Below are 247500 nucleotides of genomic sequence, written 5' to 3'. Positions count from 1 at the left end.
GTCAGATTGTTTTGTTCTTTTGCATGAGAGATTTGAATAAAGCTCTTCATCATTTTAAGTCGATTAAGAAAGCAGTCAAGTTTGCGAAAGCAAGATTGTTTCGTTCTTTCGCGTGAGAGAGTTGAATAAAGCTCTTCATCATTTTAAGTCGATCAAGAAAGCAGTCAAGTTTGCGAAAGCAAGATTGTTTCGTTCTTTTGCATGAGAGATTTGAATAAAGCTCTTCATCATTTGAAGTCGATCATGAAAGCGGTCAGGTTTATTTTAAAGTCAATCGCTTTAGTATGGTTTCCTTATATATATGTCTGAATTTATCAAAACCGGGTCAAAGAAAAGTGACGTCAGTATTCTTGAACAAGTACGTTACTGCGCGAATTGGCTTACAACGCCACAAGAAAGGGGAAAAAAAAAAAAAAAGAAATACAGCGCCGAAAGGTAGAGAAGAGAGAGGAGAAGAGAAAAAAAGGCTGACATTCCCTTTAGTTTTTATATCATGGAGTTTGGAGATAGTTTCTGGCGAGAAAAAAACGAGTTTACAGCGATTTTCGCTTTAAACGGTGAAAATTTCCTTGACCTGGTTTTGATAAATTCAGACATATGATTCAATAGTATGACCGGAAAGGTCAAGAATGAGCTTCTCGAGTTACAATCAATCATTTTCTATACATCTAGAGAGAAATTCAGGCTTTCCCTGCTCATACTATTGAATCATATGTCTGAATTTATCAAAACCGGGTCAAAGAAAAGTGACGTCAGTATTCTTGAACAAGTACGTTACTGCGCGAATTGGCTTACAACGCCACAAGAAAGGGGAAAAAAAAAAAGAAAAAAGAAATACAGCGCCGAAAGGTAGAGAAGAGAGAGGAGAAGAGAAAAAAAGGCTGACATTCCCTTTAGTTTTTATATCATGGAGTTTGGAGATAGTTTCTGGCGAGAAAAAAACGAGTTTACAGCGATTTTCGCTTTAAACGGTGAAAATTTCCTTGACCTGGTTTTGATAAATTCAGACATATATAGAGAGGAAACCAGCGAACCTAAAACCCACTGAAATGGCTTCAAATCGCCTCCAAACGGCATAGAAACACAACATATGCATAGAAGAGGATAGGTTAGTCGATTTTATTGGATATTTTTCCTCTATTTTGAATTATTTTTTACGATCGGTAAATTCCCATACAAACCCTTATAATAACGCTATTACGCAATGTCATATGTGGTCTATATGTTGACGGCTCCTTCAGGAGCTTGGGCTACCTGTGGTCCTAGGCGAACTTTCCCGACAAGCTTGGCGGGTGACGTCACATCCCAATTTGCGTGCGATGGTTGTCGTCGAGTTGTCTACTCTTATCGATATATCCCGAAATGGTGAAAGTCTAAATGGATACTTTAAGGGAGTATCTTTCGTCCAATTTCTTCAGCAAGTTCGGCTATTTTGTAGCCGTTTCACAATTGCCAGCTTTTTGTCTAGTTTTGGGATACACAGCACAAGTGAGATCTGTTGAAAGTCGAAGATTTCGCTGTCCATCTGCATCTTCACCCTATTATCATGCCTTCTGTTTTGAAAAGTATGACGAGCAGTTCAACTATTTTTTTCCACTTTACGCATTTGTCCTTTTAAGTTTTTTTCCTCAGTTGGTTGTGTGCACCATTTACTCCCAGTGCTTGAAGTCACGAGTTGATAAGCTACTAGAAGCTGCCTTGAAAGCAGATCCAGAAAACCCTCGCCGCAGGCCACGAATTACAACTCGCCGAGTGTTTTATTCCTACTTTCTTCATCTCCTCGTGCGACTTTTATTGGGGATTCTGTTTGTAGTGCTACAGAACTTCGCGTTTTATCCAAATGGCTTTCCTACGGATTTTATCTGCGTTGTTTCAACCGTAAATCCCACAGTAAATTCCACGAATTTCAATGCGACAAAAGATGATGCCTCTGCCATTGACTGTGACAATCCTGTTGGATCTGACAAGGCTACCGTGGCGAGAGGAATTTGGATATTGAACCTTCTTTTTGCATTGCTTGTTTTTGGCGAGTTGTGCTATATTTCAGTGCGAGGAATACAAAGTAAAGAGTTCACCTTCGACTCCGAATTTTGTCAAAGGCACTTTTTCAACATAAGGAGAGGAGGAGAAACTGACACGCTGCACGAAACCACATTGCGGATGAAAAGACAAATACGAGAATCCACGGAAATTCTTGAACCTTTGATTGCTCAACCCGAAATCGAAAACAAACGTTTGGATGATATTTTTGTCAATCTTGTCATATACACAGGAAGAACGAAACACAAGTTTACTGACGTGTTAAGAAGACACGAAATATTTGACGTTTATTTGAAGCCCCAACATGGATCTGTAGTTATTTTAAAGAAGCTTGAAGAGTTATTTCTTCCCAATAAAGATACCCAAGATCCTCGCAAAATTCTTGTAGTTGGTAGCCCAGGGGTCGGAAAGTCTTTGCTTTGTACGAAACTGTCGCGCGACTGGAGCGGTGGCGATTTGTGTAACAAAGACTTTGAATATTTGTTCTTGTTCCAATTCAGATGGTTCAATACTGCAAGAACGGTGAACATTTCTCTCAAGCATTTATTGAGTCTTTTATGTCCGGAAGAAAATATTGACAGTGAAGTTTTTCAGGACATCTTAGATAACCCTGAGAAAGTACTTCTAATATTTGATGGCCTTGATGAATTTAGGCACTGTGGAAGCTCTTTGGAGGAAGAGCAGGTATTAAGTGGAAATAGTCCAACAGAGGAGATGCCATTCTCTGCACTGTATGTCAAATTAGTGAAAGGAAAACAGCTTTCTGGAGCCACAGTTCTAACAACTTGCAGACCTTATGTGTTGCAGAGTGTCCGAGACCTTAGCTTTGACAGGGTGGTGGAGATAATGGGATTTACACCAGCGCTAGTTCAGGAATATGTACACCAATTTTGTTCACATGACATGAAGACAGTGAACAAAATATTTGGACTTATCAGTAAGAATTTAGAGTTGTTGTCTCTGTGCCAGGTTCCCATGTTTACCTTCATTGTTTGTTCCTTTTTGAAAGTGTTGTTCACTCTCCAAGACCAGGATTCAGGAAGTTCTTTACCAGCAACTTTAACAGAGATTTGCCATGGAGCACTGAGACTGTTTATTTTCAGGTGTCACCCAGAGTTTAAGGGTAGAACATTAACAGTGGGTTACCTTATGGGAAGAGTTGGCTTCTCATGTGCTGTAGAACAAACTTTAAGTCTAGCAGGATTGCTGGCAAAAGGAGGAATAGAAGAAGGGCGACTAGTGTTTGGTTCAAGAGAAGTGCGAGGAATGGAAAACTGTGGCTTGTTTAACCAGTTGCCAGACCGTGACATTGGGCCTTTTGAACATGATACTCAATTTTGCTTCCTTCATTTGACACTTCAGCAGCTACTTGCTGCCCGAGAAATTGCAAGGATGGAGCCAAGTGACCTTAGTGCATTTATCACCTCAAATGCGTCAGACCCAAAGTGGCATCTGGTGATTCAGTTTGTGGCAGGTTTGCTCCATGGCCAGGAAAATGAAGCAGCAGTAAACAGTTTTGTCAGGCTTCTTTGTAATTCTTTGACAGAAGAGCCCCCATTAATGTGTGAGACAAACCAGAAGGCTTTACTCATGATGAAGTGTTTGCATGAGTACAATGATGAAACTCCTGTGAAAAAGGCAGCTTCTGAACTGCAGAGGAACTGTAAGTTTAGTAACAGAATAGATTTGTCTGATTGTCAAGTGACACCTGCTGACCTCACAGCAGTTGTGTATTTTATAAAACATCTGCATGAACTCACTGAGTTGGACCTTAGTGGTAACAGTATCACAGACCAAGGTGTAGCACACCTGTGTGATGCACTAAAAGATGTAAACTGTAAACTCACTGAGTTGGACCTTAGTGGTAACAGTATCACAGACCAAGGTGTAGCACACCTGTGTGATGCACTAAAAGATGTGAACTGTAAACTCACTGAGTTGAACCTTAGTGGTAACATTATCACAGACCAAGGCGTAGCACACCTGTGTGATGCACTAAAAGATGTGAACTGTAAACTCACAGACTTGGACCTTAGTGGTAACAGTATCACAGACCAAGGCGTAGCACACCTGTGTGATGCACTAAAAGATGTAAACTGTAAACTCACTGAGTTGGACCTTTCATATAACAGTTATATAACCGATAAAGGAAAGAAGCAACAGTTGGAAGCACTCGCAAAGGCCAAACCCTTTTTAGTTCAATTAACAACTTCCAGAGCTCTAAGCTACACTGTTTCCTAAATTCATTCTAACTTGGGGATGCAGCTTAGGTGCAATAACATTAATTAATACTTTCAAAGAAAATGTTTTACAATAAAAATTTGCGATAAGACATTCGCTAAAAACATTATAAACTCCGTTTAAAAATTTTAAAAAGACCACGAGGTTTCGACGTTGACTTAACGTCATTATCAAGCAACAGAAGCCTTCAATGAGGAATGCGATAGATTGCGGTCTATTTTTACTCGACTTGATTATCCCATGCACGTTATTAATTGCGTTGTTTATTCTTTTTCATGTAATCTGTGTGATGCGGATTATGTCGGGTACACAGCCCGACACCTACACAAACGCATTGCTGAGCACAAATCATCGGCGATTGGAAAGCATTTCAAAGAATCTCATGGCGATGTGAACCTCCTAAAGGAAAACCAATTTCGTGTCCTGAAAAAATGCCGAGGAAAATTTGACTGTCTCATTTACGAGATGCTATTTATAAAGAAACTGCGACCAAATTTGAAACGCAGGCGGACTCCATACGTGCTAAGCTCTTTGTTTGACATTGAACATTTTTCACTTCACAACTTTTATTAATTAATCTCCATTGTCTATTTTTAGTTTTTATACATATAATCACATATTTTCTTTGCTTGATAATGACGTTAAGTCAACGTCGAAACGTCGTGGTCTTTTTAAAATTTTTAAACGGAGTTTATAATGTTTTTAGCGAATGTCTTATCGCAAATTTTTATTGTAAAGTGTTTTACTAAATCGCTACTTAAAGAAAATGTTAATTTTATTTAGATGTACTAATAACTACATGTGTACTCGAACTGTGAGAGAGTAAGCACTGGTCACCAGGACTGCAAAAACAGTCAGTCATTGGACAGTGGCCACCAAATTTTCTCATGTCTGACGAAATCCCAACTGTGGTTGGATACTGTCCGGTAAACTTTTTTAAGTGGCAACAGGGTTCGAGACTAACTTTTTTCTAAGTAGCCTAATGGCTAGTAACATCTTTGATATCACAAGCCAAAACTGTTTTTTTTTTCTAGCCAGATCTTTCAGACATGGTTGTGCATTATTTTCCCTTTCTATTTTACCAAGGGGGGAGATGCAGAATCAAATGGATTTCGTGAACATAACTCCTAAACTTCTACAACTCTTAGTTCCATTCTCTCAGAGGCAAATTCAATTTACAGTTCGTCTGAATTTTTCACTAGCCATTTTGGCTAGTGTCAGGTCAAAACCTACTAGCCAAAACTGTATTTCTACTAGCCTTTGGCTAGTTGGCTACCGTTAATCACAAGCCCTGGGCAAATTACTCCTTGTAAATCATAAAACAATAATTTTCCCTTTTGTATGAAATGTTGGTAATATGAATTATGACAGGTTGAAATCTAAAAACGGTAACTTATTTTGCTTTGGAAGAGCCAAAAAACTTGACAAGAAAAGCTCAGGCATGCAGTCAAAACACAAGCTGGAGACAAAATTGCAAATTATTTGCAAGATGAGAAGATCAAAGCACTCAACATGCCAAAGCAACTTCACATGGCTCCATAGAGTAATCATATGGTTTGTGGCACATGGAAGCGTCCTACTTGAAATTTGGTTTTCCTATTTGTTTTCACTCCCAGTTTGCTCAAAAAAGCAGCAGCAGTGCTCAAAGCTGCAATAATTTTGGTCACCATGGCAAGTGAAAATTATAGCTATAGTTGTATTGACAAGGAATAAAAATAGTTTTGACATAGAAACTTGACATGAATATATAAGAGTTGAGGTACCTTGACATGAAATATTGGTCATCTAAAAATTTTGCATTAGGTTTCCTGCTTTAAAATTGCTTTGCTGTGGGCAGCCATTTTTTCTTGTGGCAACCATTTTACAAAAGGAAGTTGCCAAAAGGCTACTTCTGTAAATTTGAGCTTGGAACACTAAATGATGGAACAGTGTTCTACAACCAGTCTGTTGAAATACTACCAAATTAGGTAGACTGTTTTTTCGGAGACGTGCGAAACAAATGCCGTTGATGAGACTCATCTTTGAATTAAGCCCATGTGATTTACAACTAACCCCACATTGGTATGCGCACGTGATCACATTCCTGAGGCAAGAGAGATGGCAGGCTTTTCCATATTTTATCCATGGAAAAAGTATAGACGACGCCTACGAGGCAGCATAGTCCTTTGTATTATAGCTGAAGGAGGAGATCCTGCATCGGGTTATTTTCGAGGGCAGTTTAAGGAAGTAGCCGATCGGAAAGAAAGCGAAAGATTGACGGCTGATAACTGGTTGAAGCGCGAGCAAGGATCAAGATGTTCTACAACGAGCAAAGGATTGTGCTCACATGCGTTAACCTTTTCATTTGACAGCTGTAACCCATGTGACCCAAAACACACATCTTTGTCGCCAACGGCAACTGTTTCGTGCGGCTCCGAAAAAACAGTCTACCTAATTTGGTAGTAACGGCTTTAAGTCTTGAATTAAGACTACCCAAACAAATGCATCTTTGATTGTTTATTAGGATTTTTGTGTGATTTTCTTCAGTTTCTTTTGTTGAAATCTTCAAAAATCATAAAAATTTTACTCTTCACCAAATTTTCACTTTATTCAGCCTTCTAAAAGTAATTTACATGTTGCAGTTGTCTGTGAAAAATTGTATGCTTAGGAAACAATATCAAGAAATGGCAGTCAAGATTTTGAGTTTGTCAATATAACATTTGAAATTAGAACTAAGTTGTGTTATAGCTCTTGTATAGTTATAGACAAGAGCTGGCTTACACTGTACCCTCAATTGGCACTCGGAGGCATAGCAAACTGTATTACACGTATGCATGTGTATACCTGAAGAAATTTTGATGTTTACTGCTTTTCCCATTGTCACCACCTGGAAAAAACCAACTATAATCTTTCTTCTTTGTTTACTGACTATTTAGTGTCTACCCATGACTGATTAAATACATGATCGTATAATCCATCCACTTTTTGCATCTCTCCAGGCAATTGTATAATTGCATGCCCCCAGCAACGCCTATAAAGAAACAAAAGCAAGATGGTATGCGTACTTTTTAAAAAAAATCCTTGCTATGCCTCTGAATTTACATGTAAAGGAAGAAAAGAATAATGATGTTTTATCTGCTGATAGGTTTAATTATATTTAACTTTTTTATAAACTGAACCTGTAAAAAAATGATAGAACTTTGCAGTAATAAATACCTTGAAAATGATATCAGGCTGATGAGTTATTTGCTTAGTTCAATAATAATTGGAAACAGAAGAAGCCTGTAAATGCAGTCACCTTTCATCAGTTATCTTCTCAGTGGTGGTGAGCATAGAGAGAAATCTGCCATCATGACAGTCCCAACAGTTCGCACAGGCTTTGAAAAGCCCTTGAAAATTTGCCAGGTCCTTGAAAATAAAACAACATTTTCTAAATTTTTGTCAGCAGTCCTTCAATGTTATTGAGACTACTGAAAAAAACAACACTGTTTTGCCACTGTGAAATTGGCAGGGTAGCATTATAGGCATGGATATAAGTCAAGAAGGACATGACTTAGGCTCAAAAAAGTAGCCTTTGATAATGTTTGGTACCACTAACCCTCTAGCTACCCCTCTTGACAAATTTTATGTGATCCTGAAGAAAACTGAGCCATTTCAATACTGCCAAATTGTTATTGACTATGTGAAAAAAGGTATCCTTTTTTATCCTCCATCTATACATTGTATTACCATACTATCGGGCTGCACGTCCCTGTTAAGCTCTTATAAGGGAGTACCCCCGGAGCCATAATCCATGAAAGTGAGACACAAAAAAAGCCATTATAGATGAAGGATGATTAAACACCAATTTTTAGGTCTTAATAGGGTAACTAAGTAAGGTGCTGATTGGATAGAAACATCACACAACACCTATAAAATAATTTTTACATCATTTTATTTATATGCACACCAGTGTGTTCGTGTAAAATAATGCCCAAAGCTAGAACTTCAAGTGTCCTTCAGTCTGTCTGTATGCTATTTGTTGAATTTTAAAACAGTTACAGACTGAGCAGAACTACTTTTCTGACCCATTTTCTAATGTGTCTACATAAATATCTTACTTAAATAGACAGATAGTTACTCCATAACTGTAATGCAAGAATGACTCCTATATCCTTCTCTTATATCTATACTGCTAATAAAAGTGTAACAGTTTAATAGGGTTAATATCACTAATGAATTACACACTTGCCAACTTCTTCCGAGTCAAAGGTGTAAGATTTTTATTTTGGGAGTGCCAGGATTTTTGAAGATGACCTTACCATATATGAAGATGTCAAATAAAATTTTTATTAATGCCTTGAAGATTGCTCAAGATTCTCCAAACATTTCCTGGTCCCAGTCCCAAGATGTGTTTTGTGAATGAAACACAACCTTGATGTCCCAAGTACTTTTCCTTCTACAATTGCAGAATTAGGGAGAAGTACTGTACTGTCATTTACATGTAATTTTCTTTCTTTGCATTGTTCTCAGAGTTTACATACTTTTAGAAAGTGAGACAGCTAAGGCTGTAATAGCTCAAAGTTTTCAACTAGGCGTCACAGGCAGACAAGTCTCTGTGTTTGAGGCCGCGTGATGTAAGCGTCACGGTATGCGCTTTTTGATCCCATACATACATTCACTGTAATTTGTAACGATTGACCTTTGATCTACTGTCGTCAACGCCTCCAGCTAAAGTAATTTTTTCTTACTTTAGCTGGGGGCGGTGACGACTGTCGAGGAATTAACGGCCTCAAAACGCCATAAAAACACAAAATATCACACAAAAGATGAAAGGTAAGTGAACTTTACAGTAGTCAAAGTTTGGGATGAAAAGATGCGAAATTCAGTATTTTATGGAGCATTTCTTACGATCAGTTGACTCAAGCGGAGGTCAATCGTTACAAATTACAGTGAATGTATGAGATCAAATAGCGCATACCGCGACGCTTACGTCACGCGGCCTCAAACACAGGCGTGAGAAATTTGTCTGTTTAGGTGTGAGCAGGTGAGAGATTGAAGTTTTCGACCCAGAGGGGTGAGAGTTGGTAGGTATATAACACTCATCATCAAAAAGCTGTTGGCATTTTATACAACCAAAACAGTTAAAATATACAAATATAGGATGATTTATCTTCAAATAATTTGTATATTTTAACTGTTGTTGTTGTATAAAATGCCAACAGCTTTTCTCACCTGCTCACACCTTAGCAGACAAATTTCTCACGCCTAGTTGAAAACTTTGAGCTATTACAGCCTTAGCTGTGTGTCTCACTTTCTAAAAGTATGACATTTGGAGCTTGTGTATTTCTGAGAAATATGCCTAGTCCATTGATGGCAGTGAAAACATAACCGTTGATTGGGCAGAGTTTGTGTGTTTTGAGAGGCTAAACCAAAATAAAAAATACAAAGAAATTTTGAATTTTCTTTTCTAAAAATCCCTAAAAAACTGTAATCATTAATTTCATACCTTCACTTGGTGTGGTGATACAGTAACTAAAGATGGCTTAACAATCAAAATCTCCACAACTAATGACATATATATATATAGCCTTTGTGGCAGACATAGAAAGGACAGGGAGAAGGGTGGGGGATACCACTTCTATAATGGTAATTTCTATGATTTTGAAAACAAAATTAGTTCTACATGTAAAAAATTGGACAAGAATGGTTTCTGCATCAAAATGTTCCAGAAAATATCTATACCTCCCAGACAGAGGGTTTTTCGATTTGAACCCCCTGACCCCCAAACCTATGAGAACTTTGAAAACTCTGGTTTATCTTCATAATTCCCTTAAAAAATTTTGGCTTTTGAGATGGGCCCCAACCCTTCAGAATTTCCAGTGAGCCTTCCTAGGTAGGGTGGGTATTGACATTAATTTTTCTGGAACCACACAATAAATATTTCAACCCTCCAAGTTTAGACCATTTTAGTCGCCATGGCGACTAAAATTTTGGAGCTGGCGTAAATTAGAACTGTAGTCGCCAGCCTGGCGACTAAAATTGAGAAGAAAGACTGAAAGCATGTGCTTGATTTAGCGACTAAAATTTTTCACTGGCGACCAAACTTGAGCAGTCGGTGGCCAAATGGCTAGTGTGGAAAAAAATAAACTTGGAGGGTTGTATTTGTTTGTGATTTTTCAAGTTTAAGAAGGAGCTCACTCCACAATGCTGTATTCATTTCCTTGTTTATTTACATGAAAAGTATTGTAAATTTTTATGACCCTGTCATAGTTATTTATTAATTAAATAATTGATCAAATTATTACATTCAGATGAGTAATTTAAATTACTCCTTTCTTTTTCCCGACATCAATAAAAGCCTCAACACAGCGTTCAATCTCCTCTGTGCTGTGGGCAGCAGAGATCTGGACACGAATCCTAGCTTGGCCTGTACATAGGAGAGATTAATAATTATTAATTAATTTATATTTTAAAGCACCACAAAAATTGCAGTTCCAAAAACTTTTACTTGTTGAATTTATTTGCATTTAGCTCGGATTGTCTAGATGGCAAAGATCATAGTGATAACTGTAGTTTTTTTTGTCAATGTGTGCATTCATTAGAAAACTGCACCACAATAATTAAACATCAAAATGACCAAGCTTACCCTTTGGAACAACAGGGAATGTAAAACCTATCACATAGATTCCACGCTCTACAAAAGAAGAAAGAAAAAGAATTTCAAAACAAATCAAATGTTTACAAAAGTATAACTGTTCAGCAAGGATAAATATGAGTCAATCAGTCTTCTTTATCAAAATGGACAAACTCTGTGTTCAGTTGCATTGATGAAACTAAAAGTAGCAATCCTTCAAATAATGCCATGCCATGAAAGAAATCAAAGCCACATTTAAAAGACTCACCCAACATTTCATCAGCAAACTCTACAGCAAGCCGTGCATCTCCTAACATGACCGGTGTTATTGGGTGACCTTCACCCTATGATGCCAATAGATAACAAAAACATAAATGTAAAAAATAGCCATCATATAACTTGGCAACTCTATGTATGCAAAAGGTAAATAATTGGCAATAATCACTTACTTTTTTAACTAATAGATAACTTACAATTATGTTGAAACCTGCTGCCGTCATTTTTGTTCTAAATAACTTGGTGTTGTCGGCAACTTTTTTGATCAGGTCTGAGCCATTCATTAACAGATCAAACACCTGAGGAATTGTAAAAAAAAAATATATATTAAGAACAAGACATTAATGTTATAATTAAAAGTGTTGTTAAAAATTATATGGCATCTCCTGTAGCTCAATGGTAAAGCATTAATGACTGGTGTGTAGAAGAAATCTGATGGGCTGGCTGCAGGCACAGTGACTTAATGGTTAGTGTGCTAGACTCTGGATCAAGTGGTCCAGGTTCAGGCCCTAGATGGAGTCAGTGTGTTGTGTTTCCAGGCAAGACACTTAACTCTCACAGTGCCACTTCACTGAGGTGTATAATAAATGGGTACGGCAATGCTGCGATGGACTAGCATCTCATCCAGGGAAAAGAAACTCAGTGACTCAAAAGACAGTGCAGAATGCAATGGAGTTGATCATTTAAAAGTCTGTTTGTGTTTCATGTTTCTTATGCTTGTCTTTACAACCGTTACACAATACTTTGTTGATTTGTAACAATGAAGATACTTTAATTTGTTTTCCTTGCAAATATGCTGAAACATGTTACTTTTGCTTTTTGTTTTTTCACTGCGACATCGATGGCAATAAAGCCAATTATTACACTTAAATTTAATACATTTGCGGTTTTTACTTGGCGCCACAGAGTCTGCAGGAATCCTACCGCAAACACGAGATACACGCAATGTAGACTAATCTGCGCATGTGTTTGGCGCAAAGTACTTTGCTCTAGAAAGAATAGTACCACAAGGAGAGCAAAGAGTTTTCTGAAACAAATATATACCCTTGAAATCTTCATATGAAAGTAACGTAGATATGTTCCACGTTTTACCTGGGGTGTACGGTCAGGTGCTCCCCACCCCCACCCTCTCCACAAGGAATAATTAATTAATCAATATTAATTAATTAATTGACTGTTAAAGTTTACACCTTAGCGTTTTAGGGCCTTTGCCACACAACCATCACAATAGTGCATTCTGCACTAAAAATATACTCCTAGTCACTTCATGCTACTGGAACCGGAATAAGCTCCAGCTTTATGGGCAACTAGGCTGGTATGCAGACTTCAACTTTTGCCTTTGGTATCAAGAGGATAACTTGTAGTAAGATCAGCTTGCTTTACATGTCAAAAAGCTTGTCAGTGACACAGACTGCTGAAGAACTGAAAATGAATTTATTTGTCTGTCCAGGTCATTAGTCCAGCTTACCTTACTGGCCCCACCCACCACAGGGGGAGGTAGTGTGTTGGAGAACAGATATGGACGGGACTTTTGACGCAGCAACTGGATCAGCTGTTTTGGTCCTGTTGTGTAACCACCTAATATAAAATGCACAATAAAATTACAGTGTCAAACATTATTCAGCGATTTTTTTGCCTGTACAGGTGAGGTGATCTTTTGAAAAACATGTTATGATGCCAACGTGTCAGTCAAATTTATGGTCATTCTTGTAGAAAGTTTAACTTAAAAAATTAATATAAATAAATGGTTACTGTGTTATTGATGCAGCCACCATCATTTAACATGAGTAATGATAAAGAACTTGTCCCCAACTTAATAACACCAATCAAAAATTTAATATTAAATTTGTTTTTAAATGCAAATAATACCTGCTCCACCACCTAAAGCCTTTCCGAGAGTAGAGTTAATGATATCTACACGGCCCTTGCAGTTCAAATACTCCTCTGTTCCCCTAAAAAATATACAGTTCCTTCAGTTGTGTGTACGTGGTTCATGGAAATATCCATGCCTACTCTAAAGAAAGAACAAAACCTTGAGGGAGAGGGTGGTTTGATTTAACCAAAAACCTTCCATGGGAGGGGTATATGGATATTTTCTGGAACAACCCAGTAATAACACAAATACAAATAGAGTGTAAAATGAGGATTAACAGACACCATTTTATAATGGTTTTTATGGTTTTATCATTGGTTTTTGTCCCTTGCTTATTTACATTTTAACTCACCTAGCCATGGTAAAAAGGGAAAAGTTAAGTCTGTATTAAGCCAAGTGACTCATCACACCAGAGCTTATCTCTGTTTCTGTAGAATACTGCCCCCCCCCCCCCTGGATGGAGCGCTAGTCCATATTAATTACTGGCAGTTACCCCCAGCATTAAATTTGCCGGTACCTATTTATACACTGCCCCATCCAGAGTCCAGGCCATCTCTGCTAGTTGGTAGTGTTAAATAATTATTTAACTTGTAAATGAGGATACAAACCTAACAAGAGTACAAAATTATACAATCATACAAAACAGTATTACCTTCCTGTTTCACCTAAGAATCCTGTGGCATGGCACTCATCAATAAAAGTCAGCGCACCATACTTCTCTGCCAAGTCACACAGCTCACTGTAAAAAAAAACATTACAAAATATATATTGTAAAGTAGGCTTGAGCGAGGTGATGCACAAAATTTGGTGTATGTTTTCCATAATTTTCCTTGAAACCAATTTCTTTTTTGATTAATAATATTATTTTACAGATTTAATTAAGTGTAAGAAACAAATTGTAATCTTGACTGAATGAAATGAAAATCCCTAATAATTGATGTGATTTGACTCTACCAAATTATATTATTGCAGCTTACTTTTTTCTAGGTAAAATTTTTTCCATATATTTCCAGGACAGGAAGATTAGATTCGACCCCCACTTATCAGACTAAGTTAATCCAAAATGGCAAAGGACCATTCCACATTTAAAATCTAATTAATTTGTTTTCACTTTTCATTTCAGTATTCATCATGTACTTTGCACTTCTGCATACTGGTCAGACACATGTGCGTCCAGGATAAATAAAGTGTACCTAGAAATCTTCACCACTGAGTGACAGGAAACTTCTAAGAGAAGTACAGAAATACAGTCCGACCTCTATTAAGTGGCCACCCTCGGGACTTTGAAAAGTGGCCGCTAAATAGGTACAATTTAGATTGGATAGGAATGGCAGTAAACATGATTTAATTGACTCTATATAAATCCAAAATTCATTGTAACAAAACATCAAGTGCATTTCCAGCCCATACATAGTTCTAGCTCTAAAACAGAGGGCACGTAGTTAGAATGTACAGTATTTCTTCGGGTTGATAATGTACAGAAAAGTATGCAAAACAACGTTGACAAGTTTCTTAGGCCTTTTTGCATCAACAGTTAGTATGTGAAAAAATTAGCTCAAGATATTTCACAGATGATTTATATTATCTGTCACTATTTCGCTTGGAAAGATAATTTGCTGGCCGCTTAATGGAGGTAAAAAACCTTACAAATAATACACTTGCGACAGGAAAAACGTGGCTGCGGCCGCTTAATAGAGGTGGCCGTTGAATAGAGGTATCAAATACAGCTTACAGTTTAGTGACAAATAAATCGGGACTTTGGAAAGTGGCCACTTAATGGAGGGTGGCCGTTTAATAGGTAGCCGCTTAATAGAGGTCCGACTGTAGTTTAGTCATTAGTCATCAACACTTACTTAAGAGGAGCAACTTTTCCATCCATGCTAAAAACACCATCTGTAACAATCAACTTCATCCGTGCTCCTTCAGCTTCTTTTAGCTTCTCCTCAAGGTCTGACAAGAAAGTTAAATCATAGTGTAAGTAACATTCAATCAAGAAATTCCTCCATTGAATATAAGCAAGGTAAAGTAATTTGAGCTTCCCATCAGGCTGGAGCTTAGGCCAGTTTCAGCAGCATGAGGCAACTAGGAGTATTTCTACTCCCCCCTGGATGGGATGCTACACCCAGTATTAAGGTGGCTCCATAGGGTTTTGAGATATTACGGCGCGCGCAGAAGTGATACCCATCAAGAGATCATTTTCGCGTTATTTTTTAAACTAGTTAAATAAAAGCTGCCGAAATATTAAAAACAAGGACTAAAATATGTTGTGCATTATTCTTTTTTAAAATAATGGCCTTTGTTTTTGAGCTACATCTACTCAAAAAGTCCTATTTTTTGGTGTTTTTATGGTTTTGATCTTAAACTTCTTTAATTTTCTTCGGTGAAAAATTTTTAAATTCTCCCAACGGATTGAATCTGATGAGAAGTAACTTTTAAAAACAAAAAAAGTAGGGGTTGTCCAGGTCGTTTTTGCGTTTTTGGTTATTTTGTGTTTTTTTGACTAAGCAAAAAAACTGGCTTACAAATTTTTTTAAAAAAACGGCAAAAAGGGCAGTTTAAAAGGTATCACATCTATGCCAAATTTTAAGGAATTTCACCGAAGGAAACTCTAGTAAATACCAGGGGAAAATTCCTATTTTTGCCCGAATAACAATTACGTCATCAGAATAGAAATTGTCCAAGATCGCTATTTGAGCATGCGCGAACTTTCGAACCATACGAGTTGATGTGTAAAGACGAGCGTTTCCCGTTGTTGTCGGTTTTTGTGCGAATATCTGTTAACACAACGGTTAGTTAGAGACATACCTTAATCCTTTATGTAGCAGAATCTCTGAAATTCTGCTCGAAGTATCTTACAATCGCGGAGACTATTCTTTATTTTATCTTTTGCTTTCGATCGTACGAACTTCACAAAAGCGGCCAGAAGCACCGCGGACGTTGTAAACACCTTTTTAGGGTGTTGTAAACTCTTTTATCTGCTCAACACAGGAAAGCACGGGTGTTATTTCATTGGCAGGAAGCAAGTCTCGCGTTTTCTCGCCGAAAATTTCACGCTCGCGTGAAGCCGCCATGTTTGTTTTGATTTGCCGGCATTTCAAGCTCGTACCCATTCTTCGCGCGGTCAAGAAACCCCGTGCGTGGGAAGTCTGGTGACTAGCGCGCGCGTCACGCTTCATGCCCACGAGTCACGCGCGAGATTTGAAAAGGAAAACAAACATGGCGGCCGAGTGCGAGGTTGCTTTTCTTCATTTTAAGAAAGAAATTCCGCGTTCAACTGAAGTTTTTTCAACAAGAACATTTTAAGTCAACTTAATGTTCGACAGTCAAAATGTTTTCGGATCTCGCTGCTCGAGTTACAAAAGCAAATTCGCATGTGCTACGATCGATCTTGTCGGAGATCGTGACTCAATTCCACTTTTTTCGTTTCAGCTTATTTGCAGGGGCGTAGCCAGCCTATAGGCCCGTAGGCCCGGGCCTACAAATTTTTTAACCCACTCCAGCTCGTATTTTCAAAATGTGTGACAAAAAATATCAGGCCGAAACTCTTTCAAGATAAATTGAAAGCAATTTGTAACGTACCTTAGCATTATACATTTCACAACTACCCTTTCGCGATGAGATCAAGGTTCATCTAGCAAGTGCAAACTCGGAAGCCTTCTAGACTGGCCAGGTGACAGACAAACGCACGATGGCATGCGCTGTAAAAGACAAGTGCGTTTATTTTGGAATGAGTGAAAACTGGCGCAATTCCTTCCTAGGAAATGTTATAATTTATGTGCTATGAAATACACATACCATCAGCAAAAAGTGAAGGAGATAGCTTTCTTCGGGGATTTCAATAAAATCTGGCTACCGGCGGTCTACCGCCGTCTAAAGGGCCTCTTACTGCCGTCTGTTTTAAAGATTTCATTTATAAGATTTCCATCTAAAAAATAGTTTGTTTAAAAAACCAAATCTGTGGTCAACAAAAATAACCATTGACAGCACTTCTTTTGATGGCCGGAATGCTGGAAATTGCATTTCCTAGCTTCTACATTCCAATTCTTTTTCTGGGGGAGCATACCCTCAGACCCCCTAAGAAAAGGGGGCCTTAGGGCCCCTTTTGTAACCCTTTTGCAGTTACCGTCGCCTAGTACACCATCGGAAGCCGCTTATGAATAATGTTATTCAAAGCCCTGTTTTTGGAGAATTTATCAAAAAAAAAATCCTCGGCCGACCTCCTCTGCCCCAACCCCCTCAAAAAGCGGCCCTACAACTCTTTAAAAAGCTGGCTACGCCACTGATTTGAGTTCGCTTTCAAACACATGATTATTCAGACAAAGAAATACTAAACAGTAAGACCTAAGAGGCACAACTGGCGCTAACTGAAACTGGCTAAATCCCATGAAATCCTGAGCCGAAAAGTTTCGCAGACAAAGCGAGGGGAAGTCCACGCGTGTTGCGCGCGTATGTGCCCGCAAAGATCAGCGGTAGTCAGAACTGAGCATAAGTAATACCAAACTTTTAAAATCGAAATTTTAAAGTGCGCGGAAACGCGCGTGGGAATTATTGAGTTCGCGAAGGCTTTAGCAAGAAAACTAACCCGATGACCCCTATTTTTTATTGCCCTAATATTTTCCTTTTATGTAAAGGAAACGCCAGAAAAAATCTAAAAAAATTCTACGAAAGGAATTTTTAATTACATACAAATTGCTCTTTTTTGCATTTGCAAAAAATCCGCTTCGTAGAATTTTTTTAAAATAATTATACAGTTTCTTTTTCATATGCTTAAAGTTATCACGAGAAAAAAAATGGGGGTCATCGAGTTAGTTTTCAAGATATAAGCTCTGGAAGCTGAAAAAGGGTCCAAAAAAATCATTGCCTATCGTTGCCATGGTAACCACTGATGACGTAATTATTGGTATTTTGGATCAACAACACAATGGGTAATTTAATTATACAAAAAAATTGTTACGATCTTTAATTATTTTTTGGCCATTTTCTTCCAAACGTCGCACAGTCAAAAACCTGAAAACTGGTACGAGCCACCTTAAAACGCAGTACAGCTAGGATATTTGTTTCCTGGTTATCAGGTGTTCACGCCGAAAACCCCGGTGCAAGTTTTTGAATACCTAATTACGAAAGCGCTGTGAAAGTCTCAAAATCTAATTAAATTAATTTGCGGTTTTTCCTTGGCGCCAAGAAGTCTGCAGGAAGCCTACCACAAACACGCAATACAAGCGATGTTCATGATAGTTCCAGAAAACAACGTAGACTAATCTGCGCATGCGTTTGGTGTAAATCACGTTGAGTAGTACCACAAGGAGAGCAAAGGTTTTACTGTAACAAATATATACCTTTGAGATCCTTATATAAAAGTAACGTAGATGTGCTCCACGTTTTACTTGGGGGGTATAGTCAGGTCTCCCACCCCAACCCCTTCCACAGGAATGTTAATTAATTGTTATTAATTAATTAATTGACTATTAAAGTTTACACGTTAGCGCACTAGCGGGTTAGCGGACGACAGCCCCAACAAACCATCACAATAGTGCATTCTGCACTAAAAACGGACTGTTAAGAAATAAAAATTCTTATCTTTTAATTTATCTTTACTCATTATCACGCGCCGCTTTGTCGCGCCAGTTCGTCTAGACTAAAACTAAATAAAACTTTTCTCGTGGGAATCACGTCCTCACGGCTCACCGTCACGTAATAAAATGTTTTTCGACATTTTAAATCAAACTAGTTTTATAACTACTTTGATTAGTACTTAAATTAGTTTATTTCATCAATACAAGTCATGATTTGCGTTACGATCACAGCATGATTTGTGAAAGTTTCAAAGCATATTGACTTTCTCCCGGTGATCGAGAAGTGAGTTCTCGCCGGGAACACTTCCCGAGATTTATTCCAGCCCCCCAAATCGCGGTGCGGTGGTAATCAATCGCGCCGCGATCGCACTCATCACCCCGCGATCGCGACTATCGCGGCAATCGCGCCGCGATCGCGACATTCGCGGCGCGATCGCAACTATCGCGGCGCGTTCGCGTTCATTTACAATCGCGTCACGCACGATCGCGTCGCGATGACAACAAATCGCGGCGCGATCGCGACATCGCGGGGCGATCGCGGTAAAATTTTTACAAGGGAGAGTCCAGCATGCTATTAAGCATTAGTCACCGTACATCCATTCCCACATTATACTCATTGAATTGTTGGAAGCCGATCTTGGCTGCGGTCACATTTACGACGTAACTAAAGTTTATACTATAGTAAGTCTCAAGTTATGTGACTTCATACCTAACTATAGTTAGTGCTTTCGGTCGTCTTTGCAGTCATACAGTTAACTATTAATAGTTAGTTCTGATTAGCTTTTGAATAATTTCGAATTTAAACTAGTTCATGACTGCCACAGCCCTTGTTGTTGATCTGTGTCTAGTTGTTCCTCTATTTTTTCTATTTTTGGACGGTATCTCGGCGTTGAAGAAAATAAAATGAAGTAAGGATGCTAGAAGCCGAAGAATTCAGCTTTATTTTTGCTTTCATTGGTGATATGTAATTTCTTGGCATGTTGTTTTTCCTTCCCTTCACGCTTTCTTTTGCATATTTATGTTCATCTCGCACAATCATGCGAAAAGAATTCGCATTCTGATTGGTTTTCCGTTTGTAAACTTGAGACTAACCCATGAACCCTGCTTGGGTATAACTATACTATAACTTCCTATAATTCAATGAGTATAATGTGGGATTGGACGTACAGTGACTAATGGTTAGCCTGCTGGACTCTGGATCAAGCAGTCCGGGTTTGAGCCCTGGCTGGCATAGGGTCATTGTGTTGTGTTCTTGTGCAAGACACTTTACTATGGAAAATGCGCTATATAAATGCATTATCATTTTATCATTATAATTATTATTATAACTATAGTTAGTCTGTATTGTTTTGGATAAGCGAGGCATAAATTTTCTAACAAAAGTTAAGGTGAACAGAGAAGCGGTCACATTACCGAAATAGCTAACTATTTGCCGTCTTAACTGTAGTTAGTAGTCTAGGTGTGACCACAGCCCTTGTCTTACCCATATGCCAACAAAATTGTACCTGCCATGTCTTTATTCTTGTATTTGAATTTCTTGGCCTTGCACAGTCGTACTCCATCGATGATAGATGCATGGTTCAATTCATCACTTAAAATGGCGTCATCCGGGGTTAAAAGAGCCTCAAACAAACCTGTGTTTGCATCAAAACAGCATGCATATAGAATTGCATCTTCCCGCTCGTGAAATCTTGATATCTTTTCCTCCAGATCCTTGTGAATGTCCTGTGGATTGATAAACAACAACTGAAATAAATATTAGGTAAAAAATTGATTTTATAAAATAATAATCACATTTTCTCTTGCTTTAATTCTAACATGCAGCAGATATAATGTACAAAGCAATATATTTATGATAACATTTTGTTTATATACCTGATTTAATTTAAGGGTTACTTGAAATCCTTTATTTTCACCATATTTTATTTTTCACCAAATCAGCTCAAAAAACATTTTAGTTTTAATTATTCAGCAATGGAACTCTCGCTTTTTAACTGTTATAGAATTAATCCAGATTTTAAATAATCAGACTGCAATAACATGGCAGCATCAAAAAAAGTGTGACCAGCCTGAGAAATCAATCAAGCGATCACATTTATCCTTAAAAATAATTCTTATTAAATAGTGAAAAATTATGTATATTGATTAGATGTCATAACTGAACAATATTTTTTCTCAGATGATTTTACCTGCGTACCACATATAAACCTGACTGAGCTTAGACCATTACCATACTTGTCTAAAGCATCTTTTGCTGCTTGAATAACTTCTGGATGTGACTGAGAAATATCAAAAGAAAGACATAAGTTAATATCACAAACTTAACACATACACAAATTAAACAACTAATATACATGTCATGGTTCAAATTTATCTTTGGTTTAAATTTTTTTTTCAAACCAGTTTGATTTTCATATTTCATTGTCTCATATTCATTATCATAATATGAAACAATGGGAAATAAAAATCAAACTGGTTTGAAAAATTTTAAACCAAAGATAAATTTGAACCATAACATATACATGTAGATGTTGTGGTTTAATTTTTTCTTTGGTTTAAAATTTTTCAAACTAGTTTGATTTTTATTTCCCTTTGTTTCAGATTATGTTAATGAACATAAGACAATGAAAAATAAAAATCAAACTGGTTTGAAAAATTTTAAACCAAAGAAAAACATAAACCACAACATAGACTTAGCCAAGCCGAAAAGCACTGAGCTGATCCACATTAACATTTTTTGCTGATTATTAATCGTTTGTGAAAACACTCTCATTAAAAATACTGTCATTGATTAAAGAGGCCCTTCCAGGCGGGGTCCCATGTCGCTTGTCTAAATTTAAAAATGCGCCGTGTCGCTGTTTTATCAAACTTTGCGTCGCTGTCGGAAGTAAAATTGAAGGAAAATTACTTGTCCTAGTCTGAATTTACGTTTTTCCAAAAGGGTTGTCGTTTGTCGCAATTTTATTTTATTTGCTGTCGCTACTTTTTGGGCCATGTCGCTTGTCGGAATTTACCCTGGCAGGGCCTCATTAAGGTCGCGGGGGATACCAACAGCATGAATAAATTCATGAAGGGAAATTTTGCTTGACCTGCATCTTTTAAAACGCTTATTTCTCGGCTGTTATGGGTGCGATTAAGCTCAAAATTTACAGAGACACAACGAAATGATGAAAGATTGTGAATGTCATCTTTTATTTGGTAGATTGCATTTTACGGCGATGTTATAGCCTCGTTAGTGCCAAATTGGGGAAAACATGATTTTGTGGCAGAGTTTGCGGAACGAGTAGAAGACAGCACACTGCGATTTTGACAAAAACTAATCAGTCAATACCTCTAGAGTGTCATAACAGAAGCGGATTTTTTAATTTAAAGTTTGCCAGCAAGTGATGGCGGTTTAAGTGCGCAAATTTGAATTTAATGTCTTCTACCTCTTTCTAAAAGCGCTATTTTAAAATTCCGCTTCTGTTATGACACACTACAGTATTCATAGTTTACCTATCTGAAGTGGCAAGTCATGAAGTTCTGTATCCGCGCTGTATTCTCTGCCACAAAATTGTCGGAAAAGTCCAAACTTTGAGATTTCCGAAGGTGTCCCGACCTAAATACGATCATTTTGCCAAGGAGAGATGTAATTATGGTAATTATATTCCACGCTTTAATGGTGAGAACAATGCGTTTTCAAAAAGGACACGATTGTTTATGCCGAATATTTTTGTGATTACTCTGAGTACACTAGTTGCAGAAATAGTCAAATTTAAATAAAAATAAGCTCAAAGACTTCCTACAATCTATATGAACGTATATCGCTAAGTGTTGTTTTAAATTGGTTAAAATATCAAAGAAACAGGGATTTTTTACATATCACGTGCACGCGCCCATATTTTTCTCCAGTCATAAATATCTCGTAAAGTTGTCGATGTGAGTCGTTGTACTTCGTGCATACGCTTTAAATAAATGCATAATGATGAGCCTAAGGTGTCCCCCGCGACCTTAAAGGCAACTACTCAAGAAAGATCTATAGCTGAAATAAAATCCTGTCATTACCCTCGACAGGAAATTATATAATAGATTTGGAGCCTGTGATCCAATGGAAAATATAACCTGGTCAAGGGTTAACTTCAGAAAATATGTGACCTCGGACCGGATAAGCTCAGTTAAGAAGAGCCTGTGATATGGTCATGTGATACTGGTCAGTGGATCATACCCTGTTTTGACACTTGTCATTATTGACCATAACATGAATGACAAATATCAAACTAAGATGTAAACTGATGTGATGTTAACGTAAATGAACGCAGGGAAAAGTACAGCTAGTGGAGATGACATTTACAACCCCCATTTGGATTTCCTTGGGACCCCCTCCCCTTCTCTCTGAGTCTGTACAGGCAGGAGGGCAGGCGTACGCTTATGTCATAACCAAATTTTTTGCGTCAATGGGTTTACCACTTTTGCTTAGGTATGGATACTTGGCTCAGTCAGGCATGTGGGAGCTTCACTGATGATAAATTTAATTAACAGCTTATGACTTTTAAGTCATAAAAAATCCTAGATGAAGTCTAAAAGTTACTCACTGAAAGTCCCAGATAGTTGTTGGCACAGAAATTAAGCAGCTTATCAGTTCTTCCTTGTACTGCAATCTCAGAGGCTTGCTTGGTGCTAATAACTCTTTCATCTTTCCATGTCCCTGCTTGTTTAATATCACTGATCTGCGAGTCTAAGATATTACGAAGAGCAGCTTGTGCTGCACTGGCATTACGGATAGAAATTCGTACTCCAGTGAGGCCAGTGATGTGAAATGCCTTTACAGCTGAGGAAAATAAAATAATACATAATTTCTGTGGTTCTAAATAATATCCATACCCCCTCCCCCTTTCTTTGGAAGATTACTGGAAATTCCAATTAAGACCCCTGGAGGGCCATTCTAGAGTAATCTGTTATTTTCAAGACCTATTGCTTATGTTCTCACAGGACGACCTTCATCCATGGTTTAATTTAGATTGTAATATATCCTTGAACCACTGTTAGTCTTAAGAAAAATTAACCATGATCATGATTTTTGATGGGTTTGCATTCAAGAAATTATGGAGGTTTTGGTCTTTAGGGAAAAAAATTAAGCAATTTGCGGTCTAGGAAGAATAAATATGGTGGTTTGCAGACTGTATGACCCTCATTTGTAGCACCCTAAATTTTTGCATCCTTCCCCCCCCCCCACCCCACCCCTGCCCCGGTTGCTTTATCGAATAGCCCAGACAAGACAATACACCCCCGGAAGGTATCTGAATTTCATTCTTGTTTACTTCCCTTTATCCGCCCAGCGTGAGGTATTCTTGCACATCGACGACTACTAGTAAAAACAAGTAAACTTTATGACTTGCCAGCGCAAAAATGGATTAAATTACGAGAAAATATTATGCCATTCTTTTGTCGACTCTTGCTCGACCTCCGGGCTAAAAGTAAACGGCTCCCATATTTAATATTAGCCGAGTTTTGCTTGACGGAAGCGTATTGCCTTTCATTCAAAAGATCGCGTATTAGTAAACAACAAAAATTTGAAAATACTTGGCAAGATCAGTTTATACGCAAACGGCTCGATTGTAACTTATAAGTTCAATTGCACATAAGCTTAATTGTAAGCTCAATAATTTTTTCCACGTGAAAAAGAAAGCAGACAAACAGTAAACTAATGTGCTCGACAATATCCCATTATGAGATACTATATTAAACACGTCTTTGATTTCATACCTGATGGAGATATACAGCTTAAAGATGTCCTCAATGCAGCCATAATTTAAAAACTTTTATACTGTAACCCAGACATAAATCCCGCGAGAACACTCGTAGAATTTCGTCGAATGCCGCAGCCTCGCTTTGGTGTGTTACTTCGGTCAGCGGTATACCGCAGAAGCTGGAAAATATTCGTAGAAAGTGACACGTCTGTGAAAAACACATCAGAAAATTTTGTCTTTTATAACACCAAATCTACTTTCTTATCGCTATGAGACGAGCTCATGGTATTTAAATAATTTCTTGATTGATCTTTTGTGTTAAATGCAATTTTCGTCAGCATTTAGGTGAAAAATTGTCGATGTTTCAATTCTATTTGATTTCAGCTCCGACAGATATGGCTCAACGAACTGATCATCACATGCTGGAAGAGGAGAATGACAAAATGGTCGATCATCTTTCAAGTAAAGTGCAAGCACTGAAATCGGTATTGTATCATTCTTTATGTAATGTATTTAAACCAGGTAAAAATAATTTATTAAATAAACTTAATGTCAACTTTGTAAAAAAGCTGTTTGATCTGGTTGTAACAACAAGACAGAGGCATAGAATTACATGTAACAGCGGATGTTTCTTAATTAATTATAAAAATTATCAAAGAAATAAATAAAAACTTATTTTATAGGAGTGAGAGAACGATAGCATTACATTTATCATTACCAATGGCAACAACTTTTAAAGAAATATCCTAAAATCTTTCAAAATAAGTGTGAAGACATTGTTTACTGAAGAAAGTTTTGATGAAAACAGTCAGTACAATTCATAAGATTTTTCGTACATTTTTTTTTTCGTGTAGCAGCTCTCGTAAGCTTGAAATTCTACAGGTCTTGTAGTGTAGCAGTTGCTCTTGTTTTTGGAGCTAGGGCATTGTTCCTGTTGTTTGTTCTATTGTTCTCTCGAAAAGTCGCAAGCCATTCATAAGAGAACTTGTGAAAGCTGCTACATTGCCCGAATTGCCACCCCACAAAATGCTCCATGGTTAAATATTTGGGAGCAAGACCCCAGTGCAAATTGAGCAAACTTGAAACTGCTCCATTGTGTTTACTGTACGAGTGGAACCCCTCGTTTGTATAGGCCTAAAAAATATCCTGGTTTCTCCATTCTTCAGAAATTGTGTTTGTTCCATAAAAATTAATAATCATTCACCCTTCTCATGGAAGATTTTTTGTTTTGAACCCCCTCCCTCCCACTACTTGGCTACTTACGCTTCGTGTTCTCCTTTAAAAACTTTGGCTTTGAAACCCCCTTACCCCTCAGTATTTCCAGTGGCCTTGTTTGGAGTAGGCATAGAGTAATTACTGATGTTTCTTGAAACAGCTGTACATTATTGTTTTGTTGTACAAACACTGTTATTTGATTATAATACACAGCTTTTGTTTATTGCAGCTCACAATAGACATAGGGAATGAAGTGAAATATCAGAATAAAATGCTAAATGAAATGGTAGGTTCTGTGTTAACCCTTGGTACACTAAAATTACTCTATTTACTATTCAACTCTTTGTAGTGAAGTACAAGTAATGCATAAGACAAGTACAAATATCTCCAGTTTAACAGGTTCTTCAGGGCCCTCTTATTCCTTCAGAAAAAGAACATGTTGAATATTAATCAATCTCTTATTATCCACTGTCCCAGCATAGCCATTTGATTGATCATATTTATGTCACCCTGTACTAATTTTAGGTGCCTAGTCCCTTTTGTGCGTACACACTCAACCCACAACCAAACATTTCTCTTTTTGGTTAGTTCATAATTCACAGGGTTGTCTTCTTGTGGGACTGGTTCTCACTGAGCTTGCCTTTTACTTTAAAGTGTCCCCATTTAGTGGTTTTATTACTGCTATTTTAGTTTTTTGACACTCAAATTATTATTATTATTATTATTATTATTATTATTATTATTATTATTATTATCCAGTTTCCTTGCTTTATGATAAACATATCTGTGAATTTCTTGGAGATCATTCTGTTGTATTCAAGCTGTTAAAGGGGAGGCAGGGTAGTCTTATGGCTATGGCTCTGGGCTCTAGATCAAAGAGTTTTGAGCCCTGGCTTGGGTTACTGCATTGTCTTTTTGAGCAAGACACTTCTCTTTTACAGTGCCGCTCTCCAGCCAGCTGTTTAAATGGTTACCAACAAATGTTAATGTTGCGAGCAACCCTGTGATGGACTAGCATCCCATCAAGGAGGGGAGTAGAAATACTCCGACCTGTTCATTTAATTTAAAGCTACAGAAACCAGGATAAGTTCTGGCCTGGTGGGCCACTAGGCTAGAACAGTCAGTCATGCTTTTTTTCAGCACTAACCATTATTGTAAAACTGTAGAAGAGAAAAAAAAAAAAGAATTGGTCAATTTTTTAAGAGGCATTGTCTGTGACCTAGCTCCTTTAAGCGTCAAATACTTGATTTAACCTCCTGAACTCATCTCAAAGCTTACCTATCATCATAATAATATTGTGTTTATTTTCAGGATACAGATTTTGACTCAGGAGGATCTCTGTTGTCGTCAACAATGGGTCGATTGACAGCATTGACGAAAAAAGGTCACCACAAAGTCATGCTCTACCTGATAGTGTTCTGTCTCTTTGTTTTCTTTGTCGCCTGGTACATTATCAAAAGGAGATGAAAGTAATTCAGAAGAATAATGTATATTAATTATGTTCAAATATTGTAAATAAAATTTATCTATTTTACATGTATTTGTGTGTGTAGTTTCGTGCAACTGGAACCAATAACTTCCATTGTTATATAGCTGGAATTTCTTCCCCAACATTGGCACTCTTATTGGCTACTTTGAGGTCATGTGATATCTAAGAAAAAAACTGTTTCCCATCTGAAGACTCAGAGTACATAACATTTCAGCAACTATGACATCAGAGGCTAACAGTGCACTATTGCCCAGGAATGTTGACCGTCAACCACTGTTTTTCTAAGTCTTCGTTGCGGCTATGTAACAAATCACTTAAGGAATGGTCTCTCAAAAAAACCAGTTAATTTGTTTGTTCTAGAATCTCAGTGTTTCTTTAGCTCCACCTCCAGAAACATTGAGATTCTCGGGAAACAAAATTAACTGTTTCCCTCAGGACCAGTCAGTATTAAAGTGTTAAATGTTTGTTTGTTTAAGTGCGCCATAATTTGAATTAAACCCCTAAAGGAGACTTAAAATAAAATTAAATTAAATTAAACCCCATAGTACACAAAAATTAAATTAAACCCCATAGTGCACTGTTGGCGAATCAGCACGCAACCTCGAGGTTCGCGTTAACGAACATTCAGATGTCAATAAGCAGTCAGAGCCAGCCAAGCACATCGGAAAACACCCTAATCACAAGTTCACGTGGAATGTTTTAACCACTGCCCACTCATGGTTAAAAAGAAGAATAAAAGAAGCATTCTACATTGCACGCTACCACCCTGAACGAAACAAACAAGTGCAATCACTGGACCTCACCTTGTTCCCAATGGGAACAGGTATTGCATAACTGGTGTTATCTGAACTATAAGAACGATGAGCGTATGCAGATTTTTTCACTCTGATGATGATCGAACAGATCGAAAACGTTTAGCATCAATTTTAACAGCTTTTACCTAAAGTTTTATTTTTTAACCTTTTATCGGCGAAATGTATATATGAGACCAATCTGGGTTTGGCAAACCATTTTTGGCCCATAAAAGATACAATTTACATGCATGATCATGTGGTCGATCTAGACCTCGAACACATCCTGAACACGTTAACTGAGACCTAACTCCCTAATTTTATATATTTACATTTCTAAGCGAGACAAGGATCATCCCTTCCCCTTTCATGTTGCCTGTGTTTGGACCTGAAATGTAATATTTTATTCCCAGGGGGGTACTTGGGGTTTCAAGTGACGGGGATGATAGAAGGATTTTTTTGGGCTCGAAATTTTCGATTCCAGGATTTTTTTGGGTAGGAAGATTTGACAAGTATTTTTTTGATTTAATTACTTTAGGGATGTTTTTGGGTATTTAAAACAGTCTGAAGATTTGTAGTAGTGTCTTGGCTGCATAGTTCTGCAAATAAAGTACAAACAAACATGTTTTGCTGTTGATTTTTGAGGGGTCAGTTTTTGATCTTGGGATTTTTTGGGTGAAGTTGGAAGCCGTAGGGATTTTTTTGGGTCTTGATTTTTGCCCCCATTCGATCATCCCCGTCACTTGAAATCCGAAGTACCCTCTGGGATTTTATTGTTCCACTCAGAAAACTCTTAGCTCAAAGTTAATGTCTGTTTGTTAGTGTTCACGTTCTTGTTTAGTTTCTACCCCAGTTTAATCTGAGAACCAATTAATTTATCTCAGTTTTCCTTTCAATGATGCTTTTCTGTCTTGAGTATTTGTCTCCCGGGGGGGGGGGCACTCCCTATAATGGCCTATACGGGGAGGCTCTGCCTGAAAGGGGTACCTTTTCACGCTTTAGGTATATAAAACAGGCGCGTAGCTGAGGTTTTAGGAAGGGTGTTCGTATTGACAGGAATATTTTTTAGGGGGTTATTAAATGCGAGCGCCGAAGGCGCGAGCCTCCAGGGGGGCCTGGGGGCATGTCCCCCAGAATATTTTGAAATCTAGAGGCCCGGAAATGCTATTTTCAGCATTGTGCACGTCAATATTTCAAACTCAATGGAGTGTAAAATAACACTTATTTTTAGTCATAACAACAATATTTCCGGCGTTTTGTTACCTTGATTCATTCATACATACATACCGGCTTAGTACACTAAACGTTTTACAAAATCTTGACTTGTGGTACAAAGGCATCTCAGGGTAAAAGCTTAAGCCCCCCAGACCCCGGCTCCACCGTCAATTTACTAAACGCAGCGTCAAAGCGTCAATATGCACTAAATACACGTATCAACTGGGTCCCCCGAAATTGTATTCCCCGCCTTTCGTCTATTGATACTCCATTTATCAAATCCCGAACGCCTGTTAAGGAAATATTTTTCAACGATGGGATTATTTTGACTACATATAATACTAGGTCACTAGGATATATTGAGGCCACTTACTTACTAATTCACTACAGGACTATTCGTAAAGCAAACTTGACAATTGCATCATCCTCGGGTGGAGGCCATGAGAGCCAGTGAGGAGAGCCCATTCTCCTAACAATTTAATACTTTCCCGATACTTTTTGCGTTTTCTTGCAGGGTAATTTAAAAGCTGCAACACTAAATGTTTGTTTTCCATTTCCCCACTATTTGCTAAAAGCTGAAAGTCAACAGTTTGTGTTTTCAGTCCTCCATTATTGACCTCCAAAGGGGGTTCGTTCGAACCCCTCGAACCCCCCTTCCTACGCGCCTGAAAAGGGTAGGAATTTAACAAGTTTAGGTATGTGGAAGGGTAGGGAAATCTGTCATTTAGGTATTTAAAGGGGTCTTTAATAAAAATATTTCGAACAGACGCATCTTACGGCTGTATCATTTTGATTTATTAAACACTACATAAAAATGAGAATAAGACTTCCTGTTTAAGGTATATGTCATGTCATTTAGGTATGTGAAAGGGGTACCTTTTTCAATAAAAGGTATACGACAGGGGTACTTTTTCTGTCAAAATGGTATATAAAACGGTAAGGGGTTGGACCTCGGGGCGGAGCCTCCCCGTATCAAACCTTTTCAAGTAGCCCCCCCCCCCCGGGATTTGTCTCGAGTAGAGTATTTTGAGGCAGTTTTCACCTATACGATCATCGCATTAGAGAATAAACGACTGTTTTGCAGTCTATAAATATTTCAGCCATCTGCTCTTATTGCTTTATCACTCTTTCTTTGAAGTAGGTAATTTGGTACCAGTCTGTTTTATAACAAAGGTATCGAAGACAGCTGTCAGTACACCTACAGTTTACACTTTCCTTTTGATGGTCATTAAAAATTGCACTTCAAACATTTTATTTATTATTATTATTATTATTATTATTATTATTATTATTATTATTATTATTATTTTATTTATTTAGTACTTACTGACTGATTGATTGAGGGAGTTTAAAGATATAAGCTTATGGATGGGTGCCTGCGGCCGTTAGCTTGTGGATTGAAATCAGAAAAAAAGGCAATTCTTTTTGTACCTTGAATCGTACCCAGGAGGAACGTGTTCACTGACTACACTGGGTAGTCTTACCTGTAAATCAGATTCAAAACCCTTTGCAAAACATAATAGAACATAAATACCTCTTGTTTCTTTTAGCCGAATGCCAGATATCTCGTACGATTCATGGCGTGTTCCAATAGTTTTCAGTTCCATTCCATTCTATTTTTCCTTGTGATCGCTCACTTGGCGGGAAAAAGAGAAACGCGGCCGGAGCGCGTGCGAGAAAGCGCGCGAACTAACAAGATGGCTGCAGCATCATCTTTCACAACACTGTCGTGTTTTGCGCTACTATTTTCTTCAAATCCCCTTTGAAAACTGTGAATGGAGTGCTCGGGTTGTAGGTGCCTTTGCACTTAAAATATCGTTTATAAATAATAATGGAGCTTTTTTCACTTGGAAGACCACATACTACCCAAAATTGTAACTCAATATGCGTATGAAACGTCGACATGGTAAGCTTTTTCTCAGCTCCGCAAAATGTAAGCTTAATCTTAATTTTAATCATTTAAGCTTAGTTTGTTTTGCTGAATACTTATACTTGAAAAATTACTTGCAATATTTGCAATTACTAGTAATTCGTTTATTGTCCAAGAATATATTCCTTCCAGCTCCCAGAATTATCAAAGAACGGTCTAAATGACTTTATATTTTCCGCTGATTTCTTACGACTTACAGGTTTTGTAGAAAAGTTAAAGTTTAAGGATTTTCTTATGCTAAATGCCCCCTTTGCAGTCGCTATCGATGTTACTATTAACTAACCGATTCACATTTTGTTTTTATTATCGGCGAAGAAAAGGGAGAGATATTTCGAAAGTCACTCCCCTGCGTCTCATGTCAGTCTGACAGCGACGACTGTGAGGGAGTAGGGAGCGACGTCGAGAACGATAAGAAGACTTCAAATCCAAAGAAAATTGAAGAAACGCCCGTTAAAGAATCCTCGGAAAGAAGGAATAAAAAAGAATCACATAGAAAGGTACTTTGGTTGCGGTTAAAAATAAACTATATAATCTGAAATGTAGTAGTCTTGGGTGGCCTCCCTCGCAGCCTGAGGCTGAGGGAACTCGATCTAGGGGTTTTCACTTTAAGCTTATATTCTTTCAGGTCAACTATGTTCAGGCTGATTCTTTCCTTGTTCTCATTCTCTTACGTTTTAGCGTTCTATTCCCTTCAACCCTTAACTCTTTCTCTTATATTTTTCTTAGCTTCTCACCCCCTCATCATTTTCACCAACATTCTTTACACTCCCTCAACCACAAAAGAATTTAAACCTGTGAAGGAAACTCACTTTTTTAGAATCTGTTTCGAGTGTTGGGGAAAGCACTTTGTACTTTCTTTGGAAAATTGTGCAAACTTGTAAAACATTAGCAATTTTGAATTTTTTAAACACCTTGAGTAGCATTTATGGTAATTGCACTTTTCAAAAAATCAATGTTGCCATAGTAACTATTGAAATATGAATCATTGCTGCTAAAACATTATTTAAGTAATGTTTAATAGATGAGCAGCAGTGTTTTATCAAGTTTAAAACACGAGGCGTAGCCGAGTGTTTTAGACTTGATAAAACATGAACTGCAAATTTATTGAATGGCTTAAAAATCTTCTGATGTAGATCAACTCATTCTTGCACTAATATTTAGATTTGGGGTTATTTTGGCCTAGAAAATTGGACGTAAAGTTTAGCCGTGTCTTTATCAGATATAAAGACACTCATTAAACATTAATTCTTTTGTATTTTCTTTATGAATTATTAATGAGTTTTTTAATTTCTTATGATTTTTGTTTTTTCCTTTATCACATTTTTAGCACATTCAACCATTTAATATTTTATACAAGTATTTGCTGTATTTGTCATCTTTGTGTTTTATTCACAATCAGCAGATGACAAGTGCACATGATACAAAAAAACATTCAGCTTCCAGGGCTAGCACCAGTTCCAGTAAACATAAACACTCCAGATCAAAACAAGATGATCAGAGTAGAACGGTAGGTACAAAATCCAAGCAAAACTCACCTGTTGTGACTAAATAGAAGCCACATTTAAGGTACTGACTAGCTTAAGATTGTTATCTTTATACCTGCAGGGTAGAAAGTACTAAATATTTGGAGGCAAAATGCTTATCTATTGCACTTTCTTAAAATTAAGGGGAAAAGTCAAAGTGAAAACAAAAAACCTTGATGGCTAATTATTCCCTTTACATTGCAACCCAAGAAATTAATAATTGAATGAGCTGAATTTGGAGTTGATTATCATTGGTGTTTTGAGACAATTAACATTCAACAAAACAGTATTTTTAGTAACTTGAATACTATAAAAAAAAAAAAACTATATCAGGGTATTTCATAAAAATTATTTACATTTTTATTGATTGTGCAACCATGATTTTCCTATTTCTTTTGGGGCCTTTTGTGTAATAAAAAATGTTTTTACCCTAGGATTCCAGTGGCAGAAAACAGCAGCAAAATGACTCCAACATTGCCATTATTTCAAAGAACAGAATAACTGTAAGTGAATGTTCTTTTCTTCAGGAAGTTCCGAACTCTGGCAAAATTGTAGTGTTGAATTGAAAAACTACACAATAGGCCTTTCTCTTCTTCAGACAAATGTTAGATCATCAGCGGTGGATACAAACCTTCAGGTAAATGGGGGTCTCGATCATTCAGACCCTGGAAGGGGAAGGGAACTCTTGAAAATAATTTTCTAAACCCTGCAGGTCTCAGTTTGGCCTAAAAATAAGGTGCCACCTCCCCCCTGGGCCCCTCCCCTAGAACTGCCAATGATTATTTTGAAGGTAGCCAGATAGAAAGCTTCACTTATTCCATAACAAAATCAACTATATTGGAAGTCCAAAATGTCTTACAATGACATTTTTGCATGTCAAGTACCGGTATTTTAGGCTTTTCTGTCAAAATGACTAGCAAAGCCAGTTCTGCTGCCATAGAGCTTTGTGTAACTCAAAGTATTTTTGTGTTATTTACAGAGAAGTTTGGGTATCTACAACAAGGCAAAAAGATCAGACACAATCTTGAGAGGTGAGAAGTGACAATGTAATACCAATATCATTGAAAGAGTTTGCCAATTTGACACAAGAACAACTCCCGTAACTTCTGTTTGCTTTGTTTTATGACAGAGAAACTTAAGCAAAAGCTGTGTAAGAAGGTATGTCAAAATAAAAAAAAATGTATGTTATCGATAAGGTCATAAAAAACTTAATGCAAAGATGTTTATTAATGATGTTCACATATTCATACTTACAGTCAAATTAGTCACTTTGTGTCATGTTTTTATTTATCAATAATTATGTCTTTTATTTCCCCCAAGAAATTCGAAGATATCAAATCTAAAACTGCAAAAGATATGGCCAGAGTTCTTGACTGTTCCTCTTTCAAAATACAGTTGTCATGCAGTGGTGGCCTGCATGAAAGTCAGGGTAAGATTGATCCTCAATGGGCCTAAAAGGTTAAGTCTGTAAATTGTTTTCTTGCTAATGTATCGTTATGAGCTTGTTTTTCATGTAGTTCAAATTATTAAAAATTTTCAAGTAAAAACTGTTGACAATATGCACAATCACAATATTACATTCTTGTTCTTTGCTAGATTCTCCAGTTCAGCACACTTCTGGTGACCCAGACTTTCTGTAAGTTTAAACATTTGCACTCCATGTTGAGGTTTTCTAACAGTAAGCACTTAAGATGTGAGAAAATAACACTTCCCAAATTCTTTTTTTTTTCTTTTTTAGAATACAGAGCCCTGCTGGTAGTAATAAAACTCGTGGGTAATAAAAATGATTGCTAATAACTACAGAAAACTGTTAGGAAAATAAATATGGGACTTTCTTACCACACCCCTTTAGGGTTATTATTTCCAGTACTGCAATGATCTAACTATCATTTCAAAGCAATGAACGAGTGCCCCCGGTGTATTCTAGAAATTAGCACCCCCTACTATAATAAAAATCATTTGCTACCGGTATGTGCATTTTGTTAAAGTAAAAGATATTATTTTATACATTTTGCAGCTCTTGTAGTTCATCTGGACAATACAGCAACCCTGACAAAAATAAAGTCACACCACTTAGAAGGATAACTCCTCAAAGAATTACACCCCAAAATGAAGCTAAGCTTGCATTCATGGTGTGTTAATTGTGCATATTTACCTTTATTTAACATTATGGTTGTAGTTTCCTAGTTTAACTTTAAATGGAAGGGCCCTGAGAGGCCCTGGTTAATGTTTAAACTTAAAAGTTTGTTGGGGATGACTTTAACCTTACACATGGAGAAAGTACTGTAGTTGAGTAAAAACTACAGTACTGTTGACCTGGACACTAATTTAAGACAGGGCCTGGGGAACTTTTAAAAATTACCAAGGGAGCTCTCATTTCATCTACTGAAATCTGCCAGTAGCCAGCTCTTAGCTACATCCTTGCCAGTCTACAGTGAACAACTATTTTGTATTGGCTAACAAGTTGTAAAAAATATTAAAGCAGCAGATGACAACTATTTTATTGGATTCCAACATCATTAATTTAAAGTCATTCTTCAAGTCAAGTTCTCTATTTAATATCTCCTTTAGACACCATTACAAGAGATATCAGAAAATTTGACTGAATCTTTAAGGCCCTCAGAGACTTTTCATGGAAGAAGTAAGTTCATTATTTTGAAGTTTTATTTACTTAAAGTGTATATGACATGAAAAATATTTTTTTGGCGTTTTTCTTTTCGAAATATCTTTTTTCGTTTCAGAGATATTGACGTTTTTGTATTATGCAAATTAGATCAGTGATGACGTCATAAGATTTGACTCTAAAAAATGGTAAAATACTGAATAAACAATATCTCTAAAATTATTAAAGCAGTGTTCTTGGAACTTGGCACCACAAATGTGCATCACAAAAGAAACAAAATGTTACTCTTAGGGCCGTTGCCATGACAACAGTTTTGCCGCTGGTGCTGTCTCAATAAAAACTGAAATTCCCAGTTTTTGTCTAAACCAAGAACCACCTAGCGCAGCCAAACCAATGTTTTTATTTATTTTGAATAAAGGCAATATGGGAACTATGTCTGTTCTAAGCAGGACCCTTTGTCTCACTTTAGAGGTCAGATATGGGGATATTTGTCTTTTTGACAGAGAGAGACTGGAGCTGAAAGAGTTGCTATGGTAACAATACTAAGGGTGTCATTTTTTTCCTTTTGTGATGCACATTTGTGGTGCCAAGTTTCAGGAACACTGCTTCAATAGTTTTGGAGATATTGTTTATTCAGTATTTTACCATTTTTTAGAGTCATCTTGTGACGTCATCACTGATCTAATTTGCATAATACAAGAACGTCAATATCTCTGAAACGAAAAAAGATATTTCGAAAAGAAAAACGCCATTCTTCTGTATTTCGAAAGGCCTTTCAAATAAGCAGAAAATATTTTTCATGTCATATACACTTTAAATCAGGACTTTATATTTTTAGACTACTTTGCTGAAGTGCAAGGACAGCTGAGAAAGATATACAAGCAAAGGTGAATTAAAGCATTTCCTGTGTAAGCTAGGCCAACATCTTTAACTTAACATCACATTTAAAACTAAACATCTATTTTTGCCACAATTTTTTACACCAGCTACCCATAAAACAAAATATTTAAACACAAAACCATAAAATACAATGTTTCTCTTTAGTTCTGTCAACAGCAAAGTGCAGACAATAGCTGACTGTGTTGGTGTTGCCTCGGATGTTCAAACACGATGTCTCAAGAGAAAATCTGTTGGTACGTCAAAAAACTTTTCAGAGGGGAAAGGCAATGTGAAGGTGCACAATTTACAATGTAGAGACACTGGTCCTGCAGGAAAAAAAGTACATGTATATCTAACTAGTTTAGCAAGCTAAGGCACTTGTCATTGTGTTATATGACCAACAAGAAATGAGCTAATTTAAATTCTGTCCAACACAGGAAATAATATTAGTTATAAAACAAACACTACCCTTGTATTTAAGTTTTTTCTCTCTTTCCTTTGACTACTAAAATTTTACACTGCAAAGCTTATATTTATATTTATTTTATTATATTTATTTTATAATTAATAGAGTGGGCTAAATTTCACCTAAAAGTGCACTTGCAGAGCTTAATTTCTCTAGACCTCCTCTGTATTAAATGTTTTCCCTTGGTTTTATCTTTATTTGCAGAGGAAAATTCAAGGGTAAGTGAGAGCACAAGAAATCAACAGACAGCTCAATCAGGGGAAAAGTCACAGTTTGTTCAAAGTGAAAGACACATGAGTGTTATACAAAATGAATCAAAGGAAAACATCAGACATCAAAACAGAGTGATACAAGAAGTTTCTTTCAAGGACTTAAGTTCACATCCTAGCAGAGAAACATCTCAATCTTGCAAGTATCAGGTAAGGTCAGGTCATACAGGGTTTTCAAAACAAGCTGGCTACTGCTGGAGTTCTGCCAGCTAGTTGATTATATGTTACCGGCTATTTTGCTCAGAAAATTAGCTCGCAACAAACAAGCTCAGCAACACAGCCGCTAACTCTTCCAGTTGCTGACTCCTACTTCAAAACATTTTAAAACTCCTTAAGTAATGTGTGGCATATGAAAAGGAAGCAGTATCTGAAAAATGAAGTGATTGCTGAACTAGTAACTTGTTATAAAATCTTTATTAAGCCACTGTGACTGCATCAAACTTTCTTTGTGTTCAATACTAAAATCAGGGTTAACTTAAAAGTTTTTTTTTGCAGGATAAACTTCATAATGCTGTAACAAGTAGAGAGAGAAAACTTGAAGATGAAAAGGAACATAATTTCCCACATGGCAGGGATGTTCAAAGATGTTTATTTGGTCAACGAGTCCCTCACTTTCCCCAAACAGATGAACAAGCCTTTGTTTCTGCACATAACAGTTCTTCACTTGATATTTTAGACTTTCTTGATGGCATTGACCAGGCATCAAATCTTGAGGAAACACAAGCACATAAAGGTTACTTGACCCCTGACCCACGGCTTGTTTCACCACCAAAGAAACCAACATTAGAGTCACCGACTCCAGAAAAAATATTTTACCCCCACAAGCTGTACTAAAGCTGACAATAAAAAAAGAGAAATAAGAAAGGCAAAGCGCTCGGCAGTGGAGAGTTACCTTACGTGTAGGCACTAAGCTAACTGTAACCTTACATAAAGACTAAACTTTAGAAATTTTGCAGTTGGGTGTCTTGAATGAACATTTTTCCAGTCAAGTATTTACTAGAAGGACATTTCAAACATCTTTGCATTATTTCATTAGATCACCAAGACAAAATGCAACAATGTTGTGTATATAAATTGTATTATAAATGACATTACATTACTTGTATAATAACACTCTTACAGAGACAATTATTTTACTGTATCTTTACACTATTTAATGGTCCCAAAACATTATTGCAGAAAACCAGATTTTCAATAAATTATGAAGTATTTTATTTAACAACTGGTTCATGCTTTAGTGTGCACTATCGAGTAATGGTGCACACAGGAAGTTTGGAGAGCACGAAAGAAGCACAAGAGTTGCTCAAGGTGGTAGCCAAGAGTAAATCTTGCTTCTTGAGTTATTGCACTATCAAACAACAATCATAGACCACCACCATTGAGCTTTTATACAAACCCTTCACAGTAAGACTTCCCCTTTCAGTAAGACTGAGGCATTTGGCTGTTTCGCAGTTAATCAAATGTCATCATATATTAATTTTTTTCTCTTAGCAATGTCTTGTTGAGTGAGGATACTTGAATTTGAGTTCCTTTTTAAACATCCTAAAAATTGCTCTGTTATGGTTATTCTCTTGATCCTTAGCAGAGTGGAATCCTTCTTTTGTTTTAAAACCATGATGGATGAGAAAAGCCTTGTTGAGGACCACAAAGTCATACCCAGCAATGTGAGTCTCACAGACTTGGCTGATTCTGTTAAAACCATACTGGATAAAGAAAAAAATCACACTTTAATCGAATTTATTGCTAGTTGTAATATAACCTTGTTTGCAGTTATAAACTGAGAATTCCTAGCAATGAATAAAAATTAAGACCTAAATCAGTCAATGCATTTTGCTGGTTCAACAACTGCAGTACAATGTGAGGAATATGAGAGAATTTATGAACTGCGGATGAGATGTAATGTAAAGAAATGTTCCTCATAGTGAATTTCCATTTAAAGAAATTGTAAATAAAGAAGCCTTAAAAAATTCTAGCTTCAACTGGATATGAACCTGTGACCTCCACGGGAAAATATGACCTTGCTCCCAATGTGGGGGTTAGTAGAGCATGGCACTGGTATTGCGGAGGTCAGGGGTTCGAATCCCGTTGAAGCCAGAAGTTCTTCTGGCTTCTTAATTTGCAATTTCTTTAATTGCAAATTCACTGCAATGATCATTTTTTAACTGCAATTCAACTGGAGCACAAACCGACTTATGCAAACTTGTCCGAGTTTTGAATTACTCCATTCAGGGCTGCAAATAACAGTTGGTCATCGGGCATTGGCCGACCAAAATTTGCTCATGTCTAATGAAATCCCAAGTGTGGTCTGACATTACGTCCGCTCAATTTTTTGATCATAAATCAATTTACAGCAACAATGAATAAAAATCTGTCCGACCACAATTTTGTTTTGTTTGATCAAGATGGTGTTTTAGTAGCACATAAAAATTATGTCCTTTCAAGTTAAAAAATTATTTGCAGCCCTGCCATTTGACCAAATTGGTCTAGCTTGAAAGTATTTGACCTAATTAACTTCTATTTCAGGAAATCAGCCCATTTCTAAAATGTTTCCAAACTGGTATGCCATTTTAATTATGAAAAAATTGACAGGCAGTGATCCAATAAATTAGATAACAACAACACAACTGTTTATAATACTTACACTGCTCTCATAGATAGTTTATAGTTACCTGTTTGAATCTCTCATCATACAAAGGAACATGATTAGGTGCAATGAAAAATGGTTCCCATGGATCTTGCCAGTTGACAGTGTAAGCTATCTGCACGCTACTACTGTCTGAAAAATGATAACTAGAATAGAAAGAAATTAAGTAGTACTTAGGACTCAAGATTTTAATTAACTGCTTTCTTTTTAACTGAATGGGTCTTCAGTGAAAATCACGATGCAATTTTTTAATTTTGTGCATTTAAGTGGTACACTGTAACTTTTGTATTTGTATTATAATTAATTGTTCTTCAACAGTCATTGTGCACAATGTCATTTTAATCTTTTTTACTGAATGTGAAAAGCCAAGCAGTCTTGGAAATAACGGAGTTACAATAAATTTTTAGAAGTTACTAATTTTTCAATCATAACTTAGTGAATATTGTTGCCCAGAGATTGTTACTTGCAGCCCTTTTAGTTCCATGGCGCTTTTTTTTGTTTGTTGTTGTTGTTGTTGTTGTTTTTTTTTTTTTGGGGGGGGGGGGGGGCAGGGGACAGTAACCTGGGGCAAGGGGGAATTTCATGGGAGACAAGAAGATGGCTCCAGAAGAGAGGGCTGGAAGCACAGCGTTGCCACAGACTTCAGTTTATTAAAATCCCTGACTTTTGCCCGCTGAAAATAAAATTTCCCTGACTGACTAAATGTTGCAGTCTTCCATAAAAATCATCGCTCAGATCACATTGACCTGACCTGTTTGTTCCAGCCTTCAATGGTATAAATTAGCCAAAAAAAAAATAAAATTCCCTGACTTTTCCCAGACCTTCAAAAATTTTTTTTCCCCTGACCATTTTCTGACCTGTGGCAGGCCTGAAGCAGAATTCCCAAGGTGGCAGAACTGGGAGAGACTGGGAACAATTTTGCAACATAAACACTGGGGAAGGTGTATGAACAGGGAGTAGAAGGTGCATAAAGTGGGAAGTCCAGATCCCCCTGTCCCCTGCTTCCCCTCCCCCTGCCCTACCACAAAAAATATTACATCCATAACTACACTACTGTCCTTTAAATTTGTACCTTTTCCAGGTCTCGTAGTCTAATTGTTTCTGGCACTTCCAACATGCTTGATAGTAAAATGGCTGCACACTACCAGAGTTCCATAGTTCAAGTAATTCTTTCTTTGACAATGAAGGTGACATCTTTGTTACACTTTCAAAAGCAGCCACAACAAATACTCTTTTATCTGAAATGAAAACATGATAAATATACATAATAATAGCAAGTTAAAATAACTTAGATTCATTTAAAATCCAGAGCTATGAAAAATATAATATTTATACCATTATTGTTTGCAAAGAGGTTGAGACGCTGTGCTAATCCAAGGAAGCTTGAATACAGGTTTCCATTACACATCATGTCCACATCAACTACAAATATGTAGTTTTCACGGGGAACAGTAGAACGTCCCACATTTCTCAACAGGTTGTTTGGGTATGGTACCTACAAGATTGTAATTAAAATTAAAAATGCTTGCAGGACTAGAAGATTCATCCCATTACCACTGAGCGATAACAGTTGAACCCAGTAACTTGAACTTGGATAACTTGAAATCTCCCACCAACTCGAACTTAGCTCCCTTTTCCTAGGCTTGGATTTGACCCCACTTTCCAGTCATTTTTACTCAGTTAACTCAAACTTGGATAACTCGAATTCCCCGCTAACACAAACTTTTCCTCCCCTCTACATGGCATATTTTGCACGTTCTTTTGCCCTTATATGGTCAAATGGCACAATATTGAAATAATAAATACACCCCATTCAATGGTTTACCGTAACATAATATGCACGGATATTTTGTGAGTTGCTTGTATTATATGTTAAACCATGGAATAAGGTGTATTTATTATATCTCTGAGATAGTACGCACGCTGTGATTGGTCAATTTTATGGGCCGTATTCTGCAGTAAGGCCTGAGAAACTTGACTGAGAGTTCTCCTGATTTTTTTTTTTTCTCCTGATGCCGTACGCCTTTGCAAGTTGAAATGTCTCGCGAAGAAGATTTTCAAAACTTCCTACAACGTTCGCAGTCAGAGGGAAAAAGCGAGGAACAAAGGCGAAGCGAAGAAGGTCTACCGAACTTTAAACTCAATTTTTGTGATCTGTTGGAAGGAGAAAACTTCCCTGATGTGGCGGACTTAGAGCAACCCGAGCAGGATTCATGTCAAGAACTTGAAAGTTTCATTAGTGCCGAGAAATATGCAAACACGGTCTGCCAAGAAGACGAAAAGTGAATGGAAACGGTTCGACAATTATTGTCAATAGCAGACTAATGGAACATTTCATGTAGAAACCGTACCTGCTGACGTCCTCGATGAGCTCCTCGGAAAGTTTTTCAAAGACGTACGCAAACGCGATAGAGCTGAGTACGAGCCAGACAGCACTTCAAGCTTTCAACGTAGCATTCAACGCCGCCTTAAAGAGCTAAGTTTTTTTAAGTAGTTCCTTCAAACTTTATACGTGTTTTCTCGTTCAGTATTTTCTACAAACACTGCCATAAGTTTTCGAAAGTTTAATAAGCTATAACGCGTGTTGTCAATCGCGGCACTTTCGTCGCCAAGCAAAGAACTTTAGAAGTTATTCCAAAGGAAACTTGCACTGTATCTAGTTTCATCCTGTCACTGAAATTACTGTAAAACTAATTGCAGAAATAAAGTAGTAAAGGTTGGATTTAAATTATGTTTATACGCTTATCAATCAAGCTACTAAACAGCCGAATTGTTTACGACAAAGCCGATGAAATTCACTCGTCCTTTCGCCTTTGACGTACATCAGTCAAACGAAGCCGCTTCCAGCACTCTTGACTTAAAATGTTTTCTTTTCTCCAGAGTGAGAGATATAATAAATATCTTATTAACCTCGTTTTCTCGGTCCGTACTTTAAAATCAAATGTGTCCCAAAATTATGGCCCGCGCGCTTCGCGCTTGGGCCATAAGTCCAAGGGAAAAAACTTGGTCCATATTTTACAGTACAAACCTCGAACTCGATTAATAAGAGGTATTTATTGCCCTGACCCTCTGACCACTGTCTCACTCAGGTGTGAGATGCTAACAGTCAGTGCTCAAATGAGAAAGCTATAAATTATATAACAAGTAGATCTTTGTCTATGAGAATTGGTGTTTTTGACAGCTGAGTATAATTTTAGCCTCCTGTAGGACGCAGATGTTCTTTGGGCTAGTCACGCATTTCTCCACAACGAACGTTCGTGGGGGAGGAACACATGATAAGCCTAAATAACATCTGCATAGGAGGCTGAGTAAAATTTACACATTTCCATACTTTCATGTGTTCTCCCTCTCTTACAATTTTCCCTATCTTTGATTATAGTTCACCACTAAATTTTCTCCGATTCTGATTGGTTTAAATTGAACATGTGACGCGATAGTGCCCGTCCGCCGGAGGGCACTATCAGCCCATAGTGCCCTCCCGTGAAAAATGCCCGGATCGATAGTGCCCGCCCGTGACTGTTTTTTGTAAACAAGCTGCCTGCAGACAAAAAAACCCCAACCAAATTCACTGCATTTAGTGGGTTTCTTGTCTGGTTTTGTTTCGTTTGTTAAATTTCGGCTTTCAATTGAGTTTTTTATCCTCAAAAGTAAAAATAATTCACGATGCTTGTTTTTGTATGTGCGCGGAAGAAAATTTAGTGGTGAACAATAAAGACAATAGAGTGTTTCTGTCTCGGAACTATCGGTCTGATAGTTGCCCCTTGGAAATTTGATGTTCTTAAAACTAGCATATTTTCCCTCGAAGCTTCGCTTCTCGGGCTAATATTTGTTTTAAGAACATCAAATTTCCGCGGGGCAACTATCAGCCGATAGCTCCTTGACAGAAACACTCTATAGTTAAAATATACATTTATCAAATATATCATATTTACTTTGACATTGGCATAATTCCATTTGTCTTCCCCTGCTTCATCATTGTTATCAAGTCTTGCTAGAAATTCATCACAGTTTCCTTGATGGCCTAGTGCTTGTTTCAATTGAGGTCCAAGTGTATTTTCTGCAGGAGGGTGTGACAATGGGTACACCAAATGCACTGTCACACGATCCCTAAATGTCTGATCACATCGATGGAGGCCAAGAAGAGAGGTGTAGGTGGTGACAACATCGTAACCAGGCACAAATACAGCTGAATGAATAAAAAAAAATATGATCAAACAGCTTTTAATTTGTAAATAGAAATGTTGCACTTTGTTCTTGAGAATGAGGTACTTAATTACAAATCATCACAATTTTGGCAGCAAACAAGCTTGGTTAGTAGAGAATGAAAAGGCTGCATTCGAGTCTGGTATAAAACTTAGTGGCCCATCAGGCCAGAGCTTATCCTGGTTTCAGTAGCATGATGTGACTAGGAGTACTTCTACACCCCATTGGATGTGATGCTAGTCTATCACAGGGTTACCCCCCAGCATTGAATTTGCCAATACCCCTTTATACACCTGGGTGAAGAGAGGCACTATGAGTCAGAGTAAAGTGTTTTGCCCAAGACGACCCAAGCCAGGGCTCAAACCCACACTGCTCAATCCAGAGTCACAGTGCACTTACCATTAGGCCACAACGCCTGGCATGGTTAATAAAGAGAGGGTGAGTATAAGTATGAATTAAAAAAATGTAGTACACACCTAGTGATGTTGGTCCTTTCCAGTGCTTAGTGAGGTCCAATAGATAATGAAGATGGTTGGATGTACAATGAGTAACTAATGTCACATCATGTTGTCTTTTCACTTGCTGAATCTTTGAATGTAGAAAGTTGACTTCTATTTTGTATTGGCCAGATGAATCTGTTGGAAGTTGTTTGAACTCCACCCTTGTTTTGAGCAGATCCTATAATTAGAACAAAAGCTTTTGCTTATAATAACTCAAACACAAAATGTTCAAAATATTGGCCAATGAGCATGCAACATTTCTGGTATTTCAGGCATTGGCAATATCATTTCCATGTCATACACCCCCTGGGCATATGGGGACACAGTCTGTAACAATACCATGTTGTGACATCACAACATGATACTGTTACACAGTCTCCTAATAGTTAGTTCACTGGGTCCTGGGTAGGGAGAATTGGATTCAAGCCTGACCGCGGCTGGGTAAGATACAAAGAATAACTTTCACAATACCTCTCTCTGAACAGGTCAGATACTTGCAAACCACTTTACAGTAAAAGGTAATAATCTGCTGTAAACTAAGGGCCATTCTATTTTATATCCACCCCCCCCCTCCTGTTAACAAGGTAAGTAAAAATTTACCCCCTAAGGGAAAAGATCAAAGTGGCGACATGATGCCCCCATCAGAAAAACCCGATTTTTTCTTAACCCCATCAGAAAATAGACCACTTTTTGCTCATTTTTTACTTCCCCCCTCAGAAAGAATCAAAGGTGCCAACATATTTTAGACCTCTTTTTTTGGAATGGTATTTTCATGGGTCATGAATGACCTTTTTTTCCCAGTGATTAATTTGTGAAATGGCTATTTTTTCTTGTGAATCTTAATTTCATTAAGCTGTGAACTGAGAATTTTTCTTGTGAAATGAGAAATAAATGATTATTTTGATTATGTCTTACTATTTTCAACACCCATCATTACATTATCATCATGCTTTATTATTATAAAGGCAAAGGGCTGATGTGGATCTACTATGGTGGACCTACTAAGCTTCTTACCTTGGATATGAGTGGGGCCTCTTTTTTTGATTGCAGCTGGCTTAACAAGAAAACGTTAATGCATACCAACGCCACTACAACGAAACCCAAAGACGAAATAACAGTGATTTTGTTACACCGCATGAGCAATTACACCCTAATACAGATGTCATGTCACGACAGAAGCTTAGCTACTTCAATTAAAAGCCGATCCATTGGGTATGTCGTTGTGTCAATAACACAGATCGCTTCTGCAGACGCCAAAATATTGATTTCCCGCTACAATACAAAACACGAACTTGCCGCCATCTTGAAATTTCCCACAACTCCACGGGTAACTAGTAAATGAGCAACAGCTGACATGATTACAGGCTCACTTGATCACGTGACAGAGTTAAAAATAGCGAAATTTGCGCAAACTTTGTACAAGTTTGGCTGAGCGAAGTTTGATAGCCGTATTTTTCTCGTTGCAAAGATATCTTCGCCGGCATTTGCCTTGCAAATATTTTCGGTTTTAAGAAGAATTTGCCCGAGGGCCGGAGCATTTAATAATTGCTCCTCAGTCTTCACGCGCCGAGCGCGTACTCCGGAAATTCATTCATCGAGTGCAGTCACGGTCACTTGCATTTTTGAGGCGGAACTTTCGAGAGAAGAAAAATATCCGTCATGTTCATAAATTAACAGCCCGACAACTTTCAAGGCGGAAATATTGTGTGCTATTGCTTGGAGCTGCCACTTCATCTAGGTAAGTTAAAAGATTGTGTTCAAATGAACTGTGATGTAGATTGTCAAGCGAAACAACTCGGCCATGCAAAAAAACACAAGTGTCAAGGCTGTTTCATGGTGGTCCAAGCTGGCTCAAGCTGGTTGCCTATTTGCGTCTGTGGACCTAAGTTTTACGTTGTTTTTATAACACTGAGAGCAAGAGTTTACTTTTAGTAAAGACGATTTTATTCTTAATACGCGTTTAAAGAAAATTGGAACGCAAAAGCAATACGGCTGCTCATTCGAAATGCATTTGAGGTTCCCTGTTTCGAAGCTTCCATCTGAGCGCTGAGCTTTCGTTCAATTGTTTTGTCGCTTTGATTTGGTTCAAACGTCGTTTTGTATTTCGTCTTTAGGGATTGAAATTTATACTCATAGCCGTTTTCTTTTAGAATATATCTCAAGGCAGCGTTGGGATCGATTTCGTTTAAATTACGTTTCCAAACTTTTCCTGGCGGGCAGCGGTCCGTTTCACGAGGCTATATTTAATCGCTGTTTACATCAGAAGAGTTTAGTTTATTACCCTCTAGCTAATATTGATCCCTTTTTCAAAACCGCAGGAACAATCTAAATAGTTGCAAGGCAGAATCAGTATATCGCGTCAGTAAGTATTTCCATTTTTAGTTGACAAATTTATCGGCGTGGAATGCAGCCACAACTGGCCAAACAATCGAGTCGACTGATTAGATCGGTTTCATCTATTTTCTAGTTTTTATTGTCCGCGAAATAATAGCATGTTATAATTTTATCACCGTTAGCCAAAGAATCTCATTGCTGTGATTGTGTCAGCTAATAATCCGATGAATGTTCGTTTTTATCATGCAGATGAGTTTAAAAACAATTCCAAGTTAATTTTTCATGAAGTATAAAATTATCAACTCTGTGCACGATCGCTTTAATCAAAACCATCGTCGCTGTCTAATTGTAAAAGCAATCGAATCCTAGTATGATACGCTGTAGATAGGTATTCATTTGCTTCTTTGCAATTTTCTTGCGTCAGTTCCAAGGTTTTTTGTATCCATTTTGTTTTAGTTTGTTCTAGCAATAATAATTGTGTCCCGACCCCACATTTGCGTGTTTATTTTGTGTTAGCATTCTTGTCATTCGTGTAATAACCTAATTGTTTGACGTGTTGCTAAGGTCACACTGTGATGTTGCCTGATAAATATAGATGGTAATAACGTCATATGCATATTAAAAATCACCTGGAGGAAATTGGTAATATAAGACGGGGAAATTTTTAAGATTTTGAATAACCATTTACTGCGAGGGAGATGACTAATAATTTATTGATGTTCCACTAAGTTTTACAAGTATGTCGGAATCTGCTCATTTGATTGTGCATTCTTGTTAACTCTTTTGTGCTGTACATTTTGGACCTTTTGTTTAATGTACAATACACAAATTATTTTGAGCTGACTGTGCAAGGTAAAACAAACATAGTATATTCCATAGTATACCAGCCCACCTTGTGAGACCGACTGGAAAAGCTGAAACACTCTTCAATTTATTGCAATGCTTTTTAAGAAGAGTTTCTTTTGGAAGCGGAGCTAAGATCTCAGCCCGGTCAACCGGGCTGAAATTTCAGCTCCCAGGCTTTAATTTGCCATGCAATGACCCACAAAATATTTTGTTAAATAGTTCCTTGTTACCTGTCAATGATTACACTGGCCAAAAAGCAGGCTGTAGGCCAGGTCAAGGCTAAAAAAAGGAAAAAACATATATTAGTGTGTTGAAGTAGACTTTCTGCCATGAATCAAGCTGTCATTGTGTACATGAATGCGGTAATTTCTCAGCTTCATTTACAGTGCACAGTGAGACCTGTATGAAAAAGCCGTGTAGCATCACTGTATCACCATGTGGGACCTGTGTAAATGTGCACCTGTTAAACAGACTCTTTCTAGTTCATACAGGTTTTGGCCCCTACCTATATAGATTCATTAATTAGTATCAAATCAACTTCACGGTATGACCTTAGAAGCTCTAATGACAGCCTTCTCCTTATTTATCCAAAGCCGTTATCCAAGGCAATTTCTCAGCTTCATTTACAGTGCACAGTGAGACCTGTATGAAAAAGCCGTGTAGCATCACTGTATCACCATGTGGGACCTGTGTAAATGTGCACCTGTTAAACAGACTCTTTCTAGTTCATACAGGTTTTGGCCCCTACCTATATAGATTCATTAATTAGTATCAAATCAACTTCACGGTATGACCTTAGAAGCTCTAATGACAGCCTTCTCCTTATTTATCCAAAGCCGTTATCCAAGGCAACACTGGGTGATCGCTCTTTTACATATGCTGCCCCAAAACTTTGGAACGCTCTTCCTTTAGCCATCGGATCTGTGAACACTGTTACCGATTTTAAAGGCAAACTTAAAACATATTTGTTTTCTAAAGCGTTTTTATTAAAATCCAAATAGAATTGTAATTTCTTAGAATTTTAGATTTTAGTTAGGTATAAATTGTACTTTAACGCTTGTAATTTTTAACCTATAACTTAGTTTTTAAGAATTTTAGTTTTTAAGCTGTAATTTTAACTTTTTGTTTTTTGTAATGCGCATTTGAACATTTACGTATGGAATTTGCGCACAACAAATTCGTAATTATTATTATTATTATTATTAAACAGGAACATTCTTGACTAGGAAAGGTTGAAATTGCTCTGAGCTAAATAAGATGAGATAAAGACTTCAACCATCGTCTTCCACTCATGAACTCTTCTTAGTCACCTCTTGTTGTACAGATACCAAAGCACTACAGTTTTTTCATCTGTTAAATATTTATTGATTTATTAGAATAAATTATGTTAACTTAGTTATTCAGGTATCAAAACCATAGATGAATGGTGATATAAGACGGCGCGGTGATTCAAGTCCCACAGACAGTGGTGTAGACACTCGTGAGTGGGAGGAAAATCAAAGAGGTTTGTAGTTTAATTCAGTTCTGCGATATTCATTGTATATTGGGTTTGAGTTTATTATCACAGATTCTGTCTACGGATGTTCAACATTATTTGTCTGGGCATGCATATTTAAAACAGTAGCCTCGGCATTTGGCACAGAAATGTGCACTGATATTTTGTCCGCAGACATTATCTGTTCCGAAAAGTGAACAGTTTTCCAAGAGGAAAACTGTGATATTTGAGGAACAGATAATGTCCAAGGTCAAATATCAGTATCTACATGTATTTTGCAGCCAAATGGCGGCTATTGTATACCTGTCAACTCTCACGCCTTGGGCGTGAGTCTCACGCCTGCGAGTTAAAAACTTCGATCTCATGTCAACTCACGCTTACGAACCAATTTTTCACGCCTAGTCGAAAATGTGAGTTACTACAACCACAAATGACACACTTTCCAATAAAATGTAAACTCAAACCAATCTGAGAAACAAAAACTCCATGTAAAATGGCGTTCCTTTTCCCGAAATCACAGAGCTTTGACAAAAAATAGCCTTGGGAACGAGGTCGTCCACGCACGCACGTCCACGCACTGGGTTCGGGATATGGTTGGAACGTCTTCGGACGTCTTTGGAAAACTTCGTATATTGTCGTATCGTCTTCGGAAATCCTGGCACTCTCGGGATAAAAATCTCACGCCTTTGACCGAGAAAAAGTTGGCAGGTATACTATTGTGTTTATTTTCCTTCATATATTTTACATTTTTCCGATGTTCTATTATTAAATTGCCAAGATTCATATTATTTAGTAGATTGCATCTGGTCAATTTGTCAGGTTGGACTAAACTTCGACTGGTCAAAATACCAAATTTATTGTTTTTCATGTGGCTGTTGATTCAAACAATTTATTATCTACACCACCCTGCCAAATTTGCTTATAAATTTGGCACATTTCTCGCAGATTACTGGCTTGCTATTTTAGCACAATGGATGTCTTTTTGCCAAAATAAAATAAAACAGTGTACAGTACCTCAGCTTCACCAAAAGTGCAATGTTACATCCAAATAATAGTGGAGCAAGGAAGTGAATGACTAAGCCTACGCATCTTAATGGTGCAAGTTGTAAATCACACTTGTCTAATCTGTTTTTTTCTTCTGTTTGTTTTGCAGCAGGGCCAAGAATGGTATGTACATTTAAAGCAAATAAAGATAGTTTGGCAGTGTGTTAGGAACTTTCTCTTTCCATATTTACAATCTTTAATTTAATTTTTTTGTGACTATCAAACACTTTCAACCCTCCAAGTTTTTTTTTTTCCTTAGTGGCCATTTGGCCACCGACTGCTCAGGTTTGGTCGCCAATGAAAATTTTAGTCGCTAAATTAAGCTCACGCTTTCAATCCTTCTTCTCAATTTTAGTCGCCAGGCTGGCGACTTTGGTTTCAATTTAGTCACCAGCTCCAAAATTTTAGTCACCATGGCGACTAAAATGGTCTTAACTTGGAGGGTTGACTTTGTGTTGTAAATAAATTTCTCTGTGACCCTGCGATGGAGTTAAGCTCTGTGGTTAACTTTCCAGTGACAAGCTCATTTATCTGGTTTGTGGACTTAAATCTCAATAACACTCCACTTAAGACTCCATACTCAAAATCTTTTAAAAATCAAGTTTCGAGATGTAAGGGGTCGAGACCCCTAAAGGGAGTATTAACTTACATTAAAACAATACTGAAATTATAGAGTATCTGCATTAATTTTTCCTATCCTATAGTCCTTAGATCCTTACAACTATGCAAATAATAATGCCTGGGCTAATCAGAATGGACCAGAGTTAAAGAAAAAGTAAGTTGGGGTTAGAATGTTTTGCGAATTAGTTGTGTACAGTACTGTAGATAGGATGATAAAGCACAGGGATTGCTAGACTATGTTACAGGTCAAACTTAGCTTTAGGTTATTTTGTCAACCTACAACCAGGGATCCATATTCGCAGTCGTCCGGTCGTCCGAGACGACTAAAACATCGTATGGACGACCAAAAGATTACATAAACTCGTCCGCTGGACGACTTAAGTTTGACTTAATGGAAAAAAAAAACAATTATTAAGTTTTCTTATGAGTTACTTGCGTTCTGACCACTTGTCATCCATTCATAACTTTTCGAAAACAGAACATAATTTGCAACTTTCTGTCGTGATAAAATCATAATTTTGGCCGCCATCTTGGCTGATGTGGTATTTTCCATCAATGAAATCATTGCAGGCTCAATTTTCAAGCTCTCAACCGCTGATATTTTGTACTGCAGCTGCATCCGCGAAAACACGAGGCGATCGCATCAGCTGATGTTTTGATAAAAATTTGCCATTATCTTGGTCTGGCGCAGCCAGCAAAAAAAAAAAAAGCAATGTTAACACTTCAGAAAAACAAACCAAATATGAATAAGAAGAGAAAAAGCGTTCTTTTCTTCCGTGGTTGCAGTCGAAAAGGCCCTGGCTTTCATTTGTGCCCGCATCATACGCTTCCGCAACATCACAAGCCGCTTGGGGGCGTGATGTTTTGTGACATTTGTAAACCGGCAGCCAAGGTAGACAAGTAAAAAGTCTCATTAACAAATACGTGTGAATCAAAATTAATTTATGTTGTCTTGAATCTTGATTTTATGTATACACAGTGTTACATGCATGTGATAATAACAACACCATTCTTCACTTTTGAACGGGCAAGTAAAATTTTGCCAGGGCAAGTATGTCATCTTGCATACTTGCCCGGCTGACGACTTGGAGAAAAAACGAATATGGATCCCTGCTACAACCATATACAGAAGTTGTTGGAACGCTTACGCTAAAAAGATAAAAATGCAGATACTTGACGCTTAAACTTTCTCAATGACACATGCAAACATTTTACGCGACCCCCCTCCCCCTTTCAATGTTGAACCCATTGTGGCTAAGGATTGTCTGTGCAATATGGTCGGGAGCTCAACATTGAGAAGGGGAGGGGGGAGACAAGGAATTATTTTGGTTATCGTGCCAACACTTTTGACCATGGTTGTAGGTTTTTTTTTTCAACCTACCTTATTTTTTTTTCTAGGATAATAAGAAAAATAAATATTAAACACCTCCCCTCCCTTACCATCCCTAAAACCCCCCTTCACCATCATTAGTTACCTCCCCCACCATCTGCTATTATCACCTCCCCCCCAAGTAGTATCATCTTATTTATTAGTATCATCTAATTATTAATTAGATGATACTAATAATTATTTTTTTTTAATCTTTTTACTAACCTGCACTTCTAGGTCTAATGTAGGTCCACATCAGCTTTTAGCTGCCTGTATTTTAGACTTACTTATTGAATAAAGTATGTATGTATGTATGTATGAACTCTCAACCAATCCCTTATCCACTTTGCCATATAGGAAACGTTGGGTGAACCACTATTTTTTTTTAAATACCGTCGCTTGCATCTAAGCGTGAACACGAGCCGCCGAAACATGATCTAATTGGGTATCAAACATGGCATGTTTTGTCATGAAACATTGAAGTTTAGCAGACCGTAACGGCAACTTTCATGCTCAAAATGCTCACCATAAACACTGAGAACAGGTGAAACTTTGCACCAGAAGTGATTCAAGTGAACCCGCAAATGCATATTGACACAGATCAGAATCAATTTGTTGAAGGAAGTCTTGATAACCAATCTTTCTGCCATTTCGAATGTTTCAAAACCGGAATGTGTTGAAGTTTCGGCATGAAAGTTGCTGTTACAGTCTGCTAAACTTCAAACGTTTGATGACCAATCAAGCCACGTTTGATACCCAATTAGATCATGTTTCAGCGGCACGTGTTCATGCTTAGATGCAAGCGACGGTATGTGCCTCCAACAAACCTTAACCCTAACCCCAACCCTAAATTTTACCTAGGTTAAAAAAATACTCAGTTAAAAATATTTATCCTGAATTTAAATTTGACCTGTAACATCTACAGCCTCCAGTGCAGACGTCCTTTGGGCTTGTTATGCTTTTCTCCTCTATGTGGGGGTGAAAGGATTGCATGACAATCCCAAAGATAATCTTCCTCAGGGCTAGACTGTGTGATCACAAGGTAGCATTGTCAACTACTTGACGAAAAAGCAAAGAAAAAAACTATAGCTCAGAAAAAGCACTTAAAGGGGAAATTAAGGGTGTTTCCAACAGATTTTACTGTTGCTATGGTAACCAGCACTTGACGTCATGAAAATGACCACAACTTGGTCAGCAATGATTGGACATGTGTTTGATATCGTTGTTATTGTAGCAGCAAGTTTTAGATATTTGTAGTACTGACCCATTGAAGTAATTAGGAGCTAGAAAGTGCTGGAAACTGTTGCAAGCTCCTTAAATAAAGTTTACTATAGAGTTTTAAATATTCAAGCTGCAATATTGCAAGCTGTGAAAATTCATTATTCTATAACTTTCCAGAATCAAGAAAGGAAAAGCTCGCAGAAAATCTGTCACATTTGATTTGTCACCAATTGATCTGTAAGACAAAAATTGATTAGCAGATCTAATAACTAAATAAAAGCTCATTGCAATTTAATCTCTGTTACAGTCAAACCAGATGTTCTTTTGATGGGAACTTTGCAAAGTTGCATCACACGGTTCCATTATTGATTTACAGTTTGCGCGTCGCAACTTGCAAATTTGAATTCAAATATTTTGCTCAAGCAAGTTGCCAATAACCGTACATGTATTTCTCAAGAATAATAGCAGTTGAATTTTTCAGATCTTCTTTTAAGCCTAGGAACAAAATAAATTAATAATTTGCAAGCCCAAACAATACTTTCTCCAGGTGTGTGGATTAAAATGACTGATGGCATTATGATGGAAATTTCAGCACACAACTACACCTGGCCATGACTCATGCAAACCTCAACTCAAGTGATTCCTTTTTTTAAAGGTTTTAATGTGCCCCACCTTGTCTTTCAAGTTAAAAAGTCGTTGAACATTAACCACCCTCTTTTAGTTTCTTTAAGCATCTTGTTATGTCAAAAGCTCAAGTTGCTGCATTTAAAAAAATAATGAAGAACTGAATTTTGTTTATTTGTGTCTTTTTATAGTGGTCCTGATAAGGGAAGGCCAGCAAGTATGGTAAGTAATAAAAAATGAGTTAATTAAAAATAATGCATCAAATGTTCATAAACTAGACAAATTAAACAAAAACTAAAAATGCATTAAATAAACCATGCATTATCTTTCTTGATTAACATCATTATTAGTTTATTTGATGTGTTTTATTAAAACTATAAAAGGATTTTTAACCTGAATACAGTTGAATCCTGATATCTAAAACCCTCCATGGCTGGAGGTAATTTCTTGTTTATTTCACCCTAACTCAAACCCGGGCCCATAGATCAAACCTTTCCGATTTTTCTTTAAGGTTAGCTCAGTTTTAACAGGGCCTTTGGAAATAAGAGCTGCAGCACTGCCTAAGGAAGCTTCACAGAGATGCAGTTAATGTCTTGCATTAGTTGTACTGATGTGAAAAATTCAAAACCAAGATCTCTGTTGACATACCCCATTGGGTGAATACACTGTAATTGTGCTTTAAATCTCAGACATCGGAGGGTATTAGGGAAGAATTGAGTGCATGTTGGGAGAAAAGTTTTAATTTGGTCCTGTTTTGTGCTGTGTTTAATGCTTCAGACCAATGGGGCTGGTCCTAGAAGATCCCCCAAGAGCTCACCTCTCTTAGGACAAGGCAGAGGTACGGTATTGTTTCACATGATTGCACTTCTTTAATTTGTAGCTGCAAACATTGTATAGACATGTTGTTGATTGCAACAAAGTGTTATTTCCAAGTTGATATGTTGATTGCAAAGATATTACCGGTAATGTACAATTATCATGAATGTCTCAATAATTTAAAGTTGTTTATGACTCTTGGATCATAACCTTTTTAGTTTTGACACTTTTAAAATTATTATTAAGCATTTAATATTAATAAGATTTTTACGTTTTTGGATTGAGTGGAGAAAAATCATAGAATGGGAACTAAGTCTTCTACTTATTACTTGTACTTTTCCCAGGTCATGTAAAAACTATGTTTTTCTTTTCTTTTTATCTGAGTTATTTTTCTTTTCTTTCTGCACGCGCCTTGTCATGTGGTCCAGGTTATGTGGGGGGGGGGGGGGGGGGGGATATGGTTTGTGGTAAAGTGTTAAATACTAACGTTAAAGTGTAACTGCCTCCATCATCAGATCAGAGGAAAATACCTGTCCAGGCTGCAAGCCAGTTTCCTGCAAGAACAAACTTCCTTTTGGAGGTAATTGTTTCCTCGATCCTTTCCTTGTTTTTTATTCTTTTGTATTTAGATCTTTTGGTATCGCTTAATTCTCCTCACATTAATTACCAGTAATTATTTGGCAGTTAATAATTTCAAGTTACCTGTAATTGGTGTCCGGTTCATCAAAATAATGATTTTTTTTATCATTACTTTTTTCTGCAGCATCTCTCATCTTTTACTTTGAGAACACCTCAAGAATCTCAAGTCCCTGCTCAAGAAAGACTTAAACAAACTAAGGTATGTAAGGAATAGTTAGGAAAAAGCAGTATAGTGCCTCGCAATCATATTCATTATGCAAAAGCGTGCACGGTAATTCAATAGTGCAGGCTAATAGTGTGAGCAAATCCCCTCGCCAGAAAATTTCCACCAGCAATGTTCCAAAACAATAATAATATCGGTTTATTGTTTTTTTTAGCTGTGCACTATCGAGTCATGGTGCACATGGAAAGTTTGAAGAGCATTCAAGAAGCTAGAGTTGCTCTCAGCTGTTACCTTAAGCAACTCTTACCCTTCTTTCATACTCTCCAAACTTCCAGCGTGCACCGTAACTCGATAGTGCACGGAAAGGCACGAACCAATTAATTAGCTGATATTGCCACAGTGATCCAGAGTAACTTGACAACAGCGTTCACAAACTGATATTTAATTCCATAAATAACGTGAGAACTTGTGCTGCCTTTGATCACTGAGCAAGATTTGTGCTTCTTGAGTTATAGTTATTACGCCAACTGATCTCAGGAGGCAAAAAACGCAACCTTATAACCAGCAAGTGGCGCGACACTTTCGTGTGCGCTTTCGTGATAAACGGAAACTTTTGCAACGATAGAAGCGCGCGCGCGTATGAATACGTTTTAAATTTCTTTGTATCTATGCGCGCGCTGTTATTGTCACAGCTGACACTTAAAATTGTGGGAGGCTTGGGGCCTAATGGTTAGTGTGCCAGATTCCAGATTGAGCGGTCCGGGTTGGTGACCTGGCCGACGCACTCCTTTGTCTTCTTAGGCAAGACGCTATACTCTCACAGTGCCTCTCTCCATCCAGGTGTATAAATGGGTACTGCTGGGGGGTAACCCTGGGATGGACTAGCATCCCCCCCCGGGGAGTATAAATATTTCTAGCCGCTTAATGCTACAGAAACCGGTATTTGCTCCACCTGATGAGCCACTTGGCTTGACAGCAGGCTTTACCTTACTTCACAAATTTATTTGCTAATAAGGAAATGCAAAAAGTGCTCGAAAGACACATAAATAAATATTTTTTTAATAATAAATTTGTATTTTCCTGTTGTTGCAGGAATTGTTAGCCAAAGGCAACCAATGGACAAAGGAAATGGAAATGAGATTGACGGATACTGATGTGGTGCTTTTAGATGGAGAGACACAGGTCAGCATAGAAATTCTCATTACACGTAAAGAAAAAAGCTATTAATATGGTGTTAAGAGAATTACGAAGTAAGTCTTCTACTTTTAAGAGTAATTCAGTTTGGACTTGATTTAAAAGATGAATAATTTTGCTTCACAGTGAAGAAATGAAAATGCATTTAAGAGATGCACATACATGTACCTTAAAACTTCTACCTTTGTCTTTGTTTTACACTACCACTTAAAATTTTCAGACAGTTTTATTTTCTTACACTTTTTTTGTCTGAAATTAAAATTGTCCAAAATTTTTTGCAAGTAATTTTTGTTGTGTGTTCATGCTGGAGAGTTGAGAGCATCAATAAGTTGTTTTGGTAGTTAATAAAGTTTCTAGAAAGTAATTTATTTGGCTTGAAATTGATTTCAAATAAATTTATTTTATTGTTACAGGATGTTGTTGAAGTGTTCTCACTGAACACAATTGGCCATGTACATCATTTTAGTGAAGATCCTGACCTGAACAGTGTGTTGGTGTTCAACACACTTCAGACAGAGGAGAAGTTTGCTGCCATGCATCTGTTCCAGTCAGATAGGGTCCCGGTATGTAATTCATGCTCTACATACGCATGGTTTGATACTGCATTGATTCTGCAAAGAGTTTTTATATAATCCCTGATATGGTATGCACACTCTGATTGGTCAGTTTACAGGCTATTTTTTGCAGTCAGCCGTCAACCCACACCCGTGACTTGAAATGTTTTCCTTAATTTTTCCAGAGCAAGAAATAAACATCTTATCAACATTGCTTCTCAGTCCTTTACAGTATACTGAAAGATATGTTTCCTAGCTTTTTGTTCTCAATGTATGGCTTGCACATTTTGGTTGTCACTGTTCATAGTCCTTGAGTGTGTTAAGGTTACTCTTTCACTTTGCATTAAAGGGTCCAAAATTAAAGCTTAAGAAACTACTGTTGATTGGTCGTTGAATTGGTAGGATTTTTTAAAAAAGAATACCAGTAAATTAAACTATAGATTCATTTTGTGTTCAACAGGCAGCGGTTGTGGCCACAGAAATTATGAAAGCTTCTAGCAGCAAAGCGGTGAGTAAATATCTACATTGAATTTCTCCCTACAAAATCGATTTAATGTCAAGCAGACAGGTTACGATAAATAAACATGGGTTGGTGTGTTAGTGAATTACTTGATTTTCAATTGTTATCAATTACATACATTTCTTCTCAAAAGTTAGGCTACTACAGAGAAGTGTGGTGCATCTTGTTTCTCTTCTTGTACAGCAAGTACAAATACTTTGCGTTCTAGGGATCGATATAAAAAATGCCATATCCTGAATCAATCATACTGACCAAAGACAATCACATCTTGCGTAGGTCAGGTATATTATTTTTTACAAAGAAACAGTATAAAATAAATAAAACCTGTTTCTATTTGTTGCTTTACAGGCAATGCCTAACAGATTTGCATCAAAAGGAGGCGTCATACTACCACCACCTCCTACACATCCAGCACCCCCTCCCCCCACGGTAAACGTTTTGTTAAATAGTTATTTTATATAAATATTACCGGTAGTTTAGGCCATTTATTTGGCTTGAAATTGCTTTCCAATAAATGTCTTACTTTAACCAAGAGAGTGAAAGTAAAGGAAAAGTCCACTAGAGTTGCTAAGTGGACACAATAAATGAGATAATTGTTATCTTTATCGTCGCAGGAAGTCGACCAAGAAAGGTTAGACCTCTATGAGAAATCGCTGGTCGCCCAAACCATTGCAGCATTTTCTGCAGTGTCTGATAATGCAAAGAAAACAGCAAAGCCACAAGTGTCGTCTAGATACCAGGCGTCAGAGTCGTCCTCTGATATTCCCGACGAAACACTGTCTGCTGAACTGTTGGAGGCTCGCACTAACAGAGATGTGGTAAGAGAGTTTGAGGGATGAAGATCTCAGTTTCCCTTATATAACAAGAAAGTGTGAGCCAGCATGTCAATTTGTGAGCCATTCCAGTCAGCACAAATGACACATTGGTGACCTGTTTATTGGGATTAGGGATTTGTGGCTGTCACTTAATTAGCTAGGCAATTTGGAAATTATATTTTCGTCTCAGAAGTTGCTAAGCAACATTCATATGCATGACAGCTTTTGGAGTACTCGTGAGCGCTTGCGCTAGTTTTTGATTGGATGAAATAATTTGGAAAAAAAAACTTCCTTTGAGTGCTTCATTGAAGATTTGCCAAAACTGGAACTTATTCCCCCGACTGTAATAGAGGGTGGCTAAATGTGCAGTTCCAGAAAATATCCATACCTGCCCCACGGAAGGTCATTGGAAATTCCAAGGGGGTAGGGAGACTCATAAGCCAAAATTTTTTAAGCAAATTATGGGGCCTAACTGGAATTTCCAGAAGGTGGGAGATTCAAAGCAAAAACACCTTCTGTGGGAAGGGTATGGATATTTTCTGGAACATCACAATAGAGGGTTGACTGCTAACAACACTGTCTTGTGGTACATTCAGTGCCCATACGACTGTTAGTAATTAAAACTTTTTCATTTCAGCAAATCTTAAACCACTGTATTGATGACATTGAAGGCTTAGTCATGAGGACAAAAAGGTCAGCAGAGGCCTGGAAAAAATTACAGAAGAAGAAAGGAAAAGTTAAACGTAAGTCATTCTGTTACCCGGTAAACTCCAAGAAATAAGCCCCCTCCCTGAGTGTGGTGGGAGGGGGCTTAATTCAAACCATCAGTTAGAGTACAAAGAAAGAAGTAAAGTGGATTTTTGATGTTTTACTGCTGTTTGGTAACACATTTTTACAAAATAGTAACCATAAAAAGTAAATGTAATGGCTATGTTGTGGTTTAGATTAATCTTTGGTTTAAAATTTTTCAAACCAGTTTGAATTTTAATTTCCATTGTCATTTCCAGTGATATTTTTAACCTCAACAGCTTCCTTGTTTTCTTGTTTGAAACTTGTCATGATCTAGGCTGTACAGAGGGGGGGGGGGGAGGAAATTAACAGAGGGGTTGGGGGCTTATGAAAAAATTTAGCTGCCAAAGGTGGGCTCGTTAGAGTTGGGGGGGAGCTTAACAGAACTTTTAGGGTATCCATATTTATGCTCTCTTGTTTATGTTAACAGAAAGTTCGTTGACACTTGAAGCCCGTCCACCTCCTGAGGCAGATTTCTATGATGCATTTCAAAAGTTAAAGCATGCCTTAAACTTGCTGGTAAGTCACATACTGTATAAGGCATTCTGAACTTAACTTAAAACTTAATTTTTATCAGCTGTTTACTGTAAAATTCAAATACGGGGTACAGTGCATATGTTTTCCAGATGCAACAACTTTCAGTTTTATAAATACCTTTTGGCAGAATTTTACTTTAAGTTTACCAGGTTTTGCCACTTTGGAAGACCATCCGAGTCAAGAACAACATGCGTTATTCAAACCTGTGAATAAATGATATCAAAAATGATAATTTGCTACATTCTGGCAAACTGGCCACAAAACTGAGAACAATAAATTAATTACTACTTAACGAAGAACTTTGAATATATATGTTCAGGTTTGAAGTATTATCTTTGGTTGAAAATTTTCAAGCCAGTTTGAATTTTATTTTTCATTGTCTCAGATTCATTATTATAACCAGAAACAAAAGGAAAAAAAATAAATTGGTTTGAAAAACTTTGAACCAAAGATAATTTTAAACCACAACGTGTATATTATTGTCAGTTCTTGCATACTCTTCAAATAAATACCTAATGGAGCAGGGGTCCTGTGTGACCTTAGTAAGAATAGTGAAATAAATATTATTTATTTCATCTCCACACAGGGCAAGTTGAGGCAGCACATCCACAACCCTAATGCAGCTGAATTAGTCCATTATTTATTTGTTCCCCTATCTTTGTTGATTCGTTGCACAGGAGGGTAAGTTTTACTTTTATTTGCAATCTTTAATTTACTGTTGCACCCTCAAGACGAAATGTCAACAGAGAAATACCCATCAATGGTATTCATGTTTGCCTTATTGTACTTGTTGTATAAAGTAGATTTTGCCAAGCCTAAAAGTGGAGCTCCCCGGCTACCGTAATGATTCGATTTAGCGCCCTCCTTCCAATAAGCGCCCCCTTCCGAATAAGCGCCCCCCTTCGAATGTGTTTTTGTCAATAAGCGCCCCTATTCCAATAAGCGCCCCCATTCTTATAAGAGCCCCTATTCTAAAAAGCACCCCTATTGTGGATAACTGACCCTTCTGAAGTCATTGACGTCGAATAGATAAACTCATCAACATTCACTATACCGTGCATGTATATATTTACTGCTAAAATGAACAATTCTTTTTAAAAATAACTGAACTTTCAGCAATTTGTTACTGTTACAGTTTCTGTTATTTTTAGTTATTTTAATATATGTTAAAGTTTTGTTTTGAACATTTGGTTGTTTCTCAAAAAATTAAATAAGCGCCCTGTCCCGAATAAGCGCCCTGTCTCGATTAAACGCCCTCCCTTGAGGTGTCAAAAGTAAATAGGCGCCCCGGGCGCGAAATCGAATCATTGCGGTATTTACTTTGCCCTTTTTGAAAATCCGAATTAACTGACCGTTAACAGAAAAATATAGGACTTGAGCCCACCATCCAATGCAAACCATTACTTGGTCAGCAGTAAACTTCAAAAAAATATTCAACCTCGAGTTCAGCCCACGATATGGCCATGTGATACTGGTCAGCAGCTATCTTGGTATGACAGCTGTCAATTAACCATTATGATAACATGGATGTCCAATGTCAAAGATGTAAGCTGACTTTAACCTGTCAGGAGTATGGCCGCCATGTTGGGGCGACGTATGTATGTTGCTTGGTGCACGTGTCCGCAAACCATGAATTAAAAGTGCTGTAAAGTTACCCAAGAATTTCCTTCTGAGTGTTAGCCCTAGAAAGGAAATCCAGACCACACGAGAGGCGAAGAAAAGTTATTTTAACTCGGTGGGATTTGTGCCCATGACCTCCAGATCAGATCACTGTTGCTCTACGTACTGAGCTACAAGGCCAGATGGGAGGAGGGCATGGGATGTGTCTTTTTATTTGACCCTCTATAGTCTCTAGACAGACAAGCATTACTGTTGAAGAAATTAATGATACGAAGAAAAAATTTTCAAAACATCAAATAAGATACACAATTTTAATGTAGAGTTACATGTGTTTTATTTGACACAGTCCTGAAAAGGCCAGAGCAGTTGTTGTTCCCTTGCTTACTACCCATGCAATAGACTTGCTGCAGAACTGCCTCTCATCTAAGGAAACAGAATTCTGGATGTCTCTGGGACCCAACTGGAACATGACCAAGTATGTGTGTAATACAGTCAAAGCTCTCGTAAGCGGACACCCTCGGGACGCGAAAAAAGTGTCCGTAACTGGAGCTGGCCGCTTACGAGAATGGTTTTCGCACGCAGCCAGTAGAGGTGTAGGGGATAAATGGCCGCTTACGGGAGCTTGTCCAGCTAACAATAACCGAATGGACGTGGATAACGATAAAACAAACACTGAATATGGTACTGTGATTACTGTAAAATCATTGTGACGAACGGTGATGTGAAGTTGACTGATAAAAACAAGAAACAGGGTTTTTTATAGGATTTTCTTCGGGGTGTCCGCTTACGGGAGCTTAAAAAGAAAAGAAAAAGTCTTAGTCGTAATCTGTGAAAGTGTCCGCGGCCGCTTAAGGGAATGTCCGCTTACGAGAATGTAAAAATACAGAGTTTGTATGGAAGTTAAAACGGGATTTCAAACAAGGCGGCCGTAAGTAGAGCTGTCCGCTTACGAGAGTGTCCGTTAAGAGAGTGTCGACTGTAGTCACTTAGAAAATATTGGTTGGTTGGTTAGTAATATCCACAGATCACTTCAGATTTCATAGAAATTTCATGCCCCATGAAATCCAGCTTTGGCTTGTTCCAGATTTTTCATGTCCATTAACGGCTTATTCTAAAAAGACCATGAAATTGAGAATCTCCATTTTCATGACCATGAAAAATGGGCTCATGGGTTTTTCACGAACGTTTAATGGGTTTTTCACCAAACTGTACTAAGTCAAATCACTCAGGTCACTCATCTATCAGTCACTTTGTCGAACAGTTGGCCAGCTTATTGGTTTCTGAGAGCTCTAACTGGAGGAAAAAAACTGAAAAAACGTAATCTGCTGGTACAAGCAATTTCCCACTGATTTTTTTTCCTTCTTCATTGTAAGTGCAAAATCAACAGATCTTCACCCCTGGTTTCACCTCATACAGGGTTGCCGCAGATTAGGAAATGCTCAGGGAAAATAAAAATTCTTAAAGGTCAGGGGCAAGTCAGGGAATTTTATTTTTCGTCAGAAAAGTCAGAAAATAGAAATTATAACACCTCTTATTAATACCATTGATGAATGGAAGGAACATTCAAGGTCAATAAATCAAAGAGCTCCACGGTTTTTCTTGCTGACAAACACACCTCCCATGGTATATGAGCTCATATAACATGGGCTGTAAACCAATAAACACTCAGGTATTACAATAATTTTATACCATGGGTAAAAGTGTAGTTCGTGAAAAATTGTGGTCAATTCTTTTTTTTTCCCAGATCTAGTCTTCAGTTCAAGGACCAGTTTATTCCGCCGTACACACCAGTGTTTAAGGACGGCTGGGTGCCACCAGAGGTGATAGCTGGTAAAGATGTGTCCAACTTAAGTGCTGCTATTGCTGCTAATGCTGCAAATGCCGCAGCTGTGGCCCAACTGCATGATGGGATTAGAAAGGTGAGAAAAATGGCTGAAGTATTAGTGATGTAGTTTAATCTATTTACACATCATGACCTACTAACTAAGCAGTAACCAGTAAGAAAGCGGTTGTTGTAGTCGCATGAGCAAGCATTATTTTCAAAATAGGCTAGTGTTTAGGGTGGACATTTTTTTTATTGATTGCTCACACAAAGGTTACATGACACTACATTAACAAAAGTTACAATTCAAAGAGAGAACAAAAAAAACTAAAAACAGTAAACTTAAAAAAAACAAAAACAAAAAACAAAACGGTAGCAAAGCAGACGTTACAAAAGAAGAAATAGTAGGTAATACCAGGGGAGTTTCTGGTAATACAAAATGACAGGACTCACAATGCAAGAGCGAACAAAACTTACAGTGAACTGAAGAAAACTGAACTGAACATATTATAGGGTTTGTAAATAACAAAACGACTGTAGTGATAATTTGAGCTTTTATCTGGACCAAACAAAAGTGACCTTTATAAGGAGGTGATAATTTGACGAGTTCCTATTGCAACCTTCAGAGGGATTTTTTTTTTACATTTCTTTATACACGGTTAAAAATCATCAAACTGGGAGCTTTACGTCAAGGCATTGTTTATTATGAGAAGAAGGATGACAAACAGTTATAACAAGTCTTTATACTGCTGTTGTGTTTTTGTTAGGGTGAAGAGCCTGCTGCAAACCTAGCCAACCCAGCTGTGCTTTCAGCAGCGGCCAAGTTCAGACGACTCGCAAGCGAGAAGAAACCTGATCAAACAGCACCATCAAGGTAAACAACAAACGCATACACCTAACAGTGATTAACTTGCAATTTCCCTTCACGTTACTGTTACAAAAAAGTAAGGAGAATAGATCATATTCACAATAGCTGCTATGATGGGTTTCATATTATAATGCAAATTAGCCACGTTTTCTGTCGGGGAACAAACTGATTGAAATGATGCCGTTTCTCGGAAAATCTGCTTGCCGAAAAAATGATGAATCTGTGCCAAAATGGCATTAGAGATTGCATGGTGGCCTTACGTGCCGTGTGCTGGACTCTGGATCAAATGGTCCGGTTTCAACCCTGGCCAGGGTCATTATGTTGTGTTCTTGGGCAAGACACTTAACTCTCATAGTGCCTCTCTTCACGCAGGTGTATAAATGGATACCGGCCTTACTGCTGGGTGGTAGTCCTGCGATGGACTAGCATCCCATTCAAGGAGGACTAGAAATACTCCTAGTCGCTTCATGCTAGGGAAACTGGGATAAGCTCTGGCCTGATGGGCAACTAGGCTCGTATGCAGACCTTTTTACCTTACCTAATTTCCAGGGTTAAGTTTTCAGCAGACAGATGTAATTTCTTTATTTTTGGTGTTAAACTGTTCGCTGGTTGTTTTAGTCCGCCCAAGAAGGGTTTGAGAAGAGTTTGTGTTCTCTATGACTTCCAAGCAAGAAACAGCAAAGAATTGTCAGTCCAAAAAGGAGAGGAAGTTGCAGTAAGAAAATAAACAATAATTGTTTACTTGTTTTGTTGTTGCCTACAATCTTCGATTTAAGAGGGCCACAAATTTATTAGTTGAAAACCTATTTCATGTCACCCTCGTTAAATAAAGTTTTGATTGATTGATTGATTAATTTGAATCTTTCACAGAAAAAAAAAAAAAGTTGATTTTTTTGAAGGTGTCTTTGCGGTAGCATAATTATTTTGTAAACAAATACCCCTTCCCCTTCAGGGATTCAGATTTTTTCTTTGTCCCATTCTCGTGTCATTGTTGATTAATTCCTCTTCATTCATTCCCATCATAATTCAGAATATGTCCTGTAGTTTAAGTCATGTGAAATCTGCAAAAACAGAACATGATAGTTTAATGCCATAATGTGAACAGTTAACGGTCAAGTTGCCTAATGTAATGTTTATTTGTGTGTGTGTGTGTTAGGTTCTACTTGATAACCGTCAGTGGTGGTGTGTCAGAAATTCTGAGGGATCAATAGGATTTGTGCCAAACACAATAGTAGAAGAAACAGGTACAGTGCTCTCTATTGCTTTTTGATTTCTTCAGGGTAATCATGCCCCCCCCCCCCCCCGGCATACCCCCGAGGATTTGTCATTTTTTAATGTTTTGGCGGTCAATTCCCCATCCCGGGGCACACAGAAGGAGACAATTCCATACCCTGGAACACACTATCCTCGTTTTGTGTACAAACAAACAAACAATATTGATTTCTGTATAATAACAAAAAAAGATGTATATAAAACTCAACCTCGATAATACAGACACTCTTCCCTGTCCCTTTTGTGTCCGAATGAAAGAGGTTTGCATCTACATGTAAAACATAAGCAAACAAAGTTATGCCACATTTTAGTTCCTTGAGATTTTGATGATAAACAAAAATATGGCGTAACTTGGTTTGCTAATGTGCCAAAAAGGTGTGAAATGCGGAAGGTACCATTCCTTTTTTTGCAGAACTTCTTGTTAAAATTACGTCAGGGAAATCCCGGACAATCAGGGCCGGGAGTTTGTTGTTCCCCAACCGTTCCAAGTTGTTGTTGTTTTAGTGCTTTCATTTATTAACTGCGCTGCGCAGTTCTTGCTCTGCACGGGGTTTATTATTATTATTATTATTTTTTTTCGTTTTGTCGGTGACCTGTCCCAGACCTCCACTCGGTCGAGCTTGAAGTCACGTAATGTTCAGAAGCTACAAATCAGTAACAAATGGAAAAAGTTTCTCTATTTTTGTCTTTATAAAGTATGTTTATTGTGAACTATTCCATTTTGAAGCGTTTAGTCCATGGAAAATACTAAATTTCCACGCTTTCAAAGAGAAATATAATTTAGCGGGCCAGAATCTGTGAATAAATACCATTACGTTGGTGTAAAAGAATGTGCTGACATGACAAGTTTCACTTTCGATCGGCTAGAGCTCAAGTCACGTAATGTTTTAAAGCTATGTAAGCTACCGTTCAAATCTTTGCGAATCCTTTGGTCTTTACTAAACAAATTTATTGCAAAGTATTTCTCTTAAGGGTAATCTATTTTTTTTTGGGCCTGTGTCATTGAAAGGATTTTAGAGAGAAAGAAAAATTCCCTTCACAAACATGCCCTGACTTGTACCGCTTACGTCATTCGGTATGCTAGGGAAATACCCTATGTTCTAAAAACAGCTTCAGCGTCCGCACGTGGGAATTCGGCCAGAATTTGCATATAAGAAAAATTATTAATCGCGGCTAGAACAAGTCAACCATGAAATGTACACAAAGTTTGTCAGACGCTGCATTTTTACAACCGCCTATTGTAATACGAAAACCGAAACAGGGTCAAATAAATTTTGAACTGTTGAAGAGGTTTAAAACTAGTAGTAACTTTATAGAAACTGCGAAACATTGTCATTGGGTCATTTTCAGTTTTATGCAAATGGGGAATACTGTCAAAATTCTCACGGATATTTACGTTCCTTGCGGGAAGCCAGACGTACTTATTAATTGTAAAGTTTATCCTCGGAGACCCAGGGGCAGTTGTTGTAAGCCTTCGCCCAAAAAATCCCGTCGTCCGGATAAGCGTTTTTTTTGGTTTACGGATCAGGATCGTGGGAATTAAATTTGGCCAGCATTAGCATATAGGAAAAATATTTAATTCCGGATCGAACTAGTCAACCATGAAATGTCACACAAGGTGTTTTCTTACCATTTTGCTTGTCAGTCGCAACATTGTTTGACGCAGATAAAGGGGATATAAGGGGGTGGGGTGCATTTTTTATTCTCCCCCCATGGCTACCCCTAGGGTGGTCACGTGACCAGCGCAGTTTTAAGCTCTAAGAGCTTCTTGTTGTTAAAGATTTGTTATATATCGTGAAATGTTTTTATTGCAGTGGTCCTTCCCAGTCCCCCGACAACAGCTCCTCCGCCTGTCCCGACAACCCAGGTGATGACGTCACAAACTGTGGTACGTTGTGTTGTAGATAAACACCTCAATTCTGTTTTCTGAACTTGAAACACGTTTAACTTGCTATATTCAATTTGTACACTAGTTATTACAGAAAGTTGGTTAACACGGACACTAATATTAGGGCTATTATTCAAAATAAAGAAAATTCTGACTGCATTTCATGGCTGTCATTGAGGATAAAGGTTCGATCCATCGTTAAATTCCAAGAAGTCAAGACATTAAAAGTCCTGGTCAATTTTGAAGGATTTATCTTTGAAACTCAAACAAGGTCGTTGCTTTAGAAGAAACATTATATAGAATAGCTGTCCAAAACTTACAATTTTGATTTTTTTGATTCCTAAATACACAATAATTTTCCTGTTCAAAGACAACCCCCTCACGATCGTGGTCTGTCAGCGACGATACATGTAGGCAACGATGGTAGAACCATTTTCAGATTAGCGGGTTTACAAAAGACCACGATGTTTGCCTACTAAGGTCACATTAGCGCTTGGTGTTGGGGAATTCATGTCCTATTGTTTGCGCGCTAGCAAGTGACCTAACTGAGCTTTGACTTTGTTAATTTCTCAAATCAAGGTGCAGAAAAGTGAGACTTCAACTCAACCGTCTCCGCCATCATCATCAGCAGCAGCCCGAGTGTCAGAGAGTCCAAAGATTCCTCATGTGGAGCTGCGACACGTTAGCATGGCCAAGTCAAACCGCCCTGTGTCCGCACCTCCTCCCCAGCTGGTCATACCCCCACCCCCACCCACCAGTCCACCTCCAACCACCCCTCCCCCACCCGCCACTCCTCCTCCCCCAGTGCGTTTGGTGGTGAATCATACAACGCAGAAAGAGAAAGGTTTGTTTTTGGTGTTACTCGGTAACGTCAGTTTAAGGTGGCTGGCAACGGTTTCTGACACTTTCCAGGTCTTTTACTTTGATAGATCAATACTACAAATCCTTTTCAGTTGCTGCTACAATAACGATATCAAATAATTGGTCAATAAGATGTGGTTATTTTCTTGACTTCTTTCGTTACCAAAGAAACAGTAAACCTGTTAAAGCATTCTTAATTTTAGATAAAACATGGAGCTCAGTGACCCCCATTGTTTATTGTTTTAGTTATGCTCAGCATGATAAGATGCATTTCTACAGAGCGGTTTCAGAGCCACCTTATGAAAATGTAAGGTGGCTTTGAAACCACTCCGTAGATTTTTTCTTACTTTGCAAAAAGATTTGTTGCACTGTCCCGTCAAAGTGTAAGGGCTGGATAGAGGTGGAAACTGTTACCAGACACCTTAAGTAAATTTTGTACATGACGAATTTTGTGACAGCCTTATAACCCTTGTAGAAGTGTAGTAAAGTTTATGTTTGCCAATGCGGAGAGTATCCTCCCTTTCAATAGGCAACCTCCAGTTCTTCAGGCGTTGACTCTTGATTTCTTTTTATCTCTCTTCAGAAGCCACCCTGCCTGGCGGCACAGATTTTGCCAAGGCTATCCAGGCAAAGAATCTTAAAAAAGTTGATCCCGAAGAGGAAAAGAAACGGCGCGAGCAATCTCAACAGAATAGAAGTGAGTTGTTGTTTTGCCTTGTCTTACTCCTAAAGTCGCTGTTACACCATGAAGTTTTTTATTGAAGCTTTCTAATGAACGGAAGAAAAGGTTGTTTGAAACATTGTACCATAACATGACATGCAACGGACAAAATCGTGGTGAGGAAAGTTAATTCTTGCTCAAGGCAAAAGTGAGTGTCACTTTCCTTGCAGAGATTGTTTGCAATTATATTGTCGTTGCAAGACATGGTATGGTCAGTAGGGCAAATAGTCTTTGAAAAGACTCCCTAGTGTGGTATTGCACGAAAAAAATATTGGAGACTGGGCAAAGTGCAATCTGGGGTTTGGCAAGTTGCAAGTCCGTTCACTTAAAGGGAGTGTGACACGGATTTTAGCCAAATATAGTCATAGGAATGACCAACAAAATTCGAAATTCGGCGAAATATAAAAATAACCTTTTAAGGTCATTGCCCTGAAATAGAACTGAACACAATTTTTTAACCAAACTTCGCCTACTGGTTTATTACTTTGAGGGAACTTAAATTTTGAAATAAAAAAGGGGGTCACCAGATTCGTTTAGGAGCAGGAAGACCATGTATATTCCATATAATTCCTTTATAATTCCTCTGTGAGTACTGGCAAAGTACACTTTTTTAGCGATAATTTATTTTTCAAACACATGAATTGATCTGTTTTCATTTTACAGAAAGAATTTGATCGCTACACCAAAAATATGAGAAAAAATTGATAGGTCACCAGACTCGTTTAGGAGAAAGTGACAATTTACTTCTCTCGCGGACTAAGCCACATAGAAAAAAGCCGCCATTTTGTTGATGTTCGCGCGCGCGCGCGCACTAAATACGCGTAAAATTCTGCGCAGTAAGGATGCGCAATGCAATACTGGGCAATGACCTTAAAACAGTGAAGGAACATTTCAACAACACAGCAAATACTCAAGAACGTATGGGTGGCCAAAAGTGACGAAGATTGAAATGGATTGAGACATGGATTTTTGAAATATTGTTGGGCTAAACAGTTTTCAAAGTTGGTCTTGTTGGCTTGAAACTTAAATTTATAACGCACGAGAGACACATTTGGTTGCAGTGAAGCTATCCTTTTGTCATTTAGATCCATAGAATTAATTTCTTTGCAAACAATACATGTAGTTTCATGGCAAGTATTTGACAAAACTTAATAAAATAAACTTAACTCAGCCCTGAGCCGTGACACAGTCCCTTTAAGGTCTTGCGTTTTGTACGTCCCAGCAACACGATTTGTGCGTACACGCGATCTTCCAGTATTTCTACGTAAGACCACTACAAACATCACTATGTTTATGTTTATGTTTAAAACGCCTGTGTAGACTGAAAGCCAAAGAAAAAAGGAAATAAGTTTCATATTTGAGGTAAAATCGACGAACACTTTTTTTTTCATTTCGCAGTGAGTTCAACGGACATGATAAATGATGAACTCAAGCGAAGAATGACCAACAGCCAGGGGGGTCTAACTCCAAGAGCTCAACGGAAGGGTAGGTCATTACAGTAATTGTTCAGTAATTGAGATGAGCTGGTGTGTTTTACGACTGAAGATGTTGTGAAGGGGGGAGGGGAAGGGGGGTTATTCAGGGTTACGACTTACCAGGCTCGGGGAATAACTATTATGTAAATATTAAAACCCCTTTCTGGCTTGCTGGTATATTTGAGGACAACAGGGTTCACACGCGCCTTGAAAGTCCTTGAATCTCAAAATAAAAATTCAAGGCCTTGAATGTCCTTGAAATTGGTTGGTTTGTCGTTGGTTGGTTTTGATTGGTCTACGGGTTTTGTTACACTATGATTTGGTTTAAAATTTAGACCTGAAAAGGTGTTTGTAAAATCGGTCGACGGATATCAAATCGGACAGGGTATATTAAGAGTCTGATACCCTTCGTCCGATTTTGTTCCACGTGATGCGTTTTGTCTAATGAGCGCGCGAGAAATTTTTGGAAACGAGCTACTGTTATAAAAACGTCTTTAGTGTTCAGTACTTGCCGACTTAAAGGACCTGCGTGGCTCATCTTGAAATACTTAGACAATTTTTTTTTTCAAGTATGTCGTTCCTAATCCGTCTTAATCTTAATTTGTCGTAACCATCCTTGTTTCTTTTCGGCTTTTGCTCGCTTCTTTGGTACTTTTCTACTTTAGTATTTTGATAATTTGAGTTTTCCTTCGATTTTTATTTTTTACATCAGGACTGGGTTGTTCGGAAGCCGATTAACACTAACCCAGGGTTAACAGTTGATCGAGGGTTCAATTTCTGTGCTATAAAAGTGTTTTTATTGCTTATGTTTCATGGAGGTTGTGATTAGCTGATGTCGAAACTGGAGGACGGAAAATAAAAACGAAAAAGCCTTAATGAAAAGTTAAAAAAGGAAAACAAAATTCATGCTTAACCTGAACAATCCGGTCCAGAAAAACGATTCAAAATATCGTGCATGGCATCCCTCTTTTAAGTTGCGATCAGTCAGTGAAGCTTGTTCGCAGATGGCGTGTTTCAGATTTTATAGATTACAATCATATTTTGTAGCAATGTTATTAGATGGATACCCGAATCCCCCTTATAAATATCTTTAAAGTATAGCCTGCTTTCAAATATAAAGGATGTTGATTTCTAACATTTTAATTTCGATAAACAAAACTGACCCGCATGTTTTCTTCTTCCCCATCAGATTTGCCGGCGGTTGACCTGAATGCTGATTCAAGTTCCAGTGAAGTTAAGGAGTGGCTGAGGAGTAAAGGGTTTAGCCAAAGGTCTGTTGTTCGAAATTAATACAAGGTAGAGCAGTTTTCAATTGAGTGTCGTAAAACCAAAAGCAAAGTAATTACTCTAGCCAATCACAAAGGACACAGACAATCCAGTGAAACAATCAAAGCTCGAAGCAAAGACTTCGCGAGCGAGCGAGACTTGATTAGACTTGATTGGTTTTGGTTTTAATTCTGATTGGCTGCGAAAGTGGCGCGAGATTTTTAAACCAATCACTAAGCGTAGTAATGCAAAACCAAAGCAAATGCAAATTACTTTCGACACTCAAGTGAAAACCGCTCTATCAATTTGACAGATACATAACAGTATGGACAGTTATAAGAGCAGAGAGGAGGCGTGGCTGAATTTTTGCAGTGGATTCGACATCTAGAGGTCCTCGGAATTTTTGTGGCTAATTTCAAATTGGGACTCCCCAGTCGTGCTTCGTAAGTAGCCAACTGGTCAGCCTCCCCTATCCCCGTTTCCACTCCCCCCCTCCCCCCCCCCCCCGGATGGGTGATAGTCCATCGCAGGGCTACCCCGACATTTAGTTCGTTACTAACTCATTTATGCACCTGGCTGGAGGAAAGGCACTGCGAGAATAAAGTGTCTTGCCCAAGAACACAACACAGTTATTCCAGCCAGGTTTCGAACTCGAATCAAATCTAGTGCACTAGCCATTAAGCCAACGTACCTCCTAGGTTTTATGTAGTCCCCTCAATTAGCAGAGCAGTCGCTAGATACTAACACTTAGTAAAGTTTGTTATTAAGTAATAACTTGTATTTTCTCGTTACAGTTGTGTGACAGCGTTGTCTGGAAAGTCAGCTAAAGATATGGAGTCAATGACCAAGGACCAGTTTAAGCAGGCTTGTGGGGACGCTGAGGGATCTAGAATTTTCAGTCAGTTTGCCGTGCAAAAGGCCAACTGGAAGGTACAAAAAAAACTGAAGTTAAAAAAAAATAAAATATTTTTTTATTGTTGTTTCTTATATAAAAAAAAAAACAAAAAAAAAAAAAAAATTTTTAAATGAACATTTTAAAATGAACATAACAAATGTAACGGTTTATCAATGTTATTGCCATGCCGTTATTTTGAAAAACAGTCTCATTTGCGTCTTAAAAAAGTGCTTTATCTCCAAACTTAAAGAATGTTTTAACCTCACATCAAAGTTAGCATTGTTGATAATAAGCTAAGCCGTTAACAGATTTGCAGTTTTACCTACAAATGATACTCGATGTTCTGTAACTGGCAGATTAGTACAATAAGGTTTTCATATTTTTCTTTCTTTTAACCTATATTGTTGTGTTGTTTTTCTGCTAGGCGTCTAATAAAGGCTCTGAATTAGCGGTAAGTAGAACAAGTTTTGCTTCTTGGCAAATCGGCGTTTATTGAACTACGCGGAAAGGCTTACCGTATTTTCTCGATTTAATGCCCCGGCGTTTATTTCAAACTTAGCCTGGTGAACCCGGCGTTTATTTGACTCGTGTAGTTTATTCTTGTCCTGTTGTGTCGGTTTTTTTAGGCAACGGGTTTTATTGATTTTTTTTTACAAAAAATTATCTAGCTGATACACCTAGAGCTTATTATATCCAAATAAATACCTGAGGGGTCTATTTTCAACCCCACCTTGGAGACGCGGCGTTTAATCGAGAAAATACGGTACATTCTTTTTTATCCAGACAGTGAACTGTGTATATGATGATAATGCTGAAAAAAACCTGTTAGTTGATACGCAATTCGGGAAAGTCAAGTCAGCCATACCAAAAACAAGATATGCCCCTTCACTAAGTTTCCGCGCTAACCGTTCGCATAAGTTAGATGTTTTCCCGCGTTTGACACTAGGCGACCTTCAGATTGGACTACGAGTACGAGTTTTCAAACTAAATTCGTGTGCCTCCTATAATCACTTATCACACCAATCTTATCCTTAACGTTTATTTATGTGTTAGTCAGCAAAAGGAAAGAGTTATAGCTTGGGGGATATGATTGTGTTGAAATTCCAAAGTCGTACTCGTACTCGATCTCGTACTCGTAGTCAAATCTGAAGGTCGCTACTAACTACATTTTCCCGCGCTAACCGTTCACGAGTTACACGTTTTCCTGCGCTTTCTGTTAAGACACTTGTTACATGTTTTCCCGCGCTTGGCACTAACGACGTCCTTATTTCCGCGCTTTGAAGTACACTGGGATCGTTTGCTTCGCCTTTTCCCGCGCGTTTAGACACGCGTTACATGTTTTCCCGCGCCTGCCGTTGAAACACTAGTTACAGCTCTTGTTTAGCCTCGCCCGTGAGCGTGAGTTAAATTTCTCTTCCAGTTCATCATGCAAAAACGTAAGGAGAAGTCGGAAGAGAAAGCCAGCGAGGAGCTACAAAACGCCGGCGAACTTCGAAGCATTGTTGCTGATGCCAAAGCTGTGGCAGCACAAGAAGAAATCGAATCTAGACGCAGAACATCAAGCGCAGGGAAGAAAACAGTTCAGCTTGGTATACCTGCACCTAAACCTCGCCCAAAGAGCTTTGCAGCACCCGAGACCAAGCCGCGCAAGGACAACAAGACCGAACGGAAGTCTTCCCGAGGGACGTCGTTTGATGGCGAGTTCATCCCACCTCCACCAATGCTTGAATCCGAAGATCAGCCGGGAAGTGCCGAAGGCAGTCCGAGGGTAAGCGATGGTGTTAAAGGTAGCCAACTAGGCACAGACTACTGAAAAGCTCAAACTTTTTTAGGACCAGAAAGATTCGCAGTTGTCTACTAGCCTCTTTGTTTCTTTACTTGTTGATATTCTGCAGAAAAATACCCCAATTACTATAAGGAGAATGTCAAATTTCATTTCAAGGCTTTTCGGGAAACATGCTGGGTGCCTTTTAGGCGTTACTATAGAAAGTTGACTTTGAAATAACAGGAGCTACTAAGTTGCTGGCGACAAACAGTTAATGCTAACTGCTAATAAGCGATATGTAAGTGTAAACAGACCAACTTTGCTTTTAAAAACTGTTATTTTAACTAAACTGTTTTTTTATGTGACTTTCACAACAATATTGAAGATGCTACACGCGATTTTAAAAAGGTAACACGTTGCAAGCGCGCGCTTGAAAATGTGACGTCGTTACGTGTAAAGTTTCAAAAAAGAAAGAACTTTGCCTCGGATTTGGGTTAAAGATGAATTCCAGTCCGTACTGCGCAATCTCGGCTGCAATGTTTATGTGAGCCTCACAAACAAAGCAAAACTAAAAATTACGTGACAAACTTACCTGTTTCTTCATTATTAACGCCAGATATCCTTGCAGAACAAATAATAACAAGTAGAAGAACCTTGACGCTATTTCAAACCGACGTTTCAGCTCATCGGAAAATCTTGAACGAAGCGAACTGTAATGGCGGACTAAAAAACCTCATGTATGCTGTCACCGAAGTGTAACGTTTCAACGAATTCAAAACAAAAACGAAAACAAACCCCGAGTCTGCGCAGTACGGACTGGAAATCAGCTTTAATATTGTCGAATATTGACGGCTCGCTGTACCTTTTTCAGGCGAGAAAAGTTTCTACTGAAGACGTGGAAAAAATTATGCACGAACAGAAAAAACAACAGGAACTGCTTCAGGTCTGTAAATTTGCCTATTTGTCACACAATCTTTTCTAGCGACTTAAAAGTGTTCCTTGCTATAAACGGTGTTTCAATATCCTTTTTATTTTATCAGGAACACGATAAACAGCTTTTCCTGCTTGAACAGCTGCAAAGACAAAAGTTAGAACTGGAGCAACAGAAACGAGAGTTTGAAGAACAACAACAGAGGGTGAAACAGGCCGAGTTACAGGTGAGTTGCGTGACTAGGTAACCTATGTCACGCAAAGTTCTGTAAATCTGTTTGTACTTGTAGCGCTGAAAATGTGATAGGAACATTCGTACGTTATACGCGATGAATGACATGTGTGTTTGTAGGTTTTTTTGGCAGGAAACTGTGTAGATATCTAATGTCAAATGCGAGAAAAGTGAATCGAACGTTTTAGGTAGAGCTTCCTTAAAGGAGGTGGTGGACGTCTGGTGGTGGGGGGTGGGGGGGGGGGGGGGGGATGGAAATCCCATTCCCATTTCCCAGCCTAAATTTTACCCAAATTCCGTTACCCAGCCTATTGATTTCCCGATTGTCAAAATCCCAAGCCTAGTTGTATTGTTTATTTGTTTGTGATTCCCAGTCCCAGTGACACAAATTTCATTTCCCAGTGAGAATTTGCCCAAATCCCAGTTCACATCTTACTCCTTCAGGCTCCCCAAGAAATCAGGGTATTTATTGACCATATTCTAATTCTTCTCCGTGGATTAAATTCCAGGAACAGCAGAAGGAACTTCAGCGTCAAATCCAAACACAACAAGATCAGTTGAAAATGAACCAAGACAAGCTGGTCCAACAACAACGATTCCTGTCAAACTACGAGAACGTACCCCCTCAGTTCACCTATGCCCAGATGCCCCCTGTAATGCCCCAGGTGCCTGTCATGCCCCTTGCGGGTGTCCCCACAGGGGCCCCTACTTACCTTTCAATGGGAGGTCTTCAACCGATGTACACACCGTACCCTACTGCGATGGCGCAGCCGGGCGTAGCACATATGGTGCCTTCCATGACTTTGCCCCCGGGAGTAATTCCTACGCAACCACCCACTTAGCGCTGTGGTAGCTGATAATATGAGAAGTATTTTGTAGGAAAATGCCGTGTAATTAATTCAATCAGGAATTATATAGTATGGCCAATGACATTTAAAATGCGGGCTGAACGATTCGCATGAATATCGCGCTTAGTGCTGAAGAATATATTTTTAGCGCGTTGTAAAAATAATTCAGTCAAAACCAGTTGCCGAATTGGGATTTGGGTCATTCATTCGGTGGTGGGGAATGAGGGGTTAACCTAACCTCTTGTCCACCCTACTGACTGGGAACTATTAAACGCAGGCGCTATTTGCTCGTTACTGACTTTTCATGCAGGCTTCATTCATCTTTAGATTTCATTTGTTGTAGTTTCTAGACGTGCTTGTCAACCTTAAATGCTGTCACGTGGAAAGTCTACGTGAATAAAGAAAACCTCCAATACGGAAATGCCTCAGTGACGGGTGTTAAACCTACTGGGGGATACAAATGCATAGTTCATTTGTACTCAAGACTACGGTGCCCCGTTATTATACAGGAAATGTCCCAGGGTTAAGGTTTACTGTAATCTTTGTGAAAAAGTTAGTCATTTTGTCAAGATAGAACTAGGGTAGAAAAACACCCTAGACGTTTCATTGAAGAAACAAGAATTAGGATTGGAGACAGATTACAAACAACGAACTAGCCTAAGTATTTAAAGTTGCGGCATCCGTGCTCTAAGCAAGTCACTTCACATCATACTCATCTTCTGTGGTTAGCTCTTTGTAGAAGCCGTTCGTACTTACGCACTGATTAAGACGAAGTAACCAAGCCTTATGAAGCTGTCGAGGGACTGGTACAGAGTTGAGCTATTTGTTGGGAATCTTGAAACACGGAGGGTAGAGGGTTTACGTCACTTTATTTTAGGTAATTCTATTTATTTTCGTTAAGAGCTGTAAACTTCAAATTGGCAAAGCAAAAGTCATTAATTGGCAAAATCACGGCCACATAACAAACAAGGATGATTTTCGAGCATTGTAAAGACTGTAAATGACACTTTCATACAAATTGAGATAAACTTGAAAAAAGTCGGGCCAAGGTTTTCTCGATTTTTCAAGTGGACCCAAACGCAATCCGTTTAAATCTTCTCGAATTTTGCCCGTCCATGCCCCTTTTTGGCCTTTCTGTGTTTCTTTTGAGTTGTTCTACAGTTTTAAGCCGTTGTTGTGATATATCAGTTATTCTATGACTAGATGGTCAGTGTCGAAATTGCCTAAAATTGCATGACAGCCCCTTTAGCTAGAAGGGCAATCTTCTTCCAGGCGAAATTAAATTTTGCTCAATCCAATTCAATCTTGTCTAGTATTTATTTTGAAATACTTCTTGAGAGGTCAGTTTGTTTTTTCACTGTTTGACTCTTAATTCCCCCCCCCCGGGGGTGGGGGCCGCCTGCGTGTGCCGGCCCGGGGCCCCCCCCATTCGCTTTGAAGTAAAAGAATTTGACGAAACCGTATACATTGTATACACTTCCCACCTTTCTAAGCCTCGATAGCAAGTAAGGCTTGGTTACAAATGAAAAATTAACTTGATATTTTTGTATGGTTTATTGCAGTGCAGTTAATGGTTCTGTCTGCTTTTTGTATAGAAGGATTTATAAAGCTTTTTTGTGTAGCTTTAATTGTATACATATTGATGTGCCTCGGTTTAGAATATAGTCAAACTATAATACATGCAGTTATAATTGTAGATATGCAGAGCAGTTGTAGGCATCGACATCCCAATAGTTTAAAATCAATGATAATAGTAAATTTCTCATTTAGATATTCACAGAACGTAATTTGAATTTTGTGGTGGGCAATTCCTTTCCTTAAGGGATTTTTTTGGTTAAACACTTTACAAGGGAAAGTGTAATAAATTTGTAGTTTTTCCCCAGGGGTATTCCTAGTGGTGTTGATGTTTCTAATTGATCTGAACTCGATGCTCTCGCATTCCCGTTTATATAAAGTATATATATCTATGTAAAATGTAGAGGATATCATGTTACAAACAGTAAAATTTGATAGTATATGTAGATTAATCCATGAAGGGGAGGGGGGGGGGGGGGTTAACTTGTAAAGCCACCAGGGGGACAATGCGTCGAAGGGTAGTTAGTTGTACTCCAGCGAAATACGCCTGTTCGTTAGATAAATTAAAGCTTTGACGCTAAGAATACGAGGGAGTTCTAGCAACTACAACTACAACAACAGCAGTAACACGGACGGCGCTAAAAAAATGTTTAAGAACAAGTATGTAAAATGTCTGGAAGTGCATTGTGCATCTTGACTAGATGTCTTGCAGAGGACGTCAAAGAACATGTCAAAGAGCTCGAATGCAAAATGGCCACATTCTCTAATGGAAAACGATAGTTATGACAAAATGTTTGATGTTTCCACGTTAAAAAAACATTTATATTTAAGTCAGTTCTGTTACCGACGCGCAAACAGAGTGAATCGGAATGTAAAAATATAAAACATTTTTCGTTAGACGTCCTTTTCGCCTGTGGTATCTCGAGTTCCCTACGGACCCGTCATACGACTTCTCAACAATCAGTGAATTTTGAGCAGGAATTACTATATTTAAATGCCGAACACGCGAACGTTTACTGTTTAGTAATTGTAATTAGCTATGAAGAGAATACAAGAAACCGTACTGATGCAAACGTACTTTAAGTCGGTGGTCGTGGGATATTGAAAGTGCAAATTATTTTTGAAAATGGGTAACGTCTGAATCAGTGCAATTTTCTGTAAAATAAATATCTTTTGTTCTTGCGATCATCTTGTTTGTGAACTAAATTTCTGTGTTTTGATATAGTAGTAGCGTTTATGCCAGTTTTCCCCTGCGGGGGGGAAAAAAGGGGGGGGGGGAAAATATAAAAATTTTTGGAAAAAAAAAAAAAAAAAAGAAAAAAAAAAAAAAAAAAAAAAAACCAACCCCCCCCCCCCCCCCCGAAAAAAAAAAAAAAAGAAGGGGACGAAAATGGCCAGTTTTAAGCCCATTCTCGTCCCCAGAGCCGCTCGTCCCTCTTAACCGGCAGAACCTGGGGCACAAGGAACAAGTGGCTCAAGCTCTGGGGACACCTGACTTGATTGGCTAGATATAAATTTAAATATAGCCAATCAGATCAACCGGTTTATAATTTCCCTATAACAAAGGGGTTTTTAAAACGGATGATTTGATTTGCTAGATTTAAATTTCCTTTGTTGAACATCTAGCCAATCAAATGTGTCCTCAGAGCCATTCGTTCCTTGGGACAAGCGACTCTGTGGATAGACTGTTCACAGCCCTCTATTTTTTCGTGTTTTTCGATCGATGAGCGCGCGGTTAGAACGGCGAGAGAACTGGACGCCAGCGCACGAGAATGGACCACAAGACAATAAGCACTGAGTAGTGCAAATCCTTCCTCTGTTCAGTTTTACCGACCCCCCGAAATTTCCATCTTGCTGTGTAGCACTTAAGATGCCCGTGGGTGGTCCTCGATTGATTCAGTGGTTATATATATTCACAAAAGAAACAATTCGTTGAACCAATCAAAACGCGTAGTAAACGCGCGCCGCGGAACCCATTCTCGTCCCCATAGCCCTTTCGTTTCTCTTAGCCGGCTGAGCCTTGGCACGAGGAAACGAAGGACTCTGGGGACACAGGATTTCCAGTCTTAGATTCTAGGACTTCCGGTCTTCATGTATGCAGTCATGAAGTTTTAAAAGAATGTATGAGAGAGTCGTTACGTTTTCGACTTCCGTTTAGAAAGTCTTTGTTTCAAACAGCCAATCAAAAAAATTCGAATTAATTCAAAAATCCTATGTCCCCAGAGCCCTCTGTTTTCTCGTGCCAATCCGGCTAAAATAAAGGAAAGGGATATGGGGACGAGAATGGGGAAAACCCATGTGAGCGAGTCGAGATTGGTTTTGGATTCACTTGATTGGATGAGAAAGCGGTCACCTCGTCTCAGGGTCTTCTTCACGTTTATTTTCAAAATGGCGGCTCGCCGCCAGTCATTTTGAAAAGCGGAGAAGACCCTGGGGTCGAGCGGTCGAGAAAGCGGCGCGTGCTTTTTAAATCACTGAGCGTAGTAATGCAAAACTAAAGCAAACGCATTTTACTTTAAATACTTAAGTGAAAACCGCTTTTGAATTAAGCGGGCAATGGGAAATGTCTGTGGGATTTCTGAGGCTAGCGCATCACTTGTCAACTCGGCTAATTAAAAAATAAATAAATAAATAAATATAATTAACCAATCAGAATACGCTATTGCTGGCCAATACTTTCTAAGTAAGAAAGATGCAATACTCATCATGTCACAAGCGTGGGCCAAAAAATTAATTTTCTAAGTATTCGGGGAGAGTTTTCACATTTATTTTTATTTTTAAAGCGCTGGCTAGGACTGAGGGAATCGTCGCGCTCGTTGTACAATCCTAGTACGACCCAGTACGCCCCTCGCGCCGCGGTTGGTAAAAATTAATTCCCGAGATTGGATTGTACGATCTTCTGTATTCAGAACTTGGCAATTCATTGCTGCCGTTTGATTGCATCAATTAGCTGCACAAAGACCTGCTTGTTTGTTGTCATTCGCTGTCGGCCACCAGTCGATAATTGGCGATTTCTCGCGCCACCAGCAAACTCATTTGCATTTGCTGTATGGGCTATGACGATTCTTGCGCATAGCAGAACTGAAAAAATGAAGTCGTAATTTTCCCGTTTGGTCGAAGGTTGACTCGCAAATGAAGCTTTCAGGAAATTTCCCCAGGTACTTTCTACAAAGCCAGCTGGCAACATTTGTGAAGCTGTGACTGTTACAATGATTTCAGATCTGTAACCGCAATATGGCCGACATTTGAGATTAATGGGAAACTGCTTGGCAAAAAATGACGGTACAAGTGATTCAAGATCCGATATAAGAACCTCGCAAATAGATATGTCATGGCCAGATGATTTTGAAGACATAGCACCTACCAGCCTCCCCGACGTTGTGGTCGAAAATGGAAAACTAACTTTAGATTTGAGTTTCTTGAAGCTGAAATCTCTACCAGAGCAGGTATGTGAACGAAGGAACATCGAGGTACTCAATCTGAATTGCAACAAGATATCAACTTTTCCTTATAAATTCGCAGCACTTCGCAACCTGAAGGAGCTTTATCTCAGAAATAATTTTTTAGAGTTTCTTCCAGCTCAAGTATGTACCTCAATCAAGTTAGAAGTCTTGGAATTGAATCGAAATCTCATCGATACTCTCCCGTACTGTATAAGTCATCTCTGCTACCTTCGTAAGCTAAATCTCGCCTTCAACAACATAAGAAATCTTCCACCGAGTATTCGCTACTTAACGTATCTGGAGTATTTGAACATGGAAGGCAATGGACTTCAAAGTATTCCCGAAGCTGTTTTTTCACTGTCTAGTCTTGAGGTTTTGGTTTTGAGTGACAATGACATCGCGACTATTCCAACCAGTCTAGAAAAACTGGTCCATCTAAAAGAGCTCTATTTAGACGACAACAAGCTCTCCGAGCTTCCAGCTCAATTGCTGCAGTTTCTCTCCGGGCTTGAGAGTTTAAATGTAAGCAACAATGCAAAACTTTTAACTCTGTGTGAAAGCGAAAAGCCCAAAAAGCAGGCTAAACAAAAGCTAAACAATGTCGACCCAAATACGATCGCAGAAGTTCGCACACCCTATCACATCCCTCAAGAATCAACAACGGTAGTGGCCGAAGATCGTTCAATGATTTTCTCAGAAATAAATCTTAACCACCCTGAAAATGAGAAGGATGTTTTTGAAGGAGATCAAGGACTTGTTGAGTTGAAGTCGGAAGACGCAAAACCTGACGCTGCCGACATTGTGAAGCGAAAGGCCCGTGAGACCAGAACGAGAGTTGGCGAGGCTGTGCGCCCTTCACCAAAGTGGGGAATACTTGTCCGTGAGCTCAAAAAAGCAGGGTTTTTACCAACTGTTAATGTGAAGCTTCCGAAACGTCAGAAAAAGGAAAAGCGTGTCAAAAAAGTGAGTCAGCGATCGCGTTATACGTGGAGAGGTTGGCGCGTAGATACCAATCCTGAGTCAGTCTCGCAGAGAGAAGCATCTTTAGGTTCCTCGTTTGATGACGAAATGGATGAGTTTGGACATCCACGGAGCATCAGCCAACTCCTCCCTACAGTCAAAAGGATCGGAGGACGGTTAACTCTTGATCTAAGCTGGCAGGAGCTCAAAAATATCTCCCCAACAATCTGCCAGTTAGTGAATATTAACACGCTTGTTCTTGACTACAACGAAATTGACGAGTTGCCTTTTGGGATAGGCAGTCTATCAATGTTGCGCATTCTTAGTTTAAATTGTAACAAGCTTGTTTGCTTTCCAGAAAATTTGCGGTTTCTCACAAATCTTAGGCGTCTGTACCTTAACGGAAATCACTTGCGATCGTTTCCTGATTGGATTGAAAGTTTTGAACATTTGACTTATCTCTCTGTAGAAAATAATGGGATGCCATTTTTTCCTGGTGAAATCTGTAAGCTGGGAAATCTGGAATACCTTCTTCTGGCAGGAAACAAGATCAAGGAATTGCCCGAGAAGATCAAACAACTGAAACACTTAAGAGAATTGTTTCTAGGACGGAACACTATTCGCACAGTTCCATATTCCATTGCTGAACTGGATTCATTGCGCGTGTTGTATCTAGACAACAATGGTCTTGAAACGATTCCATTCTCCGTAACGAGTTTACTGGACTTACAAACATTAAGCCTCAATGGCAATTCCCTGACTTCAGTCCCGGATAACATCACGAACCTCCGTAACTTAGAAGAACTCGACCTTGGAAAAAACAACATCAAACACTTACCATTTTGGTTTAATCGCCTCCAAAGCCTCCGAGTTTTGTTTCTAAATGGCAACGGTATGTCCATTTTCCCAGAAGTGCTTTGCAAGCTTACAAACCTTCATTCACTTGACTTTGGCCAGAACGACATAACTGAACTCCCAGATTTTTTGCGGAGCAGTATTGGTGAAATGTCCAGCTTAGAACAGCTCGACCTGTCCAACAACCAGCTCAAAAAGCTGCCAGAAAGTTTCAAGGATCTAACTAATTTGGGAATTCTTCGCCTCGAAGGAAATCCCTTGACGGAACTTCCAGGAAGCATGAGCGAACTTTCAAATCTTCGTAAACTTTATGTGGACAAAACTATTACAATTCCGCAAGAAATATTCCAGCTTTCTGAACTGGAAATTTTCTAATTTCCACCATTCGACCATGCAGATATTAAAGAGTATGCCTAGCTAACATATACGCCAGGCAGTCTTTTTATTATGGCCTTCTCAAGGCTGGCGTGAAAGCGCGTTTTCGCGCGCGTCTGTATTCCAATATTCAAACTTTTCGATTTTGCGGAAAATTGTGAAAAACGAAAGATTTTAGATTAAATAAATTGCTCAACCATTCCATTTGTTGTATGTATTTATAGTTCAATTAGTTACAGTGCTTGGTAAGTTTTAAAGTAGCCTGGATTTTAGAGGTCAAGCCAGGTCTGAAATACGGTACGAAAAATTCTATTATCTTGGTTCGAACTTGAGGCATAAACTTCTAATCTCGTCCCCAGGGCGCTTTCCCCTCCCACTTTGAAAGGAAAGGCGCCCTGGGACGACCGGGACGAGGTTTCTCGCCCCCATCCTTGCCCACCAAAAATTCCTAGAATTTCTTTTAATACTTTTAAGACCGACTGTCGGTTATGGTGGTCGAGACCTTCTGGCCATGTTCACACTTGGTACCCGAGCGCCCAAAATGTTAGTGCCGTGTTCAGACACTGGGAATCAAAAATACCCAAGTTCCCTTCAGGTCTCGGCACGGACACCGTGGCCGAACTCTGGCGTGGGTGCTTGGGAAAAAGCTTTTTCGGACGAATTCCCAGAGAGAATCGTACTCGGGCACTGTGTCCAGACACCAAGTGAAGGATCAGATTTGCGAGTAAAAAGTTTATTGCCCCCGCAGGGTTTTGGCCCAGAGGCCAAAACCCGAGGAGGCACACTAGGAGTCCCCGGGTGTATACATACAAGGACAATGAATATTTGTTGAAAAAGTAAGAAATGTGTCTGTAGTGGGCGAAGCATTCTCGATTTGACGAAACTAGGCGCGCACGGTCGTGACGGGTAATATTTTTGCAAGCGCGCACGGTGGTGTCGGGTTCTTGCAACCACGAGGTCGCGTTTGGTCACGTTCGCGTTTCGAGCCACAGGCGGCCCAAGCTCTCTATCAGATTACCTTTGGACGTGACTCTTGCTTACGAGCGGTGTTGTGTTACAAAGATTCGATTTTAATATAAGGGTTTGTATGGGAAACAACGGTTTTGCTTTAAAAGTAAAAAAATATATATATTTTGTGAACAAAGTTAACTTACTCTGATTCGTTGTTTCATTCTTTGTTGTCTGCCAGCTTCTCAGGTCAATACAACGCGTTTTCGGTGAGTTATCGTTATTCAGGTGTCCACTGCTAAAATAAAGACTATTTTATTTTATTTTATTTTATTCGTTCGAGCGGTTTCTCTGCTTTGGTTGTGTTAAGTGATATTTGAAGCAAATGTTAGTAATACGTCGAAAGATTTTGAGCAATTGGTTTCGTGTTCTTGGCTACGTGCCGGCTACCTATGTTCCAAGCGTTACATTTGTAAGGTTTGCTTTCGGAGGTTTGTTGTATCGTAAACATCTTACAAGTTACAACGAGTAATAAACAAAAGCGTGAACTTTGTCATGTAGTACAAGGTACAACGTAATTCGTTTCGCTAACAAACTGTCAGATTATTTGATCCAAAGAGTGGGTTGTTTTCTCGAATCTTGTGCCATATTTTGTTACTCGTGGAATTTTTTAGGCTTTTTGGCCTGGAAATTATTGTAAGTTTATTTTGAATGTTATAAGCCCAGGAATAAGCTTGTGTGTTGTCATCACGAATAATGTGTTATGTGTTATTTCCGCTAGGTGTTATTTACGCGCGCTAGGTAATATAATTCGACTTGAACTTGTGAATATTTTTAGGACGTAACGGTGTCACACAACAAGAAATTCCGCATGACACAGTAAAAAAGAAGCCTAATTGTGCAGTCCATCGGCATTAATAATTAAAGGCGACAAAAAACAAATTATAAAAAGGCGGGGGCAGCTTTATAGTGAGAACTATTACTAGTTAGCAAAATAGCAAACGTCAAATAGCATACCCCGCTTTTCGCGCCATTTTGCACAGTGCATGCAACAATGCATGGTCGACTGTTCGAATGCCGATTTCTCAATCCCTCGGTTTCTCGAAACTCCCGATTAATTTTCTCGAGCCAACTTTCGTTTTCCTTGGAAAGTACTTCTCCCTAATTTTACCTCCGACCTCTCGAAACTCCGGCTTGATTTCAATTTTCGTTTCCCCTGGAGGTTCCACTTCGGAAAATCGGGATTCTACCAAAAAAGGCACCTTCCACACGTGACTTTCTTTTGAGCTCGTCACACAATCTTTGCGTGACAAGTGAGTGTTAATATTTTCTACTTTAGTAAGTTAACCATTATTTAGAGGACCCTTCAATATGTAAGTAATCTCTACATCAGAAAAATGGCTTAAAACATTGTGACATAAATCCTCCTCCCTAGCGGCAAATAAATGAACAAAACATGTGATTTTTTTTCCGGTTGGCAACCGTGACGTAGATAAATGCGAAATGCGATTTCCTTTATTGTTTCTGTTCATTTAAACAGCGTCAAATCTCAAAGTATAAATTGCAATTAGCAGTCAAAAATCGCAGATTGGCGTTAAATCAGTTTTCAAACAACGTGGTCCTGAATACCAGTGAAAGAGCGAAAAGGGCGAACTGGCAGGATAAAAATATAAATAATGAAAAAGGACTCGACAAGAAAGAAAAAATAGCTCAACGGTCTTGACCTCTGATCCTACCCAACATTTTCAGTGAGTCGCTCTGCATGAGTTATTGCTAACGATTCGAGATTTTTCCATGTTAGGAAACTCCGGGAAAACCCCCATCTTTTCCTGGTGAACTCGAGCCTTGCTTGGTATGGTGAATACTCAGGTCGTCACACATCGCATCATAACAGGCCTCGAGTCACACAATCTTTTCTTCGTTCTCGTCACGATTTATATGGCGATGAAAAAGAAAAATTAATACAAAAATCCTTTTGTTTGTAAGCTTGTAGTAATTCCTAGCTTCAAGCCCTGTTTTGCCGGCAGTTTGTTTGTCATATCTGTTTTGCTGTTTCAAGATTTAGTTTACATTTGCTTGTGATATAAAGCTAAAAAGAAACCTTATCTGCATCCGGAGTTTATCTTACAAAGATCTCCCTGCTTCGCGTGTTTTTTTCCCTCTCTTTTCTCGACTCGCGGCGGCGGCGTTTTCGCTTCATGAAAAGAAAGTAGAATTATTTGGCAAATTTGACTTGACGTCATCCAAGTCAATGTTTACGTTTACTTTTATGTCAGTCACTGGCGAACAATAGCTTCAATTTTTTGGTTTACACAATAGCAAACACAAGAATACTCGAAGAAAAACAATACTTATGGAAATGACTTGTCTTCCGAAAAGTGGATAGCTAAGGAATTTACTGTTGACGATTGGTCCGAATAAACAAAGCAGTTGACCTTGCCTTACTCATAAGATCACGATTTCTGTCTGTGATTTGAAACAAAACTCGAGTTGACAACAAAGAGTGTTAGTTTAACATCAGTTTCACAGTGTTTTGCTTCTGAACGAAACTGAAAAACAAAAATCGCCAAACCGGAACTTCGTAAAAAAGAAAAGCCGCTTTATGGTTACGAAGGAATGCGAGTCTCCGGGGCATGCAAAGAGATGTCTATATTCATATCGCTCAAAAATAGGACATCTCCATACAGGATGAATAAAATAGACGGTCGCACTCTTTCATGTCCAAATTTAGGCACAGTTGAAGCGGTTAATATTTAATGGTCGATATTAAATGCTCCCGTTTTGGCCGAAGCACAATATTTTAGCGGAACAAGAAAATCGAAAAACAATCGAAACAAGCCTCTGGGGATACATTTCAATGACCAAATTTGGTCACAGACCGTGTTTGTTGACCAATAGGAGCGCGTTGCTGATGGAAAGGGAAGTGTGTATGTTCTAAAACACGGCACGGCCCACTGAAGCAGACACACTGACCTGACACAAAACTTTCAGTTGTTCCTTGTTCTTTATCTGAGAGAAACACATTCCCGAACTACTTCTCTTCAAAATGGCTGAGTTTCACCTTTCGCCAGAAGAATTGGAAGACATTCGAGAGAGGTTCGACGAGGTAAAGTCTGCTCGATACAACACGTTTAAAATTTGAGTTGTGTTCGCATGTTCATTTTATTCCATTAGTTAAATTTCTTGCCCAGAAAACAATTGTCACTCGTTGTCAACTGTGCCGTTGTACAAATTAATGTTCGTGCCATACAAGGAAGCTTATTTAACGGATGATAACTTTTGCTGTCGATTTTCTTGTGCTGAAACTTCCCAAATTCGACCCCGTGCATTTAACCTAGTGAAGGCTACAAAGGAATTAATATAAGCTTATATATTTATGCTTAATAACTCTGTTTCACTTTTGTCTTGCCTTCTTCAAGTGGGACTTGGATAAAAATGGTCATATCACAACCACTGAAATCGGTAACGTGATGAAGGCGCTTGGAGAAGATATACCTGGTTATAAATTACGTGATATTATAAAAGAAGTTGACAAAAATGAGAACGGAACGGTGGAGTTCAATGAATTTTTGGAGGTAAGATTCAAGTGTAATCTTAACTTAATTCAGTGTTCTTTTAGAATCGGAAGTAGAAAGTTTGTCTACATCTATGACTAAAGAAGATTTCGAAAGCTCTATTATTTTCCAAAGTGTTAGAGTAACTAATGATAAACGCCCTCTAATGTTAGCAGTAATTAGCATTTTAGCATATTTCAATTTACGTATTCGGTTTAACAGATAATTAGGGTCATTTAGGCGAGATTATAACTTTGTAAATTGCATTTCATGGCATGTCAATTAACCAGCATGAATTATAGTCACTAGTCTTCTTTATTCCATATGTTTGGGTGATGTCTACATGTACACCACAGGCAGCTAACCCTTACGATCATGTTGTTTCAGTGTTATCATTAAATTCTATCAGTCTTGAAGCAAAATAAACTTTAAAATTGTCTGTGAAAGTTTCACTTTCGTCTGTCATTAGATCAGAACAGGTATGACCTACCGTACGCTGTAAAAATGTGCTCTTTGTTCAAAATTAACTTTCTCCTAACCTCGCGAATATGTTGTGAACCAAACAGGTAACAAGAATTAATTAGGAAAAAGGCCATGTCCTAGATGGGCTGCTTAGCCCCAATGCAGACTTCATCAAATACCACCAAAAATGTTGCAACTGCCAAGATCATTAAGTTTTTAATGGAACTTAAACAAAGTTTTGCTTGTGGAAGATATTAATTAGCAAGGGAGAATAGCATAAACTACAGTGAAACCTCGATTTAATGAACCTCTATTTAACAAAGTCCTCCGTATAACGAGCAGTGTTATCCAGCCTGCCAAAGTCGCAGTAAAATGTATGGAACAGTGCTTCCATATTATGGACCTCGTTATAACAAAATCCTTGTTATAATGAATACAATCCGGAAGCCCAAACGTGAAATGTACCCCAATATAACAAATTTCAGTTAACACATATTTTTGACAGTCATTCAGATCAGTAAATGCTGGGTAGTGCAATGTTCACAACAGCGCAAAAAACATATTATTAGCTAAACTTCTGTATAACAAACATTTTGGTTGGTTTTTCTGCAAATTTGTTATGTCTAGGTTTTCGTTATATTAAACAAAACCTCGATATAACAAACAAATTACCCCAGTCCCTTGGCACTTCGTTAAATCGAGGTTTCACTGTAAGCAAAGAAGACTAAACTGACAGCAGAGGTTGATTAATACCTTAATTTGGCAAGTTACATGTACATAATTTTTTGTAGTTCAGCCAAACAGCTTGAACAAAATAATCTCTTGCTTGATTTGGCTTTTTGTAAATTGTGTAAAAAGCATTGGATTATACACTGTTTTCTTGTGGCATATTGAAGGCGTAAGGTGGAACAATGTTAAATACCCTTGTGACAAATTTATAAGAAAGGGTTTAAACAAAAACCAAATTTTTTTCTTTTCAGATTTACAAGAAAAACAGCAAAAAGTTCTCAGCGGGTTCAGAATTCAAGAAGTTAATAAAGAAGAAAGATCAAATTGAAAGTTCAGGTGGAACGTCGGAAAGTTCGGCAGAAGGCACAAAGCATTCGTATTCTGATGCAGAGAGGGTTGCCTTTGCCGACTGGATGAACACTGCACTACAAGATGACCCAGAAGCTAAGGCTTACTTGCCTTTTGACCCAGCAACCCAGGATATTTTCACTAAGATCCAGGATGGTATATTATTATGGTTAGTTTATTATTGAACTAAAAAACATTTGTACTGGAAATTAAACCTTTTAGAATGCTTGTTAGCTACCGTATTTATTTGATTAAGCGCCCAGCCTCGAGTAAGCACCCATGTCGAACAAGTGCCCACCCTATAGGTAGGAAAAGTTAATAAGCCCCCACCCCGGCCCACTCCTCCAAAAAAAATGAAGTGTACAAGAAGAGTTTTGACCTTTGTGACAATTGGGTTGAATGTTCTTGACTTAAGTACTACTGAAAGACTTTTCTGAAGACCGAGTTTTCTTAGCATTTTACAAAAATTTTAGTACATCTTCACATTTTGTTATTATTTAATGTTTTGTTGCAAAATAAACTTACTACTTATTGAAATGGTGAAAATTTAATAAGCATCCAGCCTGGAATAATCACCCACCTTGAATAAGCGCCCCCCTCCCCCCTTGAGGTCCAAAAATGTAATAAGCGCCCTGTTAATTGAATAAATAAAGTATTCTGGAGAACTGCTAACGAAAAATTAAATGTGTTCATCTCTTTCAGTAAAATGATCAACTTGTCTGTTCCGGACACTGTTGACGAGCGTGCCATTAACAAACCAAAGTCTGGGAAACTCAGCATCTACAAAATTCATGAAAACATGACACTGGCTCTGAACTCGGCAAGTGCTATTGGTTGCAATATTGTCAACATCGGAGCAGAGGATCTTGAAAAGGGGAAGCCTCACCTTGTGCTGGGTGTCCTGTGGCAGATCATAAGGGTAAGTGCCTGGGTGCACTGCAGAATGTTTGTATAGAAACAATATTTTTTTCATTCAAAAACTTATGTTGTTTTTCTGCTCTCATGGTTTTTTTTAAACAAGCTGGTCACCACCAGTGTTCTGCTGTCTACTTGATTATATGTTGCCAGTTACTCTGGTCAAAGAAATCAGCTCCTGGACAACAAGCATCACAGCCGCGTACTGTTCCAGTGGCTGATGCCTACTGCAAAATCTTTTGAAACCCCTGTGACCCCTGTCTTTAATCAAATGACTTCAGTAATGATGTTTAAATATTTTTGTTTTTTAGATTGGGTTGTTTGCCAATATCACATTGTCTAATGTCCCAGGGCTGGCCCGTCTCTTGCGAGAGGGTGAGACGCTAAATGACCTGATGGCGCTGTCACCAGAGGAAATTTTGTTGAGATGGTTCAACTACCATTTAGAGCAAGCAGGTCACCATCGACGAGTGAAAAATTTCAGTCAAGACATCATGGTAATGCCATGCTAATACCAAGTTGTGATGGTTTTTTAATGTGCAAAGCTTTCTCTTACCATGTAAAATTTCTTGTTTGGTAGGATTCGGAATGCTACTCTGTTCTTCTCAGACAAATTTCTCCTGCTGAATTGTTTATGGACACCAGACCAATGCAAGTAAGTAAAATTGAAGCATCATACTGGATTACAAGAGTTTTTTTATTCTAAGCACTTAACAATTGTTTGAAACCTTGCATATTACATGATTCATTCTATATTATTTTTCACTTAAAGTCAATCAACATAGCTGTAAACAATTACGTACAATGCTTTTATCACTGATAAAATGTAAAATGCAAATGTTGTTTTATAGTAGTCATGCACTTATAGCCTTGAGATAGCTTGTTTTCAGGCATGGCACTGAAACAGAGGAAACAAATATTTATATTATTTTACAATATTTAATTTGGTTTTCCATATGAAGTACATGCTTATTAATTAAGACCAGTACACTGTTGTTAGATGAAATGTTTTTGTGTTAATTAATTGTAGGAGAAAGACCACACCAAGAGAGCCGAGCGAATGCTTCAAATGGCAGACAGAATTGGCTGCAGGAAGTTTGTGAGACCCAAGGTTAGTTATATATTGTGTATTTGCGTCTAATCTGATGTGGTACAGTGTAACTAGGAACTTGTATCAGTAACCAGTAATTGTAACTACTACGAAAATCACTGAAATGTGGAACGGCGGGAATTTTTATATTGCTGCCCCACCCACTTTTGTTGACAAATTTCAGAAATTTCTGTGGCACATGTGCTGCACCTCCTTGCTGACACTGTTGTTTATGGTCGTTTGTGTGAACCGCGCTTCAAACATAACTTCGGTGAAATATTTTTTCAACACCAAAACATAAAATTAGCGCCAAATCTCGACATGACCACTTAAAAGAAAATGGCAGGCACTTCATTTAACTGAGCTTTTATTCAGTTTCTCTTCTATCGACCGTTTATTCAACGCTTTATTTTGATGATCATGATGTAATCAGCAAGCAGTGAATTATGCGCGACAAGGCGACGGTTGGAATTTACAGAGGAAAGTAGGCAGAGCAGTAGAAGAAAGTTAGCCTGCAGAACAGGTGGTATATTTTGCGGGTCGTAGCGCGAAGTTGGAGGTTTTAATTTTGCGGGTCGCGCGCAAGGGCGAGTGCGAAGCGCAAAGGAAAAATAAACCACCTGTAGACACACCATTGTTTATGGTGATTGGTTGCTTTAAGCCACATGATGTTAAATGTGTGAAACCAAAGTGTTCGCTTCCGCCCTCAATTTGTTTAAGGTTCCGTGTGTTGAAGATTTTAAAAAGAAGAAACACAAGATGCACATCAAAGCAATATTAGAAAAGAAGGTTATTTTGAGTCTGCTACCGACAGGCTTTGGTAAAAGCTTGATTTATTAGCTCTTTCCGAGAATGCTCGTGTTAGCGAACGGTGACAATTATCTACGTACATTTGAATGTGGTGCCAACGTATACAAACAACAGAGGAGGTAAACAGTAAAACCTAATCATCTAGCTCATTTAGCGCTCGATCAAACTAATGCAAGAATCTACAACACAGAATGTCTCTCTAAAACAACCTTAAAGCTACAGCAGCCTTTGGTGAAGTCGGACAAAGATAAATGTGTCAACCGTGATAAGATCAGGTCTTGCAACAATATTTATTATCAGCCGGGCCCGGCATCAATTAAATACAAGTAAGCCTCTTTTTCACAGAATATTTGTCAGACCTTGTCCTTCCAGAGCGAACATCTTAAAGCCTTAAGGATAACTTACTAATAGAAAATGAACCAAAAGTAACTGAACTAGCCAAACATGTGGCAAATTACTGATTTAGAGGTGTCAAGCGAGACAACCAACTGTTTTCACAGTACTGATACTTGAGACCTGTTTTTGCACTAATAAATTTAAGCATTCTGTGATTGGTCCTTTCTCAGTCTGTCATGTCAATCAAAAAAGTGGGCGGTTGAGCATGAACAATGGTCTGGCTACAGGCGGTTTATTTTTCCCTCGCGCTTGGCACTCTTGGGGTTGCGCTTCGTGCGACCTCGCAGTAATTATAACCCCGCAAAAAATAAACCGCCTGTTCTGCAGGCTAAAGAAAGTGGGTGGGGCAGCGACATAAAAAGTCAGGCCACAGTTAGGCCACCAGGCCTTCCACCCAAGAGAAGTAAGGAGTTTCAAATAACTGCTGGCTAACATGGGCTTGTTATTCCTGTAGGATGTCGTAGCTGGTAACTCGAAGTTGAACATGGCTTTTGTTGCAAACTTGTTCAATTGTCACCCAGCCTTGCCTCCAATGGATGCCGAAGAAACTGAGGAACTGGAAGAAATGCGAGAAGAGACCAGAGAGGAAAAAAGTTAGTGAATTTAGTGCGACAAGGGTCGGAAAGGGGGGTGTCTTGCATGGTTCACGGGAATTAAAACCGAAAATTCACAGTTCACAGGAATTAAAGCAGACTTTTCATGAATCAGGCACTCTTCAGCGTTTTATTTTATTTTTCACCCATATACATGTAGTACTACAAAACGGACATGTTGACCATTTTAAATTATTGCATACACATGAAATAATTGTTTTTCACGCTCTAAAATACTAAATTACAGTAATTCACAACTGAATGCCGTAGTTTCCACAAAAGAACTGGTAGCACTTCTTTACTTGCAATTCTTGCAATTGAAGACCTGCACCTGGACTTTCTGGCTAAATCGAACATTATCAAAACAGCTCCAAATTGCGCATGCAGGTTTGTTTACGTGTGCTTAACACTGTCCTTTGTTTCATTCCGCTGGTCTTTCGTTCGTTTTCGAAAAATAACATATGCAAAAAAGAAAAGATTTTGTAGCTTACATTGTCCACTGTAATCCAGCATTAGAAATTTTTCCACGCATCGCGTGTGCAAATCTTGCCTCGAGGAACTTTATTACAGTCGTCCGGGATGTAAAAACAGCGTTTCAGCCGCCATTATTAAATTTGCTCGCAGGCAGTAGCAGCTAGGGACTGGGACTCGCTATTCTATTGTGACGTCTTAAGTCACATGTTAGGGATTCAAGTACAGAGAGCAAAAATGGCGCATTTCTTGAAGAAATAAACTACTGGTTCGTTTGAGTGCAAGTGCGTCCACTTGGCGGTTGAAAGACATCATTAAGTCTGAAAACCCGTAAGTCTCACAGCATTTCTCGAAGAAATGGGAGATGTTCGGCCTTTGTTTTGTACAATAGTGCCTTTTAGCGCTCAAGAGAAAAGTTGTCTTACAAAGGCCGGCGGAACCAAGTGGTAAATAAAGTCTAAAAAGACAGATCTCTTGTCTGGAACTATGTCAGCGTGAGTTTTGCAGTGTCCCCTTGGGTGCTGCAGCGACAAAGTTGCCGAGAAGCGAACTGGTTTTAGACTTTAAAAAATTCTTTAGATGTTTCGCAGGGCAGGTTCCCTTCGCAAAATTTTTTCTGTGCCTCATTAAATATTCATCAATCAATCTATCGATTCGTGCGAACGAAAACCTCAGAAATTTATCTTGTTTTCGCGGGATTTTGTAGATGTGTGATGATGTAAGGAGTGGAGATAGAAGTGAGAGCAAGCCGGCGGCACTTAACTGAAAGCAATCTAGTATAATGTGACAACACGAGCAAACGTATTCAATCAACAATCAGTCTTTATTTCACTTTCACCTCAAATTACAGCTAACGGTAACGGATTAAAATAGTCATTGCCCGAAATAACAAAAATTAGCTAACCGCAAGCAGACTGCAGTGAAAGCTATAGCTGCAAGCAAACTGGCGTGAAAGCTTACTGCATTAAAAGCGCGATCTAAAGGTTGAGGCTGACTCTGATCCTAAATTTAACTTGAAACGGCTTAACCCTAATCCCTTGGGGTTAGGGTTAAGTTTGTTTTTTTTTTTGCGTCAGGGCTAGGCTTTTGCGTTAGGGCTAAGTCTGTAACCCTTATCTGAAACTCTAACCCCGACCCTAAGGCCTTGGGGTTACCTTTTGCGTTAGGGCTAGGACTGTAACCCTAAAAATTTAGCTGACTTCATCGTTTTGAGAAACAAAAGGTTTCCTTTGTTTATCGTTTGTAAAAGAAAAGTCAAAAAGACGCCGCGCCAGCAAAAACCTTGTCTTTTTGCATGTGTAATTTTTCAAAAACGAAACAAAGACCAGTGAAATGAAAGACAGGACAGTGTTAAGCACACGTAAACAAACCTGCATGCGCAATTTGGAGCTGTTTCGATAATGTTCGAATTAGCCAGAAATTCCAGGGACCATTGTTTCCCGCAGGTCTTCAATTGAAATGGGTGACATGCGTTTCTACTATGTGCATTGTATATGTCACAAAAAATGAGCTTATTATATACTTTGTTCACAAATCACGATAGTACTTTGGTTCACGGATCACGTGAAATAAATTCTTTCTTTCTTGATTCACAGCGATTAAAAATTGGTGTTCATGCTTCACGGAAAACCCCCTTTCCCACCCTCTGCGATGCTAGCTGTAACTTTTGCCACTGGAATAAAAACATAATTTATTAATTGTTGCCATCTTTTTTAATGCTTAATTACATACATGATTAGTCTACAGACCGCTACGCAGCTTAAGGCTTAACAGGATTGCAATAGAAAATAAAAAACAACAACAATACAATGACCCTAGCCCTTAAAACAATAGAGGTGCATGACAACAGAGAGCAAGTGAAATTACAGGTTCTGAAAAGGTGCATGGCAACAGTAGGCTACATTCATTCGTGCTATTTAATGGTACAATAAGTTGCACCACACAAAGCTTAGATTTACATTTTAATTACAACGCTAACAAAACTTAGTTACCTCATTAACAATGTGCTACGTAATGACTTTCTTGACATCTTGATGACAGTATTCTCATGCTCAGATGGGGTCTGCAAAAGAATTTACTCATTTTTTCGACTTTTTTTGCTTGTTTACAAGCAAAAATAAGGAGAATAGCAGTTATGTGGGGTAATCTGGAACCGGAAGCCAACCGGAAGGAACCACATTCTTGTTAACTCTCAAGGGACTGTTTTAATTTCTCAAGGGAATACTTTCAGCTGTGGGTGATCAAAGCGCGTGACTTGTAAAGTGTCACTCTATAGTTGTGCTTCAGCACTTCCGTTCTTGTAGAAAAAACATGACTTGTCAAATTAACAAACGTTATATAACAATCAAAAACGTGAGTAGCCCAAATCTTACGTCACATAACCAATTAAGAATGTAAGGGGTTCAGCGCTCGAAGGCAGCGAAGTTTAAAACGATTAAGAACGCAATTTGTACTGGTACAAGTCTTTAGGCGCTAATATTAATTTAACCTAAATCGATTAACAACGCAAATTTGTACTGGTACAAGTCTTTCACACACTAAAACGTTGCTAATAGTTAACCCAAGGGAACTCATTTCGTGACAATTGATTATTTCTGCTGAGTTGCACAATTTAGAATTGCAACATCATTAAATGTGTTAAGTGATATTTACAAGTGTTTTTGTAGCCTGTTGTGAAATTACTTCCGGTGGAAGCAGTAAACGCTAAACGGTTTTGCTTCTGTTCAGAAGTTAATGCATCGCCATTAGAAAAATAAACAGCAACTGTTTTACTGGAAATGTAGTCGTTAGAAATGGCATGTGTAGCCGTAAGGTAAAGAATAACGCGAGGAGAAGCGGCTTTTGGTAATATCCAAACGAAAATTTACTTCTCAATGTGGGGTTAAGATTGCGTGACGAGACAAAAGGTAACTCTGTCGTGCGTAACCTTTATCGAGAACCCTGCATTAAGCCGAGTAGAAATCTTTCCAACTCGAAAGGAAACAACTGTTTTGATTAAAGGCAAACGTCAAAGTTTACTATTTTTAACCAAGCCAAAGTATATGAGTCGCAAAGCACCCAGCCGTCGCGACTGACAAATACAGCATTTCCTCTGCGAAAATAAAAAAAAAATGCTTGAACTGAAAGACATTTGAATTCTTCCATATGTTCAAACAACAATGCCCAGGATAAACCTTCTACTCATACTAACTTCATGCAAAAAAAAGTCGATATCTCGAAGAGATCTTTGATTGTATTTCCTGTGTTTGTTTACAGCATTCCGTAACTGGATGAACAGCATTGGTGTCAACCCCTATGTAAACCATCTCTACAGGGATCTCTGCAGTGGCTTAGTCTTGCTGCAGGTAGGTCTACACATCTTTCTGTATGTTTCTTTTAACCTCAGGTCATAATTGATTGTAAAATTTTGATTCATCATTGCTGGGTGAGCATTTTGGAACTGTTTGACCACCCTGTTGGGATCAGCCACAAAATTTAAAAGTCACAAATTTTGTTGAATTTCATTCACGTTACTTTTTCACAATGCTGTATGCTTGTGTAGCTCATGAAATCCATGCCTTGTTCAACTTTTATCAGTGACGCCTTCATGTGTATTTAATATCTGATATAAGTATGGTTAAAATACGCAGAGTTACAAGCAAACATTAATTTGAAGTTACCCTTTGCAGCTGTATGATATTGTGAAACCAGGAAGCGTCAACTGGAATAAAGTCAATAAACCTCCATTCAAACAAATGGGTGGAAAGATGAAGAAAATAGAGAATTGCAACTATGCAGTTGAGATTGGGAAAACAATGAAATTTTCACTGGTTGGAATTGGAGGCCAGGATATTCATGACTGTAATGAGACCCTGACACTTGGTAAGCGGAAATCAAGCTATGAGGAATAACTTTTAACTTTTATAAAGATGCTAATAAAGCCTTGTGTTATACACACCTAAACTGAAATGCAGTTAAAAAATTCTATTGGACAAGAATGTATCACGTAACATGCGTAAACTCACTCGGGCAAACAAAACTCACTAACTCCCTAGGGTGACAGCAGCTTGAACCTTGGTCTTGTATGTAATCAGGATGTGTGGTTTGAAACCTTGGTATGAACAGGAAGCAATTCAAGGTTGTGGACAAAAGTTGAGCTTTTATTCATTGTTTTATTCTTTTTGGGAGTCAACATTTGAAATATTGACCCTTGATGTTCCCCCTGCGTTCGCCTTGGGAAACACCAGGGGACATGGGGAAACAAAACTCACTGTTTCCCTTGGGGTCATTAAGTGCTTATTTACCCCCCTAACATGATGTCCTAGACTTTTAGTCTAAGTAAGTATATTGACAAGATGTTTTGTTTCAACAGCTGTTGTTTGGCAACAGATGAGGTCATACACACTTGCTTTACTCTCAAACCTGACTGCAGATGGCAGAAAGATTGAAGACAAAGATATTATTGAATGGATTAATGAGAAGGTAAGCTAACAAAAACTGTTTACTCACACACAACAGTGTCCAAGCCATTATCCTTTTTTATGTGCCATTTTTAAGCGATGACGATCGCTTTATGTTGTGTTGCATCGGTGGGATCTGTACTGCATGCATTCTGTTGTGCTCGATCGACCAATCAATAGAATGGAATTGGACTAAATGTTACACAAACAGAGATCAAGTTAACAAGAAATTGCCTTGAAAAAATACAAAGCAAAATACTCCTGGGTAGTTAGAAAGGACTAATTAATGCAAAATGTAAACGCAAGAGAAAAATTATTTTTGACCAGTTATAGTAGATTCGGTAAACAGACATTTCTACATTCTTTTTAAAATACAGTACAGTTGAACACTTTTGACCTTAGTTGCTCAAGAGAGATATCGTTTATCAGTCTTATACCAGATGTCACGCTACAAAGATCACGCAACTTTTGTCATACAAATATTCAATACAAAAGTTGTCAGTTACTTTTATAGTATACCTTAATTTTTTGACAAATTTTCAGAAAATAATTTAGGAACCCTTGGGAAAAGTCATCGCTTCTGCATGCATTGCGTGCCATTTATTGATAAAAGAATGTACCTTTGCACCATACCTGCAGTAGAAAGACTGCATCCATTTCTAAATTTTACCCTTTCATTTTTTGTTTGCAAAAACATTTATTGAACAAAATTAAATCACAACTTAAATTTAGAAAACACAGCTTAAATTGCATTGAGTTTTGTCATACAAACATTCAATACAAAAGTTGTCAGTTACTTTTATAGTATACCTTAATTTTTTGACAAATTTTCAGAAAATAATTTAGGAACCCTTGGGAAAAGTCATCGCTTCTGCATGCATTGCGTGCCATTTATTGATAAAAGAATGTACATTTGCACCATACCTGCAGTAGAAAGACTGCATCCGTTTCTAAATTTTACCCTTTTATTTTTTTGTTTGCAAAAACATTTATTGAACAAAACAACTTAAATTTAGAAAACACAGCTTAAATTGCATTGAGTTACTAGTTACAGCTAAAAGTAAGGTAAGGGGTTCAGGTAAGGGGTTCTATCCTGTAAAGTTTTTTTTTACATGATTAACCAGATAAATTATAGTGCAAGTTTGTTTTTCTACTTATACGATGACTTACATAAAAATTCCTAACTTACTAACTACCTAGTCAATAGTACAATTTTACCCAGCGAATGATCGGGTCAATTGAGCTCTTTGTTGATACATTTAATTTCAGTTTCATCGATTTGGCAACGCACTACAGACAGAAATAGAAATCTTTGATACAAAACGGCCTCCTGCGAGTAATATATTCCATACTGAACGCTTCACTGACTCTCGCGAGAGACGAGAAGCGTCTCGCGAGAAACGAGACGCGTCTCGCGAGAAACGAGACGAGAGGTGGTAACTTACATTTGAGCGGTACTGTACTTCAACTCATGAAATCCCTACCTTTTTATGTACCTCCACCATGACGTACCACTTTGGGAAGAGCCTCCCTGTATAGCCTACTATAGACAGTTCCCTCCCCATTCCCCACAAGTGCAGTTGGAAATCAAAGGATCACACCAACCTTGTTCTATAAGGCACATGCTTGAATTCCATGTAGAATCTTGTGTCATTGATTTTCAGTTAAAAAAAGCAAAGAAGACAAGCAGCATCTCAAGCTTCCAGGATCCTGGCATCAGTACAAGCCTTCCTGTCCTGGATTTAGTTGATGCCATTAAGCCTGGTGTTGTGGAGTATGACATGGTGTCTCAAGGCACTAATGATGAAGTAAGGAATGATACTTGCAATTTAAAGATAATCGCACAGTGCTGCATACCATACTGTTGCCACTTGACAAAGGGCGTTAAACCATTATTCGTAAGGGAAGCCATGAGCCATGCAGCCCACTCTGCCGGAGCTAATCCCGGTTTTCGTAGCATTAAGCGGCTAGAAATATTTCTACTGCCCCCTGAATGGGATGCTAGTCCATCGCAGGGTCCCCCCCCCCCCCCAGCATTATGTCGCTGGTACCCATTTATACACCTGGGTGGAGAGAGGCACTATGAGAGTAAAGTGTCTTGCCCAAGAACACACCAGAAGTGACCCCGGCCGGGGCTCGAACTCGGACCGCTCGATCCGGAGTCCGGTGCACTAACCATTAACAGGGTTGTCAAAATAAGCCGGCAACCGGCACATTTCACCATCTATTCTGAACTCTGCACCGGCTACTCCAAATAGTAGTAGGTCAGTTCTGAGTGTGCGTTATCAAGTTCTGAGTGTTTTGTAGCCACCTACTTTTCGGTTGGAACCTGCTACTCAAAAACCCACTGACATCCTGCATTAGGCCATCACGCCTCCCATTAATTGTGAATAGCTGAAATTGTCAGTTAAAAATGCAATACAGACTGTAGGTACAGCTCAATCCAGCAAAAAGGTTTAAGGAAAAGGAGAAAACTCTCAAACGTATAAACCTCTTTTTCCCTTCAAGATGATGATGTTGATGATAATGATTATAGCACTATTTCCAAAAATTGCCCGATGGTGCTTTACAAAAAAATCTTGTGCCAATGGCACAGTGTGCAAAACTGTACCCAAAAAACTTTCAGAGATATTTCGATGACACTTGATAAGACGGACAATAAACTAGACGGTCCCTGGTTCAGTCCCGGGTCTCGGCACCAGTTTCAGAGATATTTCGATGACAAAAACTATTTAACACCTTAAAATAACCAGTATGATAAACACATGTACATTATCACATGCTATTGTCATGTTTATCAAATTCCAATGTTTTTTTGTCTTGTGTGTTAGGAGAAACACGAAAATGCAAAATACGCCCTTAGTGTTGCCCGAAAGATTGGTGCCACGACCTACGCCCTGCCCGATGACCTGGTAGAAGTCAAACCCAAGATGGTGCTGACAGTGTTTGCCTGTTTGATGGCTGCTGACCTAGCCTTGAACAAGTAAACCAAGAACATATCAAAGAGCCGAAGCCCTAGCGTTCTATTTTTCTAACAAAAACAAATTCAGTCTAGATCTCGTTAAAAATATATTCAAACGTAAATATTCTAAATACTGTTGCTTTATAATACAAGTATGTTTGTTTGGCGTGAGGCGGGTGGGGTGGACATGCAGGAACACACAAATTAATTCACCACCCCCCCCACTCTTAAAACGTTTAAAATGCGCAAATGTTTAATAATAGTCTGATACTTTAATTTATTTAATTCAGTCATTACTGGTTGAGAGATGTGCAAGTAATTCTTTAAGGCCCTTGTGTGTCCTGGTAGTCAAGGAATTTACGCCATATATAAATTGGGCGTGGAGAGTGAAATACGTTACTTTTTCTGGTGACTGCGGGTGACATCTGGTCAACCACAAATACAATGTAACATTTTATAAAGTAACGCGGTTGTGTTTTATGAAGTTGTGCTGGGCTGTGTTATTTGAAAGTGGATTTAACAATAATTCAGGATAAGCATCACATGATGCATCGATCGTGGATTATTTTCAACCAGGATTGTAAAGACTAGTTCGCAATCGATTAGAAAGTGCTTTAGAATGAGACAAATAAAACCTTGGGTATCTCTGAATCCTGAATTAGTGTTAATTAACATTCAAACGAACTGGGTCCTGGTGCATAGAATAGAATTGGGAGAAGGATATTTCCCTTAAATTAGGTAATTTGTAATTTTTTTAATCTGTGACAAAAAACTGTTAAATAATTTGTACTTGATTGTAGGTTACTGTAAGTCGGCTCTTGTAGTGAAAGAGATGTAGTTAGCTGTCTTTTTGAGAGAAATAAATATTTTAAATCCTTATTGTTTGTTCTTACTGTGATTTTTTGTGGAAATTTGTGCTTAAAACCATTTGGCTGCAACCTGTAAACCACCTTCGCACCCGTTACCTGGGTCGCTGTCACGCAACGCTTCAGTGCATGTGGAGAAAAGCGTTGTGTGACAACCCAAATAAGGACTGCGTTCCGCGAATTGGTCCGCGAACATGTTTGTACGCAATTTGAACGCTTCTAAATTCATATTTTAAAACAGCGGTTATGTGCGAATCAGCTGGGAAAGTGACGGGTGTAGAAACCCGCAATGCAGTCAAAGAGTATGGTTTTTGCCTTTTTTTGGTCTGAAGTAATATAATTTTTCTCATAGGCCCCGTCTACATTGACCCAGGTATATAACACGGAGAAATTTGAAAACGCCGCGTAAAATGTTTTCCGTCCACATTAATCCGGGTAAATTTGAAAACGATGCCCACTTTGGAGAGCGTTGTTAAAAAGAACCGTTTTTGGTGACCAACAACGCCGGTTCAGTGTGGACGGTTGGCCCAACCGGAGAAAAAAAGATGCGTTTTCAAATTTACCCGGGTCAGTGTGGACGGGGCCATAGACACCGAATCGCTTAACAAGATGTTCATTATATGGCCAAACAATATAAAACTTAAATTAGCTGAACGTCGCTTAGTGTAGTTAGCTCGTAACCGCTACATTTTGCTAAACGAAAAATATAGGCAAGAGGAGGTCGAAATCTCGAGAACTGCTGCCGAGGTATAATTTTTTATTTTATTAATTGACTAACTTTGTGTTTTGTACTTTTGACTTCTAGGATTGCTAAAATAAGTCTCAATTTCGTCTTCAGCAAGTCTTTCGAGTGCCTGAGCTAAAACTTTTTTTTCTCTTTAAAGTAACCTAGTTCTGCCATTTAGTATTTTAATGGAGCTACGTCACAATTAGTCTCCTTCGCAGCCGCTTTTTGGAACGTCACGCAACGCTCCCCCAAAGGGAGAGGGGGAGCGTTGCGTGACGTCCCAAAAAGCGACTGCGAAGGAGACTACGTCACAATGAATTCGCAGACTTTTGGTCTTTAACTATTCCAGGCAACTTATCCCACGAGAATATCTAAAAGAAACTACAACCTTAATTTGCGGAGAAAAAGTCAAACTTTGGCTGGAAATATAATATCGATTTTTTTAAACACGCGCGGAAACAACTTGACAAGTTTCAAAAGCCTCAATGTGTTTAAGTTGCAACCATTTCCATCCACACGCAAATACGCTTGTTAACAGTTTCAGTGCTCTAATATAACAAAAGCTTTATATAATATAGTAGCCTTCCTACCACACAAATATAAATTTCGGCTGTTCAAAAATCTGTTATTTAAAATCCGTAACAAACCAATGTTTTTTTATGTTTTGTTTGTAACTACCTCGCGGCAAATTTAACAGCCTGGTCAGTCTAGACGCGGTCAATTTCGACCTCAGCCAATCAAAGGACATATAATAAAAAGATCTTTTTAATATTTTTAACGCTTGCGCTAAATTAAACTTCCATAAAAAATAAATAGCCGAACACCTTCACTAAATCGTTTTTTCCTGTGGTTTTTCCGTAGGGTCTTATAAGTTTTCGTACCACGAAATGTTAAGGTCTTCTCTCTTAGTTCTCGCATTACGGTATACAAGGGTAAACTTGGGTTCTTCACGGTTTTCGCACCAATAAAGGAGATTTTATTTTTAGTCTATTTTGTACAATACTGTTTAGCGTTGTTTTTTATTTCGCCCTCTCGCTTTTATCCGGAAAATCCCAGGACCCAATGGTTTGAAAGCCGATTACTGGTAACTCAAGTAATCCGCTATCTTTTTCGCCAATTGTAATTTCTAGTTAAAGTTTAATGGACGCTAAATAAATGACGAAAAATTCAAGATAGCCATAATCATTTCAGGCGTTTACTGAATAATTATAAAATTTTTGAGAATAAGCAGCTTTGTTTATAGTTTTCTGTTTTGTAAAATTTCAATGACACGTTTAAAAAAACCATGTATCTCGATCTCTTAAATTGGTTTTAAGTCCTTTTTCGCTTGCGGTTTGTTGAGTTCGGCAAGTTTAACGACTTAAGTCGATGTTTATTTTTGTTTTTAAGTCGGTCTCTGCTCCACATGCCCGCACAATAGCCTGAAGTTTTCCGTTTTCACAATACTGAGAAAACACGAAAATGTTTTGAACAAAAACAGTACTTATGGAAATTGCCTTATGTGAATTGGATAGTTTGAGAATTTCAGGGCTGGCCAATAAACGTAACTGTTGATCTTTAGTTACCTAACTCAGAAGAAAATTATTCTGTGTTTGTTTTATTATGAAAACAAAGCTCAAATAAATTGATATTGATAGGTTTTCGGGCTCTGGAAAAGAAAAAAAAAATTCTTTTTCGATACGAAACATCGAAAAAATGTTGAATTGTGGTTACAGAGGTTTGGGGCATGCCAAGAAATTTCATAAATTCAAATCGTTCTAGAAAATAGGATCTCTGCTTGCACAAAGGGTAAACTAGAAACATTCTTTGATGTTCAAATTAAGAGCGATTTTCAGCAGTTAATATTTAATGCCCTCCTTACTGGCAAAGCACAAAGCCAAACGGGAAACGTACAAACAATCTTGGGAACTGTCATTTCAATATGACCAAATTTGGTCAAAGAAACCGATCGATGACCACTGAGAGCTCGTTGCTTATAAGCGTTGTAGAGCTCAGCACGGCAGACAGAATTTTTTCTGATCGCAGTTATTCGTGGTTTCCTATTTGCAAGGGACGCATTCCTCAACAACTTCTTTTCAAAATGGGCGATTCTAAACTCTCGTTTGAAGAAGAGGAGGAGATTCGAAATTCCTTCAATAAGGTAAGATCTGCTTAATTGCACGTTTAAAATCTAGGTGCTTTCTGGAGTTCATTTTTAAAAATGACTGAAGAGCTCCGCTAGAAAAAAAGTTTTTTGATTCCAATTTCGAATGTGAACCTATCATGAAAATCATTCGACCGTAACTGCACCGAATAGAACGATTTTTTTGTAAATCATTCCGTACTATTTTTGGAGGTCAGAAGTTTCAGAAAAGTTTGTCCGTTCGCATATGATCGAGGCAAAACTAAGTAAAACAAATGATGGTATTTTGGGCGTAATTAGGAACAGAAATTTTTCTTGAAGGTCGATAAAGTTAAATTACGTCCCTAAAGTAATTGACATACCCAACTATGAAATCAACTTATTTCATAGTATATGGCTGTCGCTCTCTATATTTTATTTTTGGAATTTTCTTTCGCTATGGGCCACAATATTAATTACCTTTCTTTACTTTTTGTCTTACTAACTTGAAGTTTGACATGGATGGAAATGGTTTTATCACGGCTATGGAAATTGGCAACGTGATGAAGGCTTTAGGAGAAGATATACCCGGGTATCAAATACGCAATATTATTGACGAAGCTGACAAAGACGACAATGGAAAGGTGGAATTCAATGAATTTATAAAGGTGAGTTTTCAACTTTTTTTTAAGTATTTTGTTTGGAATTGTTAGTGAAAGCGTTCGTCCATAACTGTTGCTATAGATGCGAAAGCCTGAATTAAAAATTATTTGCCACAACGTTAAAGTACTGATGGACGCCCTAATCGGTGTTTTGAGTAATTAACATTCTAGCACTTTTTCATTTATGTCAAGGGTTTGGCAGATATATTTAGTTTATTCCGCATTATAGCTTTGTAAATTCCTGTCATGGCATGAATTATTAGTGTTCTTTAGTTAGTCTTGTTTTCGTTAACGAGTCGCTATCAATAAAATAATCTGTAGCCATGTTAATTAACTCGATCTGTGCAGCTTAGAGGTATTTTAGTGAAAAATTTACACTGGAGATGAAAAGTTTACGTTGTATTTTGAAAAGCCGCATTCGTTCTGGAAATTTCAACGGAACCGTGAAACAAAATAAACTTTATAAAAACTCTGTGTAAAATGCTTTGCTTTTCACCTGTCGTGAACGCAGGTGTGACCCACATTGCATGCCGTGTGGTCTAGTCGAACTATAAATACAGACTTGTTCAAAATCGACTTTCTCTTTTCAAATCACTACAATCTCAAGTAAGTGGGTGACGAGAATTTAAAAAAAATCATCAACTGGAAATATAATGTCTTCAGGTACGCAACATTCTCGTCCCCCTAGCCCTTTTCGCTTATCTTAGCCAGCGGGGCCTTGGCACGAGACACGAAGGGCTCTGGACACAGGATTTCCAGTCCCAGATTCTGGGACTTCCAGTCTTTATGTATGCAGTACTGATGTTTCTTTAAACTGTGTGAGAAAGTCATGACGTGTTTTACTTCAGCTCAAGATTTCTTTGTACGAAAAACGTACAAAGAAATCAAGATTTCTCAGGATTTCTTTGTACGAGAAACGAAGGTCTTTGGACACTGGGCACAGAGGAGTCAAGTTTGTTCGCACTTCAAAATAGGACTTATTCGTATTCTCGGTATTGGACTGGAACTAGCTTGCAATGGAGGCTAATGCGGGTAATCTTTTAAAATGCAAATGACGTGAAGCTGTTTTTAATGATATTCCCCCGCATGTGCCTCCATTGCAAGCTAATTCCAGTCCAATACCGAAAATACGATTATGGTTTACTGTGCAAAACGACCTTCTAAGCGATCTTGTAAGCGTACGTGATCCAGCGCTGTCATGCGATACCATCTGCTTACAGTTTGTACGGAGTCGAAAAGCTTTTTTCTGTGCCCTGTGCTTTGGAGACATAATTTCCACTACCAGGTTCTGGTACTTCCGGTCTTCATGTATGCGGTCGTACCGCGCGTGTTTTTCTATTAAAAATCTTCTATTTTAAGAGTTTATATGGTTTTGCGGGACGCTGTCTCAAAATAAGAGAAGTTTGTTTGGATTTTTAACCATGTTTCAAGGCCCATAACTTCATTTCTGGTCATCCTAAAAGCATCAAACTTGGTCAAATGACCAATCGCACCGTGATCTTTCATGTGATGGTGTCACATTATTGATTACTTAAAATTTGAAACTCGCCCCAGTTTCCTGCTCAACCTCGGAACGGCCAATGTATCATGTGGGACAGTCATAGCATTTTTGACATCCTTTTAAGATTTCTTTGTACGAAACAGCCAATCAAAAAAGTTCGAGTTAATTAAAAAAAAATTCCATGTCGTTTCTCGTACCTAGGCCCTGCCGGCTGTAAGAGAACCGAAAGGGCTATGGGGACGAGAATGGTTCCGTCACAAATCACAGAGTACCTAGGCTCCCAATGAGTCCACTCGGCGGCAAAAAATAGGGATTTTCATGAAACGTTACAGCTGGAACTTGCATCGATCAAAAATGATACAAAAAAGACCACTGTTGTTTTCTACGTGTTATTTCTTTACTGCGGTCTTACAACCTTTAAGCGAGCCTCCCTTGTAAACAGTAAATATCAAAGAGACAAGTCTGCCTCGTCCCCAGGCGCTGATCGGCTGGTCGGTTAAGGCGGGAAAACAGCTAGAGAGCGCGGGGGTAAAGGAGGAAGAAGCCTGGGGACGAGGCAGACGGCAGGAGACAAGTGGGGACGAAAGCCTAGCATCGCTCGAGGAAGAAGTTGGAGAAACCGGTTCAAAACGCGCAAGAAAAGGAAACAATTAAGCACAGCTTGGGAAGCGTTCGTCTGAGCTAGCGTATTGATTTTCCACTTTCACAGCTGTCTGCTTCTCTTATTCTTCTGTGATCGGTGAATGCAGAAAAAAAATCGCTAAGAGATCGACGCTAGAGCCAAACGGGACACGCACGCAGGGTCGGGAAAAATAGAGCGACTTTAAACATTCCATGCTGGCTGTTGCTATAAATAAGGCAATTTCTGTTCTTTTTTAGATTTATAAGAAACACAGCAAGAAGTCAGCAGGTTCAGAGTTCATGAATCTAATCAGGAGGAGAGATCAACTTGAAATTCGAGGAGGGACGTCGGATAGTTCAGCAGAGGGCACAAAGCATTCGTTCCATGAGGGAGAGAGAGTCGCCTTTGTTGAATGGATCAAAACGGCACTGAAGAACGATGAAGAATTTAAGACGTACTTACCTATTGATCCAGCAAGCCAGGAAATATTTACAAAGATCAAGGATGGCATCATTTTATGGTGAGTTTGTAGTAATCTAAACTTGAACCCACCGATTAATTTTCGCGCGCGCTCATTGGACAAAACGCATCACGTGGTACAAAATTGGACGACAGGTATAAGACAATATACCCCGTCCGATTTGATATCCGTCGCCCGATTTTGTAGACAAGTACTAAACAAACGAACAAAATCACTTTTTCAAGTCTAACTTTCATCCATGACATGACATTGCATGACAAATGACATTGCACGACATAACAGGACAGCTTTGTAGTACATGAAATTACACTGAAAGGGAAATATAAATAATAAAGGGAAGCCACGAGCCAAGCGGCCCACAATGCCGGAGCTTATCCCGGTTTCCGTAGCATCATTTTAAGCGGCTAGGAATATTTCTACTCCCCCCTGAATGGGATGCTAGTCCATCGCAGGGTTCCCCCCCAGCATTATGTCGCCGGTACCCATTTATACACCTGGGTGAAGAGAGGCACTATAAGAGTAAAGTGTCTTGCCCAAGAACACAACACAAGTGACCCCGGCCGGGGCTCGAACTCGGACCGCTCTCACCGGCGTCCGGCGCACTAACCATTAGGCCACCTCGCCTCCCATCATTTTCAAGTCTAACTTTCATACATGACGTGACATTGCATGACAAATAACACTGAATGACATGACAGGACAGCTTTCTAGTACACGAAATTACATTGAAGAGGTAACAAGAGGTTTGGGAATTTGAAAGGGAGTTGTATTAGAACAATTGAAATTAGAATTCCTTTTTGTTTTCATTCCAGTAAAATGATCAACGTGGCTGTACCAGAGACTGTTGACGAACGCGCCATCACCAAGCCAAAGTCAAAGAGAGACTTGACAGCAGTTCGTGAAAACTTGACGCTGGCTCTGAATTCGGCGCGTTCTATTGGTTGTAGCATTGTCAACATAGGAGCTGAGGATCTTGAAAAGGGAACGCCTCATCTTGTGCTCGGAGTCCTGTGGCAAATCATTAGGGTAAGGTTCTGGGTGTGCTGTGAAATTTCTGCGTAGGTGCTTTTGAATCTTGGTGTATTCTTGGTTTTCACGTGACGTTATCAAAATTCTAAAATCCAGAATCGCGAGACCCCTGACTATTTATCCTTCACTGGCTATTAGACGTCCTTAATATATATCTTATTGAAGATTTTCAGCTCGATAGCATCGGCCGTCTTTAAGATATAACATTTTGTTTTTCGGAGTTTCGCGCCACACGACATCAAAATGGCCACATGAAGGCTGTCACGTATGCTTAAAAAAGCCTTATCCTGTTATTTTTAACAACCCGAACAGTTGAGGTTTTACCAGCGAGTGTTTATGTGGATGTTTACGTGTTCATGAAGGTAAACTGACCGCTTTTTATAGCAGAGGTGAATGCCAGATGTTTTCATTGAATTCCGACAGCCATCTTGGTGCCCCTTCACACGGGCGTTTCCATACTGTGCTCTCCAAATTTGTGTGGAACATTTTGACCGATAACTCGAGTACGCAATACCATACAGACCTGAGACTTGGACATGTAGACTATCTAGTAATTTACTACAACCTATAATATTCTTGATTTTTTTTTTGACTTGCAGCGCATGACAGTAGCGACAATAGTTTTTTCTTTGACTTTAACAACAGTATCCTTTCTTTTAAATTTAGCTTGGCTTGTTTAACACCATCTCGTTATCTGATGTACCAGAGCTTGTCGCTCTCTTGGAACATGGCGAGACTCTTGATGATCTGATGGCTCTTTCTGGAGAGGATATGTTGTTGAGGTGGTTTAATTACATTTTAGAACAGACAGAGTGCGTTCCGCGAGTGAAAAACTTCAGTGACGACATTAAGGTACTAGCACACAAGATAATATGCCTGATAATAGCAAAACAATATTTAATAGTTATTCACCGAAGTGGAGGTGAATAGTGGTGGATATTTACCGAGCCGCGCCACCACATTCATCGACACTGAGGTAAATAATTGTTTTAGTATATACCACACAAGTTGAATAACTAGCGGACTAAAACATCACTTTCGGTAAACAAAGCGACGCGCGAAGGCAGTTTGTTTCTCTTTAGCTACTCGGAGGTGAATACACTTCCGAGTTAACCAATCAGCGCACGCGAAAAGCACTATTCACTTGTGTGGTAAATAGTAAGACAGTAACTAAATTTATATACCGCTTCATGAAAGGAAGAAGATTACTACTAAGATGCTTTTATGGCTATTCTTACAAATAAAATTGAAATTGAGAAACATAAAGCCAAGTTATATATAATTAGTTAAAGAGGAAAGTAGGCACCAAAAGGAAAACTTTGTACAATCTGTGCACATAATTTATTAAGACTAATTTAGATACTTTATGTTATTTTTTTAAATGAAAGTGCTGAAGATTTTAAAGGTTGTTACTACTAGGTTTTATTATCTAAAAAGGACAACGAAAAAAAAAAGAAAGAAAAATACCGTTAAATTATAGCGCTAGTTGTAGTTGTAATTATTATTGATTGTATGTACTTTTGTAAACGTCTACGTAATTTTTTCTGTTTTTTTTTTCAAGTTTTTGTAAGTAGTATACTGTACTGTCTCGTTTTTGTGTAAACGCATTAAAAAACTAGCGTACAAGTCATATGATGACTTTAACATGTGTACCGTTTGAGTAACTTTTACTTAAGTGTCGAAAGTAATTTGTCTTTGCTTTGGTTTCGAATTACCACGCGTAAAAATCTCACTGCACGTCTTTTTCTCGACCAATCACAAAACCAAAACCAATGATAATTCGCTCGGACGCGTTTTCCCGCGCTTCAAGCCGGTTACCAAGAATGTGATTCGAGTTTTGATTGGTTTACTGGTTTGTCTACGTCCTTTGTGATTGGTCAGAGTGGTAACGTTGGTTTTGGCTTTACAAAACTCAAACAAAAATTCGTCTAATGGGAGACCTTTCTCTAACTCTGTGAACCTTCACGTTTGGCAGGATTCCGAATGCTACTTTTACTTACTCAAGTTTCTACTCAAGCGTGTTGATCCTGATGAAGTGGACAGCAGTGTAATGGATGTAAGTAAATAGTAGATTTTCTTTACATATTAGAAACAAGAAAGAGACTGCTTTGGATTTCACTACAACACTCACTCGAGTCCGGGTTGGGGGGGGGGGGGGGGTACTCAAAAAATGTGTACACGGGGAGGCTCCACCCCGAGGTCTAAACCCATACCCTTTGATTAACCATCTCCGACAGAAACGGTACCTCTTTTGTACACATTCTATAGAACAATTGCACCCCTTTCACATTTGTGCTGCACGGATACTGCATTTTTTCTTAAATTCACTTGAATAGTCTCTTAAAACGCTTACATAAATTTGCCGTTCGTTGGGTCTGATTTGAAAATGCCTTTTTAAATGCGTAAATAACAGTTTTCTTTGCCCATTTGTATACTTCAACGCGTGAAATTCCTACCCTTTTCTCTACCTACCATTTGAAAAAGGTACTCCTTTCGGGCGGAGCCTCTCTGCATAGTCCGCCACGAGGAGAGCCCCTTGGGCTCAAGTCTCCAAACTGTACTTTTGACGCGATGCCATTAAGAACTATTATTCTGAAAAATTTAGTCGCTAGCGGTCCCAAGACGTATAAAGCAACAAGAGGGCTGAGTTTTTTTCTTGCAAAAAGTGTCGATAACATAACCAGGAATCGTTCTGAGTAGAATTTTTGAGCTTCTCCTTGTAATCGATTTCTTAAAAAATGAATAATAGTTTTTTTCCTGAGAAAATTTCTACAACATATTTTTTAACTGATATCAGGATATCTCAAGAGTTTTTGGTTAGTGGGCTATATTAGTCTGCTGTTTATTAATTACAGCCTACACTTTGTTTATCACTGAATGCACTGTGTTTTGAATTGTAGGAAAAGGATCACACTAAGAGAGCCGCGAGAATGTTAAAAATGGCAAATGCAATCGGCTGCAGAAAGTTCGTGCGACCTAAGGTAAGATTGTCTTTGGTGGATAGATGAACAGAGTCTGAACAGTGTAATCGTATACGAAGTTAGCTGACCGTAAAGTCCCCTCAAATGTAGAGATCCCCCACTTCCTCCCCCCCCCCCTCCAAAAACGAAAAATGTAAGTGCTGTTAGCGGCCGTTCGAAGGTAACATTCCCTTAAGCTCGCGACCTCCATGGTAAGTTGGGGTTTACCTCGGTGTGAAACCTATTAAATTTTCCTTTGTTTTGGAACTATTGTTTTCCAGTTCTGTATTGTTTTGAGGTTCTTTGTTGCCTTGTTCGTTCTTTGTTTTACGTCCCTGGTGAGTTTCACAGGTTTTTACACCGAGGATGAGCCGTAAAGTAACGTTCCGAATATCAGGATATTGGAATATCAGAACACCATTCTGTTCTGAGTGGGTGAATAGGGGTACGCAAATCCGCCGATCCGTGCTATTTCTTGGCCAAATCCGTAAATCCGCCACTATTTTCGTTCAAATCCGAATCCACATAACTTGAAAACTTTGGCTGGTATAGTTTCACTGCAACGGACAGTAGATGTTGTTTTTAATGCCAATTTTTTACGAAGTTTTGTTACTTGTTTCTGCGACAATTTCACCAACACAACGACGAGGACGAACCATAGTAATCTGAACTTCGTTTTAGTATCCAGGATCAGAGCCTCCTGACATGAAGAGTCCAGAATCCGTGCAAAAATTCTCAGCTAATCCGCGATCCGCTGTATTTTCGAAGTCCTGTTCTGAGGGGACGCACATCATGAAAAAATTTAAAAGCTCTCTAGTATCTGTAAAGGTATTCGCGAAGAAACGGATTCTATCGTTGAAAGTCGCACATGAAGAGATCAGTCACTGAGCTGTGCCTTTTTTCGTTCGGTTTTGCTGGTAATCCATGATCATTATTAAATAATGGTCATTTAAGTGCGTTCAACGGTGCGTTTGGCTTTCTCGAGATTCCCTTCCGTTCTGAAAAGACGTGGCTTCCGTTTTAAACCTATTGTAGGTATGTATACCGGATCCCAATGGTTTGTCAGGTAAAAATTCCAATCTGGGGGTCTGCGGACATGAAAACACATGACCTACCTCTTTCGACTTTTCCTTTTTCTCCGCTTTTATTATCTTTTTTGCTGCAGTCGTTGACCTTCGACCGGACTTGCTTTCAGTGCAAGAATTTCCGGGAAGGCTTCAAAGGAGACGGGAGATTCTTACCATAGAGAAGTCAAGGCTAGAAGTCAATTTTCCTCGGAGTTTTTAACTCAAATTTGCGGAGCTTGGATAAGTGTTGCCTTTTTCGGTCAAAGGTGATGACGTCAGAGGCGGAAATAAGACCAATACTCGTCACGGGCGGTTATGACCGGCACAGGCGCCAGTGGGTTGACCTTAAAACCGTCCTTTGCGGCATTCTTGGCGTTTTCGAGTTTGCTTTGGCTAAATTACCCAAATTTATGACAAAGGGACTCATTTTTTGAAAAAAATGGCCATGTGATTTTATTATTAAATACAATAATGTAAACTTATACTAACACCAAAATAACAACCCGCTATAATCGGGGCGGATAGTAATGATGACGATATAACATCACCTTACTCGTGACACTACTAACAACATGCCTACTTTATTTGTTCTCCAGGATGTGGTTGCTGGTGATCCAAAGTTGAACATGGCATTCGTGGCGAACTTGTTCAACCATTACCATTGCTTGCCTCCTCTGAAGGACGCTCATTCCAGCGGCAATTCCGCTGATCACGAGGGCGGCCACGAGGGCGGCCACGAGAGACATGGGGAGCTCAGAGAAGAGACCAGGGAAGAAAGAAGTTAGTAAATGCGGTCACTGAGACAGTGTCATACCATAGCCCAGGGGAGGTGTGCGTGGGTGGGGGGGGGGGGGGGCTTACTGAGTAAAGTTTCGTATGGGTAGGCTCAACGCCCAAACCCCGTTTGGTGCGTATGTTCGAAATAACTGGAAATTCCTTATAAGATACCAAAATGACATTTTTGTACCCTTTCCCGTACTTCTATTCGTAAAAGCCTGAGAAAGGTACCTTTTTGGCTGGAGCCTCCTCGTCAAGTCCAGTACAGGGAGTACCCCCTCCCCCCGGTACCATGACCACTTGACGACAAATTTCAGATAGTTTCTGGCAACGTTTTGGTGGGTTCTGTGTTCTGTAGTCAATGGAGGACTCAACAAATATCTACGGATAGGCTCCGTCCCGAGGTTTAACCCCTTACCCTTTCATATACCATTTTGACAAAAAGATGACCCTTTCGTATACCTTTTCACATACCTACTTAAGAACACTTCATCCCTTTTCAAAACCCTTGAAACGAATACAGCCACAAGCCCACAAGGTGCGTCTGTTTGAAAAATTTTCATTAAAGGTGACAGATTTCCCTACCCTTTAATGTACCTAAAGCCTGGAAAAGGTACCTCTTTCGGGCGGAGACTCCCCGTTTTGTTCATTATAGAGAGTACCCCTCTGATTATGTATAAATTTGCTCTAAGTTTACTACCGTTTTGTTAACAGCGTTCCGTAACTGGATGAACAGCATTGGTGTCACTCCATATGTGAACAGTCTATACAGGGACCTTCGCAGTGGATTGGTCTTGCTGGACGTAAATATATCTTTTTTTTTTTTGCGGAATCCCAATTTCTTGAATCCCCGGCGATTCTTGTAACTTCTATAACTCGAGCCAAAGTCGTTTTGGTTTCCCTGTATTTTGCTTCATACAGTCGAACATAGCAAATTTATCTCAGATTTCTCAAGTTCTTGACTTCTCGAAGCACAGTTTGTATCCTCCTGGCGGAAGAGGTATTTCGCAGAACGCAGAACGCAGAAGGCAGAACGCAGAATGATGCCCTAACCCACAAATAAAAGCTAACCGCAAGCAAACTGGGGTGAAAGCTAACCGCAAGCAAACCGGAGTGGAGAACGCAAAATGCAGAACGGTTTGATTGCGGTCAACTTCATTCGGATCGCTTGCGGTTAGCTTTCACTCAGGTTTGGTTGCGGTTAGCTTTCACGCAGGTTTGGTTGCGGTTAGCTTTCACTCAGGTTTGCCTGCGATTAGCTTTCACCCCGGTTTGCTTGCGGTTAGCTTTCACTAAGATTTGCTTGCGATTAGCTTTCACTCAGGTTTGCCTGTCGTTAGCTTTCACTCAGGTTTGCCTGTGGTTAGCTTTCACTCAGGTTTGCTTGTGGTTAGCTCATCATTCTACGTTTCGCAAAATACCCCTGCCGTCCTCTTGGAGGTTTAAGAAATCTGGATTTCACTATAGTAAATGTTTTGAACCTTTAGGCTGGGTTGTTCACGATTAGCGTGAATTTTGATTTTATTTTTTAACTTTTCACTCCGAAAAAATAAAAAAAAAAATGGGTTCTCGGAGGGCACTGGACACGAAGACGTTAAAGCCGTCTTATTTATGCTTATATACCAGTTAACCGCGTCCTGTTTTTATGCTAGACGCCTTTAACGTCTGAGACGTTAAAGCTGTCCGTTAATAGCGTCGTTCAGACGCTCTTACGAAAAGATGTTAAAGCTATCAGACGTTAAAGGCGTCTCTCTTATTTCTATACTAGACGTTAAAGTCGTCTCGAGACAGCTTTAACGTCTCAGACGGCTTTAACGTCTCTAGCATAAAAACGGCCATTGGTAGTAAGCGATTGTTTAATGATTTTAGAAAAAAACACGACTGTTTTGCAGTCTATGAAGTACGCGTATACGATATCTTTTGTAGGTGTTTGATATAATAGAGCCAGGGATTGTGAAAAAGAAAGTCTGCAGGCCACCCTACAAACCAAACCGTGAAAGGCACGACCAAATGGAGAACTGTAATTATGCAGTGGAGATTGGGAAAGGGAGAGAAATGAATTTCTCACTTGTTGGAATTGGAGGTCAGGATATTCATGACGGCAATGAAACCTTGACACTTGGTAAGTGAGAAATAACTTTTGCCAAAGTTAATGGCCGTTTTCACGGTAGAGACGGACAAGTCGTCTAGACGGACAAAACGTCTGAGACGGACAAGTCGTCTAAACGGACAAATCGTCTGAGACGGACAAGTCGTCTTAGTGTGAAACACGATTTTGGACGTTCAAGTCGTCTGAATTTGTTCGTCGATTTGGCCGTCTAGGAAGACGATTTTTCGAGGACGACGGACAAGTCGTTTAAAATTCACACTAGACGAATAAACGGTTGTTTTTTACCTTTAAAGAAAGCGGCACTAGCAAAAAGCGTGTTGGTTTTGTGGCCCCTTTCCATTTAAAATTGTATATTTGACTGTCTTGATGCAAATGAGAGACGACCAAAACAAGACGACTTGTCCGCCTAGTTTTCCACTAGACCAAAACATCGTCATACGACCTCTCCGTCTAGACGATATATCCGTCTTTTAGTGTGAAAACGGCCAATAGAGGAAAATGTTTATGAAACCCGGCAAAAGGAAAAAGAAGAAAACAAAGATGCCACGATTTATGTTGGAAGGTCCACGACGGTGTACATATTTTGTTTTGCGCTCATACACTATGCATGGATTTCGTAATCGCAATGTTTCTATTAGCTAGTTACGCGAACACACGTAACCACCTATTGTATTTTGTCAGGTTTTGTGCACTGTCAACCCCCCAAAAAGCGAACAAAAACATCTAACAAAGAACTCTGCCGGGCTTCACGAACGTTTCCCTCTTTTAACTGCGCTTTTACGGTAGAATCCCGATTTCTCGGACCCTTCTTTTTTTTTTTGATTTCTCGAAACTCACAATTTCTCAAACCAATTTCGTTTCCCTTGGATAGTACTTCTTTGTAATTCTACCTCCGATTACTCAAACTCCCCGATTTCTCGAAGCAATTTTCGTTTCCTCTGGAGGCTTGATAAAGCGGGAGACTACTATATTATTCAACCTATACGGCCTCTTTTTGGGACATAGAGCATTTTTCAATTTGCATTGGCTTTGCTTTACTTTGTTTTGTTTTGTGCGGATTGCTTTAAAAACATGCCCACTTTTTCGACCAATTATAAAATAAACCAAAACCAATCGTTGCTCGTTCACACACGTTTTCCCGCCACAGGCTACATGTATTTGATTCGAGTTTTGATTGGTTCACGTGATTTGAAAGAAAATAGGCTCGAAAGAAAACGCTAAGATAGGCTAAAATACTTATCTTAAAGAGTAGGGCATGGAGTTCCTGGTGCGGTGGTCTGGTTTTTGCCCATTGTGATATGTACTGTTGAAAAGCTCGGAGATATTAGCTGTACAAGCTACTCTGAAATCCGAGGGTAAAAAACATGATGATGATGTATGTGTCCAATTGTGATTAGTCAGAGTGATTACTTTCGGATTGGTTTTCATGGCACTCAAATGAAAACCGCTCTAATTAGCGCAAAATTTTTTACAAGGATTCCATCGCAAAAAACAGCGTTACCGACCAAATATAATGACAAGGGCGTTTACGTATACTCAGGGGGGTAAAGGGGGGGGGGATCCCAATGACGAATCACGAGCCCATTTTCTTTCAAATCACGAGTCACGTATATTTTTTAAACCATTTCACGAAACACACATTTGATATACGTTTTTAAAGAAAATAAGCTTTAACCGTTCAGGAAACTTGCGTGGCACTTATCTTTTGATAGTCTAGTAGCAAGACTCTTAAGGGAGCTCACAGTGCTAGACAAGTCCTTAATCATATCTATCGAGCCGAGAGAACTAAATTGTCCTTCCTGCAAGTTCAAACTCTGGCTTCGTGATTCGTGTCTTTTGTCAATTTTGGTTGTTCCACGCTAAACTGATATATAAGTACAGAATTTATTCTCGTTTTTCACGAAAATTTTTTAGCGGGAATCACGAACCACGGTCCTTAAAATACGCAGATCACGCATCTTACTGGCCTGGCAATTCACGGATCACGGCCAGATTCGAGCTGTTTTCACGTATCACGCGCATAACCCCTTACCACCCTGTTTACTTTGACAGCTATTGTTTGGCAACAGATGAGAGCGTACACATTTTCCTTACTCTCAAAGCTGACTGCAGATGGCAGTAAGATGGACGACAAGGATATCATTGATTGGGCCAATGAAAAGGTAAGATATCTCGTCCCCAGAGCCACTTGTCCCTCTTAGCCGGCTAAGCCTATGCACAGGTGCCCTCACATCAGTTAAGAGGATAAATAGAAATAAAAGTTTACCTGCTTTTGTCCCGTCTTTGTTTCTTTATACGCGGTCTGCAAGTTGGGGTGGTCTGGAGCGGAATAAAATTATAGACGGTCAGCCAGAACGAGGAGACTGGAACCGAGAAATCTTCGGAAACCTTCGTAACTCTTAGTTTATGACCTTGTCACTATAAAGCACTCGTATAGTGATCGGATGTCGTCCCGAGAATTAATATTTCCGAATGTTTTCGACCGTCCCAGACTCCACACCTTTCTCGCTTCCAGACCTCCAACCTGCTAGACCGAATATTAAAAATTCAAAACTATAGCCGCTATAAAGCACGAAAATCGACGATAGAAGGTAAGATTTATTTTTTATTTATCCTCATAGCTGGTGTGAGGACCCCCTGTGCCTGTGCACGAGAAACAAGTGGCTCTACTGGGAACACATGATTTTGATTGGCTACATTTTAACTAAGGAAATTTTAAAGGAACTGTGTCACGGCTGAGTTAAGTTTATTTTATTAAGTTTTCAGTGCCAAATACTTGCTATGAAACTTAACGTTTGCAAAGAAATTGCTCCTATGGATCTAAATGATAAAACCATAGGTTCTTTGCAACCAAATGTGTCCCCCGGGCGTTATAATTTAAAGTTACAAGGAAACAAGACTAACTTTGAAAACTGTTCAGCCCAACAATATTTCAAAAACCCAAACTGCAATCCGTTTCAATCTTCGTCACTTTTGGCCATTCGTACCTTCTTCTGTATTTGCGGTGTTATTGAAATGTTCCTTCACTGTTTTAAGAGGTTATATTTATATTTCACCAAATTTGATGGTCATTTCCTATGCCTAAATTTGGCTAAAATCCGTGACGCAGTCCCTTTATATCTAGCCAATCGGATCAACCGTTTAAAATTGCTTTGTTGTAAAGGACTTTAAAGGGACTATGTCACGGCTAATTTAATTTTATGTTATAAAATTTTGTCAAATATTCGCTATGAAACTAAATGTTTGCAAAGAAATTAATTCTATGATTCTAAATGAAAAAAAAACATAGCTTCATTGCAGCCAAATGTGTCTCCCAGGCGTTATTATTTAACGTTACAAGCATACAAGATTAACTTTGAAAACTGTTCCGCCGGACCATATTTCAAAAACCAACATCGCAATCCGTTGCAATCTTCGTCGCTTTTGGCCATCCGTTCCTTCTTTTGTATTTGCTGTGTTATTGAAATGTTCCTTCACTGTTTTAAAAGGGTATTTTATATATTAAAAAGGATTTGATGGTCATTTCCTATGCCTATGTTTGGCTTAAATCCGTGACACGGTCCCTTTAAAATGGTCGATTTGACCGTGTCGGTCTCATTGATTGTTAGTTAGCAGGGGCGAACAAATCAAGCAGGATCTCAGGTTTTCGGGATCCCAGCATTAGCAACAGCCTTCCTGTCCTGGACTTAGTTGATGCCATCAAGCCTGGTACAGTGAAGTATGAGATGGTGTCCAAAGGCACACGTAATGAAGTAAGTAATACCGTAAAATTCCGGTTATAAGCCCTGGGCTTATACAACTTCGCAAGGGGTTTTGAGTGGGCTTATAAGCGGAGGGGCTTATATCCGGGAGGGCTTATACGCGGAATAGAAAAAACGTTTCGAAACGAGCTACGGGAGTGTTTATCGAAATATGTTTTAAAGTTAAAAACGCATAATAAAGAAACATTTAGCCCTGTTCAGTACTGTCAACCGGCAAGGGGGGAGGGGGGCTTATATCCAGGGGGGCTTTTAATCGGATGTATTTTTTTGTTTCCAGGTAGATTGGCCTATAACTGGGGGGCTTATAAGCGGAGGGGCTTATAACCAGAATTTTACGGTAATTATTTTAATAATTACCGTAAAAGTTCTGGGCTTCTATTTGCCCAACGTCCATCTCAGGTGGGCTTATTTTTAGGGAGGGTTGTAAACGTGAGGGGGGGGGGGGGAGGGGGGAGGGTGGTATAAATTTGAATAGTACGCTATCACAGTTCACTATTTTAGTTATACTTATATTCTTTTTTGTCTTCTGTATTAGGATAAACACAAAAATGCCATATACGCCCTAAGTGTTGCTCGTAAGATCGGCGCCGCGACCTATGCTCTGCCTGATGATCTGGTGGAAGTCAATCCCAAGATGCTTTTGACAATTTTTGCTTGCTTGATGGCTGCGAATCTTGTCATCGAGAAAAAATCCAAGAAGAACAAAAAATAATTGTAATAATTGTAATGTTTCCTTGGGCTCTGTTATTTCAAACTGGATTTTAAACGTAAGCTTCAATAATGATTCAGGAAGCTTCAAATTGTAAAGCAAAAATGTGAGTTAAAAATTACTTTAAAGTGAAAGTGATAAACTTGGGGTTAGCGCTCATTCATGGATAAGTGTTTATCTGGAGTCCAGAATCATAAATATAGAATAGAATTGAAATCAATCAAAGTAGATTTTTATTACTTGATGTGTTGGTCAAACATTTTTAATCTATGCAATAACTGCATGCCGAGGAAACACGATTGTGAGCATTGTAAGTCGGATTTTGAAGTGAAAATATTGTAGTTTAATTGCCTTCTCTTTGAGAGTAATAAATGTTTCAAATCTCAAATTTGAAGTTGTTTTAATTGTGAATTTCTCCGTCTTGTGACCAAAACGTCTGACTTTTACCCTGCTCTCCCTACTTTATTGTCGTTGTTAAAGCTGATTTCCAGTCCGTACTGTGCAGACTCGGGATTTGTTTTCGTTTTTGTTTTGAATTCGTTAAAACGTTACACTTCGGTAATAGCATACATGAAGAGTTTTAGTCCGCCATTACGGTTCGTTTCGTTCAAGAATTTCCGATAAGTTGAAACGTCGGTTTGAAATAGCTTCGAGGTTCTCCTACTCCTTATTATTGTTTTGCAAGGATATCTGGTGCTAATAATGAAGAAAAAGGTAAGTTTGTCACAGAATTTTTAACTTTGCTAGTAAACATTCCTTCGTGTGAGTCGACTCACATAAACATTGCAAGCGGAGATTGCGCAGTACGGACTTGAATTCATCTTTAATGAACAGGGAACTGAAAATCCATGCAGGAAATCTGCAAGCTATGGGGGGCTCACAACGGTTTCCAGCACTTTCCAGCTCTTATATTTTGATGGGTCAGTGACAAAATTCTTTATTCATTACTGCTGCAATGAATAATGCTATCAAACAGATGTCCAATCATTACTGAACAAAATGTGGTCCTCTTCATGACGTCATTGATTAACATAGCAACAGTATAACCTGTTAACACCCTTTATTTTCGCTTCAACTGATTATAACTCAAAAAACAACTCGACCAGTGAACCCCATTTTATTCTATTGAATAGTGATTGGCATGATAAAATACAACTTTGGCAAAGTTAGAAACAATTTAAACGGGGTGGCTTCAGAGCCCCTTTAAATTTTTTGAAAAATTCTAGTGAGCAGCACACAGCAACAGATCTTGTCAACTTGCTTTATTTTCTCCGACCGGTTCCGTCTGATCATACAGACTTCATCAGGGAGTTTGAACAAGATACATAAAGGAACTTATTTTATACCTATGCTATAGAGTACAAATCACGTTCCAACTAGGGTGTGAACAGCAAAAAACACCTACAGATTTGCGTACAGGATATGACTAAAATCCTGAAAATGTGCAATGTTTAATTTTGGGGCTCACGGATTTAACGTTCCGGTCGGAGAAAATAGAGAAAGCTGACAAGATCTGTTGCTGTGTGCAGCTCGCTAGAATTTTTCAAAAAATTATCCATGAAAGCCAAAATTTGCACTCCAAAGTTTCCAAACTTGCACTCCCAACCCTTTCACTCGCAAGATCTGAATGTTAATTCTCCTTAACGCCTGTCATACATTTCCTTCAATACATATTTTGAGAATTTGTTCCTACATCAGGACAATATCCCATAGTTGATGATTTCCGTTATTCGCACTTCCTGCCGCTTGACACTGTATTTTCTCTTGATTGAAATTGTAAGGCGAAATTGCATATTGATCTTTCCTGCGAGTCAAAGGGTTAAAGAACTCACTCAGGTCCGAGAAACTTTGCCTACACTACCAAGAAAAACATACACCGGCGTAGATACGGCAGGGGCCTGTAAGTCAGCCAGGACCAGCAAAGCCAGTTTATTGCAAAACCGCGATCAACACCTGATATCAATGTAAGCTGAATTATTATTCTCGCTACCACAAATGATCGAACTTTATTAAAGAAACTATGTTCGGCACCGCCAGATACGAAAACCCAAAAACACTTAATGGAAAAAAGGAAACATATAACCAAACCTGCTAAAATCAGCTGCAGTGCCACCGACTATGGGGGCAGAAGTGCACGGAAACTAGAAATTATGAAATGACTAAAATAAAATATCTCGAAATTTACAAAACAAAATTTTGGTGGACAAGTAAGTACTGACCTAGACTGATTTAAATATGCAACAAACAACTATACATATCTAAGGACGCTACCCATAATTCCTATAGCGCAGACCCAGTCCTCTGGTCGGTTCCGGCAAAAAAGCTATTTTTGCCTGTTCCGCGATGCTACACCGTCAGAAATATCATTTGTTTCACGATTTACGATGATAATCATTTGTGCAACTAAACGAAAGAGAACGCAATCTTCGCAGGTGTATTTCAACTTAAACAATTAAAATGCTCAAACAATTGACAAGGAAGCCTGAAAAAATCGGGCTCCGACGAGAATTCAACGCACGACCTTTGTAATCACAGTGTAAACAATCTATAATAAGCAACTGCAAAGCACAGGTAGCCCAAACAAACTGTTTGTGTGCACATTTACATTTTTTAAGTGATTGTATGGAATTTTCAAAACGGTACCTAGAATTGAGTCTAGCTACTGGACACCAAAAAAAAAAATTCCAGGAACATGTAGCTGGCAAAAAATTGTTTGCACAGACAACGACACTGAAAAAACTGGATATTCCAAATAAATAATGGCCCATCCTTTAGGTCAATTGCAATAATATATAATTACGACGACGCATTCAAATAATAACGACGCGTATTAAAATGATCATGCGTCGTTCTTGACGCCTTGGGCTGTGTCGTACCATTGACATCACTCCCTATACAAGTGAGTACTGCTTTTGGCTTTGCCTTCCCATCCACGGAACAAAATCTTGAACGACCATTGTTTAATTGTATCAAATCAGAAAGGCTTGGGAATAGCGATTTCCCTCCTGCATAACTTTTCGTCCTTTAGGAATGATGCATCAAGTTTTATTCTTGAGTGTTAAAAATATCAACAAAACTTGTTCTCGTCAAACAGAAAATGCAGGTGAAATGCATTTCCGGGGCAAGCGGTACAACGTGTGTTTTACGTGAGCAGAGCAGAAATTTGTCTGCTACCTTGACTAGCATCGTACAATGTCACAGCTAGAAGTTATCTCTTGCAGGGCCAGAGTACGAGAGCAGTGCCAATAGGTTTTTGTGCTGTATGGACCCTTTTGGAGAACGCTCTGAAACACTCTGCAAAAAAGTACAACTGTAGACAAAAGTAGTTGGAACGCTCACGCTATGAAGATAAAAAGCAGATACTTTATGCTTAAAATTTGTTATTGTTACATGCAAACATTTTAGGAGGTCCCCCTTGAATCCTTAATGGCTAAGGATTGTCTGTGCAAAATGTTGGGAGAAAAAGAATAAATATGGAAATCGTGCCAACACTTTTTCCGAGGGTTGTAGCTTTTTTAAAGCACGAAAATTGGACACAAACTCCTGGTACACGCACGTATCAATGTTAAGGTGCTGGGAGAGGGGAGGGGGGTTCGAAAGAGTCACTTAACTTAAATAAAATGGGCCCGGGGGGAAGGGAGGCCGGGCATAGGCCGGGCATTTGAACTTAGCTGAGATTTTCTGATCAAACGCCCAACCCAAGGGCATTTGTGGATGTTAACATGAGTCACTTAATTTCAATAAAATGTTGTAAGAAAGTCCATTAAAACGGTCAAAAGTCCCCACTACCGGCAAACAGTTGCTGTCAAATCCCCTGCCTATGGCCGGCCTCCCCCCCTAGCGGCTTAATATTAATAGGTGTATTACGTCAAGGATAAGACATAACTTGGTTCCAACAGTAGTTTATTATTGCTCGTAGATAAAAAACAAAATAAGTTTTACAACGGAGCTGTTTATATATTGTCGTTACAAATTGAGTGTTTACAATGTGAACAAAGCCTTTTAAAGAATACAGTTAAGACGGAACGATTTCAACTACAATAACGAACTTACTATAGCAGTCGAAGGTTTATAAAATAAAATAAAAAAACTTAAAGTCATATTAAAATTTTGAACTTTGAAATTAAAAATAGCGAACTTAAATAAAGCTAAAGCAACATAGGAAATTGTAAGTGAAAGACTTACTAAGATTCTGCAATTGGTTTGCTTAGCTTAGTAACTAAAAGCAAGAGGATATTAACCCTTGAATATAAACAAACAAAACTTTATTAATGATGAAAATAAGTTTAGCTGGCGAGCTTCCGTGGAAACTAATATATATATATATGAGAAAAAAGAGAAACTTTTAATTATGAACGGAAAGCTTCAAGGAAAAAGGTACCGAAATATTTTCCCCCAAAATGAACTATAGTGATGGACAAAATCACAGATGTGCAGGTGTACAGCGAATAGGCAATGTTCAAGTTAAATGTTCAAGTTGACTGAAAAATGAAATTCGGAGTTGTTATTTGAAAAGAACTACTGTTGGCTTTTTTAAATTTAACCCTAACCCAACCCTAACCCTAACCCTAACCCTAACTCCTAACCCTAACCCTAACTCCTAACCCTAAACCCTTACCCTAACCCTGACCCTAAACCCTTACCCTGACCCTAAACCCTTACCCTGACCCTAAACCCTTACCCTGACCCTAAACCCTTACCCTAACCCTAACCCTAAACCCTAAACCCTAAACCCTAACCCTAACCCTAACCCTAACCCTAACCCTAAACAAGATCCTGATCATTAAAGGGAAGAGCAATATGAAGGAAATCTTCTTAATGAAGAACTAGCTTTGTTGAGTCTATACAGATACTGAAGTTTATTTGATACCTAAGGGCCTCCACAGACTGGACATTTTGTGTTCGAGGAGAGCTGTCGACAACTAAACGCTAATTTTTAGTTCTTGACAGAAATATTAATTAACGTCACCCTCGAATAAACGCCGCATCATCTGCATCACGATGCGGCGTTTATTCCAATAATAGGGTCAAAAAGCAATTGCAGTAATAATCAAGTTTGAGCAAGTCTCAAAATTTTTTTTCCTTGATGGCAACAATGTTTTGAGATATTGAAAATGACTTTTCAAACAAGCGCTAAAACATTTTCCTGTTTTTAAAAACTCAAATGTTCAGTAACCATACTTTTGTTAGCAAGAAATAAATCAAATTTTAAATAATGCCGCCTTCGTATAAACGCCGCCCTCGAATAAACGCGAACGCGAATCACGAAAAATTTAATAAACGCCGCGGTGTTTAATCGAATAAACACGGTAGTTGCTGATAACTAATAGTTCTTGAGAACTAGGGTTTTGACAGTTTTTCCCGTGTATGGGAATATTTGGCCTTAGTTGACGACAACTATCATAACTGCGTTGTCAGTGGTCAGTGGTTAGAGCATTCTTAGTGAATGTTAGTTCCCAAGTTCTCGCTGGGATGACTTAGTTGTCGACAACAAACACTCCAATGTGTGGAATGCTTGCATCGGACAGAATCAATTGTCGATAATATTTAGTTGTCGGCAACAAAATTATAGTCGACAACTAAATAACTAGTCTGTGGAGGCCCTTAGATCACAAGAACATTTCCCACTCAGAAAGAAGATACTACCCGTCTATATAGCGTGAAACTATTAATTTCATGCTAACGTACCCATAAGTTTAAAGCATATCCTCTAAAAACATGGCCCCATTCCCAGTTAGCAAAGTCAGTTTTCCTTCGTCCGGACTCTGTTACAAAGTGAGGGGATTTTGCTGCCGTTACTCCAACCCCATGCCCAGCGGCTTTACACTCTTCTCCTCCTCCACCGATCATCATAACAGTACTGCTCCAGCCCTTGTTACACCAGAATCCGATCTTGTTGGAACTTTGTATTGTTCCATTGCATTGTGCCTGTTCGAATCCTATCGTATCTTGATACTGCCCGCCATACTCTACTGCGCAATTCCCCAGACACTGGTCTCTGACCCACTGACTGCCATTCCTGAAGTCACCATAGCTCGTGATCTTAGAGCGGAACGTCTTCCCACCCAGACAGCCACTTGTGGTCTGAAGCAAAGGCGTGTGCTGGGTGTCGTTACTGCGCGTGATCTTGAACTCGTTGCCGCTGGTCATCCAAAATGCTGGCGATATCATGTCTTTTTTAATCGATGGATCAGTGGTTTCACCTGTGGCTTCAGTAATGTCATACCACCAGTAACCATCTGAGTCTTCCATCCAGTTTCTTGCATCAGTGTTTGAAAATCGAGCAATGAGAGTCCAGCCTTTACTTTCTGATGTCATGTCGCAGTAAACCTTATGCAAAATATATATTTTTTGAATTAACGTTGTTGCATTATGTATATCGCAAAACTCCTTTCAGTCAAATATGCGCATAATTTTAAATGAGCTGTTTTCGGGAAAATATGGAGGTAAATGAATGAACGAATGAATGGATGAATTAATGTGAGAATGAATAGTTGATTGACCATTCTCTTGGTAGGGTTTTCAGAGGCAATGTAAACAATGTAGAAGTTAAGTCTGCGTTCGAGCCTAGTGGCCCATCAGGCCGGAGCTTATCCCGTTTTCAGTACCAAGAAGCAACTAGGAGTATTTCTACTCCCCCTGGATGAGATGCTAGTCCATCACAGGGTTACTTCTGACAGTAAATTCGATGGTACCCATTTATACACCTGGGTGGAGAGAGACACTGTAAGAGAAAAGTGTTTTGCCCAAGAACACAACACAGTGACCCCAGTCAGAAATCGACACCCGGACCGCTTGATCCGGGGTCAAGCGCACTAACCATTAGGCCATCGCCACTCCCACCAATGTAAACAAACACTGAAACAAATATCACAAATGGACAAAACATGATTACAAAATCCCTACTGGCAGGAGGCGGACCAATTGGCTATTTACAAAGCGTGACTTAAGAGTTGAAAACATCAACAGCTGGAGTGATTTTATTTAACCCGCGAAACAACATCTAACCGTCAATAAATAATCAGTAAATAGTCAAAACTACGGCAAAGAAAACAATGGAATAAGTGTTAAATAGTTTCTATTTGAGTAGTATTTATTCCATTTTTTAGTAACTATTTCATGGTTGAAGTGGTTAGTCTAGTGTTTATTATAACTTAATGAAATGTTTTTTTCCCAAGAACAGACGGTTCAAATAATTCATACCGGAAAGGTTTCTGAAGCCAGCCAGTAGTTACCGCTGACCGCTCTTCCTTCTTCGATGGCGTCAATCTCCGCACAGGACTCGGCGGGCATCTGGGGACTGGAACCTAGAGGTACTGTGCGATAGCCAAAATTACACTGTAAATACCATTGGCTAAAACATTCTCGTCCCCAAAGCCCTTTCGTTTTTCTTAGCCGGCTAGGCCTTGACACGAGAAAACGAAGGGCTCTGGAGACACAGGATTTCCAGTCCTAGATTCTAGAACTTCCGGTCTTCATGTATGCAGTCATGTTGTTTAAAAAGAATGTACGAGAGAGTCGTTACGTTTTTGACTTCCGTTTAGGAATTCTTTGTTCAAACAGCCAATCAAAACAATTCGAACTAATTCAAAAATGCTATGTCTCCAGAGCCCTTCGTTTTCTCGTTCCAAGGCCCAGCCGGCTAAGAGAAACGAAAGGGCTATGAGGACGAGGATGTGGTTAAAAGAGCTCTAAGAAGGTTAAAAGTTTTCTACCAAAATTGTTTACATCTTATTGCAAACTTCTGTTTTACTGTTTCAAAGATAACAACACCAAACATCGAAAGCAATTGCGAAGTTCCACTGAATTTCAATCAATCGCTAAATTAAAAAATAAAAAATAAAAATAAATTACTATATTTAGAGAGGAAGCCACATCAGCGCTAGCTGGTTTTCATGCGGGTCCTCTGTCCAGGTCGAATTGGAATTTGGAAGTGTTGGTTTTTCAGGAGGGAGGAAAACCGGAGAACCCGGAGAAAAACCCTCGGAGCAAGGCGAGAACCAACAACAAACTCAACCCACATATGGCACCGGGCCGGAATCGAACCCGGGCCACATTGGTGGGAGCGAGCGCTCTCACCACTGCGCCATCCCTGCTCCCCAAAACAAAATAGCTACACGTGAAATTATCCCAATAGGTTACATGGTTCTCGTGAACTTTGCAATTCACTTTCTCAGGCTTTGTTAAAAAAAATTGTTGTTGCATGGTCACGGATAATTACTTAAAAAAATAACGCAAAAGGATTTAGATTATTCTGGTACTCCATTTTTGTAAGATTAAGATTAAAGGGACTATGTCACGGAGATTTCGCAGATTTTTGGTATAAACTGTTCTGAAATCAGTGGAAGGCAACATAACCCATAAAAACAATATCTTTGAACATGTAAAAGAAAATATAACCTTAATTTGTAGATAGAAATCAAGCAATGGCTATAAATATCGATTTTTTGAAGACGCACGGAAACAATTTGAAAACGTTTGCCTAACGTTTTCAAATTGCAATCTGTTTCCATCCGCGCCATCCGCAGCCAATAATGCTAGTTAACAGTTTCAGTGCTCTAATATAGCAATTTTTAATAAAAATGGACTATTACTGCTAGGTTCATGCGACACAAATAAAAATTTTGGCTGTTCAAAAATCTGGTTTAATCCGTGACACGGTCCCTTTAAGTTAAAGGGGCAGTATCACCCCAAGAAATCCTCTAAGTTTTTGTGTGAACTGGAATATAATTATGAGGGTACACTCAGTGACCACCAAAATTACCTTTGAAGAACAAAAGAAAGTTGTTTATTAATTTTCCAAGGTGTGAATAAACGTAATCAATGGTAGTAAAGATCAGTGAAGAAATTTTCTTCCAAGTAACACTGTCAAACTTGAAAACGTCGGCCCTACTTTTTCAAGTTTTAGTCCACAATAGGGGGCGCTTATTAGAATAGGGGTGCTTTTTGACAAAAACACATTCGAAGGGGGGCGCTTGGGCGCTAAATCGAATCATTACGATATGTGATTTTGCAGTAACTCCTGATCAAAGTGAACGCAAGCCGGCATCACAAGTCAACGTGAATACCGGCACATCTTGGATACACATAATTGAAAATATGTCGACCATGCGAACAGCATGAACCATGAACGATACGATCCAATGGTATTCTGGGTAGACAGCCTTGGTAAGCTTAGTAATATTCCTTTTATTGATAACCAAGATATTTTCTTTCTTTAAGAACATGATTTATGCAACCTGTCTTATCATGTTTATTCTGTTTAAGACGAAGATTATTTTTTCGATTTTCCAGTAAACAACTGGGTCGCAACGTTCGTGGTTTATGGTTTTCATTGGTCAACGGTTCTTCAATCAGGTGTTTACAGAGTCCAAAGCAGACGCGAGATTTGCCTTTAACGACGATGTTATCAAAGAGTTTGCGAGCATGAAACCAAAGGAAAATGTGAAAGCGAAATATAACAGAAAAAAGTAAGAAAAATCTTCCGACACACTGCATAGAGAAATTGTAACATAAAGTGGCAGAATTTCAACTTATTCCCCAAAAAAAAACAATTTAATAAAGAAATAAAGAGCTAAATCGAACAAAGAAAATAACTCACTCTTGCGATACACCTCTACTCTGAGACAATTCCATCCTTGCCTCTCAGTTGGATTAAAACGAATATATCTTGCAGATATTGGATTTACTTCGTGCAGATCAACCGTGTTACTCCCGCCATTCCTGTGAAATTCCTGTAAAAGTGTATCCAAAAAGCCAAGTGATCTTTATATTGGTAATAAAGATTATTTGCAGTCATACAGCATTAAATTAAAGTGTTTATAGAGAAAGCAAACTGTTGTTTGTTTTTTTATTTTGCGCATACCTTTAGGAGAGAGTTTATATATGGAAGGCTTAAAACCGTTTGATTTACGGGAAAAATGAAAACCGGAACTTGGCAACTTGCTCAGGCAAATTTGGATTGAAAGTTGCAAGTTGCGACGAGCAAACTGTCAATCATTATTGAAACATTGCGCCGCAACATTGCAGAGTTCCCATCAAAAGAAAAACCAGACGGAAAATTTTTGATAGCAGACAGATGTGTCTTTAACCATGGGGGTTTATAGGGGGGATGAGGGGGGGGAATTTCCTGGACCTTGAGAGATGATATACCTTACGTTAACTCTAAAGGCATGCACCGAGAAACGTTCCAATATTAAAACATACAGTGTTAAAGGAGAAGTTTATTCCAAAATGGCACTTTTTTTCTTCAAGCCAACGAAAAGGTAATACAAAGATATGTTATTCATGTCAGCTTCCAAAGAGTATTCAAACTCTGTGAAATCATTGTCTGAATTTGTCAAAAAATTGAGAACCGGCCGCCGCCATCTTGGAGTAACTTAGCACCCGGACGATGTATGCGTGACGTCAAATTATAGCTCAACTTTTACCATCTCTTGGAGTTAAGTTTGTGCACAATGATGCTGCATAAACAGGTATTTCGAGAAACAAGCCAAAACAAAGTGTCAAGTATTTAAACAATATTGAAACTGCCAAACTTCAGGTTGAGCTCTTAAACGTCACGCATACATCGACAGGCTGCTAAGTTACTCCAAGATGGCGGCGGCCAATTCTCGATTTTGGATTACTTCAGACGAGGATGTCATAGGGTTTTTATATTCTTTAGAAGCTGAAATTTTGGTGACTAACATATCTTGGAATTACGATTTCGTTGGCGTGAAGAAAAAAAGTGTCATTTTGGAATGAACTTCTCCTTTAACAACGTAAAATTGTTATATTATAGTCTCTTTTTCCAAATTATATTAAATCTTACCACATCGTCGCCATTTTCGTCCTTATAAGCTGTCCAGGTCATTCCATCCTGCGAGTACGACAGCTTAAATGCCGTGACCCACTCATCTGCACCATCGTACTGACTGTCGCCCTGAGTAGCAATACCACACACATCATATAGCTCTCCAAGGTCAACCTGAAGCCATTCATCGTTCCTGCTAGGGGTACTCGCACACCATCCGTCGGCTTCATTAAAGTTAAGCCGACCATAAGCGGGTTGGTAGCTGGAGTTGACGAAAGAAGAAGCCGTCATTTGTCCATCAGGGATGATACTCGAATTGGCAACACCAATAGCATTACTAAAGCAGGCAGGGATTCCTGTGAGTAATGAATAGCATTAGGTTAAAACATAGAACATAGATAGAAGTTTTCCGTTTAGTGTCGAAAGTAATTTGCATCCGGCATTTCCTTAAAGGAAACCTCCACTCTTACGACAAGTTGACGTTGAGTTGTTTGAAATTGTGCCTAAATTCCAAATTTTAATAGTAAGAAAAAATGGAAAAGATTATAAAAAGCATTGTATGAAAAAAAGCATTGTATGAAACAAAACGGGAATTATAGAAACTGATAGCGGTGAAAAAGTCATTCTCTTCTCCCGCTTTGGACCAACTGTAAACCGGCTGCACTGATAAAAAAAAAGAATAAGAAAATCTAAAAACATTCAGCAACTATTATTTTAAAAGGACACTGTCACAGGGATTTTTCTGCTTTCCAGTTGAAAGTGCTAAAATGGCGAAGTACTCTCGCTCGTACACGAAATGCGCCTAGAACATTAAGATGAAGATATAAGGGACCGTTCATTTTTTATGGGTTGGGGGGGTGGGCGGTGGGTTTTAATAGATAGTCACTGTTATATATAATGCCCCCCCCTTCTTCATCAGAAATTTTTACCTGCCCCCCCTCGAAATCCAATTTTTTTTATGACCCACCTCCCCCCCCAAAAAAAACAATAATCAAGTGAAATTAATATTTATTAAGCCTTATGACTAAAGAATGTAACAGTGTACAAAAACCACATCCCCCTAATAGCTGACATTGCCTCAGCTGTTTATATTATTGTAGATGCTGTCTGTTAGTATGGTTTGACTGCATTTGTAATCAATAAGCTGTTGGGTTGAGTTAATGGCGTTTGGTACATAACAAAGTATTGGGGTCCGGGGGCATGCTCCCCCGGGACAATTTGAATTTTTAGAACCTCAAGAATGTTATTTTGGGTATTCTGGCAAGATTTTTTACTATTACAGAAGCCCTCATTACAACACTTAAAAGTATTAATTATTTTCAATGACCCCCCCTTACAGACCATATTTTTTTGGCTGCCCCCCCCCTTTGAAGCAATATTTTTTTCATCGTCCCCCCTTAAAATCCCCCCTACCTCATAAAAAATGAACGATCCCTAAAGTGAATTGTTGTTTAAGGAAGTGGGGTACCGTTATTACTTTTTAGCTGCTTTTCCAGGTCACAAGGGCAGAACATAAAAAATCAGCGTAACTTTTTCAAGTTGAGATCTAAAGTTCCTGATGGTATTACAACAATATCACTTGTTTATAGCTTCACGGTAGACTGGCATAGTAATTTTTAACAAAACTGGACTACTAGTTATAGGTTTCCAGATGTATTTAGGCTCTTGAATTTTTGAAGTGAATCTCGTGTGACATTTATACTGTGTTGACGGTTAAATAAAATAGCTTAATTGCCAAATGTCATAATATCCATTTATAACTTTGAACTAAATCCAGTTTTTTTTACATACACACCTTTATAAATACAAAGTTACTATTTTTGAACGCTTTTAGAGTTTGATTTATTCTGCTTGAATCTGGTAACAAGTTCCAGAGTTTTGGAGCCATAAACCTCCACGATTTTAGGCAGTAAATTGTCGCGCTGATCTTTGGCTGCATTAAAATGTCACTTCCTCTCAGATTGTATTTATTATTTCTTAGTCCGATCAGATCTTAAATACTTTTTGGTGCATACTCAGATCTTTAATACTTTTTGGTGCATACTCAGAACTTTAATACTTTTTGGTGCATACTCAGATCTTTAATACTTTTTGGTGCATACTCAGATCTTAAATATTTTTTGATGCATACTCAGATCTTTAATACTTTTTGGTGCATACTCAGAACTTTAATACTTTTTGGTGCATACTCAGATCTTTAATACTTTTTGATGCATACTCAGATCTTTAATACTTTTTGGTGCATACTCAGATCTTTAATACTTTTTGGTGCATACTCAGATCTTTAATACTTTTTGGTGCATACTCAGATCTTTAATACTTTTTGGTGCATACTCAGATCTTTAATTCTTTTTGATGCATACTCAGACCTTTAATACTTTTTGATGCATACTCAGATCTTAAATACTTTTTGGTGCATTCTCAGATCTTTAATACTTTTTGGTGCATACTCAGATCTTTAATACTTTTTGGTGCATACTCAGATCTTTAATACTTTTTGGTGCATACTCAGATCTTTAATACTTTTTGGTGCATACTCAGATCTTTAATACTTTTCGGTGCATACTCAGATCTTTAATACTTTTTGGTGCATACTCAGATCTTTAATACTTTTTGATGCATACTCAGATCTTTAATACTTTTTGGCGCATACTCAGACCTTTAATACTTTTCGGTGCATTCTCAGATCTTTAATACTTTTTGGCGCATACTCAGACCTTTAATACTTTTTGGTGCATACTCAGATCTTTAATACTTTTTGGCGCATACTCAGACCTTTAATACTTTTCGGTGCATTCTCAGATCTTTAATACTTTTTGGCGCATACTCAGACCTTTAATACTTTTTGATGCATACTCAGACCTTTAATACTTTATGGTGCATACTCAGATCTTTAATACTTTTTGGTGCATACTCAGATCTTTAATACTTTTTGATGCATACTCAGATCTTTAATACTTTTTGGTGCATACTCAGATCTTTAATACTTTTCGGTGCATACTCAGATCTTTAATACTTTTTGATGCATACTCAGACCTTTAATACTTTTCGGTGCATTCTCAGATCTTTAATACTTTTTGGCGCATACTCAGATTTTTAATACTTTTTGATGCATACTCAGATCTTTAATACTTTTCGGTGCATTCTCAGATCTTTAATACTTTTTGGTGCATTCTCAGATCTTTAATACTTTTTGGTGCATACTCAGATCTTTAATACTTTTTGATGCATTCTCAGATCTTTAATACTTTTTGGTGCATTCTCAGATCTTTAATACTTTTCGGTGCATTCTCAGATCTTTAATACTTTTTGGTGCATTCTCAGATCTTTAATACTTTTTGGTGCATACTCAGATCTTTAATACTTTTTGATGCATTCTCAGATCTTTAATACTTTTTGATGCATACTCAGATCTTTAATACTTTTTGGTGCATACTCAGACCTTTAATACTTTTCGGTGCATTCTCAGATCTTTAATACTTTTCGGTGCATACTCAGATCTTTAATACTTTTTGGTGCATTCTCAGATCTTTAATACTTTTTGGCGCATACTCAGACCTTTAATACTTTTCGGTGCATTCTCAGATCTTTAATACTTTTTGATGCATACTCAGATCTTTAATACTTTTTGATGCATTCTCAGATCTTTAATACTTTTTGGTGCATACTCAGACCTTTAATACTTTTCGGTGCATTCTCAGATCTTTAATACTTTTTGGTGCATACTCAGATCTTTAATACTTTTTGATGCATTCTCAGATCTTTAATACTTTTTGATGCATACTCAGATCTTTAATACTTTTTGATGCATTCTCAGATCTTTAATACTTTTTGGTGCATACTCAGACCTTTAATACTTTTCGGTGCATTCTCAGATCTTTAATACTTTTTGGTGCATACTCAGATCTTTAATACTTTTTGATGCATTCTCAGATCTTTAATACTTTTTGATGCATACTCAGATCTTTAATACTTTTTGATGCATTCTCAGATCTTTAATACTTTTTGATGCATACTCAGATCTTTAATACTTTTTGGTGCATACTCAGACCTTTAATACTTTTCGGTGCATTCTCAGATCTTTAATACTTTTTGGTGCATACTCAGATCTTTAATACTTTTTGATGCATTCTCAGATCTTTAATACTTTTTGATGCATACTCAGATCTTTAATACTTTTTGGTGCATACTCAGATCTTTAATACTTTTTGGTGCATACTCAGACCTTTAATACTTTTCGGTGCATTCTCAGATCTTTAATACTTTTCGGTGCATACTCAGATCTTTAATACTTTTTGGTGCATTCTCAGATCTTTAATACTTTTTGGCGCATACTCAGACCTTTAATACTTTTCGGTGCATTCTCAGATCTTTAATACTTTTTGATGCATACTCAGATCTTTAATACTTTTTGATGCATTCTCAGATCTTTAATACTTTTTGATGCATACTCAGATCTTTAATACTTTTTGATGCATTCTCAGATCTTTAATACTTTTTGATGCATACTCAGATCTTTAATACTTTTTGGTGCATACTCAGACCTTTAATACTTTTCGGTGCATTCTCAGATCTTTAATACTTTTTGGTGCATACTCAGATCTTTAATACTTTTTGATGCATTCTCAGATCTTTAATACTTTTTGATGCATACTCAGATCTTTAATACTTTTTGGTGCATACTCAGATCTTTAATACTTTTTGGTGCATTCTCAGATCTTTAATACTTTTCGGTGCATTCTCAGATCTTTAATACTTTTTGGTGCATACTCAGATCTTTAATACTTTTTGGTGCATACTCAGATCTTTAATACTTTTTGGTGGATACTCAGATCTTTAATACTTTTTGGTGCATACTCAGACCTTTAATACTTTTTGATGCATACTCAGATCTTTAATACTTTTTGATGCATACTCAGATCTTTAATACTTTTTGATGCATACTCAGATCTTTAATACTTTTTGGTGCATACTCAGACCTTTAATACTTTTCGGTGCATTCTCAGATCTTTAATACTTTTTGGTGCATTCTCAGATCTTTAATACTTTTTGGCGCATACTCAGACCTTTAATACTTTTCGGTGCATTCTCAGATCTTTAATACTTTTTGATGCATACTCAGATCTTTAATACTTTTTGATGCATTCTCAGATCTTTAATACTTTTTGATGCATACTCAGATCTTTAATACTTTTTGATGCATTCTCAGATCTTTAATACTTTTTGATGCATACTCAGATCTTTAATACTTTTTGGTGCATACTCAGACCTTTAATACTTTTCGGTGCATTCTCAGATCTTTAATACTTTTTGGTGCATACTCAGATCTTTAATACTTTTTGATGCATTCTCAGATCTTTAATACTTTTTGATGCATACTCAGATCTTTAATACTTTTTGGTGCATACTCAGATCTTTAATACTTTTTGGTGCATTCTCAGATCTTTAATACTTTTCGGTGCATTCTCAGATCTTTAATACTTTTTGGTGCATACTCAGATCTTTAATACTTTTTGGTGCATACTCAGATCTTTAATACTTTTTGGTGGATACTCAGATCTTTAATACTTTTTGGTGCATACTCAGACCTTTAATACTTTTTGATGCATACTCAGATCTTTAATACTTTTTGATGCATACTCAGATCTTTAATACTTTTTGATGCATACTCAGATCTTTAATACTTTTTGGTGCATACTCAGACCTTTAATACTTTTCGGTGCATTCTCAGATCTTTAATACTTTTTGATGCATACTCAGATCTTTAATACTTTTTGGTGCATACTCAGACCTTTAATACTTTTCGGTGCATTCTCAGATCTTTAATACTTTTTGATGCATTCTCAGATCTTAAGTATTAAAATACTTTTCGGTGCATTCTCAGATCTTTAATACTTTTTGGTGCATACTCAGATCTTTAATACTTTTTGATGCATACTCAGACCTTTAATACTTTTCGGTGCATTCTGAGATCTTTAATACTTTTTGGCGCATACTCATTTGCATATCGACGAGTTTGAAGATCACAGCTTTGCTTTTACAAAACTTTTTCACAGAGTGCTTCGTTTCACTAGATTCATTTGCTCTGATCCAGTCATCCAGGCAAAGTGTCATTATCTGTTTCATTGTCAGAGAATTAAAACGAGTATCGCGCTGTGAAAGACTTTTCTATAAGAATATCGTTTTTCAGGCCTAGGCTGAATGTTCTTATTTTCCTTCCAGTGAAAATATTTTGTGAATACTCTTACATTGAAGCCTATGACATTTCCGTTTTGTGCTGTGTACCATACCTATGAATTACATGTAACGTTCATCGAACTTTCTCTAGCGCATTGAACATTTGGTTAGTGCAGATTTTTATCGTTTCATTGGCTAGTTTTGCCGTTTAGAGAAAGAAAAAATTCTATACAGTAAGTGAAAAAATATAATTGTATTGTATTTACAATTTTTAACACACAAAGTTGTATTCTTTTCGAAATCTCAACCTTGGATTTATTTTTAAAATTTCGCAAATTTCAGCCTCGATATTCTTTTAAAATATTTTTTTATAAAAAAGAACGTAATCAAATTAACAGGAGAGCGAATGAGAAGGGCATGGGGTGTATGAGCCATTACATGACCGTATATTACTTTCATAACGATAATCAATTTTTATAATGGTAAACAGTTCAGCAAACGAATAGCTGCATGATCAGCGACTTGCGATATCATGGAGCTTGCTACTTAAAACATTTTAGTAGAAACTCGGCTGTGTTCTATTGGAAATCCGCGAATCTGATTGGTTCTCCCACTGATTTCTATTCGCCGATAGAAAACAGTCGCGCGCTCGCGTAGCTCTTTAAGCGGTAAATTTTCTTGACTTTTGTCTTCAAAGTGCACAATATTGTAGGTTTTGGACTGAAATCCTTTAGAGTTTCTACTAAAACAATTAGACTACTCGCGTTCGTTTTCTATGAGCGATAGTCAACTCGTCTGCGCCTCGTTGACTATTTGCTCATAGAAAACTCGGGCTTGTAGTCTAACTGTTAATTAAAAACGTCGAAGCAGTTTAACGCCATGGCCAAACGTCGAACTTCACATAAGAAGAACTTAAGGTAATTCCCTAGAAATAGAACTGCTCATAGATTTCCAACCAAACTTTGCCAGTTGGTTGTATACCTTAAGGGAAGTTAAATTTTGAAATAAAAAAGGGGGGTCACCGTATTCGTTAAGGAGCAGGAAGACCTTGTATTTACCATATAATTCCTTATATTTCCTTCGCGAGTACTGGCAAAGTACACGTTTTCGGTGATAATGTATTCTTCTGCCATAGAAATTGATCTGTATTCATTTTATAGAAGGAATTTGATCGCTACTTTCGAACTCAAGGAAAAAAATGATAGGTCACCAAACTCGTTTGCGAGAAAAAAATGATTTCTCTCTCTCTCTCGAGCCAAGCCGCATAGAAAAAAGCCGCCATTTAGTTTATGTGCGCGCGCTAATTACGCTTAAAACGGAAAAAAGTTGCTCCAATTAAGAATCTTCAGGAATAGAAATATACGTAAAGAGGAATAATCTGTTTAACATCGTTTGTAGTGTTGAGCCAAATCTCAGTGAAGATTATTTTATCACCTTTTGTTTTTCTCAAATGTAGTGAATACCACTAATTGCCTAAAGGGAAGACTTGAAAGGATTTTAATTAAATAGGTCTGTCCTGGCTAAAAAAGCTTTTATCACATTTGATAATGAAAAATCCTGTTTCACCTCTTGATATTTTATGCGTTTCTCCCTTCACTGCCTCCAGGCTAATTTCTCCGCAAACGATTTTGCCTTTTTGAGACAAGTTTAAGTACTTTAATCTTAAAACGTGTCTTCAAGAAACACTGCATTCTTACATTCAGGGATCTAAACGGACAAATAATGTTACTGCACTTTTTTCGTTTCACTTTGTTCTTTGTCGACAGCTCGTCACTGAAAACACTTTTTTTACAGTCGGATTTTTTGACCTTTTATTTCTCGATGCTGGAATGTAACGGCTGTGACTTGTTTTTTTGCTCCCTTAGTGCTTGCCTCGTTTTGCATAATTTTAGTTATTCGGTTTTAACTTAAATTAAGCCCGGGATTCATCCTGACCAAGTATTCCACACGTATCGGAGTTGTCGCAATTCGCTGGCGCCTTCAATTTCTACATGGCAGAAATATGGCTATTTCGTACTTGGCCTTAGCCATGGGCATGGACTTTGAATCAAATTCTGGACCTCTCTCATTGTGACATTGAGAAGTAGTGTTCGAGAAGATAGTCATATCCTAGATCTCAAGGGTTTTTCGACATTTTTCATACGTGCCGTAAACACGGGATGGAAACAACATCCATTTCTACTAATACCCATTGACTTTTAGTTCTTGCAAGTGACACTCGTACTCACAAACCCTTAGCTCGGTGTGGCCAAGCCAATGTTTTCTAAGTTTTGAACCTTTCATTGACATAAAGTGTGTGTTTTAAAATGCCAATCCCCTTTTATACGAGTTTCGGCTGTAAAGATCCTTTGGCCTTTCAATATTTGTTAGCCACTAGGCTCTTGACAAACTGGCCGGAAAAGCGGCAAAATTTTATATGATGTATCCCTCACCTTAAATTTTGTGAACGTCGAAGCTGAATCTCCGGCGAGTGCACATATACTGTTCTACCTTGTAAAACGAACCGATTTATGGACCGAAACAGAGGCGTTGATCATACGTAGTGTTGGTTGCTTAGCTACTCTGTGGTCTATCGACAAACATTTACTGATTAAAATACAAAAGTTTGCGATTTTCCTTTCAAATGTAGTGAATGTTGTTAATTGCATTGATGAATGGATTGAAAGGCATTTAATGAACTGGCTTTGTCCTTGCTCAAAAATGGCGGTTTTTATCACATTTGGTAATCTAAAATAAATACTAAGGAATAATTTGATTAATGTCGTCTTCGGTGATTACCCACTCTCAGTCGCCGTCCACATCGAAATAATCCGAAAAAAAAAAACTTTTTTTTTTCCTCCAGTTTAATTTGGCCTACCTTTCACACTTATCCGGATAAATTGTCCACCAAAACGGAACTTTTCGAAAACGCTCTTCAAAGTGGGTTTTTGAAAACTCATGGGTTTTTACATTTATCTGGACTAGTGTGGCGTTTTTAAATTTCTCTGTTTTCAAGGTTGTCCGGATAAATTGTGGACGGGGCTTCAATGATGATTGTGGTCCTCTTTTAACGGTACGCTGTAATAACCTACCAAGAGGTAACAAAATGAAAGTACTATTCGATAGTGTTCATTTTAATAGTCACACACTAGGATTTCATTAACAGACTTTAAAGTTAGAACCACCTTGTACAGCATAATAAACAGTACCACATGAAAGTACTGCTCGATAGTTTTCATTTGAATGTTCGCACACTAGGATTTCATCCACAGACTTTACATCCTCGGAGACCCAGGGGCAGTTAGTGAGGCGAAACGAAGGAAAACCGGGCAGAAATCGTAGCGACGAAAGTTTTCTGCCCGGTTTTCCTTCGTTTCGCCCCACTAACTGCCCCTGGGTCTCCGAGGATGCAGACTTTAAAGTTAGAATCACCTTGTAAAGCATAATAAACAGTACCACATGAAAGTACTGCTCAATAGTTTTAATTTGAATGTTCATACACTAGGATTTCATCCACAGACTTTAAAGTTAGAACCACCTTGTACAGCATAATAAACAGTACCACATGAAAGTACTGCTCAATAGTTTTAATTTGAATGTTCACACACTAGGATTTCATCCACAGACTTTAAAGTTAGGCATAATAAACAGTACCACATGAAAGTACTGCTCGACAGTTTTCATTTAAATGTTCACACACTAGGATTTCATCCACAGACTTTAAAGTTAGCACCACCTTGTACAGCATAATAAACAGTACCACATGAAAGTACTGCTCGATAGTTTTCATTTGAATGGCCATTCACTGGGATTTCATCAACAGACTTATAAGAAAAAACAAGATACAGAGCTCGAGGTTGTTTATAGGATTTTCTTTTGGGTGTCCGCTTACGGGAGCTTAAAAACAGAGAAAAAGTCAAAGTCGTAGTCTCTGAAAGTGTCCGCGGCCGCTTACGGGAATGTCCGCTTACGAGAATGTCAAAATACAGAGTTTGTGTGAGAGTTAAAACGGGGTTTCAAACAAGGCGGCCGTAAGTAGAGCTGACGTCCGCTTACGAGAGTGTCCGTTAAGATAGCTTCGACTGTACTTTCAACTTACTATCGCTTCTCCCGCTGGATGCAAAACACAAAACCTTAGGAGGTGAAATGAGCTTTTTCATTTCTAAATGTGATAAAAGCATTTTAAACATGACCATCTTTTTTAATTAAAATCCTTTTACTTCAAAGACGCCCTTTCAGGCAATTAGTGATATTAAAGACATTTCATAGAAAAAAAAAAAATTTTGTATTTTGTACAGGTTAACTAAAACAGCCTCACTGGGATTTGGTCAATTACTGCCGTACGACGATAAACAGATACCTCATTGTAACATATTTTCACGGGAACTTAATTTCGCGAAAATGGAACGAACATATTTCGAGAGATATATTTTTCGCGATTTGGCCAAAAAATAATACGTTAAAAACATAAAATATACAATTAAAAACGTTGAAAATCAGTATTCGAAGGTCTCAAAATTCGCAATTTTTTGTTAAGTCCCGCGAAAATAAGCAACAATTGCATATATTAAATTTCTGAATATTACAAAATGCAATAAAATTGAAATTGTTTAAGCTAGGACCGATCGGTTTTCTCATATAACATAACTAGATAAACCGCAATAAACATCTTGAAACTTCTTTGGAAGTCTTCGGGAAACTTCGTTTATCTTCAGAACAGCTCGAAAAATGATCGGAAACGTTCGTATGGCCTTCGAACAACAATCGGAGAAACTTCGGAAATCTCCCGCTCCGGTCTAGAAACTGCTCAGAAAACAAAAATTTGCTAGAACGGAAAAAAGTTGCTCCAATTATATAAACCTGCCGAGTATTTTTGGGACAGTGTTAGCCTCCAGACTTACCAAAACGCTCCTCCGCCTCTGAATTTCACCACTAAACGAATATGGTTGATATACCTTTTTTAAGGACGAGTTACCGTTGTAGGCATACTCTTGATAAAATATATATACCTTAAGGTTACTATTGTTAGCGGCTACTAATTTTAGCGATTTTAGCGAGGGCTAAAATCGCTAAATTTAGTACTCGCTAAAATTTGTCTCGGTCAAATTTAGTACGCTTTAAATTTATACCCCCGCCAGCCAGAGGAATACAAAATTAAATATAGTGGCCCTGTTCAACTATATGATATGCAACGGTCGGGCGACAGTTAAGAACGGTTGGGAGAGAGCTGGGATCGCCGTCATCGTGAAGAATGTGACTGATTTCTCTGAAGAGGACCCACTTTCTAACATTCGCAATTCACTTTGTTCTTTGTGGCAATTGTCGTTCATTGTCGTTTTGAAGTGACTTTGTTCTATTGCTCTACATTTATTTCCATCTTAGCTATAAATTATTTTTTTTAATTTTCGGAAAATCACTCAGAAAAAATCGCTAAAATTAGTAGTCGCCCAAAATAGTAACCTTAAGGTAACATTTTTCGAAGGAAACTGATATGTGCTAGCTAAAAGAGTTTTAATCGCACTTAAGAATCTTCAGGAATAGAAATATACGTAAAGAGGAATAATCTGTTTAACATCGTTTGTAGTGTTGAGCCAAATCTCAGTGAAGATTATTATATCACGTTTTGTTTTTCTCAAATGTAGTGAATACCACTAATTGCCTAAAGGGAAGACTTGAAAGGATTTTAATTAAATAGGTCTGTCCTGGCTAAAAAAGCTTTTATCACATTTGATAATGAAAAATCCTGTTTCACCTCTTGATATTTTATGCGTTTCTCCCTTCACTGCCTCCAGGCTAATTTCTCCGCAAACGATTTTGCCTTTTTGAGACAAGTTTAAGTACTTTAATCTTAAAACGTGTCTTCAAGAAACACTGCATTCTTACATTCAGGGATCTAAACGGACAAATAATGTTACTGCACTTTTTTCGTTTCACTTTGTTCTTTGTCGACAGCTCGTCACGGAAAACACTTTTTTTACAGTCAGATTTTTTGACCTTTTATTTCTCGATGCTGGAATGTAACGGCTGTGACTTGTTTTTTTGCTCCCTTAGTGCTTGCCTCGTTTTGCATAATTTTAGTTATTCGGTTTTAACTTAAATTAAGCCCGGGATTCATCCTGACCAAGTATTCCACACGTATCGGAGTTGTCGCAATTCGCTGGCGCCTTCAATTTCTACATGGCAGAAATATGGCTATTTCGTACTTGGCCTTAGCCATGGGCATGGACTTTGAATCAAATTCTGGACCTCTCTCATTGTGACATTGAGAAGTAGTGTTCGAGAAGATAGTCATATCCTAGATCTCAAGGCTTTTTCGACATTTTTCATAAGTGCCGTAAACACGGGATGGAAACATCCATTTCTACTAATGCCCATTGACTTTTAGTTCTTGCAAGTGACATTCGTACTCACAAACCCTTAGCTCGGTGTGGCCAAGCGAATGTTTTCTAAGTTTTGAACCTTTCATTGACATAAAGTGTGTGTTTTAAAATGCCAATCCCCTTTTATACGAGTTTCGGCTGTAAAGATCCTTTGGCCTTTCAATATCTGTTAGCCACTAGGCTCTTGACAAACTGGCCGGAAAAGCGGCAAAATTTTATATAATGTATCCCTCACCTTAAATTTTGTGAACGTCGAAGCTGAATCTCCGGCGAGTACACATATACTGTTCTACCTTGTAAAACGAACCGATTTATGGACCGAAACAGAGGCGTTGATCATACGTAGTGTTGGTTGCTTAGCTACTCTGTGGTCTATCGACAAACATTTACTGATTAAAATACAAAAGTTTGCGATTTTCCTTTCAAATGTAGTGAATGTTGTTAATTGCATTGATGAATGGATTGAAAGGCATTTAATGAACTGGCTTTGTCCTTGCTCAAAAATGGCGGTTTTTATCACATTTGGTAATCTTAAATAAATACTAAGGAATAATTTGATTAATGTCGTCTTCGGTAATAACCCAAAATCTCAGTCGCCGTCCACATCGAAATAATCCGAAAAAAAAAAATAAAAACACTTTTTTTTTCTCCAGTTTGGCCTACCTTTCACACTTATCGAGATAAATTGTACACCAAAACGGAACTTCTCGAAAACGCTCTTCAAAGTGGATTTAACGCTGGCTTTGTGTTTTGGTTGGGCTTAGCAATGTGTCATAATCTGTTTCACCGTCAAAGAAAAGAAATATTGTCCAAATGGGACCAGAAGAGGACGAAAGCGGTCAAACGAAGCGCGGTCTGAAAAGCCTCTGTGTTTGTCGGTTATTTCAATGTTGTACATGCGTATCGCCAACGCTGAAAGGTTGCGAACGCTTGTCAGTGTAAAGCGGGTCGTACATAGAACGTGCAAAAACTTATTAAAAAAAAACTTACAGAAAGTGACGGGAGAAAGCTTGAGCAGAAGTACTTCGTAAAACTATAACGCGAGAATGACCCAAGAGGCCAATAATAATTGAAATTACAGTTGTCCGATTATTGGGTTTATCCGATAAAAATGCATTGGAACGATGTCATGACCGCATAATACTTTCTTTATGTTGTATGATGAACAGCTCGTAATATCAAGGAGCTTGCTACTTGAAACGTTTTGAAAACGGCAAAGCAGTTAATTCTTGTGCCGTGAGGACAACAAATGTTGCAATAAAAGAATTTGACATGCGTTTGAGCTCATTCTAATTTGACCTCGCCGCTCCAGTCTGTAGCGAAGATTTGACTGAGAAGTATTGTACATTTGCTAACATTTTGCTGCTTCCTTATTATAGCAACTTTCCTACAAGCATAAGCACTTGGCGTTTGAGCTCATTCTAATTTGACCTCGCCGCTCCAGCCTGTAGCGAAGATTTGACTGAGAAGTATTGTACATTTGCTAACTTTTTTGCTGCTTCCTTACTATAGCAACTTTCCTACAAACACAAGCACCTGGCGCAAAGAGCCACTAACAGTCTAACGTGCGAGTAGCATGAAAAGATACTAAAAGACTACCCAAAATAATTGTTCTTGAGATAAAAGATCTAGTTATGTTATATGAGAAAACCCATCGGTCCTCGCTTAAACAATTTCAATTTTATTGCATTTTGTAATATTCAGAAATTTAATATATGCAATTGTTGCTTATTTTCGCGGGACTTAACAAAAAATTGCGAATTTTGAGACCTGCAAAAACTGATTTTCAACGTTTTTAATTGTATATTTTATGTTTTTAACGTATTATTTTTTGGCCAAATCGCGAAAAATATATCTCTCGAAATATGCCCGTTCCATTTTCGCGAAATTAAGTTCCCGTGAAAATAAGTTACAATAAGGTATCTGTTTATCGTCGTACGGCAGTAATTGACCAAATCCCAGTGAGGCTGCTGTTTTAGTTACCTGTACGAAATACAAAAGATTGTAAATTTTTTTCTATGAAATGTTTTTAATATCACTAATTGCCTAAAAGGGCGTCTTTAAAATGAAAGAATTTTAATTAAAAAAAGATTGCAATGTTTAAAATGCTTTTATCACATTTAGAAATGAAAAAGCTCATTTCACCTCCTAAGGTTTTGTGTTTTGCATCCAGCGGGAGAAGCGATAGTAAGTTGAATGTATGTACAAAAGCCAGTTGGCCTGAACTGCATGTTAGGCATGTTTCTTTATTTGCTACTGAGTTTGCCTCTTTGATGTTTAGTACTTTACTCTTAAAGGTTTCACCAGGGGGGGGGGGGGGGGGGAGCAACTTCCCATACATTCTCTTATATGAAATCTGAGCGATGCTCTCACAACTTGCAAAGCAATCATCGGGGCGGTAGTCAGCGGATGTCTCTAAGGGGCATGAGCAGCTCCTTTCTTTGTGAACTCAGCACTGAAAAGTAGCACGGCATCACAAAATTCTGCGTTCTTAAAACTACACGACGATGACGAAATTTTCGGATTTAAACACGCTGCTTTTAGATTTTTAGTTAAGAGAATTAAACCCCTTTATAATAAGTGATTCCACGACATAGCAGCTTCCATTTCGCGGGAAAAGATTGCCTGTTGCATCATCGTCCAAAAACCGCTGACTACATCGTGAATTGATCGCTTTGCAAGTTGTGAGAGCATCGCTACTCGGTCCCAGACCTCGTTTCTTTCCCCCCCTGGGTTTCACACATGCTGGAGATTTGAATAAAAGAAGTGTAGTTGTGTTTTCTTCACAAAACACTCTCTTCTATCAGGGATCTATCTGGAAAGATAATGTAATTTTTTTTTCGTTTCGCTGTTCTTTTGTTGACAATTCACTGTTCATCAAACATCTTTTCCACAGCAACTTTTTGAACTTTATTTCTCGTCGCTGAAATGTAATGACTGTGACTAAATATTTGACTAAATTAGTTTTTGCCATTTTTGTGTTTCGTCATTTGGCGTAAAGAGAAACTATCAGGCTAGTAAAATCCACCCTAAAAATATTTGAAGCATTAAAATATACTTAAATTAGATGAGACAAAATAAGGTTCTCATTAAGAAACGTTGTAGATATATTGTTTTTAAGTTAATCGTCCTAAATTAAAAGGGTTTGACACATCTAGTAATCTTGAGTAATGAAATTTCAAAAAAGAAAGGAAAAATCTGTTTTAAAGAAATTTCATTCACTTATTTAGTGTCCTACAGGAAATACAAAAGGTTGTGATTTTTCTTTAAAATGCGGGTAACTATCGCTAGTTGTCTGAAGGATGGCTTGAACAGCATTTTAATTAAATAGCTGTTCTGGTTTGAAAAGCTTTTATCACATTTGGTAATGACGAAAAAAATCCTGTTTCACCTTTTGATATTTTACGTCTTTTCCCTGTACTACTAGCAGGGAATGAGATAGTTAGGGGAAACTTTGGTACAAAAACCACCGTCCTAGCCTTGTTTTCTTCGCTAATAATTTTGCTTTTCTGTGGACATTAATTCTAAACTGATACTGGAGACTTAATGAAAAAAGGGACATTAAAGCAAGGTGAAACGCCTGTATAATTTCTCCAGCACACTCTGCAATTTTTACTTTCAGGGATCTATCTGGACAGATTTTTTATTTCATTTTGTTCTTTCGTGGACAATTCACTGTTCTCGATGCTGGAATGTAATGGCTGCGACATTATTTGGTTCCCTTAGTTCTTGCCATCCTTTGTCATAATTTTAGCTATTAATATTTGTTTTAAAAATTAGGCAACCCGGCATTTTTAACCTAGTGGTTATTTCGGGTTGCCAGAACTCCTTATCTTTAGTAATTTATTTTTATAACAATTCTGTAATTTAATTTATTGATAAGGAAATAAAGAGGATGTTGTTGTTGTCGTTTTCTGTTGGTTATCTGGTGGTTCCTGTTACAGCGCCAAAATCTATCGCAAGACGGCGAGTTTCCTTTAAGAAAGTTTCGCGATCAAATAAAAATGAATTAGCAAGGATTTGCTTGACACAATGTGACAGAAAAGATATATCATTAATTTGTCGATAAATGGCAGAAAGTCCACAAATGCCAAACACAAGTTGCTTTTATCTCAAGCATAAAGCTTGGCTGTTATTTTCAGTAAATTAAATTTACTGAACAAAAACTGCGTCAAGCTTCAAATCTCTTAAAATATTTTCGCCTGTTTGGAACAAAGAATTCCTAAACGGAAGTAAAAAACGTAACCACTCTCTCATACATTCTTTTGAAACTTCATGTCTGCATACATGAAGACCGGAAGTCCTAGAATCTAGGACTGGAAATCCTGTGTCTCCAGAGCCCTTCGTTTTCTCGTGCCAAGGCCCAGCCGGCTAAGAGAAACGAAAGGGCTATGGGGACGAGAATGTTGGAGACTAAGATTTGTGCATTAGTTCTGTTTTTGTTTTGTTGACTGCATTGTAAGTCAAGAAAAATTCAGCGGTGCTTTGTGTGACTTTGAACATCGTCAAATATTTGCAAAAACTGTTTATTGAGCTTAATTAAATTTCTTGAGTTCTTCCAGCCGACATGTCCAGGACACGTTTGACAGCGATACAAAACTAATTAATACTGTTAGCATTTGAACAGTTAACACGTAAAACCATGATCATAGAAGTGCAATCGAGATTTCTCAATCCTCCAAAGGAAGAACTCGGGGCAAAAAATTCCAGTGTTGGACTGTGGGAAGCAAATTCAAGGGAAATGACTTTTGATTCGAGATATCGGGAGGATGTCGAGGATAGATTTCACTAAAAAAAGTTTTTCTGTGAATATAGCGCAGATGTCACAGTTGTGTACTGTGGTCACTGAAAAAAAATTGGTTGTGTTATTGAATATATATTTTAAAATTGTTAAGATGTGTACCTTGATTTACCGCCGTAAAACTATGCTCAATTTTCAGCAGTTTTGTGAGGAGCAAGGGCGGATTCAGGATTTTTCTATGGAGGGGGTGCATAAACCACATATTTCTTTTTTTGCACAATACCAGTTGTATTAAGAAAAGCCGCAGATCATCTAAGGTGGGGGGGGGGGGCTGCGCACCCTTGCACCCTTCCCCTAGATCCGCCCCTGAGCCCACATTTCTTGCCTTGACGACCGAAAGGCCTACAACGAGAGTCTAAAACCGCCGAAACGGCAGGAAATAGCGCCTTGTTAGCGTCGAACCGGCTTGCCTCAGATTTAATTCAAGTCATATTCTACAAATAATCTTAAACTTCGTGTGTGCTACATTCGCAGCTAGATAAAGAATCATTCAGCCAGCTAAGTAAACGCTCTTTTCTATCGCCGATTTAATGCAACATATCGATCGATAAACCGGTAGGCTACATGTAGCTTCCAAACGGACGCACTCAAAGATTTCAGCCATACAACGACAGCTGCAGAAAGATCAAGGTATACTAACGAATCTGATTTGCTCGCAAATTATTTTTACACCGTAAAACAAGTGCAATGCGCTGCACTTGTTATGACAGAATCTTTACTTATTTTTCAAACAGTTCAGTATCCAACAAAACATACCATTACTTTAATCACACTTGATATTGTTTTAATTTTATGTGGAAAAAAGTATCTCTAATAGCACAAGCCGCACGTTTACTCAATCAATTTTCTTTTTCACAACCATCAGCCTCTTACTGATTGAAAACGATAAAAACACATTCTAACGAACCTACGACATAAGGACAGCACAGTATCTGAATTGATTTTATTCTATTTATCGTTGTATTCGTTTAATAGTATGATTATGATTTAATACAATTTAGAGACCAAATCTACGGTCTAATTTATTTAACCTACTGCAGTTAATCATGATGGGCGGTTACAATGGCGAGCCGATAGGCGAACCATTGTAAACGCCCAAACAGATCGGACGCGAATGTTTTATTCTACTTGTGAAATGAAAAAAATAAATTGAATGCAAAGTATTGTTATACGAATCAGTAGAGATCTGTATCAAAAGTTAGCTGAGCAGGAGTTTATATCAAAAGTTAATTCTATCGTTTGATTTGTATTGGGGTTTACAGTTGTGTACATGTGATCTGAATACTGTGCTGGGATTGGTTTGCACCCTCATGAATAATTAATGAATTTTACAACTACTACTAAAAAAAACATAGGGCCTATTTTTTTTACATTAACACCCTCTTTAATAGTAGAAAAAACAAACCTAAATTACAAGGCTAGTAAGACGGAAATGAACATAGACCAAGGCAAGCTTTATAATGGCCAATATTTCGACTAGCAGAACAAACCTTCTACAGGGCCAGAATAGGAGTAATAATAATACAACGGCTCCTAAAATTTGAATACACGTATAGATAAATCATTGGTGATATTGAAAAGCGTACAATATGCCTAATATAGTATATTATTCATCACGTCTATTGAAGCCAAAAGGTGAAAAAGTGTTGTCTTTGTGTGTTATTTCTGGTAGGTAGTAATTATAAAGGTATGAGTTTCATGTCCGGGTGACCTGGTAGGGCAAGTGGGAGGGGACTGGAGCAGACGAATTGGTATGATTCGGATTATCATTATTAGCAGCTTGTCGATGTTCAGTGAAGCGTTCGCGAAGTGTGCGTTTACAGTTTCTCCAATAAACTGTTTCTTACATTTCATTCATTCAATCATATAAATCAAATTAGTAGATTTACGGGTGAAATGGTGTTTGAGCTACATTGTTTCACAATTTGTATGATGTTTCGCCATTGTTGATGTGTTGACAGGTAAAACAGCCGTGTTTTGATGCGCAGCGGAAGGTGCCAGAAGAGACTAGAGACCCGGGGGGGTACTCGAAAAAGTGTTGTACAGGGAGGCTCCGCCCGGAGATCCAACCCCTTACCCTTTTATATACCATTTTGATAGAAAAGGTATCCCTTTTGTATACCTTTTATTGAAAAAAGGCACCCCTTTCATATACCTACACGACATCACATTTACCTAAAACGGGAAGTTTCTTGTCATTTTTATGTAGCGTTTAATAAATTAAGACGATACAGCCAAAAGTTGCGTCTGCTCGAAATATTTATTGTAAAGGCCTTTTAAAATATCATCATGGCAGATTTCCCTACCCTTTCATATACCTAAATTCGTGAAATCCCTACCCTTTCATATACCTGGAGCCTGAAAAAGGTACCCCTTTCGGGCGGAGCCCCCCCGTATAGGCCATTATAGGGAATACCCCCCCGGGACTAGAGATGACGTGGAAGGATTTTTAACTTAGGTTAAGGTCACGTAGGTTAGGGGGACGTCTATATGATACAATTCAGGTTTTCTTGAAAAATTTCTGTACAGTTTTTCGAGGAGTGGAGAAGAGGTTTGTGAAGGAGTTTCTGTATTGTTTTCTAGTGCTGGATTGAAGTGATTACCAAAGGTACACTGTCTGTTTCGTGTTGTTCCTGTAGATGTTCTTCTAAAGCTACTTCTTTCGAGATCTGTCTAGCACGATTTATCTGACCTGATGTTTGTCTGTGGGTTGACAGTAGAGATCGTTTTCTATTACTTCATTTAATATTAAGTTGAATCCTGACATCATGGAAAGGAATGGAGGAGATCGAGCGCTCGCTAGTGAATTTAATGCTAGGATGTATGTTGTTGAAGTAGAGTAGGAACTCGTCAAGTTTTTGTTCGCCCAAGGTCCAAATTATGAAAATATCGTCTGTGTATCTTCGCCAGATGTATGGGTTGTGTGGGAAACCTTCTAATGCTTTTCTTTCAAAACCTGCCGGCAATGAAGAGGTTAGGGAAAGCTGGGCCATTTTTGTACCCATAGCTCTACCATGTTTTTGTATGAAGTGCTCCGCTTCACTGAAGATGAACTTGTTCATGTTGAGAATTATACGTTTAAGGTCGCTTTCTGTACGAATAGGTTTGGTCTGTCTTGTTTCCAGTCACTAGTCTACATGCGTTGATGTCTTGAGTTGGTATGTTCGTATATAACGAGAACACATCTACGGTGATAAGGATGGCGTAAGGAGGGAGAACGTCGATTTCTTTAGTTTATTCAGAAGGTGTGTAGTGTTCTGCATGTAAGACGGAAGCGTTTGCACAAGAGGATTCAGGGGCACCCAACGGAATATTTCGTTAAAATATCTGTTCGGAAGACGATTTGAGATCTAGAATTTTCGGAACATTCATTGTAAATTTTTTTGCTTGCCTACCTTTCCTAGGATTTAAGAATATCTAAAAAATGGTATAATTGTTCATTTTTAACGGATTTTTACTCTAAAAAGGTCACCTAGAATTTTCGGGAGCCCTTCTCTGGCTGGAATGTTTTCGAAAAGGTAAGTTTTGATCCCTATAACTTTCGGATCACTAGACTTTCAGCTAGGAAATCCGAACAGATAAAAAATTTTTAGGAGATAAAAATATGCCTATAACTACCGTTTAAATACTAAAATACGTTCAACGGTACTATCTTTAAGTGGTTTTGAACTATATTCTCGATGGGTGCCCCTGATGCGTTGATGTCTTGAGTTGGTATGTTCGTATATAACGAGAACACATCTACGGTGATAAGGATGGCGTAAGGAGGGAGAACGTCGATTTCTTTAGTTTATTCAGAAGGTGTGTAGTGTTCTGCATGTAAGACGGAAGCGTTTGCACAAGAGGATTAAGATGCTTATGGTACGTAGCTGACGAATTGAGATATATTTTCTGTCGGGTGCCCGTTAGCTAATACAATCGGTCTACTTGGGTTTCCTTGTTTATGTATCTTGGAGAGAATATAGAATCTGCCAGGCTAGGGGTTTTAAGGAATTAAGTTCAAGTGTATTTGTATCACCTGCAATACTACGAGAGGGGCAAAGGGTTTATGCGTGACACGTGAAAAGGGCAAAAATTAGTCCGTGACGCGTGAAAATAGGGCAAGAATTAGACCGGGACGCGTGAAAAATAGTTAGAAAAGAAACGTGATCCGTGAATTTTGCTGTTTCAAGTATACGTGACACGTGAATTTGGTTAAAACTTGTGCGTGAAACGGGATCACGAACCCCCCTTTGGTACCCTCTACTACTAATTTGATTTTGATGGTGTATTCAAAATTTAAGAGCCGTTGTACTATTATTACGCCTACTCTGGCCCTGTTCTGCTAGTCGAAATATTGGCTATTAAAACCTTACCTATATATCTTCATTTCCGTCGTACTTGCCTTGCAATGTAAGTAATTTGTTCTACACTTTGAGTAACGTCTAGTACGCGCATCCCTTCAGGAGATCCGAAAAGAAAGTTACCACGACATTTATCAAAGCGTCGTGTCAGGTCGTGTGATCCTCTTCATTTTCAAATTGTAACATTAACCTCTTTAAATGATACTTTTTTGGTTTTAATCCACAACAAACAAAATAATATTTTTAGTGTAACCCAAAATTTCAGGCTCGGCACATTTCGTTCTCTCTTACAGTTTTGGGCTTCCTCGGCCGGCCATTAATGCCCTGAGCGAAGTTCATCTGCTCCTCATTTTCAGTAGTCTCCATTGCAGCCGTTTAAAAGGATGTTACGCAGCCCCCCTCCCCCTCCAAAAGCGTTGTGTGTCATCCCAAAAACGGTTGCGGAGGAGATTACATTTTCAGGGACCTTGTCAACATGAGTATTTTAGCTCTATGCTTTATTTCAACAGATTCTTTTACTCGACATCACTAGGCCGAAAAGGGAAAACATTTGGAAGGATGTTTTACCCGATGATTTTGACATTTTGCCTTCTGGCTAGCGTGTGCTATGGCTCCGCTGCATGCACAAGCTCTGCTCAAAATGTAAGTCTTTGTGTTAAACAACTCCTGGCTTTTCCTTAAGCAAATTGTTTAACTGTTTTACAAAAGAAATTGAAATGGTTGCATTAAGAAGGGAGGTGTTGGCAATTCAGTCCCGATGTACATTCCATTAGCGCGCGCTATGGCCACTTTGTGGCACAGGAGATTGCTCGTACTGTATTTATTCAAATAAACGCCGCGGCACTTACTAAATTTTTCGCGCCTCAAATGCGGCGCTTATTCGAGGGCAGCACTTATTTGAGGGCGGCGCTTATTTAAAAATTGGACGCGACAAAGAAACTTTTTGTTTGATTTAACGGTAACTGGAAAACGGAAGAGAGAAGTTGGGCTTGTTGTGCGGCCTGAGTTCACGGCATTCACAACAGAACTACGTTTTGAAAGAATTTTGGATAGAGAACTTAATGGACGAGCGGTGAGATATAATTACTTTGAACTGAAGAACATCGCTTTTGACAATAAGGAATTTCCAATGCTGTTTTAGAGTAACAGTGATTTTTTTAAAGTTATCCGGAATTCTTTGAATAAGCGCCGCATTGGGACCGCGGCGCTTATTAACTTTTTGCGGCGCCGAGGGCGGCGCCTATTCGGGGCCGGCGCTTATTCGAGTAGATACGGTATATATTATCGAAAAGGCACGTTTTACCCCACAAGGTATTTTATGAGTGTGTCCATAAGAGGACCAGGCAACATGTGATACAGCTCATATCACCGATTTCGCCCAAACTTAGCATAAATGTTGGGTATGGTGAGCTATTTACTGTGGCAAAACATCAACTCAAAATATTTTATTCCCTTCAAGTTATGGCACCTTTTGAAAAAATGGCCATTTTTCACTAATTTATGCATATTTAATTAGCTGACTTTGATTGACCAGTTCCACAAGAAAAAAAGACTTCTGAAAATAAAATTCACTGCGTTATATTCTGTGGTTATTAGGCTTTAAGTACAATAATTTACTTCAACCGTCTGATTTGATTTCTTCTCCTCAAACGGTCTTTTGGAAGGTACACATTTCGTACTGTTGGAAATAGCCTTTAACTAGTGCCCAATATCTCCCATGAGCAACAACTTATATACATTATTCTTACATGGGTAATGAAATCCATCATTAAACTTCACAAAAATGCCACAAAATGTCTGGGGACTTTAATATTCTATTAGTATTGAGGAACTAAACACACGTGACTTAACGATTTCTTGCTATTTCATCAAAATTCACCGAAACACAAAAGCCATTTATTTGCCTCAATTTGTCATAAAATCGGTACGAAATAGCTAATCAAGCATAAATCTATAGATAACAATCAAAATATTGGCAAAGATTGGCAGTTAGGACATTTTTCGGAGCGTTTCAGAGCCATATAATTCGGCAATGTTGTGATAGTAAATGTAAGAATAGCAGCGAAAGATTTTCTTCAAAAGCTCGCTCAATTCAACATTTAGGCACATCAAAGTTAAGAAACAAGAAAGTAATACTACATACATGCCACTTATCGACACACAGATGCTTTTTTTTGAAGAATTTGTTCTTCCTCGCTGCACTTCGATCCTTCGATCGATCTCAATTGACATGTACTGTTGCTTTGAGGCGCGATGAACTTAGCCAATACATCGTGGTTCATTCTTCGTGAAAGGTGTAAACAGGTTGTCAATAAAGTCATTCAAAGAGCTGTTCAAAGTTCACGGAAGGACACTTGTCTCAGCCAGTTTGCATGAAATAAATTTAACTGGAAAATAAACAGCCGCCATGTTGTATTTGTACCTTTGAGCCTGCCGTTTCAGTCAGCGGTACGGGCGTTCACTGGGGCAAGTACGTAGTGTAGTCATCATATAGTTGTTTGACTAAATCCTATATAGGGATTTTCATAGAAGGGATACATAGCCTAGGCCAACACAGCTATACACGCCTATACATAGCCCAACACAGCTATACACAGCTATACACACGCGTGTTCATTTGCTTTTCCTCCGCAAATGTTTGTTTTCGTCGGAATAAGTAGCGGATGGCGTTATCTTCCCTCTGAACAACCGGGGCTTGATCTTAGCCTTATAAGTAGTGTGCGTTTCTTGTAAAAGTGAGAATTTTTTTCAACTTCTCCATTGAATTTTTTTGATAAATAGTTGAAGAGAAATACACTGGATGCAGTGTAATGTATGCGATGCAATCGGTTCTGATGCTCTGAAATTGAGCTCTGAAATGTCGGAAACCATTAAATAATCAGAGCAAGTTTTTTCATCTTATATCAGATTAAAACTAGTATGTTAATTGTTTTTTTTGTTGTTTCTGTCTTTTTTGGGAGGTGGGGGAGGGGGTGAATATGGACATTCGAAGAAATGGCGGTCAGGTTGTTAGCCTGGCCTGTGTACATCTATTCCTTCTGTTCAAATCGTCTATATTATATTACACTTTGGTAGCTAGGAAACTGAATTTGTATCCACTCTCTTTTTCGGGATCCCACAAAGTTCTCCATCTGTCCATTTACCGATAAACGTCATTACTGCAGTTTTGTTTTAGAAAAGGGCTTTTATGGGGACAAATTTTTCCTCTTGAATGCCCACATTGCAAGTGACGAATTGCGGCTTCAAATGATAATTTTCTTCATCACCGACTCAATTTAAGTGGCTATGTGAGTTACGAAGACGCGAATGCAGACTTTTGTAGAGTGCTTAAACCCCGCATTAAAACTAAACAAATTTATTGCAAGACTAGGACTACGCAAGACGGCCAAACTTATTAGCTAATGTTTCAACCAGCACAGGTAGTCTTCTGTCTTTTTCGAGGTCAACGCGAGGGAAACCCGTTTTATTCTTTGTTGTTTTCTCTCTCTACATTCACACCTTTATAGATATATGTATATATTTGCTGCGCCATATAGACTGCGTCGCTAAAGGCATTTCGTACGTGAATACTTTGTTCAGTTCAGCACAGACGCTCCCCCAACTAAAGCACTTGCGCAAGAAACGATTACAAAACCTACCTCGCTATCCACCGTATAGTGATTTATCCCGTGGTAAACGTTATTCTCCAATTTTGCTGAGTTATTCATTTTTCCCCATTTATGCCCCAGGGGTAGGGGAATTTGGTCAAAAAATGTAATCGTTAGGCGCGGTATTAATCACTATTTCCGCCAGGGGAGGGGAATTTGAACAAGCTATAAAAAAAATACAAATGTCTGAAAAGTAACTGGGAGACGTTGACATTTTGATTTGTTTAACTGTGTAGCGTCTTTTATGCTAAAAATAATTGTTTATGCTCCAAAATGATGCTAAATGGCGGTATAAAACTGCTCTGACGTTTCGGCAATACTGCCTTCTTCAGGGTGCCACCCCAAAAAAGGCAGTATTGCCGAGACGTCGGAGCAGTTTTATACCGCCATTTAGCGTCATTTTGGAACATAAACAATTATTTTGATTTGATTGCCGTGCATGCCGACCGTTGAACAGAAAAATCAAGAACTCTGTTTCGGTGAAAGTGAAATGGAACAGTTTTTTCTGGAAAATCTCTTCGGAAATTGACGGAACGTCAGAAATTTTCTTACCATTTGTAAGGTTTCCCAGTTCTAGTCTCCCATCCTTCAAGTCTCCCACCAACGGAAAGAAATAACAGGAAACTGAGCTACAAATGGTAAGCGACATCTATTTCGGTTAGTTTGCTAATTTTGGAAAGAAGCCTTTCCATTTTTCAGTGGTCATTCCAACCGGTTCTCTCCAACAAATGGTAAGCACCCTAGAGTTCGTTCAGCATCACATTGCGGTAAACACTTCGAGCTGTAGCGTAGGAAATTGTTTTCCCTACGACAATTTGAAAATATTCTCATTTTCATCACAAACGCATCCAACAAACATTCGCGGATGAAAAGCAAATGATCGCGCGTGTGGTCACGCGTGATGGACGCGTGATACCCAGTGAACGGCCGTACCGCTGACTGAAACGGCAGGCTCAAAGGTAGAAATTCAACATGGCGGCTGTTTATTTTCCAGTTAAATTTATTTCATGCAAACTGGCTGAGACAAGTGTCCTTCCGTGAACTTTGAACAGCTCTTTGAATGACTTTATTGACAACCTGTTTACACCTTTCACGAAGGATGAACCACGATGGATTGACTTAGTTCAGCGCGCCTCAAAGCAACAGTACATGTCAATTGAGATCGATCGAAGAATAGAAGTGCAGCGAGGAAGAACAAATTCTTCAAAAAAAAGCATCTGTGTGTCGATAAGTGGCATGTATGTAGTATTACTTTCTTGTTTCTTAACTTTGATGTGCCTAAATGTTGAATTGAGCGAGCTTTTGAAGAAAATCTTTCGCTGCTATTTTTACATTTGCTATCACAACATTGCCGAATTATATGGCTCTGAAAACGCTCCGAAAAATGTCCTAACTGCCTTTTCTACGCCAATATTTTGATTGTTATCTATAGATTTATGCTTGATTAGCTATTTCGTACCGATTTTATGACAAATTGAGGCAAATAAATGGCTTTTGTGTTTCGGTGAATTTTGATGAAATAGCAAGAAATCGTTAAGTCACGTGTGTTTAGTTCCTCAATACTAATAAAATATTGAAGTCCCCAGACATTTTGTGGCATTTTTGTGAAGTTTAATGATGGATTTCATTACCCATGTAAGAATAATGTATATAAGTTGTTGCTCATGGGAGATATTGGGCACTAGTTAAAGGCTATTTCCAACAGTACGAAATGTGTACCTTCCAAAAGACCGTTTGAGGAGAAGAAATCAAATCGGACGGTTGAAGTGAATTATTGTACTTAAAGCCTAATAACCACAGAATATAACGCAGTGAATTTTATTTTCAGAATTTTTTTTTTTCTTGTGGAACTGGTCAATCAAAGTCAGCTAATTAAATATGCATAAATTAGTGAAAAATGGCCATTTTTTCAAAAGGTGCCATAACTTGAAGGGAATAAAATATTTTAAGTTAATGTTTTGCCACAGTAAATAGCTCATCATACCCAACATTTATGCTAAGTTTGGGCGAAATCGGTGATATGAGCTGTATCACTTGTTACCTGGTTCTGCCCTGTTCTCTCACGGGCACACTCTTATGTCACTCCACACGCTTTTCCTCTTTCTCTCTCCAAGCTAGACTGTCCACAGTCTCTCGATTTTTCAACGCAAAAAAGCACTTGCTTCTTCCGTTTTGCGCTGGCGTCCAGTTCTCTCGCCGTTCGCACCGCGCGCTCATCGATCGAAAAACACGAAAAAATAGAGGGCTGTGGACAGTCTACTCCAAGCCTCTTCCGAGTTCGAATCCTGGATGGCACTCGCCTGATCAAAATGCGCTCACTCACTAAAATACGCCTGCATTGCAGGCAACGAAGATCGTGGTTTCGAAATTGTCAAATATTTCAAGTTTGTCAAATTTTTACTCTCGGGGCTCAATTAAGCTTAGAGCCTGGTTTTCACTAGCGACGCAAGCACAAGCGCAAGCATAAGCGCAATCACGCAAAAAGGACAAATTGTGATCCTTGTATACGTACTTGTGCTTGCCGCAAGCACAAGCACAAACATAAAACTGCAATGCGGTTGTACTTTTGCTTGATTCGAAGCCGTTTTTACGGTGAAATAAGAGCCGTTATCCTTGTGCTTGTGCTTGCGTCGCTAGCGGAAAACCAGGCATTAACTGAAAATGTAAGCTTTGGCTGCCGAATAATAATTATTAACCGTTTAATTACTAATTAAAACTTTGTCCGCCATTTGGTTTACCACCACATTTTTTGTATTAAATCTCCGGTACCCATTTATACACCTGGGTGGAGAGAGGCACAATGAGAGTTTAAGTGTCTTGCCCAAGAACACAACGCAGTTCCCCGGGTCCGGACTCGAACTCGGATCGCTCGATCCGGAGTCCGGCACGCTAACCATTAGGCCAACACGCCTTTCACATCCTTGGCACATGCTCATAGTAATTTTTTTCACTTTTTAGGAATACTACAAATCGTGCAAGGAAATACGAACACACATTCCCAATTCTCTGAGTGGTCTGTACACCATTCAGCCTGTTCCTGATGGCAAAGTCATCACTGTTTACTGTGAAATGGCGATTGCCGGGGGTGGTTTTACTTTTGTTCCCAGAACAGCCATCCGGGCTATTGAAAACCAGCAACTGATCTCCGAGCTGTTTACTGACCGCACTCAGGTGCTGATGAGGATTCAGAAGAAAGATGTCACCCAGCCTTACACCCTTGTAGAACAACTGCCGGAATATAAACAGCATCTGTTGGGGGTTCGTGTCAACAATTATGACGGATACACGTCACCAGTCAACAGTCATCTGGGAGACTACTTGTTGCTAGGTAACAACTTTTCCATTGTGGTTATAAACATAATGACGTCACTCGTTCATATAAGCTTACACATTGCAGCATTCATTTCGTTATTTTGCTATTGCCCTTTAACTCTTTTGAACTTTCTTGCGTGGTAGGATATTACGCAAACAGACGCAAACAGTTCGGTGCCCGCGCAGTCTTTCGTTCTAACGTGCCATTTAATCGGTCTTTGAGATCACAAAAGGTTTGACGTCACAGACCGTAGCTTTCGGCGGGGCAAAACAACCAGCGAAACGAAGGGTCTTCAGTATTTCTTGATGTCATCAAGGTGTTTGTACTTGTTTGGCAGTTTCTCGGTGTTGCCGTTGGTGCGACTGATCAAATGACGTAAAACAGAGAATTAAAAATAAGAGAATAACCTTTTTACAGTAACCACTTGCCAAGGCTCGACAAAGTGACAAAGATTCTCAAATCCAATTTCTTATCCACATTAACAATCTTAAGAATAACCTCATTTGAATTTTTTTTTTCTGAACAAGATCCCGAGCTTAAAAATGTACCATCTTTCTTTCTCTACACATTGTTGATCGTAGCAGTATGCAGGACTCGTGCATGTTACCTGTGAACCCATCCTCGTCCCCATATAGCTCTTTTTGTTTCTCTTAACCGTCGAAGCCTTGACACGAGAAAGAAAGGGCTCTGGGGACATAGGATGTTTGAATAAATTCGAATTTTTTTGATTGGCTGTTTCAAACAAAGAATTCTTGAACGAAAATCAGAAACGCAACGACTTTCTCGTACATTCTTTTGAAACATCACGACTGCATACATGAAGACCGGAAGTCCTAGAAACTAGCAGGACTGGAAATTCTGTGTCCCCAGAGCCCTACGTTCCTCGTGCCAAGGCCCCGCCGGCTAAGTGAAAAGAAAGGGCTATGGGACGAGAATGATGTGAACCCAGAATGAATGACCTAGCTCACTACCAGTCTCCCTGTAACATCTGACGGTATTTTTCTTGCTTTTCTCTAGGCATCCTCCCCCCTGATGTTGCTGGTGTGGATAGAAAGGTTCTGGGGTTCCAGTCCAATGGAAAAGCTCTTCGCTACACCAACTGTGGTGGCAGCAGACACAACCTGTTTGCCTTTCTGCCCGATCACTCCGAGCTGCCTCCAAGCGACGCCCACTCCGGTAACTTGATCTACGAACGAGAAGGAATGGCGGTAAACTGGCGTAACACCGCTATACTGCCACCCTCAGGGCGCACCATGCCAAATGAGTTTTTCTTTCTGACAGAAATTCATATGGGAGGATGCGGCTGTTACACTTCCAGTGACCGCTGGACAGATGCACTGGGGACCGCCATTGGATTCCGTTAATTAAGTTTCAAAAGCGTAGCGAAATATGTTATTAGCGATGGGAGATATCTGATAGTGTGAAATATTACGTTTTAAGCCTGCAAATAACGATATTAAAAGATAAAAATAAATATTGCTTAAGAGCCATATTTTGTTTGTTTGTTTTTTTGCAATAACTGGTAGAGCTCTCGTGCGCTTATTGGTCGAGTGCTATCGTCAATGAGAGTATTGACCATGAAAATACAATAACAGTTTGACGCGACGCAAGAAAACTTTTTGAATACTAAAAAATGTCACGAATTATCCAATAAACGGAATCGGGAGAGTTGTGACTTGTGGAATACCAATTGGTTAACTTGGAAGAAAAATTTCCAATAAACTCGTCGGCTTTAAGTTTCGCGCTGTCATATACGCGCGCAATTCCATACTTGCGTTTTGAAAAGGCCTGCGTTATTGCTTTAATTTGGTCTATAAGGGTAGACCATGGAGAAATGTCAGGTCGACTTATTTTGTTAACTCCTTAATTGGTTGGGAATACTACTTTAATTTTAATTTTAAGCAGTGATAAATTTTTCATTAGAAGACGAGATCATTGTAAATTTGCACTTCCTTTTCAAATTGTGCGTGTATGCCATCAATGGGCCAAATTTCTCACGAAAGAAAATGCACGCGCAGTACTTTGAAAGCACTGAGCGGAAACAAAAAATTCTCCTCTTTATTACATTTTTATTCTCCGATCTGTTATAAAAGAGAACCGATCCGTTAAAAGCACTTTTAAAAGCCTTAGTTTTGATCAACATTTTTATCATATCCCTTAACATGCTAAGCGCGGATTATTCCGGGATTTGGAGGAATGGCCATTCTGCCACTTGTGACATCACCAATTTGCACGTCAGCAGATTTTTGTGATTTACATCTTATAGAGCTTGGATAGATCTTTCCACAGGACTGTCCGTCTTCAATATTGACTGCATTCCGACAGAGCTAATCGAAAAAAACGCGATCAGTTTTTGGTGTAAAATTGGTGCTAAAACAGGCCAAAATACCCGTACTTGATCATGATCTCCTTTCCAGGGTTTTCCATTGATTTAGATCAAAAATTTTCAGGCCAGTAGAAGGGGGCACAGAGTAAATGATAGATATAATAAGAAGGCAGAGAAAAACGAAAAGGAAAGGAGCATCGGAACGGTTCAGCCAAAAAAAAAAATAAGAACTGATTTGATTTGCAAGGGGAAATTCAACGTACTTTAGTATAAATGTTGTTAATTGGACAGTACCTGAATTTTAACCATTCTCGTCCCCATACCCCTTTCGTTTTTCTTAGCTAGCTGGGCCTTGGCAAGAGAAAACAAAGAGCTCTGGGGACACAGGATTTTTGAATTAATCCGAATTTTTTTTGATTGGCTGTTTTGAACAAAGAATTCCTAAACGGAAGTCATATGAGTAACGACTCTCTCATAAATTCTTTTGAAACGTCATGACTGCATACATGAATACCAGAAGTCCTAGAATCTAGGACTGGAAATCCTGTGTCCCCAGAGCCCTTCGTATGCTCGTGCCAAGGCCCAGCCGGCTAATAAGAGAAACGAAAGGGCTATGAGGACAAGAATGAATTTTAACAAAACACAGCCATTCCTACCCAGTTGTTATTTCTTTGATTCTTGGATGAGGGGAGATTGGATGCGAGTGAAGCGTGGCACTCAAGGAGTTTTGGGAAGAGAAGCATCCACTCTCTTGTATCCAATCTTCTCTCACCACAAAACACAACAATAGGGACTAAGTACGAGTCTATAGCCGAGGCAGCCAGACCTCTTGCTTCAGTATTGAACTAAACTTGGGTAAAAATAATACTTTATTTAAGTGTCAGAGTAATTAGCAAACTGAAGTATTAGATATGCAAACTGAAGTATTAGATAGAACAGAACTTTGAAATCCCAACTGGTTATCGCTTTCGGTTTCTTTTTAATAGTCAATCACGGCTAGGGTATTTTCAAATATCGCAATTAAAAAATGGAATATTGTCCTCTAGAAACACGGATTTGTTATTTGGAAGAACGAACGAGCGCTTAGGCGTCGTGTGTTTCAACGACCACTGATAATTGCTGCCTTAGAAAACTTTTTAGAGTTTAAATTGCACAAAAACAGAATACTGTTTCTGGAAGCGTAGCATTCCCAGAAGAAACTAGAAGAGACCCTGTTTTTAAGGTCGGGACCCACTAGGCGACAAGTCGCTGCAACATGTCGCCTCGTGTGACATGGTGCATTCGTGCGATACTCTTTGTCGATGCGACTGGATTTTGTCGCTGCGATGTGTCGCACGAATTCAAACCCGTGTGAATTCGTGCGACACATCGCAGCGACAAAATGAGCGATTGTAGCGTTGTCGCAGCGTGTGTACACTAGCTGTGTACACGTCTGCGACAAGTCGCTGCGACAAAATATAAATTAACCAATGAGAGAGCGTCGTGTATTTTTGCCATATTGAATAGGCCATTTCCGAGTTACCCTTTGCCTCTGTTTCAAAACGAGTCTTTCGTGCGAAACTATTCAAATGAAAATAATTTGATTTGCATGAAAATGGACTTGTGAGCGAAACTCATTTTTATATGAATGGTTCGCACGTAGACTCTCTTTGAAACAGAGGCAGAGGGTAACTCGGAAATGGCCTTTTGGAAAACTAGTCACATTCCCACTCTCAAAATTTGCTGTGCGTGCAACGAACAAGCGCTTTGTCGCAGCGACTTGTTTTGAAGCAGTACACACGGAGCGACTTGTCGCAGAGACCTGTCACTGCGACTTCTTGACTAATGTGTCCCGACCTTTACGCCACAAAATGTCATAAATGGCGCAAAACTGGCTTCAAAAGGATTGAAAACCTGAATAACGGCAATCGAAATAACACTAAACATAATAAAGTTCACGTTGTCTCCTTCTATGCACATAGCAACGTCTGAGAAATCAAAATCTCTGAGCTTTCCTAAGACAGTAAGAGGGTGAATCGATTCACGCATTGGAGGATTGCGGATGTGATTCTTGCACAGCAAATTTGTAGTGGATTTAAGGATCATGTTCTTAAAATGCAGCAGATTTATCCATTTTGGGGGACCGAATTTTGTTTTTTCCTAATTATAAAGTCTACAAAGTGATTACGGCCGAAACGTTCTTACATGCTCACATGTGTACTGCTAGGACAAAACTTAGGTAGCTAGGTAGGTAGATAGGTTTATTAAAATAATCAAATGACAGCCAGCAAGCTGAAATGCTTAATTAATTATTTACAATATGTTTTTTTAAGATAAAAATTTGTGATAAGATCTATTTACATTTTTACTATTTACTATTAAAGATAAAAAAGAAGGGGGAATCTACAATAAAATACAGTAAAAGGGAAATAATATCGTAAAAATGTGGTTATTCATCGTGGTAAAGTACAATAATAAAGTATTTTTCGTTTGTCTCACGACGTAGTCACGTGTGATGGAGATCGCGACGTTTCGACTGCACACTGCTAGACAGTCTTCATCAGGCGATAAGGTCGACTGGTTGTGCGTGAACTTATAAAGAACGCTGCTGCGCTGTGATTGGTTGGTTTTCAACAGCTGTGATTGGTGCATAAGGGAAATAACTTCAACTACTTATTTACATTTGCTCGGCACATTGTTGGTATGAATGATTGCTTAAAACGGGTAGTATATATAAAAACTCGGCAAGTCAAAAACTCTCTCATGCCTGATGTTGTAGTGGCCATAGCGTTCCGGGGGAAGCAGGCAAGCGAACTGAAGTTATTACCTTTTTGCGTCAAATTTATTACATTTTGCATTACTTTAGTCTATGGCAATTTGCGTCAAACGTTATTACATTTTGGGTTACCGATTTTATTTCAACTGCGTCAAAAGTTATTACATTTTGAGTTACTATTACATTTTGCATCAATTATTACATTTTGTGGCATAACAGACACCAACGCAGTTGGTGTGATTTTTTTTTACCGACTTAATAAAATGTAGATGTAGATGACCACTTAGACATACCTTACATTTACGCTTCTCTTTATTAATTCGGTGTCTCCTCACACTTCAAGCATAACTTTTTGCATAATTTTGGCTTTTACAATCCATAGTTACGCTTTTTATCTCCATCATACAAACCGATGAAGACCAAAGCTCTTACATGTAGATCCAAAAGTCATTTTACATTTTTATTTTTACAAAACGTTTGTTATTAACGTTTCTATTAGACAATTTGAACGCTCTGTTACATATTTAAACTCAGAAGAAGATGTTATGTATTCATTTTTAGAAAATACCCCAAAGAAAACCTTTTCCGCATCCGTTTTATAAGACTAGGCATGCAGTGCAAGTTTTCTATCATGTGTTTCTGTCGAGTGCCTATGGCCTGATTAATGCTCTTAGAAATTTATGTTCGACAAAACCCGACTGGCTGATCTGTTATAAATACAAGATCTGGATATAACTGATTTACTTATGGTTTTGTCTGATGCTTTTCCGGGCCAATACGTGACACAACTGGCGCGCTCGGCTCTGGAAAGCCAAAGCTGAATCAGTGCAGTGCGCGCAAATGATATAAAGCCCGCTTTATACGAAAGTGTGTGTTTTAATTTGTTTACTAGCATCACTCGGAGTCCAAATGAAGTATCTCCTTAATGTTTTTCCACACGGCTTGTCGAAGCGCCCTTAACTTCCAGCAATACAAAACAGGGTTTACTGCCGCATTCACGAGGATAAAAGTCGTGGTGACGTAATAAGCTCCTTCAATCCTCTCAGTGAAACCTGATGACAAATATACAACGAGGACGCAAACAAACGGCGCGAAAAATAACCAGTAAAAACATACTATGTAAAAGACAGCCAGAGTGATCTTCTTGTACTTTGCGACGTCGAAAGAGTTTGGTTCTTGATTTTCTGCTGGGGACAGTTTCAATCTGTGTCTTTTTATAAAGTGGTGTATTCTACAGTACGTTGCTGTAAGGATCAGAAGACTCAAGAACATAAACGGGAGATGAATAGCAACAAACGTCTTGTTGTCGATCAAGACGAAACGAAACGCTCCCAGTATTAGCAGTGTTAGCCAGAAGAAGGCGACTGTTCGTAAAATGCGCTTTACTGTAATCACCGCTTTGTAGCGGATTCCTAAATACAGTGCGAGGTAACGTTCAACGCTCAGTAAAGCTAGAATGCTAACAGATATACCCCCGAATAACCACCCCAAACACTCTTTTACAACGTCTAGCCAACACGCAGCGGAAAATTGTCTTCGTAATTTAGCAGCGAACGAAGCCATTGCTACCGGCTGAGCAAGAAGTCCCGTGAGCGAGTCTGCGAACGCGGCACAACTCAAAAGCACAAACGACGGTTTCTGAAGCGAGGGAGTCTTGTATGTTGTTAATGTGACGACGCCATTACCAATCGCTGCGGGAAGAAAGGAAACGGCATGAAGAATGAGGCAGGCGAGATTCAACACGTCGAAATATTCCGAAGGTTGATGTGTGGTTTCAAGGAAGAAACATCTTCTCGGTAAAGTATTATTCAACATGGCGATGTCGAGAACTGGTAGCTTGAAGTTAAATACCGCTTTTTATATAACAACGACATGCAAATCAAGCGAAATCGTGAACCGACATCAAATAGCCACCAAAAGAAGCTTTTTCGCCAGATTTTTTGTGCTCATAGAGGAAGAGCGCCAACTTCTGTCTGTATTGCTTGAACAAGAAAGAGTATAGTGCTTACAAGAGATCTCTCTCTGAGGTTCAGGCTAGGTGTTCAAAACAATAGTGTCGATCATTTAACGCCGGAAAAAATGCATGGCATTAAAGTATCAAAAATTCAATTATCTTGCTTCCTTTAAAACTTTTTTCCATTCAATGTTTATCTATATAGCTGATTTGAATTGGCACTGGGTGACAATAATTGTTTCTAAAACAATATTTCCCTCTTCTCAGGAAGTAATCAGCTTATTCCAAGGACCCTTCAGCATTTTAGGGTAAACAAATTAAAATGAGATTGGCACTGCGCGAAAGATATTGGCAAAACAACTCAAAGATGAACGAATAAGATTCTTTTAGGAATGATTTAAGAGCAGTTAGGTTATAGATGACCACGTTATTGCTGCATAACGAAGATAAAAAAATCTGAATAAGATCCACTGCAAAACACCTGCTCTTTGCTAATGTTGAGAAGAAAAGATTACGTATTTATTTAGCTTTCCGTTAACGATAAAAAAAACTGGCTTGGTATCTTATTTTTTTATTTAGTTATTCAGTTCTTTTCTTGGAAATCCCACCCAATATAATATGACTTCCTTGTGCAAAATTTATAAAGAACGTTACAAGAGAAACCAATTTCTATAGCTCAGGATATATTCTAGGTTTTCGAAGTACGTTTTATACGTAAACGTAATATATTACGCCTTGATCTATTTGATTCCAGACAAAAGAAATGTATAGTTTTGTGTCAGTGATGCGATCATTATCGATTTTAGCTCCAGTATATAAGCAGACGTTTTACGAGAAGATAGTGCGTTTTGTTTTTACCAATGTGTGTTGAATATATTGCTGACGTCCTATCCATTCAATTACACAAAACCACTTACCTTTACGTTACTATTTTTAGTTCGAAAAATTGGCTAATTTAAGTATCCGCTACTGAAACTTAAAAATTTCTTAGAAATGTCAGACTTGATAACCGAAATCAGTCTGCAAACCGATAAGTGGCTAAATGAAATGGTCGCTAAATCTTACCGAAACCAAATCGCTAAATTAACTTACAGCCTCAACATTGAAGGTGTTTTGATAAATGGGGGCCTCCCGGGGGTCCGTGTTCCTATATTCCCAATAAAATTTCCCTCGCGTTCCCTCCTTTCCTGAAACTCTAAAAGTATTTTGTCGATTGTTATGATCCCTGTTCCCTATTAAAGATATTTTGTTCACGTGTTCCAAGCTTTATTTTCATTTTGTTTCCTTCTTCCCAATTATTTTTATGGGCATGTTCCACGCAAGTCTTACGCAAGTACTATAAGATACGCATGTGTAGTGGAGATCCTTTTTCACGATTGCGGACGAGACGCCATCTTAGTTAAGAACGTGTACTCTTTTTACGAGGTTGGTATTATTATGACCACATCTGCAGGGTGTTCTTAGCGCTAAATAATCTTCGCACCCAGGCTTCATTTTGAAAGGGGAGATGCCCTGGAGACGAGGTTGAGTGACAAACCCCAGCAACTGAGTGCAATTTAATGAAAAAAAGTTCACTCCTTTTGCTTAAAAGTTTCGCTTGTGTTTGCGTTTGCATAGCGGTATTTACACTATCACACGTACTTACATTGAACGCTTTTGCTTAAATTTGAGTCGCACGCATGAACTTTAGCCATCATTGATAATGTTACTAAAAAGGGAAATTTCTTTTCCCCTTGCATTGCGTATATTTCCATTGGGGTTTTCAGCCCCTTTAAAAACCTCCCCTCGTCAACATCACACCACTTGACGGCGGCCAGTTTACTTAGGGCATTTCTTCCTTATTTTTGTAAAGTGGCGTGTATTTTTTCCTACCCAAGTCTGTTTTTCACTGTAGTTTGCAATAGTTGGAGTTTCTACTGAATCTTAATTCTTGCCACAGACTTTTACATTGCTTTCACTGTCTCCGCTTAGGTTGTAATTTTTATTCATACCCGGTAAAATTCCGGCTATAAGCCCCTCCACTTATACGCACCCCTGGCTATAGGCCCATCTACTGGTATCTACTGGCCCATTACCGTGAATCCTGGACTGAATTTTGAACTTCTGACTGCTCACTGGACTCATATTGGACTGGCTAGAAGTTGCAATTAAATTAATGATTAATATTTTTAAACATATTCTTAATGATTAATCTTCTTCTTCTTCTTCTTCTTCTTCTTCTTCTTCTTCTTCTTCTTCTTCTTCTTCTTCTTCTTCTTCTTCTTCTTCTTCTTTCCCTTATCTTGCAAATTAATTTTCTGACCAAAAGGACCGCAGCCTCTGGAGCTTAGAATGGAGTATCTGAGGATGGACTGTGTGTATGTCGCCATCCTATTACGAGGAACAGATCCTCTACCCCGCCGGCTCTCATGATCAGAAGACCAAACTGAAAACCGCTTTGAACATTCCCGGAGTCGCCTGCATGTCACACAGGCTTTAGTCAAAAAGTGTACGCATACAGGCAGTCAGCTCAAAATACTATAGGAAAAAGTATTCTATCTTCAGCATATTCAGTTTGGTTGTATGTTAGGTCGTTATTAGACTGTTCCAGGGCGAGGCGTTTGGTTAGTGAGGAACGGCGCGGAGAATAGCGAGTAAAAGATGAAAACAACGAGCCAAAAAGAAGGGAGGGAACTTAAAAGGCCTAAAGTGTGGAACTAAAAGTGAAAGGGACTTAAAATGTTCAAGTGAGGGACCTAACTTCCCTCCCCTCCCCTCTAAATAAAAGAGAGCGCGCGGCGCGTTCTAAACCTGGTGTCCATCTGTCCATTTCGTTCCCAGATCTCCTGCCAAAAAAGGGCTTTCATCCTGTTTCAGCTTGTTTCGTACCAGCTGACAACTTCCAGTTTGCCCCAGACGTCTCGTAAGTAGTTGTCAGACATTTAATAGTTTTTTTTTTCCATGAGGAGTTTCATGTGATTCCTTGATAGCTTCAGCTTATTTTGCATTCACGTCTTCCAGTTCGAATCTTAAATTTCAAGAGTGGAATAATACTCGTACAAAAATTCTGAAATTAGGAATACGCGCTGTGATCGAGGTTAAAGGAAACAAATATAATATTCTGAATTGTGTCAGGCCTTCTGTTAGAGAATTTGGTTAACACTAACTCGTACACCAACCAACAGCAACTCTTTGTTCTGTGATGTTTTGTTTATAATGAACTACACTCAATGATGTCACAGTTCTGTGACTCGGAATAAATCAACCCCCGCTTAGTTCGCGACTTTCGCCGGCGTTTCGTAAGATTTTATGTCTGGCGATTGAAATTCATTATATTTAAAGCTCCGTTGCTTTCCTTTTATCTACAAAAAAGCAAAAAGCAACAACAGTTACAACAACAGCTTCAAAATGGAAATGTGGCCACCGCGCTTCATAAATTATAAAGTAGCTGCGGCAAATATATTATGTACGCATTTGATTCTCGGCGCTCTTTTTTCAAGTTATCTGCTCTGATATCGTTCACATCCGATCAGAAATAATTACCATGACTTAAATTATGTCTGAAATCTAACCACAGAAATTCTTATTTCATTTAGTTAAGAATCGATCCTTTTTTACATGGCTCGTGTGTAAAATATTTTGCTATGTTTTTTTTTTTCTTCTCAGCGAATATGGATGGTAGTTTTTTTATTATTATTTTTTTCAGGAAGTAAAGGAAATTTTTCCATTGTATTGTACTTGAGTAAAAAAGGCTAGCCCTCGTGAGTACAAATAAAACTTAATTTAATTCATATTCATTTGCTGTATTGTTTATTCAGGTTTTTATTGGACTTCGCCGACTTTCGATCAACCTGCTACAAAAGATATAAGCAAATAAGTTTAAAAGACTTATTTGTTAGTTCCTGTTCGTATTTTTGGGTTAATTTTCTCCCGCACGCTGCGTTTGTTCCCAGTCTTCCACGGGCTGACCTCGGTCACCCCGGTGTACAGAAACTTCGATCAAAATAGAGATTCGCGGGCAGTACAAAAGAAGCATGAATTTTCGCCTCGTTTTATAGTGATATGGCAGATTCTTCCTCAGTCGTTTCAAGTGGAGTTCAGTCTTCAGTTACCAATGGAAATGGACAGATTGTGGAAGAGAAAGAAAGCATCGACGAAGAGATCCCAGTGAACTTGCCGCGGAAATCGAGCGTTCTGAAAAAAGATGGTAGACCTTCGAAACGATCTCTTCAAAAGTCAGTTTCGTTTATCGCTCGACCAGAGGATAAACGAATCATCAATGGTGAGATCCTGAGTATATTTTTGCAGACATTTGACATGTTAGTTACTCGAGAGACGCAAATGATTAATTTGTCGTTTTTCTTGTGTAGCGGCGGATTGTTTGACGTTCATGCAGAATGGATCGGAGCTCATGAAAATCCGCTCTAATTCCCGACAGTACCAGCGATTCTTTTTTCTGGACGAAGACCTTTCAGGATTACGCTGGCGGCCCTCTTCCAAGAAACCCGACAAGGCGAGAAGTAAGTATTCTTGTGTGGTCCTAATATATTTAATGTCCTGTCTGGCAATTTATGTTTTTGTATTTCCATTTTTGTTGGCCGACGAGCTGTCATGTGTTTTGTAACTCGCTTGCAAGTTTGCGGGTAGTCCACTAGCGCAGTCTTAGCAGTAGGCGATGCGGCAATTTTGTGGTATTTACAAAACATTACTCGTCGGCCATTATATAGCAAGAAATATAAATAGCTGTTACTTTCAGCTCGAAGTCCTAAAATGTAGGTGAAGTTTTCCTGGGGGGAAATATATCGAATCGATTTTGTATCCGACAAGCGTTCGTTTCGTAGCGGACAGATCTAATCAAAGTAGTTGAAAATGAGGTTTTTTACCTATAAGACGTCAGTTTGCATTAGGAAATGAGTCTCGAGTTAGTAAATGCTTTTGTTGCTACATTTGTTGAATCACTAGGTAGTTAATGTTGATGTTCACCTTGCTGCGGGTTGACAGCTTGTAGGTATCGAACCGTGACAAAAACGTATTATGAATACAAATTCGAATTCTTTTTATCGTCCTTGAACGTACAAGGAAGCGTATTTCGATTAAAGATCATAATTGAAGCCTCTTCGATAGAAGTATGATCAAAGTAAACATCAATACCCATATGCTATTTCGATTAGTATTTCTTTATTAGTTTTTGTATAGTTGAAACTTTTCCCCATATTTTGCCGCGGGCATAGAACTTAAACATGGTATCGTTCCGCCAAATCAATAAATATTATCGTTAAATCAAGAGCCCAAGCTCTCGAAATTCAAACGATTCTTCCGGATTCGAAACGATTATGAAAGAAACAAGTTTAGAAGTTAATAATTTTAACGAAGAGGGTTAATATTTAACCTTATGTACTCTCGGGAAGACATTCGAAACCGGGCGATCAAGGCTTTGTGTATATTATGTAAATATTCTACTTGTACACATGTCGAGTTGTTTTTTAAACGTGGCCGCCTCCTGGTTGTTAATCTTGTTTTGCATATGGGGATTAAACGCAATCTGTTTAAAAATCGTTCTAAAAACCCATAAAGATCCTTTGATTTACCTTTCTATGCACTTGCATAATTATAGTAAAATGCTGTTTAAAGTGTTCTTTTGTCAGTCAGCAGTTTGCTGCCTTTTATACTGCTATGCGAGTTTGAATTTACATGTCTCTTTCGATTCGAGTCTTGTTAGTTGGCACCATGCGTAATTAAATTATTTGTACAAAAGATTAATTATTGCGGTGTTTAGTTGTGGGATGACTTTTGAACTGCCAATTTCAGAAAATTAATAAGAAAAAGCATGGAATCAACACCAAGCTGGTTTTATAATCAAAGGCTCTTCGAGCAACCTTATGGTAATTCGATGAATGAAGTGCCGACCTCCGCATTTTTTCTAAAGAAGTGTCCAGTAACGTAAAGCAATCTCACTTTGCTTTATTTTTCCACGTGAGTTGCGTCATTGATGGCTCGTGCTCGCAGGGGTCGTAGCGCTATTCAGTTTTCACAACCAAAATATTTACTGGTTATTGTATTACTTTTGATCCTTTTAAGCATTAAGTAAATTTGTTTTGTGAATATGTTTACTTTTCTGTCAGCACGTATAGCGTTATTTTTGAGCAGCGGAAAAAAATTGAGAGAAAAGATACGCCCGAACACTTCGTGTATCAGCTCGACTCAAAAAGATGAATCAAAGTCTCTTCGAGATACCGACTTTTTTGCATGAAGTATGAGTCGAAGGTTTATCCTGTGCATTGTTCTTCGAACTTATCATTACAGTTGCTTTGTAGTTTAGTTTAACAATTTCCTATTTTCGCGGAGGAAATGCAGCCATATAATTTTGTCAAAAATGGCTCGTCCGCGCCGGGTATTTATACACATATTCCTCAACATTACACAAATAAACAGTGCAAATTTCACCGAGATCTGACAATTCTATACTTTAACATTGCAAGGACCTTTCGAGGCAGTCGATTACGGCAGCGAAATTAGCAAATGAAACAACAAAATATGCGTTCGACGCTTTGTTTTTGCGACGAAAAAGCACGAAAAAAATACGGATATTTCCGACTACTGTCGGAGAAAACATTGCGCATATTATTGCGGCGTAAACAAATCGATACACTCAAGCTGCGTTTTGTCTAGGCTCTGCGAGGGTCGGATATCAAGACAGCTTCTTCGTGGGCTTAAGAAGGATTAAACAAAAGCCATATATACAGTGAATGCTTTCGAATTATATTTGAAGATGAAATACGAAAAAATTTTGCTGCCTTTGACTGAAATTCCACTCGAACTGCGTCGATACGATCGCATGTTGTAAAGCCGATTCATGCAACATTGCTGTCAACGAGAGGTCACGCCCCTAACGACCTAGGCTGATGACGAAATAGAATGGCGCTTGTAGCGACCAAATTTGGCCTAATTTTTAACCGCTCCTAAGCTAAAAGAAGCCCCCATCTCTTGCATTTGTTTTAACTTAAAAAAAATCTTTGAAAAGAGTGAGTTTTTTGGTATGGTTTATTTTTGACGTTTGTAACTTTTTAAACGATGTAAGTGCTAGTGATTATTTATTCGTGTTTTAGTTAGGCAATCCATTGTTTGTGCGACGCTTTTTATAAATCGCCTTTCAGACACACGTGCGTTGAGATAAAAAGCTGACATGTCACTTTTTAAATTGTTATATAACGTTTGTAAATGTGACAAGTCACGTTTTTTTTCCACGAGATCACAAGTGATCACCAACAGCTGAAAGTAATCCCTTGAGAAATTAAAACAGTCCCTTGAGAAATTAAAAAAATCCTTTGAGAGTTTACAAGAATGTGAAATTTTCCCTAACATAACTGTTATTCTCCTACTTTCGCTTGTAAACAAGCAAAAAAGTCGAAAAAACGGATGACGTGACACGAGGTGACGTGACGCGAAACAAAAACGTGCCGTGGATGTTGTGTTGACTAAAACACGTCACAAGGCGAGCGTAATAATTTTTTATAACAGTTTAAGCGTAACTATATGTAGTTCATAGCGCCAATTCCGTATTTTATCACAAAAATATTTAAGTGTAACCTTTGAATCTTTTTAGCATTAAGTAAATTTGTTTTGTGAATATGTTTACTTTTTTTAGCAGCGAATAAAATTTGAGAGAAAGATGCGCGTTTCTGCACGACTTAAATAGATCAAGAACGGATGACGTGACACGAAGATGATGTGACGCGAAACAAAAACATGCATGAATGTTGTGTTCACTAAAACGCTTCTTTGAATGTTTTCTTACGTGAATGGGTCATTGATAGCCTATGCTCTGAGGCTTCGTTGAGCGAATTCTATTCTCTTTTATCACCAGAGGATAAGTGTAAGTGATCCTCTTTCGATTTGTTTTGTGAAATTCAATTTAGTTCCCTGAAAGAGAGAGACCCTGGAACGAGGTTGAAGAATAATTTGTTTCTGATTGACATGTGCTGAATGCGTTTAAAGGACCCTTCTGTCAGCAAGTTTCTCGTTTAATGCATGAATTAATTGCGGTTTTATATCGGAATGGAGTGAGTGAGTGAGTCCATGAGTGAAATAAATCGTCATTTTTAATACCTCATTACCATGAGGTAAAAAGGGGGAATATCCAACAGCTTGTAGTAAATAATTGCAGCCCTGTAGTGCAGGATAGTTAGTAAAAGCTTGTGGTAAAATTACTGTTAACTTAATCCTATTGCCCTGTGCTGATCTGAGACTGCGGGAGTGCACTATTCATGCAACAAATAGACAGCATCTGATAAAAACAGAAAATACTTCAAGACCATTAAAGAGGAGGGTGAAAAGGGTATGCTCATCTTCCAGTCTGTAGGGGGTGCAGTGGCCTAATAATTAGCGTGCTGGACTGTGGAGCGGACATTCCGTGTTCAATCCCTGGCCAGGATCATTGTGTTGTGTTCTTGGGCAAGACACATTACTCACATAATGACGCTCTCCACCCAGGTGTATAAATGGGTACTGGCAAAATAATGCTGGGTGGTACCCCTGTGATGTACTAGCATATTATCCAGGGGGGAGTAGAAATATTCCTAGCTGCTTAATGCTATCAAAACCAGGATCAACTCCAGCAGTATGCGCCACTTGGCTCAAGGCTGCCCTTTATTTTTTTATTATTTTTATCTGCCGGTCTGCTAGTTTTTGGCATAATTCATCAATCCACCCAATATTTTCATTTAAATCTGGATCCCGTTACTTGAGTACTTAACTCTATTTACACACTATCCTATCAATCCATTCACTTACACCCTTACTGTTTTATTATTTATTCTGCAATGGTCCATACAATTAAGATGTTTGTATTTTGATGCTGATTTTTTTTACAGCATTTCCTTTTTAGGTTTCCTTCATGTGAAAGCAACAACAATTTGTAGAACATTGATATAATGCAATAGTCACCTTGTTAAATGAATTGACAGGGCATTGTGGTCCAAATGAATAGAAATGATTATCATAATAAATGGATGGAGTAGGATTGGCACTCTGGTGAGAGCACTCGCCTCCCACTTATTTAGCCAGGTTCGATTCTGGCCCAGGGCCAGAGTTTGAGTTTGATTTTGTGGTCTTCGCCTTTCCCTGAGGGTTTTTCTCTGGATACTTTGGTTTTTCTTCCCTCCTGAAAAACCGATGTTTCCAAATAACAATTTAACCTGGATAGAGGACCTTCATGAAAACCAGCTAGGGCTCTGTAATTTATTTATTTATTTTTATTTTCAACGCCAAACAAAGATCTGTGCTGCAAATGTTTTAGGATCCAAACTTTAAGACAGACAGAGTCCGAAATCCAGTCCAAACCTCTCAGCGGATCAATGATCCGGCTTGTCTTAGAAATCTGGATATCCGCACAATTTATTGCATCTGTGAACATATAATATAAACCGCCCCCCTTGTGTAGGACACTGTGACTAAGGCTTTTAATAAGACCCAGTGCCTGTTGGAGTTCTGGCAGGTATCCTGTTGTGAATAGTGAATATTGCTGGCTAAAATTTATGCAGCTCCCTACAAAGAGGCAATGTTTTTAACTATTATATTGCTCTCTGATTGGTGCCGAACAAGCGGGCAGCAACCTTCTTTTAAATCTCATTGAAAGCTCTGCATGACAATTTGACATTATATTTTTTGTCTGGAAATGTGTTTAAATAATTTAAAATGCTAGCAGACAATTTTTTGACATTTTTTTTTATTTGAAGGTACAAACAGAATACTGTAAAATTCCACTAATAAGCTCTTGGCCTATACAATTTTGTAAGGGGTTTTGGATGGGCTTAATTTAAGTTATAAAGGTTTGGTTTTTCTTTATTTACTGAATAGGTTTCAAATCATTTCTCAGCCTTGTAAATAATTATTTTTAATGCAAAGTGAACATTATGGACAATCAACACTTTCATTGAATAATTTCCTGCATAGAAATATCCAATTGGAACACACAAATTTATCCTCAATTAACACCCCTTGCATTGTTAAGGTAGTCTATAATTTGCTAAAATAATGTTGTTATAGGTAGAAATTTTCAGATGAAAACAGAAGGTCTGCACCTGTTTTATATTCTTGTGCTAGTTAGATTTTATGCGCATTTGATCATTATGCACATGCTAATTTGTGTAATATAAGTATTTAATTATTATTATTATTATTATTTTTACGAAAAATGTGAGAAGTGGCAAGATAGATTAACAGTAACTTTAGCTATCAGAGATCCCATTTCTGAGATTAAGAGTTTAATCTGTTTTAGTTTTCTTATGGTTCAGGGCTGTATAGCTAGCAAGAGGCAAGACGAGGCATCTAGACTAGGCCCTTGTGTCGTCTAGACTTTAACTCAAAATTAAAAACAAATTACAGTTACCACTTTTAGCTGGGAAAAAAATCCCCAGTATTTCAAAATGTGATGAAGTAGCCATCAGCAACTGAAGAGTAGGCGGCTGTGACAAGCCGAGCTTGTTTGTTGCAAGCTGATTGCTATGACCAGAGCAACCAACAACAAAATATCTGTAGTAGCTGGTGAAACTCCGGCAGTTGCTGGCTTGTTTTGAAAACCCTACAGTTGAGGAAGACTTCCCATATCTTATGCTCAGCATAGCTTATTTGTAGGATTAATATTTTTGTTGCCAGTAATTTTTGTTTTAGTTAAATATCATTGGTATACACTGTACATACAATATAGCAACTGTATGCTACAGAAGTTAACGTACCATCTGCCTGGTTTAAAATTTTTAATGAGCTCACTTCTTAGAAACAGCTGCAATTTGGCAACACCCAAATGTAAGCTAGTTATAAAACATGGAGAACATTATTTTTATAGAAAAGAGAAGTGAATTTTTGAACAATTACAGTGAATCCTGATTTCTTGAACCTCTGAGAGAAACAAAAAAATCAGCGGCAAAATTGAAGTACCGGTATTCCACTGATTAGGAAACTCAAAGGGAAACTACTTTTGGTTCGATCAAGTTACAGAAGGCTCAAGAAATCAAGCGTTAAAGGAGCTACGTCACGAGGATTTCACAGATTTTTGGTCTAAACTGTTCTAAAATTAGTGGTAGGCAACTTAGCCCATGAAAAACATGATCTTTGAACATCTAAAGGAGACACAACCTTATATTTTTGGAAAGAAATCAAGCTAGGGCTACAATTTTCGATTTTTTTTAAGATGCAAAAGAACAACTTGAATATAAGTTAAGCCTTGATTTTCAAGTTGTAATCCATTTCCATCCGAGCTACATGTATCTGCAGCCAAAGACCCTTATTAACAGTTTCATTGCTTTAATATAGCAATTTTAAATAAAAATGGACTATTATTTTAAGGTTTCCTGCGACACAAAATTTATATAAATTTGGGATGTTCAAAAATCTGGTGAAATCCGTGACAAAGCCCCTTCTAAGAAATCGCAAAATTCTTCCACTGTATAACAAGGATATCCAAGACTAACCATTACTGACACCAGATTAATAATCTGCAGATGAATCCTTTAATGTGTTGAAAAAACCCATACAATTTCCAGCTCAATTTTTCATGGTTTTTGATCTCAATTTAGTATTCATTCACATTTCATGTGCTCAAGTCCTTTATGTCTATTATTGTCTGGAAAACAATGGCGAAGTCTGTTTTCCAATTTACAGCATATTGAATGATGATCACCACATTAAAATTTATTTTCTAATTTTCACCTGTCGACTCAGTGAAATGCCCACTGGGTTGAAGTTTTCTCCGTCATATATAATTCATTACATGCAAAAAGGTTTTAAATTTATAGTTCGTCTGGAAACTTTACTGCACAACAGAGTTAACATGTATATCCAATCCTTTCCCATTAAATTGACAGACGATAGGTAGTATTTAACCAAAACTTTTTATATTTATGTTTTGTTTTCAAGCATTTGCGCACCAAAATTTCCAGGGAAAGTCATAACTTTCTATTTTTTTGGCGATTTTAGGCCCATTTCAAATTATTGAATTTTTTTGCGATATGATCTTAATGCAAATGGACAGGTTAAAACAATAATTTTAAAATTGTAGTTTAATATTAATTTTCTTCAGGTTGGAGTCATGTTTTTCTTTTTACAAAAATGGAAATCAGGTGGGGGTTTTACATGTATGTGAAATTCCATCCACAGTGGGGGTATGGATATTTTCTGGAACCACACATTGCCAAAAAAAAAATACCAAAAAAATTATATGGAAGGAACGGTTGCTGGGTCTGAGCCCTGCAGGGATGTCACTCAGGGCCGGCTGCCAGCTAATTTAACCGTCTGAAATAGAACTTAAATCTAGCTGAAATTTCACATGAAAACAAAGACTTAAAGCCAGCTGGGCTTGTTGATGAGCCGGCTTAGTGTTTTCTTTATTTAGCTACATTGCTGGCCCTGACACTAATCTTGGTGAAGACACTTTTGTTTCTCTCCACCCAAGTGTTTGAGTTCTGGTGAATTTATGTTTTGGGTTAACCCTGCGATGATGCCAGGGGGGATACTCCGACTTGTAAATGACGGGGATGATCAAAGGATTTTTTGGGGGTTTGAAATTTTTGATTCTGGGGATTTTGGGTGGGAGAATTTTGCAAGTATATTTTTGGGTGACTTGATTTAAATAGGGGATATTTTTGGGTATTAAAAAACAAACTAAAGTGCCTTAGCACGGCCTTGGCGTTTTTATGGTATGATGAATAAACAAACATGAGCGTTCAATTTTTTTATGATTTTCTTTGTGTTATATTATTTATTGCCCCTCCTGGCAATTTAGGGGAAATTTGGCAAGGGATTTTTTTGGGGAATTATTTTTTCGTCCAGGGCTTTTTTTGGGTAATGTCGAAGACTTAGGATTTTTTTGGGTCCTGAGTTTTGCCTCCATTTGATCATTCCCATCATTTACAAGCTGGAGTACCCCCTGGGCCAGCCTGGGGGAGAAAGGTGCTCAGGATTTCAAGTAACGAGGATGATCGAATAGGGGCAAAAATCAAGACCCACCAAAAATCCCCAGGGCTTCTAACATAACCCCAAAAAATCCCTTAATTAAAAATTGACCCTCAAAAAGTCAATAGCAAAACATGATTGTAATTGAATTGCAAAAATACCCAGCCAAGGCACTACCACAGATTGTTTTCAATACCCAAAACCATCCCTACTAAAATCCAAAAAAATTCTTGCCAAATTTTCTTACCCAAAAAAATCCCAAAATCGAAACTTTCAAACCCCCAAAAATATCCTTTGATCATCCTGTCATTTGAAATTCCGAGTACCCCTCTTCCCTGGGGCGATGGCTAGCATCCCAAATTAAGGGAGAATTCCAGTAGTTGCTTAATGCTACGGAAACTGGGATAAGCTCTGGCCTGATGGGCCACTCTCTTCATCTATGTTTTTTTTTATGCATCAGCCACTGGACTATCAAATGGCTAATTGCTAATTAGAAAAAAATTAATTTCAGCCAATTGCCCACAGGTTTCATAAGTTATTTGATGCTTTCATTGCTTTGAGTTCTGGAAATTTCTTGTGCAGAAATTAATTTGAATTTTCTTTTTCAGTTCCTATCGACACTGTTAAAGAGGTCCGTTGTGGGAAAAACACCGATGTCTTCCGTGATATGGACAGAGATGATTTTCAAGAAGACTGTGCATTTTCTATTATTTATAGTGACAGTTTTGAGACGTTAAATCTTGTTGCGTACTCTCCAGATGAGGCTAATATTTGGGTGACTGGCTTGAGGTGTCTTTTGGACTCAGATAAAGGTAAAGGTATTACACTGTACATTACTAGGGGTGGTGAATGGTTCTTCAAAAAATGCGTGTCTCGCAAAATTTTAGCCAAATTTCAGGTGTCTCGCCGTCTCGAATTTTTCTTTGACGCCTAAGTCGCGAAGTCTCGATTTCCTTTGCAAGGCTAAAAGGGCCTCGGACTCACAGAAAAGCAGGGTTCAAAAAAATTTTGTTTTGCCTGTGTCGCTTTTTTTCGCTCCCCGGCCACGGCACACCATTCTCTCGTCCCTGGCGTCGCGTCTGGGTGATTCGTCCCCCGCTCCGTGTGGGTCGGCCTGGGGGCGTGACTCCTTGGTGTGGGGTCTCTGGGGGACACCTGAGGGTGGGGCCCCCTCCACGGTCGTCATGTCCCGCCGTGTCCCAGTTGTCGCCGGGTCGCTCTCCCCGTCTCTTGTCTGTGTTCTCCATCCCACTGGGTCTCGCATTTCTTTCTCCAGTGCCGCAGTGTCCGCCCCCCCGCTCTACCTGGAAAAGATATCAGTCTCGCCATCTCGCAAAGTCTCGCATTTACCATTCGACACTCCTATTACTCAGGGACCAGTTAGTCTAATTGTTAAACATTTCCAAGTGTACACTGTACATGATGTGTATGTTTATAGCTTTGATAGATTTCCTTGAGCTTGGCTTGAGCTGGGAAGTTTACGGAAAGGCAAGCATTATAATTTTATTGAAAGGAAAACTATTACCGAGTTTAAAGTTTGATAAGAAATGTTATGATTACCCTGGTGAAAAACCTTGCAGGATCTGTAAAGATCTTTAAAGAGCTGCCAAAGATCCTACAGTAACTAGGATCTGTTGAGGATCCTTAAATTGTTGAAGATCTGAAGAGATCCTTGATATGATAAGGGTTTTTTAATGATCTTTGCAAGATCTTGCGGATCTGGGCCAAATCCAGTACGGATCTGTTGAGGATCCTTAAATTGTTGAAGATCTGAAGAGATCCTTGATATGATAAGGGTTTTTTAATGATCTTTGCAAAGATCTTTGCAAAGGATCCTTCAAGATGACTCAAGTATTTGTTGAAGATAATTTTTTTAAACAGGATCTCAATTTTTTTCTTTGCAATATCTTGAAAAGTCCTTAAGGATCTTTGTGGTATCCTTAGGAATTATGTGCAGGATCCTTCAAGAACCCTAACAGTCTTTGTAATATCTTTGGGAATTAAAAATGGAAATAATTGCAAATTTAAAAGGGGAACTCAGTTTATAAAATAACATTTATTTTCTGCCATCCAATCAACAGCCAGCAGTCCTGTGGAAAACAGACAACAGATGCGTGACAGATATCCTTTTTTAATGCATTTTGGAAATTTTCAACGAAGAGGTCCACAATCTGTTAAAATTGCTGTGGTATTGGCAGCTTCAGAGCATACATTTTCTGCCCTCCAATGTTTAAAGAACAACCCAAAAAGCACCACAAAGCAGGAATGTCTGAACTGCCTAGTATTAAGTAATGCATTGTTTCAAATAGATTAAGGACGCACCAGATACTGTTAAAGCAATTTTGGGAAATTTGAGTAGGGGGATACAGGGCTATGCGCTTGGCGTGGAGTACGATGCTCCCCCTCCCCCCTAGATTTCAAAATGCTCGCCGTCTATGTTATAGCCTGAGGTGCAATCATGTTTGACAATCAATCCTTAAAAGAGGCTTCTACCAAACATGCAATTGGGTGTTTAGGGGAAAACCTTATTCCCATACAGATCATTTAAAATTTCCTGAAAATGATGGCTGAAATGGCTAAGCTGTATGCCCCCCCCCCTTTTTTATGGAACAAAATAATAATAATAATAATAATAATAATAATAATAATAATAATAATAATAATAATAAAAATAATAATGGTTTATTATTATTAACAACAGAATCCAGAACTTGAACATCTCAAAAATAAAACATGATGAAAAAAACGTGTAGAAGCTAACATGAAAAACAGAAAGGAGAAATATCAGTTTGATCTGTAAGCAATTTTTCTTTAACCTTTTGACCACATGGTTGAAGGAGCAGTTTATCTTGGCTGACAATGGAGGAAAAGGAAGACTTAATGAGAAAGAAGTTCTCTCTGTGGTCAGACAACTCAATGAACAAATTCCAGAAAGTGTTATTAGACAGAGATTTAAGGTTGGTGTAATTAATTTTGTCTAGGTTTGAAGCAAAATAACCACGACCTGCAAACAGTGCAACAACAGTTTATTGAGCAGGAAAGTGGTGTGGATGCCTTGGACGTGATGCCCTCTCCTTTAGAATTTAATAATCATGCCAAGATTATGTTTTTTTTTGAAAAATAGTATTATCTTTATATAAATAAACCTTATTCAGTGCACTTTCAGGTCTGGAAACATTTATAACCGCGGGGTGGGGGGGGGGGGGGGTTGGAGGAGCACCCTAAGCGAGACCAAAAACCCGAAATTTACACCCCTAAGCAAGACGATGAGCATCCCTGTCACTTTCATATGCGAGTCCCCCCCCCCCCCGGGATTTATACCCACCCCAAACAGAAACAGTCCTCCGACTATAAGCCCAAATTATTAGGCTTGTTTTGTATGTTACATTGCTGAAGAATTTTGTTGTAGAGAGTATTGCTATGGGGTATTCTATGCACCAAAAAACATTCGGGTCAGGATAATCTGCGAGCCAGCGAGCCATTTCGGTTAGCCTAAATAGCACTCTCAGTCTGGTTAGCCTACAGTTAGCTTTGGTAGCTTGTGGTTAGCCTTTTATTGGGGATTAGGGATTTCTGGCTCGCATGGCTCGCAAATAATGTGAGTCATGTGAGCCATTCAGGTTAGCCTACATAGCACTTTGGTTAGCCTAAATAGCACTCTGGTTAGTTACAGTTAGATTAGGGCTTGTGGTTAGCCTTTTATTGGCAGGGATTTGGGATTTCTGGCTCGCATGGCTCGCTGGCTCGCATATTATCCTATCTTGAAAATTTCAGTCACAGTATCCCACCAAAATAGAAACGCAAGGATGTTTTATATGCACACATGTAATCCCCCCACCCACACCTGTACATGTTGCCCTCCCTGAACACCTAAAAGGGAACAAATGTACATGTATGTGTAAGTGCAGGGCTTACTTTCTGATTTTACAGCTTGTCTTGTAAGATATATGAACTGTTGCTTGACTGTGGCATTTTGTACACTAGTGGTATTTTTCCATTCCTTGCAGGAAGCAGTTGCTGTGAGTCCAAATTCTCAAAAGAATATGTTATCTAGAGAAGAGTTCCTTTCATTTTACAAAGAGCTCACCACAAGACCTGAGGTTTACTTTCTTCTGGCAAGGTTTGTGGCAAATACACCATAATTGTTTGTTATTTCACTTCACCTTGCCCGATGAGGTGATCGAGTAAAGGTCAACGTCATCCAGGACCTTATATTAGTGTAGTCTCGGAGTTTCTTGCATGTTAAGCAGTGGGTTTCTGGTTCCATTGGACACTGGACGTTAAGGTCCATAAGGGTCACACCACGGCAGGGTGCTTGGGGGTCTCTGGTTGCCTAGGTGACATGCATGTTCTTAGGTGTCTGTTATCTTAAGGTTCCTGTTTCAATGATTGTGCCTTGGCCCATTTTTGTTCCAAATTGTTTTTTGTATTAGTGAACAACAGCACTTAAATTTGATTTTCAGGGGTGCTTTGATTGTTGATTGGGATTTGTTTTGTATCTGAAAAGGGTTAGGTTTAAATTTGGACTACCCGGCAAGAACAACACCAGCTTATTTGGACCTAACTACATGAACTTGGCCGTGCTGCCTCTCTTTTGTTTTCAGATATTGATGGTATATTTCTTTTATGTCGTAGGTATACAAGCAATAGTGATTTTCTAACAACGGATGATTTACTGCTTTTCCTGGAAGCTGAACAAGGGGTAATGTATACTCCCTGAAATGTACTGTACCGGTATTAAATTTTTGTTGACTAAGGATGCCCTTTACCTATTGTCTACATGTAAACTCTACCATGGCATGTTGGCTTTGACCCATGCCTATCACTGGGGATAAAGGTCATCTCTGCCAAACCTTTAAGTTACCTTCGATTGCGACAAAGGCTGTCTTTGATTTTGATCAAAGGTATTACGCTTTTGACATTAATTTTATCAAAGCTGTGACAAAGGAATAGTGAAATGTGACTTTGACTAGTGTCAAAGATACCCTTACCTCGCGTCAAATCTTTGACACACATCAAATCCCTGTCAAAGGGTGATATCACAGGACTTGCTTATCTTTGACACTTGTGTCAGAGGTAGTTATTCATCTTTCTTTCACCTTTGATGCAAATCAAAAGTGAGTAAAGCCAACTTTTTGTGCCGTGCACTAGCTAACTTCCTAACATCCTGTAAATGCGTAGATCTACAAAAGGAGACAATCTGTCTAATATGTTTTTTTGTTTCCTATTTGCCCAGCTCTCTAGGGTGGGCAAAGAACATTGTTTAGACATTATCAAAAGATGTGAGCCAACAGAGGAAGGCAGAAGGTTAAAATGTTTAGGAATAGATGGTAAGTAAGGTTGTTTATTATTGCTTGTAATTCTACTTACTATTAGTTTTAAATCCTATAAAATCCAACTCGTCAACAAATGATACAATAATTCAAACCCTTTGTAAGCAGACAGCTCTATTGAGCGGCTGTGGCCACCTTTCTGGCGTCCCAATGAGCGTTCTTCTATTGTTTCTACGCCTATTTTATACAATGTTTGGATTTATTTTCAACAAGCTCGGACAGTGATGGCTGATTAAATTAATAATTCAAACATAGGTTTACTGTAGTCTTCACTTGGTTCCATTATTCCTTTCACGTTATGTTGTATTGAAATAATGTAACCTTTTTACATGTAAATGGCCTTAGGCTTATTTCTGACAAATCCGGCCAGTTGCCATTTTCCCGAGGGTGGCCGCTCAATAGGGGTTCTACTGTATTTCAATCAAGACAGCGGTTACCTGATCATTCAATTTTAATAAGCTTCCCTTGTAAGATACATGTGCAATTTTTACTTAAAGCTGTTGTTATGTGCAAAAATGCTAAAGAGCAGTGCTATTCTTGACTAATACCCTACATGTAGCAAAATGTTACTAGTGGATTGTACTTTATTTTGTCGCTTCATTTGAGCAGTTGGAAAGTGAAGGGCAGGGAGAGTAACAGTCTTTTTGTGCCTCAAAGAATTTTTGTGTTAAACCCACTGTAGCTTACAGTAGGTCAATAAGGTATACTTCAAGAATTGTGTGGTTTGTTACAAAAGCCTAACAATTGTTCTTTGCAGGTTTTACACAGTATTTATTAGAAGAAGATTGTCATATCTTTGACAGTGATCATAAAACGGTTTGTCAAGACATGACACATCCACTCTCCCATTACTTCATTGCATCTTCACATAACACGTAAGTGTACATAAACCAAATTAGATGTTTTATGTGTTAAGTTCATTGATTTAAGATTAGTTACGTAGTTAGGAGAGTTGGTCACAATATAGTTTAGGTGTGGGGAGGATGATGGACCTCTAAACAGAATTTACTGGAAAAAAGTGATTATGTACCTTTTCTGCAACACAGTGCTCCTTTTCTTTTCATTTTTTCTCGGCTTTGTTATTTCCACTCCTTTCTACTGTATCCGTCCTTCCTTTAGACCAAAAAAGTTTTGATTAAAACATTGGTAAACCCTGAAAAGAGGACCTCGATCTTTTACAGGTGTTTTGGCCTGTTTAAGCAAAGCACCGATTTTGCACCAAAAAGTGATCGACTTTCTCTCAATTAGCTCTATCAAGATGCGACCGATACGCAAAATGAATAGTTCACCCGTGAAAAGGTCAAACCTAGTTCTATTAGATGCTTAGAGCGGTTTTCACTTGAGTGTCGAAAGTTAATTGTGTTTGCTTTGGTTTTGCCATGCTACGCTTAGTGATTGGCTTGAAAATCTCGCGCCACTTTCTTAGCCTATCAGAACTAAAATCAAAACTAATCGTGACTCGCTTGCGCACGTTTTCCCGCGCTTTGTGCCGGCTACATGTATTTGCTTCGAGTTTTGATTGGTTCACTGATTTGTCTGTGTCCTTTGTGATTGGCCGGAGTAATTACTTTGGTTTTGGTTTTACGACACTCAATTGAAAACTGCTCTAAGATGCGACCGATACGCAAAATGAATAGTTCACCTGTGAAAAGGACAAACCTAGTTCTATTAGATGCTTATCACCAAAATCTGCTGACAGAGTTAAGGGAAAGAGTTAAGGGAAGTAGTAACTTACTAGCTGCTGCAGAGTATTTGGTTGATAGAGAACAGGGTTAGATCAAAAAAGTTCGGAAACAGGGCCATACTACAAGTAGTAAGGGCTGCAGTGAAAGACACAGCCAAAAGCTCCTCAGACCATAAAAGAGGGCCTGACCCCGCCTCTTAATGCACCTACTGCTGTATGGCCAGGTTTGGTGTCAAACAGACTGGTTTTGGTTTGCTTGCAGGTACTTATTAGAAAATCAACTTAGCGGACCGTCCAGTGTAGAAGCTTATATTGACGCACTTAAAAAAGGCTGTAAATGCGTAGAATGTAAGTGTTACTTTGAAGAAAGAAGTTAAAAGATCCAAGTCTTAATGCACTTCACCTTTGTTTTGGCTCTGATTGTCTTGGCTTCTGGGCTTCGATTGTATTGAATTTTATTTTAGGGTTTTTTCACATCAACAAAATGTTTGCGTTTATAGTAGGCTTTGAACGATTAGTACGCTTTGTATTAAAATCTAAAACAACCCTCCAAGTTGCGACCATTTTAGTCGCCATGGCGACTAGAATTTTGGAACTGGCGACTCATACGTTCACTCTAACTTGTAATGATTGACCTCGTTTGAGTGAACTGAAAGCGAGAAATGCTCCATAAAATACTGAATTTTGCATCTTTTGATCGTTTCTCGTGATGGCTAGCGAGGAATTAACGGCCTCAAAACCCCATAAAATCACAAAAGATCAAACAAACGATATTAGGTAAGTGAACTTTATTTAACTGGTTAACAGTAGATCAAAGTTGGGGACCAAAAAAATGCAAAATTCAGTATTTTATAGAGCATTTCTCGCGATCAGTTGACATAGGCTGAGGTCAATCGATACAAGTTACAGTGAACGTATGAGATCAAATAGCGTACCGTGACGCTTACGTCATGCGGCCTCAAACACAGAGACTTGTCTGCCTGTGGTTTCAGAAAGCCAATCAGAAAAATTCGAATTAATTTAATAATCCCATTAATTTAATAATCCAGAGCGCCTTCGTTTCTCGTGTCAAGGCCCAGTCGGCTAAGAGAAACGAAAAGGGCTTTGGGGACGAGAATGATCTGGTCCAGACGGCCATTTTTTTTCATATTGAGTTGATCTTGAAGCTGTGTAGTTACTCAGTCATGCTGCAGTCTTATATTGTGATATTCCTTTTCATTTCAGTGGATTGTTGGGATGGAAGCGGTGATGATCCCGTCATTTATCATGGCCACACTCTCACTTCAAAAATTCTCTTTCGTGATGTTTTAGAAGCTATAGATGAACATGCATTCACAGTATCTCCGTAAGTACATGACGCTTACAAACCTTGCAGAGTTAAGGGTTCAATCATGGTGGAGGCTGATACGGCTGTCACTGATAAATAGGAGCCCCTCTCCCCCCTCCCCTGGGTTCCACAAATTTCATCACATGCCCAGTCTACGTCACAGAGCTACGTCACAGACAACACATTTTGAAAAAATTGGCAAAGTTTTTCAAAATTGTTGATCAAAATTTGTCTTAATCTTTATCAGTCTGAACCATTCTTGGTTATTTTTACCTTTTTATTACTCATTTGTTGTTTTTCTATGTAAGAAAACTATTTTTTTGAGAATTCCTTCAATTTTAAAGGAATCAGAAAAATGACTTAATATACCGTAACATTGCTCCCTTTAGTTTCTCACTTGTTTCTTGTTTGCTAGGCCCAGTTCCCCTTTTGATTGCATCTGCCATGCAATCGATAAATCAATATTTGAACCGCCAACATCTTGTCGCAAAAGGGTATTGTCCTGTCTTCCCAGTGACGCGGTTTGCGCATGTTTCCTTATCCCAAATTAAAAACTGAGAACCAATATTTTTTATATATTTATTTTATTATATATACTCTCCGCTTTTTTTAAAAAAAAATTTTAATTTTAAATAAAAGAGGCCAAAGAGCAAATAAAAACAAAAAAAAAAAAAAAAAAAAAACAGCCAAAATAAAAGTGGTGTATCAGTAGGCCACCCGTGTGTCCCTTTTAAGAGCATCCCTCCCCGGCACCCACGGGATTTTTGCACTCTCCCCAGTTTTCGCTCGCGTTCGTAAACCAAGATGGCGGCCCGTCGGACTGAACGATCGATCTCTCGACTTCACGGAAATAGGGGACTGTGAACAGTCTAAAAGATATTCTTTCATTTCTATGGTTGCTTCTCTCATCGACGTCGGTTTGAGAAGTTACTTACTGATTTGTGACATGTTTCGTTCTCTTTCAGATATCCACTTATATTATCCATAGAAAATCATTGTAGTGTTAAACAACAACAGGTTATGGCAAAGTATTTGAAAGAGATTTTACAAGGTAAGATGTCTTAGGCAGCTAGTTGGCAAATCAACAAATATTTTATATAATTATTGTACTATGCTGTTGTGTGAAATATTTTTACCGAGAACAAAGTCTTTTCTGTTAGAAAAGTTTCGCTATTAGTGACTTGTTGGAATCATGTATTCAGATCTTTTAATTGTCATTTGCTGGCGATCTTTATTCAAGATTTGCCATTATTTGTGATGCAAAATATAAGACAGCGTTTGGAAGAATAACCTTTCTTCAAGCAATTCAGAATTTTGTAAAAACTCTTAAATTTCACTTATTCAAATAAAAAATCAAGATCATGATTTCCATTGCTTTGTAGATAAGCTTTATACAATTCAACCAGGAGAAAATGAGTCGTATCTACCATCACCAGAAGCGCTGAAGGAGAAAATTCTTGTCAAAGTAAGTGATGCTGACTCAGTCTGATACATGTTAAATGCTAAAGAAACTGTGCAGTCGGGGGAATAAGTGCCAGTTTTGTCATTGAAATCTTCGTTGAAGCACTCAAAGAAATTCCGAATTATTTTAACCAATCTCAAAAACTAGCTCGAACGCGGATGAGCACCCCGAGGGCCATCACGCGTATATATACGTCATGTTGCTTAGCAACTTTTGGAACAAAGACTGCGGGCTCAGTCACTTCTCGTAAAAGTGATGTCGCCATCAACTGGCGCTTGTTCCCAAGACTGAGTGTGTGTCGCGCCGACCAGATTTCACTCGGAGCAACATCCCGATCTCGGTCTTTGTGTAAGTTTCCGAAGAGTTCCGATTCTTTTCCTCCAATCTGAAGCTTGCACTAGCACAATGTTACGTCAGCTCGTGGCAGATAGGTTGCTTAGCAACATCCCGCTGAAATAAAACTACAGGCTCATTCAAATCAGAGATGGACTTTCATTTGTTCAAGCTGTTTTCCTAAATAAGTCAGTCTACAGATCTGTGGCGAAGGTCGTGGATTTCCAGTCTCAGCTAGTTGCTTCGCCTCGTGTATTTTTTGTGAAGCGTGTGTTACTTGTATAACTGAACGGGGCTTCGTTGTGCAAAATTTCGTAAAACCAAAACCATTGGTGACTCGCTGACACACGTTTTCCCGCTCTTCACGCCGACCACATGTACTTACTTCGAGTTTTGATTGGTTCACTGGATTCTGCGTGTCCTTGTAATTGGCCAGTGTCATTACGTTGGTTTTGGTTTTACCACACTCATTTGAAAGCAGCTCTGTCCTCACTTGAAGTTGATTTTTACTCGTATACCAGAACAAGAAGCTCCCATCAGATGTAAAGACAGACACGGGCGAGGTCAGTGATGACGATGACGAACAAGACGACACCGTTGTAATAAATGGCGACTGTAAACTCGAGAGACAAAACAGCAAACAAGGAAGCATAAAACGTGTCAAGGTGGGTCAAAATAGCGATTAAAAACTATTGTTATGAAGGCCAAATGATTCCTTCTCGTTAATATGCTCAACACTGTGGACGGTAAAGGGTTACCTGTATGAAAAATATGCGTTGAAGCACTTGAAGGGTTTACGGTTTTTATTATCCAATCACAGACAGCGCAAACACTTGCGAGTATTCCGAAAGTGGGCGTAACGTCACGATGAGATGTCAGGTCAGACGAGTTTGCGGGCTCAAGAAGAAGCCGGCCACGGTTTAGCGTCGACCTGGGCCGGGTTTTTCAGAAGCCGATTAACACTAACCCAGGAAACAAAATTTATCGACGGTTCAATTTCTCGTGTATAAAAGTGTTTTTTTATTGCCTATGTTTTGTAAAGTTTGAGTGAGTCGATGTCAAAAATGGAGGACAGAAAATATAAAAATTTAAAAAAAATTAAAAAAAATTAAAGAGAGGTAAAAATTTTAAAAAAAAAAAAAAAAAAAAAAAAAAAAAAAAAAAAAAAAAAAAAAAAAAAAAAAAAAAAAAAAAAAAACCCCCCCCCCCCCCCATCAAAAAAAAAAAGGTCCACCCCTAAACCAAAAATCTCACTGAGAAGTTAAAAACTGAAATCAAAATTCACCCTAATCCTAGCTTAGCTTAATTGTGCTTTGAACAACCCGCCCTAGCTGTTGAACAACTGGAATTGAAATAAAAAGGGTTTGCATTTTTCTTATTATTTAACTTAAAAGTTTTACTGGTATTTACTAAGAGGACATTGTGTTTATTTGAAAGGCATGTCTATTTGCAGGATCCTGACAAAAAACCGAAGAAAACGATAAAACTTGCACGAGAATTATCAGACTTGGTGACATATTGTAAATCTGTTGCTTTCCAAGACTTCCAGTATTCCTCCGAAAACCGTAAGTAAAAGAACAAAGAGTTGTTACATCGTTTTAGTGAAGAGGTGACGAATGAGGGGAGGGATTAATAAACGGACGAAAAAAAAAAAACGAACGAATGCATGGTTGGACGAATGTACGGACCTCCGAACGAACAAGTGAGCCACAAAATGAACGAGCGAGTGAACGAGCGAATGAACGAACGAACCAGCCAACCAACAAGTTATCGAACGAGCAAACGAACGAACAATGAACGAGAGCGAGAGAACGAACGAACAAACGAACGAACGAATTCGTCATTGAATGAACAAACGAAAGAGCAAATCAGCGAAGGAAGAATAAAGGAACAGACAGACGAACGAACGAACAAAGGGCCAGACGGTCAGGACGGATGGACGAAAGGACGAACAATTTTTCTTTTATCCATTTAGCAATTTTGGGTGTTCACAGTAGCAAACACCCTAAAATTTACGAACGTCTTGTCACCCCGTACTTAATTCTCGAAAGTTTATGTTAAGTCTGACCTGTACTAATATACCGGTATGCTACTTTTTTTTCTTTGTTATAGAAAAATGTTGGGAAATGTGCTCATTTAGTGAAAATGTCGCCAGACGGTTGACGCAAACATTTCCTGAAGAATTCGTTAATTATAACAAGGCGCTTTTAAGCAGAGTGTATCCCGCTGGAAAGAGACTGGACTCCAGTAATTTCAACCCTCAGGAAATGTGGAACTGTGGGTGCCAACTTGGTAAGTTGTATAAAAATTAAGTGATTTTATTTTTCCATTATTGCGCCATTTTACCATATTAGGGCAAACGAACGCGCAAAGTATGTCACGTCATTACACTGTAGAACAGGGCAAAAATACGGACGGACAAACTTACGGAATATGGTCCTAAACGTGACTATAAAGTGGAAAAAATAGTGGAATAATAATTAAGCCATCGAAGAATGTGTATGTATTACATGTACAATTATTTTCATTGAATCTCCTTATCGGAACATTTATACTCCTTTAGAATTGAACGATTTTTTTCATCAGTTGGCTTGATAAGACCCTGTTCAAACGAAAGCTGTAAATAGATAAATTGTTACGAAAGTGTGTACTATGCAAGTCGATTCTAACTTTTGAGTCGACTATTGAACTAAAGCTTTGAAAAAATAAATTCTAAATGTATTGTGGGGTTTGCTGTTAATGTAAAACTGTTTCAATAAATTATTTTATATATATATTTTTTAGTGGCATTAAATTACCAGACGCCAGGTCTTATGATGAACTTAAACACAGGAAAATTTCTAGAGAATGGAGGATGTGGATACATCCTTAAGCCGGCTGTCATGAGAGAAGGTAAAATGCACATTTCAGGTCTTGCTTTTACTGAAATAGAAGGAAAAAAATATCAGCAGTGAACAAAGATGACTGCCCATTGCAACCATTTCAACCCACCAAAATATTTTCCGCTAGCTACATGTTACCCACGCTTTCCACTGGTTACATGTTTTCCCGTGCTTTCCATTGACTACATGCTTCCAGCGTTTCCACAGGCTGCATGTTTTCCCGCGCTTTCTATTGGCTACATGTTACTCGCGCTTTCCACTCGTTGCATGTTTTCCCGCGCTTTTCATTGGCTGCAGGTTTCCTGCGTTTCCACCGGTTGTATGTTTTCCCCCGCTTTCCATTGGCTACATGCTTCCCGCGTTTGCGCCGGTCGCATGCTTTCCCGCGCTTTTCACTGGTTACATGTTTTTCCGCGCATTGCAGTGGCTACATGTTTTGCCGCGCTTTGCAGTGGTTACATGTTTTCCCGCGCTTTCCACCGATTTTATGCTTCTACTTCGAGTTCAGATTGGCTTACGCTTGCTTCTGTGATTAGGATGGCTTTCTTCTATTTCATGATGATTAATACAGTGGTAATTAATCATTTGCATAATTATGATTTCTTTTTCAGAAATAGCGTATTTTAATCCAAATACAAAAGATGTTATTCCAGGCGTCTCACCGCAAATACTGCAAATCAAGGTACAAAGACGTGTTCACTGTATGCTGAATAATTTGTACTTCCGTCGCGATTCGATTTTTGGCGTTTAGTCAAAACTAATTAGCGACCTTTAGAGTACGAGTACGACTTCGGAATTTCGTCACAGTTGTATGCCCCAAACTATAACTTTTTCCTGTTGCCAACACATACATAAACGTTAGGGATAAGATTGGTGTAATAAGTGATTATAGGAGGCACACGAAAAACTCGTAATCGTACTCAATCTCGTACCCGTAGTCCAATCTAAAGGTAGCTAATTGAATAAGGGCGCGTTCTGCAATCTCCAATGAAATGCTTCTTAGATTTTTTTTAAACACGAATGATAAATGAATCTCCTTTCGCAGAAGGTTTTCCTTTCCAGAATTTAAATTATCATGTAGTGTTCACTTTTTTTCTTTCTTTTATAGATTATTAGCGGACAGCAGTTCCCTAAACCAAAGGGATCGACAGCCAAGGGTGACGTAAGTACCAGTGCTAAAAATTTAATTTTAATATTTTTTACTGTTTAAAATGTAACTTTTGTGCTTATGTTTATTCCGCCTAGGTGATTGATCCGTTTATCACAATCGAAGTGTTTGGTATCCCGGCTGACATTTCACAAGAAAGGACGAGAACAGTCCCTCACAATGGTAAATATTTTACATGTTGTGTTTTGAATTCGCTGAGCGAATTCTACAGTACAGTCAACTCTCGCCTTGCGGACATCCCGCTATTGCGGACACTCGCATACGGACAAACCATCCCAGCGGGGTTTGACTGGAAATGACTCCCGCTTACGACTCTGCTACGTCAACTCTCGTTTGCGGACACGCTCGGGGCGTCGTTTGTGTCCGTCAGCGGGTCCGTATAGCGGGAGTCTTCAGTCAACCTCTTTCGCCTGGGTCTGGTTTGTCCGTTCGTGTCCCATGCGGGTGCCGGCGGGGACTGTATGACGGACACTAAACGACGCCCCGAGCGTGTCCGCTATAACGAGAGTTGACTGTATATAGAGGATATTGCACACGTGCATTGGCTCAAAGATATGAATTTTATGTTCTCGTGGCCAAAACGATATCTCACGAGTGAGATAATGTTTTGGCGTGTAATGTTCTATTTATTATCTAGACAAGAACTACAGAAGTGTCGAAAGCACAAACCTTTAATATGTTAACTCTTGCACTTTGGCGCCTGGAATTTCTTAAATATCTCTCCTTTGGTCTATTTTTCAAGAACCTCCTGGAATTGTTTTGAGTCTATGTTTGGGTTTTTTCTGCTCCTTAGTGAACGAATTTTAAGTCCATTTTAATGAACCTAACTTCTCTATCACTCGCCATCTTTCATCCGGCGTTTGACAAAGTTTGGCAGGCGTTCACCCGTGCAATGGCGCGAAATGACGGAAGATATGGAAAATACGCCACTACGGTCCCGGATGTAAATCATATTAATTTTATCAGTGGTCTATTTTTCAGTCAAACACTCGCGTCTATATAGTGAAGCTTTTAATCACACAAGAGATACAGTGTTTCATTGGAATTCCAAAAACCAAGAATCAGTATCAGGATTTAATTTCGTCTGCGGCGCAGGCTAAGAATCAGAAGAGTGCTGAAAATACGATGCGCAGTTGAAATTGTTTTGACTACGTTACAGTTGTTTGGAAATGTGATGAAACACTGTCTAGCTTATTGTATGTATTAACTGTGTTATATTTCTTGACAGGATTCAACCCCGTCTTCGACGAAACCTTCGAGTTCCACATCAATCTTCCTGACCTAGCTCTAGTGCGGTTTGTAGTACAGGACGATGACTTCATTGGTGACGGGTTTATTGGCCAATACACTGTTCCTCTCAACTGTATTCAACCAGGTAACACAACAAATAGAGTTGCAGGGGGGGGGGGGACGAGGCTCTTTCATCTTTCTAAGGGCGGTAAAAAAAAGATCTATGTATGAAGTTGTTCGACGACTCTCCCCCCACTCCCCGACCCCAAACCAAAGATTAAAAGGTCCCGGACGAATAACGTACCGAAATTACTGTAGTCAGGTACCCAGGAGTCCAAAATGTGACACCCACGGGCATTTTTGTGTGATTTTTGGCAACATAGCTATTTTTACTAAATCGAGTACGCTGATTTCGAAAATCAATGTTGCCAAGCTTAATTCTTGCGTTAAGATGATGTTTTGATGCATTTAATTATGACGTCATGGTCCAAATAAGGAATTTTCTTTCCATTAGCTATTTTAAGCATAATACATCCAGAAATTCATTTAAAGCATTGTTAGTGTGCTGTAAAAATGATTTTAAGAATTTTCTGAGAGTTTTTACGCTGTTTCTGTGAAAATCAAGCTCTTCAGTAACAATTGACCACGCCCTCTTAAACAAAATTCACCCTATCGCGGGAACCTTATCACGGGTGTAGTTTTGTTATTTTGTCAAAGAACAAATGAACAAATGCGATTTTTGTATTAACAAATCGCTATAGTTGCAATAAGAAAGAAAAATATTGTCGTCGTGCCACGCTGAAGCTACGAGCTAGCGAGCATCAAGAAAGACGCCATTACAATTTTCATATATCGAGTTTCCCTTGTTTCAGCATTTCGTTTAAGTTTTGTGGTGAAATAAATGGAAATAATATCATAGTTAATTATGGGTTAGAGACTGTTGTGAGTGTTTTGTTGACAAATACACGCACGCGCTGGCCGCACAATGAACGAGAAATTTTCAATACTGCACGAGGCGTAGCCGAGTGCAGTATTGAAAATTTTGAGTTCATTGTGAGGCCAGCAAGTGCGTGTATTTGTCAACAAAACACGAACGAACAGACTCTAACCCTTTTAATATACAATCTGAGTACACTGCATCGAACTGCAAGCGATCATCGACTTAACGAACTTCAAACAACACTGAAACTTAATGTTTAAAAATAAGAAGTGTAGTAGTACATAATTACACGGGATTACATCAATAATATAAAAATCACAAATTAGCCGTACAGAAATAAAACTTAAAATGGTTCATAAAATCGTTCATCAGCTGTGGTCGTTCATAAATACAGTCAGCGAGAAGCTTGTTCAATGCAAGTCGATGGCTTTCACAATCAAGCAACTACAAGCAAGTCAATCGCACACAAAAATGTATTTATTGAGCTGCAGTTTACCTTTGAACATGAAAGCGCTTCAAGTTGTTATCCTCTTCGATTTTGTTTGGTATTGGATCGTTGATAATTTGAGGAATATACTTTTCTTCCACTTCTACAAGCTTTGAAGCTGAAGACACCTTCAATAATGCACGATTTTCGTGCATTATTGTCAATACTGCACTGTCTGAGTTTGCTGACGACAGGTAAAGCAAAATCACGTGATCTATTTTAACCAATTGCGCGCGTGGATTTTGGACAGTGAACGAAGATTGTATATTAATGTCGTAATATATCATCGTTGTTATAAAACTTTATTGTTTGTCCTGTATATTGCTGAATCTAACTTATTTCACAATGCACTTTGTCTGTTATAGGCTCATGATAAAGACTTTGGTTGAACGCATGTAAAATTAACGAATTCAAAATGATCATAACATTGCTCCTTGCTTTCAGGTTTAAATCTGTCTATAATATTTTTAATCAATATCGGTAAATATTTTTAATATATCTTCTGAACTTTTTTAAAAACACTGAACTAATATTGCTTTTTAAACAAGTTTCTTTATAGCGCTTTAGCGCAGGTTGATATAGCAATTAGCGTCGGTCTTGGTGCATCTACACAGCCCAGTGCACATGGCATGCGTTTTTCTAAATTCATAGCGAAGAGGCACATATATAGCCAGTGGTCAGATTGGATTTCATACATTCAACAAACAAACGTTTTCTGCTCAGGTAGTGGTGTCAGCTTCGAGGACATCTTCGCCGACCGAGAAGAGAAGAACAAAGTGTTCTGTGAAAACTCTCCACAGATGAAAGAGGTGCTGTTACAGCCGGTGATGGTGTGAGATGGTAACAATGAACTTGACGAGTTATTAGGAAGATTTGCTGAGACATCCTCTAAAGTTAATTACGTTGGATTCTCTGAAGTTCCTGCCCATATCCACACTGTTGATGAGAGCTTAGCGCGATCGATGTGCCAGGAGAAGTAACAGCAAGTCTGTGCCTCGAGTGGAAACTATTATGTTGTCGACATGCCCGCTATGACTGACTGCATAACGAACAAACTTCGTATCGGCTTCCTCTTGGTTGGATCTCAAAAAGGCTACATCTAGGCCAGGATCTGAGCAGAATCCACTTCGTATGAAAAACCACCAGATATACTACGATTGCAGAGTCAGTGCCTGCGAGATAAGTTCATCTGAGAGAATCCGTGCAAAGTCCGCTTTGTTGTCTCCTAGTGCCAAAAATGCTCGCCACTTCATCGGCCGCAACTGAACCTCTCTTACGTACTTCAATGACTCTGCTCACTGGCCGCGCCGTGTTCTCGGAGCGTCGACTTCTTGTCGTTGCTTTTATGGAGTGCCTCCCATCGAGTAACACATCAATCCTCTGGTATCCAGGACCTTTCCGTAAAACAGTGTTCACGTAACATTCCGCAAACCCACCGAAAGCATTTGCATTTTTTGGTTTGCCAATAGCTGCCACCATAATTAGTATGCTGCCACCAGGGCGAAGCTATCGAAGAACAAACTGACTCTAGGCACTTGACCTTTTCTTCTGAGAACGTCTTCTAAAATTGACTTGTTTCACACTTGTGGGGTTCATTTCTGCGAGAAACGGTCGCACCGGCATTATACCTCAGATGCTACAATATGGCTTGCATGTTTATCTCGCGCCTGCCTTCATACACCGTCACTAGACAACATAGAATACTCTGGTTTCCATGCAAATTAAAAGTCTTTCTCTTTTTGCGGCTAGTTGCAGCACTTTTGACTTTATAAAGGCTGGCAAATAGAGGTGGATTATTCTTGCGAACAGGGTAACGAAAGTTTGTTTTCCATCCCTTCTTTCCGTTCCCGTTCTTCCTCTCTGTCTGAAGATAGTAGCCTCTATTCTACTAATCGTTCAAGCTGAGTCTGTCCAATTGAAAGATCTTGTTTTATTTCTAGAGTCACGAGATCTTTCTTGGCAATTTTTTGCAATGTCTCATTTGTCCGTGACAAGAACAACCCGGATTTTGAAGTGTGGAATGTAGAGAATTCTCAGCTTCATTATCTTGCTTCTGTCTCTCCTTGCCACTCTCTTTGTGGATAAAAGCAGTCGTTATGGTGTATGTCTAACATCGCTGATGTTTGTGGAGCAATTCAATTACAACTTTCTATTAATACAAGAATCACATTCATTTTTAAACAAAATGTTAACACTATACCCGTGATAAAGTGAATTTTTATGAGAGGGCGTGGTCAATTCTCACTGGACGGCTTGATATTCATAGAAACGGTATAAAAACTATCAGAAAATTCTTAAAATCATTTTACAGTATACTAATAATGTTTCGAACGAATTTCTGGATGAATTATGCTTAAAATAGCTAAAGGAAAGAAAATTCCTTATTTGTACCATGACGTCATAATTGAATGCATTAAAACATCATCTTAACGCAAGAATTAAGCTTGGCAACATTGATTTTCGAAATCAGCGTACTCGATTTAGTAAAAATAGCTATGTTGCCAAAATCAGACAAAAATGCCCGTGGGTGTCACATTTTGGACTCCTGGGTACCTGACTACTGACTATACGTCGCTGCCCCAAGTTTCGTGCCCCTCTCGCGACTTTGCCCTATAGACTTGTGTCTGTCTGAGATGTCGCGCGAAGCTCGATCACATTTCCAAGAGTTCTGAGTCGCTTGGAAATAAATCGGAGGAAATGTAGAGTACATTGGCTCCATTGATATACGTTTAGTGTTGTTAAGAAATCCGTAAACAAAGAACAAAACGCTCAAAGCTTGGAAACCAATCAGCTTATAGACACCGCCAACTATTGGTCTAGTGAGGATTCGAACCAGCTCCTTTGCAAGTCAGTGCCATGTCTGTTCATAGTTCGTTTCGTTGTGTAAGGTTAGGTTTGCCTGAACTTTTTGATATCGTGTAGCCACAGTAATCGGCTTTGTTATAAAGCTAGCAAAAAAAAGAAACGAAATGTTCTGCTAGAATTAACGCCGATTTGCTTTCTCGTTCCCAGGCTATCGACACGTACGCCTCCTGTCACCCCACGGAGAGGAGCTGGACTCAGCTACCTTGTTTGTTCACGTGACCATCACAAATCTCAGCGACGCTGTGGCTGTAAGTATTGCTCGTGGTCATTTACACGATCGGCATATGAATTCTCCCTAGTGATCGCCATGCATGGCCTTCACTGGTAGTGTGAGAATTTGGCGGTTTATCAAGACATTATCCTGATGATTTAAGAAAAGGTTTTAATTTCCACAGTTCAAAGTTCGATACAATACCGGTATCCTGACGTTTTACTAAGTTTTTTTTTTAGCTTTACTAAAAAATACTACGCATTTGAAAATAGCGATATGTGGACTTGTCGGCGTCATTTGTCAAAGCACTTTGTTCGGATGCGGAACATTTAAAAAGTAAAAATACTCGTTTACCTGAGGAAATGGGAATATTTGTACACTCAGCAACTATTTTATCGATCGTTGCTCAAACTAACACGTCAATATGAACGAAATTCCCCGAAATAGAAAGCAAAGCTGCCTAAGACGTTTGACCGCGGTGAATGATCCGCCACTGGAGCCCTCGCCAAGTCCTACGAGGACATGTGTTGCTTATTTTACTCGAGTGCTGATTGAAAAGATGAGCAGTTGATACCTAACCTAAAGAGCTGTAGCTAAGAAACTCGCATTAAATAAAAAAGTGAAGGTATTAAAAAAGGTTATCTGCTTGATGTGACGGTATGAAGTTTTTTTTTTTTTTTCATGTTGCAGCAAAGACCAAGAAAAGCATCCTTGAGGAAATCGAAAAAGGCGAGGGAGGTATTTAGATCCAGTTTGCATTCTTTTTTCTCTTTTCCATGTAAAACAAACTGAGTTGTCTCACTTTTCTGGCGGGTTTCACAATTCTGGTTACAACTGTGTTTTTCTTTTCTTTGTTTCAGTACACAAGTATGAAATCTATTGGTTGCAAGGCCGTGGATGATACGTTTAAGGTAAGCTTACATGAAGGTGCTGCTGTAAATACATGGTCTATACAATCTTTTGTTATCAAAGACGTTATGTCCCCCCCCCCTAAATCCTTTAATTTAAAGAAGCTACGTCACGGAAATTTCGCAGTTTTTTGGTCTTAACTGTTCTGAAATTAGTGGTAGGCAACTTAACCCATGAAAACCATCATCTTTGGATACCTAAAGGAAGAGATAACCTTAAGTTGCGGATGGAAATCAAGCTACGGCTATAAAAATCGATTTTGTGAAGACGTGCGGAAACAACTTAAATCTTTTTCAAAATTCCAGCCATTCGCATCCGAGCCATCCGCTCGAGCCAAAGACGCTCGTTGACATTTTGAGTGCTGTAATATAGCAATTTTTGATAAAAATGGACTATTATTTTTAGGTTTCCTGCGACACAAATATAATTTCTGGCTGTTTAAAAACCTGGTAAAATCCAAAACCACGTTAACACGAATGCCAAAAACTATCAGAATGAACATTCGAGTTTTCGGTCACTTGTGAACCCTTATGAGTTTCTGATGTGATCATGCAATAGCGACCTTCAGATACCGGTACAAGTTAGTACGAGATTGAGTACGAGTACGACTTTCGAATTTCGATCTAGTTTGGTTCCCAGAGCCCTCACTTCTCCCTGTTGTTGACCAGTTGATTAGTAGACAATAGGTACGAAACCAAAGCTAACACGAATTTTTCTTCAAACTAATTGTTGATGTTTTCTGTTTTCGTAGCTGGCAATTCAACCACTCAGAGATGGCACAGATCTTAGAGAAAATGTCCAAACAGCTCTGGGAAATTTCAGGGTAACATACGTTTCGTTAACATTTCCTTTATATGTTGTCGATCAGTTATAAAACGAGATTCTGTACTTCCCGCATCCCGTACCTTTAAGTCCCGCATCTTGTTCCTTTTAGTCCCGCATCCCGTCACTTATTAGTGGTTCCCGGCTCTTTGTGTCATTTCTTTTGAATACAGTTAAAACCTGCAAGTAAGAACCTAATTTTTCCGGGTTAGCCTAAACAGGATCTTACATAAATGGTAATTAAAGGGACACTGTTACCCGTTTCACTTCAAAAACTCAAGAGCCTAAAGACATATGGAAACTACGAATAGTGGTCCAATTTTGTTAAAAATCAGCATGCAAGTGTACTGAAGCGATAAACAAGTTTTGTCCTTGTGAACTGGAAAAACACCTGAAAATTATTATGGCTCCCTTTTTCCCTCATTCAACAACAACTTAATTTATTAAAACCATCTTTTTGTAGTAGGTACATTTTATGTATGAGAAGAGCTGTTCGCTAATTTTAGTACTTTTTACCGAAAAGCAATAAAAACCCCTGTGACAGTGTCCCTTAAGGTTCTTGCTTTCTGAAGAAAAATTTACATAGAACTTTTAGCGATATTCGGCCTATTCCTTGAAAACATTTTCATACCACACAAGTTTTTATTTAAAAATGAAGTGCTAATCACTGATTAAGAACATGACATTGTATACACGTACAGTAAAGCCTTGTCCAAACATGTTTTCCCAAAAGTAAACATTTTTAATCAATTGTAGAAAATAAGAACCTGTTTTCAAATTTTAGGTGAAATAGGTTCTTTTAAAAAGGGGTTCTAATTTGCAAATTTTAGCCTAACAGGTTCTTACTCGCGGGCTTTTACTGTATTACGAAATGTTGCGAATTTTTTCTCAGTTTCTCCCGATTTCCGTCACCTCAGGAATCCTGCATCTCACCCCCTCTCCTCCCGCCTCCCGTACCCAAACGGTCCCCCTGTTCTTCCGAGTCCCCGTCCGAGTCCCCGTCCCCTGTTCCCCTCCACTGTATTAAAATCTCACTGAGGAATTTTCGTCCATTTTTTAAATTGACTGGGGTTTTTTTGTTTATTGTAGGAGATCTGTGGCGTGGCCCCCCGGTCAAATCTCAAACAGTGCATGAGACTGTTGGCTTCTAGATTAGAGAGTACCTCAGAGTTTATCGCTTTGAACCTGGTCATGAAGGATGAGGTACTGGAGACGACAGATTTACGTCCAATATTAGTACCCATGCCCCCTCCGCACCTATAGCTGAATAAGAGGTCTTGTGTTAGCTAAAATCCTGGGCAGAACTGGAATCAAACGCTCTGTTTAGTGGAAATAATACGCTTTCTTGAATGCCGTCACTAAAAGCATTCAAATTTCGTCATTAAATCCTTCCCTCATTCAATGTTGTTTCCGAAGCACTTATGCTGATTGATTTTAAACAACATTTAGGAGAAGGGGGTTTGGAGAGAAAGGCAGCGTTCCCTTTATAACTTTAAATGTGTCAGGTAAAAGGTAGCAGTTTTGTCTAGGATTGTAGAAAATGAAAAATGTTACTTATAGTTTTCATTTGGCTGTTGAACAAGAATATAGCATATGACCTCGCTCACCACGAGTCTCCCATAGCTCAGTGGGTAGAGCGTTCCAACCGGTATTCTGGAAGATCATGGGTTCGACTCCCGTTAGGGGAACTCGAAAATCTTTTTTTCCGAGTATTTGACTTGAGAACGCTTCTTCATTTATTTTCACTTTATCCAAGTGAGCGTGGTACAAAGAAAACTCTGAGTCCCCGACGGGAATCGAACCCATGGCCTCCCAGATACCGGTTGGGCGCTCTAACCAACTGAGCTACGAGACTCACATTTCATTTACCGAGCTTAAAATTAACCATCTTTCTTAATTTATCACTATACATGACGTTATCGACATTGCTGATCCTAGCAGTATGCAGGACGCGTGTCATATATCAACCTAGTAAATGGCCCAGCTCACAACGAGTTCTCGCAGCTCAGTTGGTTAGAGCGCCCAACCGGTATCTGGGAGGCCATGGGTTCGATTCCCGTCGGGGACTTTGATTTTTCTTTGTACCACGCTCACTTGGATAAAGTGAAAATAAATGAAGAAGCGTTAACGGGAGTCGAACCCATGATCTTCCAAAATACCGGTTGGACGCTCTACCCACTGAGCTATGGGAGACTCGTGGTGAGCGAGGTCATATGCTATATTCTTGTTCAACAGCCAAATGAAAACTATAAGTAACATTTTTCATTTTCTACAATCCTAGACTTTTTCTTTGTCCCACGCTCGCAACATGCTGAATATTTCATCTTTTACAACAAATGTTTATCATATATTGTTGAATGTCGAAAGAAACCAGTCACAAAAAAAAAAAAAAACCACTAACCAATAGAGCTTTTGCTTTACTAAAGCTGGCTGTGCGCCCAGTTTCGTGAGGGGTTTTTTATTCTAACTTGCGTCTTTTTTGATAGTATCCTTACTTCGAGGCTCATGGAAGCTTGCCTGAGATGTTAAAGAAAGCGCTGGCAGCAATAGAGCAGGTAGGAAGGTCAAAGGACAAATTCTCCTTACTAAGTCCCATACATCTCTTTGAGGAGTTGTTGGGCGAATTTGATCATATATCATATATACCAGCTAGGGCTGATTGGATGTAAAGGGAGTTGCTGTCTTGTATACGCCAAAGTAAATACGCCATTTCATAAATTGATTGTAGTGAGAGTGTCTGTAGGGCTTGAGCAGAACATACGGGGAAACTTCGACCAGACAAACCCTTATGATATTAAAGGTAAACCCTTTGTATACCTTTGATAGAAAATAACAACCCTTTCTCATGCCTTCAGAAGGGTTAGGGCTGCATGTCTTTTCTTTATTTTTCTCTTGAATAACCCCTGCAGACACTTACAAGAAGTATCCTCCCCCGATTTCATGAAATCAATATACTTACAGCGTTTTTTCAATCTTGACAGGTTGTTCAGGACTCCAAAACGTTAATCGAAACTTGTGACTCCGTGCATGAAAGGGTAAGCCATGCTTGTTCTATAGCTGTGTTTTTGGCTGTCACGCACCACCTCTCTAAATCGTTGCGTGACGACCCAAAATAACCGCCGCGTAACAGAGAAGGGTTTTGTCACGCGTTTACGGCTTTACATAAACACCTCAGCCTTTGATCCGATTCAATCGACGGTTGCACGAGTAAAAAAAATGTTTGCGTCATCTCAACAGAACTTGTTGCTGTTCACTATTTCGCCCAAAGAATATTTTCAGTTCAGGATTTGCGTGATTAATTTCAGGCAGCTAACAGACTACTGAGGTAATGTGTAATATGTCAGAGCAAAAGGAGAAATTAAGAAACGGATAGGGGGCGTGGCAGTTGGAACAACTAGAGGGGAAAGGGAGATTTTAAGGGTGTGGGGAAGGGGGCTTGTTCTTCCTCGTAAATCCGTTTTGTGTATGAGAAAGTTCTTGGGACATTCGAACTTTAAGTAATTTATCATGACGTGTGGTATAAAGTTTAATTTTGGTTGTTATAGACTATTTACTATTGCACTCTAGATTATTCAGAGTCAAAGAGCTGGGCTGGAGTGGCATGTAAGTAAATTGCTGTACAATTTCTTGTTTTTTTTTTAAGTCGGACAGACGCCGTTTTGGGGCCAATCTTGGTTCCAAGCACTTGTCAGGTTTCCGTTTGTTGTTCTTGGTTGCCAAAGGTCAGGAAATGGTCGGGGAAAAATAAAATTCTTCAGGGAAAAGTCAGGAAATTTTATTCTGGGTCAGGGAAAATTGACATTTTAAAGAAAAAAAGTCGTAAAAGTGGGATATAAGTTATAACACCCGCTGATTTCATACGATTGATGGCTGGAAGAAACATTTCAGGTCAATGTGATCTCAGCGATGTTTTTTTCTTGGAAGTGGAGGCTGGAGGCCGCTAGTATTTCTGACCTTTTATATATTTTGTCAGGGAAAGTTAATTTTTATCAGGGAAAAGTCAGGGAATTTTAAAACCTTATGTCTTTAGCAGCCATGTCATTGTACAATCAAACTTAAGCGTGAACAAAAACGCAGATTGACGTCATTAGGATGTGTTTGTTTCTAAGCAACTGCGCATGCGCACTGCATGTCAGGTAAGTCTCGTCCAAGCTGCTCTGTGAAATGAAGCCCATTCGCTGTTTTCACCGTTCCCATAATACATCTTGTTTACCCCCAAAATTTTTGCATAAGCATTGTTTTCAATTTCTCTTGGGATTTACAGTGACGTGCAATCGTCCCCAGAGAAATTGAAAACAATGCTTATGCAAAATTTTGGGGTTATTTAAATAAAACAAGATGTATTATGGGATCGTGAAAAAAGCGAATTAAGGAATCAAACGAGTCGTAACTTGTTAATCTTGCATTACAGGAAGAGCTTCACAGTGCTTGTGTAAAAGAAGGGATTAAAGGCAAGCGGTTAACAAAGGTAAGCTTAATTGTTATCCCCCTTGTTCCGATTATCTTTGTATCACGATTGGCAAAATGTGACTGTGTTGTTTGGCTAATCTTGGTAGGTAAGCCCAAAGATTTCCGATCGTTGTTAGAGCCCAGGTAGGGGTACTCCCCCAAAATACATATTTAGGGATGTGCCGCCCAACAGGGTCGTGATTTTGGGTTCCTGATCAAGAACGGGATATCCATTTTAGAGACAATTTCTAGAAAGGGATGTGATATTTTGAACGCACGAAAGTTTCATATTAGCAGCAGACAAAATGGGGTGTTAAAAATTTAACTGTTTCTAGAACGGGGTATCATGTCGGATGCAAATTCTTTCTAAAACGGGGTGCTACTTTTGATACCCGGGTGGCACATACCCACCCAAAACATACCTGAGTACCTCCCCCTCGCCCCCCTGGGTGTTAGAGTCTTAATGTCCTCTCGTTAGCTGGTCGCAGAGGTCAAGTGCTAAGCAACCGTTGAAGAGAATATTTAAGGCTCTGCCAATTATTGCAGAAAGGATTCTTGTCGTTGACTATGTAACGCTTAATTTGCAGTATCAGGATCCAGATTCTTCTTACCTTTTCATACACATTTCCTTTAACTCTCCTTGGAAGAAAAATAACTTCTGGTCTAAGCGGTGTTATCAGTTAAATTGTACTCTATGTTATTATCTTGCAGGCAGTTGAAAGCTATGCGTGGAATATCCGTGTGTTAAAAGGCCAGGCAGATTTACTTTTAAACGCAAAAAGTGAATGCCAGGAATATCTTCGACAGGTAAAAAATTGTTGTTACTCTGTTTGTTTGTTTTAATTTGTTAACTAATAACTAACCTAGCTCTCTCAGTCAATTCTTCTTAAGCTCAGTTTGCAGAAGGTCATGGGTTCGTTTGGGGACTCCAAATTTTTACTTAAGCCCATGCTCGTGACATAGTGAACACAGTTCCTAACTTATTTGTGACTTGTTTGTAACACAATTTCTTCATTAACCTCCTAACCGTAACATATATACACACAAACGTGCAGAGGGTATGTGTAACTTGTGGTTTAAAGAAAAGACTTGTTGTAGGAAGTAGTGTTTCTTAAAAAAATAGCTTGCTGTCTGTTTATGTGTTGGGTTTTTTGTACTTGCGGGATCGAGGAGTCCACTTAATTGAGAGGCACAATAAATAAGTGATTCCCTGGTGATAAATTATGACCTCAATGAATTAAAGGGTTTTGTGATTTTTAATATCACAAAAGAAAAAACTCAGTGCGCAAAGAAAGTCCTGTTTGATCGCCCGGGGCTAGTGGATTTTTCTGTTGGGCTAGTGGGTTTTAACTATCACTTGCCCGACAGGCAAGTAACAATTTTGGACTTTTTTGTTGGTAGATTAAGTAAGGTCCCTATAAAGGTCTTCGGGCTAGCACACGATGGCTCTAACGTTGGCGGAAGAGCAAGCTGAAAAATCCATTTTCTTTTCGCCCTTGTCAACTAAAAGATATGGGCGTATTTGAGTTTAAGACTTGTATCATTTACAAACCAATATCTTATATATCGTCAGTAAACAGTAACTTTATCCAGGGTTGCCACAAGTCAGAAAATGGTCAGGGAAAATTCAAATTATATCACTGCTGATGTAATAGCATTGAGGGCTGGAAGTAATATTTCAGGTCAATCTGATCTCATCAATGTTTTTTCCTTTGGAAATGGAGGCTAGGCGCTGCAATTATATCTGACATTTTGCATTTTTTGGTCAGACAAAAGTCAGGGAATTTCGGAAATTGATGTCTGTGGCAACCATCTCATTAGTACAAAATTGCTTCCAAACCTTAGTAGCTCGCAGGTAGCGCTAGCGTTACAAAAGTAACAGAAAATAAAGGAAACGGGGCAGGTTTTTTATTATTGTGCTTTGATAAATTAAAATAAATTAATTCATCCAGCACATTTTTTTTCTCTTTCTGTTTTCTCTTAGATTCAAGAGGCTACTCTAGCCACTGGTCTTGTCAAATCTGTTGGCTGCAATCTCTGACTGAACTTCATTTATACGTCGTTTTCTGTCCCCGTATATACGCATGTGCGCTGTAAATACTCGAAACAGTTTGTGTACATATTGAGGACATTACGGTGGTTCAAGTAGTAGGTTGATAAAGATATAATGAAGGTTTCCATTGCGAAATTGGACGCTATGAATCGAGATAGAAAATTGTAAATATTAAATCAACGAAAATTATAAAAAAAAGAAAAGCGTTGTAGAATTTGGAAAGTTTTGAAAAGATGTTTATGAAGTTTGCAATTTACCGACTTGTTAGCTTTTCTCTTTTTAAAACCTAGTCATCTAATCAATGGTTTGCATATTAGCAGTCCTTTTGTCTCAGTTGACGCTTGATAAATTGAACATTTGAGAGTTTTAAAGCTATATGAATGATACTCTATCAGACGAACGAGATCTTAGTGAGAAGTTCGAAGCTATTTAGTAATAAGCTCCTTTAAGCGCCTGGTATATTGAAGGATAATGTCCGAGATTAAGAGATTGTTTGAAAACTGAACGATTGGCCGAGAAGCAAAGCTTCGAGGGCAACTGTGAAATTTTGAAGATATTCTTTTAGCCAAGGACACTATCCTCCAACATACCAGCAAGCCAGAAAAGGGGTTTATTCATTTGATTAGCCGCCGATTAATTTCCACCATGCGCCTTAACGCGGTAAATAGGTAAAAGTCACTCAGTGATAATCCCGGCGTAATTGGTAGTTGATGGGTTTACGCAATTTTTTTTAACACCGTGATTTGATTTAAAAGTTATGGACTTTGTTCGTTTGTTTTCCCCTTGTCTGTAAAATCGGACGACGGGTATCAAATCGGACGGAAGTAGATTCTGGTCGTCCGATTTTGTTCCACGTGATGTCTTTTGTCCAATGAGAGCGCGCAAAAATTAATCGGTGGTTTATAAGAAATTTTAACCCTTGAAACCCCAAGAGTGACCAGCATCAAATTTCTCCTCACAATATCAATACTAATTCGAGAGAAGAGGTTATGAGAATTAATGAAATGGTCATAACTTTAAGGAAAATTTCTTTGAACCTTTAACAAATTCTCCCAACAATGCTATAAGAAATTGTATTGAGATCTGTCAAGAGAATTTGTATGTGGATATTGGGGCTCAAAGGGTTAACACGTGTTGCGGACCTGTTTAGCAGATTTGAAGTTTATTGTGACGTTGTATCATAATTCAGACCATGTCTGACTCGGGTTTTCTTATACTTTTGTGATTATTTATTTTATTTGATATCGTGTACATATTAGAGATGAGTAAAGCGTATTTGTAAGTAGTTCGAATCCATGATAAATGATATCAGGTCAAGTCAACAGGAAATAAATTGTCGAGTATTCTAAAAGGTCTGCTGTTGTATTGCTCAGTTTGATTTAAAGGGACTATGTCACGGATTTTACCAGATTTTTGAACCGCCAAAAGTTATATTTTGTCGCAGGAAACTTAAAAATAGTGGTCCATTTTTATTAAACAATTGCTATATGTTTGGCTGCGGGTGGCTCGGATGGAAACGGATTGAAATTTGAAAAAGTCAGGCAAACGTTTTCAAGTTGTTTCCGCGCGTCTTCGAAATATCGATATTTATAGCCGTATCTTGATTTCTATCTGCAAATTAAGGTTATATTTGCATTTATACCATGCCATAGAAAATACAGCCAATCAGAATACAGGAAAGCCGTTGTATATTCGACGGTATTCAACCCAACCTTCCCATCGTGCGCTGCGATCTTATTCTCGATGAAATTTAGTGAGCGTATTTTCTATGGCATGGTATACAAGTGACTCGTGGGATATTCCATAGTATACCACTCGAAAGTGTTGTATAACTAGTATTTAGATGTTCAAAGATATATGTTTATTTAGGGTTTAATTGCCTACCACTAATTTCAGGACAGTTTAGACCAAAAATCTGCCAAATCTCCGTGTTGTAGTCAAACAGTGCTCCACAGTTGACTCTTTTAAATCGAGACTTAAAACTTTTATATTTGATTAGGAACAGAACTAAAATTGTAAAAAGCATTGTGACTCCGTCAGGTTGTAAAATGCGTTTTTAAGCACCTTTATTATTATAGTCCCTTTAAGATTTGACCATTCGCCCAGCAATTATCACAGTCCGATTCGGTCTGTAATCATACGAGTGATTAACAAAATCGAACGATCGTGTAGGGGAAGTCCCATTTGCTTAATCACGAGTATGATTGACAGAATTGGACCACACGAAGTCTAAACACTTTACAGGGGGCCCTCACATCAAATGGACCCTTTGCAGCTAACAGACATGGTACAATAGTAACACCGTCAGAGGGCAAGCAACGTGATGGGACATCCAAAACAAAGCGACTTGGACTTGTCATGCTTGGCTTTCCTTTGTTTTGAATGTCTCAGAACGTAGCTTGCCCTCCAGCATGGCGGATTTTGTACCATGTGACCGTTAGCTGCAAAGGACCTATTAATAGTGCCCGGACGAATCGACGACCAGCTGGTGCGAGGGCTGGAAGCGAGAAATCTTCGGGAATCACCAGGAGCGCTTAAGGTGATGTTACACGGGACAACTTGCAACAACGATTTTTTGCGCAACAATGTTGCCCGAAAAATCGTTCACCGTGTAACAAGGTGCGGGGACGATTTTTTGCGCAACTTTTGACTCGGCAAAACGTTGCGAGTTTTTGAACCCAAGTCAAAAACTCGCAACGCAAGATGACGAATATTTAGAAAGTTGACTCGTGTAGCAGGGTCGCCGTTGTTTTTTCGCGCAACACCTTCCCAAAACTCTGTTCAACATGGCCTAGACGCGCGCGCGAAATGCTGCGAGTTGGCGTTGCGCTGAAAATCGACTCGTGTAACACGCATGTTGCCAATTTCATTTTGTACGATGTTGCACGAAACGTTGACTCGTTAAACATACCACGAAAAGTTGACGCGGTGTTGAGCGAAAAATCGTTGTTGCAAGTTGTCCCGTGTAACAATGGTTCTAAAAATCCTGTGAAAATGCTGCTATTGAAGTTATTAATTTAAACGTGAACTAAAAAAACTTAAATTGCAGTCAGATGGACAGAATGTAAAAATTGTGCTTGACACGGACATGCACTGACTTATGTTAACGTTAGAAACAACAATTCCAGTGACTAAACTTTGCCAATACACAACCACTGCGTGAAATACAATGTTATGATGACTTCCTTACACGCGATTCTTACACTCATGTCTGTCTGACCGAAAGCAAAGAGTGAAAGTTAATGAAGTCCTTTCCGATTGGCTTCCCGTACATATATTGTGGTGTTCCTCAAGGCAGTCTCTTGGGGCCACTATTGTTTAACATATTCATTAATGACCTGAATTTTGTTGTTCAAGGAGCTTCATTGCGGCTTTATGCTGATGATACGACAACGTATGCATCAGATACGAACACTGCAGCTTTAGAGCTGTCTCTTAACCAAGATTTGCAGAAGCTTTCATCTTGGTTTTCTTTAAACCACTTGTCAATCAATCATAACAAAACACAAGCCATGTTTTTGGGAAAATCCTTCTGACCAGCCTGTTTTTCATCTTGGCGATTCTCCTATTGATATAAAGGACTCCCTGAAGATTCTTGGTGTTCTCATCGACAATAAACTGTCCTTTAAGGAACACATATCAGCCGTTCTAAGGAAAGTGTATGCCAAAATTGGAGCTCTGAGGCGACTAAAAAGATAGGTGCTTGCCTATGTTGTACTTTTGCTGTATAAAGCTTACATCCTACCCCACATGGAATACTGCAGCCCACTTTTATTGGGAATTAACAAAACGTTAATCAATAAACTTGAATCTGCCAACCATTACTCTTTGAAAACCCTTCTGAATGCTGGAAATAGCTTAGAATATAATTCCATTTTGTCTATAGCAAACATGCAATCACTCGAACATAGAAGGTACGATCAATCACTCACCTTGCTTTTTAAATGTATTAATGATAATGGACCGAGTTACATCTCCGACTTATTTCAACATCGCAATTCTCATTACAACCTACGGAACAGTGGCTTAAATCTTGTTCAACCATCCTACAACAATCGCTTCTACCACAACTCTTTCACCTACAAATTAACTCACTTATGGAACCAGCTCCCTTCTTACGTTAGACAATCTAGTAACTTGAGAGACTTTCGAAAACATTTGAAAACTTTTGACTTTTTTAATTTAAAGGCCAATTACAAATGTAACTATTGTATTTCATAGATTTTAGCGACTTATTTTTAGCATAATTATCATTTTTCAAGTTTTTAATCCTGGGTGTAACATTTAGTGTGGGTGGGTTAAAGCATTTTTACATTTTAAATTTTTTTACTCATAAGATACTGTAATCTAGCTATTTTTAATTTTTTAATTATTTTTATTATTTTTTACTTATACTAGTTTCTATTGTTTTTACAATGTATTTAAATTATTGTCGTGCGCTTTTAACATGAGCCTCTGGCTCGGATAGAGAGGGCAACCTCATCCCGCGCCATGACATTAATAAATTGATTGATTGATTGATTGATTGATTGATTGATTGATTGATTGATTGATTGATTGATTGATTGATTGATTGATTGATTGATTGATTGATTGGAATTTTAAATTTTCTCAATCTGCGATCTTTTCCTTTCTTGTCCGGCACAGTCCACTCTCAGTAGATCAAAAATATTCCAATTTGTCCTTAGCGGTATTTGTATGATGTAGAAGGATAAACATCTGCAAGAGCTCTTTAAAGCACTCTCCGAACAATACAGATTCACGCGGTGTATCATCTCCACTTTCCTCTTTTGCTGTGATAATGGTGATAGAGGCCTGGGTACTTGATTCGTTCGACTTCCAGTTGGGAGTTAAAAACACGGTCAAGCAGATCCCAGTCCTCCCCGCCCCATTCATGTTTGAATTTCTCAGCGTCCATTCCTTTGGGAGGAAAAGAAAATTGAATCAAAGTCAGGAAACTGTCACAAACAACTAAAGAAAACCAAGGAAACCAAACAACGCAGACACGAGAAGGGTAATAAACTAAACTAGTAACAGTTCTCACTAAAGCTGCCCCCGCCTTTGTATAATTGTTTTACAGCGATAATCTAAGATTATAGAGCCCATTTGATGTCTTTATATTAATTATTAACGTCTGTGGACTACAATATTAGGCCTTTTTTATTACTGTGCCGAGTACGTCACGACATTGTTTGCTGCGGAATTTTCTTGTTGCGTGACACCGCTCGATCTCAAGAAAATTCACAAGTTCAAGTCAAATATGTAAACTAGCTGTACAAATACAATAACGAGTGCGTTCGGATAATGGAAGGCTTGATAGGTTACCAGAAATTACCTCAAAAATACAGGCAGAAAACGTGAACTTTTACTGTCGTGGCGACTACACGCCAAGACGCCAAAAAGCCTAAAAATTCTACGAATAACAAAATATTCACATTCAAAGAATGTTAAAAACAGTATTTGATTCTTATTCGACCCACTCTTTGGATCAAATACTGACAGTTTGTGAGCGAAATGAATTACCTTGTAATTGCTTGACAATGTTTACGTTTAAAGGTTTCCGTTTACCTACGTCGTAACATGCAAACGATTACCACTTGTTTTTACGACTTTCAGTCACTGACTAAATCTCTACTTCCCTGGATGATACACCTGTAATACTTTCCAAGTCATTTTCGGTATTAATTAATTTCAGATGCATATTTCGGCCATTTCTTCAGGCAAAAGATGTTTCTTGCGATCACATGCAGTGCTACGGCCATATTTTTTTCAGAACCTCGTGGCAAAGACTCCGTTCACAGTATCCTGCGCGTGTTTATTCGACTCCCAGCGAACTCTAGGAAATCTTTTGTGTACTTTTCGGCAATCCTTTGCGAGCCGTGTTCTTAAAGATTGAGATTTTTCCAGCTACGACAAAATTTCCCTCTCTATACGCGGGGGCTTCTAGGGTGCCTCCTCGGATTTTGGCCGTCCATAATCCTGCGTGGGCAATAAACCCTTTTCTGGCTTGCTGGTATATTGGAGGAAAATGCCTCGGCTGAAAGATTGTCCTCGAAATATCACAGTTGTCCTCGAAGCTTCGCTTTCGGCTAACTGTTCATTTGTTGGACAATCTTTCATCCTCCGGCCGATGATTATATATCTTTCAATATACCTGTTGCTTAAAGGGGTTCACGTACTAAATGTATCGGAAACCTGTTCTAACGTCACTAACAGATTATGTTCCACTTACCGCCAAACTTTGCCCAATCAGACTTGTATATACCAAGCAAGCCATACCCGTTCAGTTGCCAAAAGCCTCGGTGATCCGCATGCGTACTTCCAAAATGTACTAAATTTCGCGATCAAAATCGCGAAATTTAATACTCGCGAAATATAGGACACGCGAAGTTTAAAATCGCGAAATTTAATATCGTACTGATAATATAAATAACCGGCACGCATACATGCATGCACAGGCGATGACGCTTTACAATGATCCCAGAAATTGCATTTTTCTTATTCATTTTAGGGCCTGTTTACATGGAGGGAGGGTGCCCCGGCTAACCGAGTTACCCGGCTAGAAGGGATGAAACATATCCCGCCTTTACATGCAGAATTCACAGCCCTTCTACCCGAGATGAGACAGCGTCATTGAAGCGTGTCACGGCGTGGGAAGACATTGTAGCTCCAAATGATTGAAGAAAAATATGACTTTTTACTGAATAATCAAGGCTTTTCGTCTTCAAACCTATTTTAATTTGATGTGCAAGTTCTCAGTGTAATAACACAAGGATCAACACGAGTAAACGAACAAGTGTTTACTTTCAAATCTACGTTGTAACTGACAACGAACTAAGATAACAGCATACTAAATAGCTAAGTAGCGTCTCAAGGGAATGCATATACATGCACATATTATAACCACCTCCCTTTTATAAATGAAAAAAGAAAGAAAAACAAAATAAGCTTTGCTCTAAACAACTAAAAAACGTACGAGCTGACAAATACATAATATGAATTTAGCACGCATTCTAGAGATAAGTACTCGAGCCTAAAGTTCACGCGTTAGAAATATCTAGAACAGTCTGGCAAAAAACAGTTTATGGCTTTGTAAGCACATAGTCATCCAAGTGCCTAGGTGGCCGTCGTTGGCGCTCGGATCGCCTTAGCACTGGCTTGGGAGACTCTGCAACAGTCGGGGAACCTTCCGGCTGAACCGGAGACGCATTGCCTGAACTTGACGCAGGCGGAGCAGCTTCTACGGGAACGGCATTCTGCGACCTATCCGACTGTGGCTCCGGGGAAGCAGGTAACTCAACAGGAAAATCATCTGAAAGTGGCGGTGATGGCTCGTTTGTCTTTCGTAAGTGAACACGGTTGCGGCGAACAGTGCTGTGCGGCGTCTCTACCTCATACGATCTCTCGCCCAGCCGATTTCGGACCACTCCTTTTGACCACTCCCGCTTGCCCAGGTGGAAAGGTCTCAGCCTCACGGTTTCTCCTCTTCTCAAAGGCTCCAGATCGACAGCCCCTCTGTTGTAATACCTGGCCTGTCGCTGCTTGCGCTGTTCGAGCTTGGCCTTGCATTGCTCATTATCTGGGACAGCCTGTGGTGCAAGCAAACTGGTCGTCATCGGTAGCAGACTCCTAGTCCTTCTGTTGAAAAGGCGCTGTGTAGGACTCACTTGGACACCGGCTGGTGGGGTGTTGCGATGATCAAGCAAAGCAAGAAAAGCATCCGTTCCACCCACTTTACACTTTCTAAGAATCTTCTTAGCCTCTTTTACTGCACTCTCTGCTTTACCGTTACCCTGACTGTGGTATGGGCTGCTCGTGAGATGTTCAAAGTCCCATTCCATTGCGAACCTGAGAAAATCACGCGACGTAAATTGTGAGCCGTTATCAGTCACCAGCTGCTCAGGAATGCCGTGCCGCGCAAAATGAGCCTTTAACTTCCTGATGACAGAGATCGACGATGGAGACCTCAAATGATCCAACCCAAAGAAATCGCTGTAGTAATCCGAGGTTACTAAGTAAACTTTCCCTTCGAGCTCAAATAAATCGGCTGCAACTCGTTGTCAGGGACGGTTTGGTGTCTTAGGGGACATCATTGTTTCCTTGGGTTGACCGCGCTCATACTCCCGACATGCCTCGCAGGTTGACACATAGTTCTTTATATCAGCCGTCATCCCAGGCCAATACAAACACTCGCGCGCTCTGTTTAAACAGCCATTGACCCCAAGATGTGAGCTGTGAATTCGCTTCAATAACTCGCTTCTAGAAGCTCGCGGAACCACAACTCGCTCTCCCCTAAAGATGAGGCCATCTTGGATAGACATTTCATCACGCATGTTGAAGTAAGGGGAGATAACACTGGGCACTTCACTCTTTTGCTCTGGCCAGCCTTTCTGAATTCCTGAGCAGCTGGTGACTGATAACGGCTCACAATTTACGTCGCGTGATTTTCTCAGGTTCGCAATGGAATAGGACTTTGAACATCTCACGAGCAGCCCATACCACAGTCAGGGTAACGGTAAAGCAGAGAGTGCAGTAAAAGAGGCTAAGAAGATTCTTAGAAAGTGTAAAGTGGGTGGAACGGATGCTTTTCTACTTAGCTATTTAGTATGCTGTTATCTTAGTTCGTTGTCAGTTACAACGTAGATTTGAAAGTAAACACTTGTTCGTTTACTCGTGTTGATCCTTGTGTTATTACATGGTGGCAGCGTGTGTGTAACTCTATTCATCGTTGACAACGTTTACCGTCTACGATGCCAGGAGGTGAAGGACAGGAAGGAGAATCCGCTTCAAGCGCCGGTGAAACTGCCGCGGCTCAGCCGCAAACCTCACAAGCGCCGATGTTTCATCAGGTTTCACCGCCTCAACCTCTCTGTTTAAAACACAGTGGAGAAATCGCCGAAAACTGGAAACTTTGGAAGGAAAAAAACAACAACTATTTCATTATTTCTAGGTTGGATCGAGAGAACCCAGAATACCAGCTAGCGATGTTCAAACACACGATTGGCGATGATGCTTTGAAGCTTATCAAAACATTCACTTACGCCGAAACCGAGAACCGGAATGATTGGCGCGTGGTGAGGGGAAAAGTAGAGAAGCACTGTATTGGAGAGGTCAATGAGATCTATGAAAGGTACTGCTTTAACAAGCGGGACAAGATCCCAACCGAGTCGGTGGATAGTTTTGTCGCCGAGTTGAAGACGTTGGCCAAGACGTGTAATTTTTGTGATTGTTTGCGGGACAGTCTGATCCGCGATCGAATTGTGCTTGGAATCAAAAACGAGCAAACTACAAAGAAGCTGCTGAGAGTAAGAGATCTTACCCTGAATCGGTGTATTGACATATGTCGCAGCGAAGAAGTTACGGAGTTGCAGATGAAATCTCTTTCGGAACCAGTAGACAACATTCATCAGCTCAAGTCAAAGAATAAGAAGCCTTCAGTTCCGACGCCGGATGGACGGTCGGGAAAGAAAATTTCGTGCAAGTTTTGTGGCTACGATCATGCTCCAGAAAGAAAGAAGTGTCCTGCCTGGGGCAAGATGTGTAAGCGTTGCAAGAAAAAGAACCATTTTGCTAAAGCGTGCAAGGATCCCGCGGTTTACGCTATTGAGAGCGATGAAGACTTGGAAGAAATTAGTGTTGTGAGAGTTCAAGCCATGAAGGATAAAGCCGTGTTTGCTGAAATGCTTGTCCAGCAGAAACCCGTCAAATTTCAAGTTGACTGTGGAGCTAGTGCTAACATTTTGCCATACAAACATGTTGGAGGTGTGGATCTCGCTCCTTGTTCCCAATCCCTTGTTATGTGGAATGGCACCAGGGTCAAGCCGATGGGGACGTGTGCTCTGCTAGTTGTGAATCCTCGGAACAATACAAAGTACAAAGTGAGGTTCTTGGTCGTCAAGGAAAATCTAACTCCACTTCTGGGTTTAAATGCTACTGAGAAAATGGGTTTACTGACAGTGCACAAGGAAAACTTTGTTAGTGTTGTGGAGAATTTGGAAGATGATCTGGTAGTCAAATATGCAGATGTGTTTGACAATGGCCTTGGAAAGCTTCCTGGCAAGGTTCATCTACAAGTAGACCCAGCTTGTCAACCAGTAATTCTGCCTGCCAGAAAAGTGCCCGTCTCCGTCCGGGAGAAGTTCAAGGTGGAACTTCAAAGGTTGCAGGACCTGAAGGTCATCGCCCCTGTCGACGAGCCAACTGAATGGGTCAGCCAGTTTGTCGTCGCTGTCAAGAAGTCCGGTGATTTACGGGTCTGCATCGATCCTAAGCCGCTGAATGCAGCCCTCAAGAGAGAAAGATACCAGATTCCCGTGATCGACGACATGCTGCCCGATTTGGCAGGTGCTCGTGTGTTCACCAAAGTTGATCTCGCGTCCGCTTTTTGGCAATTGGAGCTTGACGATGAGTCTAGCCGGTTAACAACTTTTGCCACTCCTCATGGGAGGTACCGCTGGCTTCGTTTGCCGTTTGGTCTGTGTGTATCGAGCGAGATATTTCAGAAACATTTACACCAAGAATTGCTGGGCCTGCCAGGTGTGAAGTGCATTGCTGATGATGTACTTATTTATGGAACGGATGATGCTGATCATGACAGCAACCTGGAGAGTTTCATGAAGAGGTGTCAGGTGAAGGGCATAAAACTCAACCGCGCGAAGTTGGATTACAAATGCAAAGAAGTTCCCTTCCATGGGCATCTTTTGACAGCAGAAGGCCTGAAGCCAGATCCTCAGAAAGTTAAGGCGATTACTGAAATGCCACGGCCTGAGAAGCCAGACGATGTGTCGCGTCTAAATGGTATGGCCAATTACCTCAGCCGTTTCCTACCAAATTTGTCTGACGTGATGAAGCCGCTGCGTGACCTAACACATAAGGATGTAGAATGGTGCTGGTCCGACACGCAAGAACGGGCTTGGTCTGAAGTCAAGAAACTCATTGCATCTGCCCCTGTGCTATCCTACTACAAGCCAGACGAGCCGCTAGAAGTGCAATGTGACAGCAGTTTGGCTGGTCTTGGCGCAGCCCTAATGCAAGGCGGTCATCCCATTGCCTATGCGAGCAGAGCGTTAACGGAAACAGAGTCTCGTTACGCACAAATTGAGAAGGAAATGCTTGCGATTGTTTACGCTGTGGAGAAGTTTAACGACTACACTTTTGGTAGAAAAACAGTGGTTTTCAGTGATCACAAACCATTGGAATCGATTCTAAAGAAGCCTTTGCATCGTGCCCCAAAGCGTTTGCAAGGCATGATCATTCGCCTTCAGAAGTACGACTTGGAGGTGAAGCATGAGAAGGGCAACAAGATGTTCTTAGCCGACACCCTTTCAAGAGCATTCCTTCCAGCCGGTGAGCATAAAGAACAAGTGTTTACTTTCAAATCTACGTTGTAACCAGAGTTAACTCTGTTGTAACTGACAACGAACTAAGATAACAGCATACTAAATAGCTAAGTAGCGTCTCAAGGGAATGCATATACATGCACATATTATAACACTCAGAAATTTACTGCATTCATTTTTGGCGAAATTCAATCGAAATTCAACAGTATTTGGCTGTCAAATTGAAATTAAATTTGTTGTGTGGTGAATTAGGATAATCATTCCCACGAAAATTTCGAATTAATTAGCTGTTGCTCAAAGAAATATTTTCCAGCCAACCGATAAAACTAATTTTGATCAAATAGCACTGTTTGGGTCCAGAATTTATACATAATATGCCATTTACTTCAAATTTAGTTCAAAAACACGCGCGAAAACTTATCCCGGCAAGCCGGGATAGCTCGGTCATAACCGTTTACATGGCAAAAAGCTGTCCCGCCTAGAAGGGTGCCCCGGGCAAGAAGACCGAGTGCCCCGGCAAGGCGGGTTACCCTTCTAGCATGTAAAGGCTTCAATACGTTTTCTTAAGAAACGTATGAAAAGTTGGCTCGCCCAGGGTAGCTCGGTTAGCCGGGTAACTCGGTTAGCCGGGGCACCCGCCTTCCATGTAAACAGGCCCTTAATTTTTATTTGCCTTGACTACAAAACGAACCTCCAATACATTACAAACCTACAGTATGATCAGATAAATACATTAAATCATTATGAACTTCGTCATTTAGCAACAGAAAGGCCCAGGATTGATTTCCACACCTAGTCGATACTGAAGATTGTGTGACATTTCCGTATTGAAATGGTCTGAAATGTAATGAAGTCAACACCGCTTACTAGAATCACTTCCATGCATTTATGCAACTTATCAAACAAAACATTTTAGATCAGCTAAATCAGCAATAGGGTAGAAGTTCTTTCTTAATTCTGGCTTCTCGTACAAATAGGAATACGGATACCGTCACTGTTTTGTTTTTAATGGCTTGAGATAAATACCCGAATGAATATTATCAAAAGCAGTAAAATGAAGATGGCGAGTCGCGAAGGGAAAAGAAAAGAAAATTAACTTAAACTTAAATATTATCGACAACAATGCACGTCAAAGCAAACAAAGATTTCAGATAGCTCACCTTTGCAATCTAATCAAGATACTGCTGCCATCGGTCTCCCTTTTGCAAAGGTTTCAAAAGTTATCACACTAACCGGCCTTCACTCGTCAAATTCAACATCAGTCAAGTTAGTCTGCCATCACGTATGCCGACTTCGAATACACGTACAACGGTAGAAAAGTTCTTTAAGCGAGCTCACAATTATCCAGTACATCATTCTCCCCTGAACCCAAAACTCTGTTTAACTGTACGTTAGAAATCAAACGCGTTTTGCCGATGGATGCTCTTAAAGTTGATTCAGTACTCATGACAATCAAAGATGGCGTACCGAAACTGAGTAAACAACAAAGTGCCTAGTTCCCAGTGCTACTCGGTTGGAGTAATCGTAACATTGCCCGTCCACGGGCCACAGCATATAGGCGTCACCGCCTAAAAATAATGAAACTTGATGTGTTTTATCATAGTTATTCTAACATGTCTGAACTTCATGTTTAGGAGTTTTTTGTTTAATTTTGTCCATTAGTTATCTCCCACTCTATCAGTCGCACTGTTCGAACTGTTCTCTGCCGCCAAGTTCCTCAAAATCTCGCTCTTGCAGTCGTAGATGAACCTATTAGGGATTTAGACTGTTGAATACCTTACGTTTTGTTATGAGTATATTGTTTTGTTTGCTGTTGTTATAGTTTCGAGGGTCAAAGCTTCATATTAAAGAATAGATAAAAATCGCGAAATTTAATACACTCCAATTGTACCTTCCTCTCAAAATCGCGAAATTAAGTACTCGCGAAATATGGCTCTTGATTTTTCGCGAAATTAAGTACTCGCGAAATTTAGTGAGAATAAGGTAATAAAACCAGGATGACTAATTATTGAGGTAAGAATTTTTTATTCATTTCAAGTGCTCACACTTCTCGTCGTAACTAGCTCCATATTTGTTTTGTGTAACATAGCAAACCAATCGTGATTGTTGCTCTACAAAAATTACTTTAATACGAAAACATCGGCACATGAGAGGGATAACTGAACGCACTTCCCGGAGGGGTACTCCCTATAATGGCCTATACGGGGAGGCTCCGCCCGAAAGGGGTACCTTTTTCAGGCTTAAGGTATATGAAAGGGTAGGGATTTTACAAGTTTTGGTATACGAAAGGGTATGGAAGTCTGTCATTGAGGTATTTCAAAGGGCCTTTAATTAAGATATTTCGAACAGACGCAATTTACGGCTGTATTTTTTTAATGTATTAAGCGCTACGTGAAAATGACAAGAAAACGTCCTGTTTTAAGTCTATGCCATGTCTTTTAGGTATATGAAAGGGGTACAATTTCTGTTTAAAATGGTATATAAAAGGGTAAGGGGTCAGAGCTCGGGGCGGAGCCTCCCCGTATAAAACTTTTTTGAGTGCCCCCCCCCCCCCCCGGGACGCACTTAGTGGATCGAACTTTAAGCGTGGCCGATTAAAAGGGCGGTATCGGTATTTTGTACATTTTGCACACGGTATTTCGGTATTTGCATTTTTTTCTTACGGTATTGCGGTATTGGGTACGCCCCAATGTCTCCCTCTTTTAGAATTTTTTACCGCGTGGTACTGCATATTTGATGTTTGCCCAAGACGGCCGTGCTGAGAAATGAACAGGGATGCCAGACGCACGTGCAAAGCTATTGTTCCTATAATTTCACCTTTTGTTCTCTTCAAGATATCTCTGACTTGTCGCGACAATTTTTTTTTTTGTCAAAAATGTCATGACATTTCAAACTTGTCCGCTAGTGCGAATATTAATCGGCCCTAATACTCTTTGTTGTCCCTCCAAAATTTTGCATAAGCATTGTTTTCAATTTCTCTTGGGACAGCAAGAGAAATTGAAAACAATGCTTATGCAAAATTTTGGAGGGACAACAAAGAGTATTATGGTATTTTTGAAAATGGTTTATTGGAAACTTATGGCGCTATTTTAGGTCGTTTCGGCTAGTCGTTGTACAACTATAAGTATAGCGAAGAGGCACGCTGTGCTATTCAGACATTTCCCGCTTAAGTGAAGTTGAGTGAACATAAAAAACCGTGTGATGTTTTGAAAGTATTTCTCGTTAAAAGTTAACGGCGTGATTCCAGTGGAAATAGTGACGGAGAATTCAGAAATAAAGATGATTTTGTATGAGGTAACACAAAAATGGTTTATAAAAAAATGAAAGAGAACGATTCACGGACTATAGAATGATCATAATCATAATCATAATAATTTATAATAATTTATTTACCTACAAATTCGTAACAATTTTTAGTTTTAATACGTTGATAAGATCTTACGCTTTTTATTACAGTTCTTAACATTTTTACCTTTCTGTCTATATTTTTAATTTCAGTCTTTGCGACCCCACAAACTTGTAGCTTTAATCTCTTATCGTGTATAAATAAAAGTTGTATGTATGGTTTACAAGATAAGGTAAAAATGTTGGCAGATCACGATGATACAACTAAAAAGAAAATTCGCCACTAAAATTAAAAAGGCGTTTTCCCTAGCCATAGCAGTCTCCAGCCTTCCAATTTCGGTAAGAAATCTTCAACTGTGAACTGTTAAACTTAGCTAAACTTCGATTCAAATCTCGTTCGGTAAACAGAGATGAGGAAACGCAAAGCGCGATGAAACGTTAATAAAATTTCCGAATTTTTTTTTTTTTTAAAAAAACTTCGTTGAGCAAAAGGTAATTTGTCCTTTGGGTATTTAATGTGGGTTATTAACTGTGTAATAACTGTAAACTAGCTGGTGAGATGTCGCAGTCATTTTGAACCTGTTTGGCTGTCCCAACTCACCATTTTCGCAAGTGTTTTTGCACAATAAACTTGTATTCTATTCCGCGTATTCCATTTTTTTTTTATTCTATTCTTCTTTATCGCTAACTTTACCTTCAAAAGGGGTTCTAAAAGAAAGATACGCGTTGTTTCGCCTTTTACGAGTTACTTCAAATGATCTCAATTAGAGGTCATTAGCGTGGGCTGGGTCGTGACGCGTATAGGAATAAAACGATTTTATTTTTCTTCTTACCATAAATAAACATCGTACAAGCCGAGTATCGTACATCAGCTGTCACGCTTCAACATAACGCACTTCTCGTTTTTTACGTAGGGCATTGAAGGTCACGCGTGTTGATCATCTTTCATCACCCACTTGAAATTGCCTGGATGGAGGAAGGGGAATGGGACGGAGGGATTTGTTTTAAGTTACTTGCCACTTGAAAAAATTTAATTTCGTCATGGGTTCCTGTTTACGTGCGTTTTATACCCATACTTGCCACTTGAGGGATTAACATTACGTGCGTTATACGCACTTTGCATGTGTTTAACTCAACAAGGTATCCTCGCTTGGACCACAAAGCAGAATAGAACCAGGTGGTTAGAAATGATCAGTATGAGATACAAACGAAAGAGACATTTTATATTTTATGAGTTTTAGTAGAAGAAAGAAAAGAGCTCTGACATCTCTACATTCAAAAGTGATCAAAGCAGATTTGACCTTTCATACTGGCGGCAGAATATCGTATATCGGATGTCACGCTTCAACATAACGCACTTATTCAACAAAATGAATTACAAACGCTACTGGGTCCGTCTATAAAACCTTTGGCTTTCTTGTTAGCCAAAGAAGTGGTTAAACATTAACCACCCGGTTTAATAAAAGCTATTAAGTAGCTTTTTGTAGTGCTTAATAGGGCCTGCGTGAATTTTTTTCTTGGCATTTTCCCTTCCATGAATTGTTTTTTTTGGTTTTTCCGCCACCCCTCCCATCACTATTCTAATGGTACGTCCCTAAGTCGTCTTCGTCGAATTCCGGGACTGTATTTTGTTTACTTATATGTAACGGCTTGTTCGGCGTCAAGTTACCAGACCTCACGTCATGACTTCCGGCACGACCGGTGTCACGGCTTGGGAACTGAGGTCAGGCTGTTTTATTTTTTCCGTTTTATTTTTCGCTATGGCTCTTTCTTGTCTTCCCTGCTTTCCTGTCCGCTCTCGCAGGTTCAGAAGATTGGTTAAGCTTCTCGCTATAGTACTGGTTTCTACTTCAATCTTGTATTTTGCTCTCATTGCTGGTAGAAACGGTTCACGCGATGAAGGAACAAAACCTGAACAAACAGTGAGCAGTGATTCGAATGGAAATTTCTCTGAAGAAGTACAACAAACCAACGATACGCGGCCAGAAGGAGAAAGAAAACGTCAACAAACAGTGACAAGTGATTCGGGTGGAAATTTCACTGAAGGAGTACAACAAATCAACGATACACGGCGCGAAGAAGGAAAAAAGGGTAAACTGACAGTTTCCATCTGGCGAGATGTGTGCGGCGGTAAAGTGAAAGTGTTGAAAAATTCGCCGTTTTATCCTAGCTATCCTGACGAAAAAAAGTTTATCCATGAGTTTCAAATCGAAGACAACAAACTGGAGTACGGTCAAACGATCACTGGTTTTATACACCCGGCTAACAGTGGATTTTTCCGCTTTGCGACAGCCTCCGATGATTCATCAGAGTTGTGGCTCAGTTCAAGTGAAGATCCCGAAGAGAAACAGTTAATTGCGAGGGTGTTTACCGAAGATTCTATAGGCTGGACGAAGAAGAACGAGCTGGATAAATATCCTAATCAAGTTTCGAGAGATGTGGAGCTTCGTAACGGAAGTCGATATTACATCGAAGTTATTCATAAACAAGGCGCTGGCGATGGATTTGTGCAAGTTTTCTGGGTGCGTCCTGGCGACGCGGATTTCCAACTGATCAGCGCTGAGTATCTATCGTCGTATTCTGACGATTTCGTGGGTGCCACAAAAGTAGATGCCATGAATAAATTACTCGCTAAGCGCCTAGCTGTATCCGAGAAAAAATGGAAAAAATACTCCAACTTTTTCCCTCTTCCGTTGATTAGCAAAGGAAATTATCTTCCACCATGTGCTTACCAGACTAGTTTTATTGTCAAGGAAAAAATCGACAAAGAAAACGGGGTTCATCTTGTTTATCTATCCAACGTGTTTCCACAAGATGATACGTTTATGGGAAACAAAGGAAATGTGTGGTCTTGGAGTAACCGAGTCGCTGATAAAGAAATAATTCAATCAGTAGTGGACAAGATGATCGCTTCTCTTTGCAGGAAAACTGCCAAGTAAGTAAAGTAAAAATTCACATTTTTTTTTCAGCAAATTGCAACCTATGCTCGGTTCCCAGGCAGCTATTTTCCTTTTCCGGCATTGACAAAGAGGTGGTATTATTTCAAATATTAGGACATGACAGATGGACAGATGGTGAATACGGCACTAAAATGCGACAGCGACACAATTAAATGCTCAAATATGACAGTTGTGCAGTTACCATTAACAGCTAAAAATTGGCAAGTACACACGCAGTGGGTAATTTAGTTGACGTATTTGAACATGACATGTCAAGCTCGAAGTCCACAAGTGCTCACCAGTGAAGATACCTGTTTCTCAACGGCGGGGTCACGCAAATACAAGAAACACCTCACGTTGATGTTTCATGTCAGACTTGTACCCAGAGGTTGATGGGACGGAGAGAGAAAATGATGCATTGCGCGCCGCTCAAAAAGCGAGAGAAGCGACTGGGTACGAGTCTGGTTTCATGTCACCAGTGTGAACAACATAACATAACGACATAGTTGGAACATTATGACATAAGCATAACGACATAAGGAAAGAACTGGTATTTTCTTTATGTCGCTGTGTCGCTAGTGTGACCCAGGTCTAAAAATACGGCATATAAAGGGACTGCGTACTACCGAAATCCGATTATGGGATTTATTTTAATGTGAATGGAGTTGACGTGTATCCAAAAATTCCTTTTTGTACATGAAACAAGTTGCAAACTTAACAAATTGACGTCAGTACTAGTGTTTTTTATGCGTCAGTTTTTTTTAATGTATCAGTCAATTCCAAGCGAGATCATCCCACCCCGGGCAAATCCCGGGCATTTGATCGCTACTAAGGCCCAGATAGTGGGAAATTTGATCGAACAGAAGCCCGGATGGTCGGGCATTTGACTGTCTACAAAATGTGTCATAAACTATAAAACGCTAGCGAGCTCAAGCGCGTGAAGTTAGTATTTTGTTTCGTTAATGCAAAGTAGTTTCAACTCACCTTTTCCTATCAAAATTTGCTGATTAATAGGGTATGAGTGTCCGTTAAGACCTAGTGTTAACGAGAAAACCCAACTTACAATGGCATTTCAGCCCCGACTGGTTGGGCATGATCGTACAACTGGCCCACATAGTTGGGAATTTGATCAGACATTTTGAAAAAAGTCAAAACCAACACTCCAAATTCCAATTCGATCTTCGATGCACGTACACGTCTCAACGAGCTCTAAGCTCTTCGGTCTTACGTGGGTAAATAAATTACATTTACATTTTTGAGAGAAGCGACGGCCGGAAATGCGTCTGCTCTCGCAGGCTAACATTTAAAATGCCCGGGGGTTTGTCCGGGAGGGCCATGATCTCGCTTCAAATTGACTTGTACACAACATTGTCAAATGTTTTCCACGAGCCAAAGATTCGATTATAAGAATATTGTTTTTCCGACCCAGGCTTATTCCCTTCTCCCTCCCCTTCGAACGCCGGCCACGCAGGCTAATTTGTCTGCCGATTTTAGGCACGACACGACACGACACTTCGCCGTTTTGGCTTTAAAAAAGGAATCCTCACAGAGATAAAGTGACAAAAATGAAAATACCTGATTTTGTTTCAACTTAAAACATATTTAATTGTATTTTATTTGCAATTTTTCAACTCAAAATTATATTCTTTTCAAAATCTCAGCCTCAGTTTTATTCTTAAAATATTCTTAAAAATTCGCAAATTTCAGCCTCGATTTCCTTATAAAACAGTTTGATAAAATAAAAAGAATGTATCACAAAAATCAGTTTAGTAGAATACATCATCGAAGCATAAACGAGTGCAGTGTACACGCCTGTAAACAATATTTTTTTCAAATATCTCGGGACCTTGCCTGCCTGCCTGTCCGCTGCTTGCCCGCTGCTTGCCCGCTTGCCCGGTTGCCTGCTTGCCCGCTCGCCTTCCTTTTTCCCTGCCTGCCTGCCTGCTTGCTTCCCCGCTTGCCCGCTTGCCTGCTCGCCTTCCTCCCTGCCTGCCTGCTTTCGACTGCTTGCCCGCTTGCCTTCCTCCCCGCCTGCTTGCCTGCCTGCTCGCCTGCCTTTTGGTTGGCAACTTGCTTCCATGTCTGCAAACGTACTTCCTTGATTGATTTGTTGATCTCTTTGTCTGTCCAGGGAATACTTTTTAAAGAGAATCCACAAGGTTATACAAAAGTCGGATCCAGTTTATGGCGATCGTTTCTCTGTCGACGTGGAAGTTGGTTTAAATCATAGCAGGAAATCATTCCGGTTGTCAGAGCACGTCTATCAGAAGAAGGGAAGTGACAAATTGTGTTTCCCAGAAGGATTTAACTGGAACAGCAACGCCACTGTGTATTTCATACTCCCTGTCAAAGACCAAGGAAGATGGGTCTATCATTTTATCAACGAACTCACTGTCGCCAGCTTATTAACCGGTGATACGAACTTCCATGTCATAGTTGTTGACTTTGAAAGTCAGGATATCGACATGGCCAAAGCTTTTAACACTTCTCTGTTACACAGCAGACATACAATTGTTAACTTATCGGGTAAATTTTACAAGACACTCGCCATAAACGAGGCTGTGGCGCGTGTTCCAAGTGACCATGATCTGTTGTTCTTGTTTGATCTTCACATTGATGTGCCTGCAGACATCATGGACAGCGTTAGAAAGGTTAATGGCTTTTAGTTTTCTCTTCCTAAAGAACCTCGATCAATACGAGTCAGCATACGTAGAATGCGTGACCTAAGTGCACGAGAAAGCGTGGCCCGAAGAAGAAAAGGAAAGTTTAGGAACGCTTGTCACGCGTTCTCCAGTTTCCGCGCATTTTTCGACGATCTAAAAAGGGATTCCTCGTCTTTCAGTTCCTGTTTGGTGAATGGTTTGACTGGTGATGGGTGACCTTGTGATTGCCCTTATTGAAAGAATAACGTTCTACCCAGCTCCTCCTCGTCCATGACAGTGGCCTGCGTAGACTGTCCACAACCTCTCTATTTTTGAACGCAAAAAAGCGGGAGAATCGGTGAGCGAGACGAGCGTGAGCGCTAAGCTCGTGGGAGGGGGATGTGCGGGAGGGAGCGAAGCGAGCGAAAGAAAAATAGAAAGCCCCTCTATTTTTTTCCACCCCCCACCACCTCGTGCCTCCCGTTTTGCCTGGCGTCCAGTTCTCTCGCAGTTCTTTTCCGGCGCTCACCAATCGAAAAAATAAGAAAAAATAGAAGGCTGTGAACAGTCTATGGCCTGTGTGGCTAGAGGGATTTCACGGGCGGGTGCACCGAAGCCGCAAAGGGAATTTCGCGAGTGACGAGGGAAACTCTGGGATCTCAACTTCATTCTCATCGAGGCTTTGCCACCTTTAGTAAGAAGCACTCGCCAATCCAAATCCAAATCCAAATCCAAAGAGTGTATAGAGATGTAGCAATATGTATCCACCGATTGTTAAGTATTATATCCCCTGCACAATCGAGGTTCTTTTGTCAAATCCTTGAATCACTACTATAGAAAGAAGGTGCTGTTTTTTCCCTGGCGTGCATTATCATTTTTTATTTTTTTGGTTTATCTTTCAGAATACCATTGAGGGACGGGTTGCTTATTTCCCCGCGGTAGGTCGTCTTGATTGTGGAAGTACGCATGCGGATCACCGAGGCTTTTGGCAACTGAACGGGTATGGCTTGCTTGGTGTATACAAGTCTGATTGGGCAAAGTTTGGCGGTAAGTGGAACATAATTTGTTCCTGAAATTTTGCCAGGAGAATTGGCTAATATCACTTCTTATTTTTTTCTCAGAGGGCACGGTAACAAATCTTGCAATCTGATTGGTTCTTAGGGCGGGCAAGATTCTCCTATCTCTGCCCACGGGCCACGGTAGCGCTTTCGTGATTTTCATTTCGCGGCGAAACGAACGAACCCATGACAGTTTTGCTTTCCAAAATCGATGTAGTTGCTCACCAACCGTTGTCAGCCGAGGGCAGCATTTTCAAGGCCGAGGTCACAGTTTTTAACCATACAGACCTCCCAGTCGGCAAATGACATATATATATATATTCCGCAAGATTGATCAGGATAACTGTTAAATTGTCAACGAAACCCATTTCACAGCTGGATAAAATGTGGTTATGCAGTTTTTCACCAGTAGTCTCCTTCGTAACCGGTTTTGGGCGTGTCACGCGTGGGTTATTATTACGTGACGAGCCTAAACAATGGCTTCGAATTGAAGAAGACTACTCTTTACAAGACCTCCGACGAATCTTGGCAGGCAACGTATATCACAGGTTATTATACAACAAATGCATGCGCTGCGCAAATATGGTCAAAATGTGATTGTTATCTGTCATCCGTACATGACAGATATCCTGCGATATACGTAGGTTGTCAAGATTCGTCCGAAATCTTGGAAATGCTGCACAACAACAACCCAGTTTTTTCTAGCTACAAAATGTATTTTGTTGACAATTTGTTGAATAATAAAACAATTATCCTGCTCAATCTTGCGGAATATCGACTGATTTTAGCTAAGTATCAGGCGATATTCCGCGCGATTTCGCAGGAAAATTGTTAAATGTACGGATGCCGGAAAAAACACTTATGGGACTACGTCACCGAGATTTCGCAGTTTTTTGTATTGGTCTAAACTGTTTTGAAATAAGTGGTAGGCAATTTTACCCATGAAAAACATTAACTTGGAACAATTGACGGAAGATATAACCTTTACTTGGGGATAGAAGTCAAACTTCGGCTATGAATATCGATTGTTTTGAAGGCGCGCGGAAACAACTTGAAAACGTTGGCTAACGCTTTCAACTTGCAATCCATTTTCATCCGAGCCATCTGCAGCCAAACGCGCTTTTAAACAGTTTAGTTCTCTAAAATAGCAATTGTTAATAAAAATGGACCATTATTTTTAGGTTTCCTACGACACGAGTATAGATTTGCGCTGTTCAAAAATCTGGGAAAAACAGTGTCATAGTCCCTAATAACTAAGTATTGTCTAATAACTCAGTACTATCTGCTCGCTATAGAAAACTCGAGGTCGTAGTCGAAATGTTTCGTGTACTTGATTTTTCTTTAGTAGTTTGTAACAGTTTCCCGGCTTTGATTCAATTTTCTCTTTCTTCCAAAGGAATGGACTCTGAGAAGTTCAAATATAAATGGGGCGGGGAGGACTGGGATCTACTTGACCGTGTTTTTAACGCCCAATTGGAAGTCGAACGAATCAAGTACCCAGGCCTCTATCATCATTATCACAGTAAAAAAGGAAAGTGGAGATGAGGCACTGTGTAATCTGCGCCCGTAGATTGTTTGGAGATGGAATGATTTGAGGTGGAGGAAGTGCAAAATCACGTTTGCCGGTGAACGCTGAGACCAGAAAAGAAAAGGATTACAGATTGGGAATACAGTCAACTCTCTCTAAGACGGACACCTTCGGGACCGGTCGCAGCTGTCCGTCTTAGAGAGGTGTCCGCTCTGTAGAGAGTCGAGGTAACATGACACCAGTAATTCTGAGATAATAAAGCTAAACCTTTGCATAATGCAACAAACCTTTGCATACTGCAACAAAACAACAATAATAAAAGGACCGTATTTGCTTGATAAAGCAAAAATTGAGAGCTTCTACAAACTGTAATACTGTAAGTAGACAACGAGCTCTTTAGTGTCCATACACGTAAGCAGAGAAGTAACCCGTTAAAGCGTCATATACACGTATCCTTAGGGCACTGACTAACTTTGTCTTAGGTCGATACGAAGTTTGGAAATATTTTCACTAATAAAACATGATAAAAAAAACTCTTGTCAAGTGTCCGTTAATGATTTCAAAGTGTCCTTTGTCCGTCTTAGAGAGGTGTCCGTCTTATAGGGAGTTTGGTTACAGTAAAATGACTGAAAAACGGCAGGGACCGTCACCAGCTGTCCGTCTTACGGAGGTGTCCGTCTTATAGAGGTGTCCGTTAAGAGAGAGTTGACTGTAACCTAGCCTCCCACGCAGTCGTTCTTAGGGGGCGATCTAGCCTGCGAATACAGCCGCCTCTCATTCGCGTCCCGCAACGAAGAGCGAAACGCGTTGCGGGACGCGAATGAGAGGCGGCTGTATTCGCAGGCTAGGGGCGATCGTGTTACACGATAGAATGACTGCGTGGGAGGCTAGAAATAACCCAAATGTAAGGAAATCCGCTTTGGATTTTGGATATAAGTCATTCTAACGTACTATTTCATACCATGATTGTGTATTGGCAAAGCGCGCTTATTTAGTTTCTTGACATTTTGAATGGAAAATTTAAAAGTAATTATATATATTTAGGTTAAACTTAGGTTTTTGATATATTTTCTAGTGAATTTCATTTTAGTTTTAACACTCGATAGGTAGAGTTTAAATTCCGACAGCTTTCATAACATGCAATTGTTTATTTAAATGTATCCGAACCCAGTGCGAGAAAAACCTTTCCTTTTACGAGACAGAAAAAATGGACTGACTCATCGGGGAATAACAGTTTGCTCGTCAAGGTTACTACAGACTGAAAAAAGACTAAAAACGAACGTACAACAGGCAAAGAAAGAAGTCGTTTTATAGTCAAATAGTTCTTTATTGCCCTAAATTTTCGAGGGTTGAAATCTCGTGTGTAATTCTTTCTGCCAACATTATGAATTTAGCGCTCAGTTAAACTTGCATGATAATAATAGAACTTTGTTACGATTTACTACGCCATCCAACGTGGAAGAGCAATCAGTATTAAAAAAAACTAAAACGTCCTGTAACTTGGCATTTTCTTGCACCTACCAAACAAGCTGACGGATTAAATCATTATAATAAATTGGCGATTTGGCGCCCGAAGAGCTTATTTGATATTGATTAAAGTGTCTATCCAGCCTACAGGTTTTTTGTGGTTTTCGTATCTCTTTAATGCATAAACAAGTATTCCAAAAGAAATTTTTGGATTCCGCCACTTTTTCGCTGCAAAATCGAGCTTTAAAGTTCCCGCTTCGGCCACGCCCAAAGAAGTTGACCGCGTGATCGAGGATTGGTGATGAGTGACGTCATATCAGGAACCGCTCAAAGCGTTTGCATTTGTTTATTTGCTTGACAGCCACAACATAAGGTTTGTTTTTCCCAAGAATTCTTCGAGTTTGGATGAAATACTCACAAGACAGTGATTTCTTATCTGAAGAAGACGTGACTAGCAGTTCATCTGATTCGAACGAAGAGATCGAGTCCGGAGAACTCGAATCGTTCGCTTGCACTGCAGTAGAAGATAAGAGTAACAAAGAAGAACGCGCTTACTCTCGAGAACCTCTAGCGGACGATGCATGGATAGAAGAATATAATCGAGAGAAGCAACTTATTGAAGAGAGGGAACGAAAATTACAAAACCAGCTTAACAGAGTCGTGGAATTAGACACATACCGGTATATAGATACTTTTTCCAAACACTCACTCCGCGCGTTAAATTTGCATTTTGTACGCAAATTCACTCCAGAAAGCTTTGAATAGAAACTTGACGCGTCGCGAAACCTACAACGACGGACGGAAATCGATCTGCATTCTCAGGCTGTATACCTTAAATTTTCATTACAGATGTGAAACGAAAATGAAAACAATATAACGAATAGACTGTAAGCACTATTATTCCCGAAAATTGCCCTTGACACTCACACAACGCATTGACTTGAAAGTGGTATGCTTGTTTGTTTTGAATCGAAACTTGTCGCGTCGGTAGATTTGCGTATGTTGCAAATAAATGTGCCCTTAGTTGATACGCAAAAGATTGATATTAAAACATGTTTATTACTTTTATTAGTCCTTCTTATAACAGCTTATTAAAATACGGGCTACTTTAGTCCTTCTTGTTACAGCCTAATAAAAATACAAGCGACTTTTCACGCGTTTAGAAATGCCGACAACACGCGCTTATGATAAGTGCGACTGATTGTCTCAAAAACGATTAACAAACAGTCATAACCTATCGATTTTTTAACTTTTATAACTTAGAAAAACTTTTCTTTTCATTGTGACAATGCTTACTTTAGGCTGTGAAAGCTTTGATAAACTTTTCATTGTACGCACTTTAAACAAACAATAGCGCTTGCAGAGACCGTTCCGTGATAAAATTATAACTTTACATGTATGGGAGTTGAAACCCTGAAAAGCTACGTACGAGCGCAGTGACCTTGATTATAAAGATCACATTTTAATAAGACTTTATGAACAAGACTTACAAGAAACAGAAATAGAAATTCAAGCGATATTCGAGGGAGAAATAATTCGCTTTACCTTGACTGGTCGACAAATCGAACGTCGCTTCAGCTACATGTTATCTTTGCTTGGCGACGCTTGCTCGCTTATTATTTCTACACGATGGTTGACAATATGCAATAAAAATCTCTTGGGAAGTTGGCGACGTTTACTTGTAGTTTTCTAGGCGTCTAGCGAGACGCGTGTCTTGTCGTTCGAGAACAGACACTCAATCAAATGAATAATGAGTAATGAATACCCGATGACGACTTCGACTGGACAAAGTTAAGTATTCCGGTGAAATCTTGGCACAGGAACAATGCCAATATCATCTTAGATCAGCGACCGTTGGCATTGAAGATTTTCAAAGGAATGTCTTCTTGTAATATCCCTGGGAGCGAAGTAGCAAGCACAGACGGCAGACGAAGCACTCGGATTCCACTTTGCTCGTTTTTACTTGACGAAGTCCATCTACTTTTTCCTTCTAGCCTTTGCTTCTGTTCTCATATCACCCCAAAATGCAGCGCAATACCCTTTTCTTCGTTTGGAGTATTCAAGCATACCGCAACGACGCATCTATCTGGTATATTTCTACCGTCAGTATCTCCTCGCTATTACAGAAGAAATGCTGACTTCAAATGGCGGCAAGATTTCGCGGTTCCTGATCTGACGTCACAGCCGGTCTGGAACCCAGACTCTTTCTGGTCTTGACTCCCGGTCAACTTCTTTGGGCGTGGCCGAAGCGGGAACTTTAAAGCTCGATTTTGCAGCGAAAAAGTGGCGGAATCCAAAAATTTCTTTTAGAAAACTTGTTTATGCATTATAGAGATACGAAAACCACAAAAAACCTGTAGGCTGGATAGACACTTTAACGTAAATTTCATTATGTTTTACCAGGACATCGCTAAATTGCCCAAAATACAAACCAAGAAGTTGCTAAAAACCTAGGCTAGTGATTCGAATTAACTTAAAATTAGTAAAATAAATCGTTTGCAACTGAAAACTAAACTAAGCTCGGCAAACGAGGAACTAATACGGATTAGGAGAGGCAACCTCGTTCTCAGGGTCTCTCTCTCTCCCCGCTCCCAAGAGCTTTTAAAGGCGGGGAGAGACCCTGGGAGCGAGGTTGTAGGAGAGGGTGTATACCATGAATTTAGAATCTAGGCGCGTATTACAAAGACTCTAGGGAGGTTTAGCAATGACGACGTCGACGCCGAGGACAACGCCTCTGGTGCAAAATGAATTCATATTTTACTCGAGAATCTCGCGATTATCCAGAGGTATTCAGTGTATCTATTTGTATAGGAACTAGCCCAAGCTGAATATGTAAAGAAAGCGTTCATTCCCAAAAAGAAATACGGAAATTTAGCTGTCATTGTTCACGTTCTACAATATACGCAATACTTGGTCATTTCACGTTGTTGTTTCGCAGAAAACGGCCAAGAAATGCACCAGGATTGAAAACGCACGAGCAGAGTTGTTATGTTGCTCATTTGGTGACGTTCTCCTTCACGTTGCCGTCGTGGTTTGCTAAAGCTTCCTACTATTCAATTCGAGACGTTTAATTCGACGGAGGTCGCTAAATCAAATCACTACGAATCCTAAAATAATATAACAGCATACATCTTAATAAAGAAGGGAAACCAAATTTGTGCATTAAAGTTTGACTGCCTTTGGTTGCGTTCTTGTAATTCAAATTAACAGAACAAACATAAGTTATAAAAAAAGGTGTTTCTTGAGTGAGAACTGAAGTTCATTTTCAGAAAGCCATTGACCCATTCCAGTACTTTTGCATTCAGCTATCTTCAGTATAAACCACATCGTCGACTTAAAAATCGTTTCTAGACCCTCGCACGGCTGCGCCTCGGATTCTCAGGAACGGTGTACACGCTGCTAGCTTTAGCTCTCGTAGGAATGCTCTTCGGCACTTATAAAAATAAACCTGTGACCACGAGACACTCCATGTAGACGAACACCACCATATAGATCAGTCACTCTTTTTCCCTTCCGCTTTCCTATCGGTAATTTTATCTGTTCAAAAATTTGCCCATAACACCTCGACTGCCGATAAACAGGACCTCCGCGTCTCCCAGTGCATCAATACCAATCAAATTTGTTGTTCACCAGTAAAAGTATGATGTGAAAGTTTAACCATCAGCTTAAGAGACAACAGACCGGGTCCATTGCACAGCGGTACGCTCCAACCAATCTAGACGCGCCTGCGCAGTGCGTCAACTCCAACTTCCCTTTTTGTTGTGATAATGATGATAGAGGCCTGGGTACTTGATTCGTTCTATTTCCAACTTGGCGTTTACAACACGGTCCAGTAGATCCCAGTCCTCCCCGCCCCATTTATATTTGAATTCTTCGATGTTCATACCTTTGCGAAAAAAGAAAAAATGAATCAAAGTAGAAAATCAAGATTATTGTACACCTTATTGTTACTCACTTTCGCGGGACTTTAAAAAAACGCGATACTAAAGACCCGCGAAAAAAAGTTGTTGCGAAAAATTAACGACGCGAAATTTAATACTCTTCTACATAATTTACCATAATTCGTTATAATTAATCGACGTCACCGTCAGTTTAACTACATTACTACATAGTAATCTTGGTACAGTCGTCAAACTAGCTCTGCATTGTTACAAAGGAACATATGCTTGTCAAACTGTTTTCTGTTTCGTTTTGTTACACATTTGTATAGAGCTAACCGAAAACAGGCTAACCTGAGCATTATTCAGGCTAACCGGAATGCTATTCAAGCTAACCGGAGTGATATTCAGTCTAACTGTTTCGTTTCGTTTCGGGATTTTGTACATGCCTTCTCGAACTCCCCGATTTTTGAACCAATTTTCGTTCACCTGGAGGTCCGAGTGATCGGAATTCCACTGTATCAACGTCGATAGAAATCTACAACGGAGGAGCCAAGTAGCTCATAACTGCAGGATGAAGCTTAATTCTTAACTCCGGTACTGTGGCATGAAGCAACTTGGGTATTGCAAGGGGTGTTTGTCCAACACGGTTAACCACCTTTACCCATTAATACACCTCGCCGGAGAGGGCAATTTTATTTTTTACGCCCACTTTAGACACTTATTTTTTTTTTCGAATTTTATCAACGAGTTAAAAGGAAAATGTTCGATCTAATGTGCCTCGCCCGGGCGGACTCGGGGCGTGCCGGACGTCCGCCTAAAGACTAAGTGTGATAACCACTAGACAACCGGGAGCTGGCTCCCAGATTTCGTAAATTTTAATTATCGTGTTTCCCTTCCAGATATAGCTACTAACCGTAAACAGGCTAACCAAAGTGCATAGTAGGATAACCGAAGTGAATAGTAGGCTAACCGAAGTGAAAAGTAGGCTGATCGGAGTGAAAAGTAGGATAACCGGAGTGCATAGCAGGCTAACCGGTACTAGTTACCAGTCAACGACCCTATGTGGCCGCCATCTTGAAGTGGGCGTAAAAAAAAAAGCCCGGAGAGGGCCACTGTAAAGGTAAAGTGGAATTCTTAATGTCTAAGCTTATTTTCTTCTTAAATATTTGATCATTACATACCCAGGATCGGATACTCGCTCTCTTCCACTTACCGCCAAATTTCGCCCAATCAGACTTGTATATACCGAGCAAGCCAAACCCGTCCATTTGCCAAAAGCCTCGGTGATGATCATACGTACTCTCACAATCTAGACGACCAACCGCGGGGAAATAAGCAATTCGTCCCTCTATGGTGTTCTGTGGAAACGTCAACAAGAAGCTAACCATGTGAAAGGTTAAGTATGAGGATACAAAAACAGCACCTTCTTTTTGTAGTAGTGGTACAAAGACTTGAGTAAAAGTCAGGTGCTACAGAGCACATGACTTTGAATCGCCCTTCTTTAATACGGTTACTACGCTTATAAGTTGAATGCGCAACGAGAGACGTTTTGCGCCTAAGTTTTACCATTAAAACTGCGCTGTTGTCAGGGACTACAGAGCTAGTTTGCATTGGAAACATCTCGAGCTATTTGACGTCAGCAGTCTGTCGTACTTTCAAGGGATTCAACTTTCGCGCGAACGGGACTGCTGCCGTCAATAGCACGAGATGAAAACTAGCTCTGTCGCCCCTGACAACAGCAGAGTTTTAACGGTAAAACTTGGGCGCGAAACTTCCCTTGTTGCACACTCAGCTGATAAGCGTAGTACCAAAGAGACAGAGAGGTGTAGAGTTTTTACAGAGGTTGAGTTTATATGAAGTTTTAAGGAATTCTTTGAACTGTCCGTAATAGGGAGGTCGTCCGATTATTGAGGTGTCTGTTAGCAGGTTCGACTGTGCTCTTTCTTTCGTTTTCTCTCTAAATTTCGCTTATAAGTTGGGCTCTTGTTTTTTGTTCAATTTCGTTGCAGTGCGAAAAACTAAGTTAAAATTGAACTAAATATGTCAAAAATGGACCGATGATCATGTCGCCCCCCCCCCCCCCCCCCTTATTAAGCGCGTCCAGTGCCCAGTGGGAGATTAAGAGATTGGGGACCACATATGCTGGCACAATATTTGCCACATTTAAGTGACGAGTCGTCTACACGAGCAATTTTCGCATGTGGCAACTTTTTATTTGTCACATAAAAGCTAACAAGCCAGCTTGTCAACAAATATATTTGTCGCAAAAAAATTGGCCAATTTCTCTCATCTACACGAGCAAATAAACACAAAAATTGTCACACAAAAATTGCTCGTGTAAACTAGGCTTTACTCGAGAATCTTACTCGTAGCGTTACACCCTTTTATACCATGCCATAGAAAATACAGCCAATCAGAATACAGGAAAGCCGTTGTATATTCGACGGTATTCAACCCAACCTTCCCATCGTGCGTTGCGATGTTGTTATCGATGAAATTTAGTAAGCGTATTTTCTATGGCATGGTATAAAATAGTTACACAACACTTTCTCGTGGTATACTTTGGAATATCCCACTTGTCACTTGTATTTTCTTCGTATACACACTCGCCTAAAGGCTCGTGTGTATACCGAGAAAATACAAGTGACTCGTGGGATATTCCATAGTATACCACTAGAAAGCGTTGCATAACTAGTATGTAGGTAACAGCCACTAACCTTTCTAACGCTGTCCATGATGTCTGCAGGCACATCAATGTGAAGATCAAACAAGAACAACAGATCATGGTCATTTGGAACACGCGCCACAGCCTCGTTTATGGCGAGTGTCTTGTAGAATTTACCTGTGATGTTAACAATGGTATGTCTCCTGTGTAACAGAGAAGTATTAAAAGCTTTGGCCATGTCGATATCCTGACTTTCAAAGTCAACAACTATAACGTGGAAGTTCGTATCACCGGTTAATAAGCTGGCGACAGTGAGTTCGTTGATAAAATGATAGACCCATCTTCCTTGGTCTTTGACAGGGAGTATGAAGTACACAGTGGCTTTGCTGTTCCAGTTAAATCCTTCTGGGAAACACAATTTGTCACTTCCCTTCTTCTGATAGACGTGCTCTGATAACCGGAATGACTTCTTGGTATGATTTAAACCAACTTCCACGTCGACAGAAAAACGATCGCCATAAACTGGATCGGACTTCTGTAAAACCTTGTGGATTCTCTTTAAAAAGTAATCCCTGGAAAGGGAACGAAAAACAATCAATCAGCCTGCCTGCCTGTCTGTCCGTCGGTCAGTGAGTCAGTCAGTCCATCCGTCCGTCCGTCCGTCCGTCCGTCCGTCCATCAATCAATCAATCACAATTAATCAATAAAATTTATTTACCCTCAGAGCCGACGGGGGCTGACTAGGACTCTAGCAGCCTCGTCCCCAGTCGTCCCCGGCGAATTTGGATGTGACGTCACCCGCCAAGCTTGTCGGGGAAGTTCGCCTAGGACGCCTGGCAATAAACGGCAAATCCAATATGGCGGAGCCTGTCCAACGATTGAACTTCAGTCAACTTCTTGAAGAACTTAAAAACGCGTCAGAATTAGGCTGGGATTCCTTCTTCCATGTCTGCCAGCAAACTCGTGAAGTAATTGGAGATTTTTTATTAAGGTAGAAAAATTAAATGTCGATTTTTATGCGCAGCAAATTGTACCATCTAAAGAGCTTTATAAAGAATATGTTCCACTAACTGTAACTGGCGATGGGAGCTGTCTCTATCGATTGATTTCTCTGTTGGTGTCTTGGTGAACGGAGATAGAATAGTGGTCGTTCGTGGAAAGTTGTATGATGAGTATTTTTGCTTCTCGCTAACACAACAACAACAGCGGTGAAAAGATAAAAGGCTCAAAGCTGATATCCATCAGTACTTTCAACTGTGCTTTCGTGTGTGCTTTGTTTGTTCCTTTGCCTTCGCTTTTTTCGAATATTTTTCGCAGTTTTATCCAAGGTAAGTGAAGTTGTAACTATTTATTCGAAGTATCAGTAGCGAAATATATGACTAAAGCTACTTATCAGAAAATTAGAAAGCTGTGTAGTGGTTTGTTTTCTGGGAAACAAACGCTGCAATTCGCCTACTGTTGGTGACGATACCGAGTTGTAATGTGTCAACTCAGCTGCTTAACAGATTCAACTTCTCTCTTGTGAACTTCAGACTTGTGAGACTCTATAACATACCAAATTCCCTTCGGCCACTAAGCATTGACAAGATTATGATTGTAAGGAAACAAAAAACTGTTCCGAATGGACTGGTATCAAAATGTTTAGAATGGCTTCATTTCAGTTTAAAAGTCGTTTGTTACTGTTAGTTAATGTTATATTTATATTGTTACTATTGTTACTATACAAACATTATCCAGAGTATCTTCTAGATATACAATGTACTCTATTTGGATTCATTAAAGACCTTTAGCCACTTAGCTTGGCACAATCAATCAAAAGGCTTTATTCTTCTCTTATGCTTTAGAAAGATGGGTTGGTACAAGCAGATCAGGTTTCATCAGCTGGCAATGTCATACATTTTCTATGGGCAGACCTCAAATATCAAGAGAATATGAAAACATAATATAACACTTTCCACTGCCTCCAGCTTTCCCTGCCTCCTCCCCAAATCACCCCACCCTACCAAAAATTCCAATTACTACGGCTAGTTTTTTGGTATATATTGCAAGAGTTGAATACATGTAAATACTTTTGTATACTGTACTGTGTTTATGTGTGTGTGTGTGTGTGTGTGTCTCAGTCAAGCTCAGTTTAATATCTCTGCAAGTAGGAGTTAAAAAGGTGGTAGTTTAAGGAATGGGAAAAATAGTCAGTGTACCCATGTGAGGAAAAATACAAATATTTTTGGGCTATCAAAAATGCAGAATGGGGCTCACAAATTAAAAAGAAACTGGTCCAAAAGCCCCAGTAACCAGCTTTTCTGGAGTGGTTCAAACAATATTTAAACATTATATATTTTGATATTTTAATTTATTTGCAAATAAACATATAAACACAGTATATATATATTGTGTTTATGTGTTTCTTTGCAAGTAAATGTCAGAGAGAATAGCAGAAGAATCATACTTTGTTAAACGAGCTATGTCTACAATGATGCAGTATGTACCTTGTCTAAAGGGGAAAGCAGTGCACTTCTGTTTCTTTTTGAACATCTCAGCAGGTAAATTTGTCAAAACTACACGAAAATTGGCAGCAAAATATATAAACTTCAGCTGAAATGCTAACTCTGCAACTGAGGGAAATTGAAATAAATTTCCACACCTTTTGGGCTGACAAGAACTGTTGGCTATTTAGTGGTGCTACACAATGGAAATGTTATCAATTCACACTTGGAATCTGCAATAAGTCATGACCAGCTGTAATTTTTATTTAATAAGCTCATTGAATTGACGAAAATTATTGAAGCATACTTGTTATATATTACCTGAACATGGCCCAGGATTTGGATTAACATCTCCTGCTAATGAAATGAGCCAGAGTATACAAGAAAAAGACAGGCTACATCAAGATCAAATAAAGTTTTGGTTTACGAGAGTTAGATTTTTTTTTTCTTTCTCTAAAAAGCTAAATAAAAAATTACGGGTAATCAATGACAAGCTTTAATACATGCATCGGGGGATTAGCCCTCTTCTCTCAAGTAAGCTGAATTGTTTCTTTGTTTTCGCACATAAATTTGTAAACAACAAAGGTCGAAAATCCCGACCCTAGCTCTATAAACATTGAGATCGACGCCTTTCAGGTTTAAATAAAACTAACATAGTTACTAGTACCTGGCGAACGTAATTTGCTTACCACAAAGAACTTCTAGATACATGTAGACCCATGTATCACTACGAGTAGTGAACGAAAACAATGATAACAGAATAATTTTCTTAACTCTATTAAATACGACCAATACCATTCTGCAAGGCAGGAAAAAAACGGCATTACAGTTCGTCTCCGCCATCTAAAATAGTCCAAAAATGTTCAAAAGGGATGCAGTTTCCTCATGAACCAGAAATATTTTCTTTTCCTCGCAGAAAAACGTATATTTTCGTCGAGCTATATCTGGGACTTTTTCTCGCTAAACTGGGACTTTTTTGCCATTTTGTGCCAGGCCTCGCGCTATCGCGCTCGGTTCCAGTCCTCCTCCGCTCACTCGCATAGCGCGGTATGGCCTGGGGACGAGGCTGGGACTCTAGCAAAACATATGCTTATAACCGAAATGATTTCCTGCTATGATATAAACCAACTTCCACGTCGAGAATAAAACGATTGCCGTTAACTGGATCTGACTTCTGCATAACCTAACCTATTGACGATTGGAGTTTTTCGGACATTTTTATATGTTCTGGTCATTTTTTTGCCTTAAATTAGATCCAAACTACTCAAAACGGCATTTGGAAAGCGTGTCCACTTGCTTTTCACTCGCATCGCGTCTTATGGCATTTTGCTCGGGCATGCGCACAAAATCGTGATAGACTTCTTCTTATCCTTTTGCTGCAGTTGTTGGCCTTCTACCAGGCTTGCTTTAAAGTAGAAAAGAGAAGAAGAGTGAAATTTTATAAGTTGTATAAACAAACATTTTTAAAACTCTATTCCTTTCATCCAATAGAGTTTTAGAAATGTTTGTATACACAAACATTGGTTATGTTGCAATCCCGCCCTCGCGTTCTTTGGTTACGAAACGTTTTCAACATTGGCTTTACTATTTTTGTTTTTCTATCTATTCTTTCTACATTTTCTTCTCTCGCAGCTGCCAACGCTGTTACCAAGATATTTTGTTCAGATTTTAGAAGCAAAATATAAGGATTTTGTTTACATTTGGCTGAAATACATCTTTTCAAAACCCGCAACGCCTTTGCAGGTTGTCACGCTGCGAACAAACCAGAAACGCTGCGCCAATATTTACCAGTTGCTCTAATGAGAAACGTGTTGGCGTCTTATTTGCATTTTAAGTGTAATAACCTAAAAGTGTCCGTCAAAACAACTAAGATACTCTTTTTTCGCTATTTAATACTCGGCCATTTACTAGCGTGCACGGCCGTGCACTGAAAGTGGCGGGCTCCTGGAGCAATTTACAACGCACTTTGATGCAGGAAGAGCTATCTCTACAGAAATTTTTATTACTATTTTTTTATTATATCAACACCCAACGCACTTGATATAACGCGAAATAAAAGTATCGATCGTGGTATGTGTATTTGACATACAATACATCATAATATTCCTCAAATTGCGCTCCTATACTCACAAACTTCAAACTTTTAAAACCGGGCAACTTACGCGAATGCCTTCTGACAAATTTTTAACTTCATTATGCCCTCTCTTCGCGAGCATTTTTGGTGGGCAGTGTTTGTTTATCAGCGCTATGCTCTTAACGGTACCCATGCATTTTATGCTCACAACTGACTCTTTTTTAAAGGGTTCCCAATCAAGGCTTTGTTTTATAAATAATAACATGAAAAAATAGATAGCGCATTTCTTCCAATATGAAAGAAGCGCGTCTCTTTAATAGCCAAAACTTCGCGCGTTTAATATCTGAATATCTCAGGTCGCTTTGTTTATAAAAGCATCTTTAAGTACTTGAAGTAGTACAGCAATATCACGGCAACTGAAACAATAACACTATAATTAATGGAGTTCTTTAAGAGCGGTATGGAATTATTTCGGCTCATTGGGCTCTTTGATCTAGATAGCACTGGCGGGAAAAACGGCCCCGGCAGCAATTTCAAGTGTTTTTACAAAGTACCTCCCCAAGCCAACCAACTGTACGATAGTAAAAACAAGACCTTTTCGTTTGACCTCACGATTCAGCTAAGCGATGTACAATGTAATAAATCAATATTACGTATCATGAAAATTAATATACAAAATTCCATGCTTGGGTTTCGAACTGGCAAAAAAAAAAAAACAAGGAGATTTTACTTTTCCACTAAATATAGTGCATTTTTTGTATATATAATTTCAAAAAATAACAATAATTATTGGTTTAAAAACTTGATTAAAATTAAACACTGCGTGTGTTCAGTAATTTACGGTATACAAGTTTATAATATATAATTATCAAACGTAGATAAAGATCTAACATTTACATATTCTATTTTAAACTTACTTGGAGGTCATTTGACGAAGTGAAGCCATCATTTTATCCGCGACTGAATAAATAACTTCTTTATCGGCAATACGGTTTTGCCAAGTCCACACAATTCCCGGATCGCCCATGCTAGTGTCGTCAGCAGGGTAGACATTCGATTCAGAAACCATTTTCAGACCTTCGTAGCGATAGACATTGCCGCTTAACACAAAACTGGTTTTGTAATCACATCGAGGGAGATATTTGTCTTTAGGAATTAATGGCAGTGAATAAAATTTTAAGTGTTCACTGCTAGTCCTGTTGACTTTCAGTTTGTATTCGTGATGATATCTCTCTGAAAGCACCATATGAGCGGACTCTTTTTTCGCGGTAACCGCGCTGTTGTTGGCAGACGTTGATAGGAATTCGGAACTAATCAGTTTGAAATCTGTGCCGCCGGACCTTTTCCAAAAAACTTGCACAAATCCGTTCCCAGTGCCCTGTTTATGAATGACTTCGATGTAATATCGTTTTCCTCCGCGAAGTTTCACGTCCTGCGAAATTTGATCAGGATATTTATGCAGCTCGTTCTTCTGCGTCCAAGCGGAGCTTCCTTCGGTAAATACACGAGCAATCATCCATTTCTCTTCGGGATCTTCGCTCGGACTGAGCCATAATTCTGATGAATCGTCGGAGGCTATCGCAAAGCGGTAAGATCCACTCTTCGCCGGATGTAAGAACCCGAAAATAAGCTGGCCATAGTCCGTTCTGTCATCTTCAACCTGAAATAAGTCTGTAATTATCTTTTTTTCGTCCGGATAGCGCGGAAAAAACAGCGATTGCCTTAAGTTTGCTACATTCGAACCACACAGCGCTTGCCAAAGGTGAACACTCAGTCCGGCAAATGAAACGGGTTCAACTTCAGCGGTGACATTAACACGTGTTTCTTGTTGAAGTTTAACAACTGTGCTGTTATCACGGTGTTTAGAAAAGGTGAAGACGAAATACGAGATTGAACAGGTTAAGAGCAGGAAAACCAACACCTTTCCAAATCTCTGAAGTCTCCGCAACCGAAGAAAGCTTCCAAGGGCCATGAAGAATGAACTGAGTCGCTTTCTGCTGTTTTATGCTTTGTCACGTCATTTAAATATTGCAACAAACCGGTTGGAATTTTAATGATGCCAATCTGTCAATATTTGACTAAAAATCGAAGTGCAAGGGTCATATTACTAAAGTAACTTAGGATAAATGGTCCATCAACACCTATGACCCTCACCTAACTAATCCTCGCCCTGAACGCCGGCCACGCAGGCTAGAAACATTGTTGAACCTCAGATATTGAGAACGCTGCGTTTTCCACCCGGCAACAAAAGCACGTGTTATAAAATATTTCCATATGCGGATAAACAGAAATAGAACTGGTGTGGCGCTTTTTAAATAACCGGAAATTCCGGGGGCATCACAGGCCGCCCAGGCTCTGGCTTCGTTAATAATTTGCAACAGTCGTTGTCGGTTCGATCTCAAGCGATCGAAAAATATGCTCCACAAGATAAATAAAGATCACTTACCTATTGTCGATTGTGTGTTATTGTGTGATTTTGTTGGGTTTTGTGAAATCGATGGCAAGTGAGGAATTAATCGTCCCAAAACCCCACAAAATCACACAATAACACACAATCGACAATGGGTAAGTGATCTTTATTTCTCTGGCTTACAGTTTATTGAAATTAGGAACGAAAAATCTCAAAGTCATCGATTTATGGAGCATATTTTTCGATCGCTCGAGTCGAACCGACAACAACCGTTGCCAGAGCTTGGGCTTCCTGTGGGAGCATCGCATGGAACGGTAGCCTGCGTCTCGATGCGTCGCAGCCGGAGGTGTCACAAAACCTCGGTATAGTCTATACAGAGGTTTAGTTTTGTCTGCAACGCAGGCTAATGGAACGGGTCCGGCGAGGTTTTGTTGTTTTTCAAAAAATTCGAAAACATTTTCCAGTCCGTTACAGTCAATGCGCCACTGGAATTTTCCTGAAGATGCAAACCGAATGGACAGCGCGTGGTATTACCAGCGTGGAGTCCGTGACCACCGGTCTACGGCGGGTTATATTCCGGGGCGATCGAATTGCAGGCGCGAAGTGCAAAGCACCGAGAAGGAAAGCCTGCACACATCTCTCAGGATATCGAGTGTTCGCGTCCAAATTTCCCCTTTCATTTTTGCCCCGCCGGTCGAGCGCTCCGGAAAGCCTGTTCGCAGGCTAGTTATATTCCGGAGAATTTATTTCAAATAAAAAGCAATTAACAGCTGACAGGTCCTTACTGCTGCAGGGAGAAGAAAAAACAAAAACGAGATAATAAAAACCATACGGAGTTGAATAACGCAATAAGCACTTTTTCAGATATTTTGATTTGTAAAATCAAAACAAGCAGGTGGCGCACATGGTGGCGTTGTATTACATCCGCTATATTTGAATTCTGCTAAAAATATTAACAAGTTTCAAATCAGGCAGATGTTTAAATGAAATGCAAAGAAATTGGCGAGAAAGCGCACTAGTAAATTCTGATTTTTAATATTCCAGTTGACATTCAATTTGAATTCACTGCCTCCCATAATACAAGGCTGGAGGAATTTATTTTAGTGTTATTATTTTTTAATTCAGTTTGCATTCTACCGCAAATATTTACTAGGGTTACCAGAATGCAAACAAAATTATAACCAGACAAGCTCGATCAATTATGGCAATTATGGAGAAGCCTGTACTGAGCTACTTCAAAGTATAATGTTTTAATGCACACTGCTTTTTCAAAGGTCCATTTTATAACATGTACAAACTGTTGAGAGTACCTTAAATTACCTTATTAAATTAACGCAAATTTCAAACATTCGCGTTAATTTAAGTCGCGTTAATTTTTGTTAATCTGTTAACGTTAATTTCCACACCGTTAATAAAGTGGAGCGTTGATTCTTGACTCCAAGGAAAAAGCATTATTTTATCTGCCACTATCATTGATACTGCGAAGAACGCTTAAAGTGGGGAAAGTACCACGAACATTGTTTGCGTTAAAAATTATACGCCTACAAGTGTTAAAATAAACTTGTTCCCGGTTGCGTACGCCGCGTTAATTTCCTTCATTTTGAAATGTTACCCCCTCTTTCGCGGTAATTTCCTATATTGGGAAGTAATTTTTCCTTCAATTCGCGTTAATTTAAGTCGCGTTAATTTCAAATACCTTAATTA

The 247500-nt window shown here is 38.9% G+C and overlaps 15 protein-coding genes across 18 annotated transcripts; 10 read left to right on the top strand and 5 right to left on the bottom strand.

Moving 5' to 3' along the window:
* The first annotated feature begins 1143 nt into the window (after positions 1-1143).
* Positions 1144-7468, top strand: LOC144650366 (NACHT, LRR and PYD domains-containing protein 3-like). The gene has a single exon (XM_078510023.1). It carries the CDS (start codon positions 1378-1380, stop codon positions 4279-4281), a length of 2904 nt encoding a protein of 967 aa, XP_078366149.1. The 5' UTR covers positions 1144-1377; the 3' UTR covers positions 4282-7468.
* Positions 7469-10414: 2946 nt separating this feature from the next.
* LOC144650389 (2-amino-3-ketobutyrate coenzyme A ligase, mitochondrial-like) lies at positions 10415-24476 on the bottom strand. Its single transcript, XM_078510055.1, has 12 exons — positions 24341-24476; positions 23170-23405; positions 20788-20877; positions 20104-20323; positions 14879-14975; positions 13678-13764; positions 13022-13104; positions 12621-12730; positions 11350-11451; positions 11145-11220; positions 10889-10936; positions 10415-10669 (listed from the first exon to the last, which is right to left on the bottom strand). The coding sequence occupies exons 1-12, from the start codon at positions 24381-24383 to the stop codon at positions 10563-10565; spliced, it is 1299 nt and encodes a 432-aa protein (XP_078366181.1). The 5' UTR covers positions 24384-24476; the 3' UTR covers positions 10415-10562.
* Position 24477: 1 nt separating this feature from the next.
* LOC144650400 (BET1 homolog) lies at positions 24478-27077 on the top strand. Its single transcript, XM_078510068.1, has 4 exons — positions 24478-24609; positions 24709-24809; positions 25769-25825; positions 26851-27077. The coding sequence occupies exons 1-4, from the start codon at positions 24594-24596 to the stop codon at positions 27004-27006; spliced, it is 330 nt and encodes a 109-aa protein (XP_078366194.1). The 5' UTR covers positions 24478-24593; the 3' UTR covers positions 27007-27077.
* Positions 27078-30723: 3646 nt separating this feature from the next.
* LOC144650385 (uncharacterized) lies at positions 30724-37610 on the top strand. 2 transcript variants are annotated; one of them, XM_078510051.1, is made up of 15 exons: positions 30724-30940; positions 31280-31461; positions 32367-32471; positions 32922-32990; positions 33467-33518; positions 33617-33645; positions 33808-33916; positions 34084-34123; positions 34226-34261; positions 34505-34619; positions 35059-35128; positions 35949-35997; positions 36155-36243; positions 36660-36874; positions 37220-37610. In XM_078510051.1, the coding sequence occupies exons 1-15, from the start codon at positions 30919-30921 to the stop codon at positions 37556-37558; spliced, it is 1521 nt and encodes a 506-aa protein (XP_078366177.1). In that variant the 5' UTR covers positions 30724-30918; the 3' UTR covers positions 37559-37610. The 2 variants fall into 2 exon arrangements, with proteins under 2 accessions (XP_078366177.1, XP_078366176.1); XM_078510050.1 differs by having other exon boundaries at positions 32364-32471.
* A 337-nt stretch (positions 37611-37947) lies between these two features.
* LOC144650390 (beta-1,4-glucuronyltransferase 1-like) lies at positions 37948-45378 on the bottom strand. Its single transcript, XM_078510056.1, has 7 exons — positions 45086-45378; positions 44048-44249; positions 43301-43554; positions 40704-40863; positions 40441-40606; positions 39394-39514; positions 37948-38427 (listed from the first exon to the last, which is right to left on the bottom strand). The coding sequence occupies exons 1-7, from the start codon at positions 45206-45208 to the stop codon at positions 38212-38214; spliced, it is 1242 nt and encodes a 413-aa protein (XP_078366182.1). The 5' UTR covers positions 45209-45378; the 3' UTR covers positions 37948-38211.
* A 147-nt stretch (positions 45379-45525) lies between these two features.
* Positions 45526-76414, top strand: LOC144650376 (epidermal growth factor receptor kinase substrate 8-like). Of its 3 annotated transcripts, none has more exons than XM_078510038.1 (32): positions 45526-45809; positions 48656-48755; positions 49900-49913; positions 50495-50565; positions 53817-53847; positions 54403-54463; positions 54957-55021; positions 55205-55279; positions 56336-56425; positions 56851-57000; positions 57452-57499; positions 57860-57940; positions 58126-58329; positions 58964-59069; positions 59546-59634; positions 60239-60333; positions 61619-61747; positions 63017-63191; positions 63862-63968; positions 64581-64677; positions 65119-65206; positions 67049-67101; positions 67702-67966; positions 68567-68680; positions 70103-70189; positions 71369-71450; positions 72240-72375; positions 72765-72791; positions 73761-74108; positions 74977-75048; positions 75146-75262; positions 75777-76414. In XM_078510038.1, exons 2-32 carry the CDS (start codon positions 48671-48673, stop codon positions 76107-76109), a joined length of 3495 nt encoding a protein of 1164 aa, XP_078366164.1. In that variant the 5' UTR covers positions 45526-45809; positions 48656-48670; the 3' UTR covers positions 76110-76414. The 3 variants fall into 3 exon arrangements, with proteins under 3 accessions (XP_078366164.1, XP_078366161.1, XP_078366162.1); XM_078510035.1 differs by having other exon boundaries at positions 45527-45809; positions 67049-67122; XM_078510036.1 differs by lacking the exon at positions 45526-45809 and having other exon boundaries at positions 48648-48755; positions 67049-67122.
* Positions 76415-80780: 4366 nt separating this feature from the next.
* On the top strand, positions 80781-83519 carry LOC144650365 (uncharacterized). Its single transcript, XM_078510022.1, has one exon. It carries the CDS (start codon positions 80945-80947, stop codon positions 83321-83323), a length of 2379 nt encoding a protein of 792 aa, XP_078366148.1. The 5' UTR covers positions 80781-80944; the 3' UTR covers positions 83324-83519.
* Positions 83520-87192: 3673 nt separating this feature from the next.
* Positions 87193-101919, top strand: LOC144650364 (plastin-2-like). The gene is made up of 13 exons (XM_078510021.1): positions 87193-87377; positions 87691-87846; positions 89268-89533; positions 90067-90283; positions 90591-90776; positions 90860-90934; positions 91310-91390; positions 93030-93168; positions 96895-96983; positions 97308-97500; positions 97991-98100; positions 99743-99886; positions 100910-101919. Exons 1-13 carry the CDS (start codon positions 87318-87320, stop codon positions 101063-101065), a joined length of 1872 nt encoding a protein of 623 aa, XP_078366147.1. The 5' UTR covers positions 87193-87317; the 3' UTR covers positions 101066-101919.
* A 2695-nt stretch (positions 101920-104614) lies between these two features.
* On the top strand, positions 104615-120801 carry LOC144650381 (plastin-3-like). Its single transcript, XM_078510045.1, has 13 exons — positions 104615-104773; positions 105247-105402; positions 107777-108039; positions 108813-109026; positions 109696-109881; positions 111005-111085; positions 111930-112010; positions 113653-113836; positions 114548-114636; positions 115760-115955; positions 117996-118105; positions 119552-119695; positions 120240-120801. Exons 1-13 carry the CDS (start codon positions 104714-104716, stop codon positions 120414-120416), a joined length of 1941 nt encoding a protein of 646 aa, XP_078366171.1. The 5' UTR covers positions 104615-104713; the 3' UTR covers positions 120417-120801.
* Positions 120802-126086: 5285 nt separating this feature from the next.
* Positions 126087-137322, bottom strand: LOC144648539 (uncharacterized). The gene is made up of 5 exons (XM_078508068.1): positions 137205-137322; positions 131227-131564; positions 130015-130147; positions 127617-127729; positions 126087-126743 (listed from the first exon to the last, which is right to left on the bottom strand). Exons 1-5 carry the CDS (start codon positions 137320-137322, stop codon positions 126093-126095), a joined length of 1353 nt encoding a protein of 450 aa, XP_078364194.1. The 3' UTR covers positions 126087-126092.
* An 11800-nt stretch (positions 137323-149122) lies between these two features.
* On the top strand, positions 149123-161326 carry LOC144652615 (uncharacterized). The gene is made up of 5 exons (XM_078512691.1): positions 149123-149175; positions 152013-152063; positions 153398-153530; positions 159494-159863; positions 160866-161326. Exons 2-5 carry the CDS (start codon positions 152050-152052, stop codon positions 161210-161212), a joined length of 864 nt encoding a protein of 287 aa, XP_078368817.1. The 5' UTR covers positions 149123-149175; positions 152013-152049; the 3' UTR covers positions 161213-161326.
* Positions 161327-165823: 4497 nt separating this feature from the next.
* Positions 165824-166744, bottom strand: LOC144648538 (adenosine receptor A3-like). Its single transcript, XM_078508067.1, has one exon. It carries the CDS (start codon positions 166742-166744, stop codon positions 165824-165826), a length of 921 nt encoding a protein of 306 aa, XP_078364193.1.
* A 3856-nt stretch (positions 166745-170600) lies between these two features.
* LOC144652508 (inactive phospholipase C-like protein 1) lies at positions 170601-209316 on the top strand. Its single transcript, XM_078512530.1, has 32 exons — positions 170601-171144; positions 171233-171382; positions 180419-180622; positions 181892-181933; positions 182640-182767; positions 183818-183930; positions 184446-184512; positions 185047-185140; positions 185901-186018; positions 187090-187175; positions 188052-188172; positions 189120-189205; positions 189537-189619; positions 190471-190614; positions 191403-191514; positions 192062-192241; positions 192734-192841; positions 193443-193513; positions 193940-193993; positions 194077-194161; positions 195228-195374; positions 199669-199769; positions 200423-200470; positions 200593-200643; positions 201393-201464; positions 202553-202666; positions 203950-204018; positions 204445-204498; positions 205031-205066; positions 205875-205931; positions 206624-206719; positions 207897-209316. The coding sequence occupies exons 1-32, from the start codon at positions 170925-170927 to the stop codon at positions 207951-207953; spliced, it is 3168 nt and encodes a 1055-aa protein (XP_078368656.1). The 5' UTR covers positions 170601-170924; the 3' UTR covers positions 207954-209316.
* A 15084-nt stretch (positions 209317-224400) lies between these two features.
* Positions 224401-231163, top strand: LOC144648795 (beta-1,4-N-acetylgalactosaminyltransferase 3-like). Its single transcript, XM_078508252.1, has 4 exons — positions 224401-225584; positions 227720-228239; positions 229133-229277; positions 230685-231163. The coding sequence occupies exons 1-4, from the start codon at positions 224410-224412 to the stop codon at positions 230831-230833; spliced, it is 1989 nt and encodes a 662-aa protein (XP_078364378.1). The 5' UTR covers positions 224401-224409; the 3' UTR covers positions 230834-231163.
* An 845-nt stretch (positions 231164-232008) lies between these two features.
* LOC144650363 (beta-1,4-N-acetylgalactosaminyltransferase 3-like) lies at positions 232009-245585 on the bottom strand. Its single transcript, XM_078510020.1, has 4 exons — positions 244304-245585; positions 238882-239401; positions 237378-237522; positions 232009-236169 (listed from the first exon to the last, which is right to left on the bottom strand). Exons 1-4 carry the CDS (start codon positions 245356-245358, stop codon positions 236021-236023), a joined length of 1869 nt encoding a protein of 622 aa, XP_078366146.1. The 5' UTR covers positions 245359-245585; the 3' UTR covers positions 232009-236020.
* Between the last annotated feature and the right edge of the window lie 1915 nt (positions 245586-247500).

This window comes from Oculina patagonica, chromosome 4 (genome assembly GCF_052425735.1).
Source record: "Oculina patagonica isolate OP01 chromosome 4, crgOcupat, whole genome shotgun sequence".
Classification (NCBI taxonomy): domain Eukaryota; kingdom Metazoa; phylum Cnidaria; class Anthozoa; order Scleractinia; family Oculinidae; genus Oculina; species Oculina patagonica.
This window is presented reverse-complemented; position numbering and strand designations above follow the sequence as displayed.

What these genes read in the sequence shown, in the direction of transcription:
- LOC144650363 (XM_078510020.1), bottom strand. Translation starts at nt 245,358, where the DNA reads ATGGCCCTTGGAAGCTTTCTTCGGTTGCGGAGACTTCAGAGATTTGGA. An exon ending in TCATGGACAGCGTTAGAAAG is followed by an intron (nt 237,523 to 238,881) that starts GTTAGTGGCTGT and finishes ACGTTTCCACAG; the next exon opens with AACACCATAGAGGGACGAAT. An exon ending in TGATTGGGCGAAATTTGGCG is followed by an intron (nt 236,170 to 237,377) that starts GTAAGTGGAAGA and finishes TTTTTCGCAAAG; the next exon opens with GTATGAACATCGAAGAATTC.
- LOC144650385 (XM_078510050.1), top strand. Translation starts at nt 30,919, where the DNA reads ATGCGTATGAAACGTCGACATG. An exon ending in AAAAAGAATCACATAGAAAG is followed by an intron (nt 31,462 to 32,363) that starts GTACTTTGGTTG and finishes ATTCACAATCAG; the next exon opens with CAGATGACAAGTGCACATGA. An exon ending in AAGATGATCAGAGTAGAACG is followed by an intron (nt 32,472 to 32,921) that starts GTAGGTACAAAA and finishes TTTTTACCCTAG; the next exon opens with GATTCCAGTGGCAGAAAACA.
- LOC144648539 (XM_078508068.1), bottom strand. Translation starts at nt 137,322, where the DNA reads ATGACACTTTGCCTGGATGACTGGATCAGAGCAAATGAATCTAGTGAA. An exon ending in ACTCGTCGATATGCAAATGA is followed by an intron (nt 131,565 to 137,204) that starts GTATGCGCCAAA and finishes CATTACTCACAG; the next exon opens with GAATCCCTGCCTGCTTTAGT. An exon ending in TGGCTTCAGAAACCTTTCCG is followed by an intron (nt 126,744 to 127,616) that starts GTATGAATTATT and finishes ATTTTGCATAAG; the next exon opens with GTTTACTGCGACATGACATC.
- LOC144648795 (XM_078508252.1), top strand. Translation starts at nt 224,410, where the DNA reads ATGGCTCTTTCTTGTCTTCCCTGCTTTCCTGTCCGCTCTCGCAGGTTC. An exon ending in CTTTGCAGGAAAACTGCCAA is followed by an intron (nt 225,585 to 227,719) that starts GTAAGTAAAGTA and finishes TTGTCTGTCCAG; the next exon opens with GGAATACTTTTTAAAGAGAA. An exon ending in TCATGGACAGCGTTAGAAAG is followed by an intron (nt 228,240 to 229,132) that starts GTTAATGGCTTT and finishes TTTATCTTTCAG; the next exon opens with AATACCATTGAGGGACGGGT.
- LOC144648538 (XM_078508067.1), bottom strand. Translation starts at nt 166,744, where the DNA reads ATGTTGAATAATACTTTACCGAGAAGATGTTTCTTCCTTGAAACCACA.
- LOC144650364 (XM_078510021.1), top strand. Translation starts at nt 87,318, where the DNA reads ATGGCTGAGTTTCACCTTTCGCCAGAAGAATTGGAAGACATTCGAGAG. An exon ending in CAGGATGGTATATTATTATG is followed by an intron (nt 89,534 to 90,066) that starts GTTAGTTTATTA and finishes CATCTCTTTCAG; the next exon opens with TAAAATGATCAACTTGTCTG. An exon ending in AGAGACCAGAGAGGAAAAAA is followed by an intron (nt 93,169 to 96,894) that starts GTTAGTGAATTT and finishes GTTTGTTTACAG; the next exon opens with CATTCCGTAACTGGATGAAC.
- LOC144650381 (XM_078510045.1), top strand. Translation starts at nt 104,714, where the DNA reads ATGGGCGATTCTAAACTCTCGTTTGAAGAAGAGGAGGAGATTCGAAAT. An exon ending in AAGGATGGCATCATTTTATG is followed by an intron (nt 108,040 to 108,812) that starts GTGAGTTTGTAG and finishes TTTTCATTCCAG; the next exon opens with TAAAATGATCAACGTGGCTG. An exon ending in GTGGATTGGTCTTGCTGGAC is followed by an intron (nt 114,637 to 115,759) that starts GTAAATATATCT and finishes TATCTTTTGTAG; the next exon opens with GTGTTTGATATAATAGAGCC.
- LOC144650365 (XM_078510022.1), top strand. Translation starts at nt 80,945, where the DNA reads ATGGGAAACTGCTTGGCAAAAAATGACGGTACAAGTGATTCAAGATCC.
- LOC144650389 (XM_078510055.1), bottom strand. Translation starts at nt 24,383, where the DNA reads ATGGCTGCATTGAGGACATCTTTAAGCTGTATATCTCCATCAG. An exon ending in AAGCTGTATATCTCCATCAG is followed by an intron (nt 23,406 to 24,340) that starts GTATGAAATCAA and finishes TATTTTCCTCAG; the next exon opens with CTGTAAAGGCATTTCACATC. An exon ending in TTCTTAGGTGAAACAGGAAG is followed by an intron (nt 13,105 to 13,677) that starts GTAATACTGTTT and finishes TATATTTTTTAG; the next exon opens with GGGAACAGAGGAGTATTTGA.
- LOC144650390 (XM_078510056.1), bottom strand. Translation starts at nt 45,208, where the DNA reads ATGCGGTGTAACAAAATCACTGTTATTTCGTCTTTGGGTTTCGTTGTA. An exon ending in GACTACGAGACCTGGAAAAG is followed by an intron (nt 39,515 to 40,440) that starts GTACAAATTTAA and finishes TTTCTATTCTAG; the next exon opens with TTATCATTTTTCAGACAGTA. An exon ending in ATGATGAGAGATTCAAACAG is followed by an intron (nt 38,428 to 39,393) that starts GTAACTATAAAC and finishes TTCTTTATCCAG; the next exon opens with TATGGTTTTAACAGAATCAG.
- LOC144650366 (XM_078510023.1), top strand. Translation starts at nt 1,378, where the DNA reads ATGGATACTTTAAGGGAGTATCTTTCGTCCAATTTCTTCAGCAAGTTC.
- LOC144652508 (XM_078512530.1), top strand. Translation starts at nt 170,925, where the DNA reads ATGGCAGATTCTTCCTCAGTCGTTTCAAGTGGAGTTCAGTCTTCAGTT. An exon ending in AGGCTGTAAATGCGTAGAAT is followed by an intron (nt 187,176 to 188,051) that starts GTAAGTGTTACT and finishes TTTTCATTTCAG; the next exon opens with TGGATTGTTGGGATGGAAGC. An exon ending in ATCTCAGCGACGCTGTGGCT is followed by an intron (nt 199,770 to 200,422) that starts GTAAGTATTGCT and finishes TTCATGTTGCAG; the next exon opens with CAAAGACCAAGAAAAGCATC.
- LOC144650400 (XM_078510068.1), top strand. An exon ending in AAGTGCAAGCACTGAAATCG is followed by an intron (nt 24,810 to 25,768) that starts GTATTGTATCAT and finishes TGTTTATTGCAG; the next exon opens with CTCACAATAGACATAGGGAA. An exon ending in ATAAAATGCTAAATGAAATG is followed by an intron (nt 25,826 to 26,850) that starts GTAGGTTCTGTG and finishes GTTTATTTTCAG; the next exon opens with GATACAGATTTTGACTCAGG.
- LOC144650376 (XM_078510035.1), top strand. Translation starts at nt 48,671, where the DNA reads ATGAATGGTGATATAAGACGGCGCGGTGATTCAAGTCCCACAGACAGT. An exon ending in GATCAAACAGCACCATCAAG is followed by an intron (nt 63,969 to 64,580) that starts GTAAACAACAAA and finishes TGGTTGTTTTAG; the next exon opens with TCCGCCCAAGAAGGGTTTGA. An exon ending in TACAACGCAGAAAGAGAAAG is followed by an intron (nt 67,967 to 68,566) that starts GTTTGTTTTTGG and finishes ATCTCTCTTCAG; the next exon opens with AAGCCACCCTGCCTGGCGGC.
- LOC144652615 (XM_078512691.1), top strand. An exon ending in GCACAAGCTCTGCTCAAAAT is followed by an intron (nt 153,531 to 159,493) that starts GTAAGTCTTTGT and finishes TTCACTTTTTAG; the next exon opens with GAATACTACAAATCGTGCAA. An exon ending in GGGAGACTACTTGTTGCTAG is followed by an intron (nt 159,864 to 160,865) that starts GTAACAACTTTT and finishes GCTTTTCTCTAG; the next exon opens with GCATCCTCCCCCCTGATGTT.